Source organism: Apodemus sylvaticus, chromosome 19, assembly GCF_947179515.1.
Source record: "Apodemus sylvaticus chromosome 19, mApoSyl1.1, whole genome shotgun sequence".
Taxonomy (NCBI): Eukaryota; Metazoa; Chordata; class Mammalia; order Rodentia; family Muridae; genus Apodemus; species Apodemus sylvaticus.
In genome coordinates this window covers 17006133-17294490 of record NC_067490.1, presented here as the reverse complement: position 1 = coordinate 17294490, position 288358 = coordinate 17006133, and the positions used below count along the sequence as shown (strand labels likewise).

Here is a 288358-nt window from a genome sequence, read left to right as displayed (position 1 = left end):
ATAAGCTATATGCCTAGATCCATCACTAGCCTCCCTTTTTCCCCAGCTATGAGACCCTCTGCTACTTGCTGTTTTTCCTGGATGCATGGTTCTGCTCCATATTGGCTTTCAACTTTTCCTCCTTTGTCCTCTCCCTTTCCCTCTCCCTCTCCCCTTCCCCCTCTCCCTCTCCCCTTCCCCCTCTCCCTCTCCCACTCCTCCCTCTCCCCTCCCCCTTTCCTCTCCCACTCCTCCCTCTCTCCCTTTTCCTCTCCCACTCCTCCCTCTCCCTCTCTCCGTCTCCCTCCCCCTCCCCTTCCCTCTCCCCATCCCCCTCCCTCTCCCTCTTTCTCCTTTCCCTTCTAAGACCTCCAGTCCCACCTTTCCCTTCCATAGCCCAATCACAGGCTCCAGCCACCAGTTAGAATGAGGAGAAGGTTCAGTGAGATCACCTGAGTATGTGATCTACTCCTCCTTGGAGGCAGCCCCACTAGAGGAAGCAGAATTAACATCAAAATACAAACAGTTCCAGAGCCAGCCACAATGTCGGCTTACGTGGCAATTTTATGGCCATAGACATGGCTCTTCATATCTCAGATATAGAGAAAATAGAAGCTTCCATAATCCAATTACTTTGTAGGTATTTCATTTTTTTTAAAAGTGATGTCCAGGTTAACCTTGGCATTTGGTAGGCATGGGTGAAATGACCTTGGGCCCCTTGGTAGCCCCCCCCTCTCTCCTCAGTACCGAGATTATAGGAATGAGGCACCTCAGCCTGTTTATGCTGTGTTATGTATTGAACCCAGGATTTGTGCATGCTGGGAAAACTCTGGAGAACTCACTCCTCCATGAGCTGGCCAGGTCAATTGCTTTCTTTGTTTTTTAACTTGACAGAAAAAAATCCTGCATAATTGCTAAGTAATATCTAATGCTTTAGAGCATGTCTGTGATGCAGATTAGCTAAATCAAGCTAATTAGTACCTGTGTTAGCTCACATACTTATTTTGTGGTAAGAACACTCAAAAGCAGAGTTTTATATTCTTTGACTAAAATCTCCTTTTCCTCCTCTTGGGGAATGCAATCCAGGCCCTTGGGCCTGCTAAGCAATTTATCATTGAGCCACACCCAACTCAGATCTGACCTATTTTTTTTAAATATATTGTTTTATTAATGGATACCTACCATCCAGGAACTACTTTAAAATTTTCTTCCTCACAGACAGCAATGTCTTTTTTTTTTTTTAAATGAAATCTGTGTTGACTTAACTTTTGAAAAATTTATGATCTCTCTCTGTCCTGTGAGTCTAAACATAGATATGTCTGATCATTTCCTATTCAGGCATTAAAGTTGACTGTCTATGTCTGCTTCAGGTCTTTTCTTCAGCTAAGTGAAGCATTTTGGGTTCAAAAGAGGACACTGAGGTGGACTGGTGTTTGAGTATGGGGTTTATTAGAAGAGTTATTCACCACATTGGCAGATACCAACGTTGGGTGGTGGGAGTTTCTGAGCAGAATTTAGCCCCACGTGGCCAAATGGGGACCCTCCTCATGGTGTTCACAGGAAGGAGGTTGGGAGGAGATTGAAAATTTTCCTTCCTTGGCTAAAATTGGTCATTGTTATAGGTAACCTTTGAGTGGCCAGTTTGAGGGACGTCAAGTAGCCATTTTTGGAGATTCAGGGTGGGAAGTCAAGATTGGGACCCTTTAATACAGTTCTTCATGTTGTGATGCCCCTAACCATAAAATTATTTAATTGATACTTCATAATTGTAATTTTGCTACCGTTATGAATCATAATGTGAATACATATCTGATATGCAGGATGTCTTGTAAGGGTCCTTGATTTGCCAAAGAATGACACACTGGACTCAAATAGTATATAAAGGCAGAGTGTTTTATTCTGCAGAAGTCCAGCATGCTGGGGTCTCCCCACTACCAAGACAGAGAGACCAACAAGTGAGCTTACAGGCCTGATTTAAAGCACATTAAGAGATTTTGAGGTAGGTGACCTCTATGTTAATCTGTTGGGTCCACCTCTGTGCACATTACATTTCCAGGGTGTGGGGGCTGGAAATTTGGGGGGGGGGAGGTCTGGAAACCGTCACTGAGGAAGTAGCGGAGGAAGTCTGGAAACTGCTGCTGACCCATTGTCCTTGCCTCAGGCCAGGTGGTGGGGACATTCTATTACCTGGGCATGAAGGCTGGAGCCTGGGATTTTTTCTTTTCCTTAACTGCCACTTTGAAGTCTGTCATGGAATCAGCCTAGGCTTCTCAATCTGATATGCAACTTCTAGAAGGGGTGGAGTTCCCCAGGTTGAGAACTGCAGGATCTAGAGGAATGGGTCAGTTGACTTCTAGGAACCGAATTACCGTAGTTTCTGCAATTGTTGTCGTTTATCCAAAATGGGGGCCCTTTTCCCAGGGTGTGTTTTGACACACAACATGGCCATGGCTGACATTATACATCTCTCTGCTTGTTGTGAGAGGCACTGGAGGAGGGTGGTGACTTACTTCCCTTGTCTCTTGCTGAATTCAGAAGGACTCTGGTCTTTCTCATCTAAGCCATTAAAGGAGACAGAGACAGACCTTGAGTCTTCCGCCTTTCCGGGTTGCAGCAAAGAACCAAGAAGGAGTTCCAGCAGCACAGTGCTCATGATTCATCACCCAACAGGAAGGCATCTTAATGGCAGCCATTTAATTTTCTTCCCACTCCCTGTGTGGGCCTTAGTTCTACATCGCTTGACCTCAAGAGCCCATCGGAGGAATCTAATCAAGCTCTATTCTCTGGGACAAAACTTGAGCTACCAAGCTGCACAAAAGACACAAAACTAAAGGGGATTCAAAAGGACAGTGACAGATAATGCCCCCTGCTCCAGTTCCTAAGTTCCCAGCTTTCCTCCCAGGAAAACCCTTTATTCCCATGAATATTTTCTTCAGACCTCTTTGTTTTTCATACTTAGTGACCTTCTAGGCATTGCACAAAGCATATATTTTAATACACATCATAGGATGAGAGACACTTTGCTTTACAACTTGATTCCCGCACCCCAGCCCCCATAACTGAGCCAGGGTAATACCATTAAGCACCCAAGACTACTTATTATGCGTACAGTTACAGGCACCCCACCAATCCCCGAAACTACAGAAAGGTTAAGTACCCCACTATCCTAGCTAAGCCCATCTGTTTATCCATTCCCATCAGAGCTCCCAGATAGGTGCCTAACTCACTTAGACGACTACTATTAGTCGAGCTAGCTGTGGCTTAAGATGAAAAGCAGGAGGAACCGTCCATCTGAGCCTGCCGTGCACTGAACCGTGAGGGATGCTGTAATTTCTGGCACATCAACATCCTGAAGGATCTGTAAGATGGAGCAGAAATGTGTGAATCACTCCAGACCTTGCAAGTTGGGGGTTCCACCAAATGGGGGAAAGGAAGACTGTTTTTAAAACTTAGCTCAAAGGCAAAGGAAGCCATTGATGAGTAAAGGGGACAGCCATGACTGTTCTGGTGCAGTCAGACGCCAATGGGTCTCCCACTGGTCAAGACCAGTTTACACAGGGCTGAGTATGATTTGCTTACTTGGGTACCAATGCCCTCAATTAATTATTTTAAATACATCGTGCTCTGGTAGACACCTAGAATAATAACACAGTGGTCGTCTTTGAGACGGCTGTGCACACAGGAAGCTGAACAGGAACACTGACTTTCTCCTCCGATGAATTTCTGTTTCCCTGGCCCTAGCCCCCAGCCTCTGTGTAGAGGAAGCTGGCTGGAGGGTACGTAGGACTCTTAGAGTTTTTGTAACTTCCTGAGAGTATTGTCTCAAAACAGAGCATTTATCTTAAGGATAAAAAGGCAGGAAGGCACTGGAACTTTTTTTTTTTTTTTTTTTTTTGGTTTCTCGAGATAGGGTTTCTCTGTGTAGCCCTGGCAGTCATGGAACTCACTACTCACTCTGTAGACCAGGCTGGCCTCCGGCTCAGAAATCCACCTGCCTCTGTTTCCCAAGTTCTGGGATTAAAGGCGTGCGCCACCACTGCCCGGCTAACACTGGAACATGTTAACACCCACAGATATTATTTTCCCTCCCCTTGCTGCTTGCCCTCTGTGAGCCTGAGCCGATTAAATGTGAGACCTGTTTATCAGGCAAAGAGGATCCTGAAGCAGGTCTGTCTCTCTACTGTCCCCTGGTGGCTAAAAGGGAGAGGGTCTAATAATACGTGGGAGAATTAGGCTCGGACCTTCAGGCCTCTTGGGCATGCAAACTCTCTCAGACCACCATTAGCTCCTTACTGACGTCTCTGCAAATGAGGACGAGGAGAACTTGGTGTGTGCAGTGTAAGATGGATGCTTGCTGCGATCAAGAGAATTTAGCTGCACCTCTGTGCAAGAGCATGCATGAGTGTGTGTGTGTGTAGGCTGGTACCTAGGGAAGGAAGCTTGCTCCATTGCTGGGAAGTTCTCCACCCAGGAGCTCTCCTGAGCTTTCCACAGCCCTGTGTGCTAACAGGTCCCACAACCCATTTCTCCTCACACCCTGAATATTCTTTGTCCTGGGTCTTTGGCGCAGTAGAAAGAATTTATAGAATGGCTACAATGTGCTGGGTGTACAATAACTTGGAAGAATACTGGGGTGCGTGTGGTCATCAAGGGTAATTCTTTCTCTGGTTTGAACAAAATTTGGATGCTGAGAAAGCTAACAGCTAGCTTATCCTTTCTGGCTGTGAGTCTGCTGAATATCCTCTGTTTTATAGGGCCCCTGGCTCCAGCATTTTCCTGTATTGTTTTGGTTTAGAACCAATACACTCTGTGCCTTCCCTACCATTTTCCTCAAACTGCCTTCTGGGAATAAGAAGCTGTCATCTCAGCTTCTTATGTCCTCCTATAACTCTCCTTCATAAGAGTGAGGATGTTTTAAAAGTATTTATTAATTCTCATTTCACTGCCCATGTCGTCCGATGTCAGCCAGGTCTTCGGTTTTCCTCCCCAACATCCGCTCTGCTCTTCCGGTTGGGGTGATGAAGATTTCAAAGAGGAATCAGTTCGGAGGACGCACTTCACATCACTGGCTCATTCTCTGAAAACAGAACCACAGTAGCTCCGTCAGACAGATCAACACCCACACAATCATTCCACTGGGTGGAAAATGCCCGGTTGGGGTGGGTTAAACGTGCTTGGCCCAGGGAAGTAGCACCATTAGGAGGCGTGGTCTTGTTGGAGTGGGCGTGGCCTTGTTGGAAGAAGTGCGTTACTGTGCAGGCGCAGGCGGCTTTGAGGACTCCTAATGCTCAAGCTCTGCCCTGGGCAGAAGAGAGCCTTTTCTTAGCAGCCTGCAAAAGACAGTCTCTTCCTGATTGCCTTCAGATCAGGATGTAGAACTCTCAGCATCCTCTCCAGCACCAAGTTTGCCTGGAGGCTGCCGTGCTTCCTGTCATCAGGATAATGGACTGAACCTCAGAACCTGAGAGCCAGCCCCAATTAAATGCTTTGTAAGAGTTGCCTTGGTCGTGGTGTCTCTTCACAGCAACGGAAACCCTCACTAAGACACCAGTCCGTAGTGCTTGGCAGCAGACTGGGGTCTGGAAGGAAGTGACTGATCAGGTTCCAATCTGCCTGACTCATGCTACCGCCCTAGGAAAGTGCCACAGCCTCTTTTCTAATTTGTGCCTACCTCATGTTGGTTTCAAGGATCTGTTTCGATAAAACAACAGCTCATGGTAGTTGATAATCTAGACTTGGGTATTAAGTACAAGAAATACTTGAGTTCTTGTTGTTGTTGTTGTTTTTTAATGTGTATGGGTGTTTGGGCTACATGTTGATCTGTGTACCATACGCATGCAGTGCCCAAAGAGGCCAGAAGAGGGCGTCAGGTCCCCTGGGACTGGAGTTACAAATGGTTGAGAGCTGCCAGGCGGTTCTGGGAATAGGGTCCCAGTCCTCAGGAAGAGCAGCCGGTGCTCTTAACTGCTGGGCCATCTCTCCAGGTGTGAGAAATGCATCTTAATGAAAGTTGAGTTATCAATAAATTATAAACTAAGGAGAAGATATAAAGCATTTGAAAAGTGAAACATAAGGATGGCTGGAGAGATAAGATTACACTTCTTAGGCATCCTTGGAGCTACCTTTCTTTCCTTTCTTTCCTTCCTTCCTTTCTTTCCTTCCTTTCCTTCCTTCCTTCCTTCCTTTTCTTTTTCTTTCTTTTCTTTTTTCTTTTTTTTTGTTTTTGTTTTTGTTTTTTGAGACAGGGTTTCTCTGTGTAGCGCTGGCTATCCTGGAACTCACTTTGTAGACCAGGCTGACCTCAAACTCAGAAATCCTCCTGCCTCTGCCTCCCAAGTGCTGGGATTACAGGCGTGCGCCACCACCGCCCGGCTTGGCCACATTTCTTAATGACCGGTAAAATCATGGAGAGGCTCAGAATGAAATGAGCTCCCGGCAGCTGCCGGTGTGGTGTGGATGGTCTTAAGAGGAAGCTGTGTCATGAATGCTGTTTGACTCTCATCTGGGGAATGAGCAGCATCAGGACAGGTTGGCGTGTGAGAACTCAGGGTCCAGGCGGATGGTTTCTGCTGAGCAGCTTTTCAGTCCCCAGTAAATGCGGGTCTCCTTGATCTGAAGAGAGGACCCTGAGGGGCACAGGGAGAGCTGCCCCCCGAGAAGCATCCCCTGTGCCTCCTCAGGACCCCTGGGACAGGAGGACAAGTGGAAAGATGGACAAAGAGATAGATTGGGGCTGGGGGGACAGCTCAGTGGGCAGAGCACTTCCCCCGTACTCACGAAAGACCGGAGTTCAGTCCTCAGACTCCACGCAGGAAGAGCTGGATAAAGAGGAGACGGGCGGATCCCCGGGGCCCTCAGGCTAACCAAAGGGTCGAGGTCCGTGCCGGTGAGAGAGTCTGTCTGAGAAGTAAATAAATGCAGATGGCGCCTGAGAAGTAGCATCAGAGGCTTTCCGGCCTCTGCATATGCGCGCAGACTCACACAAACACACACACACACACATGCACACACATACATACACATATAAACATACACATATACACATATACATACATACACACACATGTACACACAAACACACACATACATACATACACATACACACACATGCATACACATACATACACATACACACAAATACATACACATATAAACACACATACATACACATACACATATACACACATACATACACATACACACATGCACACACATACACACACATACACACATACATACCCATATACACACAATACATACATATACACACTCATGTACACACATACATACACATACACGCGTGCACATGCACGCGTACACACACATACATATACACACATGTACACACATACACACATACACACATACATACACATATACACACATACATACACATACACACATGTACACACACATACATACACATACACACACATGTACACACAAACACACACACATACATAAACATACACATATACACACATACATGCACATACACATATACACATATACATACACATACACATATACATACACATACACACATGTACACACAAACACACATACACATATACACACACATACACAAACATACACACATACACACATACACATACACACAAACATACACACATACACATACACACACATACACACACACAAACATACACACATACACATACACACATACATAAACATACACATATACACACATACATACACATACGCACATGTACACACATACACACACAAACCAAATTATTATTATTTTTTTTGAAGGAAAAATGACATTTCCATTTGTTCAGCTTGCCGGGCCCCAAAGCAAGATTGTGGTATATTTATCAAACAGGTAATTTAAGAAATAATGAGCATTTAGCGTTGATATAAATTTACCAAGAGGGAAATGCGCACCTTAAAACCCAAACTCTTCTCCGATAAGCTTGGCAGAGCACCAGATTCAGATTTATGCGGCCTGTCCGGCCATTCCTAAGGCGACGAATGATTTCCTTTCTGCTCCCAGAGACTAGAGGAATAAACAGACTCTAACGATCTGAAAGCTGATACGGGAGCATCAAGAATGATGGAGCTGGACATAAATCCCCAGTAATTTACCATGGCTTCCGCCCTCACATCTGCCTGCCTGACGCATCCTTATATTAATGATTTAGCAAATTACATTAACGGAAAGCCAGCCAAGTTTCAATGAGAGAAGGAACTTTGGAGAACATTTCAGAGAAGCCGAGAAAGATGGGTGTCTAAAAGTTCTTGGCTGGCTTGCACGATGAGACGAAATTGCAGGGAAATGAAGGGGCAGCCTTAGGCTTAGTGCGGCAAATCTAGCAGGAGGGAGACGGAGGGGAGAGCAGGAGTGGGAGAGACGCGAGGGACTGGGATGCAGACTCATCACCTGCTGGCTCTGTGGCCTTGGACTGAACTCTTTGGTGTCTTCCTTTCCACACTTGCAAATGAGTGTTTATGAACGAAACACTTATTCATTCGGATGTGCTGGGAAGATGAAATGAGGTAATAATATTTAGAGGGTGTGCACACTAGCACTTTCTAATAAACTCTGGGTGCGACAGTTATGGTTTCTTTATTGTTCTTGTTTCTCTGTTGTTGTTCTAACAAGCCCGTTTCAAAGTTCCACGTGTGCAATGTTTCAGTAGGAGACAGTCGGGCTGGGATGGAACTGCTCAAGGAAGCATACGGCGAGGCTGCGCTCATATTGTGCACGGGCGCACTCGCACATAAGTGTATTTTATCAGGGCGGTGGATATAAGGGGAGGCAGGAAGGAGAGTTCCTATGAAGATGTTTCACAGATCTCACCACTCACAATCATTCCCAGAGGACTCAATCATGGTCATCAAATTACCCAATGAGCCACTAGCCGGTCCAAAATCGAAAGCGTTAGAATTTGGATCTAAATATCCGCCACGGGCTCATGTGTTTGAACCCTGCTAGTTGGTGATGCTGTTTGGAGAGATGGCTGAACTTTCGGGAGGTGAGATTTAGCTGGGAGAAGTAGGACTTGAGGTGGGTGTCCGACCCTGATAGCCTGGTCCTGACTCCTGTCTTTGTCTGCTTCCTGGTCCAGTGAGCAGGGAGCAAGGGGACTTACTGACCGACTGCCATGGTCACCAACCCCTCAAGCCTCCACGACTTCCCCTCCCGGATGCCCCGGTCCCTATAAACAGTGGCCAGAGCGAGCCTTTCTTACTGGACAATGTTTCTTGCCAGGCATCTGCTAATTATAAAGCCATAGAGGAAATCTAACGGTGAGCCGTGGTCACGTGGTCAGATGTTTGCCATGGGAGCGGGCATATAAGCCCTCGAGCTCTCAGTGCCACAGCATGTGGTAGAAAGTGGGGCGAGGCACACTGCTGGAGCATGAGGAGCAAGCGGCAGGCAGGGAATACTTGTGTGGAATCCGGTCTGAATGCTGGAAATAGTAGCCTAAGGCTTTGGGGACCTGTGAAGCCTAGGTAATCTAAAGGGGCTTGTGTTAGGGTTCTGTCTAAGCTCCACCCCACAGTTACCTAGCAACAACCACATATGCCCCGCCCCACAGTTACCTGGCAACATCCTGGCCTATAAAAGAGGATGCTTGGCCCCCTCCTCTCATCTCTTATCTCCCTTAACCACTTTTACATCTCTTGCCCCCTCTTGGGCTCTCCTCCCTGCCCCTCCCACGTGGTCATGGCCGGCCTCTGCTTCTCTCTCTCTCTCTTTCTCTCTCTCTCTGTCTCTGTCTCTGTCTCTCTCTCTCTCTCTCTCTGCCTTTCTCTGCCTCTACTGCCCCTTTAACTCCTATCCCATGCCCTGAATAAACTCTATTCTATACTATGCCGGTGTGTGTCTGGTCCCTCCCGGGGAAGGGATGCCTCATCATGGGCCCGCTGAGGCACCCCCTTCCCCAACCCCGCTGTATACCATATTCTCTCACCTCTTTCTCTTTTTATGATCACAACAGCTTGGAGGTGGTTTCTTGTTACCTGTGCCCTGGACTACTGGCCGGTGGACCCTGCCTGCCCTTGGGGGTTGGAGGTGAGGTGGCAGGCACAGAGTCAATGACATAGACTCCGGGAGCAGCAAGCTCATCTGAACATTGTGAACATTGTTGTAAGCTCTCCCAATGCCATCCGCCCACACCCCACTGGTCCCAAGAAAGCATCTCCTCCAAACCGCAGTTCTCGATTGGTTGGCATTGTCTGCACCAGCAACCCTTGGTCTCTTCGGCAGTTGCAGGCTCTCAGGTGGCTCCTCTGTTCCTGCTACAATTCCTGTTTCACTAAGACAGTGGCAGAGCTTACTGACTGCTCTTCCGGAGGTCCTGAGTTCAAATCCCGGCAACCACATGGTGGCTCACAATCATCTGCAATGAGATCAGATGCCCTCTTCTGGTGTGTCTGAAGACAGCGACAGTGTACTTACATAAAATAAATAAATAAATCTAAAAAAGAAAAAAAGAAAAAGAAAAGACAGTGGCTCTCAACATTTTTAAAGCCTCGAACCTTTAAATACAGTTCCTCATCTGTGGTGACCCCTCCACCGTAAAACCATTTTCATCACTACTTCATAACTGATTTTTGCTACTGTTATGGGCCATAATATAAATGTCTGTGTTTTCTGATAGTCACAAGGCAACCCTTGTGAAAACATCAATTGAGCCCCTAAAGGGGTCGCGACCCACAGGTTGAGAACCACCGCACTGAGGCTTGGTCAAGCCATACCAGAAAATGGAGTCAGTGTGGAAAGTTAACTGAAGAGAAGCTGTAATTTGCCTTGGGATAACTGATCTTCAGGGTCAAAATCTGGCGGCTTCATCATGGGAGGATCCTGGAAGAAAAAGATTCTAAGTGGGCCTGAGAATATAGTGCCTTTAAAATCTGCCGGGTCTTTTGTCTAGTGTCCATAGGCAGAGGTTAGCTCGCCAGCTGTCACCAGAAAGTTGAGAAAGGAGTCGGAGCAGCAAAGCTATGGCTTTAACTTTTACCTTCGGTGTGGGATCTTTGTGGGTTCTCCTACTCGCCTCTGGTCAGCTCAGTTTCTCCCGTCTCAATGGAGACCAACGGTCTTCCCTATCCGTTCTCTTCTGCCTCCTAGAACCTACTGCTCTGACCGTAGACCTGCCCCATTCCTCCATCCCAGCCTCTGCTGGCTCTTATATCCCCTCCTGTTCCAAAAAGTCCAAGAAGCAACGGACCCTGAAGGGCACTGGGTCCTTTAAGGGGCCGGGCACACAGAAATAATCATTCTACACAGCTGGGCAGAGAAGGGCCATAGGGGGCTAGAGTGACCACTGTCGGGCAGCACACTTACCCATGGATGGGCTAGGTAGAGCCCAGGGTATCCTCCTGTCTCCCCCAGGGCATGTTTCCTCCAAGGCTCACAAAGACATAAAAGACAGAACCTAGCCAGAGAGAGAAAGAGAGACAGAGACAGAGAGACAGAGAAACAGAGATAGAGACAGAGACAGAGACATACAGAGAGACAGAGACACAGAGAGAGACAGAGACAGAGACACAGAGAGAGACAGAGAGACAGAGATAGATACAAAGACAGAGACACAGACAGACACAGAGAGAGACAGAGACACAGAGAGAGACAGATACAGAGAGAGACACAGAGACACACAGAGGAAAGACAGAGTGAGACAGAGACGGGGACAGAGAGCTAGGTTCTGGTAGCAGCAGAGTAGGAGGAGTGGGGGCTGGGAGGGAGGTTAATGAGAGGCCTTTGCTCAGAAGCATGCAAGGAAGGCTTCTTAATGCTTGAAATGTATAATAAGCCTGCTTGAAATAATTAGTAATTAGCAATAAGCTTATGGTTTCAAAAATAACAGGTTTTGAAGTACTTGGGTCAGGTCCAGTAACGCTTTGCTGATCTGATAACTCTGGTATCAAAATGCCAATGTGATGTTCTCCTGATAACAAAAAAAAAATATGACCTTGCAAGGGAATATAATAATTAGTATGTCTTTGCATGGAAGTTATTTAGATATATTTAAATATACATGAATGATAATTTTAATTAATGATATCAAAATGTCTATCATACGGGAACATTAGCAGGCACTGGGCCGTCCCTGAGGATGGGGTGCTTTTCCATTTCCTCTCTGTGGGAAGTCAACTGATCAGCTTTCTCGAAGTCACCACTACGTTCACTCCCATTCCGCGAGATCTTCAGGTCCGGTTGCTCCATGAGCACAAAATAGCTGTCAATCCTCACAGGATGGATATTGCCTTTTGTTTTGGGCAGGAAAAAGACTTTTCTACACAACTTTACCAAATCCCTGAGCAAGTTGAGGAGTCAGATGGGCCCATCCCTATCCAAGCTGTATCATCTGACGTCTCCGGGACACATCAGGTCTTGATTCAGTCATTGAGGAAGATAACAGTAACTATTTGGGGGAGGCAGGGAGGGGGTGGAGGCGGTCGTGGGGGTGGATGTAAGACCTTGAATTCATTCACCTGAAAGTGCAGGATCTGTAGACCTAGGATCTTGCCTCCATTTTCCCTACCAATATTTAAAAATTATATTTGATATAGTGTGTGTGTGTGTGTGTGTATGTGTGTGAATACTCCTGTGTACTCTTCTATGCTGTGCCATGCACACAGGGGGATCAGAAGACAACTTTTGGGAGTCAGTTCTCTCCTTCCCCTGTGGGGGACCTGGGAATTGAACTCAGATCTTCACGCTTGGCCGCAAGCACCATTAACCTTGGAGGCAGCCTGCTGGCTCATCTTCTGTCTACTTTAACATGCAACAGCAGCAGCAGCAGCAGCAAAATTAATAAGCACAAAGAAATCAAGGGTCCAGAAAATGTGTGCATGACTACCAAGCTCTCCAGAGCGCACTATATCTCCTATTCCCTTGGCCAGGAACTGATGAGGATAAGAAAAAAAATGGACATGGCAGCCTCTTTGTGTGTGTGTGTGTGTGTGTGTGTGTGTGTGTGCCAAAGCCATTGCTGGATCAAGGAAGAAAGCAGAAGAGGTGAACAGGAACAGCCGTCTCCACAGCAGACCCAAGAGTACATAGGGTCTGCACACAGTAAATGGAATCTCTTCATGCTGGAATTCTATTGTAACAACTAGATGCTCCCCTACTGTGCAAGGAGGGTGTTTCCAGCTGTCTGAGACAAACACCACAGAACAGATGGAGCAACCCACCACTCTAAACATCCCTTCCTGGCTCTTTTGCGTGAACCCCGGGGGAGGGTAGCAAGATATCCACAATCGTTAGAAACAATGTCTTCTGACTCCTAAGTAGACACGGTGTCAGCCTCCAGCCTCCCGGCGACTGCGAGAAATAAAAATAAAAGAACCAAAGACCAGATCTTCTTGAATTTTTAAAAAAGCAGTTGATGCCTGAGTTTGCTGGTGGGATGGGAATGGACGGAACCTGGACTTAGCTGGAAGGGAGTTGGAGATTGGGGCGGGTTACACTGTCACTTGCTAGACGATGTTTAATCTCTATGTGTCTTCACAGAATAGTTTGGCATTCTATATTCTGTGGCAGAAGGGCAAGTGCTGGTTCTGGCCCTCTGTCTCAGGCAGCACTTTGGAAGATTCTAGCACAAGCTTTTATGCTTTTTCTCCGGGTTCTTTTCAGCGACTGTAACTTCTGCTCAGTGGGGGGTGAAATTAGAAGTAAATTCTTTCTGCCTTGTGCTCCGGATTCTCCCGAGTCTGAGAAGGAGTCAGATTATCATTATGACTTTGCGTCTCCCCAGGGTGGCTGAGATGGCTAGCTCCCCCCCCCCCCCCACTGAAGGAATACCTTCTGGCTCTGTGGTGTAGACCAGTGGCTGGCAGGTGCAGCCCTGCTAATGATCGTGCGCCCAGCCTGGGGAACATGCTCCCCAGCCCTGTGGGCTGGGCTTTGCTGGTGCAACGGGAGCAGATGTAAAACTGATGCTCTGAAGTGGGTAGGGGCACCTGCCCTGGCTTCCAACCTGGCTCCCAAAGCGAGTGGTTTTACCGCCCTAAAGCAAGGTGGCGCCACAGGGCCACGGGAGCCTGCTCCACGCCAGCCCAGGACTGTAATAAACTCCTATTCTAGTGTCCCCTAAGACCTTTGTCATTTGTTACAGGGTAGATTAGTACCTTTTTGTCAACAGCATCCAAGTTTGTTTTGTAGAACAAAATAGTAGACGCTTAGTCCAAACTTTTGAATGCGTAGATTTCCTTTCTGGTTTGTGTGTGTGTGTGTGTGTGTGTGAGTGCACGCGCGCACGTGTGTTTGGATTTATTTTCTACTGGGGACGGAATAGCACACTATCACCAAGCAAGCGTTCTTCCCAGCTCCACGTTTACGTTCTTTGTTTTTATTTCGAGACAAGGGTTCCCTCAGCTCCTTAGGCCTGTCTTGAACTCACGATCCTCTGCCTCAGCCATGGAGCTGATGTTCCAAGCCTAATGCTGGAGCATGAAAAGCATTCATAGCTACTGCAGAGGAGTGGCTAAGAACTCTCCAGTTGGCCCCATCGGGGATGCGCACAAGAAACAGACAGGGCGGTGGGGTCTGCAGTTCCTTAGATGATGGCTATTTAGTCAGGGCTGAGCCCTAAGCCCATCCGTCCACGGAACTCAGGGCCTCGCCTACACTGCCTACTGTGCTAGAGAACTGCAAAGAGCTTCCTTCTCACCTGGGAGGATTTGGAGTTTCCGGTGAGCCTTTGGTCTCAGGTGAAGAGCCACCTTAGCCAGAAGACAGTTCTAATTCCCCCTCCCTCTTCCTCTTTTGTCCCCACCCCCACCACACCGCCAGTAGCTCAGCTCTGTCCTCCAGTTTGGGACCTGGCCCAACTGTTGTGTTTTCTGCTTGTCACTTGCCCCATCTGACAGTGACCCTGTGACATACGTACACTGATCGGCATCGAGGCACAGGGCTAAAGCGACTGGTCAGGCACGCTGCTCCCCGGGTGAATCTGGAATAAATACAACGTTTGAAGGGTGCGACTAAAACCTTTCAGGTTAGTTTAATGCACGGCGGCATTTGCTTCTGTACTTTAAGCTGAACTGAAATCCTTTGGAAGATTAAGCTGTATTCTTCATCTTGCTTGCTACTGCGTTGACATCTTTTTTTTTTTTTTCTTTCTACAAGTATACTTTCTCCCCTTGTGACTGAAAAGCTGGGAATATCCGAAAAACAAAAAACAAACTAATAATCCCAGCACGTTAATTTTTCAGTCCTCAATGTGCTAACATTTCCTTTTACAATAAAAAAGGATTGAACCCGGCTTTCGATTCACAGAAGAGCTGTTTTAGCTGCGCCTGTTTGTTTTACTTGATGGACACCTTGCTTTGGAATTCCTCTTTATGAGGCAGTATGGATGGATGCACTTATTAACTAAACCCCAGAGTTTATTTGTATTCCTTAATCTTTGTTTTACATAATGTTTTCTTCACGTATCACCCCCAAATTTAGGACGGGCTCTTGCAGTGCAACGAAGGTGCCCCTCAAGCCATCCTCCTGCCTCAGCATCCTCCTGCCGGGATTGCAGGAGTGTATTGCCACTTCCCTGCTATTAGTGCTTTACCAATTTTTTGTTGTTGTTGTTGTTGTTGTTTTGTTTTACAGTAGAAAAGAACTCAGTTTTAAACCAGCCTTTAACCTACTATTACAGGCATGCCTAACTACCCACGATCTAATCTTTTCACATCCTAATACTCCGTAATACCTACAGCCATCGTGCCTTCCTTTGGCTGTGTCCATATTTTCAGATTTTCCTTTTGTTCCCGAGGATCTCGACACTGTTGCATTTAGTCTAGGCTCCGCCCCACAGTTACCTGGCAACAGCCCGGTGTGCCTGACTCAGTATAAAAGGGGCTCCTCGCCCCCCCTCACTGGCTCTCTTCCCCATCTCTCCCCATTCTCTTCCCCTCTCTCTCCATGTGCTCATGGCCGGCCTCCACTCCTCTACTCCCTCTCTGCCTTTCTCTGTTTCTATTACCCGCCCCCCCCCAACTCCCCTCCCCATGCCCTAAATAAGCTCTATTCTGTACTATGCCATCCTGTGTGGCTGGTACATCAGGGGGAAGGGATGCCTCAGCGTGGGCCCACTGAGGCACCCCTTCCCCTCCCCCCATACCGCGCCTCTACCTAACACATACATGGCTTCTCTCATCTTTTTATAAAACACAACAGACACTTAACGAGGTCAAGCATTCCGTAGAACGGTCTCTCGCCACCTCTCTGACATTTGCTTGTGATGAGTCTAGTTTATGGAAAGGGCGCTCAGGAGGCACCATTTTGTCCTAGCTCGTCAAAATACCCACAGTCACCGGAAGTCATCCATGCTGACATTAACTCTGGTCACCTGGCCGAGGCACTCTTCGGTCTTCCCGCTACACAGGTCATCGGTCACCGTTTCCAGTCTATGACTTATTATTAAATGGGTTTAAAAAAGAGCCAGGCCGTCCGACGGAGTGGGGACGGCAGCATCCGCTATCTTAAGATTGTCTCGGATTTCTGCAGACCTCTATCCGTGAGCTATGAACTCCTCCGCGTGTTTGTTCTCTTTGTCCCTTGTGTGAGACACAAACTCAAAAGTGCTGGAGTCCGGTAGTGTCTCTTCTACTCAAGCTAAACTAGGGCCGCTGGAGTCCCCGTCACGGATTGGTCGGGTTTCGCTGTGGAAGGCACACTGAATGTACTTCAAATTGATGGCTTTCCACCTTTCCTCGATGTGGATTGTTAGTGTGACTGTCTTGATATTCATTACGAAATGAGGGCGTTTCCTAAATGGCTGTTCCCTGACATGATGGGGGCATCTCTGAGATGGAAACCAACACCCCCCACCCCTCCACCCCCGATTCTCAGAGCAGTGTGCATAGAGCCCGGAGAACTTCGTCCAGAAACCTGAACTGATGGCCCAGGTGGTTTCTACTCGCTGAACCGCCCTGGGCTGTGTCCACTGTCTTCAGTTTTTTCAGATTTCAGAGTGGTGGTTGCTTTGGGACCTCAGTTCCTTGATAGTCTAAGAAATGTCGGTGATTTTTTTCCTGGGTTCAGAATATATTTTTGTTGTTGTTGTTGTTGTTGTTGTCATTGTTGTTGTAAGGATGGAGTGACGGCATCTAAGCCCTCAACATTACCTTTTTGGTGTTTAAACCTTTCTTTTTTTTTCTTTTTTTTATTCGATGTATTTTTTATTTTCATTTAAAATGGTTTCCCCTTTCTGGCCCCCCACTCCCTGAAAGTCACATAAGCCCTCTTCCCTCCCCCTATTCTCCCATCCACCCCTTCCCACTTCCCTGTTCTGGTTTTACCCTATACTGCTTCACTGAGTCTTTCCAGAACCAGGGGCCACTCCTCCGTTCTTCTTGTACCTCATTTGATGTGTGGATTATGTTTTGTGTATTCCAATTTTCTAGGCTAATATCCACTTATCAGTGAGTGCATACCATGATTGATCTTTTGAGACTGGGTTACCTCACTTAGTATGATGTTCTCCAGCTCCATCCATTTGTCTAAGAATTTCATGAATTCATTGTTTCTAATGGCTGAATAGTACTCCATTGTGTATATATACCACATTTTTTGCATCCATTCCTCCGTTGAGGGATAACTGGGTTCTTTCCAGCTTCTGGATATTATAAATAGGGCTGCTATGAACATAGTGGAGTACATATCCTTATTACCTGCTGGAGAATCCTCTGGGTATATGCCCAGGAGTGGTATAGCAGGATCCTCCGGAAGTGACATGCCCAGTTTTCTGAGGAACCGCCAGACTGATTTCCAGAATGGTTGCTTTCTTTAAATGAAAGTCCTGAAAGCAGAGGTTCTATCGTTGGAGATCGTGACTCGGATAGAGAGGGAAGAATGGGTTAGCTCTCTGGTAGGGTAACTGAAGATTCGTGAGATTCACGTGTTTGCCTCCTGGGGCCTACTGGTGGTGAGTTGGAACATTGGGACCCTGATCACAACTAGATCATAGGTGTAGCCTCCTCTGGAGGTCTGGAGACAGAAATACATTTAAAATCTTCCACGTCTTTGTAAAATATACAGAAAACCAAGTGGCGCCTTGCCTGCTCCTGCCCTGGTCTTAAGGCATTTAGATTAATGGAAAATAACAGCTTTTCTGAACCTCAAGGAAGTGGCTTCAAGTGTACTGGCTGGAAATTTACAAGCGAGCACAGGTAGTCGTGGGCAGGAGGCAGAGCCAGGGTCATTTGTTACAAAGCGTGTCTGTCTGCAAGCCTATCAGGGAGATGAGAAGCATGCTAACCTGATTAGAGGGTGTTCAAGCTGGCTGTGGGGCAACTGTGGAATCTCAGACTTGGAAACACCCATAGGGGGAACAGGGCCCTAATTCCTGTTAGATTTTTATCAGAAGCAGCCACTGAACAACTCAGCAGTTTGAGATTTAAATGCCAGAGATGTTCTTTCCGAAGAGAACTGAAGAAACAAACCCCAGATGGCGTTTCTTATTCAGGGCACACAAATGCCTCCCACAAACACCAGACAAAGATATAGAATAAGAATAAATATCTAGAATTCAGAAAAGCTGTTGGGGGGGGGGGGGCAACAACAAATAACCTGGATCTACTAATTGTACCAGATAGGGAAAGCTGGCAAAAACCAAGCAGGCAAATTTATTCATTAAGTAGCCATTTTCAATGCGAAACAGAGCTGGGATCCTTTTAGGAAATACTTTGAAAATAGTTCATGCTATACACATGCGCGTGCACGCACACACACACACACACACACACACACACCAATATGTATATAATGGAGACTATAGGACTTGGAAGCAGTGTTAGCTCATTCTCTGTCGTGTACCCTTCTGAATGACTGAGATATTTCAGAAAATTGGTTTTTTGCCAAAGTTGGTTCTGTCCAAGCCTTGGGTAATCAGAAAATCTTATTAAGAAGAGAATTCTATTATCGCTTAGTATTTGAGTTAATGACCTTCCTTTATCCCCTGTTCTTTGGCCTGGAGCACAGGCTGTTATATTAAAGGGTATTTTGGGTGTAACATTCAGGCCGCGAAACACGGTGGATTAATTTTTGCTTTGTCCAACTGTGAACGAGACCAGTGCTCCTGTGGTGTCATTCTATAGATGGCGGCTTTTCCCCAGGGACGTTTGTATGTTCTGGAACCAATTTTTCTGAACCACAAATCATTTTTGTAGATTGATGATAGATAACTCTAAATGTCAAATTTTCCTAGAAATCTAGCATGGAGTCTAACTACATCTCTCTCTCTTCTCCATCTCTCTCTCTCTCTCTCTCTCTCTCTCTCTCTCTCTCTCTCTCTCTGTGTGTGTGTGTGTGTGTGTGTATGTGTGTGTGCCAGTGTTTATGTGTATGTGTATGTATGTATGGGTTTTAGAGCTGTGAACAGTCACCAAGACCACGGCAACTCTTATAAGGACAACATTTACCTGGGGCTGGATTACTGGGTCGGAGATTCTGTCCATTATCATCAAGGTGGGAGCATGGCAGCATCCAGGCAGGCATGGTGCAGGAGGAGCTGAGAGTTCTACCTCTTATTCTACAGGCAGTTAGGAGAAGACCAGCTTTCAGGCAGCAAGGACAGGGTCTTAAAGTCCATGCCCACAGTGACACACCCACTCCAACAAGGCCACAACTACTCCAACAAGGCCATGCCCACTCCAACAAGGCCACACCTCCAAGTAGTGCCATTCCCTGGGCTAAGCATATTCAAACCATCACAGTAGTGTGTGTGTGTGTGTGTGTGTATGTGTGTTGCCTTGGAAAAGTTTGGAGACCTCCTCTGAACTTCATCCTTTCCAGATGAAACAGATGTCCAGATGAACACAGCACCCGCTGTGTTCGAGGAGATTGGTTTCTGAAAAACACACCATAGAACTCGGTGCATAGAAGCAGCATGCCTTAACATTCCTTGGAGGTACCCCACTTTTTTTTTGGATTTTTTTCTGAGACAGGGTTTCTCTGTGTAGCCCTGGCTGTCCTGGAACTCACTCTGTAGACCAGGCTGGCCTCGAACTCAGAAATCCGCCTGCCTCTGCCTCCCAGAGTGCTAGGATTACAGGCATGCGCCACCACTGCCCGGGCAGGAGGTACCCCCACTTAAATCTAGGTTGCAGAGGTAACACTGACTGGTCTTCCCTCAAACGAAATCCTCTGTGCAGGTGCTTTTGTCTGTGTGTGCCAGAGGCCAACTTCCTCGTCTTCCTCCGTCACTTTTTTTTTTGAGATGGATCCTTTACTGAGCTTGGAACTTGTCATTTTGACTAGCGTGCCTGCAGTGAGCCTCCTCAGTTACCTGGTCCCCACCCTTCAGCACTGGGGTTCCCAGTGTACGCTACCACTCCCGGTTTTTATCTGAGTGCCATGAATCGGAATCCAGACCCTTCTATTGCATAGCGAGTGCTCTGCCTCCTGTGCCATCTCTCCAGACCTCAGATGAAGTTTGTGATCATTCCAGAATCTTATAATTAGCAAAAGAAAAAAATAAATAAAAGCTTTCATCGCTTCTGATTCATGTTAAGGAAGGTCAGTCAGTGGAAATAATAATTCCGAGTTGATTTCTGAGGGCCTGAGATGTCCCTAGTTGTTTATTTTGGAAAGGTCAGCAGATTAAAAACAGCAGTGGTCGAGACAAGGGTTCAAGGCTTGCTGAGACATTACCCTATGTGGTAAGCCAGCACACACAGACTTTGGACAAGGGCGTGCTTAGCTGGAAGCCACTTGGGAATCTTAACTTCTTGTGTTTTAAAGTGGCTGTTGCTTTAATAACCACACGGTTGTATCTGGTGTGTTTTCACAGATTTAAATCTTTCACTCAACACTCCTTATTTCACAAGCATGGACAGACCACTGCTTCCCCTGATCCTTAATTTCTGTTCTTAAATTCAACCTCTTTAAGAACAGGCTTGTGTGTGTGTGTGTGTGTGTGTGTTTTAGAAACACAGTTGAAGAATACACTAATGCTATGAGTCTGAAGTTAATTAAAAGTGTGTTCTGTTCCTGTGCACCCTCTGAAAGTTGCACCCTTTCAGAGCAGAGACTATGTCTCATATAAATAATCATCTTTCAGCATACCTTATGCACATTAATCTTAACAATCACGTAGTGATGGAGAAACCACACAGGTATGTCAGTGTGTCCTGTTCACCAAGCAGGACTAGCCACCGTCCGTTTTCCTTGGCGAGTCCGAGTGTCAGGACCCAACCTAGCTGTTCCTTTCCCTTTATTTCAGTTGCTCAGAGATGTCGAAGGTCACCAGGCCAGAGCGTGGGTATCCAAATCACAACACATCAGGACGGATGCAGACAAACATCCTAAAATAAGGCAAGCTGGACTTGGAAATCATAACAAAAACAGGAGCAGAACCCCGCCCCCCCCCCAGGCAAAGTGAGTTTTCGCAAAATAAGAATTCTTAGCCAGATAATGAAAAACTTTATTACTTTTCATTCTGACCATGGGAATAATACATTTGTTGGAAAGAAAAATTTAACCCATGGAACTTTCTTTTTTTAAATGTCTCATAGAGAAGATTTGAATCCAGTTTCCAGAACTTGTGTCAGGGGCTCACAGCCACCTGTAACATCAGGAAATCAGACACCTATGAGCTTTAAGGACACCTAGGCACACATAGGGCTCATAGGTCAGATCTCTCTCTCTCTCTCTCTCCTTCCTTCCCTCCCTCCATCCATCTCCCTCTCCCTCTTTCTCTCTCTCACACACAACATACAATTAAAAATTAAAATAAATTCTTAAAACCTTATCATAGGGAACTAACAACCACTGGCTTTTTGCTAAACAGACCCTCCCCAAGGAATATTAGTGTAATTTTTTCCCCCACAGTGATGGAGTCAGGCTAAAACATAGGTTTTGAGGCTACCCAAGTAGCTCTCTGAGTATCTGGCTTTCTGTATTAATATTAATAATCTAAATATTCTTATGTCAATCCCACTTCACAGACATGCTGGGTCCAATGAGCATTTGCGCCATTTCTATATCTTTTCTGATGCTAATAGAATGACATAGAGGATTCATGCGCACGGCCAGCTTCCCGGAATCTGTTGTGGGTGTTTGGAATGAGGCTGTCCACTGAACTCCCGTCAGTCACAAGTTTCACCCTCATCTGCTCATCCCTACCACCACCCTGTCCAGCTGAGGGCTTCCTGAAGTCCCTGGCTGTTCTTCTCTAAGTAGCTTGCTACTGTGTGGGCAGGGATCAGTTTTCTCTGAGAAACTGAAATTAGTTTTTCAGAAAGTTCGTGTCTTCATTCTCACCCGGTTGCTTCATAGCTTGGGACCCCTGAAGGATTAGCAACTGCTCTTTTTCTTTGGTTGTATTGTTTGTTTGTTTTCCAAGAGAAAGTTTCTCTGTATAGCCCCAGCTTGCCTGGAACTCACTCTGTAAACCAGGCTGGCCTTGAATTCGTGGAGATCCAGCTGCCTCTGCCTGCTGAGTGCTGGGATTAAAGGCATGCTCCACTTCCACCTAGCCCTGCTCACTCTCTATAATCTTCACCTGTGTAGCTCTTACTCGTACTACAGAAGCATACATACACTTTCCATAAGCCCCAAATGAGTATTTTCTTAATTCTAGGGTTGAAGTGTATCTTTGCGTGTGGTAGAACTGGGGACCTCAAGCTTAGGAAGATTTGGTTCTGAGGGGCAGTCATCCTGCAGGGTTAGCTTGTGGGTTGTGCTACAGGGATCTTTTTTTGGCAGCAAATCCACTGGCTGGTTTAATTCTGAATCGCATTACTCTGATTTTGCTGCTGCAGCAGGAGGAAAAAATAATTTCTCTAAACGTCGTCAAAAATACAGAATTGCATTTTGCACCGTAGGCACCGTGGAATTCTGGAACCCAAGGAGGCTGTGGAGTGGTGTGTTTTTAACCTTGTATGATTTTAAGAAGCCTGTAAACCCGATGCATTGCTTGTGTGTGTGCATGTATGTGTGTCCATGTGCATGTATATGTGTGCTCATGTATGTCTGCCCATGTGCATGTGTGTGTCTGTGTATCCATATATATATCTATGCATGTGCATGAGTATATCATATATATCTATGTGTGTGCCCTGTTGTACTTGAAGGCCACTTTCCATTAGATTTTCAAATGAATTCATGGTAGAAATAATGGTTCAAAATTATAAGATAATCATTTTGAAAAGGAACAGACTGAATCTAGAAACGGGGGCCCAAGGTCAGTCTGCAACTACTTCGGTGACTTAGCAACCAAATTAAACATAAAGTTCTGTTCCTGACGCATCTCAACCAGACTTTATAACCCCCCAGCTCCCCACCCCCGTTCCCGAAGATCTCAGAGGTGGAAGTGAGGTCTGCCATGAGTCGGATGCATCTCTGCATGTCCCTCCTTAGCTGTAAAATAGGAATGAGAAATAGTTTCTACAGGAGTATCGAGGTGGCTCAGTGGGTAAAAGAGGCATTGCCATCAAGATGGACAATCTGTCTTGTCCACACGGAACCATGTGGTATATGGAAAGTTGTCCTCTGATCTCTACATTTGCACCTTGGTACATGGTATGTGTATGCCAACACACACACACACACACACACACACACACACGCACACTACTTAAGTAAATGTAAAATATTTTTTAATTTTATTGTTTGACTTATTCACTTTACACCCCTCTCACTGCCCAGTCCCAGTCACCCCCCTTCTTCAATCCTTCCCCGGAACTTCCTCTCCCATGGTTGGGACCCATATGAAGGCATAGCTACATGTCTGCTACATAGGAGCAGAGAGGTCTTTCTTTGGTATCCTTTATAGGGGTTTTGTAGAACTGTGGAAAGAGCACACTAAATGTTACAAAGGCAGTCATTACAGGAGCACAGTTGCACGCGATTAGCAGTTGAGCCAAACCACCGCCATCTTTGGGAGCTCAGCTGTACCTGCTTGCAAAAGGTCATCCCAGCTGGGCTTGTTGTCTGTTTACATCCTCGTAGAGTTGGGCAGGGACGGTCGTTCCTAGGAACCCTCTTGTGAGATACACCCACTCCCTACCACCTGCCGTGTGTAACTCCTCCCTAACTGCACATAGCCTTGTGACTTCGGACAGAGATTCAAGTGCGTCGGTTGGGGGAAGCCCAGAGGAAGGCGGATCCATCAATACAGCCATGGGAAAGCCATCGTTCATGCTGAGGAAAGACTTTTCTGTACGGCCTTTGGGAAGGGAGCACCCACATTTCAGTAAGTAGCCTGCCTCCGATGAGCTATCAGGAAGTCTGGTGAACTCATTGCTTCTCCAGAATGAACTTTGGTAGAATTGAGCCTTAGTTTGTTGTAAGCTTGAGGAGGTGGGGGTGGGCATAAGCAATTTTATTTTAGCAACAGTCACATAATGCATCATTTAGCTTGTCTGACACACCCGAAGGACACATCTGTAAGAACAGAGAGCGGATCAGGGTTTTCTCGGATGCTATTTGCTTGAGCTTCAGGTCCATTAATAATTGAAATAAGGATTAATTGAACACAAGCATTGTAATACCTCAATGCTCAATCAGATAACGTGGCAGGGGCAGCTAATAACTGATAAATAGGTGGCGTATACAATCCAGACACTCTGGAAGGGGGTGATTTATGTCCCATAAAGAACAGAGGAGGATGGCACAGGATTTCATCAAGCTGTCCAGATGGCGTGCCATTTCAAACTTACGGTTTTATTCCCAGAACTTTCTATTTCATGTCTGTGGACCGTTGTCATCAACTGTGTGGCTAAAACTGGAAATCCAAACTGTTTTTCTCAGTTGTGCCCATCCTTGGAACACCAGGGGTGACTCTTGGTTTAACCCAAACAAAGCACGCTGCGAGACGAATTGCTTGTTGGCTTGGCGTTGTGTTAAGAAGGGGTGTGTGTAGATTATCCACACCTGGCTTAGATTTTCTTGACTTCTGCCATGGAGTCTGGTCAGTGATCAGGTGTATGTTGTGTGAACAGAGGTGTAAAGAACTCGTATTTGAAGATGTGGTGTTTCTGAATCAAGTGGATAGCTTGGTGGTCTGGCCCCAAGAAGCAAGTGTTTTCTCTGCCATAGAGGGAGGACTCGGGAACATGAGTTAGAGGAGTCTTTCCTCTCTGGTGCTTTCCTAGTCCGCCTTTGCTGTTGCTCTGTGCTGACCCCTTAGCTTTATCAATCCTTTCTTATCAGTACAACTTGGGGACCCATTGCTTCCTTTCATGTCCCTGATCCTACTCACTGGGGCAAGCAGCCCTGTGACACTGTTTTCATAAACAGAGTGACTCAGAAAGGTTGAATGGGGTGTTGAGGGGGCCGGGGATACAGCTGTCAGCTGCAGAAACAAAGGCACGCATCACATGATGGACAGGCGGCAGGCCCAGGGTCAGGACCAGCAGCAACCAGTGGGAGAGAGATTCTGGGCCGGCCCTCCGTGAATGGCACAGCTCAGATGATAACAGTAATGTGACAGCTCCTTTAGAACAATCAGCATCTTTATATGTGAGCGTGACTTTAACTCAAAATAAGAGGAAGGATGGCAGATGTGCCCTGGACCTGGGAGCTTTGTCTGTCTCCTCTTGGTCCTCTTGTGATCCTGGCACAATGATTACATGCCCGGGCTCTGGGGCAGAGAGACAGTGGCATACACACTGGTTCTTGCAGATGCGTTCAGTTTAATAAGCTTTCTGGTTCTGTCCTCATACGGTCAAATGTGGGATCACAATATTTCATTTCACTATTATTTGCCTTACATGAGTTCATGTGTACAAAGGTTCCTTGCGTATTATGAAAAGAAAATAATATAAATATTACAAAGAACGAATAGAAGTTAGATATTATTGCTTATTGTAAAAACTATTGCAATAACTTTTTCCCATCTTCTACACTTGGGCTACATTGGTAACGGGACTGAGGAAATGAATGGTCATTTTCTAGGACTTCATAAATTTATGTTGGTTAATTTTGATCATGATACCAAAATAACTGAGAAAAACAACTGAAGGAGGAAATATTTTAATTAATTTACAGTTACAGCTCCATGGCATTTGGGCTCAAGGTAAGGCTGAAACATCTTTTCAGAAGACTGAAAAAATAGGATTGTGATGGAGAAAAAATGGCATTCTGGGTATGGAAAGGGGAGGGAGGAAAGAGGAGGCTGTGGAGGGGGAAGAGGGGAGACAAGATGCAGGGACAGGACCCACCATTCAGAGCCACATCCCTTGCTACTGCCCTCCTCCAGACAGGGACCATCCCTTAATATCCCAATTGGTACAAACTCATCAATAGGGCAACCCACTCGGTTGAGCAAGTGCCTCCATGATCCCGGTACATCTCAGCAGAACCACAATTATATTGCCTCGGCCACAGCCTACAAGGGGAGCACGTCATACTCGAACCACAGTGCCACTGATAAAAGGAAGTTTCCAGAACAGAAGCTTACACTTCCTTCCTTAAACAAGACAGAAAACCCGCCAAAAAAAACCCTGTACCTAAAACTGTGGTACCCCCAAGGACAGTCCCTGTACTCTTATCCCTGTATTCAAATGGTCCAGCAGTAATAATTTAGATGAAGGTATTCAGGGAACAGAGTGATGAGGGTCCTCTCTGTGCTAACTTCTCAGGGCAGGTGGTCCCAGAAATGGGTAGAATTAATGAAAATATTTAAGAATTCGACCTTTAAAACACCAAAGGCCACGATTTAATATCTAAATATATGTATAACCTGTTTACAACTATTTTATTGAGCAAAACCATCAAGCCATGATGATGGATTACTGCTTTAAAGTTTATACGTGGCCAGTGTCTATAGGCACATCAGCTTGTTGCGAAGAGGTAGTCTCACAGTTGGGGCAGAACTCCAAAGACACAGTTTTCTACTAGTACTTCGAAACTCCAGCTTTAAGTCTTTAGTCAGGCAGTGGTGGCGCACGCCTTTAATCCCAGCACTTGGGAGGAAGAGGCAGGTGGATTTCTGAGTTCGAGGCCAGCCTGGTCTACAGAGTGAGTTCCAGGATAGCCAGGGCTACACAGAGAAACCCTTTCTCAAAAAAAGAAAAGAAAAAAAAAGAAAAAAGAAAGAAAATCAAAGGTCCATTGAAATGCTGTAATTTTAATTTGCCACAGTATATACCACTGTTGTCCCATCCATTGCTTTTCTTTAGCGACTTATTAAGAAAATCCTTTGGAGGAAAATTTTAATCTAAGATAAAGCCAGAATTTCTATTCATAGAATAATTAATTCTGTGCTGCTTATGTCCCAGAGGATTTAAAATTGGCTTAACGATCATCACAGGAAATGGTCTCTTTGATTTTTCATGAACTTGCTTTCCGTGCCAAAAAAAAAAGAAAAAAAGAAAGGTAGTAACTCTGGGGAGCAGAGTCTGCGTAATATTGATGAACCTTCTGATCTAGGAGATGAGACCCGTGCAAGAGAGACATCTGTGAGTGACACCCATCTCTTCTTTCCTCTCATCTCCTTTGGAAACTCTTGAGTGAAACAGGAAACTATCTTACAGTAACGTGAACTGCCATTTTTCTCAGACTCAGCAATTATTTCTAGAGCTTCAGGGAGGCAGCTGTCTTCAGTATCTTGGGCAGTTTTAGAGGAAAATAGTCTCTCACTGCCCGGACAGAGATGATAGAAGTTGGAGGGGGCTGGCGGGGAGGGAGATGAATGAGTTTGGGAGTAGTGTCTTAGAGTTAAAGCACCAGGACCAAAAGTAACTTGGGGATGAAAGGGTTCATTTCACTCACAGTTCCATAGAACAGTTTATCATCAAACGTAGTGAGGGCAGGAACCGGGAGGCAGGAGCTGAGGTAGAGGCCATGGAGGGGTGCTGCTTACTGGCTTGCTCCTCATGGCTTGCTCAGCCTGCTTTCTTATAGAACCCAGGACCACCAGCCCAGGGATGGCACCACCCACAATGGACTGGACCCTCCCTTATCCATCACTAATTAAGAAAATGCACTACAGCCTGATCTTAAGGAGGCATTTTCTCAATTGAGGTTCCCTCCTCTCAGCTGACGCTAGCCTGTGTCATGCTGACACAGAACTGTCCAGCACAGACAGGAAATGCACAGGAGGTAAGGATGTATCTAAAAATGATTGGGCAGCTTGAATAGCCAGGACCTATAGTATTAAAAAAAAAAAAATCAAATATCAAAGAGCATGAATCAGCTCACATTTGTATGTATTTAAAAACAAGCACTTCAAAAATCATTCCTCATGTTTTCCCCACCATCCCCCAATCCCATTAAAAGAAAGTCTATCCAAGCTTCACAACTGGCCATCTGGGTGAACTGTAGATTGTGTTCAGCCATGGAAAAAAAATAGGGGTCTCACTCTAGCTGGGAAATAGAAATACCGGGTCTCAAGTCAGAATGGCTGGCCGTTGTGGTCATCCGTGTGAGTTTGGTGACCGTCGGGCTATTATTTTAAGATTCTGAACTGTTAAGTTTGAAGCATTTTCTGTAACAAGGTCACGGTCCTCGAAGTGTTGGTTATGTGGCAGTGCTGGAGAGAAACAGAGATGGGAATGTTTAAGACAGTGTCTAGAAACCAAGAACCTGGGGACAGAAAAGAAAGATGGCTTAATGAAATCTCAAAAGAGAAGACAGGGCCACCGCATCTCCCTAAGAGCTCAAGAACCTCTGCTTAAGGTGGGAAGTAGAGTGAGCTTACGGTGCTGTCGTGGTGTGGAGAGGCAGCAGAGAGGGCGCACATCTTCGGAGCATGCCTGGCTTTCTTCTGCGAGTGACCCACACAGACTGATGTAGCTGAAGAAAGCAAATCAGTTGAGATGGGAGGGGCACGTGAGCACGGGGGTCCAGAGTGGGAGTGGACAGGAGGAATGAACTGTCTACAGTTCATTGGAGATCATGTTGGAGAGGTCATAAAGATGGGTTCAGCAAAGGGAGCATTCCATACAATCCGCAGAGGTGTTTCCATGGTGATTGTAAATCCCATCGAGTTGAAACTGGGGATGAACCATCAAATAAGGCAGTTGGGCAGCCAAGGCTAATAAGAATGGAAGAAATGGGGGAGGAGAGCCCCTCCCCCCCGAGGGTCTGAACACCCACTGGCTTTTCAGACCAGAATGATCCTGTAAATACAGAAATAACTGTTTTCTTTAAGCTTTTTTTTAAATTGAAATTTTATTTGTTTCATGTGCATGCATAAAATTTTACTTATTTTTATGTGTGTGTGTGTATGCACATGTGTGGGGGCATGCATAATATGGCCTGCATGTGGAGGTCAGAGGCCAACTTCTAGGAGTTGATTCTCTCCTTCCATCCTGTGAGTTCCTGGGATTGATCTCAGGTCACCACACTGGGTGGCGAGTGCTTTTCTTTATGGCCCCCCTCCAGGAGAATATTGATGAGAGATTCCTCTGGAAAATGCCAGTCAAATCAAAGTGCAGATGCTGGAGGTAGATGCAGTTCAGTTATCAGATGAATAGCCTCGAGCTTCATTTTCTTTAAGATTTATCTTATTTAAAATTGTGTGTGCGTGTGTGATGTCATATTTCTATGTGTATGTCTGTGAATTTTTGTGTGGGTACATGCATGTGAGTGCAGATGCCCAAGGAAACCAGAAGAAGGATTGGATCCGCTTTTCTAGGAGGCTGTGGTTTGCCCAGTGTGAATGCTGGAAATCAAAGTTGGTGTGGTGGTGTGAATGAGAAAGGCCAACATGGGTTCACATGCTTGAGTGCTTCATCCCAGCTAGTGGAACTCTTTGAGAAGGATGAGTGGGTGTGGCCTTGTTGGAGTGGGTGTGGCCTTGTTGGTAGAGGTGTCTGTGGGATTGAGTTTTGAGGTTTGAAAAACCCATGACAGGCCCAGAGTTTTCTCTCTCTCTCCCTCTCCCTCTCTCTGCCTGTTACCTGTGGATTGGGATGTTAAAGTTCTCAGCCTGTCTGCTTTCTACCATGATGATCATAGACTAACCTTCTAAAACTGTAAGCGTGCCCTCAATGTTTTTTTAATAAGAGTTGCCTTGGTCATAGTGTCTTCTCAGAGCAATATAGGAAAAGCTAAGACACTTGGATCCTCTGCAAGAGCAGCAAAAGAACTTAACCACAGAGCCATCTTCCAGCACTTTATTTCAGATGACTTCTCAAAAATTGGCTTTTTGTTGTCGTTGTTTTTGAGTCAGGGTCTTTGTATGCTGCCCTGGCTGTCCTGGAACTTGCTACATAGACCAAGCTGGCCTCAGATTCAAAGAGATCTGTCTTCTTCTGCCTTAGAAGTGTTGAGATTAAAGGTATGTACTACACCAATCCTGGCTTTATTGCCTTTTTAAAATATTTAAATATAGTTGGCTGTGTTTTTGTTATAAGAATTATTTCTTTTTATTTTTTTTCATTAATTTATTTATTCACTCCACATCTCAATATCAGCCCTCCTCTTCCTGGTTCCCCCAGCCTCTCCCTATCCCCCCTCCCACTTTAAAATGTTTTCTCATAAAATATATTTAGATCATAGTATTTCCCCTCTCTGAACTCCCAGATCCTCCCTATCCCCCTTGTCACCTAACTTTTTATTCTTCGTCTATCTCGTGAGCACATGTACACACACACATAGACACACACACACACACACACACACACACCCCAAAACAAACCAAAAGTATAAAAGAACAAAACCAGTCCAGAAGCCCAAAACAGTAGCAAGAAATAGTTGCTGACTCTTTAGCAGCTGAGAGGGAACAAATGTAATATTGATTTTGCTTGTGCCATGGGAAATAGAAAGTCCAATATCGACGAATAAAAGCTGTTAATATCTCCTGTAACAGGAATCATGAAAAGAGGGGCTTGAATTCACACACAACAACTTTTCCTGTGATCCTAACCCCAAAACTCAGGTGGGCATGCCAGGAGGCTTGGGGTCAGGTCAATTGTCCTGAAATAAAGAAGACAGAAGCCCCAAATAAAAAGATAGTTTTTCCTTTCCGAAAGAGAAGAGGCTGACAGAAGGCTTTTCTTAGAAACTTTCCAGAGTTTCTCAGCATTAAATGAAGCATCTCCAGGTGCCTTCCACATTTCGAGTGGCCCTGACAGAGATGAAAACATCTAGTCTGCTCCTGCCAAGTCTCTTAGCCTCAGACCACCCCAGGTCCCGCAGTGGGAGTGGGAAGGGGGAGGGCCAGGAAGTGTTGGTTGCAATGGCTATTTAGTGCCTGTTAATGTCACAGTTTGGGTCAATGACCATTATCTGCTTTCTTGCTTCTATCTTAAGAGAGAGTGAGGTCATCTTTGGTGGCCACAAAATGGGGGCAGGAAGTAAAGTTAAAAAAAGCTCTTTTAAAAGTTTATCGTTTCTGGAGGCACAAAGCCAGCTGAAAACCTTTAATGTTCTTAGTTCTTACTATAGCAGAAAGGACATGGTAGACAGGAAGGACAGCCAAGTTCATCAGTAGGGAGAGAGCTGATTTAATGTCATCCAACCATCCAAACCTGACTAAAGTGTTGACAAAATTGGTAAATTTAGACAAAAGCACCTTCAAGGTATTCCAGCACTGTCAGTACGCTTAAGGTTAAATATCAATTTCACTTTTCGGTATAACTTTTAAAAGGGTTTCCCATTTATATCGATTAGTTTTCAGTTGCTACGATAAAATACCATGATACTTATCTTTAGCCTTTACGGCAATTTAAGGAATAATGTATTTTGGCCCAGGGTTCCAGAGGGTTCAGGTCCATTGTGGTGGGGACAGAATGACACGGCAGCTGCAGCAGGAATGGGCTGATTGAATTTCAGCCACACCCAGGAAGCAGAGAGGACAAAACTAGAACATGGGAGGAGGCTATAGCCCCTCAAAGGCAACCCCCTGTGGTGTCCTTTCCCCAGCATGGCTCCACCTCCCACCGGTTCCACAGTCTTCCTAAACAGCGCCACCTACTGGGCACCAAGTGTTCCTACACATGCGCCTATGGGGGACAGTCTATTCAAACCACCGGAGCCTGCTAGACGCCTCCTGGGCAGCGTTTGCCCCTGCTTAACTGCCTATCAGTCCCTTCCATCGTTGTAGCTTTTATATTAGGAAGGTTCGGGCCACGACTGAGCTTTAAAAGGATGGCAACTATAGTATCAAGTGGTAGCAAAGGAAACAGGAGTATAGGGGTGTGGTCCCGCCTTCTCTAGTTTTCTAGAATTCTCTCCAGGTCCAATATGTGCTTTTGTCCCGGGGAGAAGCAGTTTCCTCCTTTTCTTTCTTTCTTTCTTTCTTTCTTTCTTTTCTTTCTTTCTTTCTTTCTTTCTTTCTTTCTTTCTTTCTTTCTTTTCTTTTCTTTTCTTTTGTTCGTTCTTTCGTTCTTTCGTTCTTTCTTTCTTTCCTCTCTCTTTTTCTCTCCCTCTCTCTCTCTCTCTCTCTCTCTCTCTCTTTCCCCCCAGAATTAACCTAATTATTTTATGTGCATGAAAGTTTTTGCCTTTACGAATGACTGTTTTTGCCACATGCTTGCCTGGTACCAAGCATGGAGGTCAGAAGTTATTGAATCCACTGGAATTGGAGTTACAGATGACTGTGAGGCACCATGTGGGTGCCAGGAATTGAACCTCGATCCTCCGCATGGACCACTGCTGAGTATTCTCTAGCCCCAAAGACTTATTTATCTTTAAACATGTATTATCTATGTGCCTGAATATGGGTTTATGCACACAACCTCTGGTGCCCATGGAATCTAGAGGTATTACTAGGTCCTTGGAGCTGGAATTACAGGCACATGTGTGGCTTGAGGTAGGTGCTGGGAATTGAACTTGGGTCCTCTGCAAGAACTGTATATGCTCTGAAGCAATGAGCCACTCCCCAGCCTACACTGCGGCCTTCTCATCTCACAGAAGGCTGTTGGCTACCTTGTCTAATTAGACTTTTTTCTTGAGACACAATCTCACCGTGCCCTATAGTCCACCATGCCAATATAGACCAGACTGGTCTTGAACTCAGAGAGATCCACCTACCCCTGCCTCCCATATTTTGGGCCTAGCTGTAGAGGTAAAGGGTTAAACTGCTTCTGCTCCTGGCAGGTGGCACCTGTGCACCCACCCAGGAGCTATCTGGATTCATGAATGAAACACACACACACACACACACACACACACACCAGTTAATTTTAATGTGTCTTGACTAGCTTAAAGGCTGGGCAGTTCTTCTCCTTCCTGCTCCCTTCTAGTACTTTCTAAATTAACATCTTAAAATCCAGATATCATCTCTGCTTCCCCAAACACAATTGGGGAAGGGGGAAGTGTCCCATGTCCCGTGTGTCCACTTTCCCTGATTCTCACATGTCAGTGGGCCTTTAGTCAAGTCTTTCTTCTTCCTTGTCCTTAGGATCTCTCCATTTTCTTCCAATTCCTAGTTCATGCAAATCCCTAAGCTCCACCTCAGTCTATCTGCCCAGCCATTGGCTGTACTGCAGTTCTTTCTTGCCAATCAAATCCAGCTGAGGGCGGAGACTCTCAGTGTCTGGGAACAAGGCCTTTGGGAGCCGAATTGAATTATGACGGCATTAGCACCAGTGCCTAACACTGGCTGCAACACGATGACCTTTTTACAGGCCACCTCTCACTCCTTCATCTGCTCCTTGTGGCTGTGGCCTCTGAGAATTGAAGGATTTTGCTCCTCACCCCACCCCGACCCCTATATGGAAGCTCTGTTTGTAAGGCAAACAGGTTCTATGCGCGTCTGAGAGAATTCTAGACGGAGCTTCCGATGGCTGGAACTGATTTCATTGTTTGCATCCTCTATGTCTACCTGTGGATGCTGGCTCCTGGGACACCTTGGTTCCGTTGTGCAAGTCCAGGTGAGCCCTTTGGAGAGCCACATGACAACACAGACTACAGATGAATGTGCAAGAACCACCCCACAGCTATGTCATCCTAGAGAGCTAAAGAGGCGATATTTCAAAGGTCTTAAGGAAAGTTTGTTCCTGCTGCTTTGGAATAACAAAAGGATTCAAACAATCCAAATGCCATTTCAGAGGATAATCATTCAGCATTCCTGGTGCGCCAGCTGGAGATGCTATGTTCTTCCTGAGTGTGACGTGGTATTTCAACATGCAAGCCAGGAACTGGGCTGGAGGGAAGCAGAGATTGCCAGCAAAGGAATGAACGTTCGTCACTTGCAATGAGACCAGGAAGCAGAACATGGAGGGAGGCAAAAGAGATTCCACTGTGATATGTTTTCATTTTTAGATGACACCATTCCATAGACATGCATTCGTTCTACTTACTTTTTCATATGCTTGAGATTTTATTCTTAAAAATCTGAAACCATGAGATGTTGACTATCGCATGTGGATCATTTGTAAAAGTGGAGATTTAAAAATCTTTTTAAAAAACAATTACTGGGCTGGAGAGATGGCTCAGTGGTTAAGAGCACTGACTGCTCTTCTGAAGGTCCTGAGTTCAATTCCCAGCAACCACATGGTGGCTCACAACCATCTGTACAGCTACAATGTACTCGTATACAAATAAATATTATGTAAATATTATTATATATAAATAAGAAACAATTACTAATCTATTTTGTGTTGGGGGCATGCCATACAGTGCCTGTGGAGTTCAGAGGACAGCTTTAGGGAGGCGACTCTCTCCTTCCACCATATGGATCCTGGGGATAGAACTCAGGTCAGGGTGTGGCGAGCAAGTGTCTTTTCTAACTGAACCATCACACCAGTCTTACAAAACAGAGATAGCTTTTAGAACTACATACAAGAAAACACATTTCTCTCAAAGACTCTTGTGCTCTCCAATCATTAAGGAGGTAAACAACAACAGCAACAACAACAACAACAACAACACATGTGTCCTTTTTCCTTGGCTTGGCCAGAAGCTCAGAAGCAAACATGAAGTGTAGTTGTTAACTGCTGTTGCAACTTCTGGAGATCTGGAATCAACTAAGAGATAAAGCCTCTGGGCAGATGGGTGAGGCATTTCCAAGAAGGACCAACTGAGGGCAGGAGATCCTGTCCCTGTGATCAGAATTTTCCAACTGGTGCCTCAGAAATCAAGTTCAAAACAAACAAACAAACAAATGAACAAACAAACAAAACCAGGGCTGTGTTACCTGCATACCTTCTGCCTCAGGACACACCTATGCCCTGTTATGCTGACACAATCCTTTGCTAGTGTCACCTTCCAGCTTCTCTGGTTTTCAAGGTGGTCTGAAGAGCAGCATCTTTGTGGGAATCTTCCAGGACTTCAGGAAGACTCCCACTGGAGGAGTGGGTATCCTCTCCAGTGTAAGACGCCATTGTTAGACTTTCTGGTCCTTATTGGGTATGCTATCCTAGTAAATCCTCAGTCTTTCTCTGTCTCTCTGTCTCTGTCACTGTCTCTGTCTCTGTTTCTGTCTCTCTCTCTCTCTCTCTCTCTCTCTCTCTCACACACACACACACACACACACATACACACATGGGTTTCTCCTGAGAACCCTACTTAATGCAAACAGAATGCTGCTTGATTTAGGGTTCTGTTGCTGTGAAGAGACACCATGACCATAGCAACTCTTATAAAGGAAAAACATTTAACTGGGGCTGGCTTACCATTCAGAGGATTAGTCCATTATCATCATGGCAGGAAGCGCGATGGCACACAGGCAGACATGGTGCTGGAGAGGTAGCTGAGAGTTCTACGTCTGGATCCACAGATAGCAGGAACACAGAGTGAGATACTGGGCCTGGCTTGAGCATCTGAAACCTCAAAACCCACCCCCTAGTGACACACTTCCTCCCAAAAGACCACGCCCACTGCAACAAGGCCACACCTTCTAATAGTGCCACTCCTTATGAGCCTATGTGGGCTGTTTTCATTCAAACCCCCACACTGTTTATCTGGGCTTTTCCTGAATTGGATTTCTATCGCGATATGCCTACATTTTTTTGTTCTGTTTTCATGATGTGATAAGCTGTCTCGTGTTGTCAGGGGACCAATAGCTTTAAGTGAACACCTGAAGCTTGTTTTTTCTCGTTTGCTTTTCCTCTCTGTTAACATAAACCCAGCATGCTCAGAGCCAGGCAGATGCCCATCTTTCTGCCCTTTGGGAAGCATTGGCCCAGGGCAGTCATCATGTTTGTTTTGATCAAATGAATCACCAACCCAGACCCCTGATGGACCAGATTCTGAGATGTGCACATTTTAGAGGCGTCCACTTTGTCTTATTATAACCGTAACTTTGGTAAATCTTGCTGATTGCCATTTTGGATAATAACCAAAAGTTATTTTTCTGTGAGTAACATCACGGGGCCAAAGAATGTTAGCATCCAATGGTTGTGGGAATGTCTTTCTAATCCCTCTCCAAAAAGGCTTTTAGCAGCCTCTATGGCTACCCGCCATACGGGAGGGATCACCTTACCCTAGCATTATCCATGTTCTAGAAGTATTTTCCGTTGTTTGGTTTTGCTATTTAATAGATGGATAATTGTAGTTTGATGGGAGGTTAGTAATTGTGTTAGCTGCGGTTGCCTCATGTTTCTTCTGAGTTTCTGCTGTTCTCATGGTGGGCTCACTGGTTTCTGTGAATAACTCAGCATTTCCAGCCGCATCATAGATTCTTCTTACTCAGTTTAACCCAGCCCTCACTCCCCCAACCCCCGGTGCAGTTTACCTTGGAATTCACTGGGCTTCCTAATTCCTCATATTAACCTTTATGACTCATAAATATCATGAAGATTCTTTGTACTTCATTTCCTTATCTAGAAACTGGAAGTAATAATATATACAACAATATGTAACAATATGTATGCCTACCATAACACAAATGTATAAAATACCTCTGCTGGGTACAAGGGAGGTGCCTAGTTTCTTTACAATGTAATGATCATCTAGGTGAGTTCATTTCCCAGTTTAGGAAATTAATTATGAGGTATTTTAAATTAATTATGGTTTGTTGGGGGGGGTTGGTAACTGCTAGGATTAGTTAAGGTGATGTTTTATGTATTTCCCAAATGTCATGACTAGACACTTAATGTCTTGCAGGTGACACTATTGGGTTGTATCGTAGCTTGCTTTTCTGTTGCTAGGAGAAAAACCATGACCATAAACAACCTGTGGGAGGAAAGAGTTTACCTCACCTGGTAACAGCCCATCACTGATGAAATCAGGGCAGGAACTGGAGGCAGGAAGTTAAGCAGAGGCTAGGGAGGACTGCTGCTAACTAGCTTGCTCAGCCTGTTTTCTTATAACACCCAGGCCCACCAGCCCAGGGTGGTGCCACCCTCAATGGGCTGGACCCTCCCCATCAATCACTGATTAAGAAGAAGCTCTATAGGCCAGTCAGATGGTCCATGAACTGAGGTGCCCTCAGATAATTCTGGACTGTTGAGCTGACAGCTGAAGCTGTCTAGGACAGGGAATAATGGAGACTTGTGGAGGCAGAGCCTTGCGGGATGTTCTTTAGATGACTGAGATGCGTCCCTTTAAGAGGCAGCGAGGCCTGACTGTTCTCGCTACTGTTTCCTCTATTCTCTGAGAGTCTGTCACTTGCCCCTGACACTTGCCGTGGTGTCATCCATGCACTGGACACCACGAGGTGATACAGTCAGGGGCTGGCTCTTGTCAACCCTTGCTATGCTAGTTGGACTTTGGACTTCTGTGAAAACACACACATACACACACACACACACACACACACACACACACACACACAGTCTTTCTCTTTATATGTTAATTGCTTCAGAAATCTTATTGTAGTGATGTACAGCTTAATAATATGGTAGCCCATTTTGAAGCAAACGTGAACCTTGTCTAGAGAGGTAGAAGAAGGAACAGACAAGAGCATAGATTCAGCTGGGCTCTAAACCACAAGTATTCTCATCCCTGATGTTTCCAGAACATTCTGTAGCTCTAATCCCTGGCTCTCCTAATGCCTAACCACCATGTTATTTCTCTATATATGTCTCTCATATATCTGTCAAGGCCTCTAAGTTTTACAGGCTACGGTTCAGTTCCTGAGCTCCTCTAGAGAGTCCCTCAGGTCCTGTCTGCAAATGTTTTAGGAGGAAATTTTTATCCATCATGGCATGGTCACTTCTATTTTTCTTACCTAAGTCTCCCCCAAACAATAGTATGCCAATACTGGCTTGGGTAGTAACCCAAGCCAGGGTGAGAACTTAATTCTTATCTCAAATCCTGAGCCATTGCTATTATTGCTGGGGATGGGGTATGGTTATACCTAGAACAGAGTCAGGGTCTTACAATGAAGAACAACCACTCTACTTGACTCCAATTGCAAAACTTTGTCATGCACAGAACCCTCAGCCTCCTCAAAGATTCTTTCCATGATGTTATAGTTAGCATTACATTCAATGGGTTGTAGAGAAATGAGTTGTTTTATTGAATAGGGATTTCAAATAAAGTGATTGTACCATCTGAGTTTACATCTCTTTTAAACTATGTTATTGATATTATAAAGACTCTGTGTGTTATAAAGTGACTTTTCTTATGCACTTTTCCAGATCACTGGGATGTAATTTCTGAAAAGCACAACCATGTAGTATAAGAGCTACAATTCAATGTCACACCACATTCAAAGAAAAGATTGGTCTAGGGATGTTGAACAAGATGAACTTCAGTTTCTAGAGTCTTGATATGGATTGGCCTTTTCTTATTCAAGACAACAACTCCCAGAATAGTAATCTGGCTTAGTGTTTTTGAATTGCTATGAGAAATTCTTCAAAAAAGAATTTCACAAATTCTTTTTGTGTATGTGAGTACAGGGGCGTGTGTGCTATGTGGCTCCGTTGTGGAGGTCATCGGACAACTTCAAGTGACAGTTATTGGTGTCCACCTTGTCTGAGACTGGCTCTTCTGTTCTCCGCTCCTAGTTGAGATGTCTGGTCTGCAGTCTGCAGATTTATGGGAATGCTGTCTCTGCCTCCCACCTCAACCATAGGAGCTTTGGGGTTACAGGCATGTACTTTGATGCCCAGCTGCACATATGTTGTGGGGATTTGAACTCAGGTCTTCACACACATGTATAGGGAATGACTTACCCACTAAGCCATCTCACCCACCCAAAGGAAATGTTAATATAAGTAATAAATGCACCCTTAGTGTGAACACATTGAGATGAGGATGACTCAGAAGCTCTTACTTCCTGACTCAGACCACTTGGAAAAGGACATCATTTCAAAGAAATGAAGGTTTTTATTCAGGACTAGTCACTTGTTTTCGTTTTAGCCACTTTCATCCCTTCCTCCTCTAACAAATAAACAACCCCTAACAACAGTGCTATAGGGAGCCAGATAGGGTGATTAACAATGACCATAAAGGGTCTGCAGAGATGGCTCAGTGATTAAGGTCACTGACTGCTCTTCCAGAGGTCCTGAGTTCAATTCCCAGCAACCACACAGTGACTCACAATCTTCTGTACCAGGATCCAATGCCATTCGGTGTGTCTGAAGACAACTACAGTGTACTCATATACATAAAATAAATGCATCTTTAAAAAGACAAAAACTGAATCACCATCCAGGGCTGGAGAGATGACCCAGTGGTTTGGAACACTGGCGCCTGGGATCAATTCCTGGCACTTATGTATGTCACTCACAAGTATCTGTAACTCAAGTTCTAGGGGCTGTGACACCCTCTTCTGTTCTTGTGGGCACCAGGCATGCATGGAGTCCCTAGAAATACATCCAAGCCAAGCACTCATCTCCATTAAAAAATAATTATCGCCATGAGAGTCTTCGTCCCCTAAATTATACAGCAGCAGAAGTTCTTTGTTCTATTTACAACACACACACCACAAACTTGACAAAAATTTATTTCTGTAAAGAATAACTATAGATGAAAGGCTTTAAAAAGAAGAACCAAGGCCTATTGTAAGAAATTACCATTGCTCATGCAATGATTCAGTGTTAACCCACGTACCGTTCAGAACCAGAAGTGTATTTTAAAGATTAGCTTGTCATAACACAAATGGAGTGGGGCATATTAAAGCATCAAAATCCATTCCAACCGAGACTCAGGAGAAGATGGGCTGAGTAATGAAATGTGCAGAGAACGTTCTCTTCAGATGCTAATTCTCCAAGAGAAGCCCCACGAGAAGCAAACACAGATTGCTGAGAAATGACATCTGCTCTTAGCTCGAGGGGCTCCTGTTAGCTGGGGCATCGCTTCTTGTCTTTTCAGTTTATTTACCACCTGTACTGGCTGGTTTTGTGTGTCAACTTGACACAGGCTAGAGTTATCACAGAGAAAGGAGCTTCAGTTGGGGAAGTGCCTCCATGAGATCCAGCTGTGGGGCATTTTCTCAATTAGCGATCAAGTGGGGAGGGCCCCTTGTGGGTGGTACCACCTTTGGGCTGGTGCTCTTGGGTTCTATAAGAAAGCAGGATGAGCAAGTCAGGGGAAGCAAGCCAGTAAGAAACATCTCTCCATGGCCTCTGCATCAGCTCCTGCTTCCTGACCTGCTTGAGTTCCAGTCCTGACTTCCTTTTGTGATGAACAGCAATGCAGAAATGTAAGCTGAATAAACCCTTTCCTCCCCAACTTGCTTCTTGGTCATGATGTTTGTGCAGGAATAGAAACCCTGACTAAGACACCACCATTCTCAGCTTCCTATCAATCCAGTATTTAAAAAAAAAAAAAAAAAAAAAGGTAACTATATCCATCAGGTCAGTCCCAAGTAATGAAAAAAAGTCATATGCCAACGTAATTAAAATTTATGTAACTGGGACTTTCAAGGGAAAACAGAATCAGTTTATGTCTTAGAGTTTTATTACTGTGGAGAGACACCACGACCATGGCAACTCTTATAAAAGAGTTGGGACTGGTTTACAATTCAGAAGTTTAGTTCATAATCATGATGGAGGAAAACATGGCTGCACACAAGCAGACACAGTGCCAGAGAAGGAGCCCAGAGTTCTACATCCGGGTCAGCAGGCAGCAAGAAGAAAGAGATACACACTGGGCCTGGCTTGAGTATCTGAAACCTCAAAGCCCACCCCACTCAGTGACGCACTTCCTCCAACCTGGTCATGCCTTTCCAGAAAGGCCACGCCTCATAATAGGATCACTCCCTGTGAGCTTATGGGAGCCATTTTCATTCAAACCACGGTAACTTGGTCCAGGAATCTCAGAGAACACGGTACGTTATGTTAAGTATGGCTGATAGTCATTTGGGTCTTAGTTTCTTCCACGCTGGTAAGGCTTTCTATGAAAGTAAGGACGTCGCCTGCACGTTGTTTCACATTTAGCATGTACACACTTGAGAGTAAATGAGGAAGATCCCATGGGATCTTTCCAAGCATATCCAAGTACTGTGATTTCCGTGCAATGGCTTGGGTTGCATCCTCAAACCCACGGACTTACTGAGGCCAAGAGGCTAGATTCCGCTAATAGGGAGGCACAGAGTGCCAACCAGAGTTGATGGGAGCAGGCCAAGTCAGCTCTCTGCAATGTATGTGGCCCAAAAGCAGGAGAGGAGAGCGATGTGTGAGATCACCGGAAGAGGAGGGGCCTGGCCAGTGCAATTGATGTGTATCTCTCAGTGTTCCCCTGGTGCGCACGCGCAGCTGACATTTCTTTGTCACGGCTTTGCTTATGGGGACAAAAGGGATTGTGGGAGCCTCTGCGTTTCCTCATAGCCATCTCTGTCCTGTTTCCATTTTGATCAAGTCATGGACTCCCCTGCTTGTCCCCTGTTGGTTTCGTGACAGCTCATTCAGTCTACAAAGAAACCATTTTCTCTAACCTGCCTGGGGTTCGCCCCAATCAATTTGAGAGGAAAGGGTCTTAGCATGGAGTAAAGCGGGAAGACAAAGAAATAAAAGACCCCTACTGCCAGCATAGAATGGGATTTCAGATTCCATTCCCTTTGCTCAGAAAGTCTAACTCCTTCATCATCTGAAGCAAGTGAACCAGACTGTATAAGAATCCCAATAGTGCTTGCTTTTATGTATGGGGCTGCCAGGGGTGGTCTAACAGATATAGAACCACCTCTTAGATTTGAAACAGTTGTGTTAGTTTAAGGAATATCAGAGCTCCAATACAAATCAGACCATTGGAAGAGATAATATCCAGGAAGACTTGGCTATACTGTTATTCCTAAGGAAGTTCCAGGGAGTTGGCATTCTGGAGTCTGGAAACTGAAAACCCATAGGTACCTGCTTAGCACCTAGCCTGTGTTTTCAATACAGACCAGAAGTGAGCTCCAGGTTCAGTTGCATGTCTGTCGAATCCCTGCTGGGAACGGGGCTGAATTCACGATGAAGGAGGTAAGGCTTCTCACTCCTTTGGAAACCAAATGGAAAAACCTCACAGATGGCAATCCTTAACTTATTTTCGACACAGCCCCCAAGACTGTCACGTTCTATGCACACAGATGTCAAGTCGCAGGGTGAAGGCTGAACTAAATTGGCAGGGGCTGGCAGATTGCACTGAAAACCCTTCTTGAGCTGAGCAAGGCCCAATCACAGGCTTAACTCTGAGATGTGATTGGATGGCAGACTTTAACAAATGACTCACCCAGTGAGTCATCCTGCTGATCTGTGTGGTTCCCCCTCCCCCCACCCCCTGAAATCAGCAGTATGAAAATCCTCTTGCCCTATGCAAATAGAAATGGCTGGCAAACTGACTGTCTACCTAGTTTGTGTGCTAAATGGAGGCTCTGCTATACCTGGGGAGTGTGCCAGGATCCTGAAATAAAGAGACAAGAATTGACCGACTCTCAGCCGGCTTCTCCAGCTCCTTCGTCCTGCACGGCCTCCTCGCATATCAATCACAGTTTAAGATCTTCATAGGACATAGTGGTTCTGCCATTGGGTGACACCACCTGCTTTTAAAACATTCTTGACTTCCCATCTGTGTACCAAGCCAGTCAGTTCCCTAAATCTTTCCCCACCAAGCCTTCATAAATGGCAAATATTATTTGTATAAAGGCGGAATAAAAATGTCTTTGAAAGATGGGCACAGTAGCTAACTGGGAGATGCGCAGCATCAATGAATGAATTTATGGAAGCCAGATGGATCTCTGTGCTTCAAGAAACTGCCATTTGAAAAGGCATAAGAAAGTAGAGAGCTCTAGCTTGGGATTGCATGGTGTTCTCTGTTTTTTTCAGTTATCTGTCTTGAAATATTATCCCCCAAAGAAGGAAGAGCTAATGCACTTCTTTGTTTAGGACCATCTGTTAAGTTTTTCCAAAATTCAATAAAAACAGGGGCTGGAGAGACGTGATAGTTAAGAGCACTGACTGCTCTTGGAGAGGACCCGCATTTGGTTCCCAGCAACCACATGGCAGCTCACAACTGTCCCCAACTCCGATTGCAGGAGATCTGACACCCATTTCTAGCCTCTGCAGGACCTGAAAACACATGGCGCGCCTGTTTTTATTGTTATTTATTTCTTTGTTTTTTTTTTTTTAATGCTGAGTAGCCATCTCTCTGCTTTCCCAGTCATTTTTAGCACAGACATCACTCCCTACTCTTAGTATATGAACTTTGATGGTAACCAAGACCACAGTTGGTCCACAACACAGTCAGCTGTGGGATCTTGGCTAAAGCTGGAAAAGAGGAAAGATCTCATCACTGGGAATGGAAGTGGGAGAATCCTGGATTTCCATGAGGTGGGGAAATCTGTAGGCTTACGACATGACTGTTCAACAACACCAACAGAGTAAGATGAGGAACACGGCTCCTTCAGGATTGCCTGTCAACCACAAAAATAGATCCAAGTTTATTTCTGACTAGGTCAAGATGTCCAACTTGAATCTGTCAGGTTTATTACCAGATTCACTTCATAAAATCTACCATAGATGCTGAAAGCAGCCTTTAAGGGGATATTGTTTGGTAAACAATGATGGTAGGTATCTTGTCAGTTGGGATCAGTTGGAACCAGTGACTTGAATCCTTGTAAAACTGTTAAGGATTTCTGTAAAGTAGCCCATTACTTCCCCCACATGATGCTTTCTGTCCTGTTCAATTAAGAAAGAGACCCAGACAGAAACACACACACACACACACAATTACAGGGAACTAGACACATACAGGGACAGACAGACAGACAGATAGAAGAGGTAGACAGAGGTACAAACAGATTCCCAAGACAGCTTCCGGGAAGGAACGGATTCAGACTCATAGAACAGATAGATAGAAGATCAAAGACACTGGACACATGAAGTCAGTAATTCAAATTGGGACTCGCTCTTGGTTAAACAAGTCCAAGGGAAGTAATTTTATTTCTTTCCTTAATGGGAACACCGATGTATTACTGGCGACTTGGAGTCAATGACTAATACTGAAATCCCCACAGCCACACAGGAAATATTTCAGAATTGATGAGCTAGAGTGTCTGTTATAACTACTCAGTGATATCTCTGCAGGAGAAAGCCCCCTCAACAATATTTAGACTGCCATGTAGCTACATTCCAGCAAAATGATAGTCACAGATGCCTACAGTTAAATGCCACATATGATTCTCTTGTGCCCTATAACATTCTTTTTTTTAAGTATTTGAAATGAATGAGAGGGTACAAAAGTAAAAGGTTTCTTCATTAACTCACGTTCCTCAGGAAGAAGTAACAGCAAGGATCCTACCATTGCCTTCTGGAGAGAAAAGATTCCATTAAGAAACATTTAAAGCCAAAGGAACAATCTCTAAAATCAGTCTTTTTTTTTTTCAGCTATTTTTTTTTCCTGTTGTGTGTTCGCGCCTTTGTCATGGCTACTGTCTGTTCACTCGATAGGATTGACAGCAGAATGAATTTGGTTTGCATATTAAATGGACTCCCATTAAGTTTTCTATGGTGGTTGCCTCATGTTTTCTCCTGAGGGACTTTTTAAACGGTAATGAATTGATGAGACCCACAAGTGGGAGCATTGATTAATATGGCAAATGAGAAATAAAGACTCACTGTTGGAGAACACATCAAATAGAACTTATCCAGAAGTGGGGGTGGGCCGTGATTGATGGCCCGTGATCTAAGTAGCAAAGACTGCATCTAAAGAGGAAGATAAAATATGGCAGGATCTCAAAATACCACTTACTATCAACCAGATACGTTGATGTCAAATCCTTGTTGCCATCCTTGGGGACATTCTCTTCTGTTAAAGGCCCAGTGTTAGGGGTTATTTATGTCTGTATCTACCAATCCATAGGTCTACTGTTATCTATGTGATTTACCTATGGATATCTTTGGGTAGAAATGGATATACACACAAGTATCTACAGAGACACAAATAATGGTGTACAGACATCCTAGCTATACACTAATAGTTATTCTCTCTCTGCTTAGAAGCTGATGCAGAAGCCATATAAGGGGAAGTCATATGAACTTTTGCATGAATGTTCTAAAGGAAGCTTTGAGCATTGAGGTTTTTCATGAATTGGTACAGGGACAAAAATGTACACTAAATAGTTCTGATAATCCAGTGTGCTATTCTGACGTCAAACATAAATGGGGTGACTGTCACATTAGCTCTTCATTCAGTTAGTTCTTGGGATAGTGACTTAAAGATATTTAAGTAGATGTTTACATTTATTTTTTGAGTATTCCATATATGTATATAATATGTTTTAATAACATTCACCACCTCTTCTTCCATTTGCCCCCAGAACAACTTACCTTAACCTTGGTCATTGGTTAATTTTAAATTCTCCGTCTCTGTCTCTCAGTCTCTCTCTGTCCCTCTGTGTGTCTCTGTCTCTCTCTGTCTTTGTCTTTCTGTCTGTCTGTCTCTCTCTTTCTGTCTCTCTTTCTCTCTATTACTGCTACCTGTATCCACATCCCAAGTGATTAAAAACCCCATACTTACAGAGCATTGCCCTCAAACAATTATTGCCTGTAGATCACCAAATTGGTCTAAGTGGATATAACTGAACAACACTCATAAGAAATGATATACAAGTCACCTTCAGGTTCCAACCCTGATAACTTCCGTCCCTGGAGCTGTGTCCTTTAGCTGAAATCTCTCTTTACTATGTCCTCACATGGACCACAGGAAATCCAAGTGCTCAGAAGTCAGAATTAAAAAAAAAAAAAGTAAATTCCATTGATCTCCCTGCCATCCTTGGGATTTCCTGAGGCTCAAGCATTGTGCCAGCTACTCCAGTTTAATCCCCATAAAGCTAGAACACGCTTCTTTATTTTCCTTTGTTCCTGACTTGGAGAACTTGCAGTTTCGCTTTTCTTCTGATTCGATTTGTCGGGCTGCAGTGGCTGCGGTTTTCAGATGGTTAGATCTGCCTGCCAGTCTAGATTCCTCTGGAGAAAAGGACCCAAGACCAGGAAGCTGACCACGGCCATCTGTATTAAGCTATGGTGGCTCCAAGTAAAGATGGCTTGAAGCTGAAGAGGCTTACACACCCAATAAGAGGAGCCATGTCCTTCCTTAGCGGACAGAAGATCGGTTACCACACGGCACCATGGTTTAGGTCATTTCCGTCATTTTGGCACTGAAGTCCCAAAACTGCTTTGCCAAGGAAGGCTTCTTAGCAGCCTTACCCTCTCTCCTACTTAATCTCTTCACAGACCTTGTTGCTTCCCTCTATTGGAAAACTCAGAGACTCCCAAAGGCTAAAGGACACTTAAAGGTCATATACCCAGCACAAGGCACACATCTCCCTGTGGATACCTCCAACTCTCTTCCCAACTCCCGGCACCCATCAGTATTGACATGACTAACCAAGCCATGATTAAAAAAAAAAAAACTCATAGTTTCTGATTAATGCCTCTCTTCAAACCATTTCTTCACATTTAATATGCTGAAGGTTTAACCATCCTTTAAGTGAAGTTACTCTGTTCAGAAAACATACACAGGCCCTTAGACTAGTTTCTCATATCTCCTGCTGCCTTCCCTGAGCTGTACTGGATATGGAAGTCAGGGCTAAGCACAAACCGGGCAAGCACTCAGACTCGAACTACTCACCCAGCCCCACCATCTTGAGCGCATTTCATTCTTTGAGTCCAAGTCTTGCTAAGGTGTCTAGGCGGGTCTTGAACTTGCTTTGCAGCACTAGCAGGCCTAAAACTTCTGATCTGTTTGCTTCAGCCTCCTGAGCAGCTGGGAGTATAGCCTGTGCCACCATGCCTAGCCCACGGAGTTTCCCATAGTTCCCATTAGCCTCTGCATTAGAGCCTTGAGTTGGGTCATGCCTGGAAGTCAATGCTCACTGCGTTAAACAGCGCTAGACACCGAGTGATGGAGACCCAACTTTAGCCACATAAATGGAAAGAAATGAATACATTTAGCTTGAATTGCTACAAGGAGGGTGTCGTGGGTAAGCCTCAGAAACAATCAGAACCACAGTCTGCCTACCAGGCTCTCCCAGTTTCTCCTGCCCAATGTCTTTGCTACATTTGCCCACTTAAGATTCTTTTGTATATATCATGTATCTACATCTGGTAACTCTCAAAAGGGCATCATCAGCTTCCTGCCTCATGACGATTCAGATGTGAGTTCCTGCCTCAGGAACTCAAATTCCGAAATCATTACCCCTGGTGCATCTGTATCTACAGATGGGGCCTTTAAGGAAAGGGTGTGGGTTAAATGACATCTGACAGGATTAATATCTTCTTTCTAAGAAGAGACTCCAGAGAGTTACTCATTCTCTCTCTGTGAGGAGTACATAGGATAGCCCTGCGGACATGTTATGTGCAAGTGGCTGTCTCAAGTTACAGAAAGAACCATCCCAGGAAACCCAGAATGGGCACCCCCAATTTTGTCTCAACTCAGAAACCTCAGATTACTCTGCCTGGCTCAGGGCGAACCAGTTCCACACTTTTGAGAAGGAAAGGGTGAGGGGGGGATTTGTATAAGGCAGTGCCCACTAGAAACCTTGGTTATCCTCAGGGGTCTATGTTGCATATTTTTGGGCTACTTTATTGGGTTCTTTTACCTACCACCCTTTTCTACCCCAATCCCTTCCAATGTCCCAACACTGTGTAGAAAGAAAGAAGGTTGGGGGGGGGCACATAGACCTCTTTATACCACTTCCTACTGATTAGGGCTCCAGATCCTAGGGGCAAGTCCAATTTTGTCATTAGGTGTTCTCCAACCAGCAAACAGTGGGAGCAGCTGCTACCCACCTTTCTCAGGGCTTTGACACTTTTATACCCTCTCTAGAGTTCCCAAATTTCCAGCCATAAACTATCTGCAGCTGGCAGAGTCACGCTGCTGCCAGAGCACAAGACTAATCACAATCAGCTGCTGTGCACACACTCTGAAGCAACTCCTGTGTCTCACACCTGGGATTAAAACAAAAACCTATTCCCATGACATATCTGTATTTTTAAAGAAACCAAAGTTGTCACTACCGGTCTGTACTTGTCAGGTCACCCCGACATAATGAAGACACAGACTGAGTTGCTCAAATCACAGGAGTTTATTCTCCCAAAGAACTGAAGGTAGATGCATGCATTCTGCTTGCACTAGGGCCCTGATCACAGTTTGCAGTCAGCTGCTGTTACTATGTTTTCGTTCTGCCTTGATGTGTGCGCTCAGGGAGAGAGAAAAGAACAGCTTACTCCAGTCTCTTCTTAGGCATCATTTAACCTTAATTTCTCCCTCACAGGCTCCATCTACAAATACAGACTCAGAATGATTAGGCTCCAACCTAAAGTTGGGAAGACTCAATATTTGATTGCACCCAAGACAGAGTAGCAATTTTCTTTCTTTTAATTATGTTTTATGTGCACTGGTATGCAGGTGTCAGATCCCCCTGGAACTAGAGTTTCAAACAGTTGTGAGTGGCTGCTGAGAACTGAACCCAGGTCCTCTAGAGGAGTAGCCAGTGTTCTTAACAGGTAAGCCATCTCTCTTCCAGCCCGGTGGACAGAAAGTCTCTATAAAGATGGTTGTTACACTGACTAGGAGAGTGCTATATAAGAGAAAAGCAATAGAGTGAGTACTCATTGGTACCTGATGGGATGGGGTACATCTGTGGTCCCAGCTCCCTGGAGATAGCAGCGGGAAAGTCATGAGTTCAAGGCCAGCTTGAACTACATTGTGAGTTTAAGAGCTATCCTGGGCTACATAATGAAATTCTGTTTCTTTTTTTTAAAAAAAAATTAACAAGGACATGGATTGTGCAGCCAAATGTGCAGATGTGTATTTTAACAGCTAACAGAGACAAAGAGGGGCTCACATTCTTTATAAAATGAGAGAAGATTGAGAACTTCTGCTCCTCTATAGAGCTAAGCAGGGAGCCTTGCCTCAGCCCGCTGTTCTGCAGCAGCAGGCGTCTCCTGTCTTATTTAGTGCATACAAGCAAAAGTCGCTGAGACCTACATTTCAGAGAGCAAATTACGGCACTCCTAGAACAAAGAACATGGCAGAATGAGTATGTAAGAGGCAGGTGTGTTTGGGAACATTGAAACCGTGTGCTGGTATATCTAAGTCTCCTAAGTGAACCAGGCGCAAAACATAACTCCATGTAATTGACACACTAACTCTTACCATAAGGAAGTGTTGGCTAGAACACAGTTAAATGTTAGGACAGACTCTTGGTTTGATACATCTTTGATCCTGAAATGTTTGACTGAATCCTTTCCTTTTGCCAGTAATACTAGTGCTGGCTTGATTACCCATCAAACAAATTCTTAGTTCATGATACCAGAATTATAACATTTGCGTATCAAAAATTGTCTTTCTATACTCTAAGGAAGAGAGACTGTATCTCTGTTTCGTCCCAAAGTATTTCTGGATCAGGAAGCTTTGGATTAAAACAAAAACCGGGCAGATAGGACACACGTTTGAGACAAACCATGGCGTAGTGGGTAAGAGCTCCAGCTAGATCAGCACAAGACCCAGAGTTTAGACCTCAAGCAGTAGCTGAGAACAGTGGGCGTGGCCATCGGGGAGCGGTGGGCGTGACCACACATTTCTATAGCCCGCCCCCTCCCCTCCCCCCCCTTGCCTCGAGGCAACCCTGTGGGTGGAACAAGAAGTGCTGGGGTTTAATTGGCCAGTCTAGCGGAAAAACCTAGAAGCTTTGGTATCAATAAAAGACGCCATCTTAGGGGGATAGGGCAGAGTGACAGGGCCGGGTACCTGACATCCTCCTCTGGCCTCTGCACACACAAGTGTGACAACAGCTACTCTGCCCCGCGCTCACATGTGTGCATATAGCACACAGACACACAGACACACACACACAATTTTTATAAAAAGACTACAACAACCAGTCCTGACTCTTTTAAGTCATATTGAATATGTAGATATGTCAAAAATAAAAGATTTATATTAAGATTCTCACCTCAGCACATAAGAGAAAGCTACCGAAGATCCGGGGCTGAGGGGAAAATGGGTAAAAACACCGAATGTGCTTTAGTGAGTCCTCAAACTCTCTCCAGGTAAGGGATGAAATGGTCTTTGTTCTTTGACTAGAATCCTGGCCCCCAAAGCTCAGACTTGCAATCACGTTGGAAACATGTGTAGAATATAATAAAGTAAATGAATAATAGGTATTTTTTAAGACTTATGTATTTATTTCTTTATTTAATGTGTATGAGTACACTGTCGCTGTCTTCAGACACACCAGAAGAGGGCATCAGATCACACTGTGTGAGCCACCATGTGGTTGCTGGGAATTGAACTCAGGACCTTTGGGAGAGCAGTCAGTGCTCTTAACCTCTGAGCCATCTCTCCAGCCCTGAATAATAAGTAATTTGGATGTGCAGGATAAAAAATTTTTCTAAATATTATAAACTGTGGCCGTGTGCACCTGTAATTCCAAAAGGAACATACATTCAGAGCCAGCCTAGGATTCATGGTGAGTCTCTATCTTAAGAAGTTATTCCATAGCAGATGGCTTAACAGAGCAAAAACGATTTATTGAGTGTGAGTTATCCACCCGCCCTCTCCGCCGTGCTTCCAGCGTTAACATTTATCTCCTATCTGTCAAGGCTTTCTGCTCAGTCCTCACGATCCTTTGATGGAAGTGAAGGCAGTTGTAGTGGGTGTGTGGGGTGTGTGTGAGGGGAGAGGGTGTGGTCACATCTGAGGGTGTGCGTGAATAGTGGTGGGTATCAGAGCCTTAAGCTGGGTGTGAGTGTGAGTGGGTGCTTGTGTGTTTGTGAGAGTGTTTATTTGTATGTGTGAGTGTGTTTGTGTCTGTGAACATATGGGTTAGTGTATGAGTGTATATGTGAGTGTGTATGTACCTGTGAATGTGTGTGTTTGTAAGTGTGTTTATTTGTGTGTGAGTGTGTGCTTATGTCTCTGAAAGTATGTTTGAGTGTGTATTTTTGAGTGTGAGTGTGTCCATATGGATATGAGTGTGTGCATGTTAGTGAGAGTGTGTTTATTTGTGTGTGAGTGTGTGCTTGTGTCTCTGAAAGTATGTGTGAGTGTGTATTTTTGGGTGTGAGTGTGTTCATGTGGATATGAGTGTGTGCGTGTTTGTGAGAGTGTGTTTATTTGTGTGTGAGAGTGTGTGCTTGTGTCTCAGAAAGTATGTGTGAGTGTGTATTTTTGGTTGTGAGTGTTCATGTGGATATGAGTGTGTGTGTGTGTTTGTGAGAGTGTGTTTATTTGTGTGTGAGAGTGTGTATTTGTGTCTGTGAGAGTACATGTGACTGTGTATTTTTGGGTGTGAGTATGCATGTGCAATATGAGTGTTATGTGTTTGTGAGAGTGTGTTCATTTGATAGTGAGAGTGTGTTTGTGGAAGTATGTGTGTGTGTTTTTGTGTGTGATTGTGCATGTGAGTGTGTGCTACTGTGTGTATTTGTGTCTTTTTTTATATCTGTGAACATGTTTTTTTTGGGGGGCATGTGAGAGTGTGTTTGTGTGTGAGTGTGTAAGGATATATGTGAATAAGAGTGAGTAAGTATAAAGCTGTGTGTGAGGGTGTGTGTGAGTGTGTGTGTGTCTGTGTATGGGATATGAAAGTATATATAATTGTGTCTATGAAAGTATATGTGAGAGTGTGTTTGTGTGTGTGTGTATGTATTACTGAGTGTATATTTGTGTGTTTGTATCTGTGTGAATGTGTGTGTGTGTGTATGGAGTAAGAGTGAGCATCTGAATATAAAGCTCTGTGTGAGTGTGTGTATGTGTGTCAATGTGAGTGTATGTATGTCAATGTGAGTGTGTATGTGTGTGAATGGAGGAGACTGTGTGTGGATAGGAGCGTATGCGAATGTGAGTGTGTGTGTGTGAATGGAGGAGAGTTTGTGTGTGAGTAGGAGTGTGTGTGTGTGTGTGTGTGTGTGTGAATGGGAATGTGTATGATTGGGAGAGTGTGTCTGTGAATGGAAGTGTATGTGAGAGTGGGAGTGTGTGTGAGAGTGGGAGTGTGTGTGAGAGTGGGAGTGGGAGTGGGAATGTGTGTGTGTGTGTGTGTGTGTGAGAGAGAGAGAGAGAGAGAGAGAGAGAGAGAGATGAGTGTCTTTGAGCGCATGCGTATTTTTTTTAAGCACAGTTTCTTCTACTAAGTCTTCAAACTTTCTCGCCGGCTCCAGATTCTTTCCCCCATTACTCCTCTCTAGAATCCCCATCAGTCTTCAAACATCTTTTTTTTTTTTTTTTTTTTTTATTGTCTTGTTTTTCAGGACAGCATTTCTCTGTGTGGCCCTGGGTGTCCTGGAACTTGTTGTGGCCTCGAACCCAGAAATTTACCTGCCTCTGCCTCCCGAGTGCTGGGGATTAAAGGCAAGCGCCACCACTGCCTGGCACATTTCAAATACCTTTAAACATTTTCATTATGGGTACTTAGTCCACGATTCCTTTGAAAAGTCTTATTCTATCCCCCTCTTGATAACTTAATATAATTTCTCAAGTCAAGGTCCTGATACAGGGAAGTTAATTTCTCCTAAAATTCTGCGTGTTTCCGCGTGTCCTCGAGTGTCACCCGATGATGCTGAGAGGGCCTCCTCAAGGACTTGAATTGAAATGTAAATCCCCACAAAACGTGAATCGGCCTTGTAGGTCATGTTTCTGGTCGTTGTTTGAAAAACACAGGCACGTCGCCGCTCTGCGTTGGGTCACACCGAGCTCTACCATCCCATTGATGAAGCTCAGTCATTCACGGGACACTGTCCCGTGATGCTTTGTGTGCGCCACCTGCTGAGATCCTGTGTTTGTTCACTTGGGGGAGGGGCGGGACACTGAGCAGGGAGGGGCGTTGTTGACTGACAGGCAGGTTCAGAGTATCAACCTTTCAGGTGGCAAGTTTGGTTTCTCCACCTGCAAGGACCCAAGGTGCCTCGGTATCTCAGCCTTGGACACTCGGGGCCTGCTCCTCGCCTGTCTGCACCTGGCCTTCACACACCACCACTTTCAAGGCCGAGCATCTTATCTAAATACGTCACCCCAAATCTCTCTACATCACTTTTAAATCTCAAGGCTTTTATTTTCCAAGCAATAAAACATGTACATATGATTTAAAGGACAGGCTAGGTCTCTTTCCCTTTTAAATTAGCAAAGGCCTATTTAGAAACCGGTCCTCGGATAAGCCCCACATTCGTTGTGGACACAATGAAATGGATTTATCTTAAGCTCGAAACACTGATGGAAGAGAAAGGAATTAACTGTCCGTGGAGATGGGAGGGGCAGATTTTAAGCAGGCTTTGGGTAGTGACAAGGGCGTGATGGTAAAGGCTTTCAGCCCCAGCTCACCTCATTTTTAGCTCCCTCCCTAAGCTCCACCCGAGGATGAAACGGACCACGGGACGTGGGGACAACAGAGTAAGATGCATTTCTTTGCTTTACTGAGGAACAGATTGGCTGAGGCTGCACATAAATAGAGAAGTGAAATTGATTTTTAAAAAAATGGCTCTGATCGATATCAAAGATTGAAAACCGAGGAGGCTAGGCCTGTGTGGTGAGTCACCCTGCAGGGCTCTACAGTGCAGGGGTGTAAGAATGAGACACTCTGGAATGTTCTCTGAGCAGCCGCAAGCATACACACACCCTCATCTCAGGTCAGTTCATAGTATTTTATAAGACATTTTCCATCTGATGAACAGTTCATAGCTCGCTGGTTTTCCTTTTACCTCTCGAGTTTGGGTGGAATATAACCATGGCTAAGCCCAGAACTCAGTCTGAAAAGTCAGATAACTTTCCTCTGGAACACGTATGCCTTAGGGTTTCATTGCTGTAAAGAGACACCATAACCAAGGCAACTCTTACAATGGACAATATTTAATTGGGACTGGCTTACAGTTTCAGAGGTTCTGTCCATTATCATCATGGTGAGAAGCATGGCAGAGTTGTAGGCAGAGATGGTGCTGGAGGAGCCGATAGTTCACATCTTGATCAGCAGGCTGCTAGGAGGAGATGCTCATTGCACACTGGGCAGAGCCAGAGCAACCTACCCCACCATGAAACACTTCCTCCAACATGGCCACACCCACTCCAGCAAGGCCACACCCACTCCAACAAGGCCACACCCACCCCAACAAGGCCACACCCACTCTAACAAGGCCACACCTACTCTAACAAGGCCACACCTACTCTAACAAGGCCACACCCCCTAATAGTTTCACTCCCTGGGCCAAACATGTACAAACCACCACAGTGTATAAATACTTATTAAATAGTCTTCGGAATCTATACGGAAGATGAACAGTACAGCAGGATGATGGGCTGAAGGCAACAGAGTGAGGTCAGGAAGGGCAGAGGAGAAAACACCCACATCAAGACAAAAACTCAGTCTGGGAGCTGCTCTGAGCCACCCTGCCCTACCACACTCAAGTCTTGCCATCTTTCTTCTGGAATGGATCTGAAGTTTGGCTTCTTATTTTCAGACCTTAAAACCTAACATTTTTTAATCCCTCTGTTTCTAGCCAGGTTTCCTCTGTGGCTACTATTCCTATGATCAAATCCCCTGCCAGCATCAGCATCACCACCACCACCACCACCACTATTACCACTACTATCACCACCGCCACGGTAGCTGCCACCATCATCCCTGTCACCATCACCATCATCACCACTATCACCATCACCCACAAACAAAAACAATTTAGAAAAAAATAAGATATGAGAAAGATAGGACAGTATAAAAGCCAATGAAGGAAAGAGATCACCAGTTAACTATAAATGAAAATGCACATTTTGGGTAAAACAGAAAAGCCTAGAGGTCAATGAGATTAAAGACTAAAGCTCTAAGAACCAAAGAGATAAAGGATAAAAGAAATCCATGAGATAATAATATTTTAGACAAAACCCGTGTCCACACAGGATTAGGGGCTGGAACACAGGGATAAAGGTGGAATTGAGAATGTGCAGAACAGGTCTCTGTAGGCCGCTGCTCTAGGCTGAGCCACAGGCCCTTGTTAGGAGCTGGCCTTTCAGTTGCCGTGGGGCAGAGCCTTTGGATTTCCCAAAATCACCCAACAAAACCTTTTCAATACTTGTGGGCCCACGCCTATAAGGAGGCAGACTAACCTGTTTCAAAAGACGACAATGTCTGAAGGAGAAATGATCATGTCTATAAAATGGGAAGCCCCACAGAGAGGAGGCTGTGACTCCAAATTACCTTCTGAACCAAATCTCCCAAATGCCATTTCTCGGAAGACACAATTGAACATCAAACATGCAGGGATGGGGCACAGATATCAGGGCTCGGAGGACGTGCACAGTATGGGAGAAGAGAAGCTATGAGAACATCAGAGTTGTAAATCCACTTCCGACATTACACGTGTGACATGCTTGTGCCCTGTCTATTGGTTTGTTTCATGTTTGACACAGGGTTACAGCCCTCAGCCAGGTTGGTCTTGAACTCGTAATGTAGCACAGGCTGCTCTCAGAAGTGTGGTGAGCCGCCCACCTCTTCTTCCCATGAGCTGGGATTACCAGCACTCTCTCACCACACCCAACTTTGTATCTTTTTACACGAGTGTATGTGAGAGAGAGAAAGGGCTTCAGTGATAATCCCAAGAACTAGCAGTTAAAGTTGGCTTTAAGATAGTTGAGCTTGTGGGATAAAGAGACAGGATAGTCAGGCTTGGGTACCAAACCCATATATATACATACACACACACACATACACACACATACACATACACACACATACACACACACATACACATACACACACATATGCTAGCGCATACACATATACACACATACACATACACACATACACATACATACATATACATACACACACATACACATACACACATACACATACACACACATACACACAAACACATACACCTACACACATATACATACACATACACACACATACACACATACACATACACACATATACACACATACACATGCACACACATACACACACATACACATACATATACACATACACATACACCTGTGTATACACATACATACACATACACACACAGATACACATACACATACACTGCACACACACATACACACACAGATACACATACACATACACTGCACACACACATATACACACACATACACACACACATACACATACACTGCACATACACATACACATACACACACATATACATATACACACATATATATGGTTTGGGGATGTATATATACATATATTTATACACATGTGTATACACATATATGTGTATATACTCACTCAAAACACACATAAAATAAAGATTAAAAATGTCTAAAAGTAACATTTTGTAGTAGAGGTTTTTTTTTTTCATTTAGTTGCATGGTTGCACGTAAAATAATGTTCTTAGAATTGATGTTGACACATCCAATCAAGTGTGGTTTTGCACACCTGATTTTCAGTCATTTGTTATTAAAATTGATGGACCATAAATTTCTCAAATATGAGCTAGGTTTTTGCTTTATGTTAATGTCTTGAGGGAAGAAAAGGATCCCTTGACTCCTTGCTTTTTTTTTTTTTTTTTTTTTTTTTTTTTTTTTTTTTTTTTGCCTCATGTGAAAACCAAGTCATCTCAGCCGAAAGAAAGCTTTCAAATTCGATCTGAATTAGCCATTCGAATTCGGAATCCGTGGACCATGCCTTAAAGACCGTATCTTTAAACAAGAAGGGAGATTTCTATGAAGTGATGATTATAGTAAAAATCAATGACAAATTATCATGAAGCACTAAAAATAGCAACAGCTAACCTGAGCACTTGCGGACGGCTACACAAATATTAACTCATATTATCCACACGGACGCTGCGAGGCCAGCATTGTTTGTGTTTTAGGCGTGCAGGAGTGAACTTGTAGTCACGAAGGTTGAACAGTAAACCCAGGAGCATATGGGCAGAAAGTGTGTGGCACAGCTGGCGTGCTAATATACGTGGGTTGAGTCTACAGCTCTTGCTCAAATTCTAGTGCATCTCGCTACCAAATTTAAAAAAATAAAGAAAGAAAGAAAAGAAAAAACATATTGCTAAGCCTGTTCGAAAGTCCAACCAAATCACTACTGTATAAAATTTGCATGCTCTTGGAGAAGAAACCTTTAGGTCATTTTTTTTTTTTTTAAATGGAGGATTGGGGAATCATTGGAAGCCAGGTAACCTGAATTCTCCATTCAAGACGCTACTGTCTGGTGAGCAAGGCAGCAGCTGAATCAACAGGATCCTCCTGGGCGAGCAGACACTGCTCCTACACCAAGTCTCAGCTCTGTCAGGCAATGTCAGTGACCTTCAGGGGCTGTGTGTAGGTTTAGTTTTAGGGTAAGTGCTACAGCAGATGCAGATGACACAGGTCTGAAGACATTGAGATATAGACTTGGTAGTTGAAGTATGTATCATTAGTGAGGTAATATAAAGCCAAGCAAGCTTCAGTAAGGCCGTCTCGGGTCAGCATACAGGAAGCAGGAACTGAGGATTGGCCTGCTCTTGGCCTTACCTTCTAACCAGGCACTGCTTAGCTCCTAGCCAACCACTGCCATCTGAAAAGGCAAATCGATTTCCAGGTCTCCACACATCTTCTTTCCTTTTTTTTTTTCTTTAAATGAAAAGAATTAGAGATTTGCAACGGCAAGATTATAATTAACATAATAATACCTAATATTATTGTACTATAATGTGGGTTCAAATAAAACAAAACCAGTAGGTAATGTGATATAACTCATAAGGGAACAAGGCTAATAATAAGTATGATGTTTATTGGACTTCTCTTTTGTGCCAGGTCTCCTAAGTGCTTTTCTATAATTGTTTATATTCTCAAAGAGAGTTTGTTCTTAGCAAAACAGATTTCATGAGAACACGCTCTTCATTCCGCAGTGGAAATAGGAGACTGGAGAGATTGAGGCAGCCGGTGCCAAGCGAAAGAGCCCAGGCGTCAATGTCCTTTATGGTGTGACTCCGCCATCTGCAAACTCATTTTTCCAGTGTGTGAAAGCAACACAGAGAAAATGGTGTCCTCAAGACGAATCAAGAAGCTTCCCCCAAGCATCCCTTTCTCCCTTTTTTGTACCCTCAGCTTGTATTCTCCCAGACAATGATCCAAAGCGATCCCCATTCTGCCTAGTTAGCTCCATGAAAATATCCCATAGCTGGCGTTTCTAAGGTGCCCTCTAAACTAATTCATTAGAAGTTATGGCTCACATGGTAGGGCCCCCTGGGAAACACTGTCCCCACCAGGATGATATGAAGAGAGCGGGTGTTTGTGGGAGTCTCCAGGTACCCAGCTACATGTGTGAATAGTGTCATATGACAGAATAGAGGGAAATGGTCTAGACCAGTGGTTCTCAACCTTCCTAACCCTGCAAACCTTTAATACAGTTCCTTGTGTCATGGTGACCCAAAATCATAATTGTATTAATTCTTCATAATCATAGCTTTGCTACTGTTATGACTCCTAATGTAAACATCTGATACTCAGGTTATCTGTTATGTGACCCCAGTGGGGGTCATGGCCCACAGGTCAAGAATCTCTGGCATAGGCCATTGTAGCTGTTTTGACAAATAGAGAACATGGAATTCAGTGGTGCCATCTTGAAAGCAGACATAGCCTTCAAGAGGTGCTACATTTAACTGACACTTTGATTTTGGACTTACCATTCCCCACAAGTGTGACAAACAAATCTTGATGAGCTATGAACTGCCCAGTCTCCGTTATTTTGTTATAACAATACAAATGGACTGCGTATTTTAAAATGGCATCTTCTGAAGTTAGTCACTGAAAACACATAGCACACACATACACACACTCACACACACACACTCACAAACACACACTTACACACATACACACTCAAGTAAAGTCACACCCACACATCTTGTTACACAGAGATTTCAGTTCAGGAGGCCCCTAACCCTGAAGCCATCCTCTTCTGTTGCATGGCATTGTTAACTTTGTTGAATATCAAGTAACCATAAATGTGATTATTGATTATGTAAGACCCAATTTTAGTTCAATTATCTACATATTGACCCATAAGTCATCTCAATGAAGGTGTCTTTGTATTAAAGTTCTAAATCAAGAAATGTAAGAGGGCTGGAGAGATGGCTCTTTGACTGCTCTTCCAGAGGTCCTGAGTTCAAGTCCTAGCAACTACACGGTGGTTCACAACCATCTGTAATGGGATCTATTGCCCTCTGCTGGTGTGTCGAAGATAGCTACAGTATACACATACAGTATACACACACACACACACACACACACACATATATATATATATATATAGCTACAGTATATATATGTATATATATTCTATATACATACATATACACACATATATACATATATATACCTATACACACACACACACACATATATATATATATATACCTATATATACACACACATGTATATATACCTATATATATATTAGGTAAATAAATTTTAAAAAGAAATGTAAGCGATTCAAGCTCACTCTTCACATTAAGCTGTTTCTGGCTATCTCTACGTCCTCTGCGTTTCCGTATGAATTATGGCTAATCAATTCATGCCAAACATAATACCCCCATCAAGGGTCTTGACACGATTTTAATGAACCTGTAAGATTGCCACGGGAGTATTGCTATCTTGGCGATAATAAATTTTCCAAGCGCATGGACTTTGTACTTAGTTAAATCCTTAAGTCCAGGCCTGGAGAGATGGCTCTGTGGACAAAATGGCTGCTGTGCAAGTCTGCTGACCTGGACTCAGATCCCCAGCGCCTATGTAAAAGCTTGTTATGACAGCACACATCTGTTAACCCCAACGCGAGTGAGGAGCGGTCTTAGTGCATATAGGCAGATCCTGGAAACTCACTGGTCAGCCAGCCTACCTTCATGGGCAAGCTCTGGGGTCAAGATAGATATCTCAACTCAAAAAATAAAATGACAAGTGATCGAGAGGAAAAAAGCCAAACACAATCTTTATCTTTCAATATTTTTCTCATTTTCAGCATAAGAATATTTTAGTTCTCCTGTTAAACTTATTTTAATGTATTTGATTCAGTTTGTTGCTGTTGCTATAAAGGATTTTTCCAATGGTGCATTTTCAGATCACGTGCTGTTAATGTAGAGACACAGAGCTGATCGTGGTGGATGGGTCAGTAGATAAAGAGCTTGTTGCTCAGACATGAGGACCTGAGTTCAGATCTTCCACACCCAAAGCAGGATGGGGTATTGAGGGCGGGGCAGGTGGAGACAGGAGGATTCTGGGCCCTTCTAGTCAGTCAGCCTAGCTAAAAGGGTGGGTTCTAAGGTCAGTGAAAGATTTGCCTTAAATATTAACAGAGGTCAATAGAGAGAGACACCTCTGCCTCCATACACGCATACATTGATAAATTGTTGGTCCATTAGTCGTGGACGATATAGCTTCTGAGCCCATGTGTGTAACTGTCCTTTTACACAAGGTGCGGATGGGATCGCTCTTCCTCGAATTCGAGGTAAGTCATGGTTAAGGACAATGACTTTCCTCTGTGACTCCAGTCAAAGTGCAGACACAAACTGGAGGTGGAGGTATGAGCTTTTCTTCCTGGGTCGCTTATCTTGTGGGCCCAAAGAAGTCAGTGCTTTGAAGAGAAAAGTGCTTCTGATGGCCTGTTTTAGTAGGAGTCGGGAAACGGATGCACATTTAACAGTACGTGTGACATGCTGACTTACAGAAGAGGGGAGGGGAGCATAGAGTCGCACTAATAACTAGATAACTAGATAACTAGGTGTGTTCTAGATAAGTAGAACATTTGATCCTGCCTGACAAAATCCTCAGGAACTCAAACCAGGCTGTCACAACTAGGCAATCCTCAAGGCTCACGGGTTTGCTTTCGGTGTCAACTATTTAAATGATTTCGGTTAGAATAATTCCATTCCTGGAATAGCTGTGTTCTGGAAGCGGTGTTATGTTTTTCTAGGCTTTGCCTACTTTACTTGTTGGCAGTAGGTAGCTTGTTAATAATTAGTCAGCAATGTACCCCAGAATGGGGAGCGTATGGACCTCTTAGCAAATAATTCAGACTAGATTATCTTCTATTTCCATAAACTCTGGTTCTAGTCGTTTTAAAATATGGTAGTTGACAGATTTGGAGAGCTTTTCAGTGGCTTGATGCCATCCTTGTGGCAAACAAGGTTGAGTAATACTTTTTGGGGGGTAGCTTTGTATAAACAGTGACATATAAAGCCAGGTCCCATCTGTTTTGGCTTTAAATGAGAAGGTCTCTGTCTTAGTGTTTCTATTGCTGAGAAGCGACACCACAATCATGGCAACTCTTCTAAAGGACAACATTGAACTGGGGCTGGCTTATAGGCTCAGAGGTTGAGCCCATTATTATGGTATGAAACATGGCAGCATCCAGGCAGGCATGGCGCTGGTGGAGCTGAGAGTTCCTCTTCTTGTTCTGAGGGCAGCTAGGAGAAGACTGGCTTCCACATGGTTAGGAAAGAGGATCTCATTGCCTACCCGACAGTGACACACCTACTCCAACAAGGCCACACCTCCTGACAGTGCCACTCCCTGGGCCAAGCATATTCAAACCAGCACAGTAACTCATAGGCTCTGGCATATGACCATTAGACAGCACTCTTTAGAGAAACTTTAATAGATGTGGTCTTGCTAGAAGAAGTATGTCATGGGGGAAGGGTTTAGAGTTCCAAATCCTTGTACCAGTCACCATTCTCAGTGCAAATATTTTCATTCTCCCTCCCTCCATGCCTCCCTCCCTTTCTTTCTTTGTCTCTGTCTGTTCTCTCTCTCTCTCTCTCTCTCTCTCTCTCTCTCTCTCTCTCTCTCTCTCTCTCTCCTTCCTGTTTGTGGTTGGAGATCTGAGCCCTCAGCTCCCAGCTTCCAGGTGTAGCACCATGTCTGTTCCTTGATGCCACACTATCTCTGCTACCATGGACTCACTTTTATCCACTGGGATCCGTCAGCCCAAATAAACTCTTTCCTTCTATACATCGCCTTGATCCCAGTAACAGAAAAGTGGTTGATGAATACCCAAAGAGCAGTGTGTGTGTGTGTTTATCTGTCTGTCTGTGTGTATATGTCTGTGTTTGTGTGTGTGTCTGTGTTTGTGTGTGTGTCTGTGTTTGTCTGTGTGTCTGTTTGTGTGTGTGTATCTGTGTTTGTGTGTGTGTCTGTGTTTGTGTGTGTGTCTGTGTGTCTGTGTGTGTTTGTATGTTTGTGTGTGTGTCTGTGTTTGTCTCTGTGTGTGTCTTTGTCTGAGAGACAGAGAGAGAGAGAGAGACAGAGAGAGAGATAGAGAGAGAGAGAGAATATTTGGTACAAAGTGGCTAAAACAGCATCTATCTTCTTACTGGAAGGATTCTCGGTACTCAGCAGAGATGGGTAGTCCTGTTGAGCTAGTGTAAGGAGTCAGCCTCTAGCCTGCAATGCTTGCTTCGAGTGAGTAATAGGGGATGAAGTAAGTGTTTTGCCATGATCATCAATCTAAAGATTTCTCAACTATGTACCAGAAGTGAAAAATAATAAACAGTGTAGGTCTTTTTAGACTTGGGTCGCATGTAGGATTTAGTCCTAAAGAGCCTTTCCTGACGATGTCCAACTTGAAGTCAGTATATAAAGGACTGCCTAAGCATCTCACCCAGCAGTTTCATGGTAATAGAAATGTTTTAGCTGCGAGAGATGTGCAAGGTGAGGGAGAAACACATCATAGGTACAAAAAAAAAAAATTGTGAGTGATTTGGATGGGGAAACGCGATCATTTCTGCAGGCTCATCTCGCTATTCTGTTGAAAAATGGGGCATCCTAGCCTGACACACAGATGAAACCAGCCTGTTCCAGCTGTCTGAAGCTTCAGAAATGACTGCAGCTGGCTAATCTCTAATTATAGAATTCTTCGTGCTTGGGGGGTAGGGGAGCAAATGTGTGCTTTGACTTCTGTGAGCCCCAGCTTTGGGGAAAGCTGTGACTTTTAGATAAATTTTTTTTCTTCCCTCTGCATAATACACTAAACAAATTTAAATTAACTCTTGGGGCAAATATAATTAAGGAGCTGCAGATGGTTCTTTTGTTCCTTTGGTTGACCAGAATATGCCCTAACTGTGGCTTTGGATGAAGCGATTAAGTCCCGTTTCCATGGGACCCAGTCCTAAGGTATTTGGAAAGTGCGCATTAATGATTCCGAGGCTCACAGGAAGTTTATTTCTTTAGTGGCTTGTTTAGAGAGGATTTCAAATGCGGTGACTACACTTCGGCTTTTCTGTGACCCTTTCATGGGTGATCTGCCTTGCTTTTTCTTCTCTAATTATGCCTTTTACAAATTCATTTAAAGAGAAGGAAACCTGTCCAGCTTGGATCTGGGTGAATTACCAGTGCCAATATACTCATCTTCGAAGTTTGCCATAACACAAGGCCTCAAACCAAACACTGTATTTGACACAGTTGTGGTGGGCTGGGAACAGGATGACCTCCTGGTGAGGGCCATCTTCCTGGTTTGCAGATGTCCAGTTTCTTATGTCCTCTAGGGGTGGAGAGAGTGAGTTAGCTTTCTGATATCTTGTGTTTCATTCATGAGGTACATTCTAGGATCTCAGTGGGACCTAATCACCTATAAAGACTCCAAATACCCTTCCCTCTGGGGATGGGCACTTTGACAGATGAATTCTCAGGAGGAATCCAAACCCGAAGTCCCTAACAGGAAAGCCTTATGTCTGGGAGATTTTTAAAGTTGTCACTTTAAGAGAAGACTGATGACAGATATGTTTGTTTAGAGGGATCTCAGGCAGTTCAAGGTCATCCACTGGTAATGTTTTTGTGTTTGGAATTACGTGATCATGACTAATGCTGGGAATATTGCTCAAAACACTGAGCAGTTTTTAGACACTGAAGAGACAGCATGCAGTGTATCCTCTGTGCTGATCTGTAGGTCCAGGCTCAAAGTTTCCAATTTTGTTTTGAAGTATGAGGGTTATAATTACCACATAGCCAAGAATTTTATAGAACTACTCTTGAATATTTCCTAAATATTTTTTTAAGATGTTACTTAACTACTATTAAGATGTATAATATAAGTTACATTTTTAAGAATTATTTTCAAGTGTGTATATGTGTGTGTCTTTGTAAGTGTAAGTGTTGATACCCACAGAGTCCAGGAGAGGATGTCAGATTCCTGGGAGTTAGGGTAGCAGGTTTTGTGAGCCTGATGTGGGTACTGGGAGCAGGACTTGGGTCGTTTACAAAAAAAGCTAACACTCTTCACTGCCAGTTCTCTTTCCGTTATTCATTTTGATCTGTTTAACGGTTGTTGGGCGAATTTAACAATTCATTAACTCCCGAGTCACACTGCTACCCACAAATCACCAGACTATCTCAGAAGACATATATGTTCCAACTCTAGTCTCTCTCTCTGAAAAGCAGAACCTAAAGGAAGAACTAAACGTTGCAACTCTATTTAGGAAGTATTAGCCGGTGGTGGGTAGGGTGAGGAGGAAGAAGCAAATCAATTGGAATCAACAAGAGGTGATTTTGTGACACCAAACGTGTTCTGATGAAGGACAGAACAATGTCCCATCATTCAGAAGTCACACCCCCACCCAAGGAGAACGACATGGCCCTGGGTCGAGTCCACAGACTCAGAGAAGGGGGCAGATATATGTGTGTGACTCCTTCCTGGCCCATTTCCCTGATGCCGGGGTTAATCTTGAGCGCTATGTATTCAGAGGCTGAGTTCTGTGTCCCTATCCAGACCATAACCTGATATCGGGGCACTGTATTAACCAATGTAATACAGTTCCAATGTAAGATTGGACAGAACCAATGTAAGATTGTTCCCTATTAATTCCTAATTGGTCAACAAATGTCTGGGGCGTACGACTGGGTAAAAGGATAGGAAGGCAGGCCTAGATTTGAGGAGGGGAGTCTCAGAAAGAGAGAGAGAGAGAGAGCACTGGAAAAATATGACGATGGAGAGAAAGAGGGGCTGCCATTAGAGGGCATGAGCTATGAGTGTGTGGCCAGGAGAAGAGAGTATCCTGGGGACAGGCTGATGAAGCAGACAGAGCCTGGGTGAAACTCAAACAGCAAGCCATAAGGGGGATTGGTTATAGGTGAGACTAGCATAGAACTCACCTAATCTAGGCTTACAGCTTGAAAAAAAAATACCGGGTTTTTGTGCCAGCATTGGTCAATCTTCACTCTCCATGAATCTGAGCTCCCCTCACCAAACACTGCCATACAGTATTGCCAGACCCCTTGCACCATGTGAAGCCAGTTTGTCTTTCTGTGTCTGAGGCAGAGGAATGGTTGGTCACGTGATGGAGGCGAGGAATAGCAGGCAGTTTAAGCCACACATGAGGGAGACTCCTGTGAAGGCCGACGGTAATCGAATGGTCCAGGAAGGTGGTCGGCAATCCTACGACTCATTCTACTTGTTCGACAATGTCCAGTCTCATCTAAAGTTTGTAACTTTGTGATATGAAAAATCGTAGAAAGGGAAGAAGGAATGGAGATCCTAATGGGCGAGCACGTGGGTATGGAGCAGGAAAATTAGGCTGATTCGGAGACACTGTTGAAAAGAATGCTGTGGTTGTCACGGTTCACCAGGAAATGGAGCCAAGTGTGACATACCTGCACACATTCATTACAAGGTGTGGAGTCCCACAGCCATGTAAGGTGGTAAGTATAAAATTCACAGAGGAGGACAGTAGATTTTGGAATTTGTAGACTGTTTCAGGCCACAGGTCCCCAGGCAGAAAGAAATGCCGTTGCAGGCAGAGAGGGAGGAAATCTGTTAGAAAACCTTCCTACTTGTTGAAGGATTCATCTTTCTGTTGCTTTCAGTCTGATTGAAAGAAGCCTACCAAATGATGGTGGCCATAACTGCCTCCCTACGGATTCCAATGTTAGTCCAATCTCAGGTGAACTTGAGATTAATTTAATCATTAGTACCATTCAAGTACAGCCTGATATCAAAAAACCACCCATGGGCCGGTCAGGTTGACATAGAAAACCAACTCTCACAAAAGCCTATCAGTCTTATCAGAACTTTCATCATGCGATGGGAAGATATTGTGGCAGAGGAGATCTGAATCCAAACCTAGGACACCAGGAGGGTTGTTGACCTTCAACCCTGGCCAAGTTTGTTTGTATCTTTGAGCTAAAGGGATCCATGTTTATACAATGTGAAAACATTTGATGTCCAAAGACTTTCCAGGGCTAAAATTCACTACTGATGCAAGTTTGAACTCATCTACTGAAAATATGTTAAAGAGTGATGAGAGATGACTCTCTACCTACAGCTAAGGCTCAATACAAGAAACTCATTTAAGGAACTCAGAAGAAAATCCTGGCTTGTTGCAGGGAACAATGAAGACTGAAAAAATGGTTGGCCTGGGGAACGGCATGTCGGTGAATTTTTGATTACATGGGGTTTTTGCTTAAAGTGTGGGGCCTGCTGTTTGGTGTGTGTAATTCAAGATATCATTTTCGTTTCAGAAGATTAATTACACAAAGTCTGCATTTCATATTGAATGTTTGACATTTTAAATATCATATGCATTAATATAAATTCTTATATCAGAAAAATGAAGTTCTACACACACACACACACACACTACACATGAAGACTTCATGAAAACTTCAGCATCTCAGAGGATGTGGCCACTTATTATATCAGCACAATGTAATTTGCCCACGAACATATTATTAGTTATACATAGTATGTTATACAACATTTCTTTCAAACCCAAAGATTTTAGTTTTTAGAGACAGGCTGACATGTCCACGACAGGATTCAAATTTGGTGTAGAGTAGCTGTGAGCTTCTGACCCCTGCCTCTTCTTCTCAAGTGCTCAGATTGCAGGTGACTATCACTACTTCCCATTTTGGGCATGCTGGGAATGGAACCTCGGGCATGAGCACCCTGGGCAAGCATTCTGACACCTGCTATATCCACAACCCTCTAGGTTTTTTCCTTTGATTGTTTTGTTTGTTTTTAAAGAAAGCATAAAATAGGTCAGCGCTTCATCTACCTCCCCCATGGCAGTAGTGGGCTGACCCAAAAACAGAGGTGTATAGCAGGCATTTTGCTACTTTGTGGGTTCTTCTTTCTTCCACCCTTCTCCACCCCCTTTTCCACCCTTTCAACCCCCTGACATTAGATAGGAGAGAAAAGGGGGTAGAGGGAAAAGAATACTTCCTGTAGATTAGGGGCATTGAGTTCCTTGGGGTAAGTTTAATTTTTTTCCATCACGATATCTAATTTCTTCTTGTTCTTTCTTTGTGCACAACTACTTAACAAACTGCAACAACCAACCAACAACCAACAGCAACCAACCAACAACCAACAGCAACCAACCAACAACCCACCCCAACAACCAACCAACCACTCCTCACATTTATACACTCTCTGAGAAGTCTCCTGGAATTCCAAATTCACACAATCACAGAAACTATCTGCAGCTGGCAAAGTCACACCTCCACCAGAGCATGAGGCAAATCATAGTCAGCTGCTGTGGAGAATCTGAAGCAGCCCTAAATCCCACACCTAGGATTTAAATGAAAACATAATACTTCTGTGTTTTTTTTTAAAGAAGCCAAAACTCCAAAATTGTCACTACAGGTAGGGGTGGCCCCTTCAGATACAGCATAAGCCCTTCCCAGAGGGAGGCAGTTACCATATTGCAAGAACCTTCCACTAAGCTCTGTCAACTTTAGTTGTTCTTACTGTCTGCTTGGCCTCTTCTGGGGTTGCTATTTTTTCTTTTTCTTTCTCTCTCTCTCTTTCTTTCTTTCTTTCTTTCTTTCTTTCTTTCTTTCTTTCTTTCTTTCTTTCTTTCTTTCTTTCTTTCTTTCTTTCTTTCTTTCTCTCTCCCTTTCTTTCTTTCTTTCTTTTTTGAATCAGTCTCTTTTAAATATTTATTCTCTTCTATTTACTTATCACTTCATTGGTATCAGTAACTTAATGTTAATTAGTGAATAAAGGTCTTTCTGGAAATAGGCCTGTTCCTAACATCTGAATGCCTCAAGGTAAGAGTTTAAGGGTTATAAATCAAGTCAACCAACTATGAAGTCTGTTCTGTCCTCCTCCTGTGGCAAATACATTGTCACAATAAAAAAGGTCCTCTCTCTCTTTCTCTCTCTCTCTCTCTCTCTCTCTCTCTCTCTCTGTGTGTGTGTGTGTGTATGTGTGTGTATTGGTCATACATGAATGTGTTACTGCATGTCAAGTATGTATGTGCATGTAGGTGTCAGAGGTCAACCTCAAGTATCATTCCTTAGGGCTGTCCACATTTTTTTGTTGTTGTTGTTTTTGAGACAGTGTTTCTCATTACATCTGAAACTTTCCAATTAAGCTCAGCCGGCTGACCTCTGAGCTCCAAGGAATCTCTTGCTTCTCCCTACTCCGTACTGAGATAAAAAGTGCTTACCAATCCATCCAGATTTCTTAAAGATTTTTAGACACATCTTGTTCTGGGAATAAACTCAGGTCCTCGCGCTTGCTTGGCAAGTCCTTCACTCACTAAGTTCTCTTCCCTGTCCAAGAATGTCTTTTTAAGGTTTAGTTTAAATCTAAATCTGGCAAAATGTCAAAGAGGGGTTACTTGTGCACACACATGGTTGTGTTACTGATGCTTGCACAAGGAGTAGCACAAAGACTTCAATAATTTATGAAGCACTATTTATTGCAGGAAAGTTGTTTGTTTTTCTTCTAGCCAGAGGAATGATTTATGTTGCTACAATCAGTATCTTCAAATAATTGGTCGTCTCGTGTCAATAATAGCATCTTTTGTGAGTTATCCAAGCTTGGGATTTTTTTTTTTGTAATTATTAATTTTATCTTTGAAAAGTCTCATCCCCCTAGAACAATAGGAACCAGGAATCAGGATCCCTGTAATGAATTCTTACAATAATATTTTGATTTTCATTTTCAAATGATCGTGAATCTTTTGTCCCATCAAGGTAACAATTTCTGTATCATGTTCAAACAGAGTGGCAGAACCGAACTTGGTAAAAATGTTACAGGAAATATTACAAAATATTTTTTTAACCATAAAATCCTATGGCACATGCCCCTCCCCCACTGTCTTTTGAAATAGTTTTATATCCATTTGTGAATATAAAGAATTGTTCCTGTCCTTTGTGTGTTACTTCTTTTAGGTGTTCTTCTTCCCTGCAACCTGTTCTCTCTCTCTCTCTCTCTCTCTCTCTCTGTGTGTGTGTGTGTATGTAAGTCAGTTGCAGTTCCCTGCAACTGACTTACTAAACCAAGCCAGCATCCTACAATTCAGCTGCAATGTGTTCTAGAGTGGTGTGAACCACCGCAATTGTAAGGAACTCCTCAGTTGCCAGTAGCCCCTCGTTTGTGAATGCATCTAGCTCCCTTGGAGCAAAGGCAGGCAGAGTGGATTCTCAGCATTCCTGGGAAATTCTTCATTACACAACTCTTCTGCATCCCTGCTCTGAAGGGAGGACGACAAGTTAATTTGTCTGTTCTCTGACTCAAGCTTTTCTTTCAGCACTCAGGGGCAGAGTCAATGCAGAAGCCAACTATTTAGACATGATTGCTTTGCATTTCTGGAATATAAGCCAAGCCACAAAGGGGAGGGGGTGGATGCCCTAGAGACCTGGGCAGTGGTCGCCCAGGAGTGTGAGTCACACAGACAGCTGGACTTTCATCAGGATCACTGAGACCTCACTAAGATTCATTACAACCCCAGACCTTTGCTGGGTGTTGGCTTAATGCGTGTAACCGCACCACTTGGGAGTGGGAGGTAGGAGGATCAGGAATTTGAGGCCTGCCTGGGCTACATAGAGAGTCTGAGGACAGCCTAGGCATCAACCAATAATAATAAAACCTAAGTCCAGGGCTGGAGAGATGTCTCAGTGGTTAAGAGCACTGACTGCTCTTCTGAAGGTCCTGAGTTCCCAGCAACCACACGGTGGCTCACAACCACCTGTAATTGGACCTAATGCCCTGTTCTGGTGTGTCTGAAGACAGTGGCGGTGACAGTGTACTCATATATACATAAAAAAAAAATCTTTAAAAAAACAAAACAAAACAAAAAACCTAGGTCCATCACAGAGTCATCTTTTTTCAATGGTTGTCAGTTTACACTTCTCAAGCCTGGTTCTAAGCATTCTGGGATCCTGCTCAAAATTATTTATCCCGGGGCCGAGGACATGGCTTAGTAGGTAAGAGCCCTTACTATAAAGGAAAAAGATCAGAGTTCAAATCCCAAGAACTCGTGGGAAAAGGGGTGCACAGTTCCTTGTGTAGTATACCTACCTGTACCTGGAATGCTATGAGGAACAGAGAAGGTGGACCTCTGTGGTTTGCTGGGTATAAGCCACTTTCAGTGCAAGACTGTGCCTTAAGGGAATAAAATGGAGACCAGGAGCACGGCATTCAGTGTGTGCAGTCACATACCTCTGCATACAACATGTATGTGTACATCTGACAAATACATACATTTTTTAAAGCTTTTATTTTGATTGTGTTGCAGGAAACACTAAGAAAATACTAGAACCGTCATGTTCCTGTGCTCATGCCTCCAGCCCAGCGGCCTGGGAAGACAATGGCTGACCTGTTTTTATCTCATGGAGACTCTGACTCAGAGCTCCATAATCTCTCTACCCAGCTTGCTAGGTTCCCACTGGCGGTCACTACCACCTACCACACCTACCCCATGCTTCAAATCCCCCCAGTCCCCCCCCTTTGTAGAGCACCTCAGGCAAACCCATGCTTAGCCACCGTCCCTTTCTCTCTTGAACCCAGATGAGCTGCCTCGTGGAGGAAAACGCAACACAAACTTAATCCAGAAACAATGGTAACTCAATCTCTGAGCACAACAACTAGAAACCTAATCTTGTAAGCCTTATTAAAATCTGATCCCTCTGGTGGTGTATCCTTGTAGATCCGCCATGATACTGGGAAACTCTAGCAACTACATCTTACCCCTTTACTGTCCCAATTCCAAAAGGATCTAATTCTCTCTTGCTTCCTCTCTTCTTTCGTCCAACCTGGAAGTCCCACCTACTCGCCCAGTGATTGGCTCCTTTATTCATTAGGGTTCTGATTCACAAGAACAGCACCAGGCCCATCCATAACAAACTCTGTCTCTGTGTGTGTGTGTTCAAGTAAGTTCAGGTGTCACAGGAGGCACAGATGTCACAGAGATATGGATCCTTCTGGAGCTGGAGTTACAGGTGATTTTTAGCCACCTTTCATGGGTATTGGGAAATGAACTCAGGTTCTCTGAAATAAAAAAAAAATGCATCGAATTTATATATATATATATACACAATGCATATTTATATATAGAAATCTGATGCATATTTATATATTTGATCCATATCTATATCTATATCTATATCTATCTCCATTATATCACAGTCCCTGGCAGACCCACATGACCCTGCCATCTTCTGCTTCTGCTCCTTGACTTAACCCCCTCCTCTCAGGCAGACACTGTGTTGAAACACCAGTAGCTTCCCGAGGACAGGCTCTGTATGTGCCTTTCCATGTGTGTACTCTCTTCCTGACCCCAACAGCTTGCAAGACTGTGGACAATAGGTTTTGATGTAGTGATGTCAGGAAACTGAATGCTGGGACTCAGCAGTTAGGAGTTTGATGGGAAGATGGGAGTTTGGTTCTCAGAACCCATGTCTGTTAGCTCACAACTCTCTGTAACTCCAGCTCTAGGATCCAACACCTCCAGCGTAGGCACCAGCATTCACATACACATACCCGCACATACACGTGTATTAAAAATAATAAAAATAAAATCTTAAAAAACATGCATAGCTAATATTTGTGGCTTTTCTTTTCTTTTTGTTTTATTTTTAATCAGAACCTTGACGGGCCTGATATCAAAAGCTATGTTGTCAAAAGTTTGCTTTCTTTAGGGTCATTTTTTTTTTCCTTCAGAAGAAGGGTATAATTTACTAAAATGGAGCTCTGAGTGCCCCTGGCTCGCTCTCCACAAAGCCCACATTGAATTGATGTTTGCCAGTTCTCTTTGCTCCTGGCGGAGTGGCTCAGCCTGGCTGTTTGCCTAATAAGGAGATGGTTTCTGTTCCGAGCTTTCTGAGACTATGAACAGTCTTCAGCATTTTTTTTTCTTTTTTATGCCAGAGTGTAACGGCAAATTTTTAGCCCAGAGCTCTTTCTTTGGCTTCCCAGATAAAGCTAAGAATAGAACTGGAGAAGCAAGTGTCTGAAGATTCTGGTTATTACAGATTTTACATAATTACTGTGGTGTGTATGAGCTAGATAGCTCTGGCTATCTGGTGAAAATAAGCAGTCATCTTAGATACTGTAGCAAACAGCAACAAAAGAGAGAAGGCGGCCGGGCAGTGGTGGCGCATGCCTTTAATCCCACCACTTGGGAGGCAGAGGCAGGTGGATTTCTGAGTTTGAGGCCAGTCTGGTCTACAGAGTGAGTTCCAGGACAGCCAGAGCTACACAGAGAAACCCTGTCTCAAAGAGAGAGAGAGAGAGAGAGAGAGAGAGAGAGAGAGAGAGAGAGAGAGAGAGGGAGAGGGAGAGGGAGAGGGAGAGGGAGAGGGAGAGGGAGAGGGAGAGGGAGAGGGAAGGGGGAGGGGAAGGGGGAGGGGGAGGGGGGGAGGGGGAGGGGGAGAAGGAGAGGGAGAAGGAGAGGGAGAAGGAGAGGGAGAGAGAGAGGGAGAGAGAGAGGGAGAGAGAGAGGGAGAGAGAGGGAGAGGGGGCCTGGGAGACTCCTAGAGGACAAACCACAACATCTGCAGAACTGAGGTGTGTGTGGGACTGACTTCACTCCTCAGCTGCCTTGATGATATCACTGTTCCAACTGCGCCTATCAGTCCGATCATACCAGGTCCTCTTGTCTGGGAAGACAAGTGTTGACAACAAATGTATCCCCCTGCCCCCCCCCAAGAATCTTCCCATAAAAGCATTAAATGTGTACCAATGACTCAACTCCCCAAAAGACAGCACAGATCCAGAGCTGATTCTAAGACGTCACGTCATTCTAATCGGGCCTTCTCCCATCAGTAGACTTACCTTGAACTAGACCCCAAAGCTCATACATATCCTAAGTATGGCATCTTTACTTCAACGGGGCATCAAAACTCAGCCAAGAAAGAGTCACTTCCTTACCCAGAAGGGGATCAGCTCAGCCTTGTTTTATTAATTGATTGTTTTGATGGTAAATGAATCTGCTCCTTATTCTAGTCATTATAACATTTGTGTATATTGGAAACTTTTTTAAAATTTATTTTATTTTTTAAAGGACACCTGGTATAAAAGGTTTAAAATTCAAGCACTTCAGAGGTAGAAGCAGAAGAGAAATCAAGGTCATCCTTGGACACACGGTGTATTCAAAAACAAGCTGGGCTATGTGGGTGTATTATTCCTTTTCTATTGCTATGGCCTAGACAGTTTCTAGAAGAAAGAGTTTATTGGAGGCTTATCAATCTGGATAAGAGTCCATCAGTGTAGGGAATCATGGCTGCAAGTGTCAGACACAGTGCCAGGAACACGACAGAGCTCAGATCACGACGGGAGCAGCAAACGGAAAGCTGTCAGAGCTAACTCAAAATGGCGCAAATCTTTTGAAACTTCAAAGCTTGCCTCTAGTGACATACTTCCTTTAGCAAGGCCACACCTCCTAAGCCTCTGGAAGCAGCCACCTACTGGGGACCAGGTATTCAAATTCATGAACTATGGGGAAAATCCCATTTGGCTGTCATACTGAGACTCAGTCTTTTAAGAAAAACAAAAAACCAAAAAAACTAAAATCCTTTGCATTAAGACTTCACTGGCCTAGAAGGAAGAGAGCTGCAGAGTTGGGGATGAGAGCCACAGATAACATGAAAAGGAAACCAGAGGCAGTCCCTGTCGCAGCTTCCTCTGGTTCACATTGGTTGCTATAGCGTGAACCTAAATCCCCCAGCTCAGCGTTTGACCATATACCGCACAGCAGGCATGCTTGGCCAACTCACGGGAATAGCAAGGTAGGCCCTCACCTACATCACCATTCTCACCAGCATGCGGTCGGTATCAGGGACCACATTCACTCTGCACCCTGGAGAGTATGAGGGGACTCCTCCCATGAGGCTACTTCTCACAAAGTTAGAACGGAGGTAGATAAGAAATGAAAAACATCAGGGGGACCCAGACCTTGACTGGAAATGTGGGTGTTCCTCTTGCCTTCAGCCATCCACACCCCATCGTCATCCCACCAGGCCTTTGATGCTTCTCATCCTTGGTGATCTCCTCAGTTCTCCTTGACCTCAGAAGCCCCCAAGCTTCCGCTTCTGCTACCACTCTTGCTTCTCCTCTTCCTCCTTCTCTTTCTCTTCCTCCTCGTCTCCTCTCCCCCTCCTCCTCCTTATAGTAGAGAGGAGATGTCATCTTCACCCCTTGAGCTTCTCTCATAGAACTAACTCTATGAGCTGTAAAGTCATAGGTAGCCAGGCTAGACCATGAAATACAGAATACCCTCTGTGTTGCAGAAACTTGAGCTATATTTCCACGTTCCCTAGAAAACAGAAGGAAATGGTAAGGAATACCCTGGTCCATTCAAAACAGAGAAAGCAATTTCCTCCTTAGGTGTTGGAAATTTCCCAGAAGAGCCTGGAAACCCAATCTCAGGAATCAGCCAGTGTTTAACAATGTTGCAATAGCATTGATTCGAATCTCTAACAACTAGCCATCTTCACTGGTTTTAGTCTCTTTTTTTTTTTATTATTGGCAGTTTAACTTCAAAGTCTCACCTATTTAGTTTTCTTCTTTTTCTTTTTTTGTTTATCCTCCCCCCCCTCTCCGTTTCCTTTCTCCCTTCTGACTCTTCTCCACTCTCTCCTTCAGGATGCCCTCTCCTTTTCCCTCCCCTCCTCCCTTCCCTTTTCTTTTCCTCTTCTCTCCTCTCTTTCAAAAATGAGATATACAAGTTTAATTTTACATTTACCCACAAATCATAGGCTTCAAGCAGACCAAACCACTAAAATCCAGGAGATCTAGCTGACCATATCTGGGCTCACTGGATTCCAGAAAAGGTTAGTTAGCTACAATGTCAGTTACTTCCTTGTTGCTGTGACAAAATACTTCTCGGAAGCATCTTAAAGGAGGAAAGGAGGTCGAGGCTGGCTTCTGGCTTCTAAAAGATTTTCTGTCCATCATGGAAAGAAATACATGACAGTTGTTGTGGCTTTGCAACACACAGTAGCGACAGAAAGAAGTAACACACCGCAGCAACACACAGTAGCAATGGAAAGAAGTAACACACCGCATTAACACACAGTAGCAACAGAAAGAAGTAACACACCGCAGCAACACACAGTAGCAACGGAAAGAAGTAACACACCGCATTAACACACAGTAGCAACACAAAGAAGTAACACACCACAGCAACACACAGTAGCAAAGGAAAGAAGTAACACACCGCAGTAACACACAGTAGCGATGGAAAGAAGTAACACACTGCAGCAACACACAGTAGCGATGGAAAGAAGTAACACACTTCAGCAACACACAGTAGTGAAGGAAAGAAGTAACACACCGCAGCAACACACAGTAGCAACAGAAAGAAGTAACACACTGCAGCAACACACAGTAGCGATGGAAAGAAGTAACACTCAGCAGAGATGGGAAGAAGTGAGAGCTAGACCCAAATCAGTGGTGGGGGTCACGGTCAAAGGCGTGTCATAGGTGGGATGCAGCCAAGAAGCATGGGAGAGCTTTCAGGACCCGTGCATTTCGGGGAGAGAGGTGATAGCCCAAGAAGCAAAGGGTGGGACCTCAACCCGGCTAGGCTGTCCTTTGTCTATGACTCTTAGTGGTTTCAGATCCTTCAAGTGACTGCCACAAACTGGAGACTTCCTTACTGTGGTAACCACAGGGAGAGGGGAGGGAAAGCGAGGGGTACTCAAGGGGAGAGAGAGAAGGGAGTCAGGAGAGCATACCTGTCTCTGGCCACTCAAGAATAAGGTACAAATGATGAAAGGGTGCTTCTGGGTCCTCAAACTCCCTGTGCTCTGTACTTTCTTAAATTAGTTTGTTCCCTAGGCATTTAAGCTTTTGGCCTTACAGACATTGGGTCAGCAATGCTTTTTAAAAGATTTATTTAATTTTACATGTATTTGTGTTTGCCTGGATATATGTGTGTGTGCTGTGTAGATAGCTCCTTAGAAGGCCAGAAGAGGATTTCTGGTCTCTTGGAACTGGAGTTACAGACAGGTATAAGCTAAGCCATCATGTGGGGACCCAATCTAAACCAGTGCTCTTTAACAGGCGAGCCATCTCTGTAGTTCATGAACAGTATTTCTATAGGAGGTAGACTTTTAAATCACTTTTTAAACACATTGAATTTTAATTTGTGTGTGTGCATGCACGTACGCATGCATGTGTTTGTGTGTGTGTGTGTACACGCACACATGCACATATGCATGTATATGTGGTAATCAGAGGACAGCTCCTGTGCATTGGTTCCCTCCTTCTACCATGTAGGAGCCAGGGATTGAACTTGAGTCGTTAGGAGGTCAGTAAGCTCCTTCACCCATTGAGCTGTCTTCCTGGCCCCTTTCAATGATTTCTTGAGGAAAGTAAGAGTTCTGTTTGTCCTCTGAGCCAAGTCAGCCTTAGTGCCGACAAGGCCAGCAGTGACACATGAGCTAACCCCTGCATTGAGGGACTCAAGCAAAATATAGGAAGTTGGCTCTGTGCTCCAGAGCCCCAGGGAATGCTATTGTGTGCACCAGTCACAGGTGATGAACGGATTATGGCAGAAGGTCTGCAGAGAGAGGTCATCTCAAGAGGTGATATGGGCATATTTTATGTCAAAACACTCTTACTGGGGCTGGAGAGATGGCTCAGTGGTTAAGAGCACTGGCTGCTCTTCCAGAGATCCTGAGTTCAATTCCCAGCAACCATCTGTAATGGGACCCGAGATGCCCCCTTCTGGTGTGTCTGAAGACAGTAACCGTGTACTCATATATTAATTAGTAGCTGTTGTGGAATAAGACATAAGGCTTCCAGAGCTAGACATGGATTTGTTGTATTCAAAGTGTTGGCGAACGCCATTCCTGCCGTAGCTTGACCAAAGCATGCCACTTAGCTGTTTTCCCAGGACAATTGGTAGCTGCTACATTTTTCTAAGTCTTGTTATGGCAGTTTGCAGACCCTCCGGGGTAGAGGCCAAAGGAAGGAGAGAGAAAAGCAGAAGGCAGAACCAGACCGTGTTTCACTAGTGCTAACCAATAGCAACGAATTTCAGAATTTCTTTCGTAATTGGATTTTGCCCAGCTGTTCTCCAGGTGGCTTCCCATGCTTGGGCAACAAGAGGCTCTAAGCTGCACATTTTAAATCCTTTTGCTTTTTCTTCTCTGAGTTGTGGATGATGGATTGACAGATGATGGTTGGGGTGTGGAAGTTTTCCCATCAGTGTGCCCTGGTGATGAGACATTTCCAATGGAAAAACTGTAACAAGTCCATTCCTTTGTCTCCACCAATGAATGGAATTACGTATGTATGCATACCAGACAGAGAACACTGCAGAGAAAGAGGTGGACCTTCCTTCTCTAATTTATTATTTAAGAACTGAATTATTCACAACTGTCAATATTTGACAAACGACTTACAAGTTGTAATACACCTTATGGTTCCTGGCATGACAGGCTGTTGAAACGAAACTGTCAGTGACTGTTGCTTGTAGTAAGTAGCTGCTTTAATGAGGCGGAGAGACCATCGGTGGTTGGCCCAGGAAGTGGCACTATTAGAAATTGTGGCCCTGTTGGAGTAGGTGTGTCACTGTGGGTGTTGGGCTTTAAGACCCTCCTCCTAGCTGCCTGGAAGCCAGTCTTCTAGCAGCTTTCAGATGAAGATGTGGAACTCTCAGCTCTGCTGACACCATGCCTGCCTGGATGCTGCCATGTTCCTGCCTTAATGATAATGGACTGAACCTCTGAACATGTAAGCCATCCCAAATTAAATGTTGTTCCTATAAGACTTGCCTTGGTCATGGTGCCTGCTCATAGCAGTAAAACCCTAACTAAGACACCTCCCTTTAATCTAATCTAATCTGGTGTGAATTGATTGACTTCATTGGTGGGGAAATAATCTCTCATCAGAAGCTGGAGCCACACTGAGACATCTGAATAAGGAAGGGAAGTCAGGGAACACTGAACTATTTACTGTGAGAGCGAAGACACCATTTTGAAAGATGGCCTCCAGCCACATATCATGTCCCCTTGCCCCCCCCCCCCCCCAAGACACACACCGACACACCGAAGAACTACTTAGGTCAGCAACTAGCAACCCAGCAGAACTTTCCTGAAACTCCTGACCCTCAAAATCCGAATGAAATGAAGTGGTTGCTTTAGGTCATTCGAGGCAACAAGAGAATAGCGGTGGTGGCTTGGGGATTTTAAAGAGATACCGGGCTAATTGTGTGGAAATCAGGCAGGGGCACTTATGTAAGGAGTTTTCCGGTGAGGTGTGGGTAGCCTCGCCCGGTCCATTGGCAGAGAGTACACAGAAAGACTTCCAACAGAGGAGTAGGTAATGGCCGCTGTGGGAGGAGAAAGAGCTCACGAACTTCTCTTTGAAGGCGTAGGAGGAAAAGTACATTCTCTTTGCTAGGTGCGTGGAGGTGGTGCTTGACTGAGTCTAAGGACTTTTTTTTTTTTTTTTTCTGTGTAGCCCTGGCTGTTCTTGGAAGTAGATCCGTAGACCAGGCTGGCCTCAAACTCATAAAGATCAGCCTGCCTCTGCCTCCTGACTGCTAGGATTAAAGGCCACTATTGAGTTTAGGTATCTTGATTGTTCGGATTTATGTAAACCAAGGATTTGTTTTTCTTCTGGGTTATGCAGTGTGATGGTTTGACTCTGCTCAGGCCCGGGGAATGCCACTATTTGGAGGTGTGGCCTTGTTGGAGTGGGTGTGGCCTTGTTGGAGTGGGTGTGGCCGTGTGTGCCTGGGCTTTAAGAGTCTTACCCTAGCTGCCCGGAAGCCAGTCTTCTCTTAGAAGCCTGTAGAAGAAGATGTAGAACCCTCAGCTCCTCCTGCATCATGCCTGCCTGGATGCTGCCATGCTCCTGCCATGATGATAATGGACTGAATCTCTGAACCTGTAAGCCAGCCCCAATTAAATGTTGTCCTTATAAGAGTTGCCTTGGTCATGGTGTCTCTTCACAGGAGTAAAACCCTGACTAAGGCACACATTAAATTTCCATTTGTGTTAACTGGAGCTTCAGTTCTGCCTCTTTTCTGGGCGAAGGTGGTGCTGAAGGGCAGAGAAATGCTGTCTCTGCCTCCCTGGATTCTTGTCTTCTTGCTGTCCCAGAAGCCTGGCCCCCGACCCTTGAGGCTATTTCTCATCCTAAGGGATCTTTTTTTCTCACTTCTTTTCTTTCTACACAAAACCTGTAAAGAAAATAATTTCGCATGGTCTAAATTCTCATCTTTTAAGTGATTATTGCATAACTTCCCCTAATTTCTATGAGCCAGACAACATGAATTGAATTTAGTATTTAGTAAATATGACATCTCTTTGGAAGAGTTCTTTCTATCCAGGCCTTTGGAAGAGTTGATAATATTATCTTTGCTAAACCATGTAGCATCAACAAATCTGAAAGATTGGGTTTAAGAGCATGAAATACTAAGTCAAACAATTCTGTGAAATATATGCAAAATTGGCTCTGGCATTCAATAATTCAATAGCCAATTCCTCTCCTTCTGGGTGGTACAAAGGAGATTCTGGAGCATCATTTAACTTTGAGAACTGGAGGTAAGAGACAGCTGGGAAACCGCCAGGGATCCTGGGCCACAGACAAGAGCTTACTGTCAAAGCGAAGGAGGTGGAAATCTTGTGAATAGACCACGCCCAGACTCACACGTGCAGGGAAGGGGCTGCTCCTACATTTTATTCAGTGCACAGAAAGATTCTGGAGAAAGTCTAAGCACGTCATATGTGGTTCTAAAGAAGAAACTGGCAATATTTGGCTAGGCAATAGAAGACAGAATAGGTTAGTTCTGGGGTCACCCGGGCCATGGGTAGAAGTAACAGGAAGAAGACTCAATTTGCCATGTTTTTTTTTTTATTTGTTTATTTTTGTTTTTGTGGGGTTTTTGTTTTTTTCTTTTTTGTTGTTGTTGTTTGTTTTTTGTTTGTGTGTGTGTGTGTGTGTGTGTGTGTGTGTGTTTTTAAGAACTGGAAGATCCAGTAAGGCAGCTTTGTGTAATATGAATTTCTGGACATCCAAGATGTAAAGACTAGAGACAGATTGTCCTGGAAGTTTGGGGGTTAAGAGCAAGACTCAGACAGGGTAACTACAAAAGTCAACAGTTCCTCAGAACCACATCACCATCAAAGATGGTCGACTCTCTGAAAGTTAATTCAAGCACAAGGGCTGAAACTGAAATGTGTTTTGTTCTAAAACAGTCTTTAATTCCACGGGTTCCATGGTGATATCTCTCCTGTCTGACCATACCCCAATTCTACCTCCATTGCAAACATTGCTGAGGAACCAACTTAGACCTCTCCTGGTTTGACTAGGACCCACTGGGTTTGTCAGAACATCATGGGATCTGTTGGTTGTCCCTGCCAAACAAAGAAGGACTGTCTGGTAGAGGATAGCCTTGTCGCCTAAAAAATAACTTGTCTTGAGAAAAATCTTACTTAAAATGAATTTAAAGTAAGAACTAGAAATTTTTATACTAAATAGGGGAAAGAAGAGGAAGAAATGGTAAACTGAGCATTGTCTTGAAAACTGAAGCTAAATATCCTCTCATTGATTTCCTTCCACAAATACTTACTAGTTAGTTAACTTGGTAGATAGCAGTTTTAGCTCTAGGGTTACAGCTGTGAATAAGAGGCATGGGTTCTGCTGTTCAGAAACGATCACATGCCAGCCAGATGAAGGAACCCCAAATGTCAAACACCAAACAGTACAGAGTCAGTGAAGTAAATAAAGGGGGGAAGGATGGGAGGTGATTCCAGGTTTGGGGGGTTTCAGGGAAGATGTCCTTAACTCCAGAAATCATGGTTGAACATCTCAGCTAAAGAATGACATTCCCATAAGCCCTAGGGTAGGGTGTCATGACCTGTTATCACACTACAGAAGGCTCTTGTGATTAGATCGTCACCCCCAGGGTTGAATAGGCATGATCTGATAAAAGTATATTAGCATTCTTAGCTTTCATTTTAGATCTAATAGGAAGAGCAACATAATTCTTACAAATGTGAGAAAAATTATATCCTTTCCCTTAGAGGGATTACATATCTGCTTCCCCCCCCCACTCAAGATTGTGTGTGTGTGTGTGTGTGTGTGTGTGTGTAGGTCTGGCACATGCGTGCCATGGTATGTTCATGGAGGTCAAAAGGCAACCTGTAGATACTGGTTCACTCCTTTTACCTTGAAGATCTCCAGGATCTAACCTGTGTCCTGTGTTCAGTGGAAGAGTCTTAATTCACCAAACCATCTTAATGAACCCCTGAAAATATTTTAATAGCTCAAATTGATAATTTTTGCCTCACATTCAGCATCCACTGTATTATAATTATAAAAACACAGCACTTATGCAATTTATTTTATAAATCTTTTCAGGTGTCTTAGGGTTTCCATTGCTGTGAATCAAAGTCATAACCAAGGCAACTCTTTTTTGTTTGTTTGTTTGTTTTGGGTTTTTTTTGTTGTTTTTTTTGTTTTTTTCAAGACAGGATTTCTCTGTCTTGAAAATCACTCTGTAGACCAGGCTGGCCTCGAACTCAGAAATCCGCCTGCCTCTGTCTCCCAAGTTCTGGGAGACACTTGGGAGACAAAAGTCCCAAAGGCGTGTGATACCACTGCCAAGGCAACTCTTATAAAGGCAAAGATTTAATTGGGGCTGGCTTATAGTTTCAGAGGTTTAGTCCATTGTCAAAATGATGGAAAGCATGGTACCATGCAGGCAGGCATGGAAGAGCCCAGAGTTCTACATCTTGATCCAAAGGCAGCCAGGAGAAGAATGATTTCTGCAGGCAATCAGGAGGAGGGTCTCTTCTGCACTGGGTGGAGCTTGAGCACTAGGAGCCCTCAAAGCCCGCCTACACAGTGACACACTTCCTCCAGCAAGGCCACGCCTCCTAATAGTACCACCCCACACAGGCCACGCATTTCCAAACCACCCCACCAGCTATCTATCTCAGCTTGCTTTTATTTGATGTCATCCTTACTCTACGGTTCCTCGTACAACATCTCCACCCAACACTGGTTTTAAATGTTATTTAAGATATTCCCCACACCACTTCCATTGGCTTCACGAAATCCAGAATCCTCTATAAGATTGTTTAATATTTCATTTTCCCACCTGTCTGCACTGAATATGCCCTTTAAGTTAGGCGGAACAGAGAGAGATTGTGAGACAAAGCGGATAGGATATGCACACACATTAATTTAGAGATATGTGCTTTAATGGAGGTGATCAATTTCCTCCCTGTCTGTTGAGGACTCAATAGTTCAGACAATAACCACTCAGAGAAATGAGGCCCCCTTTGCCCTGGTGTCAAAGACTAGGGCAGGAAAGCAAAGGATTAGAGGATACAGATATAAGGAGAGGGATCTAATCTTTTTAGTGAAAAATTATCTCTGCAGGGAGGCAAGAGTCCTCTGTTCATACACCAGGAGGCCTGGCTATTCCCTGGAGGTGCTGGCAGGAAGCACGAAGTCACTGTGTCCAGGCCAATGGAGCCAGGCCTCTGTTGACTTCCTGGCATTGTAAAGATTCTGGCCTGATGCCCCAGCATCCCTCAGAAAGTGATTTCTCAGAATTGTCTGGTCCTCCAGGGATGTGCCAGCATTTTAAATCGAGTTACAAAGCGAATACACAAACATTGTCTGTGGAGCGGCTGGTCAAACCTGATGATTTTTCAGAGAAGTTAAGAAGCCAAGGTGTTACCCATCCGTAGTCATTTTTTCCTTCCAAACTCCACGTTGACATGTTTCTTATTATAGCAATAATGAGAACAAGGATAACATTAGCATTTATTAACTGTTTAAACAAATTTTAATTTCTCGGCTCCAAGAATGTCATTTAATTTTTGGAAGAACCCCTGAAACAGATTGTGTCTCTATCTCAGAGTGAGGAAAGCAAGTCATAGGGTCAATAAAAAAAAAAAAAAATTAGGGCTGGAGAGATGGCTCAGCGGTTCAGAGCACTGACTGCTCTTCCAAAGGTCCTGAGTTCAAATCCCAGCAACCACATGGTGACTCACAACCATCCGAAATGAGATCTGAGACCCTCTTCTGGTGTGTCTGAAGACAGCTAGAGTGTACTTAGATATAATAAATAAGTCTTCATATAATAATAAATAATAAATAAATACGGCCAGAGCAAGTGGGGCTGAGCTGAGAGAGCAGGCAGGCTAGGAGCAAGCAGAGGTCCTGAAGTCAATTCCCAGCAACCACAACCATCTGTACAGCTACCGTGTACTCATATACATAAAATAAATAAATAATCTTAAAAAAATTTAAACTACTGGCAAGTAGTTGATCTTGAACTTATAGATTCCTTTCATGTGCTCTGCCTGATTTCTTGGTTTTGACAGAGCTGAGTCAGAATGTTGGAATGACAACAATACGAATGAGAAACTATTGGCACGTGTGTGGCTGGAGAGAGGGCTCAGCGGTTAAGAATACTGACTGCTCTTCCAGAGGACCTGGGTTCGATTCCCAGGACCCACCTGGCAGCTCAGAACTGTCTGTAACTCCAGTTCCAGAGAATCCGACACACTCATAGAGACGACCACGCAGGCAAAACACTAATGCACAATGGATAAAAATAGATAGAAAATTGAAAAAAGAAAAAAGAAAAAGGGAACTCCTGGAACTAAGTATGAAATTCAGATGGCTGCTTTTAGGAAAACTGACACTTTTAGCGTGAAGGTGAACTAATCACATTCGAATCTAGTCTATCCATCCCCAGTTGTTCTGTTTATTGAATTGTATACCGTGCCTCCTGTCCATTCTATACACCCATATATCCTAAAGAACCAAGGCTTCAGGTTAACAGGGACTGCATCTGACATAGTGTTAAGTATGTGCATCACTACTTCATCAAACTAAGCCAGGTGGTGTTTTCTCCACACCCCCTGTAGGCGTGATGGTAGTTGGTCTGCTTAGCCTAAGTGTTTCATTTTACTTTAAGGAGTTTGAGAAGTCCATCCACCCACAAGTACCTTTGTCATCTCCTTCTGTTCTCCACTTAAGTCCCGTCTCAGAGTTGAAAAGATGCAATAGTTTTCTTCACTGTATTTGAATTTATAACATCTTTCCTTTCAAAAACATGTTTTGGCCAAGTTACATAAAAACCATAGAGAAGTCTGGACCCTGTCGCTGCCCTGGGAGATACTGTTGCTTCCTTACAGATCCCAGTGATAATTTTCCTTTTCTCCCTTTGAACTTTCACTGTACCGTTGTTCAGATAAGCCGAGGGCTTTCGTGATATCCATCAGTATTGTTTATTCCAAGGTGAACAGGACATCTCATTTTAAAAAGGTTCTCGAAAACCACTTACCAAAATGAATAAATAAAGTCAGATGTAAGATTTGGACAAGAATTGGATGAGTGTTTAAAAACCCAGGTGGTTTACGGCAGACTTTTATTCTAGAGTATTCTTAATGTTTAGCCACACTATACTGAACCCACTCTCTGTCTGTCTTCTGTGTGAATAGTTCTTACAAACTTTTCTGGATTCTTTCTGTTTGTGGGTTGTTGAGAACTAGTCTTTTCCTCTCTGGACATTATTGAATCTCTGGATTTATGAAGCATATGCATCAATTCATTTTTTCTTTTTTTTAATTTTTAAAAATTTATCAATTTATTTATTTATATTCTTTAATCTTTTCTTACAGCCCAGTCTTCATCCCCCTCCCTGTCAGCCACCACCCCATCCCCCTTCCCTCCCCTCCAAGAGGATGCCCCCCCCCTCCCTGGGGCCTCAAGTATCTCCAGGGTTAGGTGCATCTTCTCTCACTGAGTCCAGACCCGGCAGTCCTCTGCTGTCTCTGTGCTGGGAGCTCATATCAGCTGGTGTGTGCTGCCTGGTTGGTGGCTCAGTGTCAGAGATCTCTGGCTGCGTCCAGGTCAGGTCTTCCCATGGGGCTGCTCTCTGGTTCATCTCCCAGCATTTTCCCAGTTCATCCACAGGGGTCCGGGGCTTCTGTCCATTGGCTCGGTGCTAGTATTTGCATCTGACTCTTTCAGCTGCTTGTCGGGCCTCTCAGAGGGTTCATTACATTTTCAATGGGTCCACAGCATTTTCAGATCAACTGCTGTTTCTCAGTTGAAAGCGTTGTTCCTTCCCATCCTAGATGAATCACTGGAGGTGTTTACACAACCAAACGGCTGGTCTTTGTCCACACCGGACTACCCAGAATGGGCACCACAGCCCCTGAGCGCAGGGGCTTTTGGGAAAGTGACAGTCTTCAGCTCTGAGGACAGGGAGATATCCTGTAATTAGATTCCACATTGTCATAAACAGGCTGAAGTGCCTGCCATCTAGAACCTAGTTTCATGGGACAGCAGGATTAAGAACACATGCATAGTGTAGTTCAACACGTTAAGTGTCATAGGATCATGCATTCGTAGTTCAGAGTTCAGAGACAGGTCTTTTTCAGACAACTGTTTATTCCAGGTCAAGGGCAACATGTCAGGAAACATGGACAATGAGAACAGGGTAGGGTAAACATCCCCAAGCAAGAATAAAGCGGGGTGGGGGTGGGGGTGGGGCCGGCCGGCCCTCCCTTTCCCCAACAGAGCGGACTCCATCAAAGGGAACGTTTGTTGCGTTGTCACTCCGTCCTTTGTGAAGGTGCGGGGCTGCTGTGGGTGTAGGAATCCATCTCCCCGCCTTGCAGGGCGTCCTAAGCACCAGCTAAAGCATTCTACCCTCGTCCTGCATTGGCTCATTCACGGCTCTGTGGTGCGGCGCTGGGCACTTCCTCCAGCAGAGTAAAATAACAAGAGCGCAGACCGACCTGTGGGGATGCAGACCGCCCTTGGGAGCCTCTTTTGTTCTAGGCAATAAAAACCAACGCACAGTGAAAATAAGTCAAAACTCAGCACCCGTATCCCCCCCCCCCCCCGCCCCCTTCTCGATCCTGGCTTGCTTTTAGGAAAAGCGACAGAAGCATCTTTGCACGTTTGCATCCCCAGGGAGGGCTGGGGGCTGGGGAGGTAACAAGGCATGGGAGGCGGGCACTGCATCCACTGGGGGTGGGGGGTGGGGAGTAGGTGGAGGGTGGGGGGTGGATAGTCTGTATTGCCAGCCGAGGCTGAAGTGGCAGGATCACGCAGCTTGGACTCCCTGTAGCTCCTAGCTGGCTACCAGGGTTGTGCAGAGCAGCTCCAGGTTCTTGAGGCTGAAGCCCCAGTCGCTCGCGCGCCACCACCGCCGCGCCCGCCCCGCCCCATCGTCCCCGCAGCCTCGCGGGCTGCTGGGCTTTGTGGTTCGCCGGTGCCGCTGGGCCCCTGCTGGGGGTGTCGTCAGGAGCATGTGCAGACAGCAGCCCAAGGTAGAGCAAGCGTGCCGGGCGAGCCCTAAGACTTGCCTGGCAATGCCATGTTTGTGTGCGTGCTCTAACTCGGGGAGAGCAATTAGGGAGACGGCTCCCCGGCCGGACTTGGCTCATGTTCTCTTGTTTCTGTTTCAGCCTTCAGGATAATTCCTTCGGCGGCGCCGCTGTAACTGAGTAAGTGCTTCTTACCATTACAATCGACTCGCATTCCTGTCTCTGAAGCAACTATGGTGAAGGTATCCCCCTCCCTTTGCCACCCCACTCCACCCCCACCCCACCCCAGTCCCCAATCCCTCTTTCCAGGAGATGCATTGTCTCCTGGAACCTGAGGCTGTGAAGCTGGCGGGGCCCCACAAACCTCACACAGGTTGCAGCCAGTATTTTGGCAGCTCCAGGGGGGTGGGAGAGTGGGGTGCAGGGAGGGGGTAGTAATAAACCTAGCTTGATTGCTGCGGGAGGCTCCGGGCCCCAAAATATGCAATCTTGGAGCTCGGCTTAAAAAAAAAAAAGAAATCTATGTGACATGTCAGAAGGGAAGCTGGGTTGGTTATATTTTGCCAACATGAGTGCCAGTTTTCATGGCGTGTACGCTGTGTACATTTGCCCCAAATAGACGGATGTGAGAGAGCTGGTGTTTAATTCCAGCATATTTAAACAGGGTAAACTCATCTCCCCTTTCCGTGTGTACAGATTTTTAAGACACAGTGCGGTAAACTTTTCTAGATGCCTTTTTTTTTTTTTTTGCAATTTTTCTCGTCTGACCACAATAATGTGACTACAGAGAAACGCCTTGCCTAACAACCTACTAACAGTTCATAGTGGAGGGACGGAAATAATATTTTATTCCAGGTCAGCCCACATTTGTGTGTGTGTATGTGTGTGTTGATATATATAGTGCTTCATTTTTATTCTGGTCATCTCTTCTTTTAGCATTTTCTTAATAATAGAATTTATATATTAGAAGTGAATGTGGAGTAGTTATTGCTGGCACTGTATGTGATTTACATAGAACTGAGAACATAAACTATATGTATTCCATTTAGCCATTTTATCATAGGGAAATTAGTGTTTTACATCTGGGACCTTTGGGTAAAAGCTACTCGGTAAAAGCTTTGCAGCAGGGTGTGTGTGTATGTGTGTGTGTGTGTGCAAAGTTGTGTATCCCACTACTTAAGAGAATCATCAGAGGCCACAAGTGGCTTGGGAGCTGTTAGCTAAAGATACCTGGACAAGGAGAAGAGCATCTTTTGGCTTTCGGATCCTGCCACTGTTGCAGAGACCTGGAGAGGGAGGACTGAGGTCCCACTGTGCTTCCCGGGGCCTCTTCCCCATGCGCCTTTGCTTGTCTGTTTTGCTACTGACTTAGTATCCTGCTTGGAGGTCGTCTAAGTGGGGTCTCTTTAAAATAAAGACCGGTTGACTTTTGAAGACAAACTATGGCCTGCCCACTGGGACTCTGGTCTTGGTAGTGACATTGACTTGTCACTTTGTCTCTCTCAGAGAGAGAGAGAGAGAGAGAGAGAGGGAGAGAGAGAGAGAGAGGTGGGGAGATATCTGCGGGCCAAGGATGAGGCCTGCATTTCCTGGATAAGTGGTCAGGTAACACCTCTCTTTTCCTCTGCTGGGCTCTCTGGCATCACACGGTTTCTGGGCCTGATTCTTGGGAGCGTTGTGTTGTGTGGCTGAATTTCTAGAGTCAGCCAGTCACACGTCCAGGGGTTTCAAGATGGAGATTTTTAGTTCTAGCTTTCTTATAGTGGTGTGTGTGTGTGTGTGTGTGTGTGTGTGTGTGTGTGTGTGTTATGGGTAAATGCTGGGGAGATTCTCAGTGTCTTGTCACTGGATACTCCCCAAGGAGTTCTGGTTGCATAAGATCAGAGAAGTGACAGAGGTCCCTTTTAAAAGGCTGTGAGTAGTGTCTGGGAAGCCATCTGGCTAATGCAAGAATCTAAGGAACTTACAACGCATCCAAAGCACCACAGGTGTGACGCAGCTCAGATGAGGGGCATCCTAAACTGGTGGTTGTAAACAATGGAACATTTTCTGTCTTCTCCTCTCAATAATATGAACCTGTTCCTGGATCTGTGGGTACCCAGCAGGACCAGAGGGGGAGATCCTAAGACACAGACATCGCAGGTGTCCTGGAAGTGTTTAGGTGAGACATTAGTCTGTGCTGAGGAGGCCCTTTCCTTTTCAGTGTTCCTGAGAGGTAAAGGTCCTCTGGCTCCCGGCTCCACCCATGTCCGGTGTCCCCTCCCCAGGCCACTGAAATTCCACCAGGAGAAGCCTCCCTTTGGTTCAAGCCTCTGGTATTGATCCTTATCAAAATGGAAATTAAAAACTCTGTGCCTTGGAAGGCACATCCAAGCAGTCATTAGAGTTTCCTATGAGTTATTTTATCAGATAGTCCAATTTGAAAGGATGCTGCCTGGCCAGTTGTGATTATTTATGTGTGTGTGTGCGTGCACTTGTGTGTGTGTGCATGTGCTTGTGTATGTGTGTATGTGTGTGTGTATATGTGTGTGTATGTGTGTGTCTGTGCCAAGTGTGCACTCATACAGTGTGGGCATGAGGGAGCCTTTGGAGGTCAGAGGTTAACATCTTATGTCTCCTTTGATCTCATTCAACCTTATCTCTTAATGAACTTGGAGTTTATGATGGGTTAAGATTGACCAATAAGCTCTGGGGATCCCCCAGTCTCCCTCCATCCCCATTTCCGGGACTTTATATGGACTGATTTGAAAGTGGTAACTGAGGATTCACATTCAGGTCTTCATAAGACAATGTCCAGTTGGGCCATGTCTCTGTCTCCTCAGCTGGAGGTCTTGGAAAGAGTCAAAGGAAGAGTGGAATTAGGAATCAAGAGCAGGATCCTCCTCTTGGTTTTTCTCGGGCCTTGAAATGCCTGTGCGTATCTGGGTAAATTGAACTCACTTGCTCTATAGCTCCCCCGGCCCCCAACATCAGAGTGGCCTTAACCTTTTGTCACATCTATAGCATCTTTTCAAGATGTGCTGTTTTTAAAGTCTGCTACTAGGTCACTGTATTTAGAGTGGTGCCTCCTTTGCAAAAGTTCTGCTCAGTAGCCTCTAAGCGTTGGCTTCCAGAATGAACTGATAAACTACCACCTGGGAAAGAGATTGGATTTTGTGAAAGTTCTAGACCCCCCCCCCCCCAGGCTAAGAGACGACCCAGAATGGGTATTTGGATGGGAGTCAGGTCAGAGGTAGCTGGGGTTCTAGAAACAGTTAGATGACAACATTTTAGAAACATATTAGTTAAGCCGGCTGGGCTGCCCTGCTTAAAAGTCTACATTACAAGAAGCTGGAGAGATGGCCCAGTGGGTTAAGAGCACCGGCTGCTTTTCCAGAGGACCAGGGTTCAATTCCCAGCACCCATGTGGCCTCTCATAACTGTCTGTAACTCTAGTTCCAGGGGATCTGATACCTTCACACAGACATGCATGTAGGCAAAACACCAATGCTCATAAAGTAAAAATAAAAAAAGTTTACATTACAGGGCTGGGGGTATGGCTTAGCATGCATGATGCCCTGGGTTTGATTCCGAGCACCAAATAAAAGTGGATGGTGGTGGTGATGAATACTGATATCTCCAGCACTTGGTGGTAGAGACCAGAGGGTCAGACTGGAGTTCAAGGTCATCTTAGGCTACTCTACATAGTTTCAGATCAGGCTGGATCACAAGAGACGTTTCAAAATAACAGAACCCTACAGGCAACCTGCCCTATTACACAGTTTCACATCCTACCCTCAGAGCTGTATGGGGCTGAGGCCGGGCCTGGCTGAGATGAGCAGACTCCAGTCGATGTTGCAGGGGTACGATGTTGCAGGGGTACAATGTTTCTCCTCCATCCAGGCAAACTGGAGCCTCTCTTCCTGTTTAACCAGAGAAGATAACTTCTCACGGACATACCTTTAGCTACCATTATTCCAAGAAGTCTGGCTCTCCTGCCTCCTGAGCCTCTGGGAATATGGACTGGCAATGTCATGTGACTTTTGTCTGTGATCTTCAAGATGTGGATTAGGAACTAGTGAGGTTCCCTGGAGTAGAGTCTTGGAATCTTGGACATTAACTTGGTCTCCCTAGGGCGGTATTCCTTCCTAAGATCAGGCTGGACTGAGAAGGTGTGGATGGTCATGTGGACTGTGACCTAGGCACCGCTTTCTTTTGTTTGTGCTTGGCAGAGGGAGCAAAAGTAAAAGAGGGGGAAGAGGCACAGGTTGGGGATGTCGCAGCCAAGCCCAGACAATTGCAAGTGAAGGGCCCACTGACTTAGTCTGCTGAGGAGAGCTACCGGGGAATCACTTGCTGGAAGTGTCTTTAATATTTTCTTTTCCCTTTTCACCGTCGCCAACCATGAGAAAACCATTCTCCATCACAGTCTGGTCCCACCGGGACATGGGATTTCAGTGACATCCAAGAAGCAGCCTTTAAGTCTGCCTTGCTGGCATTTTCTATTCTGCCTAAGAACACAGGCTGTATAATGTTGGTAGAGAGGCGCCTTGTGGAGATCAGCTGGGCTGGGGTGCAGTCTGACAAGCATCAGGACACGCTACTTTATTGCGAGATTTTTGAAATTTCTTTCTGTCAGATTCCTAATTGATTACAAATATTTATGCAACATGCCATACTTCCAAATAGCCATCACCATGATGGGGTATTTTGTTTTCCTTTTGAGTTTAAGTTAGTATCTAAATAACAGGTTCTCCTGTAGTGTTCTCATATATCCTTGTCTTCCTCTACCCCACCCCCTCATCCTTCTGTGCCTGCTTTTCCTCATCTGTCCGTATCTTCTATTCTTTTCCCTCTTGTGAAACGTCTCTAGTTTCCCAACCTCTACCCTACCCGGTCCTACACAAATGCACTCATATAAAAGTCAGGATCCTCATATACAGTGTCTGCTTTTGTGAGCCTAGACTGCCTCGCCTAATATGATATTTTTCAGTTTCGAGGACCTACGAGGGAAATCAGAAAATGCATGGGCTCTCAAGCTCCCGTTCGGCACTACAGGATTGTAAGAGAACACTGTGCTCTGTCAGGGAGCCTCTTAGTCTGAGTTGATGGCCTTCCAGACATGGAGAGCAGGTTCATAGCTTTGGCATGGCAGAATCCAGTTTCAGAAGTGGGCTTATCGGTATTGTTCTTTTGTAAGGCCCTCCTGGGAGAGGACAAAAATGAGATGCTGACTGAGTAAGAGTTGATGGTCCCCAAGAAAGCAACTGAGAATTTTCTACCCCAAGCAAAGAGCAGGGTTGGGCTCTGAGGTCTGTGATTTCCACCACTGGGCCAAGGATCTTAAGTTTGTATCTCCCAAGTGGCAATTGGCCGTTGGTTAGGAGATATTTCGCCTCTACTAATTTGGTCCAGCTTTCATGGCCCACAAAGCACTTACCCCTCTGTTGGTTCTGGTGCTGAATTTCCATCTTCAGGCCATCATGCTTGGAGGAGAAAACAGTAACTCACAGAGGGGAAACATATTACCGCCCAGTCTCCAGGTAGCAGCATTGGCTGAACTCTGGGCTGGGACCGTGGGTTGAACCCTAGTTCTTAGAACTGAGGATTCTAGGTTTCTATAGTCTGTGGCTTCTTCTGTTTTACTCTTGGGAAACGGCGTTGTTCACGTTATAGAGCCTACGCCACTGAGCTGTGCGTGAATACTGACGAATGAGACTGTGAAACTTGGATGCTTAACTGCTCTTTTTCACGAGATAAATAGACTGTTAGTAGTCAAACACTTGAGCGTGCAAAGTAGTTTAGATTATTCAGTCAAAACGAGCATTTTTGTTAACTCGGCTAACTTTATTTTATTGCCAGAGGGAACAGAATATTTTGTCAGATAAAGAGGGTTCAAGCCTGTACCTGGCCTTTGTGTAATTCACTACAAAAGCCATCATTTAAAAAGAGGCTGTAAGGGAAGGGAAGCTTTCTTGAGTTAATTTTGTGGGCTAATTATACAGCATTTCCAGTGATGAATATTTAAATATGCTATTGAAGGTAACGTGAGCGCTGCTGTATTATCTTTGCACGTATGTGTTTATTTGTTTTATTTTCGCCTCCAATTTTCTCAGAACAGGATCCAGACCTTTCTAAAATCTCGTATCCTTTAGAAATGTTACTTTGAGTTTAAGTATGGCTAGCTTGAATGTCGATATGACTAACTTGAATATAGATATGTCTAACTTACTATAGCTGTGTCTAATGTCCAAATCAAGAACAGAAAGAGGTAGGAAAGGGGGCATTCACAGTTAATATCTTTAATAGGAATTTGATATTCTGTCACACACATACCTTGGTGAATTGGATATTGAAATAAAACGAACAGGTTGGCCCTTAACCCTAGAAAACATAAGACATATTGGTTCGACTTTTCGTCTTGCTGTGGCCAGACAAATGGACAACAACAACTTAGGGAAGGATTTATTTCAGCTCACGGTCTGAGGGGGCAGTCCATCATGGTGGGAACAGCGCAAGGCAGGAGTTTGAGGAGGTTGACTACATTGTATCTTGAGGAGGCTGACTACATTGTATCTAGTCTGGAAGATAAGCCCCTGGTGTGGTGCCCACAATCAGGTTGGGTCTTTCCAAATCAATTAACATAATCCAGAAACTCTTGTTACATTGACTCTCAACCATCACAAAAGGCAAATTGAGCGCCTGGGAAGCAGTCAAAGGCTTAGTAAATACTCATCTTTTTGGTTGTTTAAACTGCTCAGTTGTTTTGCCTAGGGAGCTAAGTCACTCTAAAACCGAGGATTCTTTGAGCATCCTCTGGAAGGAAGCAATGCTGTGTGCTCGGGAGCCTCCACGGTGTCTCTAGAAAATGAATTGTAGTTATTTTATAAGTATAGTTTGTGTCCACAGATGCTTCATGCCGTAAGAAACCAAAGCATCTCGGAGGCACAGGAGTGTGTGTGTGTGTGTGTGTGTGTGTGAATCTGCCTGGGAAGGTTCCCCTTCAGAGCTGGTACCTTCTGGTTTTGGCCAGTGAAGGGTGAACAGGAATGGAAGATGGGAAAATGTTCCTGGGTGGGTCTGGGTGGGGCAGGGTGAATGGCTAGGAAGAGGAACAGAGACTCCCTCCTACTTACAGAGAACAACACTCTTACTCTAGATTCCCCCAGGGAGTTGGAGGCACCAGGGATTTTTTTTTTTCAACGCAGAAGAGCCAAGCCTTTTTCCTCTGGCTAATTAGGTAGCCTTGTGAAAAGGAAGGATAATGTCCAAGGCCAGTGGTTGCTGTAGCTTGGGGAACCCGACAGAGTGCCTGGTACAGAGATATGGGATCTCTTTTGAGAGCACTCTTCTTGGTGGCTGGTATTCCCCTGCTGGGAGCACCTTTGCATTAGTGAGATCCTGCTAGCTTAGATCAGGTGTTTCTCAACCTGTGGGTCGAGACCCCTTTGGGGTTTGACTGTTTCACAGAGGTCCCCATGTCAGATATCCTGTCTATCAGATATTGGTAATTTGATTCATTACAGTAGCCAAATTACAGTTATGAAGAAGCAACAAAATGAATGTATGATTGGGGGGTCAGCACAACGCGAGGAACTGTATGAGAGGGTCGGAGCATTGGGAAGGTTGAGAACCGTTTGCTTAGGAGACCGAGCTATGGAGGTGAAAAGTTACAGGTAGTTCAGAGTTTTCAGCTCACGAGCTTTGGCGAGCATGTTGGTTCTGTATTGTTGCCCGGCTGACGTCAGGCATCGGAGCTGAGTGTTGTTCTGTTTTTCGCGTTTTATCATTTTCCCACGCCAGCCTTGACACCATTCTAGACTTTTGTGCTGCTTGTACTGCAGCAGGTGTTTGTATCTGACAAGCCGTTCTCCCTTTTGCCTCAGGTGTGACGAAGATACGGTCTCTGTACATGAAGACGAAGACGACTGCTCTGGGCTCAGGTATATCTCAACCTTGGTTCTGATCTGTGAGAAAAGTAGACCCTCTGGATCGGGCATCTGGCTTTCTGAATCCGAACATCCTCTTCCAGAGGTTCTCATCTCCTCGGGAAAGTTTCCTGCGTGTAAGCTTTGAGATCCCCGGAAGAGAGCCTTGTACTGGGACCTTCTCCGTTAAATTCGACAACGCGCCCTTCGATATTCACCAAACATGCTGAACGTCTCAGACTTTGTTATCGGGGGTTTCAGATTCCTACCTGAATGAGGAACAGACGTTTTCTGTAAAAGATGCTGTTCATTTCTTTCTCTGGAAAGAACACGAGTAGCTAGCCGCTTAGCGCTCCGCAATGTCCCAGTACAAGCCGTACACGTTACTAGAGTGGGTTCAGTTCCCAGCCCTGACTGGTCATGTCCAAAGCCTTTGGTGACATAGAAGAAAAGTTTGTTATCAGTTGGACCCCCAGCACTATTATTTCCCCCCAGTTACTAACCCACTTGTTGGATATTCTACCTGAGACGCCACTTTAGCTGTTTCGAATACATTTATTCATGCCCCTTGCTTTCTGCCCTCAGCCCATGCTCAGGACCGCCAATCCTGGCGTTGCTCCGCCCCCTCCCCTCCCCTCCCCTCAAACGCCCGGTTAGGGAAAAGTTATCACTGGACTTAAAAACTTGCCTGGGTGACTTGCCTCCTCTCCAAACAGATCCATGAGGCACACTCTCTTAGCCAGGGCATAGGATTCAGCCTAAGAGACTGGGACCCGCTCCATCATTCTGGGAGTGTTTAAGTTGGTCTGTCTGCTACCCGCGCCAGCTCTTTAACCACAGAGCTTTAGAATCCTAATCTACAAATTTGGGATCTCAGGACATAACCTGAAGGTCTCACCTTGTGAATGTGGGAGGGAAATAGGATCCCCAGGGGGATTTCAAGCGTTTTCAAGTGAAGACCAGGAAGAAAGAGTGATACGAAGAATGAAATTCTTGGGACTGTCCTCAGTTCGTCTGAGGCCCTGGGTTCAGTTCTCTGACCTTGAAACAAGGATGGTGGGACACGCCTGTAATCCTAGCTTTTGGTGGGTGCAGGAGGAAAGACAGGAAGGGAAGTACAAGGTCACCTTTGAGTAATAGTGAGTTCAAGGTGAGTCTGGGATATAAGAGATCCTGACTAAAAAATTAAAACTATCAAATCAAATCAAAACAAACAAAAAGCAACAACAACAACAACAAAACGGAAAAAACAAAACAAGAATGACATTCACATTTTTTGGTTTATTTATTTATTTATTTATTTATTGTTTTTGGATTTGTTTTTTTTTTTTTTTTTTTTTTTTTTTTGAGACAGGGTTTCTCTGTATAGCCCTGACTGTCCTGGAACTCACTTTGTAGACCAGGCTGGCCTTGAACTCAGAAATCTGCCTGCCTCTGCCTCCCAGAGTGCTGGGGTTACAGGCGTATGCCACTACCGCCCGGCTCTTTTTGGTTTTTAAGCCTATAAAATTGTTTGTATCTGGGCTCCCTTTGAAGACAGCCTGGTGAATTCCAGTAGCTCATTTCAAAACAGATTTATTCCATTTCGGGTGTATTCTAAATTGGGTCTTTTTTTTTTTTTTCTCCAGAGATGAAGACAATAAAGAGAACTACCCACAGGTGGCCGCTCGCATAGACGAGCTCGCCCCACCCTCCCACGAGGCCCAGCAGCATGTAGAACAGACCCCACCGGTGGATGGAGTGCTGAGAACAAGTATGGGCAACTTCAAGTCCCGAAAGCCCAAATCCATCCTCAGAGCCGAGAGCGGCCGGAACCACGGAGAAAGCCAGGTACAGCCTCACTCTCCAGTAGTGGGCTCGGTGCTGCAAGGGTAGCCTGTATGTGGTCTGGGATGTAGCAATACCTTCTTTGGGGATCGAGAAAGCTAATATTCTGGCATCAGTCTAAACTGGCATCTCTCCCTCTCCCTCCCTCTCTCTCACCTTCTCTCTTTCCCTCTATCCCTTCCTCTCTCTCTCTCTCTCACACACACACACATCTCCCCCCCTGCATTCTCCCTCTCTCCTCCCTTTCTTTCTGAGGTAGGGTCTTACTCTAGGCGGGATGAGAAAGCCATAGGTAGCTGTGTATTAACTGCGCAGCTAATATTCCCGCCTTTGCCTCCACACCCCTCTCCAAGGATTACAGATGCGCGGTTTGTGGGGTACTGGGGATCAAACCGAGGGCTTGGCTTCATGTAAGCTAGGCAAGCATCCTACTAACTGAGCTCCACCCCCAGCTCCAAACTAGCATTCTTGAGGAGGAGATTTCAGTCAGAACTTGGAACTTGCGCTATGTTCCTTGGAGAGGGCTTGGCATTCACGAGAGACGATGTAGCCTTCGCGCAACTTGGGGGATTCCACTTCGAGAATTTGGAGTCTTGCTTGGATCTCCTTAGGCTAAAGAGGAGCGGCTTTGTCTGACCAGTTATGTGCACGTATCTTGTCGTGTTGTGTTTGTAGCATTTAGTTTTCTGAAGTCAACTAATATTAAAATAGATGATGAATGCATCTTACCTAGTACTCTGCTAGTAAGTTTATATACATATGAATGTTTATTTATTTATTGGACAGGAGTTTCCTATGTAACTCAGGCTGGCCTTACACTTGCCAGCCTCCTGCCTCAGTCCCAGATGACAGTGATGGATGACAAATGTGTACCCACTACGCTAGTCTGATATACGTTTAAAAAATTTTTAGTTGTCTAGAAATGCAGCAAAGAAAATCTTTTAGTCAAACAGTCCCTGATAAGTTACCTTCATAGAAGATATTTAATAAACAGGACCTATCACAGTCTCTCTAGGAAGTTACATTTCCGACCCCGAGATTACCTTTGTAATGTACCAAATATAACCTTTGGGACCTACGTGGCTATTCTGTGACTTGTTAACACTTAAGCACCTAAAAAAAAAAATAATGCGGGAGACCCAAAGTGTGAAAGGTTAATTACGTATTACTGTGAAGTCCGGTCCGATTTGCAAACTAACACCAGGTGATCCTCCAGTCAGAACACCCTTGGCAAGATAGCTTATATGGCTAGCTTTTATGTGCCTTTGTGGTTTTATGGTTTTGACATTTTGACCTTTCATTTCTCAGTGACTGGTAAATACTAGTTGCTTTGTGAGGGTGAGAGATAATTATCTTAAGCTTCTACTTTCACTGTGGAGAGAGGCAGACGTGAAATGTCCCTGGTTTCCAACAAGCTTTAGACTCTAAATCCACTGCAGCATCTCTGCAGAGGAGGGTTCTGGTGAGGATGCAGATTCCAAACGGACTGGTCCTGGGGTGGGGACTTAATCACATCCCAGGGGACCACCTGTGACACTTCAGGGTGGCCAGCCACTCCTCTCAGAATGTCTTCCTTCTTGCTGTTCTCTAGTGTGGCCTCAAAGAGACGACACTGTCATCACTTATAATAAGGTGGCGATGGGGCGTGGAATTCCCCCATCCTGAAGGTGACAGGCACGAGACAAGCTGGCCTGGCCGAGCTCTCACTGTAATGCTGCACTGCAGTCCTGGTTGGAAGGTAGACCTCCCAGTAGAAGCTAAGTGGCCTGTTGTGATTCAGTGAGCTTCGTTCTCTGAGGGAACGGCGTAGGCAAAACAGATTTTCCCCAATTTTATATCCTGGTTAAAGGGAAGACCGCTTATGATTGAAAACCTACAAATATCCCCGTTGCCGTGAAAACATGGTGTGAGCGTACGGATACAGATGGGGTGGGCACGGGTATGGGGTAGAGGGGAAGAGGTATCACTTTTAAGCGTTTCTTTTAGTTCCCATAAGCACCTTGCGCCAAATTGTTAGGGGTTACCAACAGGTGAAAGTGACAGGAAATGTATGATTTAAGAAAACAGAGAAGTGGGCTGGTGGGATGGCTCAGAGGTTAAGAGCAATGACTGTTCTTCCAAAGGTACTGAGTTCAATTCCCAGCAACCACATGGAGACTCTCGATTATCTATCTGTACAGCTACTATTCATATACATAAAAAAAATAAAGCTTAAAAAAAAAAGAAAGAAAATAAAGAAGCAAATTGCTAAATCAGAGGTTCTCAACCTCTGGGTTACGACCCCCCTGGGAAATCAAATGACCCTTCACAGGGTTTGCCTACTGTTATTGGAAATCACAGTTATTTACATTATGATTCATAACAGCAAAATTACAGTTATGAAGTAGCAGCAAAAATAATTGTATGGTGGTGATGGGGGAATCACCACAACATGAGGAACTGTATTAGGAAGATTGAGAACCACTGCGTTAAAGAAGTAACCATAATGAAATCTTCCTGATTGGTCCACTGGGTCTTTAACTCTTGTTCCTTCTGGTCTTGGATTGGCTGTCGTGAAGCTATGGCGTTTTCATTACCGTTTTAAAAATCCTGCTCTGCTCCACTCCACTGATATTGTCAGGGTGTACCCTAGGTCTTGGGTTTTCTTTGACATGTCAAGGGTGTAATGTATCTTCCTCACGATGAATGTTCTTGAGGTTGTTCTTAGTCAAAGACCCAAACCAGCCCTAACGCTAAATACAATCCCAAGCCAGCTCTGGAAGACCAATAGCTGTCTCCAGGTGACAGAGACTGAAGGAGCTGTGACAGATTGACTCCCAGTCATTTTGAAATCTGAAAGGCTTGAGCATCTGTCATACCAGCAATGCAAACAGATAATAAAATAAATTTCTCTGAAATTAGAAAGTGTACCTTTGATGGATGCTAATTGAGGCTGTTCTCGAAGGAGATTGGCAGTCTAGGTTCCGATTTTTGATAAGAATGGATGGTTATAGTTCTTACACAGGAAACAGTTCTCTTAATCTACAGCCTGATCCTAGAAGACAGTTCTAAGAATATCAGTAAAACAACGTACTCACTGGGGGTCTGTATTTTTGTTAAGCTCTGTAGGCCATCTGCCTTGCTTTTAGCTAGGATATAATTGGAAAAGAATCTATTATGCAACCAGCATTTTGTCTGTGTTGTTGTGTTTGAGAAATGAAGTTTGTTTTTATCAGAATAGGCCACTTAATCCCACTGGGAAATGTGACCCCTAATGTAATGTGAGCTACAGCGTACCTCCCAGTGGCTTTGGTGACTTAGATTCAAAAGAAAAAGGCTACAGACAGGTTTGCACACTAACTGTGATCACTCCTCACACTTAGCACTGGCTGGTAACATGTAAAGCCCCACCATGACTTGGCTAAACGTAGACTGAGCCCCAGCCATTCCAAAAGGGTTTGGGTTGCAAGGTAAACGTGACATTTATGAGGTTTATCTTACAGGGCGGTAGATGGATTCTTTGGAAGAGGGCTGGATCTGAGCCTACCTTGCAGCTGTAAATTCTGCCTGTTACGGGGTTTCCCTAAAACACCTGTGAAAAACCCCACAAGCGTTGGCTTCTTAAATTTAAAAGGGTTGTTTTGGAAGCTACAGAGCACTCCCGTAGGGCTGTGGTTACAGCGGGTTCTGAGTTTTCTGTTCATAAAGTTAGAATGCACACCACTAAAGTTGCCCTTCAGTTCAATCCTAACTACAGTGCTAGTCTTAAGGTAAAGGAGGCCCCCAGAAGTTGTGGACAGCGTGGTTCCATTCCCTACTTTTCTTGCTGTCTCAATAAACTCCATATTCAGAAATAACAGGTCCCATGTGATGGGTCAGGCTCGTCGACCTCTCTTCCCTCTTGACCATAACCATATCCACGAGAAGGAAGCCACAGTAAGAGAATCTGGAGGTTGTCTTTGTGTTCGAAGGTTCCAGGTTTGTGTCCCCTTAAAATGACTTAAAGAGGGAGGAGCTTGGGCATATTTACTGATAGAAGACCGGGAACTTTGGAGAGGACGCAAGACTGCAGTCTAAGAAGCTGAAGTGTTTGAGAGGCGAATGTTTCCTCGAGCCACAGTTTCCCTTTGTGCTTCTTGTGCTGGCTGGCTTTGTGTGTCAACTTGACACAAACTGGAGTCCTCACAGAGAAAGGAGACTCCCTAGAGGGAATGCCTCCATGAGACCCAGCTGTGGGGCATTTTCTCCATTAGTGATCAAGGGGAGAGGACCCAGCCCATTGTGGGTGGTGCCATCCCTGGGCTGGTACTTCTGGGTTCTATAAAAAAAGCAAGCCAGTAAACAGCACCCCTCCATGGCCTCTGTATCAGCTCCTGCCTCCAGGTTCCTACCCTTTGTGAGTTCCAGTCCTGACTTCCTTTGGTGATGAACAGCAATGTGGAAGTGTAAGCTGAATCAACCCTTTCCTCCCCATCTTGCTTCTTGGGTATGGTGTTTTGTGCAGCAATAGAAACCCTGATGAAGACGTGTATCCTTTTCTCTCTTAGACAATGAACTATGTGGGAAAACATGACTTGGGAAAACTCATTGAGTGGCTCCTTGAAAAGCTAGGGTAACTGTTAGTAAAATGTCTTGATATAGTGAAAGTCAGAGCAGGATGTGCTCTTCCTAAAGCCTGGTCCGGCTGAAACCCAGGAACAGGTTGTCCCTGTTTAGAGTGTCTAATTCAATAAGCAAACACTCTTCCCAAGAAGGGGAACTGACTCAAGGCGTGTATCATCATCCCTTTGAGTGTTTGGTGAAAGATTAAAAGCGCTTCTGTTTTGAGCACTGTAGAAATCAGGGCATCCGTCCCCCGCAACCTCAAGTGGGAAGAAGAGATTTGGATGGTAGAAGCAACTTCCGGTGTTGGTGCCTGGAGCTCTCCAGAGGGCATTCATTTTTAGTGTCGGGAGATGGAGTCTCTTCCTCACTCCTCACCATCTGGCACCAGGCTGCACCCCATCCGTATGGCCTCCCCTCTGGTGGCTATCTTAACAGAATGCAAAAAGTAGCAGGCTCGAAGGAGAGCTTTTCTGCGGTGCTCTGGACTGCCAGCCTCTTGCTAACCCACTTCCTTGGGGTAGACCAGCTGTTTGGTCTGGCATATATAAGCATCGGGTTTCTTCCATTTGGCTGCAGTTAGGTATGCTAAGAGGCTGGCACACGATCCAGGTCTGTGTGTGAATTTTTTCGTTTTTGTCCTTCTGCAGAAAGAAAAACCCTTTAAATACTTTAAGGCAAACTAACCTATTAAATATTTACTGTATTTCTCTTTTTAGAAGATGTAGTTCTTACTGGGATTGACTCTAAATTAAGAGAAAGATAGTTTTCATGCTGTGCTGCTGTCTCCTGCCATCACAGACAACTAAGATGCCATCTTAGTTAGGGTTTGACTACAGTGAACAGACACCATGACCAAGGCAACTCTTACAAGGACAACATTTAACTGGGGCTGGCTTACAGGTTCAGAGGTTCAGTCCATTATCATCAAGGCAGAAACATGGCAGCATCTAGGCAGGCATGGTGCAGGAGGAGCTGAGAGTTCTACATCTTCATCTGAAGGCTGCTAGCAGAATGCTGGCTTCCAGGCAGCTAGGATGAAGCTCTTACAGCCCACATCCACAGTGACACACTTCCTCCAACAAGGCCACGCCCACTCCAACGAGGCCACGCCCACTCCCATAAGGTTCCCACCTACTCTAACAGGGCCACGCCTCCAAATAAAGCCACTCTCTGGGTCTAGCATATGGTTTCAGCACAGATGCTCTTTCCCGCTATGGGTCTACCTTGACTGCAGTTCTTTTTCCTCCTTCCTGAGTCAGTTGAGAACATGGACTCACTGTGGTTCTCTCTCACCTGGGTCTGGGTCATTGGCTTTATTCATGGCTTCTGTTTGATGACATATGACTTCACAGCACGGTGTAGATATTTTACTTCAATTCCTGCCATGGTATAGATTTCCCATAAGATCTTCCCGGGTCAGAAAGAAAAGTGGACCATTGATTTCTTAGTTTTCCTTCTGACAGCGCGGAGTGGCGGTTCAGGGAGCGGAGTGGATCCCTGGCGAGTTGAGGGTTCTGAAAGTGAGGTCAGCATGGTTGGCGGTTGACTTTTCTGGTATCCTACTACGGCCCCTCAGCTTCATAAGTTTATCTTTTGATTCACAGCCTCCTAAGTGATGAATAAAGCTGAGGAAATGTATTTTAGAAAAGAATCTGGGATATCTCTAAAGTGAATTTATCACTTAGGCATTTTTAATTTAATTTTATTTTTATTTTATTTTTAGCTATTTTATTGGGTTCTTAATGCCTCCACCTCCCTTCTAACCCTTGTTTCACCCTGATCCCTTAAAACACCCCAACACTAGATAAGAGAGAGAGGAGGTTAGAGGGGAAAGGGGTGCAGATCTCTCTCAGCCAACAAAACAGCCTTCCTGCTGATTAGGGGCATTGGGTTCCTTGGGGGCAAGTCCAATCTTTGGTCATCAGGACATCAAACTGCTTCTCATCTCTTTGTTTATGAATACTTGACAGACTTCAGAAACAGGAACTAGGAGCAGCAGCAGCCAAAGGCCCTCTCAGGGCTCTCCCATTTGTACCCTCTCCAGAATCCCCAGAATTAAACTCTCTGTAGCTGGCAAAGATTGCATTCCTGCTAGTGCACGAGGCAAATCATAATCACCTGCTGTGAAGCAGCCTCTCATCCCACACCAGGGATTATAGACATATTCACATAACTTGGTTTTTAAAGAAACCAAAATTCTAACTACTCACTTTTTCAGAATAGACAAGTGCATTATTCTGAAGGGCATGAGCCCTCAAGCTGTGTGTCAAAATAAGCTCTTCCTTCTTGTGGCTTCTATCCCATGTTTTGTCACAATGGTAGTATGACCTGATCAAAGAAGGAACGGATACAGGAGTGGATGAATATGGGCTCACACGCCTCCTTAGTCATTGGCTTTCTGTGTGACTTAGGGAATCAAAGCCGCTTCCTTACGTGCCTTTTCTATTTTCGTAAGATGAAGATGATTGAATTTCTCTTAAGGGTTTTTGGGGATTAGAAGGTATAATGAGAGGCAAGGCCTGGTACTTGAGCACTTATCTAATACCCAGAAAGCCCTGGGATCCATCCCTACAAGTTAAAAAATAAAACAGGTAATGATATAAATCTACACGTTCAGCAACTTTTTGGGATGGGGTACAAGTAGTTTATAGGCTGCTTTATTTCCATTTGGCTGAGTATTTATTAAACCCAAGTAAATGAATACCTTGAATTAAACTAGATGGCTAACCCAACCAACAACTTGGAGCTTTAGTGATGTAAACCCACCAAGGTGCACTCGTCCCATATGCCACACAGCCTTGGTTGATGGATGGGAGGGCCCTGTTCACTCAAGTTAGTCACTAAGCTCTGTTTAGAAAAAAAGTGAGCACTTCTGGTTGTGTGAGTCTCAGAGGAAAAGGATCTGGAGGTTACTATGCCAACTACTCAGAGTCCCAGGGCTATAGGGCTACACAGACCTTGTGTTCTCTCACAATTAATTATCCAGAGCTGGTCATGTGCTACCCTGCTAATTACAACCCAGTAATGCACTGGACCAGGAAGAAATGTTCTACACAATGCTGTGGGGGACGGCATGAGTGATGGCCAACGGCACAAATGACTTTCACATTGTTTATTCCAAAGACTGCCTAACTCACAGAACACTATAGTAATTGGCCTTCCCCCCCCCCCCCCCGTTCTTCTGGTCCTTCAGAATGCTGAAGTATTAATGATGTTAATGGCAAAGACTAGAGAAGAACACTAATCAGCTTAGTTGTCATGTTATATTATTGAAGTGGGAGCTCAGGTTCCGTGCAGCATTCCATCAGTTAAGCACTCTCTTTATTATTTCGAGGAACAAGAAAAGGAGGTCTAGTTTTAAATACTCTTCGTGGCCAAGTGAAACTTTAGAGCTCACGAATTTTGCTGTTTTATTTAGAGGGCAAAATGTAGTCTTTCTTAGTTGGGGCATGCCAACTTCCAACTAAACCTTTGGATTAGGGACAGCTGTGGGGTGTGCCACAACTTAGAAGCATTTTAGCATTTGATATAGAAAGACTTTTAATAGGATGATTTGACCACCTGTATATTTGTGTAACATGGGAGCTGGGTTCCTACTTATCAACACATGACCACCCACACCCTCCTGTGCTTAGCGGCATTGTCAAGAACAGATCATCATTCTTCTGACAAGATAGAAGATGGTTTAGTAAGTGCTGACACAGCCTGTTCTGGAGCTAGGAAGAAAAGAATGTTTATAAAGTCTGGACAGCAGAAAAATAATGAGCTGACATTTTGGGTAACTAAGAATTGCCAACCTAAACACTGTCAACTGTGGTTAGATCTGATTGGTAAGGTTATGTCTATTGCAAGCCTGTGGTTTGGGGCTCTGTGCTTTCCGGTAAGGTGTAGCTGCCAGATTAAATACAGACTGACCCACTAAGTTTAAATTTCAGATAAGTAATATTTTAAGAATAAATGTGGTCTAAATATTGTCTGTTATGTACTTAATTAAACTACTTAGCATAAACTCAGGGTTTATCTGAAACTTAAATTCCATATTTTGTTTGCTGACTCTGTGAGCCTATCAGGAGTGAGCAGTATGGTACTTGACCAAGCCACCTCTTCCTAGGATACAATTGTACCTCTGTCATTTCAGACCTGCCAGAAATTAGAATTTTCTTAGCAGAGACTGGAGAGATGACTCAGTGGTTAAGAGCATTTGCTGCTCTTGCAGAGGACCCAATGTCTGATCCCAGCACCTACATTGTGCAGTTCACAGCTACCTGGAACTCCAGCATTGGTATATTTTACTGCCCTCTGGGGGTGCTGTGCCTACATGCACATAAAATTAAACCTTCAGTTTTTGTATAGCTTTTGAGGATAAAGGTGATCTAATAAGGGAACTGTGTTAGTTAGGGTTTTATTGCTATGAGCAGACACCATGACCAAAGCAACTCTGAGAAAGACAAACATTTAATTGGGACTGGCTGACAGTTTCAGAGGGTCAGTCCATTTTCATCATGGTGGGAAGCATGGCGGCATGCAAGCAGACATGGCGCTGGAGGAGCTGAGAGTTCTGTATCTTGAGCTGAAGGTAAACAGGAGAAGTCTGACTTCCAAAGGCAGCCAGGAGGAGGCTCTCTCCACACTGAATGGATCCTGAGCATAGGAGCCTCAAAGCTCACTCCTACAGTGACACACTTCCTCCAATAATGCCACATCTCCTAACAGTGCCACTTCCCGTGGCCCAAGCTTATTCAAACCACCACAGGGGCACAATAGTTTGTGGACATCAAGACTTGTTCCAGTATTTGTTTTCTCGCTAGGGTTTAAATCACATAAATACCAGAGGAAAGATGCTGACAGTCAGGATGAGGAAGTACCCAGTAGGGTTCAAACTCTTTACCCAGAGTTCTTGGATTATCCTTCTTACAGGATCTGCCTTGCCTGGGTATCTGACTCTATCTGTCTGTCTGTCTGTCTGTCTATCTATCTATCTATCTATCTATCTATCTATCTATATCTATCTATCTATCATCTATGTATCATATCTATCTATCATCTATCTATGTATCATCTATCTATTATCTATCTCTGTGTTTATCTAGGATCTATCTGTCTATCATCTATCCATCCTTCCAGTCTTTGCTAAGAAGGCTGATTTCAATGAGCTATTTCTGTAATAAAATAATAAACAGTGAAACACTTTCTGCCACAGAACAGTAGTACCATGTTCTGTGCACTAATCCTATTGAAGATACACAACCAGCCCAATCTTGCTGCTTTGGAATCCTGTAGCTTTTTACTGAGGCTTGTGTTGTGTACATACTCCCACGTGGGGACCACTGAACTCTTTGAAGGACTGTGTCCCATAGCCACCTCTAGCACTGCTATCTAACCGATACTCCGTGATCATGATTAGACTTGGCTTTCTCATCCGACAGATCTCGAATTTGTCTGTAATGAGTGATCTTGTCACCCTCCACCCTCCCAACTTCATGGCTTCATAAACTGCAGTCACTAGAGTGTGGGGCCTGAGGCTTGCTCCCCTCACAGTGCTGAGTCACGTTGTTAGAATTGCTGGCTGGGTAACAGCATGGGGCTGGGGAAAGCTACTGTGGTGAAAGCTCACTCTGGTATCTGATTTGTGGGATGTTTGACTGTAACTAACCGGCTGGCTGTGTATCTTCAATAGGATTAGTGTACAGAACATGGTACTATTGTTCTGTGGCAGAAAGTGTGTCACTGTTTATTATGTTATTACAGAAGTAACTCATTGAAATCAGCCTTCTTAGCAAAAACTGGAAGGATGCATGGATGGATGGATGGATGGATAGATAGATAGATAGATACTAGATAGATACACACAGCGATAGATGAAAATAGATATGATATATGATACATAGATAGATGATAGATAGATATGATACATAGATAGATGATAGATAGATATGATACATAGATAGATGATAGATAGATATGATACATAGATAGATGATAGATATGATGCATAGATAGATGATAGATACATTGATGACCATTAGTTGACCTTTTGGACATGTTTTAGTTTGGAAAATCCTGGCCACCCTTAAGTATGACCCACCAGAACGGAATGGAATGTTACTGGCTGTTCTAACTCATGGCTTCACAGAGGACATGGTTCCCTCCCATCCACCTCCTCCTGTCAGTTTTCCTCTCTGGTGAAACTGGCAGCTGGCTCGGAAATACCACAGCCTAGGCACCCGAAGACCAAGGTGGCTTTCTGTGAAGAAGGAGCATTAAACTCAAGCCTGAATTAGCTGAATTCTGCGTACAAAATGGGCAAAGGCTAAAGATCTGAGGTCCTCTCCTTGTTAAGTCTTTTCCTCTACAGTTACTCATTCAGGTATGATGAATGAGACTTGCTGTGGAGTAGGCACAGCCAGTGCATTAACCTCATCCCTCTCCCTTCACTGTCTTCCAGCTCTCTGTCGTCTTGGTTTTGTTTTGCTCGTACATGTAGGAGAAAAATATGACAGGTATTCCTCTGTGTGGCTTATTTCGTTTAACATGGTTTCTTTTCTGCTTCGTCCACTTCCCCGCCATGGACATGGATTTGCTTGCTGTGTATTTACTGTTCTTCTCTTTACTGACTCGTGTGCTCATGGGCACACAGGGTCATTCCATCTCATGGCCACTATGAGTAGTGATGTAGTGACGATGGGAAGTGCCTTTCTTTTAATTTCATTTAATTCTGTTTTATCAATTACATATAGGGACTTTGATGGCCCTGATAACCTTTTCTACTCATGAAGAAAATTAAAAGACAGCAACTCTCTCCACCAAAAAATCCCCACAAAAACAAAGCAACCCCCTCTGTTGATTTCCTAAAGGTCTTACCTTTGTGCTAAACAAACGAACAAACCCCCCCAAATCAAAAAAGCCCAACATCGTGGGAAATTAGGAACCATTTCTGGTGGGAGAAGTATCTGTAGAGATAAGGATTGGTGGTTAGAGGAGTTGGTAGGCCGTGTGCTGGACAGGAATCATGGGGACTTCAGAGTTTGCTGTCCCGTCCGTCCAGCCACTACAGCTGTGTGCAGGCCTGGGTGGTGCAGTGGTTAGTGCTGATTGGTTGATTACATTGATCAGAACACACCCTTGCGTATGTGCATCATAGGTTTTGCAGGCTGGAGGCTAGCGTGGAATAAAAGAGGAGGAGGAAGAAGGAAAATAAACTCTCCCTTCATTCGAGTTGTTTGCCTGGAATGACATTATAGTGACAGAAATGTCTGAGTAGCGTTGGTGGACTCAAGGTAGACTCAGGGTTGTCAGTCACCATGAGGCCGTCTCAGGCTCATGATGGGGTTAGTCAAAAGCTCTAATCTCTGGGTGGTAGGCACAGAATTCTGACTCCAAATATCATGAAGGTCTTTGTGGACTCTGTTTTTAAAAACTGTTTTTCAAAACTCAAACCTGGTAGCTACAATAATTCTTAAGCTTTATTCTGCTTTCCAAGGATTGAACTCTCAGTATTTGGTTCAAGTTTTAGAAACGACAGAACCGGAGTGTATGACCGCATCTGTTTATGGGATGCTCTGCCTCTGAATACATTTTTCTGACTAATTACTTTCGGGGTTGGTTTACTTTAACTTCTCTTCCTGTGGTCAAGGAGGTAACTGTGATTTCTAAAGCTGCATGCATCTCTGGGCCTGCCCCATCTTAACGTTGGTTGACGGTGGCTTCCACGCCAGGTGTCTGTGGGCGGCCTTGTCTTGAGTGTCAGAAGCAATAACTCATTTGAGTCTCATAACTACCCCTGGAGGTCTGTTGGCTCTCATGGTCCCTTTTTGCTGTGGAGGAAGTGGAGGGACACAGAGAATTCATTTGCTCCAGGCCATAGCAATTGAATAAGAGGCTGAGACGGAGGCACTAGACGGTGATGTCTTTTCATCCTGGTGATTGTATTAAAAGCTGACTTGGACTGATAATTGATTTGGAGGGCACTTTAAACATACAAGAAGTTATCAATAGCCACAGTAAATTGTCTCTGCTGAGTGTGTGCATGTGTCTAGAACCTTGCGGGATAAAGTCTGCCTGGAATTAGGAGGTGGGGAATCTCCTTCCAGTTCTAGAAGATTAGGTCTAATAAATAATGCATGATTTATGTGTACAGATGTTTTGCCAGCATGTATGTCTGTTCATGACATACATGCCTGGTGCCCACAGAGGCCAGAAGAATGTGTCACATCCCTTAGAACTGGACTTAGAGTTGTGAGCCAGCATGTGGGAGCTAGGAATCGAACCCTGGTCCTCTGAAATTGCAGCCAGTGCTTTTAACCACTAAGCTATCTCTCTAGTTCCAAGGTCTAAATTTTTATGTGAAAAAGAGGTTTTTTTTTTTTTTTTCAGCTTACAGTTACAGACACGTATTGTGTAGAAGTCAAGGCAGGACTAAACAGTCACATCACATGTGCAACAAAGAGCTCAGAAACATAAATGCAAGCACATTCGCTTGCCTACCAAGATCTAATTTTTAATAGAGCCATTGTAGGTGGACGTCCTCAGACCTCCTTGTGTTTGTTGAGGAGAGACGGGGCAGGAATAGAGAGATACTCTGGTGTCATCAAAGACCCTTCATGGTATGCACATACTATGGTTTGTCACGTTTTAATATGACAGTTCTGAGGCATTATGGGGGTACTTGTCTCTTAGATACTGTCTTAGTTGAGTTTTGCTGCTATGAACAGACATCATGGCCAAAGCAACTCTTATAAGGACAACGTTTCATTGGGGCTGGCTTACAGGTTCAGAGGTTCAGTCCATGATCATCAAGGCTCGAGCATGGCAGCATCCAGGCAGGCATGGGGCTGGAGGAGCTGAGAGTTCTAGCTGAAGGCTGCTAGGAGGAGACTGGCTTCCACATGGTTAGGAGAAGGATCTTCAAGCCCACGCCCATAGAGAGAGACACTTCCAACAAGGCCACACCCACTCTGACAAGGCCACGTCTTCAAATAGTGCCACTCCCTGGACCAAGCCTATTCAAACCACCATAGGTAGTAGTGACCAGGGCAGTTCTATTTAAGTGCGGTCCAGGAGCAGAAAGTAACAAGATAAATTTCTGCGTATTTCATACTGTGGTAATTCTGTCTGTCTTTATGCTTCTGGGAGATGCTGTCTAGAGACACAGGCAGATAACAGGTTGCTCAAGTTTAAGCAGTTGTGTCGAGGATGAAGAATGAAATCTGAAGTAATTGGTGACAGGGTAGAGTGTGTGACCTTTAAGGTCTAGCTTTCTTAAAATTATGAATGTAGATGATACATTGCTCTGAGTATTAATTTACCACCAACTTGGGTCATGGTCATGGCGATGTAAGATCATGAAGCTGTCTGTCCTGCTCAGGAAGTCTTTGTCCCTTAAATGATGATGTCCCCTTGGCTTGGCATGCAGTAAATTGGGTTTTCTGTTCAGCTACTGAGCTGGGACTTCCTCCTCCTCCAAAGATAGAGATCTGCATGAAGGATAGAGGGTTACGGACATGGGGCCATATGGGCAAGTCACTCAGTGAATCCAATTTATGCAGTAGGAGTTTCTTAGTGGAAAAAAAAATAAGGAAGGAGGTTTCTAAATCTAAGGGAGTACACTGTGCATGAAGAGAGCACTGATGGTGTGCAAAGGCATCCCCTCACGTGTCACTTGTCCCATCTGGACTGTCGTACATCAAGGAGAGACGTGCACACAGCTGGACCACGACACCCAGTGAAGGCTGCACCCGTAAGGGCCGTGGATTCCATCTCTCCTAAGCCTCAGCTACCAGCTTGACAAGGCCAATTCTTATCGGAGGGAGCATCGGCTGAGGAATTGAATCCGTCGGAGTGACTTGTGGGCATTTCCGTGGAGGCAGTTTCCTTGGCTGTCGATTGATGTGGGAGGACTCAGCTTGCTGGTCCCATCCCCGGGCGGGTGGTACAGGGTTCTGTATGTGAGCACGGGCCTCAGGGAGCCAGGCAGTAGGCATCCTTCATGGTTGCATGAGTCGCAGCAAGGCAGTGGGAGGCATCCTTGACGGGTCCTGTCTCTGTTCCTACTTGAGTTCCTGATCTGATTCCCCAAGGTGATGGATTGTGACCAATGATAAACCCAAGTAAACCCCCTCCCTAGTAGCCTTTGGTCATGACGTTTATCACACAGCAACAGGAGAGTGAACTAGGTTGCCATCTGAGAGTGATTTTTTGTCCAGGATCTTTTCAGACATTTCCGAAGTCTGAGCCCTATTGTAAGAGGAGGATATATCCTCCATAGAGAGCATATCTTTCCTATTTTGGCCACCATGATTCAGATTTATTCTTAGAAAATTTCTCATAGGGAAAAAAATCAGACACACCCCACCATACATAGAAGAAGAAAAGGCCAATATTTGTTTTTTACCCTCTCTACCAGGACATGGGGCACCTTGGATTTGGTCACCTGTCCCATTCTTGGTTATAGAATATATAGCTCATAGAATGGAGTTCTGGGTTGGAGCCCATGTAGCAGCAAGTGAGATCTGAGTAGATGCAGTAATTGTAGTATAGTATAAGCACTGTACAGTGGTGAATTAGCTACTTATCAATCATGTGGTCTCATATTTAAAAAAATGGTTTAAATTCAAATACATGTATATATATATACATACATACACATATACATATACACACATATATACACACATACACATACACACATATACACACATATATACACACACATACACACACATATATACACATACACACGTACACACATATACACACACATACATACACATATATATGCACATATACACACATATATACACAAATACACATACACACACGTATATTCACACATATATACATATATACCCACATATATATATATATATACACACATATATACACATACACATACATACACACACAAACACACACACATATATGTGAGTATTTTGCCTGCATGTATGTTGATGTACTACTTACGTGTGTCTGGTGCCTGTGGAGGTCACAGCAGGGCATCAGGTCCCTTAGAACTGGAGTTACAGAGAGATGTGAGCTGCCATTTGTGTGCTGGGAACTGAACCCAGGTCATCTGGAGGAACAGCCAGCAATGCTCTGAACCATCTCTCCAGCCCCATGTTTTTATATGTTAATATCGAGATGCCTTCTATAGTAAGTGTAATATGGCTTGATAACAAGCATTTAATTAATTTTTTAAAAGAAAAGCCAATCAGTAGTTTGGACTTGTGACCAAGCCTGCTCAGTCAGTCAACAGGTTCTCCAGCACGGTAGTGAGGATTGAAAAGAAAGAAACAATTAGACAAAGCTGCAGTATGACCCCAGTCAGTTCTGAGACTGAAGGGCGGGTTTAATAATTCTCAATCCATTTTTATACCAATTTAATTACATGCAGGAATTAAGGTCAATAGTAGTACAATAAGGAATAAGCAAGACAGTAAACACAAAATTGTCAAGGCAGTAAGCAAAGTAGTCCCACATCACTGCAGTGTCAGTTGTTTCCAAGGGTGTGTAAGGATGACCAAAATACCTGAGCCTACTTCCTTGTCCAAGCCCAGAATCTTACCTGAAGCTTCCTTATTATGCCCTAATGTCAGATTCCAGCTTAGGCCCTTGTCCTTGGCCAATGTCAGACTCCTGCCAGGCAGCACGGCACCCCAATAAGGCTCTCCACAGACTTGGTACTCAGGGCTGTAGTGGAGCCCTCCAGCTGGGTCAGCGCTGAGCTGATAAATTAGGGTCATCCTGAATTCACAGCCTTGGAAGCTGGTACCTAAGTAATTTTCCCTCCCTCCCTCTCTTCCTTCCTTCCTTCCTTCCTTCCTTCCTTCCTTCCTTCCTTCCTTCCTTCCTTTCTTCCTTCCTTTTTTTTTTTTTCAAGACAGGGTTTCTCTGTGTAGCCCTGGCTGTCCTGGAACTCACTCAGTAGACCAGGCTGGCCTCAAACTCAGAAATCTGCCTGCCTCTGCCTCCCAAGTGCTGGGATTAAAGGTGTGCACCACCACCGCCCAGCCCTTCCTTCCTTTTTTTTTTTTAACACATTTTCTCTTTATTAAATCGTTTAGTTTTTTCTTATCATTTCAAGTTAAGAATCTAGACCCTTCTTTCATGACATTTGAGATTGTAACTGTGTTATGTTTCTTGTTTCTTGTTTCTGTTTAACACATTCTCTCTTTATTAAATTATTTAGTTTTTTTCTTATCATTTCAAGTTAAGAATCTAGACCCTTCCTTCATGACATTTGAGAGTGCAACTGTGTTAATTATGTTTCTTGTTTCTGTGACAAAAGGAACTTCAGGAAGTTCTAGATAGTCATGGAGTCGGGCCCACCAGGCAGCCGGCCACGTTGGATCCGCAGGCAGGGAGCAGAGAGAATGAGTGTTGTGCCTCCTTTGCCTGTTCCCTTTTATCCACCCCAGGACCCCAGCCTGTTGATGCTACTGCATGGATTCAGGGCAGTCTTCCCAGCTCAGCTACCCGCGTCTACATCATCCCCCACAGGCGGGCTTAGAGATGGTCTAAGTTGCTAGTCAGTATTAACCATGATTGGTTCTTTTTTTTTTTTTTTAAGTCAGGGACTGTTTATTAATATTTTTAAACTTTTTTAAGATTCATGTTTTTAATTTGTATTTTACAGATATAGGTGTTGAGCCTGTGTGCTTTCTGCGTGCACTGCCTGCAGAGGCTAGAAAAATTAATATTAGAGTTGCTGAGTGTTGAGAGGGCTTTAAACTACTGTATAGATAGGTTCTGGGAATCAAGCCCAGACTTCTAGAAGAGCAGTTGCTGCTCTTAATCACCAAGCGATCATCTCTCTGGACCCTGTTAATGAATTTTAACCAAAAGAAAAAAAAATGACTCTCAAAAATGTGTCCTGCTAAATTATTCATGTTAAGAATTCACCAGCAAATAGTTACTGGATATCTGATGCAGATCTTTTGGAGAACAAGTCCTGCGAGAGAGGAACCCTTGTGAAGCTTCCGTTTCCACACGTGTCTGTTGGTTGGCAGTGGCAAACCCCCAACACAGCCCATACCTACTCTAACAAGGCCAACAAGGATGTGCAAGAGCGGAAGCTTCCCTGTCGTAGAACTGCTTCTGTTATTCTTGGCACCACTGGCCTGCTGTGGTTCTGCCCCTTTAGCCATCGCCCCCCCCACCCCCCACCCCGACCTCACCCTAACAGTTCTAAGCCCTATGGAAATGAGTTTGAAGCATGGCCTATGTGTTAGAAATACTGGGCACCTTCATCGCAGCTGCGGGTGCAATGTTGAGTGCTCTGTGCGGTATGTTCTTTTTTTTCTTTCATTTTAGCTGCTGTGTTTCTGACTTAAAGCCTTCCTGGAAGAAGAGGCAGTGCAATTAATACTTAGATATTGTAGCTTTTCTTAGGCTTTCTGGCAACCCACATCAAAGGCTCCTTCTGGGCTGGAGAGATGACTTAGTAAAATGTTTCCCCGTGCAAGCATGTAGGCATGACTTTGGATATCCAGCATTCATGTAGAAAGCCAGGTATGGCAGTGGGCCTGCAATCCCAGCCCTTTGGAGGCAGAGACAGGCAGATGCTGGAGCCATGCTGGCCAGCCAGCCTTGCCTATGGGCAAATCAGTGAGAGAATCAAACTCAACAATTAAGATGGAGATAAATTGAAGAAAACACTTGATATCAACCTCTGGTCTCTACATGTGTTGTGGTTTGAATATGCTTGGCTGAGGGAGTGCCACTATTAGGAGGTGTGGCCTTATTGGAGTAGGTGTGGCCTTGTTGCAGTAGTGTGTCACTGTAAGTGTGGGCTTTGAGACCCTCATCCTAGCTGCCTGGAAGCCAGTCTTCTCCTAATTGCTTTCATATGCAGATGTAGAACTCTCAGCTCCTCCTGCACCATGCCTGCCTGGATGCTGCCATGATCCTGCCTTGATGATAGTGGACTGAACCTTTGAACCTGTAAGCCAGTCCCAATGAAATGTTGTCCTTGTGAGAGTCACCCTGGTCATGTGTCTGTTCACAGCAATGGAAGCCCAAACTTAGACAACATGCATCCTCCCACAGGCTTGGGAGCTACCTTGTTGACCCAGCACACAGCTCTTGCATAGCAGACCCTTCATTGGAACAGTTCAGTGCAACGTGTCTTCTCATCCTTGGAAGCAAAAGCTCTAAGTTCTGCTTGTGTCTGAGAAGCGCACCAGACAGCTTTGGATTGCTCTAACAAAGGGCCAGACACAAGCTTCTTTCAAAGTAAATAGAAGGCACTTCAGCTCTCAGCTTTGGACATTTACAGCCCAGGATTGGGTCACAGTGGTGGCCTTGGATTGGACGCTTCTGACTCAAGTGGGGAATTTATGCGGGGGTGTAGGGTCCCCTGATGATGTGGAGCACAGAGCAAGAACAGGCAGCATGACAGTCCTTTCCAAGGCGCGCACCTAATGTCTTAGGGTTTCATTGCTGTGAAGAGACACCATGACCACCGCAACTCTTACAAGGACAACATTTAATTGGGGCTGGTTTACAGGTTCAGAGGTTCAGTCCATTATCATCAAGGCAGGAACATGGCAGCATCTGGGCAGGCATGGTGCAGGAGGAGCTGAGAGTTCTACATCCTCATGTGCTAACAGTGGAGAGAGAGTGTATGCAATACTGTGTTGGTTTATCTTTTCTTTTCTCTTCTTTTTTTTTTTTTTTTTGACTATTTTATTGGGTTCTTACATCTCTCGCTTTTCCAACCTTTATTCCACCCTAATCCCTTCCACAGCCCACCTCCCCTCCCCCAACACGAGGTCGAAGAGAAAGAAGGTTAGAGGGAAAGGGGGCTGTCGATCTCTTTAGGCTTCTTCTTGCTGATTAGGGTTGTTAGGTTCATTGGAGCAAGTCCAGTCTTTGTAAGTCAGGAGGACATCTCCAGCTTCTCTTTTCTTTGCTTATGACCACTTGACAAACCACAACAGTAGCAGTAGCCACCTCTTCTTCAGAGCATCTCCAGGCCCTCGGAGCTCTGACATTTATTCCCTCTCCAGAGTCCCCGGAATTCCAAGCATAAACTATCTGCAGTTGGCAAAAATCATGCCCTTCCTAGAGCACGAGACAGTCAAGAGTTAAGGGCTGTGGACAAACTGAAACAACTCCATATCTCACACCAGGGATTAAAACAAAAACGTATTCACATCACATAACTGGGTTTTTAAAGAAAAAAACGAAAATCCTACTACCACCCTAGGCAGAGCTTGAGCAAAGGAGACCTCAAAGCCTGGCTCCATAGTGACACAGTTCCTCCAATAAAGCCACACCTACTTCAACAAGGCCACACCTACTCCAGTAAGGCCACACCTACTCCAAAAGGCCACACCTACTCCAACAAGGCCACACATTTAACAGTACCATTCCTTGTGGGCCAAACATTCAAAGACATGAGTCTATGGGGCCACACTCATTCAAACCACCACACCTAATTTTGGAACTTCCTGCAAAGGACCCACTTCTTACAAGACCAAAGCTACTCCCAGGACTGTCACCATGGTGACCAAGGTTTTACACATGTGTCTGTGGCAGGTGTGCTTGACAACCCATAGCCAAAGCGGCTAGAAGACTCAACTGGGAAATCAGATGCAGAAGCCACTGCGTGTGGGCTCCCGATTTGTGCTGTGTTGTAGACAGGAGACTTTTAAGAAATTTGTCCCCAAAGCCTCACATCTTGAGAACTGTTAAAGAGGAAGTATTGTTCCCTTGACATTAAGGATGGGGCATCTCAATAAAGGTGGTAAAGTCCTAAGTGCAGGTGAAGTTTGCGATTCTAGGATTACCACCGTTTTCATGTTGGTTCTCTTGAGACATAGCGCCATTTCCTGGCCAGAATCTCCCTTCTTATGATCAGGTTATGTTTAGTTTGAGAGTCCAGTACACACCCTCTCATATCTGCTGTCATTTCTTCTCATCGCACCTGTGGTCCCTGAAGTAATGCGATTTCCTAGTCTGCTGAGGTCTCCATCCAAAGAAAAAAGTGTGTGTGTGAGGGAGGGAGGGAGAGAGAGAGAGAGAGAGACAGACAGACAGACAGACATAAAGATAGACAGACACACAGAAACACACACACACAGAGACAGACACAGAGACATAGAGACACAGAGACAGAGACACAGAGACAGAGAGACACACAGATAATGACACACAGAGATGGAGAGACAGAGATTTAAAGACAGAGACATACTGAGAGACACAGAGACAGAGACACGACAAACACAGACACACATAGTGACACAGAAAGACAGAGACAGAGAGACAAAGAGAGACACTTAAAGACAGACATACAGAGACACACAGAGTGACACAGAGAGAAACAGAGGGACAAAGAGACAGACAGACAAAGAGACAGACAAAGACAGACCCATTGCTAAGCCTGGAGAGAATTGAAAGCATCCTTAAAGGGGCCTCTTGGACCGACTTGCTGGGTGATCACACTTCTCTTTAAATCCAGTGACTGGATCCCGGGAGGGTTAGGCGTGAATCTCTCTTGATCAAACAGCTTGCTTGGCAGCCCAGCGCCCAAGGCTGTGAGCCCCTGCTTGATGCCTTATTTTGTTCAACTCTTGGAGGGAGTTTAATGTTACACAAGCAAATTGAAGGCCAGCGGATTTAAACATGCTCAGAAATGTCTAACAAAATGGCTAGTTTGAATTTTACAAGACGGTCATCCATGAAACTTTTTTTTTTAAATAATGATAAGGCAAAAAAAAAACAAACAAAACAAACAAACAAAAAACACTGAAAAATACAAACACCCAAGTTCCCTCATCTAAAACCGTTCTTGAAAAGTCAGGCTAATGCAGGGATGTTACTGGAAGAGCCTGCATTTTGCCAGTGCTGATGGCTATGTCTGTTTTTTTTTTTTTTTCTCCAGTAGAACAAGCAATTCAAGGCCTTGCCTGAGGCCAGACTTTCCCAGCCTCAGTCCAGTTGCAGTGCATGAGAAGGTGTGTGTCTGGGGGGGGGGGGGGAGAGAGAGAGAGAGAGAGAGAGAGAGAGAGAGAGAGAGAGAGAGAGAGAGAGAGAGATGCTTAGTTAAAAGGTCTATTGCCACGATGCATGTGTTGCAAAGCTCTGGAGCACTCTCGAGTAGGTGCGGGGAGGTTCGATGGGACACTCAGCTCTCACGGATCGGCGTGGGAGGCTGCCGTGGAAAGCTGTCTCCTTGGCATGCAGGGCCTGGCTGTTACCCTCTGCACCTATTAGCAGCTGTGATTAATGACCAGAGACCTGCACAAGATTGGGCTCAGTAGCTTTCCAGCATGGGGTGGGGGTGGTCTGAGGGGCTCACCAGGCTTTTGACCCTTTCCTGAAGATGGATGAGCAGTTAATGGTAGCTTGAAGGGAGGGGCTCGTGAGACCCTGCCCCCCCATAAAGATTTATCATTAGGGAAAATTCGCTACTGGGGAGGGGGCTCATTAACCTCTTATCAAGTTTCTACAGATAGTTTAATGATTGCTCTGCAAAGGGGTTCATTAACTCCCCCCCCCCAGAATTTGTTATCAGTTAATGATTACTAAAAGAGGGATTCATGAAGCCCCTGGCATAGTTTAGAGTTACTATTGCTACGGTGAGACTATTGTTACAACATGACCAAAAACAGCATGGGGAGAAAAGGGTTAATTTCACTCACAGTTAGATATTACAGATTATGTCAAAGTCTGGACAGGAACTCAAGCAGGATAGGAACTTGGAGGTAGGAGCTGATGCAAAGGCCATGGAGGGGTGTTGCTTACTGGCTTGCTTCCCCTGGCTTGCTCAGCCTGCTTTCTTAAAGAACCCAGGACCACCAGTTCAGGTATGGTACCACCCACAGTGAGCTGAGCCCTTCCGAATTGGTTATTTGAAAGGAAAAAAAAAAAGTCTTACAGCTGGATCTCATGGAGGCATTTCCTTTCTGATGACTCTAGCTCATGCCAAGTTGACACGCAAAACCAATATAGTCCTATAGGCTTGTGTTTTTGAATGTTTGATTCCCTATTTGTAGATCTATTTGGGAAGGATTGGGAGGGCTGGCCTATTAGAGGAGGTGTGTCACTGGGGGTGGGCTTTGAGGTTTGAAAAGCCCACATTAGGCCCAGTGTGTCCACCCTCCCCAACTTTGTCGATCAGATGTAAGCTTTCACACCCCCACAACCCCCCCACCCCCGCTTCACATCTGCCTGCCGCCATCCTCTCTGCCATGGTGCTAATGGATTGTCTTCGTTAGGCTTTTATTGCTGTGACCAGACACCATGACCCAGGCAACTCTTATAAGGACAACATGTAATTGGAGCTGGCTTACAGGTTCAGAGGATCAGTCCATTATCATCAAGGTGGGAACATGGCAGCTGAGACTGCTACATCTTCATCTGAAGGCTGCTAGCAGATTACTGGCTTCCAGGCAGCTAGGATGAGGGTCTTATAGCTACATACCTACAGTGACACGCCTACTCCAACAAGGCTACGCCTCCTTCAACAGGGCCACACCTCCTAATAGTGCCACTCCCTGGGCCAAGTATATGTAAACCATCACATACGGATTAACACTCCAAAACTGAATGCAAGTCCTCAATTAAGTGCCTCCTTTTATAAATTCTTAGTCATGGTATATCTTCACAGCAGCAGAACGGTAACTTTTATAAGGGACGGCATTTAATTGGGGCTGGCTTACAGTTTCAGAGGTTCAGTTTGTTATCGAGGTAGGAAGCATGGCAGCCTACTAGGGTAGTGGAGAGTTCTACATCTTGATCAGAGGATGGCCAGGAGAGTGTCTTCTGCAGCCTCAAGGAGACTTGATTCTACACTGGGCGGAGCCTGAGCGCAGGAGACCTCAAAGTCCCGCCTACGCAGTGATTCACTTCCTTGAACAAGGCCACACCTCCTTCAGTAAAGCCATACTTCCTAATAGTGACCTTCCCTGAGGCCAAGCATTCAAGCACAAGAATCTATGGGGCCAAACCTATTCAAACCACCACAGAGAGTCACCTAGTGTTTGACAGAGAGAACCCTTCACGAAAGGCAAACTTTATGTTGGATCATGATTTTATTAGCATTTTTCTACCCACCGGCTCTTAGCCCCATGAACATGGACAGAACATCATGGCGGTGGGACCTTCACCGCATGGGAGCTAAAGCTAGAAGCTGGTCTGCATTTCTTAGCAGACAGGAGCACAGAAGATGCAACCAGGAAGCGGCCAGGAATAATACGCTCTCAAGACTCCCAGCGACTTATCTTTGTCAGCTAAATTCAACCCCCTGAATCGCCCATGACCGCCTCTCGGAATAGCGCCACCAGCTGGACATTAAGTGCTCAATGCAAGAGTCCAGGAGGAACACTTCACATCCGCTCTGTAATAGAGTGAGGAATGACGTCATTCCAAGCTCCTCTGTGGGCAAGAGGCGGGAAGGTGTAAGTTCCTGGAAAGAGGCAGCTAGACTGGGAGTAGTTCTTCCTCAAAATACCCAAGGGAGCTAATTCTTGCCTCCCACTCCATTTCCTCTGAGACGTTCACTGAAGGCTTTTTCTTACAATTCCCTCCCCCTCCCCCCACCGCTTCAGAGCCCCTGTGCTGTTCCATCGTTGTATGGGGCAGAGATGGAAAACAACTGTGAAAAGCACATACCGATCTTATCCTTGACTACCATCCGGCCAGCTGTTAAGAGTTGTTAAATACAGCTGCGCTCACACGGGTCACTGAAAGATGGCGGGACCAACTCTGGATCTACATTGGGGAGATGAGTATGTACTCTGTAGCTCAGTCACGTAGCACGGCATGGTCCAGTTTTCTTTTGACTTAAGCACTGAATTGATATTAGTGTCTTTCAGTGAAAACCACTTTAAATAATACAGTTTTTCTTAACAAGAAACTATATAATTTCAGTGATTTGAGGCCGGTTAAGTTACCAGCTGTATTTGTTACTAGTTTAGTAAGTGAACAAAAATGTCTACTGTCATGGGAACAGGCTTTAAAATGTGTAAATGCCAGGTGGGTATTTCAAAGTCGTTTTAAATTTACCTTTTGCATAAAAGGCCATCTTCCTAGCTTGGGTAGGGCTTCCCTTCCTCCCCTTCCTCCCCCTCCTTGACTCCTCCCCTCCTCCCTCCCACTTCCTCTCTCTCATTTCTCTCACTGCAGAGAATGGAGAAATTAAGCCCGTTCCTAGAGGTAATGTAGGTACTAAAAAGTGCCCGACTTGCAGTCAGTAAATGTGACATTCACACTGGATTTAGAAAGTAGATATGCAGCTGGCCAGTGGTGGTGCATGCCTTAGGGAGGCAAAGGCCAGACAGATCTCTGAGTTCAAGGCCAACCTGGTCTTTAAAAACAGTTATTTTAAAGATACAACCAGAGTGAGTTCCAGTACAGATAGGGCTGTATAGTGGAACCTTGTCTCAATACAAACAAACAAACAAACAAAAAAAGAAAGTAGGTAAGTACACATCCTTTATATGTCTGTCTTCCCCTAGAAATCTATCTAGTAACTAGATGAGAGCCACCGGCCATTTATACAGAAGAGGGGCATATGTGATCCTACCTCCTGGCTGTGTACAGATGAACTTTGATTTATTGTTTAAGTAATGACAGGGGAATCAGTTATTTTAAAGATACAACCAAAGAATTTGTTCTCTAACCTTTTTTTTTCTTTTCTTTTTTTTTTTCTTTTTTTTTTTTATAAAGAACCAGGTCATTTTTTCATAACGAAGCCACATTTTCAGAATCTTTCTTCCTGTTTGTGTTTATAAGTGCCTTGTTTGAGATATCATGTGTGTGAGGCCGGAGACAACCTCGGTTGTCTGTCTTTGTCTTCCTCCTTGTTTTGAGGTGGGGTCTCTTGCCGTTTGTGTACCCCAGGCTAGTAGCCCGCATGTTCCCCAGGATGTTCCTGTGTCTGCCTCCCATGTTGCCAGAGCTGCCCTAGATTAAAGACACACATCCCCATGCCTGGTTTTCTGTGGGACTTTGAGGGTTGCAAAGCCAGGTCCTCATGCTTTGGTCCATCACACCAGTGACACTAGACGTGACTCACATGAGGGGTGACATGGAGGCCTGATGAAGATGCAGGAAAAGATGTTGGGTGCCAGATTTCCATCTGACCAGATGGCAGGAAGACAGACATAGAGGAAAGAGAGCAATTGGAAGGCTGAGACCGAAGGTTTGGGTTAGCCCAGCAGAGTCCACACAGCGAGATTGTTATCTCAGAACCGCCACAACGAAGCAAAAAGGAATCTAAAATATTGTTGGCACTTCGATACTTGCACAGAAATGTGAAACAAGGGTTGTAATAGTTTTTCTGTGATAGGAGACTCTGGTGACTCTGTGGCCATTCTAGGGTATTCTAATATTTTGGAAAAATGACTTATAGGAGACTTGACCTAGATGGCTCTAACCCATTACCCTGGAAGAGGCTGGGTCTCTCTTGCCATTGATGTATTCTGCAGAGACTAATGCAACATCACCCCCACATCCCACATAATTTGACTGTGCTTATTGGTCATCTGGAATTACTGAATCACTCATGGGTTCTCATCGTAGTATCTGATTCAGTGGGTGCAGAGGGACCATTTCATTCTGAGAGGAATTTGCCATAGGCTTGTCACTGCCTAAAAGATTGTCAGAGTTCAATTGTGGGTCCTAGATCTATCTCTCTCTCTCTCTCTCTCTCTCTCTCTCTGTGTGTGTGTGTGTGTGTGTGTGTGCATTGAAGCAGAGTTAGTTGTTGTATGAATGTGTTTGTGTTATTCACTGCAGCTCAGGCCTCAGAAGGGTTTTTATATCAGTGGCGATGACATCGTGGGCACTTGGGAGTTGGGGTCTGTGTGGATGCCTGGTAAACCGACAGGCACATTTACATAGGTGGCAGTGGAGAGAGATCAGGCAGACACGGGGCTTGGAGTGCATGGAACGAATGTGCCTTAGTGTTCAGACTAGCTATAAGTTATTTCTTCAGAGAGAAAGAACATCTTTCTCTTATAGGAAACTTGGGAAATCCATATGGATCCCCAAATGTAGCAAAAATGACATCCTTACAGATACTACTATTAAGATTTTAGCTCACCAACTCCCAACCTTTTTGTGTCTATGAGTATTCATTTTTTTTCAGAAATTAAAAGTCTTGTAAGTGTTGCTATATTAAATTTATGTAGCTATTATTATGAGGTATTCTTTAATACCCTTTAAAGAGCTATTTTATTTGGGTGTGGAGGGGTGGCCCAGAGGTTAAGGGCACTTGTTGCTTTTTCAGAGGCTCTGGGCTCGGGTCCTAGGATCCACATGGTGAGTCACAACCATCTCTAATTCTTTTTTTTTTTTTTTAAGATTTATGTATTTTATGTATATTAGTACACTGTCATTCTCTTTGGACACACCAGAAGAGGGCATTGGATCCCATTACAGATGGTTGTGAGCCACCATGTGGTTGCTGGGAATTGAACTCAGGACCTCTGGAAGAGCAGTCAGTGCTCTTAATCGCTGAGCCATCTCTCCAGCCCAACCATCTGTAGTTCTAGTTCTGGGCATCCAATACCTCTTCTGAACTGTTTCTGGGTACCCCATGCACCCGGTGCACATGCATACATACATGTGGATGAAAGACTCATAAAACCCAGGGATCTCTGAAAAGCATATTTTAACGTCTTAGCACTCTGTGCCTCTGTGTACATGTATGCACTTGAGTATAGCTGCCTATGGAAGCTAGAATGGGTGTGTACCTCTGGGCCTGGAGTCACAGACAGTTGTGAGCTGCCTGCTAGTGTGGGTGCTAGGAACTGAGTTCATATCCTCTGTAAGAGTACAAATTCTTAACTGTTGAGCCATCTCTCTAGTCCTTACTATATCATTTTTAATGCCTAAAAAAAAAAAATCTTATATTTTTGGAAGTGGTATCCCTTCTTTCTCTACACTCAGATTATCAATTGAGTGGGAGAAAAAAATGCCTATTAAATTTGGTCACTGAGTTGTCTCTCTTCCTACATGGAGGTCAAGAGAGCGAGTAGTATCTGTAGTTGCCTCTTGCCCTGAACTGAGCCCAGCCCAGAGGTAGTGCCGTGGAAATGACTGCCTCAGACAGCTCATCTGTAGAATGGCTCTTTTTTTGTCTTGTAGGAGACAGAGCACGTGGTGCCCAGCCAGTCAGAGTGTCAGGGCAGAGCGGGAACACCAGCCCATGAGAGTCCTCAAAGCAGCATCTTCAGGTGCCAGGAAACGGTGCGACTTCAACCAAGGTGAGTGAGTTTGTTCAGAAGCTTCACTGCACCCTCTGGTCTGCTTCCTGGAAGGGCTGACCTGTATGTACACTTGCCACCAGCATGTGAGTCAAGGGTTCCTAACTTGGTTGGCTTTCGTCGCAGTCAGAGAAGCTACTTAAAGGGGCCTTGAAGAGAAGCCTCGTTGCATTCAAGAGAGATGCACAGGGCCTTCCTCACCTTCTGTTTGAAGATCGCAAGTCCTGAGATTCAGGGAGGGGAGGGTGGTAGGTCTGTTTGTGGAGGAGAATTTGTGTAGCCCTTTGTTTTATGACCGAGAACATTCCGTGCTCCTTTCTGATCTCTGTCAATCCTGATGTGCCACCAGTGATGGTGTTCGAATCCATACCCTGCCAGTTGCTTTTACCTGAGATCTCATTAGGTCTCGATGGGCTCAGAAAGCTGTCGCTCATGAGATCAATTGCATGGGATGACCTGAGTCTGAGAGACATTAAGTCCCCTTTGCCTGGTCTCGCACAAATAAGGAGCTGAGCTGAAGTGGGTACCTCCAGAGTGTGATCCTAGCAGGACAGATGTAGTGTCTGTGTTGACCGAAGTCTTGTCCAGTGACCTCAGTCCAGAAGCAGCCCAGGGCTGGCTTCAGCCCCACTAGACCTCCTTGGACAGAGCTCTGAATCCAGAGCCAGGATATGGGCAGAAAGCTGCCTGCAGAAGGTTGGCATGACCCTCTGACAGGAGCTTGGCACAACAGCCGTCTACGGAAAGTCTCTTCTGGAAATAAACAGAAGAAAAGAATTCAAGGGCTCGTTCTGTGAGCTGTCTTGTGGGACCCTGTGTTTGGATTACTGTTGCCCTCACTCAGGGGACGGGGAAAGCTCTGCCTCTGAGCGTGACCTTTAGAATTTTGTTTTTGAAGGCAGTGCAGTCTGAGTCATAAGAACACAGCCTGTGCCCGACGTACTAAATTTAGGAGCATAGAACCCCAACAAGGATGGTCCACTCTTTGAAGTGGAGTCATGGGCCGCCATTTGACTCTGCTGTGGTTGGAATGGGGACGTTCTCCCGCAGGTTTCCATGTTTGAACCCTTGTTACCTTTTAAGAAGTTGGGTCACTAAGGGGCGGTCTTAAGACTTTAGAGCCTGTACCCCACTTTCTGTCTTTGTGCCTTCTGACTGCAGATGTAACACGACTACCAGTCTCAAGCTCTTGGCCCCATGCCTTGCCCACCATGATGACCTTTGTCCCTTAAACAGTGACCCAAAGTAAGTCTTCCTGCTCCATGTTGCTTCTTGCAGGGCTGCACCCTCCTTCCGGTCATTGATTATATTGTTGGTTTGACCTCAGGAACTCACAGTTGGACGCCATGTTATTTCCTCACTGATGAGGAATCTGCCCCTCCTGCCTTATCCCAACAGACCTCTTTTCTTCTGAGCTTGTCTCTGTTGGGCCGCGACCAGCTCGCCCGTCCTCCCACCCCAACAGCCCAGAATAAGGTCAGCCCATTCCCATGCATATTTCAGAACAGCACGGAGCAAACAAAACCAAACAAACCAATCCCAAGGCTAAAGCGCGCATGCTTACGTATGGAACGTGAGGTGTGGTCGTTTGGGTATGGGCGCTTAGCAGAAGGGAGCTGACCGGGAAATGGTATTAGCCAGCTAAACTTCTCCAGTTCAACAAACTGAAAACCGTTTTATTGTCGTGCGTGTGGTTGGGATGCTAACTGGGAATGTTACTGTGGTCAGAAAAATGGATGAGAGTCTGTGGTGCTCATTCGCGCATGACCTGCTAAGAAAAAGTATGGACCTAGATGGTTCTATGAGGGACCGGATAGAGCAGGAGTTCTTTAACTATTTGGGGTGATGAGTTGTGCTTTAACCGGACTCTCAAAGGTGATGGTTGAAAAAAAAAAAACCATGATATACACTTATGTATATGTATATAAGACTTTGGAAAGTTCCCAGACTGTTAACTGTGAGGAAAACCAGGTGTCAGGTCACCAGTAAGCTTTCCTTATTCAGTGAGCCTGCTGCCGTCCTCAGCAGCTTCCGGTGAGCAATCAGTCCTCCAGAGATCCCTGAGAGCCGTTCCCCTAGCCTCTGTGCCGGACTTTCTCCTTTCCACAGGATCTAGCTCTCTGAGCCGATAGCATTCCGGAATATTCTGTGTGCTGTGCTGCTGTCAGCAGTCACAGGATCTGCTAAGCCACAGGTCGTGGTGAGTGATGTCTTGCCAGTTAAGACCAGTCCCTTTGGGTTTCCTAGCTAAATTAGGCTGGCAACATTCAGCTGTGGAGTCATTGATTACAACCGTGGAGATATCACCCAGGGACAGTCTCGGGGAACTTTTTAAATCCTCAAGATATTACAGGGACCATGTGATGGGGTGGCCAGGCGAGATGAGATCTCTGGGTAAACATATCTGAGTCAGGTAGCTCACATTCCTCACAGCAGACCATTGTGTCAAGCCCAGCACATGGTTAGGCTCAGGCATATGTGGATATGCATTGTCATTGTTGTCTCCTCCTCCTCTTCCTCCTCTTCCTCCTTCCTCCTCTTCCTCCTTTCTCCTCCTCCTCTTCTCCTCCCTCATTTCTCTTCTTCCTTCCTCCTCCTCTCTCCTTTCTCCTCCTCCCTCCTCCCTCCTCTTCCCTCCTTCCTCCTCTTCTTCCTTCTCTTTCTCCTTCTCCTCCCTTTCTTCTTCCTCCCTCCTCCCTTCTTCCTCCTCTTCTTCCTTCTCTTTCTCCTCCTCCCTCTCTTCTTTCTCTCTCTTCCCTTCTTTCTCCCTCCTCCCTTCTTCCTCCTCCGTCCTCCCTCCTCTTCTTCCTCCTCTTTCTTCTCCTCCTTCCTCTCTTCCTCACATTTAAAAGTCGATTTTTATTTCTTAAAAGATCAACTTTTTGGTTAGTATACAAAGATAATTAAATGGGTTTCGTCGTGACATTGTTGTTCACACATACCACTGTAATGACTTGGTCACATTTTCTTTTCTAAATGCCACCCCTGCCAAATCCCATTGTGCCTTCCTCATTGTAACAGTCCCCTGGTTTTGTGTGTATGTGTGTGTGTGTTTAAATATTGATTCTACAGCAAAAGAAGATGTGATAGTTTGTCTTCCTTCCTTCCTTCCTTCCTTCCTTCCTTCCTTCCTTCCTTCCTTCCTTCCTTCCTTCCTTCCTTCCTTCCTTCCTTCCTAGCATGTCATAGCACTCAAGGAAAAGGGGACCTCATCGGAGGAATGGTTCCCATTGGAATTGCCTATGAGCATGTCCATGGGGGCATTTTCTTGATTGCTAATTGATGTGGGAGAGGCTGGGCTACTGTGGGCTCCACTTAGGCAGGTGGACCTAGGCTGTGTAAGACAGGTAACTGAGCAAGCCAGCAGGCAGAGTGTCACCAAGGTCTCTACTTTGGTTCCTGCCTCCAGGCTCCTGCTTTGGGTGCCTGCCTTGGCTCGCCTTGATGTTGGACTACTGTAGGAATATGGAAGCTAAATAAATAAGCAAACCCTTTCCTCCCATGTTGCTTTAGGCTATGGTTTTAAGACAGTAACAAAAAGCAACAGGGCATCCTGTATCCTCTCTTGTTCTTCCTTTAAATGCCTTCTCCCCCCTAACAGTTCCCTCTTTGATGCCATATTCCTTAGATGCTATGTGTGTGTGTGTGTGTGTGTTTCTGAAGGTGGCATCATGAAATTGGAAGTGGTATTTCCTTTATCATTCATCTACTGATAGCATTTAGGCTGGTCCTATTTCTTTGCTATGAAAACAGTGCAGCAATAGTCACAGAAGTGCAGGTACATCTGTGAGTCCTTTGGGTCTATTTCCAGGAGTGGTATGACATGTTGCTTTTCTTTATGGTCTGTGAGGAACCCCTACTCTGATGTCTGTAGTGGCTGCTTTACGTCATGTATGTGAGAGATTGTCTTCCCACATCCTCCTCAACACTTGCTGTCACTTGTTTGACTTTTATAAGCATGTTGTGTGTGAGTGCACATGCTTGTGTATGCATGCATGTGTGCACGAGGGTCCTGAAGAAGGCAGAAGAAAGCAGTGGACCCTCTAGAGCTGGAATTAAAAGGCAGGTAGTTGTGAGCTCCTTCTCATAGCTGCTGATAGCCACACTTGGGTCCTCTGCAGGTGTGAACCAACACTGTTAACTGCTGAGCCAAGTCTCCAGCAGGAATCCTTTGTTTTCTTGATTGTGGTCATTCAGACTGGAGTGAGTCGCATCTCAATGTAATGTTCATTTGCATTTCATTTGCGGGCTAAGGGTTGCTGAGGATTGAATTAATCCAGCCGGCCCCAAAATTGGGAATCTGCCTGTCCAAACGCTGAAGGTCCTTGTCCCCAGTTGGTTTTTGATCAATCAAGAGCCAACAGCCAATGGCTGGGCAGGTAGACTGAGGTGGGACCTTTATATTTGCATGGGCTAGGAACTGGGAGGAAGGAAGACAGAGCATCTCCATGATTCAGGGAAGAAGGATGGTGCATAAGAACTTCAGGACAGAGAGCCAACCAGCCATGTAAGAATTTGGCTATGTGGTCACTGGCCACTTCCCCAATTGGGCCTGGAGTAGCAAGGGGCGGGGTTAGGAGTCTCAGGAGTACCAGAGGGTTGCAATTGCCAGCAGAGGAAGGTTTAGGAGGAGTTATCAGTGCCCAGTCTTTGAGCTATTCACAGCATGTCAAATTTAACGTGTGTGTGTGTGTGTGTGTGTGTGTGTGTGTGCATGTGTGTGTGTTCCATTCGAGAGTCCAGATAGCTCCTGGGCGGGTGAGTGCATGCAACCCACAGGGAGCCAAGCTGGTGTAGCTAAACTTGCTGCTACAAACGGTGTCGAACAGTTTTTCACATGATTTCTGGCCACTTATGTTCTCTTGAGAACTGCCTATTCAACTGATTTCCCCATTTCTTTCTGAAGTGATTTGTTTTTATTTAATTTAATTTTTATCTCTTCATATATTCCAGATATTAATACTTCATCATACATATAGTTCAAAATGCTTTCCTCTTATTCTGTAGGCTTTCTTCTCTCTTGGGTGTTTGTTTCCTCTGCTGGATGGAAGCTTCTTAATTTCATGTGATCCCATAATTCAATTGTAATCCCAAGTTATCAGAACATGCTCACCTGGGCTTATATTTTGAAATGTTTTCCTGGATAGTTTCAGAGTTGTAGGTCTTACATTATGGTCTTTAGTTTTGAAATTTTTGTTGTTGTTTTATATAGAATAAGAAAATAGGGTTTTGTTTTATTCCCTCACATGTGGATATCCAGTCTCTCCAGCACCACCTATGGAAGAGGCAGTATTTTCTCCAGTGTATGTTCTGATAGTGATTTTGAAAATAGGTAGCCAAAGATGGAAGGGTTTAGTTCTGCACCTTTTATTCTTGCCTTCTATGGGCTTGGGTTTGTGTATGTGTGTGTGTGTGTATGCTAAGTCCTGTTTGTTGTGATTGTTACAAGGCCTCTGCAGGGTAGTCTAATTTGCTATTAGTGTTACTAACAGCAAAAATTTCTGATGGAGACGTATGTAGACATAGATAGTAACAGGATATTGCCAGACTCTGGTCTGGCTCAGAAATGCCTGAAGAAGTTGGAATGGAATCTCCACAGGGCAAAGTGCTACTTTCTTGGGAGTGAGAGAACATTTAAGTGGCAAGTGTCAAAGACCGTTCTGTGACAAGGGCCTCTTGGGGGTCATTCATGTTCGGGGTAATTGTGAGGGGTAGTCGTTAGGGACTGCATCAGTCCTTGTAGATATGGGGAGTCCTGGAGTTGCCAGAGACCACACAGTAGATGCTTTATCTGTATCTCAGATGCTTTATACCCACAGCCTTGTGCCTGGATTTGAGGCTAAAATTTGGATATATCTTTTTTTTTTTAAATGTCAGTGTGATAAATGATCACCAACTGTGGCCCAAAATGACACTCTTAAGTCTTTTCGGTCAAGGTGTTAAAAGCATCACGTCCTGTCTGAATGCACAGAAGGCAGGGGCAGGGTCCTATGGCGGGTACAGGCAAAGACTGAGGTTAAGGACATCTTGGGTGGTTATTATGCCTGCTATTATGTTTGTCTTTCCGGGAACAATTCCTAAAACTTTTGTTACGGGGGAACTCTTTAGAAGTTTTGAAGCCATTATCTTGATGTCCTCTTCTTGTACGTCTCCCATGGCTTTCTGGAATGTTCTCTTAGCCTTAGGCTCCTCGATCCACTTGGCCTCTCTTGCCCATCTGCCCTCCCTGCCCCCATCCTACATCCCTCAGCACTGCAGTGGACCAGATACAGTGTGAGATGTGTAGTGAGGAGACACATTTGGCTCCCAGAGTGTTGTAAACCGTTATGAGTCCGTATTGAAAAATCTAGAGTTTTCAGCTTTTGGTGGAAAACTTCCAAGAGTAGGACTGCCTGGAGCATGCATACCTTCCTTCGAACCAGGATACAGTGAGCAGCCAGAGTTCCTTCCCCTCACCCTCCTTCCCTCCCAGTTTACTTACTCTGGTACTTGGCATTTGATTAAGGATGCCTACTTCGATCCTTCTCTTCCTGGCAACTGCTCATCCTGGGAGCTCCAGCTAGCTCCTAATATAGCATGTACAGGCCAGCAGTATTTTAAAGACTCTTTTCTAGTTGACGGTTCACATGTGACCCTGGACTCTTGGTGTCTCTGAATGCTTCTCGGGAGTTTGGCTACTCTGGATGCTCCTGGGTGTCTGGTATTTAACGAGATCTGTGCAACTAGAGAATTGCTTTCCCCAGAACTGGAAAGCCTATCAGTGGCTTAATGGCAACTCCTGTTTTCTAGTTCAGGACCTAGGAAGGCTGTGGCTTCCTTAGGTTCTCACTCCCGTGGGTCCCAGGGCCAAGACAAGAACTATAAATCAGTTTGGAGCATCTTCATGAATATGCATCAGTTTAACTGAGTTTTATTGCTAAAGCCTATGCCCGCCTTGCGGACCCTCAGCTATGAGAAAAAAAAAAGGGGATTTTAGGAATATCCGGGAATACTAATGAAGGTAGGGAGTTCCTTCTCAGCTCAGTAAATTTTCTTTAGAGAGTGATTAACTCACTTGTACTTAAAATACTGTATTAAAATTTATGACAGAATTAAGCCATCAGTGTCCTTAAAGACCTCCTCTGTATCAACAGGAGCTGTTTCTCAGCAGCGTTGGTGTTAATTAATTGGCTTCTTTATCTGTGGGTCCCCAGTTTTCAGGGAGCTGAGGAGCTTGAGCCAGCATAGAGGCCTTTGATGGCTTTCCCTGTTTCTCTGTTTGTTTCCTTCAGATGAAAGGAAAGGCTGAAAGCTTTGTTGCTTTATGGGGAGAGGAAGTTTTCTTGGCAGCTACTTTCCCTTGAGGGGAATAAAGCCTTTTATCTTTTGTTTTGAGACAATGTGTGTGTGTGTAGCTAGTTGTTTTTATTTTTTAAAAAAAATTAAATAGAAGTGAGCAGATTCCTAATGAGTTCCGCTTGAAGGAGAAAAGATGATTAAGAGGCGAGCGGACAGAGCTTTCTAGCAATGCAAAGGAAGCCATCCCCGTGCGCATGCGCGGACTGTTTCAGGGCAGGGGCTCTGCACATTCCCACACGCTTCTTCCTCATTAATGAGTTACTTGGGTTCTGTTTAGTGTTTTGTGAGAAGGGCAGGGATGAAGTAGAAATAGCAACTAGCTTATCTTACTGATGTCGAGACGCCCTAGTACACGCTTGGGTCGTGAGTGGGTTCTCTAGTGTGTGTTTCGAACAGCAAGCCCCTATCCCACTTCCTGCCCTATAGACACGGACCAATCTGTGAGATAAAAGAACATTTGAATTAAGAAGTTCATGGCCTTACAGGTAACCTTGCTCATACACTGAAATTCTTGGTCCTTTTTATTGTTTCTTGGTTGATTGATACAGAGTCTCATTGGCCATGAGTATGGCTCAAGATGCCCTTGAATTTGTGATCTCCCTGCTTCCATCTTTCAAGGTCTCTTCTAAAATAGAGTTGTTTCTAGCAGCTGTTAAGGCTCTTTTGGCTCTCATATTGAAAATGCTCACTGTTTTAGCTGTGTAAAAGCTTAGATATAGATGTGGGGATCACCCACGTTAGTCTGGTAATCTTTCTTCTTATATAGAACCACTGTTGTAATGTTCACTTAGGCTTTGTTGCTTCTGTTTCAATACTGATGTAAAAAGGAGTTGTGTGTGAAAGTGAATTCCTGCTGGATGGATACTTGATTCCGGTCCAGACCAGCCTCAGAGTAGACAGGACCACCAAGAATACTTCCAGAGCACAGAATACTTAAATGTATCCACGTTGTTTGTTCAATGTGAGAGAGCACTAAGTACCTGATAATTACAAGATGAGTGAGTTCACTTCTGCCTAACACGAACTGTCTGAATTCCAGAAGCGAGCATGTGAACATCCCATTCCCATAAGGAACATGCCTGATAAGCTTAAGGACCATTGATAGATGCATTTCCTGGAGAAAGAACACATCGTTCTTGATGTCTGAATGTTTTAGAAACCTTGGTGGCTTACAATGGGATAAGTTCAGGAACAAAAGAGACAGAGGCCCGTGTGAGCTGAACATCAGCTGAGGACTCGGGACAAATGGTTAAGTAAGGGCTGTCTGTGGTCAAAGCCACTAGGAAGGTAATGTCTCATCTTCTCAGTGATGCAATGGCTTCTCTTGTCAATAACGCTATCTCTTTTCAAGATGCACATTAAATACTATGTACACACTACGACAATAACACACAAAGATCCCTTTCATGCAAAAGAAGTATGTTTTTCTTCTGTCCATAACCTGTGTGGGATTAGAGTTCTGAAAGATTAAGTGTGTGTGTGTGTGTGAGTGTGTGTGTGTGTGTTTTAAAAATATGTTGGACACACATTGCTGCTGATTTGTTCTACTTAATTTTGTAGTTGCACATTTTATAGTAGACTCTGAACCACATTTACTTTTAAAGACTTAAAATGTGTGTGTGTGTGTGTGTGTGTGTGTGTGTGTATGTGTGTGTGTGTGTGTGTGAGAGAGAGAGAGAGAGAGAGACTGTTTATGTCACATATGTGTGGGTACTTGCAGAGGCCAGAAAAGGGTTATAGATCCCCTAGAACTGAAGCTACAAGACCCTGACGTGGGTTGTGGGACCCAAACTCAGGTCCTCTGCAAAAGCAGTACACACTTTTAACCAGCGAACTATCTCTTCAGCCTCTAGAATAGAATGAATGAATGAGTGAATTTATTTATTTTAGTTTTTCAAAACAGGGTTTCTCTGTATAGCCCCGGCTGTCCCTGGAACTACCTCTGCGGACCAGATTGGGCTCAAAGTCATGGGATCCCTCTGCGTCTGTTCGAGTGCTGAGACTGAAGGCTTGTGCCACCATTGCCCTGCTTAGAATGGACTTTTTGACAGTCATGGTGGTCCTTATGATCTAGTTTATTTGGGAATAAAAATATTAATCATGACTTTTATATGGGATCAGATGATGTTTAAAATCAGTCTGTGGCCAAGTCGCCTATGATTTATTTTGTGGGTAAAGTTTTTTGTTTTTGTTTTTTTGTTTTTTCTCTTCTGCTGAACAAAATTGCATTTCTGGAGAAGCCCAATAGAGAGAGTTAAGACCAGGCCCCCAGTCCTCTGCAGGTGCCAGGAGCAAAAGAAATTCCAAGGTCCTTTCACTTGGGTGGGGTTTGGAGGAGAAAGGCTGAGAGGCAGAATCAGGAGTAAGCTAAAAGCCAGAGGCTTGAAGTTAGAGAATAAGTTTGCTCACAGCCAGCCCAGTGAATAAACCTGGACCCACATCAAGGAGCCCCCTGGGAAAGTCCTTGAGCTATGAAAGGAAAGGCCTTGGCAGAGGAAGAGCCCTGAATGTTAATTCTAGCTCTGTTTCTTTCTTGGATGGATTTCTAAACCAGGGAGTGAAGAGGTCTATGGCCCAGGGTTGCTGTTGTTCAGGGTTAGATGACGGGTCACACGTAGGGCTGTGCATAGATGCCGGCTTGCAGCAGGTACTCTGGCGATCATGAGCTCATCCTCCTTCCTGCTCCACAAGACTTGATCCACCTTCTTCCCACAGTCCCTCTTTTCATGAATGCTTCTTTTCTCCCCTCCAATTAATTCCACCCTGCCCTCAGAGCCAGGTTCTTCACTCCCAACTTTCCTTGAAGGTCTCTCCTCTCTTCTTAAACATAAATTTCCACATTTAGAAAATGTTCCGTGGAGCCAGCCACCCGGTTAACCTCAAGAGTTCTTCGGTTTGTCACTTCAAACAGCACAGAAGTTGTTAAGCCCCACAGTTGAGGATAAGGCCATTACTGCAATTCCAGACACATTTGAAGCAAGCTTTAGTTAAATACTGGGCAGGTTGAAGGGCACTCTGGTCAGGTCGAAGGGCACTCTGGTCAGGTCAAGGATGGCTCTGAGTCATTTTTTGCATGGGCTTAAAAAGGCAAAACCAATGAGTCATGGTATTTCCTATCATGTCCAATCAGGGGCGAGCATTCATCCTGACGTACTTCCTGTTCATATACCTCCCGCCCGAATGCGATCAAGCACATGCGGTGTGGATTGGTTGAACAAAACTTGTTTAGGGGAATGAAAATGTGGTCGCCCACAAATAATAGTTGGCAGCATTTCAAGACGTATTTGTCCTTAGGCAAGGGGCTTCTAGGGTTCATGGATCTCTTCAGGACAGTAATTAAAACTTAAAACATAACTTCAGCTCTCACAAAGCACACTTTAATTCTTTGGAGAGAGTGGTTCTCTTTGTATTCATGAGCGGTTCACTTCGATGCTTATTGTTTCCTAGGTAGGCAAAACCTTGAAGTCTAAATGGCCCTCCATGGTCCCAAGACTCCCTCCACAGCATTGCATTATCATCATAGGGTCTGGGTTAGAGGCACTTGCCATGCTTTTGCCTCCAACCCTTGGAGAGCCCAAATCAGGGCTCTACTCTTCTGTCCATTTTCAAGCTAGACTTTAAATTCTCCTTGGATGAATAACAACTAACTCTGCATACCTTGATTTGCTAGTTGAAGCTCTGGTGATTTGCATCCTTCTTCGCTTAAGTTAAATGTGAGGTTATGATGTTTCAAAGCCATGGAGTATTCATGGCAAAGGGAGCTCTTGGCAGCCATAGTAGTGGTTAGAGAATCAATGTCAAGGAATGTGGTCCTTCCATGTGTTTTTGCTTGTCTTGCTGATCTTGTTAGTGTACAGCCAAAGATCCCCAGGGTGTCAATGTCCAAATGGTTGTTTCTTGGCAACGTTAGCATCTGTGAGGAGAAGATGAGTTGATGTGCTTTGAAGACATAGGTGGTTTGAAGAAGCACAGGTGGTCTGTAGCTGACTAGTTTTAACTGTCAAGTTGACGAAACTTGGAATCACCTATTGTATTAGTCAGTGTTCTCTGGAGTCACAGAACTTATGAAATGTTTCTCTATATTGAGGGAATTTATGGTGATGACTTACAGTCTGCAATCCAACTCATCCAGCAATGGTCAGCTGTGAATGGGAAGTCCAAGAGTCTAATAGTTGCTCAGTCCCACAAGGCTAGTTGTTTCAGCTGGTCTTCTGAAGTAGGTTCCAGTAGATTTGCTGACCAGTAAGTGCAAGCAGGCAAGAAGAACAAAACTTCCTTCTTCCAATGTTCTGATGTAGTTCTCCAGCAGACGTTGTGGCCCAGGTTAAATGTGTGTACCACCATGCCTGAATCTGGGACTTGTTTTGTCCCAGGCTGACCTTGAACTCAGAGATCTCCTTGCCTTAGTCTCCTGTGGTTAAAGAAATGTACTACCTTACTTAGGTCTAAGCTTTTCATGGCCACTATGCCTTAAGATCTCCATGCCAAGATCCAGGTCAGAAACTTGTGTCTTCCAGACTCAAGATCTGGATCACAGGTAGGCGTTCTAGTTCTGTATTGTAGTTCATTCATCAGGAATGAACTACAATCCAGTCAAGTTGACAACCAGGGAGTTGGATTACAGACTGTAAGTCATCACCATAAATTCCCTCAATATAGAAAGACATTCTATAAGTTCTGTGACTCTAGAGCACACTGACTAATACAACAGGTGATTCCAAGTTTCATCAACTTGACAGTTAAAACTAGCCATTACAACCTGCAAAGGGAGCTTCCCTAGATTAGGTTGGCACATGCGCATGTCGGTGGGGGATTGTCTTGATTGGCAGAAAGACCCATCCTGTTCATGAATGGACCCATTTCATGGACAATGCACCGTGGAAACACATAGAAAGCGAACTGAGCAGAAGCAAGAAGGCAGCATGGGTGCATTTAGGAATTGTAAGTCCAATAAACTCTCTCTCTTTTTTTTTTTTCCTACCATAGGTTGCTTTTGGGCAGAGTATTTTTATCATACTAACAGAAATGTATCTTGAAATAGAACCTGATGGTAGATTGTGAGACTGGCTTCCTAAATGGAGCTAGGGTCAAATGGTCTGGCACTGGGGCTAGAAAGGGGTCAGGCTTGGATCATGGAGTTCTGGCATCTCAGGGATGGGGGTTGACCCCTGGGGTGTCACGTCTGTCGATCCGTGCTAAGGAAATTTCATTGGTGCTTGTATTACTATAAAAGTACCAGTGACTTTTCTGTTGCTGTGCTAAGATATCACGACCAAGGCAACTTGAAGAAATCATCCATTATGGGCTTATGGTTTCAGAAGGTTTGAGTCCATGATGGCGGAGTGGAGGTAGCAGGTATCAGTCAACTGGAGCAGCTGCTGAATGTTCACATCTTGAACTGAAGAAGGAGGCAGAGAACACACTGAGACTAGGTCTTTTGAAACTTCAAAGACGGTCTCCAGTGACACAGCAAAGCCACACCTCCTAATCCTTCCCAAACAGTTCAGCAACTAGGGATTAAGTATTGGAACAGGAGTACTGCTTAAATATTAACTTTCAGAGAGAAGAGGCTGATGGATCCCAGTGAGACTACATGGCATAGAAAAGGAGATTGGCTTTGGAAAATGTGGGTGCTAGGGATGGAATGTGGTGGGTAGCCGGAGTCAGCATAGTATTGGGCGGCTTGGCTTTAGGAGAACCAGGAGCCCGGGAAAAGAAGAGAATTAAGTACTAGTTTTTTGATGACTTCAAACAGGAGTCTGGTGTGCCTTGTCAGATTTGAGGCAGACGAAGTTGCAGGGAGGCTGGGACTACGTCTCTGATTCTCCAGTCACCTCATCCTTCCCTCTCAGACTGACCCTAAGCAAGTACCATTGTTTATCATGGAGTAAGTAGGCCTATATGAACGAGACAAGAAAGGCTGAGTGAACCCTACAATCAGAGGTTGTTTATCACTCTTTATCTCTTAATATTTTGATTTAGGAGGTCTGAACTAAGTCATGTCTATCTCTGTTTGATTATTGTTGTTATTGGACACAGGGATTTTCTTTGTAGCTTTAACTATCCTAGAACTTGCTCTGTAGAACAGGTTGGCCTTGAACTCCTAGGGATCTACCTTCTTCTGCCTCCTAAGTCAAAGTTGTATGCTACCACAGCCTGCTAGCAGATATAGGCTCTAATCTCCATAACTGTAAGGTAGGAGGTGGGACCTGAGTCCTTAGTTACTGCGAGTGTATCATTGGGGATCAGCATCCTGGGCTTACCTATGACATCTTTCTCCTCTCAAGAGGAATTTATTGACCTGGACAAGTGGATATATGAATTACTAGTCAGTTGACAAGCATCTCTTGACTTCTAATGGTTCGATGTGTGAGTGTCAGTCTGTGATAATTTCTAACTCAGTGACTTTAAAGTTAAAACCTGTGCTCTTTGATCTTCATTGTTTACAAAGAACCAAGAAGAGGGTCTGGAGAAATGGCTCAGCAGTTAAGAGTGCTCACTGCCTTTGCAGAAGACCCACGTTGAGGTTCTGCCCTGGGCAGTTCACAACAGCTCCAGGGGACTTGATGCCTTCTGGCCTCTGTGGGCACCTGTATTCATGCCCACGTACCCTGAAAAAGAATATGTATAAATAGATGTACTTAAAACAAAGAATCAGTAAGAGATTGTGTTTGGTGTGTACTAAACACCATAGAGAGAAACCCTTACAAGGCACCCTTGCTGGTGCCAAGGGTGGTGGTTGTTTCTAATACAATACTGCTGGAGTTTACTGGCATCTCATCTGTGTCTACGTGTAGAGCTATTGTGTGGTGTGAAGACTGTTTTGTTCAGGGTCACCCTCTTGGGATATACCTTTTGTTTTCAAAAAGAGTTTCAGGAAACGACAGTAACACCGCCAGCCAGTAGCCATCCGGCTATACATTCCTGCGTCCCAAGTGCTGCGTCCTAATATTGAGGTTTGCTTTAGTTCATGGAATATTGTAAATCTCGTGATGAGATGTGTGGTCGTCTCTATTTAGCCCTAAGGCCTGATTTGCTGTGAAGCACTCTGAACACAGTTAGGTGCTTATTTTTTATCTTTCTGACAAGGTTCTTTGAATTACAGGTTAGCTGTCTAACTAGTCTTAGGTGCTGACTGGCTTGTTAGCCTTCTTAAGAAAGAAATTTACTTATGGAAGTGAGAGTCATTGCAGTCTGCAGGCTTTGCTGGCATGCCTCAAAGAGAGGAGAGAATGGGCGATGCACACTTGATAACTGATCAGAATTGGTAGCTCTTCAGGAGTCTGAGATAAATACTTTATTATCAAATATATTCATAATATAGATTCAAATATATACATATACACACATATAAATACATACAAACACACACCTATATGTACACACACACACACACATACACACAACATACAGCTAGGAAGAGATACACAGTTTAGAGGACTCTGGGTTAGATTCTGTCAGCCACTGGCTAGATGGCTAGACTTTTCATTGAAGCAAGACTGTTCCATTAACTAATTAAATTATGTTAAAATGTTGATATAAAATTAAAATCCTATATCCTGTGCTGGGATTGACTGCAAAGATAAATGTTGAGCAAATTCCTGTCCCGCAGAGCTTATCATCCAAGGCAACTATTAAATAATTATAAAGAAATGGAATTATGAATTGAGTGGTTTCCTATGCAACAGGTCCCCATAAAAAGAAGACATGATCAGGAGGTATGTGGTCTCTAAAGGATAAATGAGTTAATCCAGAGGCGACGTGGATTGGGAAGGAAGAACTAGGTAGGCTCAAGGACATTGTGGTGGTTTGAATATGCTTGGCCCAGGGAGTGGCCCTCTTAGGAGGTGTGGCCTTGTGGCAGTGGGTGTGGCCATGTTGGAGGAAGTGTGTCACTGTGGGCTTTAAGACCCTCCTCCTAGCTGCCAGGAAACCAGTCTTCTAGTAGCTTTTGGAACATGACTCAGAACTCTCAGCTCCTCCTCTACCATACCTGCCTGGACACTGCCATACCCCTGCTTTGATAATGGGCTGAACCTCTGAACCTGTAAGCCAGCCCCCATTAAATGTTGTCCTTTATAAGACTTGCCTTGGTCATGGTGTCTGTTTACAGCAGTAAAACCCTAAGACAGACATTGTGTCTGAAGTCATGAGCTTGGGAGGGGCTGGAGGGAGGGTCTTTTAACCACAGCACAGATGGGCGTGGCATGAGTCGAGAATGAAGGGGTGGGCCAACGCTACATCCTTCAGGCATCATAAGACGTTTTCAGAATTGTGGCGTGAGTGCCCCCTGGGGACTCCTGAACACGGTGGCATGGCGGTCCTCCTTCACCCCGCCCAGGTTGTCTAACTCATTTTAGAACCGCTGGCGAATCCTTAGTGGATTTTCCCAGAATTGGATTCTTTGAGTGCACTGAGCAGAGGATAACGAGGGGCCAGATCTTGTGTCGGGGAACGATCTGGGAAAGGAGTAGGGAAGACCAGAAGGCAACCTTTGTTATTCCAGCAAAAGATAATAAATAGTAGCTTTGCTCAAGATGGTGGTGAGGACTGTGGCGTGGAGGGGACAGATTATAACAAGTCATTCGTCACATTTTGGCTGCTGGGCAAGGGAGAGATACACAGTTTAGGGGACTCTGGGATAGTTTCTCTCAACCACTGGCTAGATGGAAGCTTTTCATTGAAGCAGGACTGTTCCATTAACTAATGAAATTAGAGTTTAAAATGTTGCTATCAAAACAAAACCATGAGCTAAAATGCAATGTTTCTATCACAAATTATCACATCCTGTGGTCTGTGGTTGTTCTGGGGCCAAGAAAAAGATCTGAACGCTTAGTTGGTTTTGTTGTTTTGAATTCCTGTACACCTCCCCAGAGAGGCCCGCCGTAGGATTGCCCTGCAGCCTGACTCTGCAAACACTTCAGGAATCCCTCAAAATGGGAATGCCAATTTTTAAAGCTGCCTTTCTGTGGGCCATCGTCAAGCTCACAAGCATAGATCCAGGGGAGAAGCCATTTCGATATCAGTACACAATTACCTTTGGTATTTCTCTATTGAAGGAATGTTCATTTTAAGCATCAGTATTTTTATTTACTGTGTTGTGGTGATTTTGGGACTGATGGTGGAGGCACACCAGTGGTGACACTTCAGTGGTGGTATTGCTCATGGTGATATTGGAGGTGTTGCTTGTGGTGGTGGTGGTGATGTTGCCGGTGGTGTTGGTAGATGTATTTCTTGTGTGATGTTGAAGGCATTGTTTGTGTGATATGATTGCTAATGGATGCTGGAGGTATTGCTTGTATAACATTAGAGGTATTGCTTGCAGTGATGTTGGAAGTGTTGCCTGTGATGATGATGGAAATGTTGCCTGTGGTGGTGATGGAGGTATTGTTATGGTCACGATGCTGGTGGTGATGGTGGAGGTATGGCTTGAGATGCTCTTAGAGATGATGGTATCTATAATGGTAATGCTGCTGATGGGGAGGGGGGTGACGATGCTAATGGCGGTGTTGGTGGCAGATATTGGCAGTGGTGCCAGCCATTGTTGCAACCAGAATGATAATATCCGTGATGAACGGGGCATCAGTATTGAGGACCACTGTTGGGTTCTGAGGAGCACAGACTACATGTCTTCTCGCTTACCTAGGCCTTGGCTTGGAACCAAAGTTGTGATGGATTGGCAGACTGTTCTGAATCGCTCATTTCTGCCTTCCAGAGAGGTGGGTTTGATGGAGACATGTAGCCCTTTGCCTGTTGCTGTGGGTGGAGGGAAGGCAGTAGAACTGAAGCGAGAATTTCAGTGTGGTGCGAACATCATGTATAAGACAGTTTCTTGGCAGGATTGACCATGGTTGGAGCAGTGTCGGAAGGGTGTGGGGGAGAAGGAATTGGACTCATCTGCATACTTGTCTCCTCAGCCACTACTGAGCTTTTCCAGCAAGACTTCTGTTTATTTTTACCGCCTTATATGACCTTTAACATTACTTATTTTATATGAGTACACTTGCTCTCCTCAGACACACCAGAGGAGGGCATCGGATCTCATCACAGATGGTTGTGAGCCACCACATGGTTGCTGGGAATTGAACTCAGGACCTCTGGAAGAGCAGTCAGTGCTCTTAACCGCTGAGCCGTCTCTCCAGCTCTGTTCTTTAACATTCTCTCGTCAGGCTGGCATGATCCTTGTCTCTGGGTGATTGGCACTTTTGGACTCTGAGGGCTTGAGCAGTTCTGCTAGTTCTGGTCTCTGTGGCTGGCTTTCTGTTTCTCCATGATCCTGCCATCCGGTGACTCATCACTTCTTGTTGACTCATTGGTTTTTGTTGTTGTTGTTGTTGATTTTTTATGTCTTCGTTCCTTTCATGAAAATACAGATCCTAGGGCTGTATTTTCAAAGACGGCTTGGCAGCTGACAGCACTGGCTGCTCTTCCAGAGGACCCAGTTTGATTCCCAGCACCCACATAATGGTTACAAGCATTTGTAACTCCAGTCCCCGAGGATCTGATGCCCTCTTCTGGCTTCTGTGGGCACCAGGCACACATATGCAGGCAAAATGTCCCTACACATAAGAATAGAGACAATCCTAAAATGGATCTATGACAGAGGACTTTTTATGAGCTCTCTTATCCCAGAACCTGATCTAGATTAAGGTAGATAAACTGATGCTTAATAAACACTTATTGAATGACTAATAAAATTATTTGCTTGCCCTTCCTCCTGTTGGATCAATGGGTATAAGAATGCTAATCTCATGTGGTACTCTTGAGGACTGAATGAAGTAATTTGATTAGGCCACCTGGCAGGACAAGCCGGACACTTGAGGGCTGGTGGAGTCTTGGATTCCTCCTGATATTTTAATTCTTTAAAACTGCTTTGTCTCTGGTAACTATAGAACAGGTTCTGGTTAGCTTCTTGTCTTTGTATGCTGCTTCTCCATTTTCTTCAAGACTGACTTGCTTTTCTCCTTTCCTCCCCTCCCCTCCCCTCCATTCTCCTCTCCTCCTCTCCCCTCCCATCCCCTCCCTTCCTTTCTTCTCTCTCCTCCCTTCCTTTTCCCTCCCCTCCCTTTCCCCTCCTCTCCTCCTTTCCTTTCCCCTCCCTTCCTTCCCCTCCCCTCTCCTCTTCTCTCCTCCTCTCCTTTCTCCTCTCCTCTCCCTTCTCCTCGCCTAACCTACCCTCTTCCTCCCCTTCCTTCCTCTTCCTTTTCCCCTCTTCCCTCCCTCCCTCCCTCCCTCCCTCCCTCCCTCCCTTCCTTCCTTCCTTCCTTCCTTCCTTCCTTCCTTCCTTCCTTCTCCAGGCCCAGGATCCTAACCTAGAGCCATCACTTGCCAGATCACTTGCCAAGCAAGGGCTCTGCCGATGACCTAAAGCCCAACTCCCATGGCTTGTCTGCCTTTTGTCTTCTGGGCTAGTTCTAAGGAAGACAGTAATAGCTACCTCATGGGACATGAAGGGCCCTTCATAAGTGATGCTTACTGTTACTGACAGCTACATAAAAACAAACAGGTAGTCTAGAGTCACATAAAACAGCCCACTGGAATCATTATGTAATTCTGGTGAGTAATGGCATATTTTATTAATAACCACATCTTGGTAAGCTGCCAGACAAGCCAACATCCATGTCGGATGGCTCCAGCTGCAGAGGTTGCGACACTCTTCTGGCCTCAGTGCACCCTGGGCTCACATGCATAGTCCCCCACACACGTGCACATGATTTAAAATAAATCTTAAAGACACCACACTCCTGCTCTCTTTGGTTTACAACAACCACAGAAGCATAGTTTGAGGACCACCGTAGATAACAGAGAACTTAGGACCAGTTCAGCGATTTGAAAAGCGGGGATGGCTCAAGCCCTGTCCTCAGGAGCCCTTTTGCTACCTTGCCATGCCTGCGGCTCATGGGACCAACAGAGGTGGTGTGGCCGAACCTGAAAGTCTTCCTCCCTCTCTACTCATTGTGGCTGTGCAGGCTTGCCCTGGTGGCTGGGAGCCCGAGCCTTCTCCTGATTCCTGTAGGAGGAAGATGGCAGCTTGGGCGCCTATGGAGGGCATCCCCAGCGCACCCCTTCCTTGGTAGTCATGTTTGACTCTTCACCCTTTTATATACCATCAAAAGCCAATTGTTGGCCGGGCAGTGGTGTGGCACGCCTGTAATCCCAGCACTTGGGAGGCAGAGGCAGGTGGATTTCTGAGTTCGAGGCCAGCCTGGTCTACAGAGTGAGTTCCAGGACAGCCAGGACTACACAGAGAAACCCTGACTCAAAAAACAAAACAAAACAAAACAAAAAGCCAGTTGTTCGCACGGTGACCCAACTTGTGGCTACAGATAAAAATCTCTGTATTATTTTGAGGAAATTAGGCCCTGGGGTCGCTCAGTGTGCCTTTCTGAATGGGATAGGACATGCTGAACTCATAGCCTCCATAGCCCTTCAGAAAGCGCTGTCTTCAGTATCTAAGTTGACTCAGTGTCTCAGCTATAAATGACTATATCTGCAAAAAATCTTTTTTTTTTTAAAAAAGTTAACTTATGAAATAAGCATCCTACCCTGTGTTGAGTAAGACAGCTGGCCTTTTAATAAGAACTATAATTTGTTTATTACGAAGTAAAATAGGAGCTCTTGCAGACACGCTCACATGGTGTCTAACATATGCCACCAGGCATAGAATTTGACAGGTCTGAATTTGGACCTGAGCAGCTACCAGGAGTAGGGTTTCTTGTTTTATTTTTGTTTTTAAACAAACAAGGGACTCAAGGAACTCAACGTCATCTGCCTTGCCTTGCTTTCTGGCCCTTTCTTGTATTCGGAGATAATGAGTGGCAAAACCCATCTTCACTAACCCAGTGACGGCTATAGAATTCGTTGTGTAAGTTCAATGACAGCACAAGACCTTTGTGAATGCACGCACATGTGTGTGTGTGTGTGTGTGTGCGCGCGTGCGCGCATGCACGTGTGTTTACGGGTGCCAGGTGCCCATGTGGAGGTCACAGGGCAACTATGGTGTGGATCTGTCTCTTCCATTTATCACAGTGATCTCTTGTTAGCCACTGCGTATGCCAGGAAGAGGAAGGTCAGAAGGCCTGCTCTGAGAGGGGGATATGTGAGCCCAAGCTGATGATTGCTTGACAAGAGCCAGTTGTGTGTAGATCTGGGTAAAGCATCCCAGTGTGCTTAGGAAACGCGGAGGGGCGTGGCTAGGGCGACTGGGGAAGAGGACTAGAGAATCAGAGGAGGGGCAGGTCAGGGAGGTTTCCAGTGCTCACATACTCTGTGCGTCCCAGACCACCGAAGGAGGCTGAATTGTTACCCTTTGGTGGGTAGGGGACCACTTGGGATTGTCAACAAGAACATGACCAGATCTATGGTTGCCAACTTCAAATGTGTGTTGTCAAAATGGTTCTTTCAAATGGACATAATTTTCCTTTATATTTTGTAGAATAGACCAGAGGGCTACCATTTGGCCAAAGGATGCTTTTGGAACTCAGCAGGACTTACATGAGGTAGGTGGAAAAATTATGGGTTATACGAACATGAGCTAGCCAGTATCAGAATAGTTTTATTTATTTATTTTATGTATTCTTTTCACAGTTCCAGCAAAAAACTTTTGATTTTTGTCCAATTAAAATGTTCAATCCTTTCACTTTTTTTTATTTTGGTAATAAAATGTTACTTCGTCAATGTTCTTCCTTGTGTTGGAGCAAATTGCTTAAAATGGTATTTTAGAGAATGCTCACCACACCTTGGCCCTTACCCAAAAACAGCTGCCTTTTTTTTTTTTTTTTTGTATACTTTCCAGCTTCGCTTTGGGATTATATAACCAGGGCTGTGATCACTAACATCAGTTGAACTTTTCCTTAATTGAATTTTCTCTGGATTTCCCTTTTCTTGTTTCCCACTCACCAGTGTTTGAAGTCTGCACCCTAGTTTTCTTCATATGCTTTGAGATACCGAGGGTGGGGTGGGATGGGGGTGGGGTAGGGGGGTGAGGGCACAGTTCCTGATGCAAATCCGCATCCCATTACACGGACAGCATTAGCTTGTTCTGGAGTTTCTTTGAAATGCTCAATTGGCTTGTCACGTCAGAAATCAGTACAATATAATCAGATCACCTGCCGTTGTGAATGCTTGACACACTGGCTTGGAATAATCAGCTGGTTTCTCTCGCCCTCATTAAGTTGGAGCAGTGGGTGGTATGTAGCGTCTCTGATTAGGATCATAGCAAAGAAAAGAAATAGAATTGATACCCAGAGGCCCAGGAGAGAGAGCAGCAGTGTCAGGCACATTGTTAACTCAGCATTTTGAAGATCTTCTGCCCCCTTGGTTCTCAGGCCCCATAAAGGGCATTTAAATATGTAAGTGATTTATCTTTCCTTACCCGATGACGATGATGTTGGTAGAATTTGGTAGAGAATATAAACCAAATGTCTGGCAAGACCAAGTTAAATGGCTAAATTCATGACAAATGTTATAAATATAACACACATGAAAATGTGTTCAGACACAGCCTTCAAGTAGCACGTGATTCATGGTGGACAAGAGTGACCAGCTTGAATCAGCATTACTGTCTACCTTTCTGCCAGAGAGAGAAAGCTGTATAGGAATTTGCAGCTGGATGAAAGGGGGCGTGGCCTTGACAATCCGGAGGCGTGGCTTTGACAATCCCTACTGGGAAGGGGGCGTGGCTTCGAAGAATGATTCTACGGCTTTTTTTGTTTTAGATTTATTTATTTATTATATTTAAGTACACTGTAGCTGTCTTCAGACACTCCAGAAAAGGGTGTCAGATCCCACCATGTGTTCGCTGGGATTTGAACTCAGGACCTTTGGAAGAGCAGTCAGTGCTCTTAACCACTGAGCCATCTCTCCATCCCGGTTCTATGGCTTTTTAAGCTTGGGGAAGAAGCGCTGTGTTTTGAGATTGGAAGTGGTGGATCTTCTAAGATGACTTGAGAAGTTGTTGAAAAGCTCTGCTTGAAAATCTACCGTTTTGCTCTCCTTTACTGTGTCGTGTCTCAGATGGTCTAGACACCATGTGCATGGGCCTTGAGCTTCTGAGTGGAGACATGGGCCACCTCCAGGCCAAGGTGGCTCCTTTGGACCCGGTGTGGAACACAGAAAACAGGTGCTCAAAGTGGCTTAGCTCCAGTCCACGGGGCAGGCTGAATGTGCAGGCCCGCGTACTCACAGGCAGTTCCAGCTGTGGTGAAAACCTGGGACCTGGAAAGAGATTCAGAGAAGCTAGAAGGGAGGGGGAGGCAGCGGAAGTGAGATCACACTTCGAGAGGCTGGAGGGTGTGGTCGCACTCACTGCTGGAAACATCCCAGAGAGTGTACACATCTAAGACGTGCATTAAACTTAACAGCACTATATTTCTTTTACAAAAAACAAAAAAACAAAATTAAAAAAAAAACCCAAAAATCCAGTAATGTTTTTCTAAGTGATGGTCCTATGGGACATGTATATGTATCTATATACACATACATATATATGAACTATTGTTTTAATGCATACAGACATGTATTCCTAGGCAGTGTATGACCAATATCACTTTTCTGCAGTCTGGAGTATCTAGCTCTTGACTTTAGGTCTCTTGATAGGATTCTGGTCTCCATCCCATCCTCTGCACATGCCTCTGGGGCTGTGAATCTGCTCTCAAACACCTGACTGTGTGTCTGACATTCACCTGAGCTATATGTCTCCCTGTCTGTAAGATACCTGGACTAGAAACCAATCTGTTTCTCACCCATCTTTATCTTCAATCCAGGCTGTTTTGCCTTGTCCATATTATTAACAGATCACTAGATCCAAAAAAAAGCACTTTAAAACTAGAATGAGGGAAGACAATGATATTTACCCTCCGTAGCTTATAAATGTTATTTCTAATTTAAATTCCCATGAAGAAACTAACAGGTTGGTAAAGAAACCCTCCTTCCCACCAAGCGATCATGCCGTGTTAGGGCTTCAGAGATTGTTAGGTGGTTCTAGCAGGAGAGCGCAGCTACAGATGTCTCATTGAGAGAAGGATAGCCCTTCTCCATAGGAGAAGGTTACCTTCTTTGAGTGAGCATAAAGCCTCAGGAGACATACACAGGTGGCAGGGAAGAGGAGGAAACAACCAGGTAGCCCTAACCAAATCTGCCAAATCAACCCTGGTGATCAACCAAGTGGCAGACGTCACAGATGTTATTCCAAACCCAAGACTGTACGTCACAGAATAGCAACTAATTTGAATCTCGGATCTGACAGACTGGAGATAGGTTTTGAATGAAGTTGACTCCACAGGCTTTTCACAGGGTGATTCTACACTGTTTTGATTTTCTCATTGCTTACAGAATTTAGTTAAGGGTCCTGTTGGGGAAAGGTTGAAGTAAGTGGTCCTAGAGTTATGCAGGGTTGAGACTTCCTCTTGACCAACCCTCTAAGGCCAGATGGGTGTCTTAGGGTTTCCATTGTTGTGAAGAGATACCGTGACCAAGGCAACTCTTACAAAGGCAAATGTTTAATGGAGGCTGGCTTGTAGACTTAGAGGTTTAGAACACTCATCATAACAGGAAGCATGGTGGCACAGACAGACATAATGCTGAAGGAATCGCTGAGAGGTCTGCATCTTGATCCGAAGGCAATAAGGAGAGACTGGAGTCCTCAGGCAGCTCAGAGGAAGCTCTCTTCTGCCATGGGTGGAGCCAGAGCATAGGAGACCTCTAAAGCCCACCTCTACATTCACACACTTCCTCCAACAAGGCCACACCTAGCAGTGCCACTCCCTATGGGCCAAGCATATTCAAACAACCACAATGGAGAAACAGAGCCATGCTATATGAATGGCGTAGATGCTTCACTGTTATTCATTGGTCTCAGGGGTGGGCACCAAGTTATAAGAGGAGGGTGGGAATGACCAGAGATCTGAAATGTCCTTTTGTTGAAAGCTGCCATCTTCTTTGTTAACTATATAGTCATTTACATAACTGTCCTCTAAAGCAGTGTCTGAGACCCCTTTGGAAGTTGACTGACCCTTTCACAGGGGTCGCCAAAGACCACCAGAAAAATCTATCTTTACATTATAATTCATAACAGTAGCAAAATTACAGTTATGAAGTAGCAATGAAAATAATTTTATGGTTGGGTCATCACAATATGAGGAACTATATTAAAGGGTTACAGTATTAGGAAGGTTGAGAAACTGGTCTAGAGGAAAACGGTCACTTGAGTTCAGGTTCTATTGAATATTTTGAAGTATCTGAGGTCTGTTTGTTTGTTTGTTTGTGGGGTTTTTTTTTTGAGACAGGGTTTCTTTGTGTATCTCTGATTACCCTGAAACTCACTCTGTAGACCGGGCTGGTCTCAAACTCAGAGATCTGCCTTTCTTTGCCTCCTGAGTACTGGGATTAAAGGCGTGGGCCACCACGCTCAGCTCAGTTTTCTTTGCTTTTTTTTTTTTAATTGGTTTTCTTATTTATTTTATTTGTTTATTTAAAGATTTATTTTATTATTTATTTGAGTACACTGTAGCTGTCTTCAGGCACTCCAAAAGAGGGCATCAATATACCATTACAGATGGTTGTGAGCCACCATGTTGTTGCTGGGAATTGAACTCAGGAGCTCTGGAAGAGCAGTCAGTGCTCTTAGCCACTGAGTCATCTCTCCAGCCCTATTTATTTATTTATTTTTAACCATTCCATTCATTTACATCTCAAATGAGATCCCATTTCCTTGTTTCCTCCCCACAAGCCTCCCCATTAGACATCCTCCCTCTCCTCCTCCCCTTTTCCTTTATGAGGGTGCTCCCCGACCCACCCACACACCCTCTCATTGATGTCAGACAAGGCCATCCTCTGCTACATATGTATCTGGAGCCATGGGTCCCTCTGTGTACACTCCCTGGTAGGTGGTCTAGTCCCTGGGAGCCCTGGGTCTGGCCAGCTGATGTTGTTCTTCCTAGGGGATTGCAATCCCCCTCATCTCCTTCACTCCTTCTGCCAGCTCCACCACTAGGGTCCCTATCAGCTCAGTTTTCTCTTACTATTACGGTATAATGCACCACCAAGACCTTAATGACTTCAAACATCCATTTATTATCTCCCAGTTATATAAAGCAGCTGGAATCTCTCTGCTCAGGATCTTACAAAAGAGACATGTAGGCATCAGCCAGGCTGAGTTTTCATCTGGAGTAGGGGCCATGGGCAAACTCCTTCAGGTTGTTGCTTTAACCCAGAGTCTTGTCACAAGACTGTCATCTCTGCCCCTTTGCTGGTTGGCAGCTGGGCAGAGTGTTCAGTTTCCAAGTCTGCTACACTCTGCTCATGTGACCGGCCTTCCCGTCAAGCCAGTTATCTCGCTTGCAATCTGCCCATGCTTTTGATTCCTCTGATGATGCCTTCTGCAACCAGCTGGAAGAGACTCTGCTTTTAAAGATTTTGCTTGATTTGGCCAGGCACACCCAAGTGATGGCTGCGGCTTTTGCCAGCTGAGTTAGAACTCAATTACCTCTTGGGAGAAAAAGCCCTTTGTAGCAGCACATAGATTAGTATGTGAATAACCAAGGTATGGAAAACCTAGGGGCCATCTTTGGGCTCCTGCCTGCCACATAATGGAATCACAGTCTTCTAAAACTAGAAAGTTCTACAAAGCCTTACCCCTGAGTCTCAGTCATGACTTGGGGGCATCTGTCCTTCCTGAACTGTTTGCTGTGACCTTGGAGCTTGGAAGGAGCTGGTTGGCTAGAAGAGGCCCAAACGTCCCCCTTCCACACTGGGAATGCTGGTTTGTAGAGGATAGGTAATTGGATGTTGGTCTCTGGAAGCGTGAGCTCCAAGGTAATTTTCCTCTTGGCTGGATCACGGCAGGATGCCACTGGACGTTTTTTTTCTGGTTTGGTTTTGAGTTGTGATAAAGTGACCTTGCTCCTCCTACCCAGGGTTCTTCTTCCTCAGCTGGAGCAGAGTCCTGTGAGCCATTTAATTTTAGCCACCCTTTGTTGTCAGTGTCAGCAGGGACCTCTTGTGGCCAGCGTTGTCATGGTGTGAGTCCTAATTCTCCTTCCCAGGTGAGTGAGGTAGACAGCCAAGGAGCAGCGCTGCTTCTAGAACTGGAAGATCCTCTCCGCCTCCCCCTTCCGCCAGAGGCCACTCTCCAGCCTGACTGCTTATTTCTAGGAGAACCAGGCTTGGAGTCCTCACCTTCAAGGGAATTCAAAGTGGGGCTGTAAGTAAAAGAAGAAGCCACGCCCAATGCCAGCAGATGCCCACATTAGCCCGGAGAAGCAGCTGACTCATCCTTGTTTGATTCCTCCTAACCAGCTGTCCCCAAGGTTCCCCTATTCTTTACTCTGGTGCTACATCTCCATTCTTTTCCTTCTTATTCCCTTTGTATTCATTCCACTTCCGGCTACTAATTCCCGCCCCCTCATACCACTTCCGGCTAATTTCTGCCCCTCCTTCCACTTCTGGCTGCCAATTCCCGCGCCCCCTCATTCCACTTCCAGCTACTAATTCCCGACGCCTCACTTTTTTTTTTTTTTTTTTTTTTTTTTTTTTTTTTTTTTTTTTTTTGCTGCTTTCTGACAAAAGGATATATGCAGAAACCACGAGGGTCATGGGCTTTCACATTTCATTTTAATGTGAATGTGTATACACACCTATGGGTCCCAAGGTCACATTTTGTCTGGAAGTTTTGACTGTTGGGACTTTCTTCCCCGCTAAGGATATAATTACGTATTTCAGCAGTATTTATTGAGAAGTGCATGTATATGCAGATCTAAGACTGTAACAGAGAGTGGAGCTGGAGCTGGATAGACAAGTGAGAACTGTCAACCCAATATCGAAGCAGTTCACAGGGATACAGACCAGTGTCCTAGAACTTAGCTGTCCCCGCAAAGATGCATCATTGCATGTCTCTTTGCATGTTTGGCAGTTACAGACCTTCTTAGGGCCAGAAAGCTCACGCTTCAGGGCAGGAAGATAGTATGTTTTCTGATTTTCTAACAAAATATTAGTATTTGGGGAAATAACCAGTGCTTTCCAAAGCGATCCATCATCCTTAATGAGACAAAACTTATTTCTATAGGATTTTCCAGCAGGAGAGTTCCTAGTTTCCATTATTCAGCAATATCTAGAAAGGGGGTTAAAGTAGTGTCTTCAGAAGTAAGAATGGGCTGGGGGATGGCAGAGAGATCGATGGTTTGCCCAGTGACACAGAATGGATCACATAAGGGATCACCGGGTTTTCTGTAGTGTAAATGAATCTGTCTGCCTGCCATCTGAGTGCAATACCTCTTGCAGCCAGAAGGGGCCTCTCTAGAGCTCGCGGGAGCTGGAGTTTTAGAAAGTTAAAAGCTTTCTGGTCTGGCGCTGAGAACTGTACCTGGGTCCTCCGCCAGCGCAGAGTGTGCTTAACCACTGAGCCATCTCTCCAGCTCACCGAGGTTAGTTTTTAGGAGGATTTTTCTTTAGACTGATAAAATATATCGCAGGAATGACCACAAGAAATAACTATATGGGCAATACTATATAGAGTCCAACAACTGAGGACGCCATCCCGTGAGAGACAAGAAATGTAGACAAAATGGTGTGGATTTATCATAGCACCCCGATTCTTAGCAACGCCCCCAGGAAGCGCACTCCACATAGGCACACGGAGGGAGAAAATGCCTTATCTAGAAAACCCCTGATTCAGAATGTAAGATTATGAAGGACTATTTCCTGATCTATAATAATTTGCTTGTCAATTTAGTGAGATAAGGACAAAAGTCTCACCATGACACCTCCAGGCTCCCCACTCCCAGGCTGATATCCTTTGGCTGAAAGGAGGAGCTCTGTTCTGTGACTGTGCGCAGCAGCGTGCCATTTCTGGTTTTTAAAAAGCACAGACAGGAAGCAGTCAGGACTCGGATACTTTGGTCAGCACTCTGGCTTCTTAGATGCGAGTAGCTGTGTCTTAGATCTGTTAGCAAGAAAGTGAGGGAAGCTTGTTAGCATCCTGTACAGAGGGAAGGTGCGGCCTGACGCAAAGCATGCTGGGTTTTATAAACATATGGTCTCTAGGGAGACTAGCTGCAGCCCAGTGTCTCTACAGGGAAAGAGAATTTGGGCTTCTCCTTAAAGCAGCCAGCAAGTCCCTTTCAGAGGGATCACCTATGACCATTAGAAAACATGGATTTATACATTATTCATGACAGCAGTAAAGTTACAGTTAGGGAGTAGCAACAAAAAATAATTTTATGATGGGGGGATAAACACAACGTGAGGAACACAACGTGTATTAAAGGGTTGCAGCATTAGGAAGGTTGAAAACCACTGTCTTAGAGACACCAACATTGGAAGACCCCACCCCTTTTTTTTTAAAAAGATTTATTTACTATATGTAAGTACACTGAAGCTGTCTTCAGACACCCCAGAAGAGGGCGTCAGATCTCATTACAGATGGTTGTGAGCCACCATGTGGCTGCTGGGATTCGAACTCAGGACCTTCGGAAGAGCGGTCAGTGCTGTTAACCACTGTGCCATCTCTTGTTTGGTGAGAATATTGAGAGTCTCTGAGTAGCCCATTGGGAGGTAGACTGTTGATCATAGTTTATACTTCCTAGAGTGAGTGGGTCCGGGTCCCAAGGGAAGGTCAAGGCTAGAGAAATCACTGCGGGTGGCAGAGTGTTGGGGCTCAAGGAAAATTACTTGTCCCTGGACTCAGTGGTATTAAGCAGACAATCAAGATACTGTTTAGGGTGGGTCAGGGTCCCAGAAGATAGGGCACAATTTCTCAAGGTCTATATAGATCTTGGGCACTTGTATTAAAGTGCTCTTGCAGGCTGGAGAGATGGCTCAGCGATTAAGAGCGCCGACTATTCTTCCGAAGGTTCTGAGTTCAAATCCCATCAACCACATGGTGGCTCTCAACCATCCGTTATGAGATCCGACGCCATCTTCTGGAGTATTAGAAGACAGCTACGGTGTACTTACATATAATAATAAATATATCTTTAAAAAAAAAAAAAAGATCAGCAAGTGCTCTTGCTCCAGACCTCCTAAATCAAAGCAAAGATGATATAATTCGGGGAATGCATATATTTTGTAAACTCCCCAGTGGGTTTTAAAAAATTCTTCAGATTCAACACTCCGAGTCCCATCCTTCCAAAACTAAACCTGATCGGTCAAGACAGTCTTTTTACTGGTCGACTCTACTGTGCGATGCACTCACGGCCTGAGAAATAGGGGATATCGTCCCAGCCTAGGAACAAGTGGATCACTGTAGTGATGTCAAATTACCAGACAGACAACTCGAAAGAGGTTGCCCATCTCATCTGTGACTGTCTCATGGTTTCAGAAGGTTCAGTCCGTTCTGGTGGAGAAGCTCTGTTCACATCATGGTGGGCAGGAAGGAGAGGGCGGGGACCTCGCATGCGCAGTTGGCTTGCTTCCCCGCCCCCTTCAGTGGGCTCCTCACAGGAGGATGCCAAATAGGACTGGGATGTCAGAAGCAGGTGGATGAATGTGTGCCAAGGGACGGTCTCCTGTGTTTATTGAGAGCGTGTGTGGGGTTGGGAGTTTATGCCCATGGTCATTGCAAATTGAGGGAATTACAGCAGTAAATAGACGTCTAGGAACTGACCCGCATCCCTAGGTTTTCAGCATGGTTCCCGTTCAATGTGTGTTTCACATCAGAGTGAGAATCTGCGTACACTTCCTGGAAACATAAAGGGACGGGAAGGTGCCATAAAACCCCTTCCTAGAAGCCAACCGTGAATGGTTCCTGCTCTCTAATTGCACGCTCACAGACGAAGGCACCTCAAAATAGTTCTCCAACCCACCCACGTGGGTGTTCTCTTTCCCAGCGCAGCGAACGTGGGACCCGGGTAATTGCAGAGACGGGGGGGGGGGGGGGGAATGAGTATTTTCTAAAACAAGATGTGTGTGCTCTACTGTGTGAAAAAAGAAAAGTTAACTTTAGGAAACCGTACCTAGGCTGTGCAGACTTCTCTTCTAGTTGGAGTCTCACAGGGCGTGCTCGAGAGGCAGGGGTAGTTATCATTCCCGAGGAAGTCATTAGCTACAGTGCCATCTCCCTCCTGATTTTAGGTCCCCTACTATGGTGACTTTGGCTGTAAGTCCGGTCATCAGCAGGCTGACCAGAGCCATTGCCTGGAGGCACCAAGGTCTTGCAGGAAATCATGTATGAGAGGAGCTGGCCTCGGGAGGGGGGTAGCTTCCAGGCTGCGCCTTCATTTTTCTGTCTTTGCGTAAAAGGCCACTAAGTCTGGTGTGACTGGCCGGTGAAATGGCTGGGTTGTCAGTCTCTCCTTCCAAAGCTTGCCATTGCTCTCCAGTGTGGACTTAGGGAAATGATGCCTTGTTATTTGTTGGCTTGTTAACTGTTTCCTTGCTGGGCTGAATGCTCCAGGAGGAAGAACTTTATGTCAGTCTCTTAGTGTTCATGCAAGTCTGGCTCTTCTTGCCTTGGGTATTCAAGCCTCGTGTAGCTAGCACGGTCTGCACAGACCCTGCCAGTGCAGGGAAGTGTCCACGGGGCTTCTTGGGTTAGCGCTACAGTGCTTCATCCTGATTGGATAGGCTAGATATCTCCCATCATTCCCTGGGCGGACATGTATGTGGTGGCGGTGGTGGCTTTTCACGGTTCAGTCTCTGCACTGTTTGTTACCCTGGGGTCCTAGGACATCGGGTGATGTATTCCATTCCATATAGACCCACCACACAGGGTGTTCATGTGAGGAGGACTCTACTGAGGAGGGCTGTGGCTCCGAGTGACAGGAAATGGGGTGGCACGTAGTGGGGACAGAAGAGCTTCTGAGATCCTTCCGTTCTACTGTCTTGTCTTTGATCCCCAGCAGTTGTCTTCCCTTCTGCGTAGAGATCTCCCTGGTTGGCTGATGTCCATCCCTTCTGTCTTGCTCATAATACCTGGTCCTCCTCCTCCTCCTCCTCCTCCTCCTCCTCCTCCTCCTCCTCCTCCTCCTCCTCCTCCTCCTCCTTCTCCTCCTCCTCCTCGTCCTTCTCCTCCTCCTCCTCGTCCTTCTCCTCCTCCTCCTCCTCGCCGTCGCTTGGTTCTCTCCAGTGTCTCAGAGAGGAGCAACCCAGCCAGGCAAGTAGATGTCCTGTGTTGCTCTAAGGAGCATGCACGGAGGAGAAGGTAGCGTAACAGCAGCCCCTGGATACTCACAGCTGTTCCCCAGATTATGGCGCCCAAGTGCACTCCCAGTTGGAGCCTCATGCGCCCCTGTGTACCGACATCCCTTGCTGCTCCTCTAACTCGGCCGTTGGTTCTCCTCCAGACCCAAGTCTTGGTACCCACATGTGCCACGTTCTGCAACTCCATCCTTGGTGGACGTGAAAGCTTGGCTTTCCTTCCATTCAACAGAAGGAGACTCCAAAGTCATTTAGAGCGAGGTTCCTGATGGGCAGGTACAGGAGTGAAGCCATGAGTCAGGAATGGTCGGTACCTCCTGTGGCTTGGCCACATGGCCAGACCTCTTCCCTGTAGCTGGTGTTTGGGGGCATGCACCCTGAACACAGAGTCCAGTCTTGAGTGATGGCCACCGACTGTTACTCCCACAAAACGCCTTCTCACCTCCCCTCAGTTCCCCTGGGAACAGCTCCCCTGGCAGGGGCCCCAACTCATTACTGATATGTCTGCCTCTTTTTACAGGTGACAAAAAAAAAAAAAAATAATCATCAAGGTTTGGAATAGCCAGGATGCTTGCCCACAGTCAGGCAGGATACAGAGCTCCGGTGGGCATGCCCTGTGGTTCTGTGGGAACCTGAAAGCCATCCTTTGCTTTGCAAATTATACAAGAACACATAGGAGTTTAAACCAGGCTACACGTACCATATTAAAAAAGAAGGGGGGGGAGAATGCATCTCTTGGCTAGAATGCTTGTCTACTGTGTGGGAAGCCCTAGGTTCTTTTCTTCCACTGCCTAAAACCAGGCCTGGTGATGCCCATAATCCCACAGCTCAGCAGGGGTAGAGTCACGGGGATCAGAAATTCAAGATTGGCCAGAGTTCTAGGCTAGCCTGGGCTATATGAGACCCTGCCACTAAAGAGAGAATTGGAAATGTCCACCTCCTTTTACACATGATTCTTTTTTAAAAACGTCAATGTAAAATACATTTAGTAGGAGAAACATGCCACCCTAAGCCCTCGTAAATATGCCTCTCAGCGTTGTTAAGTCCATACACTTTTCTGTGAATCCTTCACAACTGCGTCTTTCTTCATCACACAGAACTGAAATCCTGAACCCATGAGACAACTCTCTCCCTTCCCCGACCCGTCCTGGGGAATCAGTTCTCTGCTTCCTGGCTTTATGGGTTTTCTACTCTCTTGCGTAAGTGGAATTACACAGGATTTATCTTTCTGTGGCTGGTTCATTTCATTCTGTGGTAGCCTATCAGTGTCCCTTACTGTCCTCCCCTTGAATTCTGAGGCATGTTCTCTGTCAGGTCATCCCTGTTTTGAACAGCCATTCATCTGCCTGTGGAGCCTTGGTCTCTATCACATCTCGAAGGGGGTGCCATTGCAAAGTACCACAGACTGGGCAGCTTAGACAGCAAAAATGTCTTTTCTCACAGCTTTGAGTTTGGAAGTCAAACATCAAAGTGCCCGCTGCCTTAGTTTCTCCTGAGGCCTCCTTGCTCCTTGGCTTGTAGATGGTTGCAATGGGATCCTCATGGAGTCTTCCGTATGTGAACACCCCCATGGTCTCTGGCTCTTACCAGGTCATCAGTCCTATTGGGTTGGGTTCTGATGCCTGTGGGATCTTGTAACTTAATTCACACCCTGAAAAGCCACATCTTTAGGAATGGTCACACTGGGAATAGAGCTTCAATAGAGGAACTTTGGAGACGAAATTCAGCCAGTCACACCTCTAACCTCCTGAAATGCCAAAATGACAGATGTGGTGTGCGTGGAGCTGCCCAAGCCTTCGAGTTCAGTTCTTTCCGGTGCATACCTTACAATGGGGTCATGTGGTATGGTATTTGTATTCTTAAGATACGCAGGGCCCACCATGCACTCTCCTGCACGGGCTCCGTCATGCCACAGTTCCATGGCATTGTCTAGCTTTTTAGTGTACTTTTGTGCTTGTGAAGAGACCATTCTGATTTCCTGGTGGGGAGTTTCTCTGAGGTCATCCTTGGTGTTCATCAACTGATTGATGTCCACAACTGTTTGATTGGTGCTCACCAAATGACTGATTGGTGTCCATCAACGACTGATTGATTGGTGTTCACGAAATGACTGATTGGTGTTCACTAACAACTGATTGGTGCCCACCAACTGGTTGATTGGTGTCTACCACCAACTGATTGGCTGGTGTTCCTCAACAACTGATTGGTTGGTTTCCATCAACTGATTGATTGGTGCTCACCAACTGATTGGTTTCCTCCAAATGACTGGTGGCTAATGGCTAGATTCTTCTAGAAACTTGGTGCCTCTGCTCTGTCTGCTTCTCCTCTCAGCGTCCTTGAGCACTTAGCTGCCCGAACCATGTGCCAGCAGGGAGAAGAGGGCCGTGGATGTTGTCTACCCTCAGGCCACGCTGCCTGGTCTGAGCTTTGGCTGTTAGGAATCACCTCTGAGGGTGCACAGCGTTCATGTCAGCTCGTGAGCTTATCTGTGCCTGGTGGAGGAGGGACCTGAGTTGCCGAGGTGTCCACTGACTTCAGAATGTCTGAGAAAGTTTTAAATATCCCTCGGGGAGCATCATGTCAAAACACTGCTGTGGTGTCAGCTCAGTGGATAAAAGCAGTGGGGAGAAGTTGGTAGAGGGAGAGAGTGCTGCGATGTGATGCTGAAGGTGAGGCTGGGGTAGGAAGGCATACAGGAGTGTACACAGGGCAGTGTTGACACCTGGGAATCCATCCCATATACTGTCACCAAACCCCAGACACTAATGCGGATGTCAGCGCTTGCTGACAGGAGCCTGATGTAACTGTCTCCTGAGAGGCTCTGCCAGTGACTGACAATACAGAGGTGGATGCTCTCAGCCAACCATTGGACTGAGCACAGGGTCCCTACAATGGAGGAGCTAGAGAAAGGAACCAAGGAGCTGAAGGGGTTTGCAGCCCCATAGGAGGAACAACAATATGAACCACCCAGTACCCCCCCAGAGCTCCCAGGGATTAACTACCAACCAAAGAGTACACATGGAGGGACCCATGGCTCCAGCCACATATGTAGCAGAGGATGGCCTTGTTGTACATTAATGGGAGGAGAGGCCCTTGGTCCTGAGAAGGCTAAATGTCTTAGTATAGGGGAATGCCAGGACAGGGAAGCGGGAGCAGGTGGGTTGATGAGCCAGGGGGAGGGGGAGGGGATGGGGGTTTTCGGAGGGGAAATCAGGAAAGGGGATAGCATTTGAAATGTAAATAAAGAAAATATCTAATTAAAAAAATAAGAAAAAAAAAGCCAGAGTGTTGTGAATTAGAGGCACGGTGTGAAGGAACAGGGGTCGATGTGAGGGTATTGGACATGCATGAAGAAGGATGTGGGGGGCCAGTCAGAAGTAGGGGTGTATGTGTGAAAGAGGAGGAAGAGTGGTGGGGGGAGGTCATGTTACAAGCACATCTATACTAACATGACCCAGGGATGTGCTTGTAGAATAGGGTGTGTAAGTGGGGGTTGAGGTTGGCATGAAAATGTATATGTAGTATGAACATTTGGGGGTTAAGGTATGTTAGGGTATATGTTTGTGTGAGTGGTATTGGAAGCAAGGTGTGTGTAGGAGGGGTGTGTGTGTGTGTGTGTAGGTATGTGGGACAGGCAGGGGTGGAACTGTAGAGTGGGGTGCTCCAGCTTGTGCCTGTGTGGCATATGTGAGGGGGCAGAGAGCGTAAGAGTGCCTATGTTGGAAGGTTTGGCTAGGGAAAAGAACCAATGGCCCTGCTTCCCTTGGCTGCCCTTGCAGCAGCTGGAGGGAGGTGGGTGGAATCGCTCCTGTAACCTGCAGAGCTGTCCCGCTGTGGCCTGGAAGTGCCCAGCCCGGACTCAGGGCATGATTCATATTCACCTGCCAGGAGAATCGGTCCGCGGGCGCTGCTGCATCATAAATGCGTCACTCTGCGTGACTTGTTCTTCCTAAGAACCTGGGAGAAATTAAAAACTGCGACACGAAGGGGTAGGCGGGAGATTGGACTGTGGGCTGCGAAGGATCAATTGCTCTCCACCAAGTAGCTGAGTTAGGCTAAAGGGCCCAGGGCCCATCTCGCTAGACTCCGTTCCCCAGAGGAGGCAGCTGCAGCATCCCCCGCCCCCCACCCCCCCCCCCCCGCCCCTGCAAGAGAAGTAACTTTAGAAGGCGTGGTGTAAAGCTAGGTGAAGGAGCCCCGAAGCCCCTCCTAGGTGCCAGGCAGCCTCTGCAGCTGTAACTCCTTGTGTGCTGCGGTCTGCCGCAGTCTGCGTCTTGGAGGGACGGTGGTGGCTTTTATGAATGGTAGCCTGGGAGTGGCCTAATGTCTGGCTCCTGATGTCAGCCTGGTGAATGAACAGTTGCGCGGAGGAGCGTAAAACCTCAGCGCTTAGCGAAGCGGACACCTTCTGAGATTGGCTCTCCAGATGCAGTGCCTCTTGCTGACGAAATCCCAGGTCCCATGTGTCACAGAGAAACCTTATACGTTAGGATTTTAACGAGCCAGCAACTGAAGCTGCATGAGGACCATTGCGCAGCTGACTCGGGGACCAGCAGCTCCTTTCCCCGCAGCAGCAGCAGCAGCAGCTGCAGCAGCTAGCCCGAGACCCCGGTCCTGCCAGGCACCGGACGAAGGTGCCAGGGAGAGCTGCAGCCCCAGAGCTGTGTGTTAGGCATCCGCTTAGCCGCCTTCATGTTCTGCTTTTGTTGGCAGAATTCCTTGCTGAAGCTCCAAGCCCTCGAGTCTGGGCTGTGCTCCGCGTTCCTGACGACCCAGGAAGAAGATGGCCAGGTGCACGGCGTTAAGGACCCGGCCCCAGCTTCCGCACAGAGTGTGCCTGCAGACAGCGCGGATCCTGCAGGTAAGAGGCAGTTTGGGGATGTCCCGTGTGGTACTCGGGAGACAGCTCAGCCTCCTCCTGGGCTCCTGATAAAAAAACGATGAGACATCAAAGTCCAACTAGGAGCCGCTGAGAGGGAACGTGCGGATTTAGGATTAGCTGCAAGGCAGACTTTCTTAAATGGGAGTCAGCTGAACGCTGGTCTGGTTACAACTTCGGGTAATTTTTCTGGTTGCTCTGTAACGAGGAGGAATTAGTAGTGTGCTCTCCTGGACTGAGATGGTCTGTGCTGTCTTAAAACTTAGCATGCTTTCGAGATACTGAGGACCAGGGGAGTTTCATCTTCTCTGCCCGCTCTCGGTATAACTGATCTTAGGCTGATCGGTAAGCAGGGTTGCATGGTTCGCTCCTGGCTGCTGGCACGTTCCGATCATGTATCCTGGTTCTGGCTTCTTCTGAATTTTCCTTCCAGAAAGTCTCCAAATGGGTCTGAAATTTTTAGTTTTTCGTTTTTTCTAACTTTTCAATCCTAGGGATGGCTGATGATTGGCTGGCCAACAGAAGGCAAATTAATGCTCTCAGGAAGAACTGGAGAGGAAGGAAATAGCAGTTTACCTGAGGAGGGAGCTTAGCCTTCTCCAAACAAATCCGCCAGAGGCTTGCAGGCGGCTCCCTGGATTGGGGGCGGGGCCTCAAAGGGCTTAGGGGGAGCTAGCTCTCCAAGGGGCCAGTAATCTCCAGGGTTTGGAGGAAGAGATTGAAAATGGCAATTCAGTTCAGCAGTACGAACAGCAGTCCTTACTTAAGACACTTCTGTTTAAGAACATCTCACGTGCTCTAAGCAGGCTGAGTGGTCATCTGCAGTGTCGGAATTGTTTTAATTAACAGTGCTTATAGGAGACGCCAAGCGTAGCCATTCCTGTTCCTTCTGTTCCTGTGAGGAGGGAGGGAACTGTTTATGCATTTGGTGAGAGTAACTTACCGAAGTGAGCCGTGAAAGAATACTCGTTGCTACGAGGATCTGAGGCCTAGTGGGACATAGTAAGTGGCAAAAGACTTCCCTGCGGCCACGGGTCCTTGACAATTGGTAGCCTTCTTGGGTGGTAAGTGAGCTCCCCTCCTGTATGGGCCACTGTGTTTGGGTCAAATGTAGATAGAATACTACTGGGTCAGGGACCCAATCAGTGATTTAAGTCAGATTGTCAGGGTGGTCCCTCTTCTTCAACCTTGTGTTTTTCCCTATTTATTTATTTAACAACTGGATTGAAGCCCCCACCCCAACTACTCCCAGTCTCCCCAACACATTCCCTCTAACCATCCCCTACTTCCCTTCTCTGATAAGGGGGAGGCCCTCCCTGGGTATCACCCCACCCCGGCACCTCAGCTCACTGCAGGACTAGGCACATCCTCTCCCACTGAGGCCGGACAAGGCAGCCCAGCTAGAAGAACAGGATTCACAGGCAGGCAACAGAGTCAGGGACAGCCCCCCCCCCGCCAACTCCAACTGTTGGGGACCAGCATGAAGACCAAGCTGTACATCTGCTACATATGTGTCGGGGAGCTTAGGTCCAGCCTGTGAAGGCTCTTTGCCAATCCTGGATTTTGTCTCTTTCTAAAAAATAGAATATGCAACATATGCAGAAATCTGAAGGAAAATGTAAATTAACCTTTGAATGTCTGATGTTTGATACTTGGCCGTCTTAAGTATCCAGCAGAGATATAATATTTGCTGTATGCTGGATATAGATGCTTTTGGGGGGTTGCTTTTATGATGATTTTATTTTTTTAATATCAAGATGATTTTATGCTTTTTTAAAATTCTGGGTAGACTGGATTTTTTTTTTTTGAACGAACTTTAAAATTCTCTTGTGAGATGTAAACAAATTGTGAATTTACCGAGGGGCAAGCAAGACCTTCTGTGTTCAGTGAAAATTGGTAGGAACTAGGCAAAAGGTTCCTTTGAGACAGGGGTGGGGTGGGGGTGGGGGAAGGAGATGGGGGGGTCCTGGTTCGGATACTGGATTTTCTTTTAACTTTTAGATTTATTTTTATTATTTTATGTGCCATGCGTGCTTGTGCTTGAGAAGGTGTCAAGCCTCCATGTAGGTACTGGGAATGGACCCTGGGTCCTTTGCAACACTAACGAGTACTCTTAACCCTCGAGCCAACTCTCTAGCCTGGATACTGAATTTTTATTTTATTTTATTTTATTTATTTTTTATTGGATATTTTCTTTATTTACATTTCAAATGTTATCCCCTTTCCCGGTTTCACCCCCTCCTGGAGACCCTCTATCCCACCCCCCAACCCCCCCTCCCCCTGCTTCTATGAAGGTGTTCCTCCACCCACCCACCACTCCTGCCTCCCTGCCCTCAATCGATGCCCCTACACTGGGGCATTTAGTGAGCCTTCATAGGATCAAGGGCCTCTCCTCCCCCCATTGATACCTGACAAGTCCGTCCTCTGCTATATATGCAGTTGGAGCCATGTGTACTCCTTGGTTGGTGGCTTAGTCCCTGGAAGCTCTGGGAGAATCTTTTTAAATGCAGAAAGTATTGAGAGCTCTGCCCAGGTAACTAGACTCTGCAAAATCATGGAGAACTAACTAAGGGTTTTCATGGACCCCAGAGAGTTTCTTCATCCAGCTGAGGAATTGTCAAGTTGAATTTGTATAAAATGCTTTTTTTTCCCCTTAAAGAGTTATTATTAAATGTAAGTACACAGCTGTCTTCAGACACTCCAGAAGAGGGCATCAGATCTTGTTACAGATGGTTGTGAGCCACCATGTGGTTCCTGGGATTTGAACTCAGGACCTTTGGAAGAACAGTTGGTGCTCTTCACCACTGAGCCATCTCTGCTATAGCTGTAAAATGCTTTCATGGGGTAAGGTTTGGTTTCCTGCACTTGCAAGTCGCGCTTTCGCAGGAAGCTCATGCATTTTATATAACTCGCTGGTTACAGTTCGGAACAGCAGTTTGTTTCTGTTTTTGTTTTTGCTGGTTAGAGTGTAATAACAGCATTTGTTTACATATTTTTCCATTTCCTAACCCTTCCTACTACCTCCTTAATTCCTGGCCTCATTTATTTTGTTTTCTCCCTTTTTCTCTCTCTCCTCTTTTTCTACACATGCATATGCATACATGCATGCACCCACCTACCCATGTACTCATGCATACAACTTGCTGGATTTGTTAAGTATCTTTTGCTTGTATATTATTTCAGGGCTGACTACTTGGTATTGGATGACCAATTAGGGAGCTCCTCCCTGGGTGGAGGCTACTTCGCACCCTCAACAGTTGCCCGTAGTTCTTTGTCTAGGGGTGAACCCTGTGAGACTTCCAAACCTTCTAAGGTCAGACGGATCAGCAATTTTTAATTGGTAGGAAGTATATATGGATTTTTGGTTGTTTTTTTTTCATTTTTAAATACTTTTAAATTGTAGGTGTGTGTGTGTGTGTGTGTGTGTGTTTGTGCGTATAATACCTGTGTACGAGTACTTGTATGTACATGCACATGTATTTAAATACTGACAAAAGAGGACTGCATAAGATTATCATAAATGACCACGAGTCCATAGAAGATTATATTAAAAATTTAATAGCCCTGTAGTCCATGTTAATAGTAGATTCAATAATTGGTATACATAGGACAAAATCCACCCAGTGGCTTTTATAGAAATTCCTGGATTTGATTTGCCAGACATGACTACTAATGGTAAAATTCACAAATAGAAACTGTCAATCACTCTAAAAAGGTTTGGATCCACTTTAGAATTAATTAGTACATGACTTGAGTTCCTTAAATCTCCCAGTACAGGTTTGAACTGGCGGTCTGATAGAAGAGCGGTCGTGACTTGTCTGGCGGTTCAAACCTTGGTCTTTCAGTCAGTTCGTGGGTTGTGAAGTTGCTACTCACTCAGTGAGATGCTTGAAATGGCGTCTTGTTCTACGAAGCCAGTTTCAAACTGTACCTTCCACAAGAAATGGATTTCCCAGTGCCCCGTAGGCACAGTCTAGTCTCAACAGCATTCTAGAGAGTTCTCATCCTCCGTCATCATCGAGAAGATTGGCCCACTTGGAGGCTTTCACTCTTTACCTTAAGCGGTCTTGGGTGCCAGGAGACTTATGACACAGCATCTAGGGCTGTATCAGTCAACTAGGTCATACCAATCAATGTCAGAATCAGTCAACTTCATCTATCAACATTGAGATTCAAAAGGTAGTCATGCACCGAGGTCACAGGCAGGTCAGATGGCCTATGGACAAGGACAGGTACCTAGACACATCTTAAGAATGCAGAGGTCCCTGGAGCAAAGTTACGGGCAATTTGAGAGCATTGGAAGGTCCATGAACTACTCTTGCTTGTGGAGAACTGTCTGGTTTGGGGCGAAAATGTCTCACACATGCCTGAGAAGTCCTCGGTCCCAGATATAATCTCGCACAGGTCATCCTACCTATAGCTTACCAAGCCCATCGTCTAAGATAGGAGCTGACAGGATATGGGTCTTTGTGTCTCCTTCTGGTTGACTCTGCTCTCTGGTGTAAAAGTCTTTGGAGAAGGGGCCGTGTGGATGCAGCCCTTATGAATGGGTCAACCCCTGTCAGAAGAGTCCAGAAATCTAGCTGACTGGCTTTCTACTATTTTAGGGTGGAATGAGAAGTGAGTTAATCGTAGCCTGGAAGAGGAGGGCCCTCTCCATGGCTTGACATTGAACTCAGTGCCTTGAACTTCCTGCCTGCAGAACTGTGAGGAAGGAACTTTCCTTCTTTATAGCCCCTTAGCCGCTGGCAGTTTGTCATAGCAGCACAGACTGACTAAGACAGAAATCCATACGGTAGTCAGCTTAAGTCAATATTTTCACTCCGGTCTTAGTGAATGTCTGTCCTTGTGTCTCTGGGTAGAAAATGGCCTGAAGCTTGTCTTCATGATGGCTTTCCATTTTGAAGTGTGCACAGAGACAGTTTGGCATTTCGTATGGCTGAGCATAGCCCTTGTTCTGTCTCTCCGAGGATGACTGTAGAATGGAAGTTATGCTCAACTCTGTCCTTAAAGATAGCTGAACACCCACTGCTCCAAATATTCGTTTAGCAGTACGGAGTTCCCTTTTCTAAGATCTTGATTTATAAGTTCTCCATTTGAGTAAGACAGTGATATGATGTAGACCATCTGTTTTCTCTTAAAGATTTCCCATCAACTATAGGTCTTGTCTTAAACTCCAAAAGTGGGCACTGTCTTCTTATCCCTCCCTACTTCAAGACCCTGCACTTGACCAGAGTTGCAAATAACTTGGAAATGCTAACGTATCTCTAGATGACATGGGTACATTCCTCAGAATGCAAAATTAAAAGGTGGATGCTGAACAAACTTCCCTGAACTCTGTACCATGCCTGGGCACCATGTAATATGTTCTTGTTGTATCTACAGTTTACAATTAGATTTATAGAGCAGCAAAGAATCTCAGGTGTACTAGTAGATGGGCATTGTCATTCATATAACCTGTTCCTATATTTTATTTATTTATTTATTTATTTATTTATTTATTTATTTATTTATTTTGGTTTTTTGGATTTCATTTTTTTCAAGACAGAGTTTCTCTGTATAGCCCTGGCTGCCCTGGAACTCACTCTGTAGACCAGGCTGGCCTCGAACTCAGAGATCTGCCTGCCTCTGCCTCCCAGAGTGCTGGGATTACAGGTGTGCGCCACAACTGCCCCTCTAACCTATTCCTTTATTTATCTGAGAGCTAGTTTCAGATAGGTTATGAAGGTTTTGTTATAGAGGATGTTTGTTATTTCAACCTCAGAAGCTCACATAGTCTCCAAATACCTCTTAGATGTTTCATTATTTATGTGGCTGAGCAGAACTACAAGGCTTTTTATGTCTATATGACTGCTGAACTTTCTATATATTCTTTTTATATATAAAATAAGTATGTTTATTTTTATGTATATAAATATTTTGACTATGTATGTAAGTAAGTATGTGTGTGTGTATGTATGTATGTATGTATGTGCACCATGTGTGCATGGTGCCTGTGGAGGCCAGAAGAGGCTGTTGGATCCTCTGGAACTGGAGTCACACAAGGTTGTGAGCTGCCATGTGGGTTCTTGGAACTTAACTCAGATCTTCTGTAAGGGCTCTGTAAGCCCTTCTGTAAGGGCTCCTAACCACTGAACTGCCTCGCCAGGCCCTTTCTAGAACCTTCTGATCTTCTCAGAATGTATGACCAGCTTCTGGAAGTGAAAAATGGCAACTGCTGTGGAAAGTAGCCCGACAGTATTTGTCTTCAGTCAACATCAGCAGGACTCCATTTTGTGTTGCTTCTGTTGAGTGAGTTTGGTGATACTGGAGATGGATTAGTAGTTGAAACTCCTGCTAAACGTTTTCTATAATGCACTGAAACTGTGCCCTCCCTGACCAAAGACCCCCAGCTCCCAGTGCCAGTAACACTTAGTCCTTGAAGTGTGCTATGTAGCATTTGGTGTATAATACTAACAGAAACTAACCGTGATCTCTTTGCTGGCTTCTAATAGTTGAATGGATATTTCTATCTTATCTTAATAATCAAGTCAGGCTGGTTTCATCACAATCCCTAGATTAAAGAGGAGAAAATAACTTTGGGGGGAAATCAGTGCAACTTGTTAAAGGTGCCACAGGCAGGGGTGGGCAATGATTGGGATCAAGGGAGACCTGATGGGATGGGGACTCCTCAGGTCTTTTCCGCTAGCATTCACTCTCCAACCCGACTTAGTCCTCATACTTAACATTGTCCAGATTTTGAAATTAAGTTGATAGCTTGAGTACACTTCCTATAACTGCTTTGTTTTGAAAGCGAATGAATCTATTCTTTTCTTTTTTTTAAAGATTTGTTTATTTATTTATTTATTTATTTATTTATTTTTGTGTGTATGTAAACTGTAGCTGTCTTTGGACACACCAGAAGAGGGCATCAGATTCCATTACAGATGGTTGTGGGCCATCATGTTGTTGCTGGGAATTGAACTCAGGACCTTCGTAAGAACAGCCAGTGCTCTTAACCGCTGAGCCATCTCTCCAGCCTTGAATCTGTTCTTACACTGAAGCTCTAAGACCCAGATTTGCAGTTAATTTGTCTGCTTTAGCTCACTGTTCCCACAGTCACTTTGGCTTCTCTGGTGTTTGTGTCTTTCTAGAATGTACCATTTGATTTCTGTTGGGTTAAATTAGAATATTATTCACGAATATGGGGAAAGATAGTTTAGTTTTTACCAAATAGTATCATTCATGGGCATTGGGTCAGGGCAAACTGAACAGGGAATCCCTGCCCACCGAATTTCATAACACCATGGGAGTCCACAATTGTGTCAGTTCAAAAAAATCATTTAATGCCTTCCAAACTATGGGCATAAAACTTTCCATTTTATTTTAACAAAATAACGATGCCTTTAGGACTGTCTGCCAAGCTATCCCTGCTGATGTGTGCCATCCTATCAACATTTCTGTTAGATCCCTGTGTTCTGTAAGAACTCAAAGGCTAAAACCCATCAAGCGAATAACTCAGAGCTTGTTACATATTGAGAGCAGATGGGCAGGCTCCACTGGCTCCCACCCAACTGGCTCCCATTGCCAGTCATCTACCCCTCATGGTGCCTCCCACGGTCTGAGACCTTGACCCGAGGCTGTTTGGTATTTGACTCCAGCTGGGGCCGGAGTGATGGCTTAATGGTTAAGTGGCTGCTCTTCCACAGATCCCTGGTTCAATTCCCAGCACCTCCACGGTGACCCATGACTGACTGTAGTTCCAGTTCTAGGGGATCCCATGGGCTGTAGACTTCTTGGGCATTGTGTGCACGTGTGGCACACAGCAGGTAAGACACCCAAACCTATTTAAAAATGCAGCGCCTACAAACCAACACTTATCGTATTAGGAATGTAAATGAAGATTAATCTAGGATCTGTTTGCAAGCATTGGTACTGACATGTCTGTCAGAAAGATATTAATTCAACTTTGCCCTTTGCTACATATGCCAAGAGAGTTTGCATTCATTGAAAAACATGACCCAGTTATTTGGTTTTATTTTTAAAATGACCTTGGTATGAAATTTGGACTGTAACCCTCTTGAAAGGCTAAATATGTTATATTCAATATTCAGTTTTGTTCTGAAATAATAACTCCTTGCACATTTTCATAAGCCAGCTTGGTAACTTTGTACAGGCTGTTTAGTCTTCCATACCTGAGCTTTCTTTTCTTGAGATAGCAGAAGGGACACTAACCACTCTTAGTTTTGTTGTAAAACTGCATAGAATAAGATTTGTGAAATGCTCCACATGTCAATCCTGGTATCTGTTCAAGAAATGTTAGCTATTATTATTTTTACTTTTACTTTTATTTTAGTTTATTTTAATGTACATGTGTGTGTATGGTTGGTGTTTGTGTGTTTGCATATGGGTACACATGTGCATCTTTATGAACTTGTGGAGGTCAGAGGGCAACCTTTCAGGAGTCAATTCCCTTCTTCAGTGTTCTTCCTGAAGACTGGATTCAGGTTTTCAGACTGGGTGACAGTGCCCCTGGCCACCGCGACATCTCCACAGCCTACTTCTCATTATTGAACAGGTGGGGGCACTCTTGCCCAATTCAGAATTTATATTCCACTAGTTCCAGCTCATGATGATCCTATTGGCCTTTAGATACTGACTGTCTCATAATTTCTAATGTTTTCAGGGGGTGGGAACAGCATCCGCAGTTCATTTTGCAGATCACCGCTGGAGTCTTGTATGTGAGTGACGTGATTCTAGCTTCCGTGAGCAGAGGGCTTGTATGACGACAATAATCTATAGAGCGGATGCCTGCATAATCGCCACTATCAAAGCTGAAACTACATTTGCTGTGATAAATTATAGCCCGTGCTCTCCCTAGGAGTCCAGTTAACTTTTCTCCCATGCTTTTAGAATTGTCTTCACCGTGTTGAAAGTAGGTAGTATTACACTGACACTGTTTTTACCGAAAAAAGCTTTTTGAAATGTATAGATGGCCATGTCCTTGTCTGCAGTTGTTTCTTCGGTTTCCTTTCTGAAAGGAAGAGAAGATGACTCTTAACTGCCAGATAGTTGCATAAGCTGCTAGCCCAACCCAGAATTCCTTGCATCTGCCCCGATGCTCATGGCCGCCTTGGCCTGGTGATACTTTCGTCTATCCTGATTGACCTCTGAACCAAGCTAGTCCATCTGCTTCCCCAGGATATATCACCACGACTCTAGGCTTACCCCGGTCCTGGTCGGCCATCAGAGGAAGCCAGGGCAGGAACCTGGATCAGAAGCAGAGGCATGTGGAGGAGGAGGAGCCTAACTCACTGGTCTCTGGCTTGATTTCCCTGCATCATACACAGCTACTTCTCTTACAGAGCCCACCCGGGCCTGCCTAGGAATGGTGGGCTCAGTCCTCTGCCATCCATTAGCAATGAATAAAACGTCTCACAGATGGAATGGAGGCACCGGTCACTGTTGTCTCCTCCTCACAGGTGACTCTGGGTTCATGGCAAGTTGACCCATGCAGCCCACCGCACCGAGGCATTCGAGTTTGTTTCCATAGCCTTCCCGTTGTGTGCGCTCCGCCCTCCATGCTGCCTGTTCTGAGACCACCAGGATCAGAATGCTCAGGCTTGAAGCTTGCTAAGATCATGGGCATGCTTTGGGCCAAGGCTCGTGTCTGGCCATTGGAATGTGTCTGAAAGTTGCCTATGGGCCCAACCACAATGGCAAACCCCAGAGTGAAAAATAAAAAGTCTGTCAGACTCTGGCTTAGACAGCTGAGCAAGCCCTCTCAGGCTCTTGCAGAGATTTATTTAAAGTTTGAGTTGCTTTTTAAAAAAAATCCACATTAGGAGGATACATTTTTAAATCTGACTGAGTCACTGCAACGTAACATCTGCTTCTGCCTGGGGTTGCAGCCAGATCAGAAGTGGTCTCTTGGCCTCCACATGCTGGAGGTAATTATTTCTCGTCTTTGTGTTCCCTACTGCTGAGTGAGGGGGCTGCCAGAGACACTCAGGCTTCTAGCAGCAGAAGTGTGTCATCTTCTCCTTGGGAAACCGGTCAGAGCTACCCCGCCCCTTCCTCCTGCATCGCGGCCAGAAAGGGTCAGCCTAGCTCTATATCTTCCTACAGAACTGAAAAGCAGCTTCACATGACCGTGATGCAGAACTCTCAGAGCAAGTGTTAGGACACAGTGAGTCACTCCAAAAATGGCCCAATGATATTCTTTGGAAATAAGCACTGATGGGGAAGTCCGAAATGTGGAGGCATAATTGATTGACAGCTCTCAGGGTGTTCCCTATGGTGCTCCTAGGAGGCTCTCAGAATAATATTTATCTTCCTACTTTCATGATAGTCACTAAAATGATAGTCCTCAAGGGGAGTACCTCTTATACCTTTATATGCCCTATCCTAATGTTTCACCAAGGATTCAAGAACAAACTTTGGTTTCATTTTAGAGATTTTTTTAAAAATTGCGCTGGGGCCTCCTGCTTGCTAGTGCAACTGTATGGACCCCAACTCATCCCCAGCCCAACGCTGGGAAGTTTAAGATGAATTTAGTCTAAGGTTGATTAGCTTAATAGCTGTGGGTAGCCAGTCAGAGTAACATCGTAAACATAATCCTCCTGATTTAAACTGAAAATTTCAAAAACTTAAGTTGCAGTCACGTCTACCTAAGCACATATAGTACGAAAAATGACCTGTGTGGATATGCTAAGAGTTTGTCAGAATGCGAATTTATTTAACGTCACCCTCAGCCTCGTGAGGAAGGTTTCATTTTTTTTCTCCTTCAATCCAGGAAAAAAAAAATGAGTTTTAAAAAGTTTCATTTTTGAGGCCAGTGGGTAAAAGCACCTGCCGCCAAGCCTGACCGTATAAGTTTGACGCCTCATTATCATATTGTGGGATGAGAGATCCAACTGGGGAAAGTTCCCTTCTGGCCCTCACATGGCATATATGTATGTGAACACATATTCCAGTACACATAGGTATGCAGATGTGTGCATGGGAGTTCACGCGCATACACACACACACACGCATACATGTACACACACACACACACCGTTAAAAACTTCACTTTGGTCCATATCCCTTAGCCAGTGGAAGACCTGGTATTCACGCTACAGCTTCTGCTCTGTTGCACTTCATGTGACCGCTCCAAAGGCCGTGGGGACCTGGGAGAATGGAGCAGATCAGTGAGGAGGACCAAAGTCTCCTGCGACAGCCAGCCTTATTCAGTCTCAGACAATTTAAACTCTGAGGGTTAAGAGAGGTTGCATGAGTGAGGTGCTCATGAGTCACGTTGTACACAGTCCTAAGGACTGACCACAAGTGGCAAGAACATGTGTTTCTATAGAGACATATAAAGGACAGTTTAAGCATTTAATGGACTGACGGCGATGAGCACTCTGAAGTGAACTCACTCCTGCCCAGCTACACCTCGGAGAAACGTGGAAATACATCCCAACAACAGTCCCGTGATTTGAGGAAACCGAGGTCACTAGACACCTGTCTTGCCCTTATATTACTGTGGGCTTTCTTTTCCTAAGATTTACAATACCCATGTGACAGAGACTTTTGGAGATTATAAAGAAGACTTCCATTTATCGTGGTGTGAGCGCTCAGGCACCGTTTGGAAGTGGAGTGCTGGGTCGCTTGCCTGTGGAGCAGACTGCCACTGTGCCTTTTTGCAGCCCCGCGTATTTGATATGAGGAAACAGAAGGGAGCCAGGAAACTGGCTGAATCCCCCACACCCCAGCATGCAGTTGCCAGGCTCCTGGCTCCCAGCCCCTTCCTCTAAACCATAGCATAACATGCTTCGAGGGCCCTGGCAAGCTGCCCTTGCTGTCGGAAGAAACACAGATCGTGTCCTCGGGATCCTCGAGAAGCCACCAAGTTCTAGGTGGCCACCCGCTTCTCCCTGTGCAGTTGGTTGGCAGAGGCTACGGACTCTGCTCCCAGATGGCAGCACTGCCTTTGAGTCCTGCCTTGGCCTCTTTTGAGTAGAGCACCCAATGAGTCTGTCTACACACGCATACACACAAATGCACTTGCCAACTGATTTAATTAAGCCTGCTCGCAATTCAAGTGGTATGTTTGGACAAGAACTAAGGCTCTACGAAATTACCAGTATTATTCATCCTCTAGAGGAACAGAACTTATAGACTAGCATCTATATAATATAGTATAATAATATTACATATTTAATATATAATGCTATATATAATTCTGTATATTTCTATATACACATATATGCACACATATATACACACACATATATGTATACTATATTAAATATATATGTATATCACATGTATGCATGTGTATGTTTATATATAAACATGTATACACATATATTTTATATGTATGTATACATATAAATACATTCATATGTATATGTGTCTATATGCACTGTATATAATATACACTATTACACATAATATACAATATACTTACATTATATAATATGCATATGTGTATATTATATATTTATATATTATGTGATATGTATATATAAGCAAACATATACACATATATTCTTTATATATATGCATATATATACATGTACATATATATAAACAGGATTTATTAAGATAGCTTACAGGCTCTAGTGCAACAATGGCTGTCTACAAATTGGAAGTCTATGAATCGAATAGTTCTTTCAGTCCACAAGGCTGGATGTCTCAGCTGGTCTTCACCAAGCTCCAGAATCCTGAAGAAATAGGCTGTAATGCCAGTGAAGGAGTGGACTTGCCAGCAAGATTGAGAGCCTGCAGGCAGAGAGAGCAAGCTTCCTTCTCCCCTGTCCTTTCTATAGGCTGCCAGCGGGAGGCGTGGCCCAGATCAGAGGTGTGTCTTCCCACCTCACAGGGTCTGGATTAAAGCTGTGTATTTGCACCTCCAACGATTTAACTAAGGAAAACAAATCTGGTCTGGGTGTGGTGGCACACGCTTTTAGTCCCAGCACTTGGGAGGCAGACTAGCTTCGAGTGTCTCGGGATCTTCTGGTAGCGTGCCCACCTCTCGTCTCCCCCTTAGCACAGGGGAAGCTGACATCCGGACTAGCCCTGGTGGGAACTAAGGAGCTAAGTTAGGAGGGACAGGGGAGGAGATCAGGTCGGAGTCCGGGCTCAGAGCTGCCTACTGAGGGAGGCACTGCAGAGGGCTTTGCTTTCGCTTTGGTTTTGTTCAAAACAGAGTGTTATGTAATGTTTTGGAAAGCAGAACAGATATTCCTAACTCTCCATTGGAGTTACTATCTAGTGTCTTTGGTTTCTCTCTCTTTCTCTCTTCAGTCTCTGTCTCTCTTATCTATATCTATGTATCTACCTATGAATGTATGTATGTATGTATCTTTCTATGTATGTATGTATCTTTGTATGTATGTATGTATGCATCTTTGTATGTATGTATGCATCTTTGTATGCATGTATGTATGCATCTTTGTATGTATTTATCTTTCTATGTATGTATGTATGTATCTATGTATGTATGTATGTATCTTTCTATGCATGTATCTTTCTATGTATGTATGTATCTTTCTATGTATGTATGTATGTATGTATCTTTCTATGTATGTATGTATGTATCTTTCTATGTATGTATGCATGTATCTTTGTATGTATCTTTCTATGTATGTATCTTTCTATGTATGTATGTATGTATCTTTCTATGTATGTATGTATCTTTCTATGTATGTATGTATGTATCTTTCTATGTATGTATGTATGTATGTATGTTTGTATCCTTCTATGTATGTATGCATGTATGTATGTATGTCTCCCTCTCCTTTCTTCCTTTCTTTTTTCTCCTTTTTCTTCCATTCCTCTCGTTCTAGGATTTCATTCCATTTACTCGTGTGTATATGTGCTCACTCACATGATGTCAGGACACACGTGTGAGAATGACTTGGAGCCGGAGTTGGTTTTCTTCTCCAGTCACGTGGGTCCTCATGATTGAGGTCAGCTCATTCCGCCTTGGCCTTTGCCATCCATCCATCAATCCATCCATCCATCATCTCCACAGCCCTGGGAGTCCTACTGCCGTGTTTGGAACTTTGTGCTTTCTGCTGCGCAGGCTACGAGCAGCAGAACGAGGCCATGTCAGCGACTGACTCCTCACCCTCTCCATCCTCTCTTCCTACATCCTCCCTCTGCTCCTTTCCTGGCAAATCATTTTGTTAATCTCTCCTTTCCTCACAGTCTGTATCTTTAACCCAAACTCTCCATCAGATGAGGTCCTCGAGCTATGCCGGCCGGAACAACTCATTGTGGAGTTCTCCTACCTTTGTTGGCGACTTTGTAATATTTTCTATCCCAGCTTTGCGAGAACAAACACGACAGTGTTTTGAAAGCTCTTCCTATCTCCAGAAGGGAGACGCATGACAGAAACATGTCACTGGAGACACACGACAGAAGCATGTCATTCCCATTGATGCTATGACCTTTATTTAGAAGCGTGGCAGCCCCGGGCTCTCTGTCACCCCTAAGCCCGGATCTCTCCTCTTGTCCCCCAGACCCTGCGCCCACTCTCAAGGATGCCCAGGGTGACACCGATGGTCCAGCAGAAGACCTCCAGTCTGCAGGGACCAGCAGGCTGCTCTACCACATCACCGATGGTGACAATCCGTTGCTGTCACCGCGGTGCTCCATCTTTAGCCAAAGTCAGAGGTTCAACTTGGACCCCGAGTCTGCTCCATCTCCTCCCAGCAGCCAGCAGTTTATGATGTAAGAAAGCCCGCATCCTCATGTCATGTGGTTTCCCAAAGACCTTCATGACAGACAGTAGAACTCAGTGCTGAAATAGGGGAGACGGGCCCATGGAATACTCTGCCACACTGTGATAAAGCAAGTCTCTCCCCCTCCTTCCTCTCTGCCCCCTCCCTCCTCTCTGCCCCCTCTCCCCTCCTTCTTCCTCTCCCTTCCCCCTCCTCTCCCCTCCCCTTCCCTCTCCTCTCCCCTCCCCTTCCCCCTCTCCCCTCCCCTTCCCTTTCCCCTCCCCCTCTCCCCTCCCCTTCCCCCTCTCCCCTCCCCTCTCCCCTCCCCCCTTTTCCCCTCTCCCCTCCCCTCCCTTTCCCCCTCTCCCCTCCCCTCTCCTTCCCCCTCTCCCCTCCCCTCTCCCCTTCTCCCCTCCCCTCCCCTCTTTTCATCCCCTTCTCCTTTCCCCTCCCCTTTTTCATCCCTCCGCTTCTCCCCTCCCCCTCTTTCCATCCCTCTCCCCCCTCCCCTTTTCCCCTCCCCATCTCCTTCGTCCCCCTCCCCCTCTCCCTCTTCCTCTCCCCCCACCCTTACTCTCTCCCTCTCCCAAGTTGGCAATACTACTTCTGTACTGAGTTGGGGGGGGTCTCAGAAATGGATGCAAGAATCAAACTACATGTTGGGTGTTTGGAAAGAATGAAGCGTGTGTCTTCGCACACATCTGAAATGTCATTCTTAATCAGCTTAGCCCGCTTCCCATGCCCAGCAGTGGAGGAAACGTACATGAGCCACTTTCCCCTTCAGCTCCTTGTTATGTTCTAGAAGTGGTATCTAAAAATAGCCATCGTCCTCCCCAGAGTCAACGGGCAGCTAGAGGTAGCAGTCTCTGTCTGTACGTGCCAGATGTGACCTCCACACGGTTCGTTGAGCGGCATCTCCCTGCGTGTGTCCCATGTGACCTCTACGTTGGTCACTGTGCAGCATCCCCCTGTGTGCCAGAAGTGGGTCCCCACACGCTCTGCGTTGGTCCTGTGTCCGTGACTGGGCTTCTAGGAACTGTGTTGTGGTCCGAGTTAGCTTGCACAAATACTTTGGATGTGCAATTGAAAGGAAGACTCCCTTGGCCAAAGTTTGCTCTGTTTCCATGTCCCTAGTTTCTCTCCCACAGCTTATCCGCTGTTCTTGAGTTGATCCAGGGGTCATGGGAGGGGCGTAGTGAGTCATTACAAGTGCAAGGAAATCATGTGTCATGTTGAGACTGGAGATATTTTCTGGAGAGAGGGCCAATCCTTTTGACATATTTGAAAGGGTTTCCTTATGTCAGAATAGTTAACTCCCCATTTAACTCTTTGGCTTTGAACATGCCATCAGGTGTGGCTTGTGTAGCCTGTTGAAGGGCGTACTTCAGCAGGGCCTCCCTTCTGAGTCCCAAGTTGACCTCACTGTGCTTTGAAACATGTGTTTCCTGTGCCGATATTTTGACATTTGTATACAAAAAGTCCCCAAGGCGATTGGCCCATAATGCATGTCACAAGGTCAGAGGGTCACAAGGGATGATGAGTGGGGGCTCCTGTCACACTAGTCGCATCAGCAGCTGGCCCCTGGAATCCTCTGATTCTCTGGGTTCAAAGGTCAGGCAGCCACGCTCACCGAGGCTCTTTCTGGAACGGTTTGTCTGTCTCTAACCGTGGCAGGCCACGAAGCTCTTCCCGATGCAGTGGCGGGGATGGCAAGGAGCCCCAGACCATCACACAGCTCACCAAACACATCCAGAGCCTCAAGAGGAAGATTCGCAAGTTTGAAGAAAAGTTTGAACAAGAAAAGAAATATCGAGTAAGTACCCCAGGGTTTATCGGGAAGGCACAGACTGTGTCTGACAAGGGTGTGGATTTTTTTTTTTTCTCACAACCCCTTGGTTGTGGCTGCCCCTTTCCTTGCTGGAGGACGGCTCTATAGCCTCTGGTCACCCATCCCCCCACATCATGAGCTGAGTTTAATTAAGTTTAATGGTGAGTTTGTCTTGCTCCCACCTGTAGGCAGCTAACCTCTGTTAGACTTCCTACTTGGTATAGTTCTTACTTCCCTGGTCTTTCTAAGCATCCTATTAACACTGGGTTTTCTTTTTCTTTTTTTTTTTTCTCTCTCTCTCTCTCTTTCTTTCTTTCTTTCTTTCTTTCTTTCTTTCTTTCTTTCTTTCTTTCTTTCTTTCTTTCTTTTTTTTTGAATTTGGTTTTTTCGAGACAGGGTTTCTCTGTATAACCCTGGCTGACCTGGAACTCACTCTGTAGACCAGGCTGGCCTCGAACTCAGAGATCCACCTGCCTCTGCCTTCCAGAGTGCTGGGATTACAGGTGTGCACCACTACCCCGGTTTCTTTTTCTTTTTTAATTAATTAATTTATTGACTTTACATCCCAATACCAGACATCCAGTACCGCCTCACATAGTTCCCCCCAATTCTTCCCTTCTTCTTTGAGAAGGAGGAGCTCCTATCTGGGTATCACCCCCTTCATTACTCTCCCCACTAACCCCCTGACTCCCTAACCCCCTAACCCCCTAACCCATCAAGTCACTGCAGGACTAGGTGCATTCTCTCCTACTGAGGCCAGACAAGGTGTCTGTACTGGCTGGGTTTGTGTGTCAACTTGACACAGGCTGGAGTTATCACAGAGAAAGGAGCTTCAGTTGGGGAAGTGCCTCCATGAGATCCAGCTGTGGGGCATTTTATCAATTAGTAATCAAGCGGGGAGGTGGTGGGTGGTGCCATCCCTGGGCTGGTAGTCTTGGGTTCTATAAGATAGCAGGCTGAGCAAGCCAGGGGAAGCAAGCCAGTAAGGAACATCCCTCCATGGCCTCTGCATCAGCTCTGGCTTCCTGACCTGCTTGAGTTCTAGTCCTGACTTCCTTTAGTGATGAACTGCAATGTGGAAGTGTAAGCTGAATGAACCCTTTCCTCCCCAACTTATTTCTTGGTCATGATGTTTGTGCAGGAATAGAAGCCCTGACTAAGACAGCATCCCAGTTAGGGGAAAGGGATCCACAGATAGGCAACAGATTCAAGGGCATGCATGACAGGAGCCTAGCATAACTCCTCTGAGGAGCTCCACCCAGCTCCACCCAGCAGCCAATGGAAAGAGATGCAAAGACCCAACATTAGATGGAATCTTATGGAAGAGTTGGGGGCAAGGATTAAGGGACGAAGAGGACAGGGACTCCCACAGGAAGACCAATAGAGGCAACTAACTTGGACACTAGGTTTTCTAGATCAAAAATTTAGAAAGCTTTGTTTTTGAACTTCATATCATCTGTGTGTTGATTAAGAAAGTTGGGACCCAAAACATGCAGAAACTCGTAACTGAAAAACACAATGGCAGAGACTTTTGGGTTCTTTTGTTTGTTTGGTTTGGTTTGGTTTTTGTCATGAAGGAACTTCCGGGTGGGTGAGTGGTGACTTCTCAGGTGATGCCTTCTGAGGACACTTGCAAAAATCAAACAGAGCCATCTTTTCCCAGAAGACCCCAGTCCTCCTGCCGGGCCCGCAGGGTTGCCAGCACAGCTTCGCCGTCTCTCACACTCGAAACCACAGAGTCTTAGATAAGGGTCTGCTCCACCAAAGAAGCCTATGTTTATTTTCTCAGTGACCAAGGAGTAGAGAAAATCCGAGTTCACAGGGAATTGCATAAAGATAGTGTGGGTCTCTGGCAGACAGCCCAGGACCGCTGGTTATCAGAATAAAACAGAGCAGGGATCAATCTCTCAGACATCTTGAAATATTGAAAGGCTCACTAAACACTCAGGACAGAGGTAATTGGAAGGTCCCTGTGAGTGTGTGACAAGTTTTGGGGCAGAGTGACGAGTGGGTCGTGGTCCGCTCTTCCCTTGCTGTCCTGCATAGCTATGGCTTTGCAGAAAGAGGGTGTTTAGGGAGTGGTCTTGCGTTTTATAGGAAGGGTGTCATCGGATTGGCTTTCAAGGCTCTTTGAACAAGGATGCTGCATAGTTTGCATTCAGTGGTCAAGGCTACACTCTGTCCACGCCGCAGGGATCCCTCTGCCTAGTGTCTCCGTCTTTATCTGGCAGATAAGTAAGTCCTGACCCACTGAAGACTTCTAACTAGCTGTGATTGAGGCTTGGAGCAGTAAGTTAATGGTGAACAGGCCTGCATGGTGGTGTCGTAGGGTTCTTAGTGTCTATCTTTGGTAGCCCTAGTATTCTGGAAGGTGCTGATTTCTTTGATCTACTGGAGTTTACCAGACCTGCCTCACCACCATCCTGATGGACATAACGGAGTGACAAATGGTTCTATTTTAGAGCCCATTAACACTTGTGAGCTGGCCTTTCCTGAGTCTGACTGTTGTAGAATGTGATCCAGCACAAACCCCCAGCAGCCTCACGTCTCTGGACAAGCTCCTTCCTGTTCTGAGTCATATGGCAGTAACTGAACGGTGACACGGTTGAAAGAACCCGTGTGGCACCTACTGCAGTGTTGGCTATGAAGGGAGCAAAAGGCCCTAAGTATCACCAACCTTTTAATCCTTCTGAGCAATGCCAAGCAGGCCATGTGACAGGCTCTGTCTTGGGAGGAAAGGAGGGGCGGGACTTGTGCAGGTTAAATACGTACTGGGTCCCCACCTGTGCTGTGCACAGGGGTTTCTTTCTTTTTTTTCCTTTTTTTTTTCTTTTTAACTCAACTCTTACAGCCAGCCAAAGTTGTCTGTTATACTTAGAGACTTTCTCTTGGCATCTTTTACCCTGTCTTAGGAAGCTTTAAAGGCAAATGAAGAAACAGTCACTCCCTGCCGCCCAAACGCACATGCACACACACAGATGTGCATGCACACAGGAGGGGTATAGATGCTAGAACAGTGGGGCGGGGAGTTCATATTCACCGCTGTATTAGAATTTACCTTTCCCCCACCTTCAGTCAGCACCTTATGCATCCTAGGAAACAAGGCATCCGGTCACTCCTCTTGTCAGGGGCCAAGCTGTACTCAGAAGCTGCCTGCCACGTGTAAGACCCACTGCTTTCCTTCCCATCCATCGGACAGTGGTGTTACCAGCCTCTGTTGATTGTTTCTGAACCTTAGCTCCTGCTGGGCATCTTGGCTTTTGGGATGTCTACATAAACTTAAGTCTTTTCATCTCTGCCAAATGTAGCCCTGGATAAAAAGAGCTAGTTTATCCGATGTTCACTATGGTCTCCTCTCCTCCCCCTCTTCCCCTCCTCTCCCCCCTTCCCCTCCTCTCCTCTCCCCTCCCCTCCTCTCCTCTCTCCTCCCCTCCTCTCCTCTCTCCTCTCTTCTCTCTCTTCTCTCTCCTCTCTCTTCTCTCTCTTCTCTCTCCTCTCTCTTCTCTCTCCCTCCCTCCTTCCTTCCCCCTCCCCTCTCTTTCTCCCCTCCCCCCTTGATTTTTCAAGACAGGATTTCTCTGTGTAGCTCTGGCTGTTCTAGAACTTGCTTTGTACACCAGGCTGGCCTTGAACTCACAGGGACGCACCTGCCTCTACCTCCCGAGTGTTGGAATTAAAGGCATGCACCTCTGCCATCTGGCTCAGATGGTCTCTTTCAATAGAACATGTTAAAACTGGGCAAAGCCAGCCAGACTTTTTCTTACCCAGTGACTGAAGAAACAGGCCCAGAGAGGTGACATGAATTCTGAAAAGTCCCACAGCCAAGAATCTAGTCAGGGTAACTTAGGTCTTTCATGGCCGACCAGATGTCTCTCTAAAGTGTTTTAGGAATGATTCTTTTCTTAGTCGAAATATACCTCAATAGTATCTGCAATAGTAGGCCTGGCTGCCTCATTTTAATTACCCCTAACAAAACCTATAGTAGTGAGTTTGGGCGTCCGACCACAGACATTCCCATTCAGACACAAAGAAGCCTAAAAAGCTATTATGAATGTGTGGAAACCTCTGTGGCTTAGAAGCCATCTCCTACACAAGCTAAAGTTAACCTTGAGAACTTTATGGTTCTGCTAAGGGCAGAACCATTAAAAGAAAATTCATTTCTGCAACCGATTGTGGGCTTTCAAGTACTTTCTCATAATATTCAGCCTCCGATTCCTCCTCCATCCTGTGGGTGGTAAAAAAATGTACCATCCTGTTGGTCACTGGCTTGAGGTCCTACCGTGCTCTGTGTATTTTGTATATTCCTTTCAGAGCGTATAGGGTAGATCCAGTGAACCTTTGCTTTGATCTGCATACATATTCCCTTAGTCTGGAGAATCCTCTGAGGGTTCTGTAGTCCAAATGTGAAGCTTGGGCTGTCCGTATGACTAGACAGCTAAGCCCAAAGAATTAGGCTACACACCAAGCTTCTAAGCATAAGACTTCCTTCCAGAGACCATAAGTGGGATTACACTAAACAAAATATGTATATGTATATGATATATATGTATATGTACACACACATATATGTATATGCACACATATGTATACATACACATATATGTGTGTATATATACACATACATATTGTTTTTATAGATAAATACACTATTCCTCTCATGAGGGAAGCTTTGGGCGACCCGTGTCTCTGTCCATGGTTCTGACAGTCTAGGGCTCCATTGCAGGAGGGGCGGTGACTTTTTATTCGTTCAGTCTTCCTTTCCACCTGGCTCTTAGATGTATGTTTCCGTGTCACCCCATAACTAATAGGACCATTCCATGTCCTCATGGTGAATGCGCGTTCTTGTGTATCTGGTGATGTTCTCATGGTGAATGCTCGTTCTTGCGTATCTGGCAATGTCCTCATGGTGAATGTGCGTTCTTGCGTATCTGGTGATGTCACGTAAGCACCATTAGGCCCTTTCGTTATGTCACCTGACTGTATCCCGTGTCTGCCATTGAAGATGTCGCTGCTCCTGTCACTCATCTTCCAGGGGTGACGTGGCTCTTCACAGACTGGCTGTGGACAACGCAGGCATCTCAGCCCAGGTGCCTCTGTGTAGGAGGCCTCCCAGCCAAGTTCCTTGTATAGTCTCAGGTGGGGATATCTCACTTGAGCCTGCTTTTAAGTTAGCATGGTGGCTTTGGATAGAGGACTCTCATTATGATCTGTGGCATAGAGTGTAAGGTTTGTTGTTGTGTTTACTTCATTTATTTTAGTCCCACTCACTGCCTCCCTCTCTGACTACCCCTTCCCCTTCTCCTCTGAGAGGGTGGATCCCCCCACCCCGTATCCTCCCCACCCTGGCACATCAAGTCTCTGTAGGGCTAGGCGCGTCTTCTCCCACTGAGGCCAGATGAGGCAGCCTTAGCCAGAACAGCATATCCCACAGACAGGTGACAGCTTTTGGGATAGCCCTGCTCCAGTGATTTGCAACTCACATCTGCACATCTGCACATCTGCACATGTGCGGGAGACCTAGTCTGTGTATGCTCTTTGATTCATGGTCCAGTCTCTGAGAGCTCCAAGGACTAGGCTCAGAACCAAAAATATTCTGCCATTTTTTTTTTTTTAATGTACTGATTTCTCTTTTCTGGGGACAGTTCACTTTTGTGCTGAGAAAAAATTCAGAAGTGAATGATCTGTCAGAGTCACGTGACTCCCTCTGTGTGTGTGTGTGTGTGTGTGTGTGTGTGTGTATGTGTGTGTGAAGACACATTCAGAATTCCTTTGAAGGTTTGGTAGAAATATTCCTGCTACCACCCTCTGCTGCTAGTGAGGATAAGCTGGTAATGGTAATGTTAATGGTCTAAGTTAGTGTGCACCCAGAGCTGTCTTCAGTGTTTCTACCACAGGAACTCTGTGCAGGAGATATGTAATCCTCACATGTTTAATATGTGAGATATCAGAGCATGGAGGAGCTAAATCATCTGCCCAAGGTCAGATGTGTAAGTTCACATGCTAGCTCAGAGGGATCTTTGGTACCAATAGTGATTAGAATCAGGGCTGCTCCCTCCTAGACCAGTTATTGGACAATTATCAAGTTCTGGAGACCATGGGGGTCTGCTTTCTTGAGCTCCGAGGACACGACTGGCGGGTACTCAGTCTTCCCAATTGGTTAGTGTTTCCCAGCAGGCCCCAGTCCTGAGTTACGCACAAAGCAGGAAGCACTCATTTTTATACTGTCATTGCGTTCATCTCTGTTGGCGGGGACTATGGCCTGGCAATGGGATGGGCCTTGGATGGCTTATGAGGTCATCGAGGATGGACATTGGGATGTACCAGAATAACTAGGATGTGTGGAAATGTGCTTGAGTGCCTTGGCATGCTTTGCAAGAACGCCCATGGAGGCACGAAGGTGCAGAACAATTCCACAGTTCCACTCACTGGAACCCCGTCCCAGTGTCCAACATGGGCGTGTCTCTGAATTTCCCTGTGTGGCTCAGCTGTTTAACATTGTTGCTTTTCTTTTTTTTCTCCCTTTTGTCTCCCTTTCCTCTCTCCCTCCCTTTCCCCTTCTCCCCATCTTACCCTCTCTTCCTTCTCCCCTCCTCCTCTTTCTTCCACCCTTCCCCCCTCCTCACTCCCATCCACTTTCCCTTTCCCCTCCTCCTGTAGCCATCACACGGGGACAAGACTTCGAATCCAGAAGTTCTGAAATGGATGAACGATTTGGCCAAAGGACGCAAACAGCTCAAAGGCAAGTGTCTCTTCCCTCCGAGAGCACCAGCTGTAATAGTGTAATGTCCCGGGCAATTGCAGTCCATTCCCACCTGAGCCTTCTCGAGCTTTGCTTTCCTGCTTGGACCGCAGCTGCATTTGACGTGACCCCACACATCATTCAGGCCCCAGTTAATAAACCTCTTTATGAGAGAGACCTGGGATCTCCAGTCGGCGGCATTCTTACTTCCGTGGTCACTAGATTGTTGGAAACAAAAAACACCCTAATCCACTTTCCCAGATCCACTGCACAGGTGGGCGTGCTAAGCCAGGCAGGAAAGTCATGTTGCTCGGAGGTACAGAGCCATGCAGGCGACTTGGGTCCCTGGCTCTGGGTCCAATCCTCTTCTTCCCTCGTCCCTTTCTGGGATGGCTGTGTGTTATTGTTAAGGATAGTCATTGTAGGCTCATACAGTGATTTTCTTCCTCCCTTTGTTCTATAAGTCCATGCTTAAGATGTAGGGGAATTGGTTGAAATTTCTGGAAGTTTCATGATCAAGAACTGGAAGGGACCAGTACTTTGATGCGAGGGATACAGCACGCTTATAAGACAGGCAGCGTTTAAACTTCAAGCCAGAGCTTGGCATGGTGGCTTGTCATCTCAGTATTTAGAAAGCTGAGGCAGGAGAATTGATGGACTGGGCTATACAGTAGGTTTCAGGCAAGCATGCGGTACAGCTAGATGTCGAGTCAAACAACAGTGAAAAAAAAAAAAAAAACCCATAAAGTTAGAGCACAACGCTAAATGAAGAAAGCGAGCTCTTCTATATAATTGAAGTCAGTGTAAATGCTCTTATTCAAACAAATACAGCTTCTCCTCGCTGTGGCATTCTCTGACAGGCGATTCCCTGCTAAGTCCTAGGCAGGTTGTTTTAATTTTTAATCTCTAGGTTGCACAAAGCCACGTGGCTTGAATGGTGGGCTCTGGAGTTTGAGAACTAACATTTTCAAAATGGTGGCGAGATGCCTTAGGGTTGAAGAGTGCTTGCTCCTCTTCCAGGGGGCCCAGGTTTAGTTCTCAGAACCCTGGCTGCTAGGTGGCTCACAGCTAGACACATGCACACACACACCACACATACACACTCATACACACAGTCATACATACATACACTCACACACATACACACACACACATATACACACTCATATATACACACACACCCATACACACACTCACACACATACACACTCATATATACACACATACTCATATACACACTCATATACACATAGACTCATATATACACTCATACACATACACACACTCATACACACACTCATACACATACACTCATACACATACACTCATACACATATACTCATACACACACACTCATATACATACACACACTCATATACACACTCATACACACACACTCATAAACACACATATACACACACTCATACACACATATACACACACTCATACACACACACTCATACACACACACTCATACATACACACACACACACACAAACACACAGAGTTAAACCTTTGAGGGGAAAGAACATTAGATAAAAATTCGAAGTGTGTCAAGTGTGTGAGCCCCTCCCCATCTCTTCCAGTCCCTCAGTTTTCATATGTGATACACCAGCCCCCATATTTCCAGAGGCCTTCCTTCCTTTATACACAGTTTGTACTATATACTATATGCACGCCAACAAACTGCTCCACAGAGAATTTCAAGCACTGCAGGAGGCAACAGTAGAAGCCTGGGGGCAGGGAAGAGCAGGTCTTCCTCTAGAAGTCTGTTGCAATCTAAATCCGAATTCTTGTCTTCTGGAGTTCTCCCCAGGAGAGCCCATCTCTAGGGCTCTGTCTCTTGGCTGGTTGAGTGCTTATGGTATTGGTCATGGTTAAGGATGGTCATGTTTAGGGCTCACATTACTAGCATTGCTCATACCTAGGGAATTCCTGAGAAACAGCTCTGTTTTAATTTGGGCCTTCGCTGCTCACGGTAACTCAAGGCATTTCTCTTAGAACTAAAGCTGAAGCTGTCGGAAGAGCAAGGGAGTACTCCCAAGAGCCCTCGGAGGAACCTGTCCTGCAAGCAGCCTCCAGTCCCCAGAGAAAACGGCAAGTCGGAAGCGGTGGGTCCCGAACCAGGCTCCTCTGGCGAGGAGACTGCAGACGCTGTGATGCTGGAGATCCCTCCCCAGGATGACGTGAAGGTACCTCACCACCTCAGCATGGGGTGCCAGGGATGTGATTTCAGTCACCTGTCAGAGCACTTGACCACCAGAGTCATATCTATAGGAGACTGGAGGTGGCCTCCAGCACTTCGACCTGCTCAGTTCCCTGGTGGGTTCATGGCTGTGACCTGGGAGTGCTGCTATGTGACTCTAGGGCGTGCCACTTCCAGAGGAAGGGTGTGTTGGTGGATGATGATAGGGGTGGGAGGATACAGTCTCTGCTCCACCAAGTTAGTAAATAAACCCAAGTCTGGGGAATAAGCATATGATCAGTAAAGCTCCGAGGTAGGCCCTTTCCCCACCGGGAGAAGCGTGATAAAGTGAGGAGAGGCAGTAAGAAGTTTGGGCCCTAAGAACAGAGCTGTGGTTTTTCGGGAGCCATAGGTCGGGATCAGAGATTTCAGCTATAGATAGGAGTTTTGAAATCTGACACCGCTGGATAGTACTGTCAGTGAGGTATTAGGATACATAAGCCTGGGGCTTAGCAAAAAAAGATTATATTTTATAAAGAAAAGCAGCGCTTACCTGGGTAATCCCTTCTCATGATGCTTTCCGTCGGCTAAGGCCAGGGCAGCTTTCTTGAGGTCCCTCCCGTATCAAAGCTGAGGCTGATGTGGTTGACCTTTTGCGTCCTGTGTAAGAGCAGGCGTCACCTCATCGCCTCTTAGATACCTTCCATCACCTTCCACCCCACCCCACTGCGCTGCTCGCACAGAGAGACTGTTTCCCGTTCAGAGCATCACAGTGTGTATACATAATAGGTGTTGTGTGTGCTTGAGGGGACGGACACATGAGCGACATTCAACTCTGGAATGAAGTCCCGTGGAGAAGTGTGATCGCTTTTCCTGTTCTGCCATTCGTGATCCAGTCTTACTGAGGCAGGATCCCATGCTAGGTCTCAGAAGACCCATCTGTCCTACTTTGGTTTTTTCCCGGGTCCTGCGTACTGCATGTGACACACGGGACCACAGTCGCCACCATCTTATTTTCATCCTTTATATTTGAGAAAGAAACAGTGTGACCTGAATAATAAAGGGAGATCAGCAACGGTTTGCTCACAGGCTGGTATGTTGCTTTTTTACACATGACTAGCCTATCCCCCCCCCACCCCAACATTCTAGACTTTAAGGATGGCCAACGGATAACGTCTGTGTTCATGTGTCCATGGAGGTACATCTTGAATTTCCCATTCATTAGGATTTCCAAGGGACTTTCTTGTCCATATGTGTATGAACATCTTAGTATTAATGTCCTGATGATTGATCGAGCTACATCCTCTGACTAGGCGTCAACTCCCAAGGAGTCTCCTCAGCTCTTAATCAGTCAGTGGGTTCATCCATGGGTGACGTCAGTAGCCTTGCTCCCCTCCCAATAGAGCCACCAGCTGGGGAACAAGGACACAACACATGAGATTTTTGGAGGGGCACTTCACATCCAAACCATAATGGCTGTTGATTGACAGTTACACACTTCTGAAAGGATTCAAATGCTTGTCGTGTGAGTTCAGATAAATCAAGACAGAGAAGTCATGTCAGGACTGCTGTCCTGGACTGCCTTTCTGCTTGCTGAGGTGGGGTGTAAGAAGTGGTTTAAATAGACAAGGACTTTGGTAAGCACTGTGCAAGGAACAAAGGAGACACACGTCAGAAGACACTAAGAACAGTCTTTCTTGAATAGGGTTATGAGAAGGACCAAGACAGTTGACATTTAATCAAAGCGGGCCAGCCAAGAGAGCAGCAAAGAACATTCTAGATAGAACTCCCTAGTACTAAGGCTGTGAAGAAGTAGGAGCTTTTTGTATACACAAGAATCTCAGGGATGGGGGCTGAGATATGGGACCGCATGAGATGCAATTGCAACAACTGTGGCCAGTGGGATGACGCTGGCCCTCTTGGGCTGTGAACTGGAGTTGAGGGGTGGCCAAGAGGGAATAGAAAGCCAGTGCAAGATGATTACCGTTTCAAAGATCTCATTACTCTGTGAATAAATCACCCAAGACGGGACGGGTGGCTTGGTCAGAATAGTGACATCGGCAGAAAGACAGCATACTCAAAACATATTTTAGTTGGAACAAAAGAACACATTGAAGATTGACACCAGTGGTGGTTCTCAACCTTTCTAATGCTGTATCCCTTTAATGCAGTTCCTCATGTTGTGGTGACCCCCAACCATAACACTATTTTCATTGCTGCTTCCAAACTGTAATCTTGCTACTGTGACAAATCATACTGTAAATACCATATATGCATCTGATATATAAACTCTCAAGGGGGTTGTGACCCACAGGCTGAGAACCCGTGCCTTACAGGGAAGAAAGATGGGGTAGGATCCATGGAGACCAGTCCACTTACTGACCTACCAGAACTGTGGGGAGTGGCAGATTGGGAATAGAGATGAAAATGTTAAATGACATATGCTGGGGTGCATCAAATTTAAGAGCTTTGAGGATCTGGGTAACCAACCCTCCTAGTTTTGCACGGGGCTTTCATTGTTTGAGCACTGGAAACCCCCAGTGGTCCTGGGCAAGCAGGGTCGGTCGGTTGGCCTTCTGTGACAACGGAGTGAAATGACTCTCCAGACAAGAAGCTGAATACTTAGAAATCACCCTTGTCCAAATGGCAGAAATTCTTATTTCCAACAAAGTAGTTCTTGAGTGGCTTTATGAGTGTCAGAATAGGACTTCAAGTAGCCCTGGGAGCGTAAGAGCAGAGCTGGGTCTTTTAGGTAGGGGCCGTCTGCCGTGGGATGTGCAGGCTTTGGTAGCACATTTCAGTACTGCTCCAGAGAAGTGTAACATGGACCCTTAGGGAGTCATAGATAGGGTGGGTATCCAGAGTGAGGTCAGAGGCCACGGCAGAACTCAAGGAAACATAACATCTAGCCTGTTCCCTGCCTCTGTAACAGGCTGCCAGTTCATCCCATGAAGTCCAGTTTCTTAAAGCTTGGGTAGATAGATGACTTTCATTTGACCTTCTTGCCATTTGACACCTAAATCAAATTAAAAATGGCCATGGTGATTTATTTATTTATTTATCTGCCCCCACACTTTTCGGGAACTTCTTGTGTTGATGTTTAGTCCAAGCTCATATTGAAGTTAGTAAAGCCTTCGGCAGCAGTTCTCAACCTGGGGGTCGCGACCCCTTTGGGGTTACATATCAGGTATCCTGCATATCAGATATTTATTTACATTGACTTATGGCAGTGGCAAAATTATAGTTACGAAGTAGCAATGAAATAATTTTATGGTTGGGAGGGGTCAATACAACATGAGGACCTGTATCAAAGGGGCTTAGCATTAGGAAGGTTGAAAATCACTGCCTTACAGCACAGCCTTGTTAATTCAGATAGTGTGACTCAGCCCTTCCCCCCACCATATTTAGGGATATCTTAAAAAATATTTATTATATGTACACTGTAGCTGTCTTCAGACACTCTAGAAGAGGGCGTCAGATTTCATTACAGATGGCTGTGAGGCACCATGTGATTGCTGGGATTTGAACTCGGGACCTTCGGAAGAGCAGTCATTGCTCTTAACTGCTGAGCCATCTCTCCTGCTCAGGGATTTTTTTAAAAGAGATAATCAAAAAAATCTACTTCCTGTTTCTGCTCCTGTATATTGCTGGCTATCTACACTACAAAAATGTTATCTTTTGACTTTTTTTTTTAATTGAATCATACTCAGTAAGGTATGGTTCACTAATAGCTACCACTATCCACCTAAAATAGCCTGCGAGGGCTATCCAGGGTGGTAAGTGTCATTTTCCAGGTCAGTATGCACAGATAAACCCCAAAGGTCATCATCCTCTTCTGTTGAAGAAGCAGGAGTAAACGGAAGGTGAGGTTAAGCAACAGAGAACTCTAAGAAAACGTAACCGGGTAACATCCGATGGCAGCTTGCTTACTCTGCCATGCTAAGAATTCTTTGCTTCCCGTGCGGCTCACCTTCTTAGGCTGGGCTTTGCATCCAAATTGCAACAACGTGGCCAGCCCAGATGTTTTCTTTCTGGCGCTGCGCAGGAGGTTACTCCGGACAGAAGGCTGCGGGGGCTCAGCAGATTTACCCATGTGTTTGTTTTCCTTACCCCCGTGGAACTCTAGTCACAGCCTCTTTCTCAGGACAGCACGGGAACTTTTAAATACACCCATTCCGCCACTCATACCCACTAATGTGCTTTTGCTCAGGGAGATAGGTAAAAACCGACACTTTCCTCCTCTGCATAGGAAGGGATAGGAAACTATTATTTTCGTTTTCGGACTCAAGGCCTGTCAGTATTTCTTTGTGTCTGAGGCCCACGTGTGGGCTGGCTTTACATGCATGTTTCTATTTGGAGATTAATCAGTAGTAATCCCAGGAGTAAAATCATTAGCACAGAGAGGCCTTGCGTGTGTTGTATGTGTTTCTGTCTTCATCTAGTGTCTGGAAGATCACTTTGAAAGCAGTCTGCTCGTTTTCATTTTTATTATTTATTTATTTATTTTTGTTGCTTTTTAAAGCTTCTTTGCATTATTTTTAATTTTTTTCTTTTTAATTAAAAGGCATTTTCATTACATTATTTACCTCATTCCCAGCTCGCCCCTTGCTGTCCTTGACCTTGTCCTGCTCCCTCTAAAGCTCGTGGCCTCTCTTTCTCTTACATGTGCATGCGCACATATGCAGCACACACACACACACACACACATGCACACACAAATATATAACTACAATGTGCCAAACCCATTTAGTATTGCTTATATGCAAGTTGTTAGAGCTGACCTTTTGGCCATTTAGGGAATCATCCCTGGGAAAGACTAATTCTTCCCCCTCTCAATATTTGTTAGCTTCCTGTAGCTCTGTCCAGGGGTAGAGCCGTGTAAGATTTTCCCCGTCCACATTGGCGTATCAACTAGTGTCTCCATTGTGCAGGTCTTGTTTAGGCAGCCATAGTAGTTGAGAGGACATGGGTGCAGCTTCCTGGTCCTATATAGAAGACATAATCTTGCAGCAGATATACTGATCCCCCCCCTTTCAGATTCTCCTAGAATCTGGGGTGTGGGGAATAGACTAGGTAGAAAAATCACAGTCAAATTTCAAAAGGGACCAATGTTCTAAGTACGTTGTTTTGCTTTCTATAGAATATAAGTCCCAGTGAGGTACTAAAAAGAAAAACTATTTTAATGTTTTCTGATCTCATATCTATATTTTCCCTCTTAGAATGTATTAAAATCCTATGGAGTACATATTGGCTGTGTGTGTGTGTGTGTGTGTGTGTGTGTGTGAAAGATGTTAAGAAGATCTAAATGTTTAAAGGGTGAATTTGGTTAGAAAATTAAAGGCTCTTAAGCTTATGAACCAAAAAGCTTCTAAGGCAAATTCTCTTTCTCCTGAAAACACAAATGAGTCTTAGGTTACCATCTAGGGTGTGTATGTATATGTTCACAAAAGAAGACCAATAGCCAGGTGATGGTGGCCTTTAATGCCAGCACTCAGGAGGCAGAGGTAGGTAGATCTCTTTTGAGTTCAAGGTCATATACATACATACATATATATATATATATATGTATATATATATAGAGAGAGAGAGAAAGAGAGAGAGAGAGATTATTAAAAATTAGATTCTTTTTACCTATGAGCATCTTAATACTCAGGACAGGGATGTGGTAGATAGTGGTGCAAAGTTGAATAATGTGGTGGCCTCTCTGGCCTCAGTGAACTTGTATTTGGGTTCAGCAGGTAAGACTGAAGCTGAAAAGTTCAGGTTCAGATACAGAAGTAGAAAGGTTCGTGGAAAAGGGAGATCAGCATGGACCAGTAGGGCTTGTAGCTGCGATGGGTACGCAACATCATAGGTGTCATAGGGGAGCTATTTTCTTTTGTCTCAAGCCTCTGGGAGATCTGGAAGGCAGAGAGCTATTCTGCATTCTGTGGTAGGTACGTCCATAAAAGACAACATGGTGACTTGTTTCCTCCCATACTTTGCCCTGATGAGTATCAACCATTGGTTGAGAATGGAGAGAAGGCTGTGTGTAATGAGTATATAGTAAATTAGTGCATGGGCCAGCATGTAGATGTGGGAAGGGGATGTGGGGGAGGGCAAGGAAAAAGAGGGGCTTGGCCACTTTGGATAGTTAAGTGGCTAAGCAGACAAGAGAGACATTGAATTTTTATGTGAAACCTGACCTGCTACAGTAGTGCGTAAGGATGCGTCATGCAGCAGACAGGCACAGAACACATCAGTACACTAAGAGGTTGGGAAGTGTTTCAGTTGGAACTTTAGCGAGTCAGTTGAAATGCCCGTTTATCTTTAGAATAGCCCGGAAGGAACTCTGCCCCTTTGGAGTGTGGGCAGGAAATTGAGGATTCAAAAAGCCAAATGTTTTATCCCAAAGAACTAAAGTTTATATGAGAATGAACTCATCAGGCAGTGTGCATTCTGTGTGTGTAATAGTGGAGGTCTGTACAGAGTTCGTTTGTGAATGTAATCACCAAAGCCCAAACAACATAGTGTGATAAAGAAAAAGTGATAGGTCTTGATTGGTCACTTAGAATAAATTAGAGGCTTAACAATACTCATGTTTTGCAGACTAGTCCTCAAAGCCTTAGGGACCAGTTTCCATACTTGCCCCAATGCTTTATGGGAGTTTTTTCCTAGGAAAAAATGATGTGTGCCAGACATCATCTTTTGACCTCCTTTCTATTAATCATTGCTGCCTTAAAGAGTTATCATCTCTGAGGCTTCAAAACGACCCCTTGTTGTGTGGCCTGCTAAGATATAGCCTTAGGGAATGGACTATGGCTCTGTCCACACTGCTGTCAAGCTTTGTGTGGATCCTCAACAGGTGGTGAGTGCAGGGAGAATATGGTCTGAGGAAAAAAAACCCCTAGAACGGATTTTATGTTTTTCAGGTAACTAAGCAAGACAAGAACCTCATAAAGCCTCTTTATGACCGATGCAGAGGTATCAAGCAAATCCTGTCGACACCATCCCTCATCCCAACAATTGTAAGTAAAGATGGCGGTGCTAACTGCAAACGTTGAAGAGCGCCTCAAATGGATGTAATGTAGTGCCCTGTCACAGACCGCACCATGAATGTTAACAAGAGGCCTTCCTAGATGTGTACACTATGATCCCACCAGTCACCGAGGTCCTCCCCACCCCAGTGCTTAACAATGATGGCTACCAGAAGCTGCTGTGAGACAGAACATACCAAACTGATATAACTGGGGCCACTCTTAATATTTGACTTTTTTTTTAACCCTCCTTTTGGGCAAGGACAAGATACAATGGCTCTCACTGTGGCATTGTCTTAATTTTTAACACAGCTAGACAAGACAGAATCTCTCTGTTCACTGGTAGTTAATAAAATGGTTAATGCATGATTTGAAATATTGAAACATTGTTTTGGTTCCATCTGATCATACTATACTAGATGTAAAGAAATTTTATCTCAATAACAAATACTGAAACCGAGGTAGGCTATCTTCTTAAATTCATAGGCAGACAAAACTAGGAGAGCACCATACCTCCTGCTCCATTGATTTCAAAATAGCCACTCAAGGTATCAGTGTAAAAAGCAGCAAATATTAACAACTATGAATTTAAATCTACTTGAGTATTTTTATGATTATATATTATATACATATGCTTATATAATTACATTTATGATCCTGTTTTAAAGAATGTTAGAATGATAACATTTTGTCTAAAATATTCCCTTTGAGGAAGAAGACTAGTTTAAAGGGCAATATGCCTTTCAAGTTTGAAGAAAACTCTTTGGCTGTCATAAGTACTAGAAAGGTTAAGGAATAACTGCTGCTTCTTTGGCCTTCTAAGGGCTCTTCTGAAATTGTCACTTACACATCCTCTGTGCTGACTGTGGCCCGCTGTGGGTCTGAGTGCTGTAATTTCTGAATAAGGTGTCTGTAGGACACTTTGTCCTCATTTGTGCCACCACTGTGAACTTGGAGCTCAGAAGGGCTGGGGGAGGGGAAGACCTACTTGGTTCAACAGTATAAGCTCGGGTCTTATACCTTAAACAGTATAGGGTCCCAAACGCCTATCTTCCTTGGTCCAGTGAATATATGTAAACTTGGGAAGCAATGTAGCCCAGCGAGGACGCCTCTTTTCTCATTTACTTCCCTAAATGGAGCTGAGACGGGGCTCTTTGTAGTTACCAATCAGGTTCTTAGTAGCCGTGTTTGCTGGGTGTGTACTGGCCTTAAGGATCTTGCACGTCCTCTTGCATGCTCAAGGGACATGTAGCACTCTGTGACTATTTGGCTTTGCTCGTGACAAGCAGGAGGAAGAGGACTCTGATGAAGACTGTCCACAGGGAAGCCAACCACCTTCTTTACCAGATCCAGTGTCCCGCCTACCTGTCGGTGATCACCTCATCTACTCGGAGGCGGAGCCTGTGAGGACCCTGCTTCCAGATGAAAAGAAAGAAGGGAAGCAGCCAGCTCTCTCCATGTCCAACCTTCATGAGGCCACCATGTGAGTGAGCACCTGCGTGTGGGCTCTCAAGTCCCCTGGGCTGGGCACCTTACCTGTATGGTAAAACTCCAACATCTGTTCCGAGCCTAAAAGGTGCTCTCCAGCAGAGAACAGACCTAAAAATGTACCATCCAGTTGGCTTCTTAACTGGGAAATATAGACGGCAAAGCTGGGAAGAGCCCCAAGGAAAATCCTATGCATGTCAGAAGAATTGATGTGCAGTTTTCTGTGATCCGACTTTTCAGTTGTGTTCTGGTACTAGTAACCCTTGCAACTCTGAGCAAACTCAAAGGAGAGTTGGTCTTTGATATGTTGAACCCAAAGGAGTTTAAGATCCTTACTGGGTCAACAATGGCCAGAGCCTTTCTTTCTGTTCTTCCTTCAGTTCATACAGATGGTGGCGTAGTGTTCCAGATAGGTAACCAGGTCACCAGTTGATGATGAGTGGGTCAATGAGTGGGGCTTTATCTCCTAATGACTCCTCAGTTAAGAACTCTCTGGACTTTCACTACTATTTACTCAGTGGTTGGTAAACTTCTTGGTTATGTGGGCCTTGGGGTTTTGCCCGTGACAACCCACATGGTGAGGTCATCTTTAACATGCATTCTATAGTCTGCTTAGGGTGTATCCCACATGGAGATGTGGCAAAACCAGGGATATTATGTAATATTTAGCTTGCTGGAAGAACAGAATATATCTTTTGTTCCTTCACCCATTCTCCCCAACCTTTGGATTGTTGCTGTTAAAAAAAAAAGTCATTCCTCAACTTGGGTAAGTAGGGGCATTTCTGAAATCGATAGACTTGGCTTATAGAAAAATGTCTGTAGATAACTTCATTATTCAGTCTCTGGAAGCATGGTAGATAAATTCTACTGAAGTAGATGGCGGTGGTTCAGTTTCATTCTCAAGGGCTTTGTCCTTCTCCCCACACTCCAAGGACATAGTACTTTTTCCTCTTTGTCAACAAACACTTGTGTGTATTCCTTAGAGGCCTATTTCCATCTATCATCTTGTAATAGCCCCATAACCATCACCATTCCAGACAGCAGACGCAGTACACCACCCTTTGCCCGTGACACTGTTAATGTTAGGGAATACTAGGCTTGTGGGCCATTCCAACACTGAGGCACACATTACCAATTTACTTGGAATTTCCTCCTATAATCACTCTTCCGTGATAACGGGCCCGTGTGCTAGCCTGATATAAGGCAGGCATGATCATTAATTCAGGCCAGCACTTAATAATAGCAAATGTGTTTCACCCGATCCAGGCCCGTCCTTCTCGACCATCTCCGAGAAACTCGGGCTGACAAGAAGAGGCTACGGAAAGCCCTGCGAGAATTTGAAGAACACTTTTTTAAACAGACGGGAAGGTAAGTGTGAGGGGAGAGAGGTTCTGTCCTTTGTTTAGTGCTAACATTTACTAAAGAACCGTAGTTCCAAATAAACTCTGCTTTCGTAGGAACAGTGGTTGAGAGGTAAATCCTTGCTGAAAACTGTGCTTTCTCCAAAGCAATACCCTGATGGTAACAGTGTTAGGAAGGTTTTATGGGATATTGTTGTTAATGGCTGTTAGGTATTAACATCATCAGTCTTTACGAAAGGAAAATTTAACTCCGAAAGCGTTTTATAGATGAGTTTCACCCCACCTACTGATTATCTTCAGCTTTTAAAAAGTTGACTTTTCAGCCCTTGTTCTTAGATTCTTACTTCCACAGGGTATTCTCTGCTTATTATATGCATGTTTCCTTTAAATATCTGCTCTAAGCATCACTGCCCATTCCCTGTTTGTTTTATTCCAGCATTCAGTCAAAAAGTTCGTAGCTATTTCTCTCTCCCTTAAATATTTAGTTGGACCATCTGTCTCCCTATATTTTTCCATCCCAACTCAGCTGTTAGTATACTCATTAATTTCTAGTAATTATTTTACTGTGCTGCCAACAAAGTTCTATATATAATCAGGTAATAAATGTTAGTGTCTTTTGGAGAAGAAGCAAATTACTTAGCTGTCCTCCGTCTCTGTCCTCAGTAAGCTGCAATGCTTTGTCTCCTGGGATATGTTTGAAAGCTATGACTGTGACATGGGACATTAGTCTTAACACACCCTCCTGACCCCCAGTGTTTCTAACCTGCTATAACTGCTAGAAGATTGCAATACAATGCTTTTTTTTTTTTTTTAATTTTGAAAAGCTAGATTGTGTGTTCTCCCGCCTGAACATGGTAGATCACAACACTGCAATGTCAAAAGGTTGGACACTCTTGGAAGCATAGAACTTTCCCAAAGTGACAAGGTTTCTAAGTGGCAGAGATGAGCCGAGAGGGTCTAAGCACATACTGCCTTTCTTTCCTGCCTTGCTGGCCTTTCGTCTCAGCCCACAGGCTGCTGTGAGGAAGCAGGACTGTGCTAAAGCACCTTGAGACATCCACCTAGCATGCTTGTATCATCACCCTCGGTAGCTTTTCTGCTGTGCTGTCCATCAGCAATGGGCTCCCCAGGGGAGACACTTGTGGCTCAGCAAAGTGACAGGCTCACCAGGGGCTTTAAGCACGCGTCCGATTTGCATGAAGTTCCTCTTTAGAATTATTCAGTGCGACATTTTCAGTCAGCGAATGAATATTTGCAATGGGCTCAGGATTTTGAGTTTAGATATTGCATGAAAAATGAGTTAATTAGGTTTAAGACACATATAGAGTCTTTTCATCACTTCGAGTTTCCTGAAGAAATTTACCCTTTGATCCATTTGAACACCGAGTGTACATTAGATTCTGGGACGTTCCAGTGTGCTGAGTCTGCCTATGACATCTATCAGTATTATTTGACATGCCTTTTGGTAACAACAGTGGTTTTAGTTGTTCTGCCTGTTCTTAGTAGTGGCCATTGACTGCAAATATATAAAAATCTATGCATCAGTATATATCTGAGAAGACCATGATTATGACTTACCATGCCCTACTGCAGTCAAGGAACAGCTTATTTTATTGTACTTACACTGCCTAAAGCTATTTAAGATATCTCTGTGCTTGACCTACATGAAGCTATATGTCCTCTTGTAGTGATAACATGTCATCTGAATAAGAAGGTGCTCATTTAGTAACACTAAGCTGTATTGAATGGCAAGAAAATAGTGTTGTCTTATTTCTCTAAGACTATTTACAGCTAAAATTTAGCCCATCTATGAAACTAAAATGACTATGGGAATGGATTTTCTATACATTTAGAGACACTGTAAATATGGTCATAAGCCAAGAGCACTCTGTGTGTGTACCAAGTGAGGTCTATGCATTAGAATATGCCCAGTCTTTGAATTACTATGCAGAAAGAGAGCCATTGCAGTTTGAACTGTGGACATGTTCGTATGTATGGAGGTCAGAGGACAACTTGGGGGATCAGTTCTTTCTTCCACCTTGTGGGTCAGAAGGCCATCAGGTTTGATAGCAGTCACCTCTACTACCCTCTGTGCCATCTCACTGGCCTCAATTCAAATGATTTAGACTCGTGATTACTTCTGTCAAGGGGGGGGAAGCTCAGAAGTTCTATTAGGCACTAGCAGAAACAGGCTTGACCACAAGGAAACTTGGAAACATTTCCAGCGTACAAGGCAGCCCCTGGGAAGGTTTTGCCGCTGTGAATTTATGCGTTACTTGTATAATGGGATATCTGTAGTATTCTCAGGATGCTATTATGGAATCACTGAAGTATGAGGACAAACGGAAAGGCAATGTAAGAAGAGGCTCTAGCCTTTGCTTTATCTTCAGATCTTTTTCAACCTGCACCATCGTTCCCTGCTCAGGCATGGGGGTCTCATGTGCAAAAACACACAGCCAAAGGGTGCTGTTCCTTACAGAAATGGAGCAGAGATGGAAATAAGACCGAAGGGACGTAAAGAAGGCACCATTAAAAAGGAACCACATGGAAGCCACAGGCCCCTGTCAGTTATAAAAGGATCTTTAACAACCTGGCTAGAGTATCAACTAATATATTGTATCTTCCCTTCCTGCAGAAGCCCACAGAAGGAAGACAGGATGCCAATGGCAGACGAGTACTGTGAATACAAGCACATAAAAGCCAAACTGAGACTCCTAGAGGTTCTCATCAGCAAGCAGGATGTGGCCAAAACTATTTGAGGTTCAGCTCTGATCACTTCCCTCTCCAGATGAAGTCAAAGTTTATTTTCCTCTACTGTTCTTGCTAAGTAGTTTTGATGTACTGAAAACGGAAGCACTTTAGAGATAGTATTAGCTGTTTCGACGAAGGGAGAGCTAGTATGATTCTACCCAAGAAGGCATTTAAATAGGGAAGTAATAGGTAATAATGGGATTGGCAAAAAGCATTTAGCCTCCACGCCAAACTGAAATCCAGAGTCAAATGTAATTGTCTCAAAAAAAAAAAAAACTGTCTAATATCTTGTCAAACCTAAAATAACACATAGGCAGGCTACCTACTAGGGAAGGTTTAGTGGTGGCCCAATATTGATTTTATTGATGTATGGAAAGAGCATGGTTTAAATACATAAGTGAGACAAAGAAAAATTCTGCTCTTCATCCAGGAAGGAAAACAGCCAGAAAGAAGGTAATTTAGGCAAGACAACATCCACTACCTTGTCCTGTAAGTCTGTAGGTGTTCCGCACTCTCAAAAACAACGACTGTGTCATTGCTAATCCCTTATTTCTATATGAAAGTAGTGCATTATTTTGTCTGTTATTTGAAAAATTTACATTTCCAGTTACCAAAGTTCACTTGGATGGCATGTACTTTGTGAATTATCTTTGTCTATGACTGACAAATGTTTATATTAAAGTAAAATATTAAAATAGGTATTTTGGGTAGATGTGTCTGCAGTAATAACCTAATGTGACCATAGTACTATTGCTGATTTTCTTGTTTCCTATACTAAGATGATAAAACTATTTTTCCATTGGGAATATGCATCTTTCTTATTGTTCCAAGGTCTGTACTTTATAAAGTGAAATAACTTTCTTGTGAGCTGCATTCATTCTGCACAGGGTGAAAAGCTTGGAAATCACCAAGAGACCTTTTATTTGCTTTATCTAGTGTATCTTGCTTTTTCTCCACTCACACACTTACTGGTTTCGTTGGTTTTTTTTGTTTTTGTTTTTGTTTTTTTGGTAAAATCAAGTAACAGGTAGACATTTTTCTCATTATTAACACTGTTCATATTTGTTTTCTGTAATGTTTAAGCATGGTGTTGAAGAAACTCAGATTTTCATATTGCTTGGGCAGAACAAAAAAACAACCCAGATTCTAGACACGGACTATGTCAGAGGCGTGTTGTTCTCTCTGTATTCACCTGCTGTTTTAAACCTTTATGAATCAGAGTAATGGCCTTCATAAATTTGTTTAATTGAAGTCATCTACTTGTAACAAGACAGATACACAACTATTTGAGGTTTACAAATTACATCTTTGATAAGGGAAATGGTTTCGTGAGATGTATACAATTGCTATTAAAATGTAACTATATTCTATATGATTGTAAATATTTTATACAACATACAAATAAAATATTTTTCTATTATATTTATTATGTTGAAAGCACAGTAACTGTTTCCTGTTAGCTAATATAAATAACATAAATAACACTGTCAAACACAAGGCGGAAGTGCTGACACATCTAGGCTTTTAGGATTTAACTCATGCTGCAATTACACTCTTTCATGCGGTTTGGAGTTATCCCAATATTTATTCAGTAGATTAAAATGGATGCACATTTAAACACCATTGATAAGCCATTATTTTGTACTTTGCTAAAGCGGTCTATATAACTGTCTTGTTATGTTTGGCATAAAGGAAACATAAAAGCATTGCAGCATCTAGGCAAACCAAGTGTCAGGACAACCTGGGGACATTGTTGGAAGTGTGGACAAGGGTGGGCAAGAGGAGACACGGAAAGGCTCTGAGTGACAGAGTTTGCTTTTGGTGACAGCGGCATATGCATGCTTCAGTGGGGACATCTGATGGCGGATGTACAACAGAGGGTAATGCTCCTATGGGAAGGCAGGGTGGGGGGAGGGGACACGAAAGTGGCGTTAGCGTCCAACACTGATGTTACAGGTTTTGCAGCTGGGGTCTTTCTTTGCATTTGCAGTAGACAAACTCATGAGCTGATGACCAGTGATTTCTGCCACGGTGCCCAGGGAAAGAGGCACAGGGTCAGTGTAAATGACTTCTAAAATGACATCCTGGGCGTGGTGGTACACCAGCACCCCATCTTCTTCTGTACAGGTCAAAAACTTATTATCCTTGGAATTTAGTTGAGGAAGGCGCTGCTTACAAAATTCATCTCCTGGCGATCCCACAGGGGCAATGACAAGAATCACATAATGATAAGCAGTGTACATACAGTAGAAGTCCCCAAAGTATAAGTTAGTATTGGGGTTGAAAAGTTTTTCTGCTGCAATCTCAAACCTGTATCTTCCATACGGTGAATCCTGGGGTGGCTTCCCTGTATTGAACTCAGTGCTGCAGCTGAAGAAGATGCCTTCCAGTTTCCCACTGATGGGTGAGCCATGGCTACCACTGTTATCCTTGATGGAAGGCTGCATAGCATTACCATGGTGTTCTCTGCCAGAGAAAGGAAATAGCCACTGCTCAGTACAATCGTAATTCTCCTGATTTACAGATTCAAATGGCGCAAAAATCACTACCCACTGTTAAAGGTCTGAAAGATCGGGCTATAATCAAATCAAGGGGAAGATAATATATCTTGGAGTTTCCTGGACTGAAAAACTGAATTGCAATTAGAAGTCTCACAGGTGACGCTGGCTCCATCTGTACTTAATGGGTTTCACAAGTGACTTTTACTAAAAAGAATACTACTGAAAATACCATATGAACACTGCTAGGGAGAACTTGGTTTAAATGTGTGCTGTCTGCCCAGTGAAGGTCCCCCCCAGTCTGATGGCGCCAGAACTGAGCTGCTGCTGCAGCCACAGATCCTGACACCTCCTGTCCTCACTCCCAGAATCTCCTTCACATTCTGTGGTTTGAAGGTAGGGGCTGCTGCCACACAATGATTGGAGTCTCCTGTGCTGATCCTGAGGCACCTAGCAGCTGTGCACAAGTTCTCCTAGCATCAATGCTAGACTGGAGTCTAGGGACACTGTCTGTGGAGTCACACAGTTGCCTTGGCAGTTGATACCAGGAACATACATCATTGCAAGACAGATCACAGAGACTATACTTTTCAGTTTATGATCAAACTCAAAAGCATCCAGTCTAACTCAAACTCATTATGCCATCTGATTGCATGCCCATGAATGAAAACATGTTCTTACAGTAGATATTTCATAAAATTACAGCTAGATACACAGACTAGGGCAAAGGAAATAGAACTCCAAAGGAAAAGAATCCATAGTCTGTGAAATGTTTGAAAGACAATTCAAAATGAGGATTTCAACAAACTCATGAGAATCCAGAGTATATAAATAAATACAAGGCAATGAAGAACCATAACAGTGTATCCAAGGATATGAAAAAAAAGTCATAAAATAGAACTGTCTTAGGGTTTTACTGCTGTGAACAGACACCATGACCAAGGCAAGTCTTATAAAGGACTTGGGTCTGGCTTACAGGTTCAGAGGTTGAGTCCATCATCAAGGCAGGAACATGGCAGCATCCAGGCAGGCATGGTGCAGGAGTCAAGAGTTCTACATCTTCATCTGAAGGCTGTTAGCAGAATACAGACTCCAGGCAGCTAGGATGGGAATCTTAAAGCCCACACCCACAGTGACACACCTACTCCAACAACAGGGCCACACCTTCTAATAGTGCCATTCCCTGGGCTGAGCATATACAAACCATCACAAGAACCAATCCGAAACCTTGATGCAAAATTCTTAACCAGTGAACTAATACAATTGCAAGCTGCTAAGACATGTGAGGATAGAATTTCTGAACCTAGCATGTCTTTCAGCCAACAAAGGGACAGAATGCACAAAGAAAGCCTGTAGGATTTAGGATGTAGTTAAGCAAATATTAACGTCAGGCAATTTCAGAGTGAACAGGATTGTTTTTTTGTTTTTTAAAGAAGTAGACTTTTTTGAGATAATGTCTCACTTTGAAGCTTTAGGTAGTTTCAAATTCAGAATTTCCCAACCCATCCCAAGGGCTGGGATGACACCACACCTGGCTGAAGACAAAATTTCTATTGCCCTGGTTGTTATTACACCATGTATATCAACTATCACAACATAAAGATGGTCATTAAACACTGCTGGTCACAGAGGACTCATAGGTCAAGGATTATACCTTCACACTACAGAATACAGGCAGAAAAAAACAAAACCGTGTTAGGGCCATGACTATTACTCGGTGCCCTGACTCTTCCTTCACTGTGAAACCCTACCAGCGTGAGGCAGCAGCAGATCTAGGGCCGAGAGAAGGAGCCTTGGGGGTCTTCCTGACGTGCTCATGTGTCAGGGTGTTGGGGCTCCATCTGTCAAGGCTGGATTCTGCCCACTGCTGCTGCTGCTGGCTCGCTCTGGTCTCCCTTCTGCTCCCACGAAGGGTAAAACCACATCTTGATATCTGCAGGTTGCTGGAGTGCCTTCTTAGCAGCCCAGCTATTCTTACACTTTAGTGAATGGAGATATCATGAATTAATTTGTGATCGGAGGCTCTCTGTAGAATTTCCTAGCTCTTCTTTTTTTTTTTTTTTTTTTTTTTTTTTTTGGATGGGTGCCTACCAGCATATTTAAGAATGGAAAGTTCAAGCTAGTATTCTAATAGTATTTTAATAAGGAATTTTTTTTTATTACTATCACTAGGCTTCTTCGAGTCTGTGAGACAATGAGGTAGGCTGGGGACCTGTCACCATCATTAGGACAGCAACAGGCCCCCAATTCCATCACCTGACAACTATCTAGTGGAGCTTATTAAAGAAGTAGATTAGATGAAACAAAGCCTGTATCTTTTCCAACTTGCTTTCTTCCCACCTTAAGTATTACATTTCCCCCCATTTGCTTCAGTTTTCAGGAGTTTCTGATGTGCCTTTGCACATCATTGGAATCTTATACCATTTGGGAGTTTCTCAGCTAAACTCATATGCATATGCTATTTGTTAAATTTGGAAATATTCGTCCCCACCGTTCTGTCCTTTCTAGGTCTCTGACAACCAGGCAGAGAAAGGAGAAAGAAAAGGTAATCAGGCAGAGAAGCACCTAGCTTCACTAGTGAATGTGAATGTGAACAAGATAGGAGCGCAGGGGGCATTTTCATTGAAGGGTAGGCTGTGCTCATTTTGGAGTTCTTTTTTTAGAAGAGATGAAAATTGAAAATCAGTGCAGCCCTTAAGGATTGAATCGGAATTTATCCACAACGTTTTCAGTTATGATTTGCAAAGATTACCAGGTAATTGTAAGATTCCTTCATCAAGCATTCTGAAGATAACATTTGAAAGGGATTCTAATCAAGGAGATGTATCCTGACAAGGGTTTGCTAATTAAAATGCAAATCAAGATCCATGGACTTAAATACCCTTACTAAAGTTCACAGCATAAACAACTGAAGTATTTTTGTTATTTTTTTTAATAAAGCTGTTCAAAATGATAAGGAATTCAACCTGTGCCTTAGTAACTGTATTTGTATTTAATGCCTCAAGATACAAGTTGCATGGGTTTTACTGCTGTTATTTTTGAAATTAAAAGAAAAGTAAATTTCATTGTTGGTACACACATCTTTTATACAGGTAAACTGGAATTAAAACATGTAACATATACAATTACTTCATCTATTTTCAGGTGCTCGGATTTTAACTGTTTTGCATTTTTGGAAGCATTTATGAGAACAAATTAAGCAACTATTAACATGCCAGGAAAGGCTCTTCCCATGGAAGATTCAGAAAATCCTAGAGAAATACTGACCTCCAGTGGCCACACTTAGCAGTAACTGGCAGGAACCCAGAAACCTGAATACACATCAAAGATCGAGCCCCTGCAGTCTCTTGATAGGTTTCTTAGTGGAGGCAGTAGCAATAGTGGAAATTTTTTAGTTTCCAAATTTTATGCTTAAAAACAAAAACTGAACATACTAGCCACTCTCAATTACCAGCTGACAAGTATAATTTGACATTCAGTTTACATTAGGTGAAAGATATCCACTCAAAGTTATATAGACTCTCCGTCACTTAGCAATGGACTGAAATCCGTATTTATAAGATATTCAGGCAAAAATCAGATGTGTTTGCTGTTACCGACATACACTACAAATATGAGGCACAACAAAGTGCTTTGTTTTGTTTGGATATAACACATCCCCTGAGGCTCGTGCGTTTGAAAGCTTGGTCTCCAGCTGGTGGCTGTTTGAATAAGGGTGAGACCCTTGGCCTGTGGTACCTTGCTGGGGGAAGGAGTCCTTGGGGTGGGCCCTTAGGGTTTAGCCTAGCAAGTCAGGCCACAGTCTCCCAAGCTGTCTGGTGCCCTCAGCCTCACTGAGCTGCCTGCTATCATCGGGTCTTCCTGGACAGACTCTGTCTGCCCCAAAAGTAGTAGCAAGGCAAAAAATGGTTCCTCCCACAGGCTGCTTCTCATGACCTCAGTGGTAAAAAATGACCGAGGTCTATGTCTTCTACAACATATATGCCAAACACACTTCTTCCACTATGATTCCTTGAATTTCTACAGCTCGGAGCTCATTTGGAAACATGACTTTGATTTAAGAGAAATGAGAAAAGTATGCAAAAATTTTAAAAAAGAAAACCATCAAAATTTCCTGATTCTTTTCATACATAGTTATGCCAACTCAAAACTCCTTTCTAACTCTGAAGGGATTAGGGTTCTAATATATTTTGATTGTTTTTGTCTTGAGGGTCCCTTGTCAGCACCCTCAACTGAGCTAGAATTACAGTGACCCTGCTGCCTCATCCTCTCAAAAGCTTGAACCACGCCATGCAGACTAAGGTTTCAAAACAAAGCAGATTATGTGGATCCAGTGTGTGCCATTTTCAAAGCCTTCGTCTCCCGGGGCTGGAGAGATGGCTCAGCAGATTAGAGCACTTGCTGCGATTCCACAGAAGCCCAGTTTGGATTCCCAGCTCACGTGTTGACTCACGCCCATCTGTAACTCCAGTTCCAGGCGACCCAACACCCTCTATGGCGTCTGCAAGAATGTGCTTGTACAGACATATATGGAATCAAGATACCTACACACATAGATACTGGTGATTCTTACCTAACATAGTCAAAATACTCTTTGTGCTGGTTCCGATAGAAAACGGAGAACTTAAGCATGCGTCCTGCAATCACGTCAGCCTTCTCCAGCAGCTGTGTTAGATGAACTTTGGAGTAATCTGAAAATTTTAAAAGTGTTATATTAAACAATATAGTACTGGAAGTGTCAGCCACATACTTGATGAATTAGGAATTATTAAACTACATCTTTAGGGAATTCAACTTTGTAAAATAGAAACTTATAAAAAAAATCCATCTTCTTTCTTTGGTTTGTTTCTATTTCTACAGAAATATTTTTGTTATGGTTCATGTTTTTTTTTCTTAAAGTATTTGTGTGCTTTTTTAATTTTTATTTCTATTTTTAATTTTTTTTTTACTCTTTCACATTTTAAAGACCCTGAAGCAACAGTGTTCATCAGGGTTTCCTCAGCTAGCAGCACTCCTTAGCACTGGTACCCAATCATACGACAGAATGAGTCAAGGCCCCTCCAGCTCTGAAGGACTGCATAGCTAGACACCAGAGCTCGTAACTGCCTGAGGTTGAGGAGATCAGCACAGCCATTTTACTGGTGCAGAAGTTGCAACTGGCCAAAGTGCAAGATTCCCACAGCTGTCAACCACAAGACTAGGCCTCTGGACCCTACTTGATGGTCTCCAGCTGCAGTACAGCCTCAGCGAGCTTAGATAGTTTTGATTAGCCTTTGGTTTTTAAAATTGAGAATTGTTGTCAAACTTCTACATCCAAAAAAAAAAAAAAATAAGGAAAGCATTTGATCTGTATGGATTAGTCAAAGGCCAACCTGGTTAAACTGATTCATGAAACTTTATTTTAGAGCACGCATGTACCCAACAAATGCACAATTAGATAGCCAGGCTAAAAGACAACACTTATATGATTCTCTTTGAAGAACTCATAGTCTAAGGGAAGAGAAATATAAACAAGAACAACTTTTTTTTATAATGATGTTGGATTGTTAGAGACTTGAAATGGGGCTGGAGAGATGGCTCAGAGGTTAAAAGCACTGCCTGCTCTTCCAGAAGTCCTGAGTTCAATTCCCAGCAACCACATGGTGGCTCACAACCATCTGTAATGGGATCTGATGCCCTCTTCTGGGATGTCTGAAGACAGCGATGTACTCACATTAAATAAATAAATAATAAATAAAGAAATAGTAGAGATTTGAAATGGATTAGCCCATGAGAGCATAGTCTATTTCCAATACTCTGTATAGTGCCTAAGTCACAGTATCAAAGACAATTATTCAAACAGCTTTCTCGAAATTCAGACCCAAGGGATTGATAAAACTTAAATGAAGTGGTCCTTAGTTGGTTGATAAGCCTGAGCAGCAAGTTCCCCTTCACTTTTAACTATGAAAATAAGAAAAGTAATGTATAGAGAAATCATGTAGAGCAGTTAAAGCCGGCAGTCACCATTTACCTCCTAACTCCCCACAGAGTTATGAGATGTGGGAAAAGTGAGAAAGTAATACAGAGATCACTCTGGAAAGATGGTTTTCCTTCTATTTATTTCCAGAAGTAAAAATAATGCACCATATGACAGCTTCCGAATCAGTGTGTGTGTGTGTGTGTGTGTGTGTGTCTGTCTGTGTCTGTGTTAGAACTGCCAAGCATTTTCTTTAAGATAAAGAAGTCATAGTATCTCAGATCTTCCTTTAATATAAAACAGGTTCTGGCTGATAAATTATATAGCTCCCTTGAGTCAAAAAATACCAGGATACTATTTGTATATTTACCCAGAAAAAAATGAATAGTCTAGGTGGGGTTCCATTTACCAGCATGCTTGAGACCAGACATGTTTCAGATTTTGAAAATGGAGAGTTGGGAATATTTGCAAATACTTTGATAATTTTACAATCTCATTCCAAAAATCAAAATTGCTCCAAAGTTCAAAATATTCTAGGCACTTTTATCAGAGCTCCAAAACTTTCTAATTTCACGGGCTGAAGAGATGGTAGAGTAGTTAAGAACACTTGCTCCTCTTTCAGAGAAACCGGTTCAATTCCCAGCACCCGACTGGTGCTCCCGTCCAGTTACAGGGGACTCGATAACATTTTCTGCCTCCACCCTCACCGCCCAACACCAAGTATACACACTGAAGCTCAAATATCTATTCAGGCATATTTATAAGTTTCAGACTTCAGAGCATTCCAATTTAATTTCTGGGCTGTGGATATACAACCAATAATATAATATGCAAAGACAGTGTGTGTGTATGTCTGACTTAAATTAAACTTCCCTTGTTGCGTGCTATAAAAATAAATAAAAAGAGATTCAGGAAAGGAGTAAAGGTGAGGTAGATTCCAGAGAGGAAAAGTAATTCCAACCTGGTACAGCAAACACAGGAAAGCTGTCTCCAGGGGAGAGCCCTTCTGCTTCCTGTTAATTCAATGCAGACATCTTTAGCTATTTCATTGCTGATTAGTGAACTATCATAATTATGCTCAATCTATCCTAAAATATCTATTTACATTTTAACATCTCTGGTATTGTCTAATCAGCTTTTAATTGGCATTTTTTTCTTAATGACACATTAAAACGGTGGATCTCATAATCCACAAAATAAAGAGAAATATAAAAAAGATGGCACTTGCAAGAATTTTTTTTTACCTTGTTCTCAAACACTGAAACCTTTAGCAGTCAAAGGTGTTAAAAATTCTTATCAGCTTCTTCAAGGAGTAAACAGAGGCATTAAGATGAAACCAAAGTGAGACAGGATTTCAGCCATAGAACATGCCCTTAGAGTTTTATACTGGGTTTGATACAATAGATATCAGGATAAGTAGTGGGCACTTGTGAGTAGGCAGCTAAAAGAACGCAGGTGTGAGGCCTCAGGAGAAAGGGTTAGGGGCTCATCTGAACATTCCCACAGATGAGGAAGTTGCTAAGCAACCAGGAAACAGACCAGCTTATTTTCTATTTTCTAGATTTTTTTTTTCTACAAGCTCTTTCACGTTCAAACACCCCCTCTCTCTATTTTTTTTTCCTGAGTATATCCGGTTACATGTATGTGCCCACTGTGGAGGTCAGAGGTCACCTCAAGTGCCACCCACCTTATTTTTGAGACAGGGTCTTTCAGTGACCTAGTGTTTTCCTAGAGGCTAGGCTGCTTGGCTACCAAGCCCCTGGGAACTGCCTGTCCTTGCCCTTCCAGAGCTGGGGTTAAACGCATAGGGCAGCACTGGCTTTTTAAAATGGCTTCTGGGATCCAAGTCAGGTGTCAAGGCAAATGGTTTAGTAACTGAGCTATCTCCCAGCCTTCTCTGCCTTAAAATATATATAGGGAAAAGTCACTCAGGTAAAGAGGAAGCAGCAAAGTCCCATCCAGATCTACATAAGGACCCAGTGACACAGGGCTCAAGGACACCAGTAAAAATGTCCTATGACTGGGTAAACATGAGCAGGGGGAAGGGCAGTCAGCATCCTACCAGAGGACAGGCTCTCCTGGGCAGGTTTCTTCTGACCATATGACTACTTAGGAAGTTTAATGAAGCAAAGGTATGCAAACAAGACAAGAGTCTGGGGAGAGCTTTTGCAAGCCCTTCTGGCACTTAAGGTGAAAACAGCAGAAACAGGTTTGGTGGGTCGTTACAGAAGTTGTCTGCAACCTAAATGCTGTTTCTGGTTTGCTCCTGTCAATATCTATGACAACGAACACCCTCTCTACAGTATGAGGCTGCAAGAATGTTGAGTTGATTCAGAAATTACATCAGGTTTTATCTGTAGAACTTTCACGTTGAAGAGAGGATCTCAGTTCCTTCCAACCAATATGAACTTTTTTGTACCTATCAGGCAAGGTAGCCAACAGCACCACTTCTCCAATGCAATACTCACTCACCTTGTAGGTACAGAGTCCATGCTGATGACTGCCCTGCCAAGAACATTAATTGATACAATCCACAGCCCCCTTACCTGCTGTACAGAATTCTATAATCTCACTCCATTCAGACACGACATAATCCCCATCAACTTGTTTGGAGGCAGTCTGCACCGCTACTGTATACTCAGTCCTCGGGCTCAAAAACCAGTGTCCACGAACAGTCATTGGCAAGGGAACAGCTTTGGCCACCAATTTTGTTGGAACATCCTGGGAATTAAAAAGGAGGAAGGAAAGAGGTGGGAACAAATAAAGGGAGAAACAAGTAGGGCAGGGAGAGATAGAGATGGAAGGAATTAAAGCAGGACTTTCATCAACTACAAACAACAGGGAGGAACCTCAACTCCTGGTTCAGAGCAGGGCTCCTGTTTAAGAACAGCCAACAATTATCATATTTAAACTTTATTCTCTGTATGCAGAAATTAGGCCAGGAAGACCAAGAGACAGGCTTAGCATCCTACAGTTCAAAAACAGAAAAGACTTGTATTCCAGGTGTCATTATTTATAACATAGTTTTCCTCTGTGCCTACTATCCTCCTCAAAGCAGATTTCAAAAAAAGATATAAAAGAACCAGATTTATTGATTTAATATCTATTAAGTGAAAATATATTTGCTTGATTTTTATGGGCTTGATAATTTTACTAGAGAGGTTCATTACTAAATATTTTATATGTAAAGGAGAGAATGCTTTCAAAGTAAATATTAAAAGAGACAAATCAATTTCACATAAAGATTAGGGAACTTTCCTGCAAGTATTGTGTCTATGTGTCTGGGAAAAGGTTAGGTCTTTCTCAAGCAACGATTAATAAGTCAACCTGCAGGCTGAACACACACTACATTTCCAAAGTTACGGAATGGATGAAGTAGAGTCAAGCCTTCAAGTCTTTGTCCTTTGATGGTAAACATATCCAAGATGCTTCAGGAAGGCAAATGCCAGCAAAGAGCATACCCAGGATGAGAACTGAAAATTTTGATAATGACTGACGCTCGTGTTCTTTCTTTCACATCTGTCTGCAGTATGTAAACTCACTTATATTGAGTTTGTGTAAGCGTCCATATAATAAAAGGCAACGATTTGGGGAAACTAAGATGCATAGAATTTTCCCAGGTTAAAATTGAGTAGCACTATCTTTCCTGAAGACTGGCTTTTTGTCTCTTCTCATCATCAGTAAAAGCAATGAAGCAGAGGAGAAACACTGGGGCCAGGTAATGGTTCTTGCTAACTGCACATCTGGAGGAAGAGCTTCACGTCTCACAAAGGACGAATGACAGCAGAGACAGCAGGGAAATTTATCACTCATGAAGCTTAGTAAATAAAACAATTTTTTGACTCTTTAGGGCATATTTTCAGGCCTAAAGTATTTAAACAATTCCACACAAGTTTCTAAGCCAATCAGTTTGACTCAGGGAAGGATGTATGGGCTTCAGTAGAAAACTATAGAGAGTTTAAGGTACATTCTTCTCCTGCTTCTATGGAAGGATCTTTCACAGCTTGGCAACAATCTAGCTATTTTTCTCTACACAGAATAACTGAATTGTGAGTTGGGGACAGCCTTCCTTTCTGCTACAAACTCCACTGCCCTCTCTAAGCCAGTTTCAACTTCATTTGCATAGCTTTTAATATAAATGACTCAGAATGGATTATCTCTTGAACTATCCTTATAGCACAGGATCAATTTCCTCTAAGGAGTTTACTGTTTTTATCTCTGCATATAGCCATGATTTACCCTTTTACGTGGCATTTCATTTTCCTCAAGAATTCATTATGTGGATAATGTTTTAAATCACACAGAATTCTGGTTTTTCTTCATGGAAATTATTCTTTCTTTTAAAATGTCTTCCAGATGAAATGGCTTAAGTCTGCCCGGGTTTACCTTGTGTTTAAACTTGTTGGAGTTCTTGTTCTCTTTCTTGTTGAGGTCAATGAAGTAGTGTGTGATGCGGTCCTTCGACTTGGAGTCCATATCCCATGAGATCTTGAAGGAGTCACATGTGATGTTATTTATTTTGATGTTATGTGGGACAGGTAGCTCTTCCATCTCTGCTATGCCACTGTCTTGTGATTTGTTACCTGCCAGAAAATAATGCATAGAAAATTAGTTGCTGATGAATGGATTTTCCCAATTTTCAAAAATCTTTAATGGTATGTGTGTGTGTGTGTGTGTGTGTATACACACACACACACATATATACCAAATATATATATTTCTGAACTCAATTATCTAATACTAAATCTAAGATTCTGTTTTGCTCATAGAGTCATTCAAATGCTAATAAAAGATATTTATGAAGCCATATCACCAGTTTAAGAAGAAACAGATGGTTTCAATCCTATGATCGCTATATTTCCATTTCCCAATTTCTGATTTATAGAAACACATTGCTGATCCATCTTGCCTATAAAACATCAGCTGCCTGGTTAGGTTCTCTCTGAAAAGACTCAAAGGACCATTTTTCCTATTTGGCCAGTCAACGCTGATCCTAAGTAACAAGGTGTTTAGACCCAGATGGTGATAAAGAAGCGGTCCAGTCAAAGGAAGATGCTTCTGTAACGTGAGAGGTAGCACTGGGCGGTGACAGAGACTTGCTCCTCCTATTTCCATTTGGGAACATCATATAGAACAACAGTGCACAAAGGCATTACTATGTTCAACTAACACTAATGTCTACTCGTTTACTCTGCCAAGGGTGTCTGTGGTAATCATTTCTCTATGATGCCTTGATGAATTCAATTTTGAGAGCTGAAGTAATAAACAAGACTAAAGACAAAAGCTGCGTGCCATGCTGACTGAACTCATTAAAACTGTGAAGAATCATCTCTACACGTTCACTGGAGAAATCATTACCACCTTCCTAACAGCACAACAGAATAGCTCAAGGACCAAAAGAGAAAACAGGTGTATCTGCCATTTCAGCTTTGGCAATTTATCTTATGCAGCTAAATGTGATGAATAATTGATACATATCTCATGAAAAACATTTTTTGTTGTTAAAATGTGAGAAAAACCGAATTAAAACGTGGAGATGTGTGATTAAATGCTATTTTTCCCCTAAGGACATTACAAAGCTTTTATTATGTCAAAAATCTGTAGTTTAAAGCTATTCCTCTGAGCCCCAGTTCTAGAATGACCAACTGCCTTTGTGCAGCTGTCTTACTTGCTTAGGATACGTTAAGAATTAGGCTAACTTTCTTCCTCCTCATACATCACGGAGCATCATGGAGCACTTTCTGAGATTCTGAGCTAAGTGACAGAAAAAGATTTTGCCTGGAAAAACAGACAGAACGAGAGTGGGCAAACACCCCCATCATGCAGTAACCACCCAATCACTCCCAGTTCTGTCAAGTGTGCATCCACAGTCAGCTTTCCCTCCTCAGTAAGACAGGCCTTTGAGAGTAATTCTGGGGGCTGGAGTGATGGTCCCTTCATTAAGTGTGCACACCACTCTTGCAGAGAACCCAGCATGCACTTCTGCACTTCACAACCATCTATATTCCAATTCCAGGGGATTTGCTCCCAGCCTCTGTGAGCACCAAGCATGCGTGCAAGCAATACATTATATGCACACAAAAAATAGTAAGTCTAGCCATAATATTTTAATGTTAGACGATTCTAACATGCATAGGGCTACTGTGCTAATTAGAAATACTGAACACTGAGCAAATACATGGTTTCATACATTTTATCGATCCAAACATGAATCCTACTTTAAAAAATCACAAGCAGTTCCTAACAACAGCATTTATTGACGTGCAGGATAAAAACATTGGCAGATTATGCCTAGGAATATTTACATATGACTTACTTGCTGAGCTTAAAGTGCCTTATATATTTGTACACGGATGCCCAAATTAAGCACAGACCATTTATTTAATATAAGAGGGAACCCACTCATATTATCATCCCATCCTTAGCTACACCCATGCCCCACTCCCTCAGTACTAGACAGTCACTACTCTGCCTTGTGTCTTTGCAGATGATCTCTTCTGCACAACACGGTCCTCCATTATCACCTTCTTTCAAGCAACATAATACTTCCCAGGTTCATCTATATTACTTTATATTTACTTTATTTTCCCTGCTGCATGGGGCTCTGTGGTATAGATGGACCCCCTTTCATTTATGTCTCGAGCAGCCAATGGTAAAAAAGCTGCTTCACCTTTGTACCTTTCACAGATGCTGATGCTATGCACAGTTGTGTATGAGTCTTGGTGTGCACACACATTGGATTCTCTTGTGTGTATCCCCAGAGGTGGGAGGGATTAGAAGATCAGATACTAACCCTCACTTATTAAGGAACCAGAAGACTAGTTTACCAAAGAAGCTACACCACTTTACAGCTTCTCCAGCAGTGCATGTGGACTCTTACCACAGCCTTTCCAGCCTGTCATTTTTCCTACAGTTAGCCTTTGCATCTTGGTGGAGTTAGACTACATACGGTATGTATACCTTTGGAACGGTACAACAACAAAGGGCCGTCTTAAACCAGAAAGACGCTCTAGCAGCCTTGACCTGCTGGCCCCTTGCTTTTATACTTTATCCTCTCACACTATGAGCACTACATTCCTACAAAATACCCAGCTTCAGGAACTGTGTTAGAGCAGCAGGAGTGGATTAAGACAATCTGTTGCTACCATTGTTCATTTCCTTACTCAACTTGCCTTCCATGCAGCCAGCAGAAGGCTCTGCACTTCTTTCAAAAGGGCATGCATCCAACTAACTACTTAATCAAGTGTTTTCTTATGTTCTTCTATCAACAAGCTATTCCTAGCCCATGTTCTACGTTTCTGTGGAAGAACTGACATCAATCACTTCTCAGAGCGCTATGGTTCAGAGATTCACAGACAAAGAATAAAACCTAAGTTGTCGTTGTGATTAGCTCTGTTAAATGTGCCTGTTTCTAGGGCCTCTGAATAGCTAGGAGAGCCAGAAACCCATGCATGTGACCAATAATATCTACATTCATGTATTAACACATGACAGCATCAGTGTGTATACTCATACGCCAGCCAGTTCTAATCCAAAAGCACACAGCAACACTCCTCCTTAGAACCTCTATCATAATCTCAACAGCCAGAAAATGGTTTTACTTATTCATAATGTGTTTATTTGTTCAACATACAAGGAACTTCTGAACTGCAGTTCATCTCATTAAAGGAAGCAAATGTACTGCTACTTCAACACTGGTAATAGTTTTATCTTTAGTCAAAGCTAAATAGTCAAAAATAGTACTTTGCAGATCTGAACCAAGCTAACTCAAAATAGTTTCCCAATAAACAATGCTAATAAAATCATGTACATGCTTAAGTGTGGCGCTACATTAAATCAGTATGTCGTGCTAAGGAGCAGTGCTGACCTTGTACTTCAGCTTTTCTGGATGCTTTGATATTTAAAACTGCACTAACAATCAAGTATATTTCCTTAAAAAAATATTAAACATAGTTTTTCTTTGCTTTTTGTTGAAGACACAATATAGTTTCAAAGAACAATACTCAGGGAAAGTCCTACTTCTATGCTCCTGTTTAAAGCTAGCCCCTGGGGACAGCTGGTATCATATTTGAAATGAACTGTTCAAACCTGCTCATGGAGACCAGAAATACTGCATGGAAAATTCTACTAATAATTGACAGGAAGAAGGCAAGGGATAAGTAACACACAGGAAAGATCCAGATATCAAGGCAACTCAACTTTCAGATCTTTCTATTCCCTTCCTATTCCCAAGTACTTTCTCCTCTCATAGTAGAAATGGGCTACGTCCCATAACATTGCAGATTTACTTAAAATAAGACTAGGTCTGTCTTGATAAAGTATTTAATAAATAAGGACTCATTACTAACATTTTGCTGGTGAATACTAGTGTATTTAAAAGTAAGTCTATTTAATTAAATGACATGTTTGCAATGGGATTTAGTCAGTCCATGTCTTTCTGTCTGTCTGTCTCTTTCTCTGTTTCTCTCTGTCCCTCTCTCTCTCTTCCTGACATCCCTGGTGAGGAGAGCATCTGTCCATGCTGCAGGTCCACCCCATTAGGCATTAACCAATCACATTATCAATCTGTGTTCTGCAGTTATTTGTTTAGTTTTTAACAAAACTAAGCAAATGTGCTGCACATATTTTATTTTCCTAATACAGCATTTATCTAACCAATGGTCTTTAAAGTATTTGAAGTATGCAAGGATGTTTCAAGTTTTAAAAGTGCCTTGAAATTTAAGTGGCTATTTGCCCCATCAACAACTTGGACATTTGTTTTCATTTTTAATTAGCATTTTTTACTGGTTTTAGAAAAATGGGCTCTGAATATTGTATTAATGAGGCTTAGTTTTTCTCTTTTCAATTTTTGCCTTTATCTTTACTTTCCCTTCTGACCTACTATTTTTGTAATCTAACAGCCTGGTCTCAGGATGAACACTGAATTCATATTTGCTTCTGCTGTCTCACTCTTGCGTTCTTTAACTATTTACAGATGATTTTTCCTTGACCAGTACTTTAAGCATACCCTGTATGTTCTGATCAATGGTCTTTTCCTGTATTTTCAGAGACATTCTATAATTTTTTTTCTTCCTCTTACACCCATGCATGACTAACAGAAGTTGCTGTTTTCCCCCAAAGGTGAGAGCATATCTTTCAATCTTAATTTCTGGTTCTTTTGACTGCATATGACTGCATGTGTTGTGTGCGATGCCTTAGTTGGCACCGTCTATTTCTATGAGTGTTGCTCGAGGGCTCATTCTCTGCTAGGGAGGCATGGAAGTGCGAGGCTGGATACAGACAAGTTGGCTGGCGGTTCTGAATTCTAAGTCACACTGTTGGTACACTTCCTTACTTGTATGCACTACATATATCCTGTACCAAAAGTGCCATCTTAAATCCTTTATTGGTATCAGGCTATTCTCTAATGGCAGCATCCCTGAACCACCGTCCATCAGGAGCTGCTGCTTTTAAAAGTGGATGTTTGGGTTATTTGCTTTAGGAGGCCCTGTATGATTCTCTATTAGTCATGAGTTATGTCATAACATTTAACATTGTCCTTTGTCCTTCTAGCTTGAAGTAGTATCGAACTGACAGGAATGCAACACCTACTTTCCTATTTCTTATCTTTCTGTGCATTTTTCTGCTATATATCTTTAGACTTCTAAATGACTATTTTAAGGATCTCTCTACCACATTCTCAGAGCTGAAAGTGAGTTGTAAGTTCCTAGGTGAACTGAGCATGCTCTGCACTGTGGGACTCACAGTTATCTTACTTCTCCACAAATCTGTCACAGACTGTGTGTGTGTTGTTTTGCATCTACCTGCCGTTTGTGTTACACCTTTGCTTGTTTTCTTTAAATTTCTTTTAATATTTAGGGAATGTTATTTTTTTTTACTCATGGTTATCCCTGTGTTTGTTCTCAAAATACACTTAATTTCTTTTTTTCCTAGGCCATTTGTTAAGTCTTCCCACTAATCATCAAGGAGCTTGATTTGCATTCTTCATTTCCTATTTTCAGTTATATAATGCCTACCTTGTCAGAATATACATACATACTACATACACACTACATACACACACCTATCTATCTATCTATCTATCTATCTATCTATCTATCTATCTATCTCTTCTTTTGAATTCTTCTTTTACCTTAAAGAAAAATAAGCGGGCAGCAGCCAAAGAGGACATGTCGTTCTGTAAGGGACATGCATGAGTTCTAGCACTGTGGGGGAAAGCAGCTGAGAAGCAGGACCGGGCGGAGGTTAAGGGGGCACATGCTCAGACCTCACAAACAAGGCAAAGGACAATGTGGCCTTCAAATTTGCATTTTCAGTTGGATATTTGTTGTGATACTTCTAATCAGTCATTACAGATTACATAGTTCCATTATGCTAATGTCTAAGCTGTTTTCCTGTGCCAAACGCTGAATCTCACTTGTAGAAGGGCACAACTATTAACTACAGATTGGTTAAATGGCAAGATGGTTAAATGCGTGCCTATAGGTCAGGCAGTCTTAGAGATGTGACCTTGAGCAAGTATCTTCCAATCCTCTAGGCTGTTTCTTCATTGGCCAGCCAGAATAGAAAGAGGTAACAACCCACATATGAAAAACTAAGTTCTTGGCCTGAATTAGACAATCAAGGTTAGCTCACACTCACATAAAAGCAAATGATTAATACTACTCTCCTTCTAATTAATATATAACTGTTAACACATGGTAAACTGCCAATACCTTTAGTAGTCGTTAATGATTTATTTTTTGGAAGTTCTTTTTGTTGACATTTGTTAGTGTTCATATATATCTAAGTACGTTTTTAGTAAATCCATGTTAAAAGAGACTTCTGTTTTTAGTTTTGATGTAATATCTATGCATGAATTAAAACTTAGTTCCATGTATCTCTCTCAAACACACTTCACCCTTTGTTCTCTGCTACGGGAATCCCACATCTCAGAGCGCGGTCTTTAAGGTTCGCTTTCAGCTCAGAGTTTGTGTTGCTGCTTGCTAACACACAAGAAGGAAGGCTTGAGCCTTATTTGCATATATGTCACATTTTATTGTTCTTTTCTATACACCTAACATTCAAGCCATTCTTCAAAAAAGCAGTTTTCTTTCCATCTAGGCTTCCAAAGCCTCTAATTAACTGTACTTCTAACAATAGTTTTATACCCAAATAAGTAATATGTTTTTGAGGAGCATGCATACAGTAGTTATGATTCAAACAACATTTAATCCCCATTTTAATTCTCAAAACCATAAATCATAAACCCTAGCACTGGGTCATAGTCACCATTCCTGCTGGGTTAGGATTCACAGTGGAGGACATGGAAAGCCAGTGGTCACAGTCTTAGTAAACAGTTCAACAGGGAATACCGTGACACCTGAATTTCAGTAAAATCTTTTTTCTCCTTCCTGTGATGGTAACCTATGGGGTCAAAGTAGGAGAGCATGACTCTCTTCAAACTCAGATGCCCTAGAACCAGCACTGGAAAGAAGTTGAGTGTATTTAGTATGTTCTGCTCCTTGGTTTTAGGATGTCAAGCTTTTATGACCCACTGTCCCTGCAAACCCTGTTAACCCTGCAGGGCCGACTATCCTTCATATACAACACTGGATTTTCCAGTCCATAGGAGTATCATAAATTTCTGGTTTCAAGAAAACATGAAATAGTACAAAATTATTACTTCATATTCCTATTCACAAACTCATTACTAATAGCAGTATCTGCTGTCAGAGTCTAAGTTACATTATCTAATGAGTTTTAAAACAGATTTGGATCAATGTCCCTAAAGTCAAACTGAGGAACAGTAAACATGCAACAAGCAAAAATGCATGTGCATGTACCCACTCACATATATATGAAATCATATATATATATATATATATATATATATATATATAAAGACTTCTCTACCACCTCCCTTGAAGTGAGATAACTAAAAATATATGTATAGATGGGCCAAAGGAATAAAATGTTTGTAACCTTTCCTTATAAAAGCAAAACCACAAATGACAGAAGATCATATTGTTAAGTATATTTTTAAGATGATGTGATCTCCTTTCAACTGGTGTCATAGCTCAAAAGTATTAAAAACCATTCCAGTGTGTACAACTGGAAAGCCTCTGACAGATGCTAACATGAAACAGGAACAGTTTTTCTAAAGTTCAGCAGATATTTGTTATAAAACAGATCATTTGATATGATTATAAAAAAACCAGCTGGTGATTCTAGCTAAGGCTCTCCCACTATGTAGGCAAACTAAGGTGCCAATAAGGCCCCAGTTAACCACTATAGATAATAGTAAATATAGCATCATATAGCGTCAGACCAGAACTTAAGTGATAGAAAATCTTATAAGCACTTACACTAGCAAGACATATTTCTAAATCCTTAACATATATTATCTTTTCTTTTTTTAAATATGTGTGTGTGTGTGTGTGTGTGTGTGTGTGTGTGTAAGCATATAACACGTGATCATGTGCCTATCGAGGCCAGAAGAGGGCATTAAATCTCCTAGAATTGTTTTATGTGTAGTCATGAGCTACCTTTTGTGGGTGTTGAGAAAAGAACCAGGTCCTTGGTAAGAACAGCAAGGGCTCCTAACTAATAAGCCATCTATCCAGCTGTGTTTTCAATTCTTAGGGAAGTTTATGACAAGTATCAGTATCATCTCGATCCTAACAAATGAGGGGACAGGGTACATCCAAAGATGTCTCATAATGTGCTCAATGCCTAACAACTGGTATAAAAGCCATGATTTCAAACCAACTGCTGGAGCATTTCAAGTGTGGGCTTATAACCATCAAACCACCTCCAGCTGTCTGCCTTACCTGCTCTAGAACTGATTGCATTCTGGAAAAAAAAATCCTATACCAATCACTCTCCTTAATCTATAGACTAGAAATGGTTTGCATGAGAATGTAAAGTCACTTCTAGTTCTGATATATGAATCATTAGGATTACCATATTTTGTCAAGCTTAGTTTTCTCGAACTTAAAAAAATTGTCTGTATGTATTTCTATGCATACATGTGGTGCCCACGTGGGCCAGGATAAAGTAGTGGACCCCTGGAATTGGGGTTTTAATGATTGTGAGCTGAGCCACGTGGGTGCTGGTAACTGAACCTGGGTCTCCTGGAAGAGCAGCCAGTGCTCATAACTACTGAGTCTTCTCTCCAGCCCCTGAGTTTTCTTGAACTTTTAATGTTTATTTGTTGGATGTATTTTCTACTACCTCATGATTAAATATCCTTGTATTCAGGATTCTTTTGTCATTATTTCCTTGGAAAAGTTCAGTTCATTGAGTATCAACCAGACAGTCTCTCACTGGAATGTTGTGTAGCCTTAGCCAAATTGTTTCATATACTCTGAAACGTAGATTGCCCATTATGACCAGAAGTTGATGTCAAGTGTCTTCCTTACCATGTCCCACCTTACACACTGATGCAGGAACTCTCGCTTGAACCCAGAGCCTGCTGACTGGGCTAGTCTTATTCCAGGGATCCTCTGCCTCTGCCTCCTGAGGCTGACATTACAGGCTGACCTCTGCATCTACCTGGTATTTATGTGTCTTCCTCTGAGATTCACAATGACATCGGGTATTGGGGACCCAAACTCTAGTCCTCATCCTTGTGCTGTAAAGGTGCTTTTCCCACCCGCCATCCCCTCAGCCCTTCCTGCTGTTCTTGACTGTTCTTTAACACCGCTCATATGCCCTGCTTGCCTGAAAATTACCAGGACTCCAGAAAGTGTGTCTCTCAGCTCCTCTGGCATCGACAGTACCTAAAACAGACAGGCCAGAGCCTTCTACTGTACCCAACTCTCCCATATTGTGTTGGTTTTAGAATCAGAGATTGAGATCCGGTATCTCTGTTACCTTTAAGCCTATGATTTGAGATTACTTAGATTATTTGTGTTCAAATGATTTGCCTTAAAATTGAAGAGAAGTATTTTCCCTACACCAGGACAGGTAAACTGACCAGGAAGCCAATGAAGCTTACATTTTAAGAGATCCTGACTTGTATTTCTTATATTCAAAATATTATGCTGTTTTTCTCAAGGCACTCAATATTGCAATAACTTGACACACCATAAAACCTGGATCCATTGATACCTATAACAATACCACAAATATGCAATTCCAACACAGTAAGTGACCAGCTAGTTAACCAACAGTCCTTAGCCAAGGGACTTGTATGACACAGACTACTGGTATCTACACAAATGAGATTAATTTCAAGGAGACATAAGTTAATGCTAGAACTTTTTTGTATTGTTATTGTTGTTATTATTATTATTGTTGTTGTTATTAATAATAATAATAATTTATTTTTTTGGTTTATCAACTGTAACTTAACAATGACTGAACAGAATGTAAGTTTTCTCTTAGTTGAAAGTTGACATTGGCAACATACCTGGGTTCCTGGGTAGAGAGGACTAAATGTTTTAAAAGAACTAATTTTCAAATGAGACAGGCATGGTGCAATGCTATTATATTTATCTAGGGAAACCTGACTTACATTCTCTCCTTTTTACTTTCTCATTATGAATTCTTATGGGTGTATTTAAGAATATTTTTAATTAAATAATTTTAAAAGATAATTTAGTGTATACTCCATTTTGGGTATTTGTTTTCCATATTTACCCTTCTCTTATGAGATAATTATATATAAAGTGTTTTAAAATGCAGTATACAATAGCAGTATACTAACCACAGAGACCAGAAGGCACAGAAACACCTGAGACCCTCCAAGGGAAGGTGCTTCTTCAAGTAAAAACCACACTGTCTGCTACAGAGAAAATGAAGATGGACATCTTTATGCCCTAGAAAAAAATTAAACTTGCACCTTAAAATATTTAAGTGCTGTTATTGACAAATTACTTCGGTATTTTTATATTTTTCCAATTTTCTCTGTGCAAGCTTGTAAACAAGACAATCTACTGCACTCTGATGTGTTTTCCCTTAAAAATGAGGCTGTGCTCAGAGAGCTGTCATGAAGTTGATAAGCTCAGTGCATCTACCTTCCCCAACAGGAACAGATGGTTCATTTCCCGTATCATTTCAAATTCCCTTCATACTTGATAGCTAAAAGGTGTCTCGGTTTCAAAACAAATACAGGCGATAATGTGTTTTTGTAGAAGGCACTACAGTGTATTATTGCCTGACAACTACAGGCAAATGTAGTTCTTGCTAAGTAAATCTGTACATTACTTTCCTATTCGCTGTGACCAAACACCTAACATGCAACTCGGAGAGGAAGGACGAGGATTTATTTTTGGCTCACTGTTTGAGGACACACAGTCTAACATGCTGGGAGAGGCAGAGCAGTGGGAGCATGAGGCACTGTGCCCACCCACAGTCCGAAAGCAGCTGGTGCTGGTGCTGGTGCTGGTGCTGGTGCTGGTGCTGGTGCTCAACAGGCTTTCTCTTTCCTCCCTCCCATTCAGTCCCAGGTTCTGGACCCTTGCACGAGAGACCCGCATTTAGCACTAGCCTCCACTTACTCAATTAAACCTCTCTGAAGAAGTCCTCACAGACAGTCCAGAAATCTGTCTTCTAAGTGACTCTAAATGCAGGCCAGCTGACAGTTGAGATTAACCATCACAAGTCGACCCCTTGTCAATATAATATCCAAACATGTAACTTTAAAACTGTAATAGTAGGGGATGGAGAGATGGCTCAGCAGTTTAGAGCACGGACTGCTCTTCCAAAGGTCCTGAGTTCAAATCCCAGCAACCACATGGTGGCTTACAACCACTCATAACAAGATCTGACACACTCTTCTGGTGTGTATGAAGATAGTGACAGTGTACTTACATATAATAAATAAATAAATCTTTAAAAAACTGTAATAGTACATATATACATTTTTGAAGCTAGTCTTACTCTCATTGGTAAAGTTCAGATTCTTCTCTGGGTCTTCAGAGATAATGACATTCTTTCCTTCTAGATATAGGGAAGATAGTTCAGGAATGAGTCTTATAACCTACTTTGGAAGAATGTCGGAATTTTTCATGCTGGCTGAAGTGGGTTACTTCAGATGTAAAGCATCAAACCATTTATGCTGACAGAAGGTTGTGACTTACAGTCAACAGACATGTATATTTGTTGGTTATTCATCAGTACAAGAGGATTGGAGATGAGATTATGAGACACTTGGTCCATGCTTTCAAAATGTGTATCACAGTCTAGAAATATGCATATGTGTCTATATGCAAAATTTAAACCCTTACTGCTACACACTTTTTTCCAGATAAGCTGTTTCCCTTTATAACCGAATTTTCCAGGACATTTGCCTTTTTCCTTAACTCTTACTGACTCTTAAGCTCAGTCAAATTTAGTTTCAGTCTCTAGAACTCCAGCAAATATCCTCTTGTCAGATGGCAGCCACAGCTCCTCCTCGGTCCCCTGACTGTCCTCTGACGGGGCTTAGGACACGCTCCTTCCTGCACACTTGCACTGGAGAAAACATCTGAAGTTTCTTCAGGCAGCATGAAAAATTCCGACATTCTTCCAAAGTAGGTTATAAGACTCATTCCTGAACTATCTTCCCTATATCTAGAAGGAAAGAATGTCATTATCTCTGAAGACCCAGAGAAGAATCTGAACAACCAAATGTCACTGTGGGTCACCTGCTACTCCCCTTGTCCTCTACAGTGATTTATTTCTTCATCACACTGAGTATAAAGTACACATAGCTTTCTCTGTTTTCTTATGCTGTCATTTCTAAAAGCCCTTTGTCATACTAACTATTTACTCGGTAAACGTGTATGCTTTTCTCTTGGTAGCCTCCTTGGTCACATGGGCCTCAGGGCATTGATTGTTTTAGAATTAGGTAAGTGATACATGAGATTCCCCCCCCCCCCCCAGTACCTACTCCTTCCCATGCTTAAGAACTTTGTCACACTGAAACTTAGTGTGTTTCAGGGGTCTTCTAAAGACTCTGTCCTGATGAATGCTACACTTCCGAGTGAACCACAAACCTTCACACCTGATAGACATGCAGTGTGATAGCCATTCGCTACATTTCATGTTGTTCTTCAAAGACACCTCAAATCTAACAGCATCTGAAACACAGCATTTAATTGTTTTTCTCCAAATTACTCCCAAACCCAGTATTCTGTCCTATAGCAAATAGCTCTAATATCTACTGAGCTAAACCATCCCTAAAATTTGTACTTCAACAACTAATGCCTGTTAATAATCTTTGATTATTTTTCTAGAATCTCATTTTTTTCCTACATGAAGGCTATGTTCTTACAATGCTTTATTCCAGTGCTCTTTAAAAATATCCATTTCTTCTCATGCTTCAGTCGGTTTTCTAACATAAAAACAATCATCCGTCAATTTATTTATTCACAGGTATATAGGATCTCACTGTGTAGCTTGGGCTGGCCTAGAACCTGCCAGTGAGCCCACAATGGCCTTAACTTCAGGATCCTCTTACCTAAACCTTATGAGTCTTGAGATTAAAAGTGTACAAAACCATACTTAGCTAGATTCAAAACTATCTTTTAAAAAAAACTTTATTTTTGTATGAATGCATCTGCTCAGCAAGGTCAGAAGAGAGGGTAATATCCCCTGTAGCTGAAGTTACATGTAGTTAAGACATGCGCAATGTGGGTGTTGGGAACTGAACTATGGTCCTCTGAAGAAGCAGCAAGCACTCTTAACCTCTGAGTCATCACTCCATCCCCACCCCCAATGATCTTTTAAATAAGAGTTTTCTATAAATATTCTCAAACTTTTAAAAATGACACTGGACTATTAAACGAAATGCAAAAAATATTAGTTAAAAAAATTAAGAAGAATGGTAAGAAATAAGGCTGGGGGGTAAGAGGCAGGGGCCAAATCCCATAGAGTTTTTTTTTTTTTTTTAATACTAGAGAACAAGTGACTGGTATTAGGCATTAGTAACTAGCTGGCATTCCATTTCATTGTCATTTTGCATTTCTGCCAAATTCTTCACAAGCAATGAGAGAGAATACAATTTTAGGGAAAAATAACTGTTCCATCATTACTATATTTTATAAGTTTATGTTTTGGATATATGACCTTACAGTACATCTGCATTTTAAAGTACAATGAAAATAAGATACAAATGATCTGTATAAACAGCATGGATATACATGTAGAAAGACATATACTATTGCGACTAAAATATCTCATGATAATGAGTCTTAAGAGGTCTTTTCATGTCAGAAAATTAAGACCAGAAAAGTATTAAAGCACAGGCAAAGAAGTCTGGACAAATGTCTATAGACTGTGGCAGAGAGGTCTGAGGAAAGGCTCACCAGCTGATCCAGATGAAACTCCTACCAAGTGCTTGTGAAGCTGCAAAGTGTGTGCACAGAGGTGAAGGACACATCGACATCCCACACAAGGCACGTTCTGCTGCTGGAAGCTGCTGCACTGCACTGTATCTGATTATTTATTTATCATTATTCCAAGTTCAAGTCTTATTGCTGTAAATTGTGTCATTAGAATTTCATGAGCAAAGCTTTTAGCAAAGCAAGTGGTTTAAATATTAGTTTCCAAAATCAATAGTTTCTGCTCAATTGAACTACCTTTTGGGGGGGGGGCGGTGGTAATTACTAAAAATAACTTTGAAAGGTCTATTAAAGTTTTAAAGTTTTAAAGTTTAAGTCCCAGAAAAGGCAAGTTGCACCAGAAGACAATGTATAACAATAGATCCAAATGCCCAATCATGACATACAAAATGTTATGCAAAAAGATGCTTGTTAAATAAAGTAAAAGGTTTATTTTAAAATCATTTGTAAGAACAAAATCTAAGTGTAAAAAGACAGTAGACTAAACAAATACCCAACTGAACCCTCAAATTGAGAGCTTGAGGTCCAAAGGATATATTGAAGGGAGCCAGAGATATCCCAGCAACCACACAGCAGTTCACAGCTGTCTGTAAATTCAGTTCCAGGGGCATCTGATGCCTTCACACAGACACACATGCAAGCAAAACACCAATGCGCATTTAAAAACAAAGAAATATATGTTCAAATAGGAACTCAGAAAATAGCTTTGGCAAATATCTTAGTTTCCCTTTAGCTTCCAGTAGCATTATTTTTCTGCGAATCTAAGGTCAAACATTTCAATTGTTTTAAGAATTGATATTTGCTTCAGCAGACTATATTGCTAAGAGACAAAAAAAAAAAAAAAGAAAGAAAAGAAAAAGAAAAAGAAAAGAAAAATTCTAGTGTCTTCCATAGTAAACACGAAAAACTTACCATTTAAAAGTAGAGAAATCTCTGTGTTACAAGGGCTTAGATCATTGTTTCCATGTTGACCATTCCATAGCAATACCTTTTCTAAAAGGAACTATACCAAAAGTTTTTAGATTACAAATCAACCAACCAACTAAATACCAGCTTCCTCTCCTGTCACTTCCATGCTGAATTATCAACATTGACTATTTCCAGATTGTTTTGTTTTTTTTGGGGGGGGGTTAAGTACACAGATACTTCAAATTATTACTAAGTTTATTCTTTCAGATTTCCTTCACTTAACCATTCCAATCTTATTTACTTGCATCAAAAGATATCCAACCCCCAATCTAGCACATTAATCATCATCTTTTATTTCATATACCATCCTGTCAGTATAATCACAAAACACAGATGTTTACCTCAAATGTTGACTAACTATAGCACTCTTTTGGAGGGAATACAAATCCCCCTGGCTCTGGTACTTTCTCTGGACAATGGACCATGGGTTAATATAGTTTCCCAGCCTAAGAAACCATTTGGTCATGCTTCTCAGACCGTTGCTTCTCCAGGTGTAGACCCTGGATTACTAAAAGGACTCACAGGCAAGCCTGGAATTGCTATGTCCAAACTTAGAGATCCATCAGTCTGTGCTTCTTGAGTGCTGGGACTAGGGACATGTCATATCACAGGGGACTTGACCCTACTGCTGATTTCAAATACATTGACAACCTACTCTTTAAAAATGGGATATAAGTGTGAGTTCACTGGTCACTGGATGCCAGAGTAGTTCCTAAAACCCAAGTATGCACAGACTCTTCTTCCCAAAGGTTTGAGTGTAGTTTGTCCCCTAAGGGTTCATGTGTTGGGAGTGCAGCAGTACTCAGTGAAGTTGGAACCAATCAGATTGCTAGGTGGCTAAGTTCACTTGCCATCAAGGCTGAGGACCTGAAGTTCTATCTTCTGGATCCATATGACAAAAGGAGGGAACCAATTCTCATAAGCTGTCCTCTGACCTTCACACAAACACCTACATATGCTTACACTCACAAAAACAAATATATAAACAAATGTAAAAGGCATGATGGGACTTCTTAAGAGGTGGGACTTAGTGAGAGGTCATTTAGGTCACAAGGGTCACTTCTCCAGGAGAGATTAAAGGACTTCTAGGCCCTGGTTAGTTCTTATAAGAGGGTTGTTATAAAGACCTCCCTGGTTTCTTCATGACTTCTTATCTTGCCATGTGACAGTCCCCCAACCCAGTCTCCTTTCAAGATGCCGTGTGCCATGAGGTAAGAAAGCCAGGGGAACATGTACCAGATTCAGCATCATACTATCTAAGGTTTCAGTCATGCAATCTGCGATATAAATAAACCTGGTTTCTTTACAAATTCCTCTGGTTCTGGTACTTTCTCTGGACAATGGACCATGGGTTAACACAGTTCCCCAGCCTAAAAAACCATTTGATCAGGTTTCTCAGAGCGCTGATTCTCTGGGTATAGACCCTAGATTGCTAAGAGTAGTTCATCTGGAAACTTGTTAGAAAAACCAAATTACTGGGCTCCACCCCAGCCCTAATCAATCACAAACTCAGAAAATGGGGCCTAAGAGCTGTGTTCAGGTAGGCCCTCCAGGGGATACATTTTGAGACTCTCACTGACAAGAGATTTAAACTTTTTTAGTACAGGGATGATTAAAGGATTACCAAACATCATTTAGCTTTGTGATTATTTTAAGCTATTTTAAAAACTGGGACACAAATAGCAAATAGCAAATTGGACTGCAGTACCTGATTTGGAGTAAAGATCAAAAATTAAAACTTTGCCTATTACACACCAACTGAAAAAAACGGGGTTCTGTCCCTGTTGTTTATATTCAAGTATGTACAAATACACACTGGATTTCTGAAATCCTTTGGGTATTTGCATGCAGCATTTAGTTCTTTTCAGTCTAGGTTCATGCGTCTCTATTTGGTCCTTCCTCTCAGCAGAAAAATTCAACATGCTAAGAGAGCTGAATGAGTTTTGTGTCCTCTGTTGCTTTGAACAAAATCTCAAACATTTGATTTTTACCAATAAAGACTTGGGAGCCAGATGCTAGGGGGAAAGCCTGCTAGCTCCAAGAGGCAGAGAAGGCACCCAGCTGACTTCCCTCCTCAGCCGACATCCCAAAAGGAAGCTTTCCTTTTTCATGCTTCTCAAACTGAACGTCCCTCCCTTCTACTTCCTGTCTGTCTGTCTGTCTGTCTCTATCCATCCTCCTGGCCTCCTATTACTCTCTCTATTTTTTCCCTATGTTCACTCCCTGTCAATTGGTTGCTTGCTCCACCTCTTGACCTATGGGATGACTTGACTTAATCATGTTTACAAGAAACAGAAGACTCTTGAATAAAATGTGTGTGCTAGGACTGAGCTACACTACAACTAGGAATAGTTTGGGTTTTCTGTTATTTTTCCCCCCAGTAAATAACACAATCTCGGGGTTTACAGTGTGATCAGATAGCCTTCAGTCTCCTACAATTGTACTAAAAATGAAGCCTGGAGTAGCTATCTTTTAAAATACCTATATGAAGCATGGGCAATTATAAAAATTAAGATGTATTCTAGATAGAAAACAAAAACAACTCAAGAACCATTTACCAAGTTTACATGGTTATATTGAGACCAACTTAGTTTAAAATGTCAAAAATTGTTGTTACTTAGCATAGCTAATTTTTCAGCTATCATTGGCCACACTGGCAGCTATCTTTAAAAATGAGACAGATCTGCTATAAAAGCTTTCAGAAATTGTTACTAAAACTAAGTATAGTTAATTTTTTTTGGTCAGGATTTACACTATAGTGATGAAAATTGACAAATTGTCCTTGGATTTTATATGAAAATATTTTGCAAAACAATTATATGATCTCTGACCATTCCAGAACTTTGCAGCGAAATAGGGGCTGAAGTTATTATAAATAAGATAATTAAAATGTGTTAAAAATTAAGTCATCATATCACATAAGAAAAGAGATACCCATGGATTTTTTAAAAAAAATATTAAATTTACATTTCTAGTATTTCAAACTATATGCTAAGTAAATAAGCTCTTATTTAAAAAGTTAAACAATATTGATACATGTCTTCAAGTGCAGAGAATACAGAAGGCATTCAATAGAGTCCTGGCAAACTCAAATGCTGAGTTTAGCTAACATCTTTATGGATTTAGTAATGAGAATGGGGATTATGTGGCAGGGTTCCACGTGTGGTTTTGAAACATTTAAAATGGTAAAGCCACACATGATGGAGAAAGAATTAATGTCAAAGGCAATTATTAATGCCCCATCAATAAGATACTAAGAAATGTTGCGACAAAATATTAGGAGGAGAAGATGAAGTTAAAAACATTGGGAAAGGCAGCTCTTGTAAATCTGCCATCAGATTTCATAAAGAAGTAATTGTCATTGATAAGGCTTAGACATTATGGTATTTGAAAAGTGTTGGATAATCACATATAAACTGTTCTTCTATATTGTAGATGATTTCCCCACAAGCTAACTATAATATTATAGACAAAATATCAAAAATCATTAGCTCAGCACTGTGAAACAAAATGTAAATATTTCAGAGGGAATAAAAATCTTATCAACTAAAATTTTTATAACTATCTTTCAAATGTAAATAACTTTGAAAAACAATTTTATCTAAATCTTTTAGAAAGCTGAAAAGACTCAATCTGAAAATATGTCCACAATATTTCCAGGTTTATAAAATAGAAGTAATTTTTCAGTAATAAACTGCATATTAAAGCTGAGATTCAACATTCATGCAATATGAAATTTTAAGAAAGAAAAGCATTAAAGAATGAGCATTTATAATATGATCAGTAAGTATGTGATTTTCATAAAATGTATTACATGCAGAATGAAAGCTAAACGGACACACTGTCACCTCCCTCCAGATGAAACACTCCACCCTTTATAATTCAAGTGTGGGAGACTTTTACTATTTCTCAGTGAGTCTGGATTAGCAAACTTGGAGAATATACAGTGAAAGAAAAGCTAATCAGTTTGCCATTCCTTTTTATCTGAGTCAGAATTTCAGACCTATAATACAGTGAAAAATAAAGTTCTCTACCAATTAGAAAGTTTGAGAGTAGCTATCTACTAACAAGATAAACTTATACTTAGAACTTAACGATTAGGTTATGCATGGTTAATATATATGTATATATAGTATATATGTATATATAGTATATATGCAGTATATTGTATATATGTACATATAATATGTAATATACATTTACAGTATACATATACAATGTACAATATGTATTATATATTACATATACACATATGTATATTACGCATTACAAGTTACTTGTTAACCAGCTCTAAGAAGCTTTTAGTGTACTCTCCTATCCCAGGCACACTTCCTTCCCCCAGCAACACCACACCCAGTGTACCCTGAGAGCATGAGTTCACACACACACATGCGTCCAGCCTGCTCGCATCCCTATCAGAAATGCCTGTCTTCTACTTCTCCTCCTGTGATATATTACTTTTAACATCCAGAAAAACGTTGCTTCCCAAACTGACAACAGAGTTAACACGCTTTCTCCACTTTATTCGACTTACTTTGAATGCAGGATCCAAGTAAATATGTACTCTAGGAGCCTTCCTTCTACCTCTGCCTATTCTGAATATAAACTCTTAAGGTTGGACCACATATGCAAATAAATAACAAAAAATAGCATGTAGAAGAACAGTAGGACTCTCTTAGGTTTTATCTTTATTTTATGTGTAAGTACATGTGCGCCGTGTCTGCAGGGGCAGGGGAAGGTTTTGGATTCCCTGAAACTGGAGTTAAAGGGTTGTGAGCCACCATGTCAGTGCTGAGACAAACCTGGGTCCCCGAGAAGCGCCTGTAATGCTGAGCCGCCATCTCTCTTGCCTCAAAGCAGGACTCATATTAATTACTTAAGATCAGTGTTGGTAAATTAATCCCCAGAGAACAAAATGGCACTGTCCTCTAGTATTACTTAGACCACCCACTAAGGATGGTCTGTGACCTGTCAATCTCTGAGCCACTCATTTAGAAACTTAAAAGAATATTAGTTGATTTTTGTGTGGTGACACCTTTGTCATTTTTGTTTTCATTTTCATTGTTAGTAACTTGCATTTATCAGGTAATGGCAGGTAGGAAATTTGTTCAGTCTTTTACTATACACGGTTAAAAGACTATAGACAACAAAATGATAAGACGTTGACTCTTTTTGAGACTAGATCTCATGTAGCTCAGGCTGACCTTGAATTCCTGATCTTCTTGCCTCTACTTCCCAAGTTTTACAATGACTCCACAATGAATACATGTTTCATCATGCCTGGCTCAACTCCTCTTTAGTAGTATGGTTTAGAATAAAGAATATGATATATATGTAAAAATCGTATATATTATTTATTAGTACAAATCAACATGTATTCAGGGACTTGAAAGCATATTAGTATTAGAATTAGTACAAGTTCACTTGGATATGTCTGCATATAGAAACCTTCCTTCCTTAAATTCAGACTCCAGGACCTACAAGGTCATCCATCTTAGAGTAACCCTATACAAGACTAACAACTGCATTATTTAAGTTCCTATGGGTCTCTGTATAATGTATATAATCTCAAAACCTTGGTAATATGCAAAAGCAAATCAGTCTACAATTTTCTTTCACAAACTTTAACGTTATCTTGTCAAGTGGGGTTAGTTCACAACCAGTCTTATAGTAGGTGTTAGTGCATACTTTAAATGGTCACAAAGTAACTATTTTAAAGGGCTTGTGGGTTTGTAGATTATGCAGTTTCTGTGACAGCCAGTTACCTCTTCTCTAAGAACACTCTAGCCATAGATAATATGTAATTAATAGAAAAATTAAATTTATAAACATAAATTTATTATATTTATATGAAACAGGCATGTCTGTGTTCCAGTATGGTTTTACATATATCAACAGGTGGCAGGCTTGGGGATCTGGCTCAATGACCATGATAACTAACTTGTGGTTTACATCATAGACATAAAATACTGCCATCAGGAACTGGTCACATAATAAATGTGCAAGATTATCTTGGTTCTTGTTGGTCTTAGTCAGTAACTTTTAAAGTTTTAAAGGCTGAGAAATTCATCAACTTTCGACTCCTGGAAGACAAGTTTTCATCAAAACCAAAGGTGTGCCTCATCTTTAATGGCAGATGACTAGTGAATGAAGCTATAATTCTGTGATATTAATAGGCAGCAAGCCCCTGTGTGCTGTAGAAAACAAAACAAAACAAAAAGATGTATTCATAGAAGTTGCCTCTACCACTGTAGCCAATATTGTGTATACAGGAACTCCCCAGAGCAGCTTAGTAAATGGACCACAACCACAGTTCAAATGTTCATAAAACAGCAAACTAGCTACAGATGCAGTTGAGATGCTCTTTGTTCCATCATAGCTATGATGTGACTTTGAACTACCAGACTCTTGTTAACATCTTTTAACAAACCTGGATTGCAGACTTAGTTCATCTTTGGGATTCAACTTTGGCCTTCCCCAGACTGTGTTCACTTTTTTCGTCGGGGAGAGAAATACAACAAAGCTCTTCAAAGACCACTCTAAAACTGATGGCAAATCCAAACTTCTTTCTTCCACAGAAGTTCTGGTCTCCCTAGTGACCTGGGTGTTTCCCATGACTAATTGTTCTCTCTGTTCTAGAACTCCTCTTCAGGGAACACAACTGAAGAACACATGCTATGCTTCCAAGCGCTTTCCTAAAGTTGAATTTAAACTGCCTTAGCTCAAATGCTTTTTTGTCTTTATAGTAATCCACCTAAAATGCCTCCCAAGATTCCAACACTATCTTTACATAGATGAGCAAAAGTACCTCTATTTCACGATCTTCTTTAAAGCAGCAAAGAGTTGTTTGTTGCTATCAACTAATAATTCTAAAACATCTCTCACTAGAGTATAGGTATTCTACATGTCTGATGGAAACTTTCCAAACATTAATTTTCTTCTCAAAGATATGTATATAAAACACTCCTTTTCAGTAAGACAATTCAGTTAAAAAGTCTGAACTATAGAGTAAAACAAACGAAGAAAAGGATGGCCCTAGAGGGAACATGCATTCCCTTACGGCATTCCCTCTGAAACAGTGGCACAGCAGTGCACAGTACTATTCCAGCCACACAGTGGCTAGGAAGCAGAGGGGCTCTTCTTGATGAGCATGTAGAACTGAGACCCAACATCTGAAGTTTAAAAAAATGAAGCTTATCAAGATGTCATGAAACATTTACTTTGCCTCATTTTTCCTCACTGATAATTGATTTCCAGCTTTGCAGACTTAGAGTTTGAGTTATTCCTGATCATATTCCACACTGCCTGGAATGCTGTCCTGAGGTCTGTACTTGTGCATCCTTCTGCCCTGCCAATACCCTGCATTCTGACACCAGGGAGCAGAGCATGCTAAAGCTCTCTGCACATTTAAACCCAGATGTTCCTGCTTTGCCATATACTTCTGCTTCCAGTCTTTGCAAATGCTGACATTTTTTCCTTAAATGTTTATGTATAAACATATTCTACTCCATGAGCTATTACAGTAATTACAGTCTAACAGTAACAAACTATTTTAAATAGTTAAAATATTAGGTATATATTTTAGCACAGTAATAAGATAACTGAAGAGATTAATAAAGAATTAAGAGATTCTTAGGAAGACATTTAAGATACATTGAAAATAAACCCAAGAAAGAGATATATTCAACAAGGCGAAACTTGAATTTTGAAACTTTTCCTGAGGGCAGAGAAGTCAATGTAGAAACTAGAGTGTTGTGCTTGCAGCAAGTGAATCAAATGCTGGGATTGCTGCAGCTGATTTATAAATAAAAAGCGAGCAGGGAGAAGACTCACTTGAGTGAGAGGAAAAGCAAGGTGGGTCAAAGGAGCAGGGAATATTAGTGAAGACAAAACCAAGTGGCCGGCATGTGTCAACACAATGCTCTGCCCAGAGTGAGGCTCTAAGGGGCCTGCCTGGGCAGCCAGTCAAGTGCCAGTTACTGCTTGGGCCACACACATTCTGCCACTGGAGGGAGTCTGTTCACAGTGCCTTTGATGTGACTTTCCCTCTAAAACTTCTTGGTCTTCTATGGAAATGAGATAGAGCTCCTACCAAGAGTTAGAATCGGTTTGACACAGCTGATGGCTTTCTTGTTCCTGTGCTTCTTTTAGCTTTTATTCATTTCATTTGGGTTCTTTGCTCCCTAATGAAAACGTGCATCCCCCTCACAGTGATATCTGAGGCAAAGAAATGAATACAGAGCCATATGACACGGAGCAGGGCAGCTGTTAGGAAAGGGTATGAAGGAGAATATTGTCAAGCCAGGGTAGAGGGGAGCTGAGGCAGACACTGGTTTAAAGAGCGCTCAGGTCAGAAGGCACAGGGAAAGCAGGAGCAGATGTGAACTGGAAGCCGAGAACAGCTTCTAGAACTAGGAGTGACAACAGGGTTACTGTTGGGATACTGCCAAGCAAAGGGTCTCAATACCACCACTGAGATTTTTTTCAATTTGCCCTTAAAATTCAGAATTTATGGTTGTCAATAATTTCTCATGAAATGTTTTCCTAAGCAGCACACAACTAAATTGTTACAGGGTTGCAAGTATTGGCCACATACACACACACACACACACACACACACACACACACACACACACAGAGAGAGAGAGAGAAAGAGAGAGAGACAGAGACAGAGACAGAGACAGAGAGACAGAGTTAAAAAGTACTCGGTTCAGCTCAAGAGAGTACATGGAAGATAATATCCCACTCCCAATAATTTTTCTCTATTTTACAACAAGAATTGTGGTATATGCTACATAATACTTCATTTTACATTTCAAAATCCTATATGACATTACTATGCCTGTTTTGCATGGGAATGCCTCTGGCTAAGACAGGTTAAGTAACTTGCCCGTGGTTACAGGGCTAACAAGGGCCAACCATCTAACCTGGCCATGTGATCTCAAATGGTATTCCTGCTATTCCATGCTGCACGTCAGTGGGACTGAGTCATGATTACTTCACATTCTTGCAATGAAGGCATTCAAGGGACGCATTCCAAGTGCTCTTCGCAGGTGTTTGCTTTAGAAATGTTACTACAGGCCACCTAATTCGGACCGAGCCATTACACACTTGGGTTATTATGCTCCCAGAGTTAAACTGTGTTCAGTTCATATGTCAAAAGCATAAAAGGAGGTTTCAGCTCCTGTAATTTAAGTAAACAGGTTGCTTAAAAAGATCTATGTTTTGAATATATAAACAAGAAAAATTTCCCTTCTCTTTCTCCACCAAATGATGATTACAAAGAAACTGTAGTTTTCTTAAGTTATATTCACTTGCTAAGTAGCATCATAAGCCTCATACCTAGAGGTGTTGACACCATATCTAGACAGTCATAAAATGACCTACTCAGAGGGATAATGACTGTTAACGAGAGAAAGTGGAGGGATGTGTGTGTTAATACTATTAAAAACTAGTCTTTTCTACTTCTCTATAACAATATTGTTAGCTTGAAGAAACACATAGAGATCTATCTACCTTCTCTATCTATCTATTGGTCTGTCCGTCTGTACGGCTATCTATCTATCTATGGCAACATGTGAATAAACCCTTTTCAGAAAGGAAGAGAAGTCCGTGCCCACATGCACACACACACACACACACACACACACACGTGTGTGTGTGTGTGTGTGTGTGTGTGTGTGTGTGTGTGTGTGTGTGTAATAAAAACATGAGAACCAGAATTGATATAGAACTGTATAGGGGCAGTGAGATTTTTTTTTCTTTTTTCTTTCTTGTCACAGGTCAGCAGGTGCCTCATGCTATTGTGGGAAGAAACAAATTAAAACTGGATTCCCATTATTACTGATATTTTCAGATGAAAGACACGATTTTTTCCCTCCCATTAAAAAAAACATTATGAAACTACATGTTACATTCAATATAAGTACGCCAGAGCACCCTAGAGCTAGGAAAAGAAGTACTTGGCTGGTTAGAACAGGGATTAACAGTGCCCCCATAGCTACTGTACATATTCCAACAGTTTCCTATCATGAATCCTCATTTTGAACTATAGTGACTAGCACATGGGCAGGAACCATGTACCAGCAACAAAGCAGACATCCCTAGGAAAGACTACTCACAAGGATATACGCATGTGCACTTACAGGAATCCTCTTGCTTTATTAAAAATCGAATGCATGGCTATCTGAATTCAGATATTCTCCCAAGATTACTAAATATTTTGAAAAAACTAAAAAATAAAAGGAAATTCTGTGAGATGATGCTAGTAACATAAACTACCATTTAGAGGAAAAATCAGCTACAGACAAAGCATAAAAGAGGAGAGCCGATGAAATGAGAGACAGTTATGTTTTACTAGGAACCATAGCTTGTGACTCATGAAACATGCAGAGCATGATACAATTCAAAACCTCTGCAAGTAGAAAGGAACGGACATCAATGATCACCCCATACTTTGCCCTGGACTACTTTATTTCGTTTCCAAGGAATTTATGTTTCCTTTGTCAGTGACCAAATTAGCAGGAGTAAAATGGAAGGGTAAAAAGTAAGCCACAAAGAAAAGTACATACTCCCATATTCATAAAATAAAACTATAGCTTTGTAGACCTAACACACACACACACACACACACACACACACACACACATATGTTCAGCTACGTCTGCTGCTGGAATCTTTCCTTTCTGCTCTGTATTTCCATTTGAGGGGCTGTGGGAAGGAAAGCGAGTGGAGTCCTGGGAGCAGACACCATGCATCTGGAAATATCTCAATATGAAATCGAACTAAGGAAAGTCGTAATACACATTGAATGCAGCATACTACAAACCGGTCTATAAAAAAACCTGTGCCTGTTCCCTCTAAATGACTGTCATGAAGCCAACATACTGATTAGAAATTGCCATCTATTGGAACAGGGTCACAAGGGGAGGGTGGGACGTAGGCATGTGACAGTCTGTCCATGGAATGTCTCCATTTTCTTTCACATTTTTCAAGACATGGCTCTTTGTAACTCCTTGGTTTAAACTACTTTACAAAATGAAGCCTGACTAGTCTAGAGTACTATAAATAATTATTGTTAGAGCTATCGCTTGATCCCAACATCCCCCTCAATTAAATGTTACATAATTTGCTCCTTTTGCAGGATTCATAATGGCAATTGAAACAACTAAAAATGGATCCAAAGAGCTACTACTCCAGAACAGAATATAGTAAAAGCAGAACTAACTCCCACACCATGCATTAGTACTCTGAACTTCATTAAACAAACATTTCCCCGACCCCTGTGATAAACACAGAGAATGCAATCCTAAAAACTGAAATTATTAAGGTCTGAGGAACAGCATTAGGTTATCTAGATCCACTTACTATTTGAACGAGCATTTGATAAACCACTGAATCAAATACAAATCAAATCTACTTTGGTTAGAATCTTGGTTTTCTCCGAAACCAAATCTGAGAAAATAAAAATAGCTGCGGTTTACAAAGATAATCTACCGACAAAGGAAATAAGCAGCCTTTACAAGAATACTTAATCAGGCTACACCTCTTTTATAAGTTAAGGTTTGTTGTGTTCAAGGGAATTTTCATTTCGAGATTATTAAAAATAAATTCATACTAACAATTAAAAATTATTAGTAAGCAGGACTTTAGTGCTCAGTCGACTTAAATGTTCAAGCTAGCAACGCCTAAACCAGTTTTTACCACTTCAATGCCTTTAAACAAACAAGATCTATGAGTTCCTATTGTTTCCTATGAGTTATGCTGCTAAATTTTATGACCTTACCGTGCACCAATTAATATCTCTCATAACTTTTCTTTAAAATGCTTTATAACCATTACTCACATACAGTTAAACATTTTCACTGATAACCAAGTGTTTCCATGTCAACCGGTTTTCCCATATTATATGCAGAATTTAACAATTATTTGGCCAATCAGCAATCAGACGACTTCTTTACAAATGAAGTTTTATTCCAAATCACCGAAACAACACTTATCCTCCAACACACCGTTCTGTGCCCAACACTTACCCTCCAGCTAGCCCAACACACCATTCTGTGCCCAACACTGATCCTCTAACTAGCCCAACACACAGCGCTGTGCCCACACTGCAGAGTACTAGCTGGCACTTCAACACTAGGACCCTGTGATCAATCATTTCCTTTTTTTCGTAGACTGCCAACTTTAACAATAGAGTACTGACACATCAACACACAATGCTGTGTGCTGCACACACACCGAATCGCAGCAGACTTAGGCCAATTCCTGTTCGGATTTTTGACAGCCTCACAATCGCTCCCTGCCCAGGGCCAAGAGCCTAGTGCCTGTCCTTGGTGCTGAAACGCAGCTTTTCTGCCCCCGACTAAAATACTATAAGGCTCACCCCAGTTAGGCACTTCTGGGGTTCAGAGGTTTGCAAGGGAAAGGTTAAGTTTCTGGCCCAGCCTATCTAGCCTTCGTGGTGGCGGCTAAGTCTCCGGCCGGGAGATCCCGGACCTGTCTGCTGCAAAAGAGGCAGCACCGGGCCGCGGACCCGAGAGGCGCCCTCTCCACAGCGGAACATTCTCCCGCGGATCCGAACGGTTCCTTCTTCCCAGCGGAGCCCTCTCCGCGGACCCATCGGATCCCTCTCCCCCGGTAGCCTTCTCCCGCGGACCCGAGCGGCGCCCTCTCCCACAGACCAGAGAGGCGCCCTCTTCCCCTAGCAGCCTTCTCCCGCGGACCCGAGAGGCGCCCTCTCCCATGGACCGGACCCCTCCGCCCGCGTCCTTTTGTCTCCCGCCGGTGCCTCCGTGCCTCACCATCACGGTCGCACAGCTGGATGGCCTCCAGGCTGAGGTTCTTGATCTCCTCGCACGGGCTGCTGGGGCTGCTGAGGGCATGGTCCAGGCGCGGCACCTCCATCTTCGCGACCCCGCGTCGAAGCCAGGCGCCAGCGGCCGGCGGGGCGAAGGGCGGGAAAGGCCTGAGACGGCTGAGGACGAGGGCAGCCTCCGGTCCGGAGTCGCGGCCGAGGCGGCGGCGGCGGCGGCGGCAGAAGCTCCTCCGAGTGCGCAACTCGTAGACTGAACGCCGGCCGGCGCGAGCGCGGGAGGAGCGCGCTCTCGGCTGAAGGGAGGGCCGCGCACGCTCACGGGGCAGGCGCTGGCGGTGGACGCGCCTACCTGCCTGTACACGGGCTCCGCCCCTTTCCTACTGCGCGCAGACCCCGCCCCCTGCCTGCCGCGCGCACGCGCGGGTTGGGGGGGGGGGGGACAGGGTGTCCGTGGACGCGCCTACCTGCCTGCACACGGGCCCCGCCCCCTTTTTTTTTTTTTTTACCGCGCGCGGAGCCCGCCCCCTGCCTGCCGCGTGGACGCGCACCGTCGCGCACGCGCCCTCCGCTCTCCCCACGCGCCCAGCCAGTGGCGCGCCCAAGCTCCGACACGCCTCCGTCGCGTTCCCTCGCTCTGCGGCGCGCACCCGCAACCCACCTGCGGGCGCCTAGACCGTACCTCGGCTCCTGGCGCGCGCACGCGCATGCGCGCCCCGCCGCCTCCCTTGCGCATCCCGAACCCCGCCTGCCGCGCGCACGCGCCCTCGGCTCTCCCGGGCGTTGCAGCCCGCGCGCCTTCTCACGCTGGATGCGACCGAGGATGGAGCGCGCGAGGAGCGCGGGCTGTGGCAAGCTGCTCGGCGCGGCGCGCTCGCCCGGTGATGGAGATGGCTGCTAGGCTCTTTTTACAATGCCAGGTAGAGCCGGGCTGCTACACCGGGGCTGCGGCGAGGCGAGCACGCGCTGGTTGCTTGTTGACCACACATTGGGAAACTGAGGCCCGAGCCGCGTAGGGTTCCCTTTCCCGGCTCTGCGAGCCCAGCCGACGTTCCTCACGGGGCCCCGCAGTGAGGAATGAGCCGCCACCTGAGGACTGCACCGAGCAGGGGAGCGCGAACTCAGGTCGGTGCTGCGGGACAGGTGAGGCAGCAAGGAAGCTGGCGGCTGGCTGCTGAGGAGGCGGCTTCCGGGTGACAGCCACTTGTCAGCTCGCCTTCTCACCCACTCAGCTAACAAACAAGTCTTCAGTGCTCTCCCTGGGCCGGGCATTGTTCTGACTGAAAATGCAGGCTGAAGCACATCACCTGTTCTTTGTTACCTTAGAAAATGAAAGGGGGACCAGCGGTCTTCCAGTGATGGCATATTTGCACGCCCCATTGCTTTCCAGTACCTAAGATATTTCAGTGCACTCTGATGGTGCAGAGGTTTTAAAAATAAAGCCGATATAGATGACAGCCTGTTGGCCTCTGTTCTCATTTGCTGATTCGGAATGTTATTTTGTTTTTCTTGATATCACGGGATCAAAATGAGGTCCCTCTCCCCCTTGTATTATTTATGATTATTGGTAATAATTTATGTTCCTTGTTTACTGATTTTTCAATTTCAAACATTGATATTCACCAATAAAAACAATTTGCATATAGATTGCTATATGCTACCTCTTCTAGTCACGTCCATTTAGCCATAAACAACTAAATCTAATTGACTAAAGACTCATGAAATGGAAGGATCCACTTTAGATAAAATAAGCCCGTGAGAAAATATGGCACAAGTGAAGGTTGATAAAAATCTGTGTAAGGTAATTTTGTAACATTAAATAAAATGTCCTCGTTATGAACTTCCTTCGCTATGATTAATGAGATGGATCTTTGTTTTGAGCTGTAAAAACCATTCCAGTATTAAGGTAGGAGATACCCTAAGGAGAGAGTAAATTACTATTTGTGAAGAGAAAGGACAAGACAGTAGATATTGGTGAATTTCTTATGTTCAAAAGCCTAGATCAGTAGAAATGGATATTGACAGCCAAAGCACAGTGGGTTTATCTTTCTGAGAATTCTCAGATTTATAAATCACAAGAGGAACTACAAACTACAAAAATAGCTTACCCACAATTGAAAAAATACAATGCGCATACATTAGAACTTTAACTCATACAAATATTGTGCAAATATTACAAGTATATCAGGACAATATACCAGGTGCCAAGAATATATATTCCAGTTGGGGACCACATTCAGTCAACTGTGAGCAGGACATCCTAGGCAATGAGAATGCATTAATTACTTTCCATTACTGTTACCAAATTGCTAACATATCTGAGAAGAGGAAAGGTTTATTTTGGTTCAGTTTTGGTACAGTTAGCCTATCCTAATGGGGAAACCATGTTCACTAATGGCAGATGAGAACTAATGGCATGTATGGTAGAAGGACGCAGCCAAGGATACTACAGCTCCAAGGACTTGTCCCAATGACCCACTTCTCCACCTAGGTCTCCATTTTCAAGTTCTCCACAGTCTCCCCAATAGCATCAACTAGACTGAGAACCCGAGGCAAAGATTTAAGATTCAAACCATAACAGGGAAGGCCTCCAATAGAATGGCCATGAACCATCATATTAAGAGCAAAGTGCCTTTAGCAAACACTATGATGTTTATTTTCCGGGCTAGATATATCCAAACTCCCAAAGACATGCTACTCATCAGTCAGAAAAAGCCACTAGGCTGAACTAAGATCAAATCAACAAAAACAACAAATACACAGGCATAAATCATAGTCACCATCTTAAAGCAAACTACTAGAAACAACCAGAAGAAAGGAGTGTCATTATAGACTCAAGAGGAAGTAGAAGTCTTCATTCTATTCTATAATCTTTGGCATGAGCCTCAAGTTTATGGAACCTCTTTTTTTTTAAACATTATTTTATTTACTTAATCACTTTATATCCTAATATCAGCCACCCTTTCTTCAATGTCCCCCCCTCGGCAATTCCTCTCCTCACTCCTCCCCTTCTGCAAGAAGGGGAGCCCCCCTTCCAGGGTATCACCAGCCCTCCCTGCATATCAGACACTGTAGGACTAGGTGCATCCTCTCTCACTGAAGCCAGACATGGCAGCCCAGTTAGGGGAGCAGGATCCACAGGCAGACAACAGATTCAGGGACAGCTGCTGCTCCAGTTGTTGGGGGACCCAGATGAAGACCATGATGCACGTATATAGGAGGGTGTTAGAGGAGGGCAGTGGGAGGGTGAGGCTAGGTCCAAGCTCACACTTTGGTGGGTCAGTCTCTGGGAGTCCCCAAGGGTCCAGGTTAGTTGACTCTTTTGGTTTTGCTGTGGAGTCCCTGTCCTCTTTGGGTCCCTCGATCTTTCCCCCGGCTCTTCCACAAGCCCCCCCCCCCCAAGCTCCATCTAAATGTTGGGCTTTGGGTCTCTGCATCTGTTTCAGTCAGTTGTTGGGTGGAGCCTTTCAAAGTAGTTACGCTAGACTCCTGTCTACAAGCATAACAGAGTATCTATCATTAATAGTGTCAGGGCTTGGTTCTTGCTCATGGGATGGGTTTCAGTTTAGGCCAGCCATTGGTTGGCCGTTTCCTCTATCTCTGCTCCATCTTTGTCCCTGCAGTTTGTAGGCAGGACACATTTTAGATAGAAGGTTTTGTGGACAACTTGCTGTCTTTAACTCTGGGAGTTCTTCCTGGCTACAGGAAGTGACCACTTCAAGATCCCTTTCCCCTACTGCTTGGAGTTTCAACTAGAGTCACCCCCATAGACACCCTGGGGCCTCCCCAGTCCCAGGTCTCTGGCATGTCCTAGAGATGCCACCCACTGCCAGTTTCCAATTTCTGTCCTCTCTCCCTTGCTCTTCCTACACCTGACACACCCCTATCCTGATCGCCTCCCTGTCCCTTCTCTTACTCTGTTTCCTCCCTCCCTCCATCTCTAGTATCTGTTTTATTTCCAATTCTGAGAAAGATTTATCCATCCTCCCTTGAGCCCTTCTTGTTATTTGGGTTCTTTTGGTCTGTGGATTGGTAGCATGGTTATCTTGTACTTATGGTTAATATCCATTTAATAGTGAGTACATACCATGCATGTCCTTTTGGGTCTGGGTTACCTCACTCAGGATGATATTTTCTAGTTCCACCCATTTGCCTGCAAAACTCATGATGTCCTTGTTTTTAATATCTGAGTAATATTCCATTGTGTACACGAACCACATTTTCTTTATCCATTCTTCAGTTGAGGGGCATCTGGGTTGTTTCCCGTTTCTGGCTATTACAAAAGCAGCTGCTATGAACATAGTTGAGCGAGTGTCCTCATGGGATGGTTCAGCATCTTTTGGGTACATTCCCAGGAGTTGTGTACCTGGGTCTTGAGGTACAACTATTCCCAATTTTCTGAGAAACTGCCAAATTGGTTTCCAGAGTGGTTATACAAGTTTTTATTCCCACCAGCAAAAAAAAAAGTGTTCCCCTTGTTCCACATTCTCACCAGCACATGCTGTCCCTTGAGTTTTTGTTCTTAACCATTCTGATAGGTGTGAGGTGGAATCTCAGAGTTGTTTTGATTTGCATTTCCCTGATAACTAAGTACATAAAACATTTCTCTAAATGTTTCTGAGCCATTAGCGATTCCTCTGTTGAGATTTCTGTTTAGCTCTGTACCTCATTTTTTAAAATTGTGTTATTTAGGTTACTGGTGTCTAAATTCTTGAGTTCTTTATATTTTTTGGATATTAGCCATCTGTTTGATGTAGAGTTGGCAAAGATCATTTCCCAATCTGTAGGCTGTTGTTTTGTCCTTTGCCTTACAGAAGCTTTTCAGTTTCCTGAGGTCCTATTTATTAATTGTTGATCTTAGTATCTGAGACATTGGTGTTCTTTCTGTTCAGGAAGTTGTCTCCTGTACCAAAGAGTTCCAGGCTCTTCCCCACTTTCTCTTCTATTAGATTTAGTGTATGTGGTTTTACATTGAGATCTTTGATCCACTTGGACTTGAGTTTTGTGCGGGGTGATAAATATGGATCTATTTTCCTGTTAGACCACCACTATTTGTTAAAGAAACTTTCCTTTTCCATTGTATTATTTTGGCAACTTTGTCAAAAATCGTGTGGGCTTATTTCTTTGTTAAAAAAAATAGAATGTGGGCTTATTTCTGGGTTTTTGATTCTATTCCATTGATAAATCTGACTGTTTCTATACCAATACCATGCAATTTTTTAATGCTGTTGCTCTGTAGTACAGATGAAGTCAGGGATGGTGATACCACTAGAAGTTCTTTTATTGCACAGGATTGTTTTAGCTATCCTTGGTTTTTGTTTTTCTGTATAAAGATGAGAATTGCTCATTCAAGGTCTGTAAAGAATTGTGTTGGAATTTTGATGGGAATTGCATTGAATCAGTAGATTGCTATTCGTAAGATGTTAATTACACCCATCCATGAGAAGGGATCTTTCTACCTTCTGATATCTTCCTCAGTTTCTTTCTTCAGAGACTTGAAGTTCTTGTCATACAGATATTTCACTTGCTTGGTTAGAGTTATACCAAGATATTTTACATTCTTTGTGGCTATTGTGAAGGGTATTTTTCTCACTAGCTTCTTTCTTAGTCCACTTATCATTTGTATAAAGGAGATCTACTGATTTCTTTGAGATACTTTGCTGAAGGTGTTTTTCAGCTGTAGCTCTCTGGTAGAATTTTTGAGGTCAGTTATATTTACTATCACATCATCTGTGAATAGCAATAGTTTGACTTCTTCCTTTCCAATTTGTATCCCTTGATCTCCTTTAGTTGTCTTATTGCACTAGCTAGAGCTTCAAGTACTATATTGAAGACATAGGGAGAAAGTGGACAGCCTTGTCTTGTCCCTGATTTTAGTGGCATTGCTTTAAGTTTTTCTGCATTTAGTTTGATGTTGGCTATTGGCTTGTTGTACTTAATGTACTCTGTATCCATGAGCTCTCCAAGACTTTTGACATGAAGGTGTGTTGGCTTTTGTCAAAGGCTTTTTACGCATCTAATGAGAGCACTATGTGGGGGTTTTTCTTTCAGTTTCTTTATATGGTAGATTATGTTGATGGGTTTTTGTAATGAACCACCCCTGCATCCCTGGGATGATGCTTATTGATCATGGTGGATGATTTCTTTGATATGTTCTTGGATTTGGTTTGCAAATCTTTTATTGAGTATTTTTACATAAATGCTCATAAGAGAAATTAGTCAGAAATGATCTTTCTTTATTGAGTATTTATATAGTTTAGGTGTCAGGGTGACTATGGCCTCATGGGCTGAATTTGGCAATATTCCTTCTGTTTCTATTTTGTGGGATACTTTAAGGAATATTGGTATTATCTCTTCTTTGAATGTCTGGTAGAATTCTGCTCTAAAACCTTCTGGCTCTGGTTTTTTTTTTGGGGGGGGGACTTTTAATGACTGCTTCTATTTCCCTAGGGGTTATAGGACTACTTAGTTTATCTGATCTTGATTTAACTTTGGTAAGTGGTATCTGTCTAGAAAAATCATCCATTTCATTTAGATTTTCTAGTTTTGTGGAATACAGACTTTTAAAGTAAGACCTAATGATTCTTTGAATTTCCTCTGTATCTGTTGTTATGTCTCCCTTTACAGTTCTAATTTTGTTAATTTGGGTGCTGTTTCTCTGCCTTTTAGATAGTTTGATTAAGGGTTTGTCTATCTTGTTGATTTTATCAAAGAACCATCTCTTGGTTTCATTGATTCTTTGTATTGTCCTCTGGCTTTCTAATTGATTAATTTCAGCCCTGATTTTGATTATTTCCTAACATCTACTACTGTTGGGTGTGTCTACTACTTTTTTATTTTCTAGAGTTTCTGAATTGGAAACTTATAGTTTCTTTGGAAAGTTAGTTGTGTCAAGTGATGTTTTGCTGGGGCACACGGGTGAAGGGATGCCTTGCTAAAGCAGACATGTGAAAGACTGTTTTCCTGCAGCAGACAGAGGTGAAAGGATGTTTGGATATATATAGCAGACACGTGAAAGGACACTTGATGAAGGAGTATAAATATGACCCCGCAGAGAGTGGGAGATGAGCACTGAGTGTTGGTTTGGTTTGCTCTGCTTCACTATTCTTCACTAACCAGATGCATGTATTGGTTCAGCTTACATAGCATTGTTGAGCTCAACTTGTGATAACTCCAACATTGAGAGAAATTTGCCCAAGAACTACTAATGAAGTTCCTATGGCAGCTTGCTGCTTCCCCAGCCTCGCCTCAGGCCCGTTGGTGTGTCTAGCAGTTTCTTCAGCATTGAACTACAGCTGCTGGTTTGTGTGTGGTTCTGCCTGCCTAGAGAGAGGGTCTGCAGCTGCTGAGTCATATTTGATGTTTACTATGGGACTGACTGAGCTTCTGCCAAAGAAGATGGAGCTAGCTCCCAAAGAGCTATTGTTGAACAGGTTCACTTCCCCAGTTTCCTAATAACTTTTCTCTTCCACTATCTCTGCTGGGTGGGCTAGAGGAGAGGTTGAACCCTTATTAAAAGTAGGTTGCAAAAAAAATTATGCCTACAGCTTTCAGGTGTACGTTGAAATAGCTGATATGAGAACTTTCTAATTTCCTTATGGAGGCACTAAGTGCTATGAAGTTTCATCTTAGAACTCTCATCCCATAAGTTTGGGTGTCTTGAGCCTTTATTTTCAATGAATTCTAGAAAGTCTTTAGTTTCTTTATTTCTTTCCTGACCCAGTGATTATTTAGTAGAGAAATGTTTAATTCTCATAAGTATGTAGGCTTTCTGTTGTTGACAAAGTCCAGTCTTAATTCATGGTGGTCTGATAAGATCAAAGTGTTATTTCAGGTTTTTTATTTTGTATTGTTTTTGTTTTGTATTGTTTTTTGTTTTGTTTTTGTTTTGTTTTTGTATCTGTTGAGGCTTGCTTTGTGACTGAGTATATGTTCAGTTTTGGAGAAGGTTCCATGAGGTGCTGAAAGAAGGTACAAGCTTTTGTGTTTGGGAAAATGTTCTATAGATATCTGTTAGGTCCATTTGACCTTTATTAGTTTCATTATTGTTCTGTTTAGTTCCTGTCTCGTTGACATGTCAATTGGTGAGAATAGGATGTTGAAGTCTCCCACTATAAATATGTGGGATTCAATGTGTGATTTAAGCTTTAGTAATGTTTCTTTTATGAGTGCAGGTGCCTTTGCATTTGGCAAAGATGTTGAGAATTAAGCTGTCATCTTGGTGGATTCTTCCTTTGGTGAGTATGAAGTGTCTTTCTGTATCTCTTTTGATTACTTTTGGTTGAAAGTCTATTTTATTAGATATTAGAATGGCTATTCCAGGTTGTTTCTTGGTTCCAAAAAGTTTTTGCTTAGAAAACCCTTCCCATCCCTTTACTCTGAGGTCATATCTATTTTTGTCACTGACGTGTGTTTATTGTATGCAGCAGAATGATGGATGATGTTTATGTATCCACTCTGTTAACCTGTGTCATTTTTACTGGGGAATTGAGACCACTGGTGTTGAGAGATATTAATGACCAGTGATTGCTAGTTCCTGTTATTTTGATGTTAGTGGTGGACCTCTCTCTCTCTCTCTCTCTCTCTCTCTCTCTCTCTCTCTCTCTCTCTCTCTCTGTGTGTGTGTGTGTGTGCGCGCGCTGCGTGTGTCTGTCTGTCTGTGATGTTCTTATTTTGGATTTGCTGGTTGGAATGATCTATTTCTTGTGTTTTCATGTGTTTAGTTACCCTCTTTGTGTTAGAGTTTTCCATTTGGTATCCTCTGTAGGGCTGGGTTAAATGAAAAATACTGTCTAGTTTTGGTTTTGCCATAGAATATCTTGTTTTCTCTGTCTATGGTGATTGAAATTTTTGCTGGGTATAGAAGTCTAGGTTGGCATCTGTGATCTCTTAACTATAAGATATCTTCCCAGGCCCTTCTGGCTTTTAAAGTCTCTGTTGAGAAGTCTTGTGTAGACTAATAGGTTTGCCTTTATGTTAGTTGGCCTTTATCATTTGTGTCTTTTAATATTCTTTTATCGTTCTGTACATTTAGTATTTTTGTTATTATGTGGCAGGAGGATTTTCTTTTCTGGTCTACTCTATTTGGTGTTCTATATGCTTCTTGTATGTTTATAGACATTTATTTTTTTAGGTTAGGGAAATTTTTCAACTACAATTTTGTTGAAGTTATTTTCTGGGCCTTTGAGTTGGGAGTCTTCTTCTATTCCTGTTATTCTTATGTTTGGTCTTTTCACAGTATCTCAAATGTCCTGGCTGATTTGTGTTAGAAACTTTCCAACTTTAGCATTTTCTTTGACCAATGTGTCAGTTTCTTCTACAGTATTGTCAATGCCTGAGAGTCTCTCTTCCATCTCTTATATTCTGTTGGTAATGGTTGCATCTGTTGTCCCTGTTCTCTTCCATAGGTTTTCCATCTCCAGGATGCCCCTCAGTTTGTGTTTTTTATTGCTTCTATTTCCATTTTCAGGTCGTGAATGGTTTTATTCAACCATTTAACTGTTTGATTGTATTTTGTTGTATTTCTTTAAAGGATTCATTCATTTTCTCTTTAAAGGCCTCTATCATTTTCATAAGTGAGATTTAAGGCTATTGTCTCTGGGAATACAGGTAGAGCTTGCTGTGTCTGGTGGTAGCAGGTTTCCAGCGATGCAGGTATAACTGGTAGACCCTGATGGCTTCAGGCTGCTAGTTGTCCTGGGTTGGGGGCAGGCCTCCAGGGATGCAAGTTGAGCTGGTGGTTCCTGATGGTTGCAAGCCTGTGTGTCCTGGACAGCAGCAGGCCTCCAAGGATATATGTGGGCATTGTAGCCCTGGAAAGGGGTGAGAAGGGGCAGGGTGGAACTCAATGCTGTTGGTTTGCCCAGAAGTGCCCTCAAGCAGTGGATTGGGGGTAGGGGGTCTCACTTGGTAGTCACTGATGGCTCTGTGTCTGGGGTTGTGGTTAGAGGTGTGGAACCTGAAGATGGAGCACAAAAGGGTTAAGGTAGACCTCAAGGTTGCTGGCCTACTGGGGACACAGCAGGTAGGAGTTTGGGGCTTGGGGAACTCCCCTGGTTGGCCCTGGCAGTTAGCAGCAGGACTCCAGGGATTCAGGTGGAGGAGCTGAGGCAGGGATATGGAGGACAGAGGGGGCGGAGCCTCTTTTTTATGTTTCCAGGTGTCATTTAAAATAAGACATATCACTTACCTGTTGAGCTGTTTGCTGCCACGGTGAAAACCCGTACCTTTTGAGCTGGTCTGTGTGATTACATCCACTTCTTCCAGCATCTTTCTTGTTTTATTTTTACTTACCATTCCCTTATAAAGACAACCACATTATGACTTGTAAGTTTGTATACATCAAGAATTGAATCAAATTTGAGAAACCCCTCAACCATATCCTAACCAGCACCTTACCTAATATTAGAGCCCTTGACAAGAAGCTATGTTCATATACAGATAAAGTCCTGGTATACTCATCTAGACTATATTTATTTTGGACACAAACCTGCCTCTAACAGGGACCTTAATTTCTCCTTTTAAAAAAATATTTATTTATTTATTTATTTATTTATTTATTTATTTATTTATATTTATGCACATGGGTGCTTTTGTCTGCATGCACATCTGCATGCTGGAAGGGAGCATTTGTATTCATCAGACTATGGTTATAGATAGTTGTAAGTAGTGTGTGTGTGCTCGGAATTGAACTCAGGACCTCTGGAAGAGCAGCCAGTATTCTTAACCACTGAGCCATCTCTCCAGCCCCAATTTTTCCTTCTTTAATATTTGTTATGTGACAAAACTTTTTGAGGGGAGATGCAACACACTCTCATGTCTACATACTCAGAGAGTCCTCAACAGACAAAAGTATGGATTCCAGCAAAGTCCAACTTGGAGAACCAGTGAGTTTTATTGGGGTTACTTATAACAATAAGTATGGTTGAGGGTTATTTACAGGAGTATGACTGTGCAGTTCCTTACAGGAACAGAAATGACTCCAAGACAGTTACATCACCAAGGTCCACCCCAGTATGAATGGCAGCTCACAGAAGATGGGAACCTGGACTGCATAGCACAGCCTATAGGCAATACGTTAGAGTGTCTTTTCCAAGTGGCTAGTCCAAACCTCTTCTAGGCAGCTTGGCTGGTTTCTGCATCTTCCATGCAGCTGGTCTGAGTCTTCTTGTAGGTTTTTATCCTCTGAGAGTCTTCTTTGTGGCTCAATTTCCTTTGGTCTGAGGGAGACTCGTCACTTATTGCTTACTCTGGCAGGGAGGGCCTAGCATTTAAATGTTTGCCTTCTTTCTGGTGTAAGGAGCTTTCTGTAGGATGAAGTGTTTCACTCTCAGAGGAAAGTGTTATATAACAGAATTACATAGTAATAATTCTTCTCTTGTTATGTATATTAAAACCTATGGCTAAACAGTTCCACTTCCTTTGAAACTTTCTTCACCTGAGCTTAGTGAGAAGACAGAAGTTGCCGATAGTCATTCTTTTGAGTTCCTCTATCACTATCAGCAAGCACCTTTGAAAGTTGAAAAATTGATAAATCCATATATGAACTCATTAAGTTTAGAATTTAGTAAAATATAAAGGAAAACACAATAGTCTATTATGATCTATCTTTGCTCCATATCAGACATTTTGTGATGCAACACAAGATTAAATTTTCTGTCAGGTGTAGTTAGCTGCCCAGACAACCTGACCTTGTAAGTACAGAAGACTTTATACTTCCTTCCAACAATTTTTTTAATTTCCCTCGTGGTGTATGTCTTCGGCACATATTGTTAGAGTCCTCCAAGTGCTATACTCTGTACAATGTGCTGAATCATTGTTAGAGTCCTCCAAGTGCTATACTCTGTATAATGTGCTGAATCACTAGACTGAACTGTACTCTGTACAATGTGCTGAATCACTAGACTGAACTGTACTCTGTACAATGTGCTGAATCACTAGACTGAACTGTACTCTGTACAATGTGCTGAATCACTAGACTGAACTGTACTCTGTACAATGTGCTGAATCATTAGATTGAACTGTACTCTGTACAATGTGCTGAATCATTAGACTGAACTGTACTCTGTACAATGTGCTGAATCACTAGACTGAACTGTACTCTGTACAATGTGCTGAATCACTAGACTGAACTGTACTCTGTACAATGTGCTGAATCATTAGACTGAACTGTACTCTGTACAATGTGCTGAATCACTAGACTGAACTGTACTCTGTACAATGTGCTGAATCACTAGACTGAACTGTACTCTGTACAATGTGCTGAATCACTAGACTGAACTGTACTCTGTACAATGTGCTGAATCATTAGATTGAACTGTACTCTGTACAATGTGCTGAATCATTAGACTGAACTGTACTCTGTACAATGTGCTGAATCATTAGACTGAACTGCAGAACTTTGTGCTTGTTCACTGTCCTCCAGATTGTCCAAGATCTTTATCAAGGCCAAAGGAAAGCAGGCAACAGAATCCTTGGGAAGGATTCTAAACCCGTCTTTTCTGATCTACACCAGGCACATCCTAGTTCTCCATGCCTTGGTAAAAACAAAAAACAAAAATGAAAAGAAAACCTAAACCATAGAAACAATCACAAAACACATAATAACTCAAGGCAGTGGTTTTTGACGATTCTTCTTATAATTGCTGTAACTTCTCTTAATTTTCTTCTCTTTATTATGAACAGTAGGACAAAAGAAAAAACAGGATTGATAGGAAGTTGAAAGCAACTGAAATATTTTAAATTAATTTGCTGTGACTCAAATCATGCCTGAACTTACGAAGATCAAATGAGAATTGCGTATGACAGGATTGCATGAACTATAAATACAAAGTTAGACTACTATTTGTGGACACTTAGAATCTCCTTTTTTAAAAACAGAATCATTTTTGTAGTACAGACATCTTGAACTAGTTCAGTAATCATTTTAAAACACCAAGAACATCTGTATTTTGGATTAAATTTATGATTATAGAACTGAAGCTTTTAAGACAAGATCATGGCTCAGCATATGAAAATCAATTAATGTACTTTATTGACATAAATAAAAATCGCATGATCAATAGATACAAGAAAAATATTTATCAATATTCAACATCCTCTCTCATGTTTAAAAAAAGGCCTTCAAAATATTAGTTATACAAGGAATATACCTTGACAAAATACGGGCCAGATATTACAAATGCACGTGTAATATCAAACCAGTGAAAAGCTTTTTAGGTCTAAGTCAGTACTAAGAGAGACATGTTCATTTATATCATTTTTATTTAACTATACAGTAGTACTGAAGGTCTTTGCCAAAAGAACTAGGTGGAAGCAAAGACAGTTGAAGGGGAAAGGAAGAAGCCAAGTTGTTTATTCACAGATAACTAAATCTTAAATATATGAAAACACTCTCCAAATGCCTCGAAAAAATCAGAATAAATTCAGTAAAGTTGCAAGATAAAAAGTTAACATATAAAAGTTAGTTGTGTTTGTATATACTGCTGGAGAATTATCTAACATAGAAAACAAGTAAGCAATCTCACTTTTTGTAGCATCCAAAGAATAAAGATGGGTCTGGGAAGGTGACTAAGCCATTGAGAGCTCCTTTGCTCCCGCAGAGGGTCAGAGTTCATTCTTTAGCACTATGTACCTGGCAGCTCAGAACCAATTCCAGGAATCCATTATCTTTTATGGCCCATACAGGTACTTAAAAGTTGGTCACATACCCTCTCATATATACATATACACATAATTAAATATAAAGTAAATTATAAAAACTAAAGTAGTTAAGGGATAAAACTAACCAATGATGTGGAAGATCCCTAAAATAAAACCTGCCAAACATTTAGTAAATAACTTTTGAAGTGGCAAATAAATGGAAATTATCCATTTACTTCTCATCTGAAAAAGTAATATAAAAATGTCCCCGGTAACCAATATAATGTGTACAGATTCAATGTAATTTCTAACAAATCTTTAGTGACATTTTCCACAAGAACACAAAAACATCCCCTTTAATGTCATGAAGCTATAAAACGTTTAAAGAGCTAAAGTAAGTTTGAGTAAAAAGTACAACACTGGAGACTCCACACATTCTGTTTTTAACCTATATTTTAAAGCTTTTGTGCTCAAAACATTGGATTGCTAGCATAAAAACAGACATGTTGACCAATGGAACCAAATAGAAGACTAAGAACCTCACATGTGCAGTCAGTTTTCTGTAGAACTATATACATTAGAATATACACTGGAGACAGAAAGGGATCAGAAAAACTGGATTTCCCTTATATAAAAATAATGAAATTAGACCTTCTCCTATATGCAAGAATTAGTTCAAAATGGATGAAAGACTTAAATATAATGCCTGAAACCCTAAAACAATAAGAAAACATGGAGTAAGCATTTAACATGAATCTAAAAATGAATTTTTGGAATTTACACCAAATATATAGGCATCAAAACCAAAAATAGACCACAGAGAGTGTAATAAAAAAACAAAAAACAAAAAACAAAAAAACAAAAAAAAGTATGGTTATAAGCATTATACTAAACATATAAGAATCTCAATAGCAAAATGCAAGTAATCCAATGGAACAATGGACAAAGGATCTAAATAGTCATTTTTTTCCTAAGAAGAAATACAAAATGCCTACATGGGGATATAAGAAAATATCTTAAATATGGTCAATGGCAATAATCGTAGAAGCAAAACTCCACAATAATAACTAATACAGTCATCAAAAAGTCAAAGGAGAACAAGTGTTGGAAAGGAAAACTTGAACAAAGGAAAACTTGAGGAAATGTAAGTCAGTACGAACACTATGGGAAAACCAATATGGAGTTGTCTCAAGATCATAGTAGAGGTACCATATTACCCAACAATTCCACCACTGGACAGTTACCTAAGAGTAAGAGTACTTTATAGTTATATCTGCACTCCTATGATTGTTTACTACAACATTCAAGGCTGAGGTATTGGGAGAGCTTGGATATCCATTGACTGGTGAATATGTAATAGAATATTTATTTAACCTTTATAAAGATGAGCCTATCATTTTGTGTCAACATGGATGGGTATTGAGGACACTGCATCGCTAAACAGAGTAAGCCAGGAACAGTACAATGAATACTGTGTGATTTCACTTGTATGTGAAATCTAAAACAAAGCAAAATGAAAATACTGAAGTTAGGAATAGAGTGGTAGTGGTTATTTGTGAATGGCAGAGGGAAGAAGGATCTGTTGGTCAAAGAGCTCAAATCTTAGCTGTGAGATGGTTGAGTATTGAGGACTGATATATAGATTGATGTCTATAGATAACAAAAATGTGTGCCAAAGCTGAAGTGACATGATGATTATCTTAAGATTGTGCTGATCATTTATACAAATGTATATATACTAACATACATCAAAACAATATTCTATATATATATGAATTTTTATTTGTCAATCATAGCTCAATAGAGGCAGAAAGCTTTTTAATTTAGAAATGAAAATAATTATCCTGAGGGCTGGGAATAAAGGTTGAAGAGTGAGCTTTTTGCTCTCATAATTAACTCAGTGGGTCTTGTAAAGCTTGCTCCTGTCCCCCCCCCCAAGCCCCCATCTGTGCTCCCATCTGATATTTGTCATTATCTTGCATTTCCCAACTCCAGCTTCTTCAGTCTCTCCCTTCCCCTGACTCTACTAATGTCTCTGCCCACCATCGTGTCTCCTTAATTAGAAAAATACCTTTACTTGAACAAATCACTATTCAGTTTGTTAATGTTTATTCCAATATGACAAGAAACTCATCACAAACTGGGAAATACTGTAAAAGTTATTCACCACCTCTGTTTCCTACTAACCCTCATAAAATGGATCGCCAAGCTATAGACTTCTGATTCTTAGTCTTCAAAAGTCATTTCAATTTGGTAAGGATTTTCAAATCACTAAAATATCAAGGTCCCCTTTTATCTGCAGCCTCTTTGATATTTCAGCATTTTCTTTCTGCCAAATCTCTGTAGTGCTGACCTCTCCTAGGTCTCTCTCTCTGCTTAGGAACTTAATGCTTCTCAACTCTGCCTTCTACCCTGTCCTCTTGAGGGCAGATATTCTTTAAAGCTCAACCTTTGGCATCTTGTTCCTTCCTGTTTAAAGCTATTTCCTTGGAGAATTCACATAGTCTCATGAATTTTAATCTCTTCTCCAGGCTTAATCCCCCCACCTTTGTTATCAAATTCCCATGGCTGGTCCTCAAGTCTAAACAAACCTGTTTTTAGTTGTCTAATGAACATGTTTATCATTCTTGTCACCATTTCTAATTTATCAATGTGTCCTCTAATTGGTTCACTTTTCTGAGTTTCTCCATGACAGACATTGGCTTCATCCTTTTTATGTCTCCTGTTTAATCTGAATCACTACTAAGACCAGTGTGTGAGAACAGTTAATCACTACTTGCTCCATAAATTACAATGCTGCCGTTTTCTAGGATTAATGTGAAAATATCATTAGACAGGCATAAAACTGCAAAGTAGCGCTGTAAGGTTAATATGTTTCATTGGATGAACAGAATAGAGGGAGAACTAGAGAGACTGGGAGATAATTACAGTGAAGGCAAAAATTTGAGGTATTACAGATTAGAAATTATTATAATTAGGGTTGGAAAAAGGAATAATTGGTATGATAGTGATGTTACAGTCAAAAATATTAAAATTGTCAGTATTTTCTATGATAAAGTTTATTTATTTTATAATACTTAAATTTATATACTCTATATAATAATCCCATATGGAGCAACAACTGTATATTTTCCCGATGTTTAAAACACAGTAGCTGTTTTCCAATGCTATATTGTGGAGAACTCTTGATGCCACTTCAATGATATTGGCACGAATAGGTACTCTGGGCTAGGACAAGGAAGTAGGCTCAGGCAAGACATTGACATTAGACTAGGACAAGGCCCAAGATGAATACAGCTGAGGAGTGTCTTCTTTGTAGCTTGTCTTACTAAGTCCCTGAATACAGTAATCATGTTTGTTTATGCCTAGTTTAGTCCTTAACTTCTCTGTTTATGCCTTGTTTGTTCCTTGACTACTTTGTCGTTGACCTAGAACTGACCTTATTCTTTGCAGGGACCTAGAAGAGTATAAAAGCAGACTGGGGAAAAAAACTGCTTTAGCACTTGCTGGGGACATGTTATAGTGTTATCTAATTGTGTTTCCTTTAATTCTCACTCCCTCCTTGAGACCCTGTTGAATGACTGAGCTGGCTTGGTCAATATAGCAGTAGATTATTAAAAGCTAAAGCAAAATCTCTAGATGCTGCTATTCTAAGCTTACAAATAAAGTTAAGCAAAAATGGCCCATAGGTCAGGCTGCCTTGAACCATCCTCTGATGTCACTAGTCAAAATTTAAAGAAATTTGCGTTGACAGAAGGAAATCTTGATATGAATGGAGTGGAGGGAAGTCTTCCTTGTGGATGAAAGTACTAAGTGTTTATCTCTTCTCCTCAGTGGTCCTGCCCTTTCTATTCATCATCTGCTGCAGAACGGCATCAAATTCAAGGATGTGGACATGATGAGGAGGTAGGTGAGTACACAGTCATCATAAGTCATAATGTCGCCATCTTTGCTGCAAGTTCTTTTTCTTGCCTTCACACACATATTTTTATAGGTTATGCTTTTCCATAGGCTAAACATGAAGTAATTTTGTTTCAGGGGATAAAAGATGGTAAAATGTGGTCTTGATTTGACCTCACTCTGTAACAGAGGCTATGTACTAAGTGCTGAGATTATAGGCGCATTACACCCAACATCCTTTTGTCCTTTACTGACAAATAAGACTTTTGTTATAGTCTCCTCTACAATAGTTCAAAATTCTTCTTCTGAAACACTGTTTTTGTGTCTCTTTAAATATAGCACAGAGATGGCCTGACAACATTTTATCTTAGCAGAATTAGAGCAGCCGTTCTCATAATGATCAGCACATCTTAGTTTTCCAGAGTTTTTTACTTCTGCTAAGCTAAAACAAATGCCTATAGAAACCTAAATGCCTTCCTATTCTTATAAACATTCTGCAGATCCCTCATTGACTGTCCTGTTGCATCTGTGCATTATATGCCTTATCTGCTATAGACTCATTACTGGAAGAATGACTAATTTAGCAGTCACATGTGGCCTAGGAGACTTCTCTGTGATATTTATATATATTGAACTACTGAACAGCACTCAGAGTTCATTTTCTAGACCCTATCTGCACAAGACCTCCTCCAAGGGCCATAATGAGGAAATTTTAGGTAGGTAGACTCTACACATGATATACACACATGTGTACACATGGAGAGAGGGAGAAATAAATGCATATTTATTTCAAAACTGTTAGGGTTTTGTGTGTGTGTGTGTGTGTGTGTGTGTGTGTGAGAGAGAGAGAGAGAGAGAGAGAGAGAGAGAGAGAGAGAGAGAGAGAGAGAGAATACAAAGATATTTCTTATCAAGAGTTTTTCCTACTGCAAGTTATCGTTTTTATAGTGGTGATAAGTGGGCCGACACTTAGAATGCACTTGTATCAAAGATACTTAGCAAGGGGAGATGTCAGTAGCTATTCACAGGAGAACCTTAAGATGATGGAAATAGTGAAGGACACGTAGGTGATTATCAGCTTTTACTAGTCAAGATACTCTATTTTGGGAACATGTAAGTGAGATGTTAATGTTCTAGTCCATTTTCATGAATATCATGTAACATTCAAAATGGTGTCGAATTTTCATTGGATTTCCGATTTCTTTTACTACCAATATAAAGTTTATCTATAATAGCTAAGACAAGCTTGCATATGGGTCTTTCTAGTACTGGGGAAACTATGTTACCTCTTGAAGTAGTGTGGTCTACCTAAAGAGCAAGATAATTGCTTTTTTACATTGAGTCAGCCTTTTTGGACTTCTTTTGGAGGCATTTAAATATTCTTCCTAAGTCTCTGTCTCTTTGTTTCCTTCCTTCTCTCCCTCCTTTGTTATCCCCCTCCCTCCCCTCTCTGTGTTTCAGAACATCTCTTCTGATTCTTTTCTGAAGACACAATCTTTGCAAAGACAGCAGCCTGTCTCAAGACTGTGTCCTTGCTGCTTGCTCTCTGAATGAGTTCTAAAGTCTCCTGTTAAGGACACAATGTCTAAGTCTAAAGACGATGGTCTGCCACCTGAAGAGCAGCTTGCAGCCATCTGACCGGTTGATTACCAATGCTTTATCAATTACTTACCAGCTTTTTTTCACATTCAAAAATTCTCCTTACTGTTTGTCAGTGGGTGACTGTTCACATTCATAGTTGATCAAACATGGCTTTAGCATTCCACATAACAGCTGCCTTGAAGTCTTATGTTCTAAGCTGAAAGAAAAAAGCCAGCTGGTCTCATTTTTATAAATCACAGGCGGTATTAAAACTAATTGTGCCCAGCATATAAAAAGGACATAACTGTTACAGTTTAAACATTTTATGCAATGTCTTGGCTATTTTGTGATATCTAAGATTTTTAGATCAGGACATGTCAAGAAGCCTGGGATTAAGAGTTTCTTTTTAGGATAAATGTCATTTACCCACAAAGTATGATTGGCTTCCCACATTTCGTGGGACAGATTCTGAGCTAATCTTCCGTGCTGTGGAGGTGTTGAGAGTCCAGTAAATGCAAGGAAGGAGTTTCATTTTAGACATTTGTGGAGCAGATCTCACGGACCTCTAAGGATTTAGCTAATGCTACGGTTGTGATAGAGAGAACTCTCTCATCATATGACAGTCCTCTTCTAATACAGCTGCACAGTGAGTTTAATTTTCCTTCACAAAAGTGTTGTGCAGCTTAGCTAGTGATCGATCTGCCTCACAAAACTGAGTTCTTAGAAGGCGTACTTGTTCTCTAAGACGGCAGAACTGGCTGACTGATCCAAGTTCAGCTTAGTGTAGCTCAGTGCCTCTCAACCTTCCTAACGCTGCCACCCTTTAATATAGTTCCCATGTTGTGGTGACCCCTCAACCATGAAATTATTTTCATTCCTACTTCATAACTGTAATTTTAGCTACTTTTGTGAGTCATCATATAGATTTATGCTTTCTGATTGTCTTAGGAGAGCCCCATGAAAGGGTCTTTTGACACCTGAGAGGGTCATAATGCACAGGTTAAAAACCACTGGTCTGTCTGCTTGCAAAGCTGTGCTCCAGAGCAGACTGAGCACAGTTAGTTCACTCTTGCTAAGCACCGCAGTGCTAATTCTGTTGTCCTGGTTTCTATTATATATTATTTTTCCCCTTTATAAATCAATGAGTGTCTACAGATGGTTTTCTTTCCTTTGACTTTTTTGTGTTTGTTAGTAGCCACCTACAAGTGTAGAGGCAGGAAAAGAGAACAAAGCTATAGGAATGGGTTCTCATTGGTCTGCCATAAACTCTCAGGAGTCTCTTTATCCTGGCTCTCTCTTAAAGGTGTCTTTAACCACGTGAACCCAAACAAGTGTTGTTAAAGATCTGAGTCAGTGTGTGTCGGTCAGTCGGGACTGTCTGGTGTCCTGTGAACAGAACGAACATCTCACTCACTGTGTTTGTGTGATAGGTTTTCAGGCTCTGGTGAAAACGCTCTGGGGCTTTGTCCAGCATAGCATGTGGTGATGGCTTTGCTTCTCGCCGTCACATGCTGTAGTTAGTGGCACAAATGGCACTTACCAGTCTCACGTTATGGGTGAGCAGATGTTTCTGTATGGGCCAAAACCTGGGTCTGATTTTTTTTTCTTCCCTGACACTTCAGGTAGATAATTTGAATGTGTTACATTTGTTTCAAGGCTTCTGTTTTTTTGTATTTGTTTTTTTCCCCCTCACTCATGTGTCTTTGTAACAACAATGGCTTCTAAATGGAGGGAGAAGAGAAACTTATTGAAAACTTTATGTATCCAAGTTTTAAAGTGATTTAAAGTTTACTCTAGAGTTCTACTCTGGAGACTGCACAAACCACTGGAAACCGCGTCTTCCCCTCCCGCTCCTCTTACCCTCTCTCAGGGCTGGTGAGTTTAGGGAGATAGTCCGCCACACCATGGCTTTGGCTTACACACTAGAACCAGCCAGTGTTCTAGTTTGATTTACAAACTTGAGCAAATGCTTTTAGCTCTTTAGTGCTAACACACTGGTAAAAACAACTTTATTCTGAGAATGAATGTACCTGTGAGGGGGATATTACCTTCATGGAGATAACCCACTGCTCAGACTTCCGTACATACTAAAAAGATTGGGTATTTTTGTTTCTTTCTTTGTTTGTTTTGTTTTAAAGAAAGACATTGGCAGCTTTCTGGGAGACTATCATCTGAAGGAAAATGTATAAAGCATGGCATCATGACTTTAATTCACTTAAAAAAAAATTCCTCTGCTACTGGTTTATTTAAGATGGTAGTTGGCCTTGGCATTCTTTGTATTCAACATATCATGTATGTTGAGGGCATTGATTAAGAAAATTATAAATAAGTTGGATGAAAGAAATAGAAGAACATCAAAGATTCCCCCAAGCTGTTTGTGGATAGTGATGTTTCATATTTTCACAGAAACAGTAGAACTTACAGTAAGACACAAAGTAGCAAATGCTGTGGTAGAGGAAGTAACCATTGTTATGTGGGATACAAAAATGACAGCTTAGTATCAGGAGGGGCAATCTATGAATAAACATTCATCCAGGCACCAAAAGGGCAGAGATCTCCTGTCTGCACACTGCATGTGGACCACACGTGGACGAGTCAGAGGTCTGTAAAGCAGCAGTTCTCAACCTGTGGGTCAGGGGTCACAGATTAGATATCCTGCATATGAGATAAGTTACAGTAGGTTTCACAGTGGCAGCAAGATTACAATTATGAAGTAGCAATGAAATAATCCTGTGGTTGAGGGGGTCACAGCATTAGGGAGGTTGAGAAGCACTTGCTGTAAAGTAATATGCAAGCCGTGCCCTGTGTGCCCCAAGCTGCCTTGTTCCTGCAGAAGTAAATTGTTCTTTTAATAGAAGGTGTGAGTTCTGTATATGCAGTGGCCTTTTTAAAACAACAAAGAATATGAGACAAAGTACACTGACAATGTGCCATTTTATGTAAGGGAAGACTTTTGTGTGTCTTATAAAATGCCTTCATAATATATTCTTTCTCAGATTAATTCTTCTTTGTTCTGCTATTTTGTCTAACTATAAAACCCACTGAAGCTGGTCTAATGATGCTGTTATTTGAAAAATATGTGCTTCCGAATATTGTTTTAATTCTGGTTGATTTCTAATGCACAACTATCGTATAATTACTGTATTTTTTCTTTACCTGCATGCACCTATAAAAACATTTTTATATTAACTTTTCTACTTTTAGGTTTTATATTAATAGGTTTTTTTTGTTGAGATGTACATGCATTTGTCGATGAGATTTCCAATTACTTTTTCTATATAAGCTCTGTGCTTACAAAATATAGAACAGTTTATGTATCTTTTTAGTACACTATGAAACTGTGGCATTATTTTCCAAATAACTCACCTGTCCTTCCAAAAATAGTCATTATTCTGGGCTTTGCTAGGTGTGTGCTACCAACTTGTCACTTATGTCCTACCTCTCGCTCTAGAGTGATGGTATGGGTTCTTTAAAGACAGAAATGTCAGTAAATATTCATAATAGGGTGATGTTTTTTTTTATTGTTAAAAAACACCTGAACATGGGTTATTTTTTCCAGGACAAGGGATTGGATCCAGGGGTTCATAGGTGCTAGGCCTGTATTCAACCACTGATCTGTGTCCCCAGATCGGTTGTAAACTTTTTTAAGACAGGATTTTACTACGATACCCATAGTGACCTTAAGTTTACTCTGTAGGCCAGGCGGTCCTTGAACTTGTGATTTTTCTGTCTCAACCTACAAACTCTCTCTCTCTCTCTCTCTTTCTCTCTCTCTCCCCCTCTCTCTCCTTATATATGTAAATATGCACATATACTCATACATACATATATATTTCTAGTAGCATAAGTATCTCATATATATATATAAGAAAAAAGACAAAATGTGTATATATGTGCATTTATCTATTTTTATTCAATAGGAAAGAATATGAATATAGTTTTACAACCAACTATTACAGCTAAAGAAGAAGAAGAAGAAGAAGAAGAAGAAGAAGAAGAAGAAGAAGAAGAAGAAGAAGAAGAAGGAAAGAAAGTACATTTTCATTGCCCATTCCATCACCTGTTGCTTGACATCTAGGCTATCTGCTTTTATTTTCCTTGTGAGAGGAGTACCAGTACACATGGCCACTCCAGTGCCTCTGGAGTGTGGCATGGGGTCCAAGGAGACAAATGCAGGGCAGAGAAATCAGCTAAAATGGAACATGCAAACCCCATGGAAACAATATGCTGTGGGTTAATTTAAGATTTGAAAATTTAAATGCTAACAGAGGAGGGTAGATTGTCTTGCTTCCAAGGAAAGAAAAACACCAAGACCTAGCCATTTTCAATCCTTCAAATACTCTGTGCTTCCTTAACTTATGACTTGGTCATCTTGCCACCCCCCTCCCGGCCACAGTAACTGTGACATGAAACGGAATTGGGGAGTGGCTCCAAGATTGAAAAGGCCTAAGCTTCCTGCATTCCCAGTACCATAAGTATTGGGGGTTTATGAAACATGTTTACTTCTATTTGAAACAGAATGAGTTTCCATTTTTATGTATAATACAAGGGTACCTATGTTCACACTCTCTGAGTAGTGAAAAGAAATCTCATGTGACCTACAGTCAGCCTAACTTAACAGCCTCAACTCTACATGGACCAAAAAAACAAAAAAACAAAACAAAAAAAAATCATCGCTCCTATAAACTGATGCTGACCCTATGTCAGCATAAATTTATTGCAAAAGTACAGAATTAATGAGAATTAAAATACTCTTAAAAATAGCAAATTAGAAACTTTAAACTCAGTAATTTCCTTGATGATATTTACTTAATTACAATTTTATAGTACCTGTTGAAGAAGTGATGAGCCATCTATCTTTAGAACAATTAATTTAGGCTATTTGCATGTGTAATGGGTAACTAAGAAAAAGAAAACTTGCCGACGGGTAATTATGCCTGTGTTATTTTCTCCGATGTGGAATGGGAAAGTATCTTGATCGTATAATGACTTATACTCGGGAGAATCACTGGATGAGGACTTTGCAAGCATTAGTGGCATTAGTAAGCTGCCTCTACACGGTCCTGCTTTTGCAGCATTTACAAGCTTTTGTGTGACAGATACTTCATACAGACCGATTTAACAACTAGCCCTCGTCTAAAAACATCTTGAAAATTGGTCACCAGAGCTTTTAGTGCATTCAGTGCGTGATTCTATGACTTAGTTGCGTTTTCCCAATGATGATAAATGAAGTAGATTAATTGCGCCCGTGGCTCCAATCCTTCATACCTCATATACACATGTACGCCTGCGCCATGCTGCCTTGTCAAGTCCTTCTGCTGATTTTCTGGGTCCATCCAAGAAACTTGCTTTAACCAGGGAGATGTTTGTAGTTATGATACAAATGAAAGGTTGAAACAATTCATAGTTTTACTCTTTCTCTTGAAAGATGCTGGTACCCTGCATTAAATATAGTTAATTGTGAACATATGTATTCTGTATATGAACCAGCATTCCTTCATAGACTGAGAGGGTGCAGGAGGGCATCATCTCAGACACGGAGGTCTGCAGTCAAGTTTTCCCTTGTGTGTCATGTCTATGATTGCTTATACATGGCGTTTGCTTCTTAGCGCTATGGCCTGCAGCCATCTAAGGTGATCTTAGAGGACTGTCTGACTCTTGACAATCCAAACGTCAACATTTCAGGAGTTTTTCAAGCTGATTGCTAAACACAGTGGTTCCTAGAAACTACATAGCATGCAACTAAACGATATGCAATTAAGATTATACATATACTGTGTCATCTTTTAATTGATTGTTTTCTGTGTTGTTGAGGTGGCTTACATCTGTTTTATCTGTCCTGAGGAGGTACTGTATAACAGAGAGCAGCTACCCATCTCCTCCAAGCTCTGTACAGTGATGTTTCGTAGTTAGTTTAAAATAGCCATGGAAGGAAATTGGCTGGCTAATGCTATAAAACAGAGCACCCCGCCCCATTCTGGGGCCAGTTGTTAGGCCCTCACCAGCATATTACTGAAGAGCTGACAGACCATAGCTTTCCCCTACTGCAAAACCTGAGCCCTAGCTCTGTGCTAGTTACAGGACAGCAGAAACGCATTCCAAACATGACTTCCCAGAATTTGACTTTCCAGAATTTGGTGTTATTGGAGAGCTACACTGATGTCTAAGGTGGTTCAAGAGTCCTGAAAAAATAAATAGACCATTTTATTATGTCATATCCAGAGAGATACTGTTTCTCTTAGACAAATTAATCACTGGACATTCTGTTTTTGACTTCCTTAAGCTTCTGCCATTCCTACTTATAGAAATTTAAATCTTCGCCAGCTCTTCATAAAAGTCACTTTAGGGCTGAGGAGTTGGCTTGGTTAGTGAGTACCTTGATTGTGAGTACCTGAGTTGAATCCTCAGGAGCCACAAAAACAAAAACAAAACAAAACAAAAACTGTTTTGTGATCCTGGAGAAGAGCTAGCTGAGACTGGAGGGTTCTTGGAGCTTGGACCCAGACAGAAGAACCCCAGCAAGTTCCATATTCACTGAGAGACCATGCATGAAGGGGTAACATGGATTCGGGTATAACAGGACACTCTTCTGCATACGCTAATACAATCACACACGTGCACATACACATATCCACATCCACATACACACATATACACACATATACACACACATAAATCCCACACATACACACAATACACACACACATACATACACTATACACACACATCACACACACAGTATACACACATATACACACATATACCCCACATATACAACACATCACACACACAATACACACACATACATACACTACACACACATCACACACAAGTACACACATATATACACAACACATACACACAACATATATACACACACGCACATATATATACACACATACATACATATGCACATACACACACATACCACAGAAATACACTAAAAAATAAAACATTGAGGCAAGAATGTAACAGAATATTATTCCTCAAATTCTAACTATGTACATATTGCATGAACTATTATAGTCAAAAACCACACCAATATGATATAAGAGAAAAAATCATTTAACTGTGCTACATACAGATGAATTGTTCATTGACCTACTTGTATCAGTATGAAAGATAGCTAGAGATATCCTGTGAAAGCAGGTGCCCACTGGCCATATGTAGACAAAGTCTTTAGGATGTTCTTCTTGGGATTAAAAAAAGCCACTGGGGCACTTTTGGCTTATTAAACAGTATAGTAATAATACCTTCAAATGTGAATAAAGAATTGTGAATACTCACTTAATAGTTATGATCCCAGTGGAGATGGCCCTAATTTTTAAAATTTCCCAATTATTTAATGACTCAGAAGTAATTATGAGTGAGATTTCTTTGATCTGAGCTTTGAAGCAAGAAAAATAAATCATGTAAAGCAAAGAAAACTTTGGTGGCATTTTACAAAACACTAACCAAAAGTAACAGTGCTTTTATCCTAGACTTGTTAAGGAACTTATAGGCTAGCTCTTTAATCTGTTTATAGTCTCTTCCTCTTTGCAGATTATAATTAGTATGTACTAGATGTCTATAGTATTTTTTTTTTTTTTTTTGGTTTTTTCGAGACAGGGTTTCTCTGTGTAGTCCTGGCTGTCCTGGAACTCACTTTGTAGACCAGGCTGGCCTCGAACTCAGAAATCCGCCTGCCTCTGCCTCCCAAGTGCTGGGATTACAGGCGTGCGCCACCACCGCCCGGCAATGTCTATAGTATTTTAGTTGACGATGAGAGTCTCTGTGTGTGTATGTGCAGTCTGCATAAATGCACCCTACAGACAAAATTATCACTTTGCCCATTGAATTCTGTTACTTGTGAATCTGCCTTGTTGTTATTCCAATTATATTAATGTAATGCAAGCTGACAAAATTTAGATATGAAAACACTAGGCCAATTCATTATCATTACTGGTTTATGATGACAATACCAGGCTCTCTGTCCGTCTGTCCATCTGTCTGTCTGTCTGTGTGTATCTACATATGTATGTGTATAGGGTGTGTGTGTGTGTTGTGTGTAGGGAAGAGATTGACATCAGGATATCTTCCTCAGTTGCTTCTCTACCTCATTTTTGAGACAGGTTGTCTTGCTGAACGCAGAGCTTGCTACTTTGTCTGGACTGGCTGGCCAGCAGGCTCCATCTGTCTTCAATGTCTAGTCTTAGGGTTACAGATATGTAACACGATGCCTGACTTTCATTTGGAGACTACAGATCTAAATCTAGGTCCTTGTACTCCACATAGTTACCTGTGGCGCCATTTCCACAGCCCAATGTTAGGGTTCTTCACTGTGACACAAACTCAAGTTTTGTGCTAAAGTGCAGAATTTCTTCAGAAGAGGAAAAACACAGATAAGAAAGAACTCATTTAGCCAGTTTGGACCTGGCTTTGTAAATACAGCCCAAATGACACACGTGGGTAATGTGGAGAGGAGTTAGCTGTGTCATTGATAGTGAATCTCTTTTCTTGTGCCAGACATTTAGTGGACAGAAATTTAAATTACTTAATTTGTTTCACCTATTGGATTCTCTTATTTTTTTCTTATCCTCTATCAAGTAGTCATTTGAGTGAAAGAGGAAAACATCTTTTATAAATGAGCACGTTACAAGAATGTCAGGGGAAAATAACCTAAAAAGCCAGGATTGTCTGTCAGCTCTGTGCTGTTAGAATGAGTTTCTCTTAGACAATCAAACAGATTTCTTGAAAGCCAAAATGTTGTTTCTTGAAATTCAGTCCTTTATGTACATATTCATGTGTGAATTCTGGGGATGTGTTAGGTTTTATGCCCTAAGAGCTTTGCTTTGCCTTGTAAACCATTGACTAAAAGCACAGGATCAGTGTCATAATTAGGATTTCTGTTGCTGTGGCAAAACACCACAATGAAAAGCAACATGTAGGGGGAAAAGTTTATTTCTTCTCAGCACTCTTGGGTCATATTCTATCACAGAGGAACGTCAGGGGAGGAACTCAAGGCAGGAACCTGGAGGCAGCAATGAAGCCATGGAGGAATGCTGCTTACTGGCTTTCCCCTCATAGTTTGCTCAGCCTGCTTTCATATGTAACTCAGGGTTATCTGCATGAGGTTGCCACTACCCACAGTGTGCTAGGTCTTCCCATCAATCCTCAATCACGAAAATGTTCTACAGGCTTTGTTATACGACCAATCTTATAAAGGCATTTTCTCAATTGAGAGTTTCTTCCCACATGACTCTTGCTTGTCTAGGGTTGATAAACAAACAAACAAACAAAACAGCACAGACCATAAGAGATAGCCAACACCTAGACTGACACCTAGTTGAGAAGCTATTTTAATCATTTAAAGTCACTCTGCACAAAACCCATCTACAAATGGATCAAAGACCTCAACAGAAACATGAAACTCTGAAACTTCCAGAAGAAAAGGTAGGAAGTTGTCACAACATACAAGTATAGGCAAAGTTTTACCAATAGGACTCTGGTCACTCAGGAAAGAAGGTTAATAGTTAACAAATGGAATCTCATGAAACGGAAAAGTTTCCACAGAGCAAAGAAAACATTCCACTGAAGAGACAGCCTACGAAATGAGAGGAAACCTTTGTCGTCTGTACACATGACAGAGGATTAATCTCTAGAAAATACCAAGAGCTCAAAAAACAAAACAAACAATCTAATAAAAAATGGGCTATAGATATGAACAGAGAATCCTCAAAATAAGGTGCAAAGTGTAGCTGCCAGCAGCTACTGCGAACTGGGTCCCTGGAGGAGAAGCTGGGGATAGATGAAGGGCAGAAAGAATGGAGGTCAGGACAACCCAACTGCTGATCGAGGCCCAAGTTTAATGGAGGTCTGGCAATTTAAGAGGTTGGGCGAGCCCCTTCCCCCAGACTCTGGGGTGAGTTCTGGGGAAGTGATCTGGTGGTTCCTCTGCTCAGGCAGCTGGGCGGGTCACCTGCTAAATTTAGGAATTCAAAAGTCAGTCAGCTCAGCAGACTTCAGTGCTCCACCCCAGGCTATCTCCAGGTGCTGGCTAGCCTGGCTCCCTGGTGAAAAACAGAAAGCTGCACACCTTTAATCCCAGCTCTTGGGAGGCAGAGGCAGGTGGATTTCTGAGTTTGAGACCAGCCTGGTCTACAGAGTGAGTTCCAGGTCAGCCAGGACTACACAGAGAAACCCTGTCTCAAAAAAACCAGCCGGGGGAGGACACAGCAAAGAACTAGTAACCACTTACAAGTCTTCAATATCCTTAGTCTTGAGATTCTATCAAAATGGTTGTCAGGTCAAATAGCAAATGTTGTTAAGAAGAGGGTGAAAGGGAACCTATATTCTTAATTGATGGGAGTGGAGACTGATGGAGTTGCTTTGGAAATCAGTGTGAATGTTTTTCAAAAAGCTGCAAACAGAGCAGCCAGGTAAAGCATCTTCCTTTAAGACACCATATCTGACTAGAGATATTTGTTTATCCATGTTCATTACCACCTCACTCTATTCAGCGTAGCTGGGTCCTAAGGCTGATGGGGATAACGTGATACATATACACAATGGGGTTTCATTCAGCTGTAAAGAAAAATTAAATCCTGGCATGTGCAGGTAAGTGAATGTTACCGTTAAAACATTATAGTGATTGGAGTTGATGAAACAGAAAAATAAATACCACATGTTCTCCCTCATACATTGTTCCTAGCTTTGAATCTCTAATACATGTTCAATTTGGAGTTCCTCTAGAAGCCAGGAAAGTAGGAAGACGCCATGTGGAGTGAGATGCCCTAAGAGACAGGTAGGTCATAGGAAAGTAGAGAGGAGAAATACTGGGGGCAGATAGGTTCCAGAAGAGAGGGGTGTTTAAAGGGAAATACCCAGCATGGCTAGAAAATCTGTTCCTAGAAGCTTTTATCAAACAGAACCTCCAGTGTTGGGTGTGGGGTACCTCCTTGTGAGTTATGGATCAAAGGACACCAAAAGCCCCCCAACAACACAGACTCTTACTCTTGTTGACTAGCAGAACTGACTGATAAGACCATGTAGCTGAGGACGTCACAGATCTCCATTGGACATTACAGAGGGACTGATCTGGAAGATTCTTGGCTGGTTCACTTTCTCAGTGTCAGAGGTGCTATCCAGGCTGCTGAAGGAGAAAGGAATCAATGGTCTTGCCCAGCTGTGAACCCCAGGAACGATGATGACATTAACCTGATAGATGTGAGGTGCCCATGTCTGCCACAGTGGAATGACAGTTAGGGGACTTGCCAGTCACTCCCTAAATAGGCCTACTCTATAGAAAGAACCCATCCTTGTCACTCCAAACCCAGTCAGGAGCCCCATGGTGGAGGCCGCAAACAAAGACTCAGAGGACAAAGGCACTTGCTGAATAAGCCTGGAACCCAGAGCCCTAGAACCTACCTACATAAAGGTGGAAGGAGAGGACCAACTCCACAGAGCAGCCCCTGACTTCCACGCTGTGCTGTGGCATGAGTGCTTCCATACACAGGTGTGACCCAAACACCCATACATTTTTAAAAACAAGTTATAGGAGAAGAACCAGTTATAGAGCATCTTTGATTTCTTACATGTATAATTTTGAAAAAAAAAATATGGTAACAAATAACTACCCCAAAAAGTCTATTACTATAGAGCCATGTCTTGTTTCACACAGAGTAACTAGCAAAACAAAATGATTTAAGAATCATGAAGTTATCGTCATCTTGACCGTGCAGTATTAAATGAGATAAAATATTATTTTTAAATTGCTAAGCTTAAATTTACATTTTAGCGCTTGAAAAATTTACAAGCACAATGCAATCTTTGGACTACTGAATAAACTTAACCTGACAAACGGCCCTGGGCTGTGCTCATCTAACCTTGATTCAGTCACTGAGCACAGAAACCTATGGCTGGTAATAGGAACTCAATCTAGAGAAATTAATTTTACTTTATTATAAGAGCTTTAAGCCCCAACGGAGAAAGCTAAATGAGTATTTACATCTAACTAATAAGAGGAAACTGGGCACAAGCCAAGCTGCCCGAGGCTTACCTGTAGTCAGTTTTAAGGATTCCTTCTGCAACTTCTCAGTCCTATTGAGAATTTCAAGTTTTATGTTATAATCTATGAAAGAAAGGAAGAAAAACCAACTGCTAAATGCATACTTAGAAATTTCCCATAGTTATTTGTCAAGGCAACTTAGTGTGTGCATCCTGATAAGAGGCCATTTCTGCTGAGTCAACAGTAGTCATACTATATAGCCTAGAGATATATAGATATGTAGCCTAGAGATAGCTCAGTTAAGTTACTAAACTCTACTGAATTTTAAAATGATTTACCTTAAATTGCAATTGATATTAAAAATAAGTATTTCCATTATTTGTCAAGGGCATGAAACATGACAGGCACCCCAATATGTTCTTTACATCTTTAAATTTATTCCTCATAAGATTGACAGAGTACTCATGACCCATTTTTTTCTCTTCACTTGAGAGAGAAGTACCTGGGACAGACACGATAAGCCATTTGCCTTGGAATATGTTGCTTCTGAATCACACAGCCATGAATCTAATCAAATCTTTGACATTCAGCTGCATGCTCGTCTACAAGGTCTACCACTTCCTGTTGTGATTGGAATTCTCTGATAGTTTGGTTTGATGAAGAAGAAATGCACAAAAAGAAAAATATCCATCAAGTACATCTTTGACCTGTAGACAGAAAGTTAGAAGCATGTTCACAATCTGAGTTGAAGCAGTTGCAAAATGCTAAAGAAGAACTGCAGAAGGTATAGAAGTGAGGTGGTGGACTTTGGGGGTTCCTTGTTACTCTTTGAGGTAACCCCTTTCCTCGATATGTTGACTAAGAAAAATAAAGAACAGAAAAAAAAATATCTCTTAAGGTTTGCTTTTTACATTTTATGTGTATGAGTGTTTGTCTATGTGTGTGTGTGTGTGTGTGTGTGTGTGTGTGTGTGTATTCCTTGTCCCTCAGAAGCCAGACAAGGGCATTAAATCTCTTGGAACTGGCATTTACAGATGGTTGTAAGCTGCCATACGGGTGCTAGGAACTGAACCCAGGTCCTCTGTAAGAGCAACATGTCCTCTTAGCCACCGAGTTACCTCTTAAGCCTCTCTGAGGTGTTTTTCTTTTCAGAATTGTTGCATGATATGATGCATATAAAGTTCTTAGCACTATCTATGACATTATCACATGGCAAAATGTATCATGGGGTTATGGGATAGTGGCACTCACTTTCTGTGTAATTTGAATCCCATCATTAAACCCCATATGAAAATGTATCAGGTGTACACCAAAAGTACCTCACAAATACATAAGGCAATTTTGCAATCAAATTAACAATCAAAATTCACCACCAACACAGACATACATACTTAGAATGGAAACAACTAATATATCCATCAATTTATGAGTGGAAAAATAAAAATGTAATATATATTATGTATGAATATATCAGAATATTACACATCAACATAAAGCACAAAGCATTGGCACACACTACAGTATTATTGAAGCATCAATACTTACAGTGAGTAAAGGAAGCCAGTTATAAAAGGCCATGTATTTTATAGTACCATTTATTTTCATTGTTCAGAATGGGACATTCCATAGAATGAAACATAGACTCATAGACTAATAATTTCTTAGAGCTTGTAGATATGGAGGTACTACAGAATAGTCGTTACTGCTTATAACTATGGATTTTTTTAAAAGGGAACATAAATCATCTAAACTTAGATTGGGTAATAGATAATTGTATTAATATATAACAACACTTTATTATAATATATAGTATGTAATATATAATATGTAATAAACATAGCATATAGTATATAATATAAAAATGATATATAATAATATAATATGTAACATAATATATAACATATAACATATAATATGTTATATATGGGTAATTGTATGCTTTGTAACCTATACTTCTACAAATCTTTTATAAAAGGCCACCACACAAGGAACCTGACCAAACAAACAAACAAACAAACAAACCGGAAAAAAAAAAAACCCAATGAATTCCTTAATAAAACAAAACCCAACTGAAACAGATGTGAGCAGCTGTTTGTTATTTGTGACTTCATTGCCCAGAGAAATCCTTCAAGTCATTTCAAAAGTCGGAGAGTTGAGTTTAGTATTAAGATAGATCTTAAAAAATCATGTGGGTGTATGTCGTGTGAAGCTGTCACCTGCAGTAGACCTTCTACAAGGGGCTAGAGAAGCAGCGGTCTTGGGCGCTCACCTGAGATGCCAGCCCCTCCCTCCTTCCTGTCCCACCCTCTCGGTTCTCTGTAATTCTGCTCGTGGTTACTGGTGGTGCCAAAGTAGAAAGTGGAAAGCTAGCTGAAAGGGCAAGTCATCATTTGTTCTGGGGTGCAGCCTTTCCGGGGTGTAGCTGTTAAGAGGAGAGTCATGCTCCTGTGGGATGCCCTCATCCTTGTTCCCGTGAGTAGGCGCAACAAGCTCATCGGTGCCCCACGGGAGACTTGAGTGGATTCTGTATCCTGTCTGCCATTGGTGCCCTGTCTGGGTGAATCATTCATGATTCCCAAGGAGAAGTTAACGGTGTCACTATTTTATAATTGATGTAGATATGTGTCATGTTCTCACAGAGGCCATTAACTCGCTTACTTAGTTTACCTAAAAATAATTATATCAACGTCTTTAGGAGATCTTATTCTCAAATGAGTGGAATGGAATGCAAACATCATCAAATGAGTTAAAGAAAAAAAAAATAGTCCTAATTTAAAACTTGAATTGTTTAGACCCGTATAAACTCATGATTATTTTTACTTAAAAAAAAGATTAGGTCTTAGTTTTACTCGCTAAAAATTCCTGGAAGCAATTTCAGCAGAGTAAAAATCATCCATGACCAAGCTTTTAAAATGCCTTTTTGGATTAAAAGTAACCAGAGATTCTCAGAGAATTGTCGGTGCCATCTCCTGGGAGGAAATGCATAGGATTAACCTGCAACAGTTTAAGATGCTAGGGAGGAAGGTGTTCAAAGACGCCGTGTCCTTTTCAAGAAGACTCAAGGTACCACAGTGTCAGACTCAGTCTAGGCCAAAGAAGGGTCTGTGTGCGTCAATAAAACAATAATGCCAACAGACTGAAGCAAACTCATTAAGACTTAGGAGTCCAACAAAAAAAAAAAATTGAGAGAGCTTAGAAAGAGGACCATGTGGTTAAGGCTTCCTCCTGGTCTTTCAGAAGACCCAAGTTTGAGTCCTGTACATCCTATTTCTCACAACTGCCTTTAATTCTAGATCCAGGAGGAATCTACATCTCCAGTCTACAAGGGCATCTGCATCCACTTGCACATACTCACTTACAGATGCACACAGCATTTAAGATAAAAAAAAAAAAAGTCTTTTAAAAACTAATTTTGGGGGGAGCAAGATGACTCAGTGGGTAGAGGTATGTGATCATTTGTATATTCGAGGCCCAGGGGGTGACACTATTAGAAAGTGTGGCCCTGTTGGAGTAGATGTGTCACTGTGGGCGTGGGCTTTAAGACCCTCATCCTAGCTGCCTGGAAATCAGTATTCTGCTAGCAGCCTTCAGATGAAGATGTAGAACTCTCAGCTCCTCCTGCACCATGCCTGCCTGGACACTGCCATGCTCCCACCTTGATGATACTGTACTGACCCTCTGAACCTGTAAGCCAGCCCTAATTAAATATTCTCTTTAGAAGAATTGCCTTGGTCATGATGTCTGTTCACAGCAATAAAACCCTAACTAAGACAAGTTGCTTGTTACAAAACCTGATGACTGGAGTCCAACTATCTCAATCTGTATAAAACTTTAAGGAGGTAACAAACTCCCAGAGGTGTCCTCTGATCTTCATTAGCAAGCTGTGGCAGGTGTGTTCTCATGCACACACACAATACATACATACATACATATGTACATACATACATACATACACACATACATACATACATACATACACACATACATATGTATGTACAAAATGCAAAGTTTATTGGTCACCTTTCAAGACTACTAGGCACCAGATCATTATTCTGAGAACTAGCAAACAAGAGGAATAAAAATAAAATATTAATTTTACCCTGGTATAGTCTGTGGAATCAAAGCATCAAAAGTTCTTAGAAGAATTCCACCTGAAAAACTTAAAGGACATATGCAAGAAACTGGTCACAACATCTAATGAGAGAATTCACTTTGACTGTGAGAAGAACTAAGAGGAAGCTGTCTAGAGAAAGCCACACCGGAGAGATGCGATTGATGGTGTCTAAACCCATGGAAGCATTTCAAGTAACAAGACATAACCTGATAGGCTGTTATTTAAAGTATATGGTATTGCCTGCAATACATTCATGCTAACAAACTCTGAGCTTAGGAATGAATTGTTGTTTTTCTGGAAATACCAAGAAGAGGAACATACGTAGGATACAATGAGCCATGTTCAGAAATGAAAATTCCATTGTGCTCATTTCTTTAGCAAGCGAATGGCAGGTAATTAAGAAGAAGGGAAAATGAGATTTCTGTTGCTGAGATAATCTGGTATACTGTCAACTCAACTGAAGAATAATTTTTGTTTAAAAAAGAACACTCATGGTATGCACTCACTGATAAGCAGGTATTAGCCTAGAAGCTTGGAATACCCAAGACATAATCCACATATCAAATGATGTCCAAGAAGAAGGAAGGAGTGGCCCCTGGTTCTGGAAAGGCTCAGTGCAGCAGTGTAGGGGAATACCAAGACAGGGAAGTGGGAAGGGGTGGATGGGAGAACAGGGGGAGGGAAGAGAGCTTATGGGACTTTTGTGGAGGGGGATCAAGGAAAGGGGAAATCATTTGAAATGTAAATAAAGAATATATCGAATAAAAAAAAAAAGAAATCCACAGGAAAATCATATGGTCCACAAACAATTCCTTCCTGAAATGCTTCCTGTCCTGACATAGGGTATGTCTGGGCACCGAGAGGCTGTTAGTCTACAGGATGTTCTATGTTATGTTGATGCTTGGTTGAGATATTAGGTTGGTCAGATCTATGGTTCTTTCTTCTTAAAGATGTTTAGACAGCATGTGCAAAAATGGCAGACAGCATGTGCAAAAATGACTAGAGCGAATGCAAAACAACAGTTATTGGTCAAAAGTTCATGATCGCACAAAAATTAGTTGTGAATTTATATCAGAAAAATGTGCTTTAACAAAAGGAGGGTTTTCAGTGCAACAACAATGAAAAAAACCTGTTATTTTTAAAAAAAAAAATCAATGAAAAATATACCATTAGGTGGCTATAACAAATACAGGTGCCAGTTTCAAATTTACTCAAATTACACAATAGGAAGTAGACAGAGTATGGTAGATTTTGTATTTTAAAGATAGCCACACCTACATCTTACTTTCCATGTGACCCTTTAATGGAGATTTTTGAAAACTGCCCAAGGATTTATTTTTTTTTCCCTGTGTGAACTGCTTGAATCTTGTTTGACCCTCTGACTAGTTTTGATTAACAGAATGTAACACAGAGGATGCCATCACAATTAGGGTGTTGACCATGGTGAGAGCCTCCATTTTCTGCTATTACATGCTAGAGTCTGGTAAAGGGACCCAGCTTCCTTGCTACAGAGACCACATGGAGAAGGATGCCTGTCAGCCTGTGTTGCTCAGCCATCCCAGCCCAAGGTGCCAGACCTTCTAGACATTTGGACCCAACTGTATCACAGCTAAGTGTTGAGCCCAGAAGTCCATGGACCTGTCACCTGAATATAGCCACACAAGTGACCACAACTAATGACACATGGAGAAGAAAGGCCACTCAGCTAGGGTTGATGAACTCCTTAGCAAATAATGCCACTTCAGTTTGTGACTCAGCAGTGATAGCAGCATACATAAAGACCCAACCCTCAAATGTCATCCTGGCCCCTGAAGTCGTTACACTTAAGCTCGTTTAAAAAATAGAGCAAAACAAAACAAAAAAACAAAACCAATCTAGTTTGTGTGCTAGAATGTGTTTGTGTGCTTGGGGGCTGGAGATGGCTCAGCGGTTAAGAGTACCAACTGCTCTTCTAGAGGTCCTGAGTTCAAGTGCCGGCAACCACTCGGAGGCTCACAACCATCCATAAAGAGATGCGACGCCCTCTTCTGGTGTGTCTGAAGGCAGCTAGTGGGGCCGAACAGAGCGAGCAGAGGTCCTGAATTCAAATTCCTTGCAACCACATGATGGCTCACAACCATCAGCACAACTACCGTGGACTCATATACATAAAGTAAATCAATAGATCTTTTAAAGAAAAGAACGATGTGCTTGCTTCATTTCCAATTCCATGCATTATGTGCAAATTGAAGGAAAACCCATAAGCCCTGGCCAAAGTCAATCCACAGAAACTTAGGGTTGGGTGTGACTGGGTGAGGCTGAATCATCAGTAGGTAAACTCCAGATCTCTACTTGAGAATCAACAATGCTGCTGTAAATTGCCTTCTTGTGTTGAAATTCTGAAATAGTAGGAAAGCACCCTCGTTAGTTTCTCCCTTGAACTTTTATAGAGGTAGAGGTAATGATCTTAAATCATATGAAAAAAGGTAGAGAAATGACCAAGAATAAAAGTTACGGCTCCATGGATTTGGAGAGTGCTGACAAAGCAGGACTTGCTGTCTTACCCTTGTTGTCCCAGCTACATGCTGCACAAGCCTGTGTCCTCCAACATAGTGGCTTCATCACACTACCAGCACCTCTGCCACCCTTTCAGGAGGAAGGGCCAAGTGAAAAGCAATGACCTGAAGGGAGAGGGATGGGATGGGGAGGGGAGAAGAAGGAGAGGGAGAGGAAGGAGAGGATGAGGGAGGAGAGAGGGAGGGGGAGGGGTTAGGCAAGAGCTCCTGGTAAAGACCATGAGCAGCAAGGGAAGATGAAGAATGTAGCAGTGACATGATGACACATGGTTTGTAAAACAAGTTTCATCAAGAACTTTATCTGTACTATGTAATTTAGGTTTTTTACAACATTGAGTAATGATGTTTTCTTGATATTCTATGGATGAGGTAATAGATAGCTGAAAGACTACAACTTGACTATTATTATTTTCTATTAGGTTATTTACTGAATGCTCACTTTGTGTCGGAACTATTCAGCACATCTGAGAGGTGAAAATACCATCACAGAGCAACCATGGTATCTCTATATATTACGTCCAGTCTGGTAGGAGCCTTAGTTATTCAAAACATGAAAGTTCGAATTTAATATAGTATCATCAAAACAGAAGATGTCAGATTATTCGAGCCATAGACCTTTTGACAAACATTTGTTAAATTGCCATGCCTGAATCTGTTTTATGAATAGATTTTGTCCAAATATGATTTCACATCAAGAAATTGAGAAGTATTTTAAGGCCAGTTTTGTAAAGTTAATACATTGAATCGGTTTTAACGTAAAGATAACAACTTTCTTCCTTTGAGGGCGTAAGTGCCCCTTCTCTTCAGTGACCCAATTATTGTGTCAGACTTCTATGCTCTGTAAGTTTTAATCAAGAATTGGTTAACAAGGTCACTTGGGGGTGGGAGTAGAACAGACTTTTCTACACAAGTTTAATGAGTTCTACAAGAATTCCACCATCTTGGAAAATGTCACTCAGACTGTCAGCCAGGGATGATTAAAGTCTGGCCTCTAGTCCCAGGCCCTACTTCCCTGAGACTTCTCAGGGTAAATGATAGCTTTATTTATCACCAGATATCAGAATGATCAGAGCCCCTGATCATTCAAAACCTGCAGTTATCTGCTTCTTTCTACTTCTGAGAAAGCACACTGACCATCCAACAGTACTGCTGCCCTAAGGAATAAAGCCTATACCACCATCTTTTCAATTTATAAGTGGCTTCAAATTGCTAATTCATTAACGCTTCCAAGAGCCCACAGCCAAGGTTGATACGAATAAACAGAAAATTAAGGTACAGAGAATTGAGTTGAGTGTTCTGGATGTGCTGAGTCCAACAGGAAAAAGAGCTGTGAAGATCCTTTCTTCAGTATAGATGCTACAAGAACTTGTGAATGAATGGAGAATTGTTTACCTTTCCTGGAAGTGTGGACCATTTTCACCTTATGTGCTAATTAACTTATTTAATAGTTTGTTTCTCCACCTTTGCTTTTTTAATCTGGAAATCTTCACACTTAAGTTTTCCTTTATAAATTTTTATTGTTGCCCAGAGCTTGACATTTGGATGTTTCATAATAATTCTTTTGTTTCATGTTACTTTGATGAATATTTTCTGTCCAATAATATTTTGGCATGAATTGGAGCACACTGTCTCTTCGATATGTCTAGTAAGATTGTCTATATATTCTGCTCTACAACTGTCAGATGTGTTAGTTACTGATTTTTCTTATCCACTTCCATTGTGGCTAGAAAATATACTTTGTGTGACTTTAGTGACTATACCATGTGCACTTGAAAGTTATGTGCATTTTGTAGTTAGGGATATAGTTTACTCTCATACATTATTATTAATTTTGCCTAGGTTCTTGTCATCTTCCTCAAGCCCTCAGCTTGCCTCTTGTGATGGTTTGAAAATACTTGTCCCAGGGAGTGTCATTGTTTGGAGGTGTGAGCTTGTTGGAGTGGGCATGGCCTTGTTGGAGTGGGTGTGGTTTTGTTGGAGTAGGTGTGTCCTTGTTGGAATAGGTGTGTCAATGTGGGTGTGGGCTTTAAGACCCTCATCCTAGATGCCTGGAAACCAGTCTTCTCCTAGCAGCCTTCAGATGAAGAGGCCTGCCTGGATGCTGCTATGTTCCTACCTTGATAATGAACTGAACCTCTGAACCTATAAGTCAGCCCCAATTAAATGTTTTCCTTTATAAGAGTTGCCTTGGTCATGGTGTCTCTTCACAGCAGTAAAACCCTAATTAAGACACCCTTGGTATTCTCTATTGTTTCTGTAGAACTGTGATTAGAACGCTGGTTTCCAAGGTTTATAGACCCTCTCACCCAGATGCCACCAATATTTTCTGGGTTTCTCCTTTCTGAAATAATGTCCTATCCCACTCACACTTGTACTTACAATTGCTGTGGTTTTGTTTTTGTTTTTGTTTTTTCCTTGCTTTGACGGCCATTTTTTTTTTTTTACATGTGAGAAACCATGAATTTTTCTCTTAAAGTTTTATTCCAGAAAGCTTTTGTCCTTAAGCTTCCAGATGGTTCCCACATCTTGGTGTATCTATCTCTTTTATTTTTCTGGTGGGCAGAAGGAACAAAAGCTTCTAGGAGAATGACTTAGGCATCAAAGTTTGCTTGACAGTTGCTCATTGTTAACCCTGGAGGTCCTAAATTCCAATAATGGAAGAAGAAGAAGAGGAGGAGGAGGAAGAAGAAGAGGAGGAGGAAAGAAGGGGAGATGGAGGAAAAGGAGAGGAAGAGGAAGAGAGAAGGTGGACAGTGTTTTCAGCTTTCAACCTTGGCTTGTTCTTCAAGTCTGAGAAAAAAAAATTATAGGATTCCAAAATGAAAATTAGCCTGTTCATCCTTCTGTAAAGATGAAGTCTGACCAAACAGTAGTCACAGTTCATCATTAGCTTATTAGATTTTTATGTATGGCTATCTTCTGTAGCTTATGACATTAATAATCTAGTTGGCCATCTCTAGAGGATGCTATTCTAGAATTCAGTGAATAACTTAGTTAAACACTGCCATCACTCTACACAGTTTTTCAAATAATGGCCCACTATTTATATTATGAAAGAAAGTATACAAAATGAAAGGTAAAAATCAGAATTATATTGATTTAATATTTTAAAGTGTGATGTAAATGGTATAATAAAACCAAAAAGTCAATGCCCTGATAGTTGCAGTGAACAGAGTAGCAAGTTAAAACATAGATTCACTGAAAATAATATACATTCGTATCTGTATTTAATTCATAGAACAAAATTTAAATGTTTATGCCATTGAGATTAAACACGTGTCTTTTATGGTCTGTTTTTGTAATCAAAGTAATCATGGACAAATTCAAAACTATTGAACTTTCTGTCTAATGTGCTCACTAAGTTTATCTTCTAAGCTGTAGAGCAGGAGAGCAGTATTTCCTAGGCATAGGTGCTGCACACAGCTCCGTCCAAGGGAAAAACAAGACTATCTAATGATCTGGTTAATAATTATGTAAGAGCTGTCCTATATAATCTGATACTACATAAGAACAATTAAGGATGTGTAGCATTTGCCCAGTGTAGTAAAAACACAAAACAAACAAAAAATAGTCACTTGAGTTTTCTTTTGTCTCAACTCATTTTTGTTCTCATTTCCACAAGCTAGTAATCACAGGAGTGAATATTAATAAAGCAACCCTTACCTTTTAAACAAACACTGTCATGCATTTTCCCTCCTAAGAATTATATAGCACAAATGTCTCTCAGATTTGTTCCAGCAATGAAAAAAATATAGTTTTTTTTTCTACAAGTGAAATGGAGAAATTAATTTTTATCAATATTTTATTTATTATTATATGTAAGTACACTGTAGCTGTCTTCAGAAGAGGGCGTCAGATCTCATTACAGATGGTTGTGAGCCACCATGTGGTTGCTGGGATCTGAACTTAGGACCTTCAGAAGAGCAATCAGTGCTCTTAACTGCTGAGCTATCTCTCCAACCCAAAGCAATTCATTTTTTATAGACGCAATCCTTTGGGCCAAAATAAAAATGAAATCTTTTTTTTTTAGCAATATTCTCTGAACCTAAGACGCTAAAGGAGCAACTTCTCTGACTTTGACTGCCAAGTTAATGTAAGAAGGAATGCAACTGTTTTCCCTGAAGAGCTTTGAAATAAAGGCTTTTAGGAAATTTGATATGTAGGGATACTGAACACAGTGTGGCTGTTCTCCATACATTCAACAAACAACCAATGAGAAAGTATGTGAAGCTACAATTCTATGGCCTCAATAGAATTCGCAAAATCCTAGCTCAAGTTATGGCCACCCTCACTGTTATCCCTTCCCATCACTATACTCTAGAGATAATAAACGTATATAGAGAAGATTATAGAGAAAATCGGGTTCATGCTGGTCCAGGCTTCTAAGTTCTCAAAGCACTATGACAGCAACACCCACCTGCCTTTTAAACAATCAGTAATGGCCTGAAACCTCCATAACCCTGAACCAGAGTTAACTTTTCCTTTCTATAAATTGACTATGTTGGATATTTATCTCACTGATGAGTACTATTCTGGTTTGTGAAACTACTTTATCAGAACTTCCGTTATGTCTGCCATCATTAGACCTCTTACTTGGATAACTGCGGATGCAAGCAAGACTTGATACCCCACTGACTAAAATGAAGTTAAACAAAATGTATTCTTGAGTCAACCATCTTATCCTGTAACTGGCTGTGTAAAGTAACCATTTGACACCTCTCAGGACTAGCAAGTCACAGATGAAATCAAATGTTTCATACTCCACCTTCTCCTTTATATTTACCTGTTGCTACATCTTCAAGTCAAAATGTATTTGGGAGCTGAACTCTGAGCACTGTCAAAATAAAATATCATCATCCATTTCATGGTGCACGGAAGAGGTAGACGCCGGGAGGAGTAGTAGGAAATCTTCACTTCGCATCTCCTTGGAAGGAGAGACCCCACAGTTCAGTAGGTGATTGTGAAGGAAGGTGATCATCTGAGAATTAGCTTTCCCATTTTCCATGTGAAAAGGGACAGATAGGGAACATGGAGCAATACCGGACAGCCTGTGAGGACGGTGGCTCTGAGTACTGAAGTGGATGGTGGCTCTGAGTACCGAAGTGTTGTATTTGATGCCCCATCTTACTTTGATAAGTACTCTTTATCAATGTCATTCTACATAAAGACCACTGAGGCTCAAGGTTAAAACCATCAACCTTAACTCATTTTACACATCCAAACAGAAACTCGGAAGCACTCACACACTCATCCTCAAATTTCTTCTTAATACGGTTTTAAACTCCCCTAAGGTGTCACTCAGAAGGTCACCAGTGTGTTTTGTAATTTAGAAATGAGTGCAGAAACCTTCTGGGTCTCCAAGTGCTAATGCCCTCTCCTGGACAGTTTTGCTTACTAACCAGCCACCTCCTCTCCATCCACTCATTTCCTGGTCTCTGTTCTCCCCCCCCACACACACACACACCACCACACTGTCCTCTTTCCTGTGCAATGTTCTAGGCTTTATGTGTTTTTCCTATGAAGGTTAAACATAACCACCTTACTGGGACAGATTCGTTCCCGTTGAGAAAGCCCCCACTGTAACATGATATTTATTATAGAAGTCTGATCTGATTGATACAAGTGGTTCTAAGCATCGAAGCATTCTATTTCATGATCTCAGTGGGAGATGCTATAGCGTGTGTTCACATGAGATGTGGACAGCCTTTCTTCCTCTCTTCTCCCTCTTTGTTTCCTTCTTTTCTTTCTATTAAAATGTGGGTGGCTCTTGTTCCCTTCAGTCCTCTGCTTGGCACAGTCGGTGCTATTAATGTGTCGAGAGACACAGATGCCGTTTCCTGGTATTCAGGGGCAACTGAGCCTACACGGTCTTTCTCCTTCTCCCGCTTCTCTTCTACCAAATCGATGGTTCATGGTTGCTTTTCTGTCGTTTTGCTCCCATTTATTTCCTTGCCTCTCGCTTTTAGTTCATTAGGCAAACACAGAGCAGATGATAAATAGCCACTGGGAAAATAACACGTTAGAAAAAAGTACAACAGAGTGTTCACAGAAATGGATGTCTTGGAGCCATTGTGTTCAGAGGCGAACGATTTAAGGGTCCTTTGTGCTCTGGAGAAAGCACCTGTTGCACGGAGAGCCTCAGGAAAACACCATCCCCACCTGATATAGAGATGTTAACAGCAAGCAGAAATAAACGATGCAGTGTACGCTTGGCCAGAATCCCGTTGTCTTCCTACGCACTTCTGTAATGCCCCATATGTGCTTCTCAGAGTGGCACTGGGTACACGGTCCCTTTGCCTGTGGCGTCCTCTTTGAAATAAGAGACTTCTAGCTTCATTTGCCTGTCATGTGGTTTGTAATGTTCAGTGCCCATTTGATGTACCAAATTATGTTTAGTGAATCTGTTTTGTTTTTTTTTTTAAATCAAGCTAGTCAATGTATTTCCTTAAACACTGGAAAAGCTGCATTAGGACTCCCCCTCCCTCCCGCTCACACACCAAGATGTTCCACTTAATAATATGTTTCTCCCAGTTAAACTGAGTTGTGCATGGGATTCTTGGGGGAGCAGAGACACTTGAAACAAGGCCGCTAAGAACAGAAATAGCTCATTTCTGGATTTCACGGCAGAAACGATTAAAGACACATCCTTTCACTTCAGGAGACAGAAACGCTAAGTCAGGAACACAAAAGGCTAAAGCATGTGACAACAGGCAGTTGCCTTTCTTGGTAAGTGAATCAAGGCGTGGTAAAGGGGACTGTGTTGGATATGAGATGACTAGTGACCACAGATCAAGGCCAAGTATCAGGGACCCAGGCAAACCTTCTCAAGTAGGATAGGGCCACCTAGCTTTCTGGAATCATACTTGATTGGTTGTTTGGTTGTTTTGTTTTGTTTTGTTTTGTTTTTCAAGATCCATTTTAGTACCCCTGACCATGATTCTTTTTTAAAATAATCTATTTTGAAATAATTTTAGATTTACAGAAGTGATATTAAGGGACTGGAGAGATGGCTTAGCAGTTAAGAGCACTGACTGCTCTTCCAAAGGTCGTGAGTTCAAATCCAAGCAACTACATGATAGCTTATAACCATCCACAATGAGATCTTCTGGGGTGTCTGAAGATAGCTACAGTGTACTTACATATAATAAATAAAAAATATTTTAAAAAAGAAGTGATATTAATCTAATACAAAATATCCTGTGGTCTCTTCCCCAAACATTCCCCAGCGATATCTTATGCAGCCATGGTATACATGTGAAAATGGAAATTCATGCTGAGCCATTATTATTCACTGGCACATAGAATTATTTCAAACTTCTCCAGTTTTTTTTCTTTCCACTAAAATGGAAAGAAACATTTCTATTCTAAAGTTTAGTCTAGTAATTTGTGGGCCTTTACAGTTCACCCTTGGTACAGTGCTGTGCAGAGTCCTTATTGAAAACCAGACTTAAGTGCAGTGCTGTGCAGAGTCCTTAGCGCAAACTGGAGTGTGTTCAGTTGTTTCCTGATTTGCCCTGCCTGTGTCCCAGCATTATCTCCATGCATGGAGCCAGTTTAAATTTTCAAAGGTGAAGCCTCCAGTCCACGGCCCATCTCTAACAGCTCCCCAGCCCCACACCCCGGGGCTCACTGTTTCCTGGTTCTCTGTGCCATGGTCCTGAAGACCCGTTGCCTCTGATCAGTGATCAGATGAGCATTTTACATGAACATGACCAATTGGAAAGTTCAGCTTTCACCACCCACCCCACCCACCCCTGCCTCACAGAAGTCAGGCCCTTAGAGAGAACATAGAAACGGCCCTTGTCAGCCCATCAGCCCTGTTAACGTTGTGTTTAATTTGCACTGGAACATAAGCAGAGTGGAAATGTTAATAAGTTCTCAGGGTTTGGGATTAAGAAAAAAAAATTCCTGTTTCTTCCAATGCTTACCTCCTGAAATTGTCACAATCCATTGGCCAAAAGGATCATTCTGAAAAATGATGATCTGTAGCTGATTCATCAGCTAAATTCTGTTTTCAGTCTCATCAGAGAATACTGGAATCCCACAAATAAAGGCCAGATGCATGGGATACTCCACAGAGGTAGGTCTCAATTACTCTTTCCCTAGTTCTTTGAGATATGAGAAATAACATGACTTAAAAACTTGAAAAACCATCCCCCCTAGGACTAGAAACACAAGGATGTCTATACTACTAAACAGATCCAACACCCAGATTTTAGTGAAAAATATTTTGGGTATTAAAATAAGCCTCAAATGCCTTGTATTCCAAAGAGTCCACATAATAGTTTAGAAACTCGATGCTCCTTGGGATCTGGTTTTCTAAAACCTTTTTGTTTTCTCCATTCCTTTGTGGATAAAACCTGGGTTCCCTCCATTTAATCCCAGCATCCTTTGCAGCGTCCTTCTCCTGCCTTAGCCTCTGCTTTTCAAATCATTCTTTCCTCCGTCGTTCCGAACCCATGACTTTTCCCACGGAAACTGCTTGCTAGGCATTTTCCTGCTGCCCCTTCCATTCTGTTTCCCCGCACCTCCGCTTGCTTGAAAGAAGTGCCTGGGCTAACAGGGTGTGTAACCATAGGGACCGCCGCCATGCTACCTGCATACCAAAACCACAAGTATGGAAAACACATCAGCCTGATCCCTTCGCCTGCGTCCCCACACAGGGTGGGCGATTGATAGCCCGGGACTTAATTGGAACATAAAGAAAATACTCTGCCCTCTTATTTGTGAGAGCACACTTGTCAGAGTCACAGAAAGTAGAGGAGAGGCGTGGAGGCTAGGCGGGGAAGGAAGGAAAATATTTCTCACCCACTCCTCTTCAGGCAAAATGTTCTCATGCTGGTTACCATAGTGTGGGGCAACCTAAAACAGAGTTTTAACGTTAAAACTCTGCCGCACGCTCTTCAATAGTTGGAAGATAAAGTAAGAGCTCCGTGGTGTGCCTTCCAAGATCCTCAGACCTGCACTGAGACCCTCTTGAATCCTCATTCTCCCACATACCTTTTACCCTGCCCTGCAGAGTGTCTCGCAGCCATCTGGACGCTGTTGGTCCTTAGGTGTACCAATTCTGTACACGGTACACCTAAATGGTGGAGGATGTTCGTATGGGGTCGTTCCCATTTTGACTTTTAAATTTTATTCATTCTTTCCATCTTAACACTTATACACTTCTTCATGTGCTAGAGTTTGGGGGTTCAGGGTCTGAAGCATTTTAAGTACTGCTGGTTTCTAAATTGTAGGAGTCAGGCTGGAGATCCGCGAGAGTTATTAGACCACAGACGGAGATGGTGGAGAAGGCGGTGATTGCTCGCAGAGGGAAACAGCGCGCTGCTAAAGGTGTTTGAACATGCTGAGGAAGTGAGGGTCACTCCAGTTGGGATGGAGAATACAGATTTCCATGAAGGAATCAGTCCCTGAGCCACCAAGCTGGTGACTGCTTAAAAACGAGTATTAATCCAACTTCAGTGCTGACTCATAGGCTTCCTCCTTCACCTTAGACCAGCTATGTAGTTTTCAGTGACCGGAAACATCAAGGGTTTGGAGGTATGCAGACTGTGGCTGTGGTGTACTCTGAAGTACACATTAAAATTAAAAAAAAAAAAAACTGGATTCTGAATAATGTAAAAAAAAAATTAATTATAAAAGCAGCCTGGCAGAATGGCTCAGTAGATAAAAGTTGATGTTGCCAAACCTGATTGAGCCCAGTCCCAGAGAACACATGGTGGACAGAGAGAACTGACTCCTATAACATGTCTTCAAAGAGTCACATGCATGCCATGGGATGTGCATGCCTCCCTGCACACAGGCATGCAAACATACACAAACACACACACACACACACACACACAAATTAATTAAATAAAATCAAGTGAATGAGGAGTGACTTATTTTATTGATGATTAGGTTCAGTGAATCTAACCCAGTTTACACCCCTACCTAAACTTGCCTGTGCAGATAAAGTCTTTTTATGCTGTTATGCTTCAGAAATGTCTTTCAGCCAAATTAATCTGAATTTTTAGTATCATTGGAAAATGAGGAAAACGAACTTTCGTCAAAGATCTAGAATCTGGGTCAGAGGAGATGGCTTAGCTGGTAAAGTGTATTTGTTGTACACACATGAGGACCCCAACAACCATGCAAAGGCAGTATGTGATAGTGTGCTCCAGCACTCTAAGTACTAGGGAGGGAGAGATGCCCAGATTCCTAGAACAACCTGGCCAGTCAGTGAGTTCCAGGTCCAGGGAGAGACTGTGACTCCAAGCAGAGGAGGGGGGTGAAAAGGTGAGTGGTTTACCCCTGGCATTGGCCTCTGACCTCCACAAGCTTACAGGGAGACTCACAGCCGCCAACGTCATACACAGGAATGCAGACACAGAAAAGTTCCATGATCGCGTGCACACACCAAAGAATAATTGTTCTCTGTGCTGACAAGCCAAGTCAAATTGATCAGTCACTTCCTAGAAACTTGCAATCCCATTTGAAATGGATTTTGACATTAGTTTCCTACTCAAATCATGTTTTGGATGTTTATTTATGAAGTCACTTTTTCTCCTATGCCTTTAACAGTGCATTAAGCACAGTATGACACCGTTCCTGCTCTGACAGGACTTAGGTTCTAAGCAAGGCGGGTGTTACATCATTGAGTCTTTAGACTTCTGCAGAGACGTCAGAGGAGAAAGGTCCTTAAGTCCCTGTGACCCTGTCAGCCCCGGGCTAGATTAACCTTAGTTTGCAAAGTTATAGAATTGTTAAACTGAGGTTAAAATTTTTTCTTCATTCTATGCAAAATATCACATGCAGTCAATATTTCTCTCAGTTTCCACAAGTTATTTTACTTACAAAGGACTGAGCACCAGGACCCCAATGAAAGAGTTAGGAGAGGGACTGAAGGAGCGGAAGGAGTTTGCACCCCATAGAAAGAACTACAATAGCAACTAGCCTGAACCCCCAGGGCTCCTAGGGAGTAAACCACCAACCAAAGAGTACACATGGAGGGGCCCATGGCTCCAGTCGCACGTGTAGCAGATTACCTTATCTGTCATTAATGGGAGGAGAAGCCCTTGGCCCTGTGGAGGCTTGATACCCCAGTGTAGGGAAATGCTAGGGCGGTGAGGTGGAAGTGGGTGGGTGAGCACCCTCATAGAGGCAGGGGGAAGAGGAATGGGATAGGGGGTTTGCAGAGGAGAAACAGGGAAGGGGGTAACATTTGAAACATAAATAAATAAAATAACCAATCAAAAGATTAACTACGAAGGCTATGATGATATTCAGGGCGGCCATGTCTCTACTTCCCTGTACAGGTTTTGCACATTGGAGGAGCTGCAGAGTTCAATGTGTTGGGAAACAGACCCCACAATGTCTCCCTCTTCTGAAACCCAAGGATGACGCTTCTGATGGTAACAGGAAGCGCTCTTGGGAATGGCTTCTCCGAGCTCCTGT

The 288358-nt window shown here is 43.3% G+C and overlaps 2 protein-coding genes across 4 annotated transcripts; one reads left to right on the top strand and one right to left on the bottom strand.

Moving 5' to 3' along the window:
- The first annotated feature begins 86533 nt into the window (after positions 1-86533).
- Fam13c (family with sequence similarity 13 member C) lies at positions 86534-199978 on the top strand. 3 transcript variants are annotated; one of them, XM_052164161.1, is made up of 15 exons: positions 86534-86656; positions 86795-86833; positions 94519-94575; positions 96189-96390; positions 124066-124184; positions 144958-145021; positions 160368-160515; positions 175026-175236; positions 176901-177039; positions 183712-183793; positions 185795-185985; positions 192890-192985; positions 194281-194477; positions 195749-195850; positions 198479-199978. In XM_052164161.1, the coding sequence occupies exons 4-15, from the start codon at positions 96316-96318 to the stop codon at positions 198600-198602; spliced, it is 1548 nt and encodes a 515-aa protein (XP_052020121.1). In that variant the 5' UTR covers positions 86534-86656; positions 86795-86833; positions 94519-94575; positions 96189-96315; the 3' UTR covers positions 198603-199978. The 3 variants fall into 3 exon arrangements, with proteins under 3 accessions (XP_052020121.1, XP_052020120.1, XP_052020119.1); XM_052164160.1 differs by lacking the exon at positions 86534-86656 and having other exon boundaries at positions 86772-86833; positions 194284-194477; XM_052164159.1 differs by lacking the exon at positions 86534-86656 and having other exon boundaries at positions 86772-86833.
- Positions 199979-200037: 59 nt separating this feature from the next.
- Positions 200038-239437, bottom strand: Phyhipl (phytanoyl-CoA 2-hydroxylase interacting protein like). The gene is made up of 5 exons (XM_052164162.1): positions 239132-239437; positions 211435-211631; positions 209595-209769; positions 205666-205783; positions 200038-201060 (listed from the first exon to the last, which is right to left on the bottom strand). The coding sequence occupies exons 1-5, from the start codon at positions 239232-239234 to the stop codon at positions 200526-200528; spliced, it is 1128 nt and encodes a 375-aa protein (XP_052020122.1). The 5' UTR covers positions 239235-239437; the 3' UTR covers positions 200038-200525.
- Between the last annotated feature and the right edge of the window lie 48921 nt (positions 239438-288358).

Excerpts from the sequence above, each read along its gene's own strand:
- Fam13c (XM_052164159.1), top strand. The coding sequence starts at position 86,772 with ATGTTCTCTTGTTTCTGTTTCAGCCTTCAGGATAATTCCTTCGGCGGC. Across the intron at positions 145,022-160,367 it reads CTCAGCAGGACTTACATGAG|AATTCCTTGCTGAAGCTCCA; the intron begins GTAGGTGGAAAA and ends TTTTGTTGGCAG. Across the intron at positions 183,794-185,794 it reads AGGACGCAAACAGCTCAAAG|AACTAAAGCTGAAGCTGTCG; the intron begins GCAAGTGTCTCT and ends CATTTCTCTTAG.
- Phyhipl (XM_052164162.1), bottom strand. The coding sequence starts at position 239,234 with ATGGAGGTGCCGCGCCTGGACCATGCCCTCAGCAGCCCCAGCAGCCCG. Across the intron at positions 211,632-239,131 it reads CCAGCTGTGCGACCGTGATG|GTAACAAATCACAAGACAGT; the intron begins GTGAGGCACGGA and ends ATTTTCTGGCAG. Across the intron at positions 205,784-209,594 it reads TATAGAATTCTGTACAGCAG|ATTACTCCAAAGTTCATCTA; the intron begins GTAAGGGGGCTG and ends TAAAATTTTCAG.